The sequence below is a fragment of the Neovison vison genome, chromosome 12 (assembly GCF_020171115.1).
Source record: "Neovison vison isolate M4711 chromosome 12, ASM_NN_V1, whole genome shotgun sequence".
NCBI lineage: Eukaryota > Metazoa > Chordata > Mammalia > Carnivora > Mustelidae > Neogale > Neogale vison.
In genome coordinates this window covers 146,938,662-147,217,031 of record NC_058102.1, presented here as the reverse complement: position 1 = coordinate 147,217,031, position 278,370 = coordinate 146,938,662, and the positions used below count along the sequence as shown (strand labels likewise).

At 57.2% G+C, this 278,370-nt stretch overlaps 5 protein-coding genes across 10 annotated transcripts; 2 read left to right on the top strand and 3 right to left on the bottom strand.

The window, feature by feature from the left end:
- Positions 1-26,062: 26,062 nt before the first annotated feature.
- GTPBP4 (GTP binding protein 4) lies at positions 26,063-45,729 on the top strand. The gene is made up of 17 exons (XM_044229352.1): positions 26,063-26,151; positions 27,002-27,172; positions 29,857-29,960; positions 30,041-30,177; positions 31,377-31,477; positions 33,029-33,121; positions 33,854-34,045; positions 34,127-34,192; positions 36,250-36,339; positions 37,084-37,194; positions 39,230-39,307; positions 39,578-39,629; positions 40,003-40,103; positions 41,036-41,233; positions 42,296-42,361; positions 44,180-44,323; positions 45,084-45,729. Exons 1-17 carry the CDS (start codon positions 26,104-26,106, stop codon positions 45,234-45,236), a joined length of 1,905 nt encoding a protein of 634 aa, XP_044085287.1. The 5' UTR covers positions 26,063-26,103; the 3' UTR covers positions 45,237-45,729.
- A 10,087-nt stretch (positions 45,730-55,816) lies between these two features.
- LOC122892005 (isopentenyl-diphosphate Delta-isomerase 1-like) lies at positions 55,817-57,663 on the bottom strand. The gene is made up of 5 exons (XM_044228087.1): positions 57,645-57,663; positions 57,335-57,504; positions 57,139-57,231; positions 56,677-56,807; positions 55,817-56,146 (listed from the first exon to the last, which is right to left on the bottom strand). The coding sequence occupies exons 2-5, from the start codon at positions 57,474-57,476 to the stop codon at positions 55,829-55,831; spliced, it is 684 nt and encodes a 227-aa protein (XP_044084022.1). The 5' UTR covers positions 57,477-57,504; positions 57,645-57,663; the 3' UTR covers positions 55,817-55,828.
- A 3,099-nt stretch (positions 57,664-60,762) lies between these two features.
- Positions 60,763-108,210, top strand: WDR37 (WD repeat domain 37). 6 transcript variants are annotated; one of them, XM_044228560.1, is made up of 15 exons: positions 62,921-63,052; positions 63,261-63,544; positions 69,965-70,142; positions 72,105-72,201; positions 75,039-75,134; positions 75,803-75,867; positions 79,461-79,596; positions 80,946-81,017; positions 84,521-84,565; positions 86,194-86,270; positions 89,406-89,646; positions 90,922-91,063; positions 101,862-101,996; positions 102,437-102,551; positions 105,376-108,210. In XM_044228560.1, exons 3-15 carry the CDS (start codon positions 70,005-70,007, stop codon positions 105,505-105,507), a joined length of 1,491 nt encoding a protein of 496 aa, XP_044084495.1. In that variant the 5' UTR covers positions 62,921-63,052; positions 63,261-63,544; positions 69,965-70,004; the 3' UTR covers positions 105,508-108,210. The 6 variants fall into 6 exon arrangements, with proteins under 6 accessions (XP_044084497.1, XP_044084494.1, XP_044084496.1 ...); XM_044228562.1 differs by lacking the exons at positions 62,921-63,052; positions 63,261-63,544 and adding an exon at positions 60,763-60,777; XM_044228559.1 differs by lacking the exons at positions 62,921-63,052; positions 63,261-63,544 and adding an exon at positions 60,933-60,990.
- LOC122891060 (translation initiation factor IF-2-like) lies at positions 61,301-63,664 on the bottom strand. The gene is made up of 2 exons (XM_044226432.1): positions 63,641-63,664; positions 61,301-62,242 (listed from the first exon to the last, which is right to left on the bottom strand). The coding sequence occupies exons 1-2, from the start codon at positions 63,662-63,664 to the stop codon at positions 61,301-61,303; spliced, it is 966 nt and encodes a 321-aa protein (XP_044082367.1).
- Positions 108,211-151,021: 42,811 nt separating the features above from the next.
- On the bottom strand, positions 151,022-263,724 carry ADARB2 (adenosine deaminase RNA specific B2 (inactive)). The gene is made up of 12 exons (XM_044228311.1): positions 263,697-263,724; positions 255,677-256,538; positions 255,315-255,330; positions 251,755-251,790; positions 201,110-201,224; positions 189,808-189,976; positions 189,399-189,408; positions 188,491-188,629; positions 180,938-181,106; positions 167,273-167,454; positions 154,162-154,340; positions 151,022-152,525 (listed from the first exon to the last, which is right to left on the bottom strand). Exons 1-12 carry the CDS (start codon positions 263,722-263,724, stop codon positions 152,349-152,351), a joined length of 2,082 nt encoding a protein of 693 aa, XP_044084246.1. The 3' UTR covers positions 151,022-152,348.
- Positions 263,725-278,370: the final 14,646 nt, after the last annotated feature.

Below are 278,370 nucleotides of genomic sequence, written 5' to 3'. Positions count from 1 at the left end.
GCCTTCCAGTCCGCCTTCCTGCCGCCCCACCGCGGTCAGGCCCGTGTTCAAGGAGGCTTCCCCAGCCTGCGGGCTCTGCCAGGAGGCTCCAGGACCCTCCCTGACTTTTACAGAAGTTTGTGAGAAATTAAACTTTCAAGCGCTGGGAGAGAGAGGAGCGGTCTTTTTAAGAATTAGGAGAATAAGATACTCTGGGAGGAAGGGGTGGACGGAGGGGACTTGCCCCGGGTGAGCGACCTCGCCCCCTTCCACGAAGGCACCTGGAAGGCAGGAGGGCCTGGGGGCCTGGGGGCCGCTGGGCGGCCACGCCCGACACAGCCCGCGGGACCCTGAGCATGCAGCGGTCTTGGGCGCGAGCGAACAGCCTCAGATAGGAACGTCCCTGAGTATTGGCTCCCCCGGCCCGTGGGAACTTGTCCCCGCCCCGTGGTTGTCGGGTTTGGCCGGGGACTTACACTCACGGACTCTGAGCGCCGGCACCGCGCGCACTGGAGGGAGGCGCGCATGTGGGCGTAAAGGGACTTGAGGAAGACATTGCCACTTCGTCCTCGCCTGTATTTGCCGCGCGGGCAGCCGTGCGTCGGCGGGGCTCAGAGACAGAGCAGGCCCTGCCAGTGCAAGGTCCGGAAGGGAGGAGCTGAGCGCAGGCCGGGAGGCCTTAGCTCGGCACGGTCGCCGCCCAGCGACAGCAGGACCGCGGCGAGAAGCCGTGGACTCTGGTCACAGCTGGGGACTGGAGCGCTGCCCTTTGAAGTGCTTTGAAGGACAATCTCATGATGGTCGGTTCCAGTCTGAGTCAGCTCCCCCGTCCCTTCCAAACCTGGGGTTCTGTGAGTCTGTCAAGCCACAGAGTCCACGCGTCAGGGTCGGAGCAGGATGGAGGGTCCAAGCAGCTTGTAAGGACGGACCGCGGGGTCCCGGGGAAGCGGCGGCTGGACTCGAGCGCCCCAGCCCTGTCGCAGGCGCGGAGCCCATTTTCAGAGAGGACAGCTGTGTCAGCTGTGACCGTTCTCGGACGTGCTGTGTATTTTGTTTCCTCCTTGATGTCCGAGGAATGTGTTTTCCTTTCCTTTGTTGTTGCTGTTTTTAATGTGACTGTCAGACGGTAACGGGAATCAAGAGAGAAGAACGTCATGAGGAGACTGGAAGATCCTGCAGGAATCCGGGGCCAAGGAAAGGAAGACACAGATGGGGAACAGAGATGGAAACACAGTCACATTCCCAAGCCAGGCTCGAGCTTGTCACAGGACGCCTCGAAGCCGCGCTGTTGGGTTCGGCTCCTCCGGCGACACTCGCTCTGGGTCAGACGAACGCGGGGTTTGCAGACACCACTGCGGCGGCCTCTGAGTGCACACGCGTGTGCCCCGCTCCCACGCCCAGTCCTCGGGCAGCTGCCCAGCCTACCCGTCGCTGTGCAGAGCCATTATCTGAGCAAGATTTATGGGCAGAAATTAGTTCTTTAATTTTAATTATCTTTCATTTCATTGAAAACCCAAAGAATTCCATCAGTTTAAATGTCGGTTCCAATATCAAAGTGTGGAAAAGTAACTTCTCTTTCCTGTTTCTGATAAGCCTATGAAAATTATTTTCGTCATTCGTAACTGAACTATTAGCAGGTTCTGTGTGATGCTAGATCCGGCAAACACAGGGAAGGGAACTGTGCGTGAGAAACAGGTCACTCTGCTTTGTTGCTCTTTAAGTACGGAATGTGTAAACTCAATTACGGCTATTCGTGTTACATAATCTAGGGATACTAGGAAGTAGAGGTGACAAAAATTATTTTGTAACAACTGGGGAAATACTGCCTTCTCAATTTATAAGGATTTCTGACCTCAACTGCACATCAGGAAAATATTTTGGAAAATCTTTTGGGCCGTGGCAACATTGCTTTAATTGGACTAACTTTCCTGCTTATAACAGTGGTAAACTCCATATTAAATATTAAAAGCAATGGTTTGAAGGCATCAGCAGCAAGCAGAAGCAGACAGAGAAGGGGACACAGTCCTTGAAATAATGAAAGCAAACTAGTGAATGTCCTTCAGCCACATTCATCTGACTTCTCCCCGAGACACTTCCCAGTTCCCCAGGGCACGTGAGACTCAAGCAAAAAGTGAGTTTTACCAAAATGAGGAGATAGAATCTGGAGGTCGATGCTGTTGCAGCGGCTGGAAACTAAAGAGAAAATCCCAGAAGAGAGGGAGGCACACAATGGGCGTCTCCTGAGTTTGTGCAAAAACATGTCCCATGGTCTTGGCTGGCTCCCAACTACACATGTACAGTTCGGGACCCAAATCAGCAGCTGGAAAAGCTGAGTCGCTGAGGAGGCTCTGCGCTGCCCACAACAGAGACAGTTTGGAGTTCAAGTTCCATCAAGTCAGAAGGCCTTGATAGATGCTGTGGCTTCCCCAGAATGGACCCCCCCTGGGGGGATCACATTTCAGGACTAAGGGTGTTCTCTGTTCCTTTATGTGATGGTGAGTGAGGTGCAGCCCCAAGAGGACATGAGACAGACTCAGGAAAGAACAAAGTTCATGATGCTCTCGAGTCCCAGACGTGGGAGGCACAAGGCCATACGGAGCCACGCCAGGAAGCACCTGCTGGTCTGGATGGAGGAAAAACCAAAATCAAGACCTTTACTAGGATTTCTGTGGGAAAGAAAGGCAAGACGGGGCAGGGCAAATGGCTTAGGACTGACTAGTTTGAATAATTCCAATGGGCTCTGAGCAATCGGGAAGGTCTCTTGTTCTGAAATGAAGACAGGGAGGTCTGGCTCCCTAGTTTGCTTATCAAAGGTGTGCTTCAGGCTGAGCCTTTCAGCATCTCTAAGGGGTTCGCTGGCCCTGGAAGGGGCAGCCTTTCCCCAGACAGAAAAGTTTTAAAGATGTCAAAATATTGTAATGTACCCCAAAAATTAGAAATATAAACAATACACAAGACCAAAGAGGAAAACCAAAGCAGACTTATCTTGACAAAGATTCAAACCAAGTTTTCCACAAGATCAAGTAATCTGCCACTAATTTAACTGCCTATCAGAAAAACAAATGTCTGTTCTTTATAGAGGAAGATAACACACTCCAGTCTCTCCAGTATCATCATCCACAATGTCAAGATACAGTGAGAACCACTAGATATGCCAAGAAATATGAGACACAATCAAGAGAAGAGTCTATAGAAACACGTCAAGAGATGGTCTGGATGTTGGAATTAGCAGAAGACTTTGGGTGACTCAGTCATTGAGCGTCTGCCTTCGGCTCAGGTCATGATCTCAGGGTCCTGGGATTGAGCCCCGCATCGGGCTCCCTGCTCGGTGGGAAGCCTGCTTCTCCCTCTGCCTGCCTCTCCCCCTGCTTGTGTTCCCTCTCTTCCTGTGTCTCTCTTTCAAATAAATACATAAAATATTTTTAAAATAAAATAAATAAGGCAGAATAAGACTTTAAAATAACTATTACAATAATAAAAAAATTATGAAAACAAATATGAAAAGATGGACAGAACATGCAAGCAAAGGAAAATTCTCATCAGAAAAATGTGAAATATAAAAAAAAGAAAATTTTGAAGACAAAGAACATAATATCTGAAATGAAAAATTCCATAGACAGACTTAGCAGCATAATGGATACAGAAGAAAAAGGATCACTTAATTTTGAGATACTTCATTAGAAAGTATCCAAATTAAACAGGAAATAATGGAAAAAATAAAAGAACATCCAAGATGTGTGGAATTATAAATTTGTTAAAAATACATGTTAGTGGGACTTTAGAACAAGGACAGAGGAAATGGGGCAAAATAAAGAGAGATAATAAAATATAGAGCATCTCTTCTATATTTGAAGAGTTATTGGACAAGATTTTCCATAACATAAAATACACAAATGCACAGATCTGAAAAACTCAGTGAATCCGAGTCAGAATAAACATAAACCACCCCTAGAAATATGATCATTAGATAACCGAAAAACAGATAAAGCGTAAATCTTCAGTATAGCTAGAGAAAAACTGCCCACTACATTCAGGGGAACAAACATAAAATGACAGCTGATTTCTCACCAGGAACAGTGAAAGCCGTAAGACAATGCAACGGCACCTTACGAAAGGAAGAACCATTGCAACTTAAATTCTATGCCCAGTGGAAATTTCTTCAAAATGGGGGAAAATTTGAGATATTTTAGAAGAAAAAATTTCTCACAGAATTTCACACCAATGGACTTGCCCCCTAAGAAATGCTAAAGGAAGTTTTTAGAGCTTAAGGGAAAAAATTCAAGAGGAAATCTGGATCTGCAAGCGGGAACAAAGAGCACTGACGTTCAATATACAGGTAAGGGTAAAAAATTATTCTTGCGTCATTTTCTCGTCTGTCTGAAGGAACAGTAATCGTGACGGTGATGGTGACGTACTGTGGGGTTTACAACGCGCAGAAGTGAAACAGCAGGAACACACGAGCTACGGGATAAAGGATCATGTTGTGCATTTCTTTCGTCGAATGTGAGTCTGATGCAGTGAGCGGAGCCCGTGATGAAGTGAAGGTGCGTGTTATAGTCGCTGGCGTCACCACCAGAAGCTACTTGGAAAGGAACAGCTGAAAAGCCAACAGAAGCAACAAATGAGGGAAAGGAGGAATGAAGAAGGAACGGAAAACGGAGAGCAAAGAGCAGTTGTGTCAAGAATTACATTAAATATAAAAGATCCGAATATTCTAATAGAATCACGGCTAGGAGAAAACCAATCCAACCATCTGCTGCCTACATCGGCCTGTTCTGAATTTAAGACAAACATTAGATTGAAAATGAAGGGACAGGGGCGCCTGCCTGGGAGGCTCAGGGGGTTAAAGCCTCTGCCTTCAGCTCAGGTCATGGTCCCAGGGTCCTGGGATCGAGTCCCGCATAGGTCGCTCTGCTCGGCCAGGGGCCTGCTTCCTCCTCTCTCTGCCTGCCTCTCTGCCTACTCGTGATCTCTGTCTGTCAAATAAATAAATGAAATCTTGAAAAAAACAAAACAAAACAAAAATTTAAAAAGTAATAATAATCAAAGTAAAGGGACCAAGAAAGGGCAACCACCTCGGGTCCCCTCCTTCCTCAGGAGCTTTGTAGTGTCACTTTGCCATCGCTCAATAAACTTCGCTTTGCTGGCCCGCCCCCCCGCCCCCACCCCCGTCCTGTCCACCTCTTCATCTTTCAAAGTGGCACGACCAAGAACCATGGACCCTGATGGAGGAAAAAAATCCTGTCAACAGACTCATGAAAAAGTGCTCCACATCACTCGGCATCAGGGAAATACAAATCAAAACCACAATGAGATCCCACCTCGAACCAGTCAGAATGGCTAAAATCAACAAGTCAGGGAATGACAGATGCTGGCGAGGATGCGGAGAAAGGGGAACCCTCCTGCACTGTTGGTGGGAATGCAAGCTGGTGCAGCCACTGTGGAAAACAGCACGGAAGTTCCACGAAAAGTTGAAAATAGAGCTACTCTATGGCCCAGTAATCGCACTACTGGGTATTTACCCTAAACATACAAATGTAGTGATCTGAAGGGGCAACTGCACCCCAATGTTCATAGCAGCAAAGTCCACAAGAGCCAAACTATGGAAAGGACCTAGATGTCCATCAACAGATGAATGGATAATGAAGATGTGGGTTATACACACAATGGAATACTCTGCAGCCGTCAAAAGAAGTGGAATCTTGCCATTTGCGACAACATGGATGGAACTAGAGCGTATCACGCTTAGCGAAATAAGTCAATCAGAGAAAGACAACTATCATATGATCTCCCTGATATGAGGAATTTGAGAGGCAGGCCGGGGGTTTGGGAGGTAGGGAAGAAAAAAATGAAACAAGATGGGATCGGGAGGGGGACAAACCATAAGAGCCTCTTAATCTCACAAAACAAACTGAGGGTTGCTGGAGGGTAGGGGAGTAGGGACAGGGCGGCTGCGTGATGGACATTGGGGAGGGTGTGTGCTATGGTGAGTGCTGGGAAGTGTGTAAGCCTGACGATTCACGGACCTGTACCTCTGGGGCTAATAATACATTATATGTTAATTTTTTAAAAGTATAAAGAAACTATTGTAAGTTCTTTTTCACAATCCATGTATGTAACCTGACATAACGAAGACTTTATCAACATGCAAGTGACGGGTGAGGTTTTACACTCTCTACACGAACTCTGCATGGGAGGTGCATCTGCGCCCCCAGCACACCTCGATCCAGAAGCCCCGTGCGTCTAGACCTGGGGCCAGCGGTCCAGACAGGACGGAGCCTCTGGGCCACCTTCATACCTACTGCGTGACAAGTCAGGCAGGCGCAGAGAGCGATGAAATGGGGGTGACCTGCCCCCATCCGTGAGCACCCACTGGCATGGGGATGTCTGTGTAGGTGGCGGGGCCTGAGGGGACAGGATGGTGTCTTCCATCCTTCACGGTGTGCAAAGCCCTCGCCTGAGGCAGGCCACCCCCCCGGAGCTTCAGGGGAGAAGCTCTGGTCCGCCTGTGCTGGGCGGAGGCCTGGGCGTCAGGATTCAGACACTGTGCAGGAAAGCCTCCGCGTCAGAGCCGCGAGGTTGCCAGGACCAGCCCTGGGGAGTTGGCTGGAGCCCCTGACCCAGCCCCCACCCCACCCGAGCCTCCTCTGCACGCTTGCCCGTCACTTCCTTGTTTCCCTCCCCGTGTTTGCTCTAGTGTCCTCGATCGAGGTGTCTGTCCTACCCTGTGATACATTGTTGTTTTCGCTTCAACGATCGGTTATTCTACAACACGGGTGTTGGCAGGTAGGAGACGTGGAGAACTCCAGGTCCCACGCGAAGGGCTTGCACTCTGCGGCCCCAGGGTGCGGCTGCTGGGGACGTTTTCAGTGGCGCAGGGTGTCAGAGGCGAGCGTGGCAGGTGTCTGCTGAGTTTGGAGCTGACGCGGGCGCGGTGCCCTCGGTCCGGTGCTCGGCCCTCTGTGCGGGCGGACCGGCTCTGCTCCTACGTCAGCAAGCAGGAAAGGTTAAGTACACTGGCCTGGGCGGGAGTTTCCGCCTCCTGCGGGGGCCCAGCCCTTGACATCAGGAGGAGGCATCCGCGCGGGCAGCAGTGGGCGTCTGCCACCTTCCGGGGTGGCCGCCGGGGTGCGGGCGCCGCATCCTCCTCCTCCGCAGGCCGGCTGGCCCCAGTCTGCCAGGCAGCCCCTCCCACGGAGGGGGGAGTTGGGGGAGGGTGCCGGCCGGCCTGTGGATGCCACAGCACCCCGGCATCGTTGGGGGGTGCGGCCGGTCAGATGGACCCCAAACAGTGGAAATCCACAGACGCCACCGGAACTCCTGAGCCTGGCGGGTCAGAGTCTGCGTTCTGTGCAGTGAGGACTGAGGGGGTCAGGGACTCCGGTGCCTGCAGGACATGGGTCTGGAAGGCTTTCAGGGGGACAGACCCCATAATAAGTAGGTTCTCCGGATGCAGAATGGGGCCGACACAGTGAGGAGTCATGTCTTCCTCAGGGCCAGCGTTTTCTAGATGGAACGTTCTGGAACAGACCCGCGACATCCAGAAGTCTTATTAGCAGAGCCGGGGAGGGGAGTGCTGACAGGACTCCGGAGACCGGGCCCATGGGAGGCTCCGGAAGCGCCACTGACCGGTTTGGACCCGCTGCAGGAAGGCAGGTCTGTCACCTCAGAGCCCCAGCCCAGTCCGCGTGGCTCACGTTCCAAAGCTGATGTGAAAAATGAAAGTTGCAAGTGTATGGGCAACAGACACATGAAAGATGTTCCACATCACAGGTTGTCAGGGAAATACTAATGAAACCCACAATGAGGTCCCACCTCACACCGGTCAGAATGGCTAAAATCAACAAGTCAGGAAATGACAGATGCTGGCGAGGATGTGGAGAAAGGGGAACCTCCTACACTGTTGGTGGGAATGCAAGCTGGTGCGGCCGCTCTGGAAACAGCATGGAGGTTCCTCAGAAAGTTGAAAATAGAACTGCCCTATGACCCAGCAATCGCACACTGGGTATTTACCCTAAAGATACAAATGTAGTGATCTGAAGACGCACCCGTACCCCAATGTTTACAGCAGCAGTGTCCGCAATAGCCAAACTATGGAAAGAGCCTAGTTGTCCATCAACAGATGAATGGACAAAGAAGATGTGGTATATACACACAAGGGAATACTATGCAGCCATCAAAAGAAACGAAATCTTGCCATTTGCAATGACATGGATGGAACTAGAGGGTATTATGCTGAGTCAATCAGAGAAAGACAATTATATGATCTCTCTGATATGAGGAATTTAAGAAACAACGCAGAGGGTCATAGGGGAAAAGAGGGAAAAAATAAATGAAATAAGACAAAATCAAAGGGGCACCTGGGTGGCTCAGTGGGTTAAAGCCTCTGCCTTCAGCTCAGGTCATGATCTCAGGGTCCTGGGATCGAGTCCCGCATCAGGCTCTCTGCTCAGCGGGAAGCCTGCTTCCTCCTCTCTCTCTGTCTGCCTCTCTGCCTACTTGTGATCTCTCTCTGTCAAATAAATAAAAACAAAATCTTAAAAAAAAAAAAAAAGACAAAACCAGAGAGGGAGACAAACCCTAACCTTAGTAAACAAACTGAGGCCGCTGGAGGGAAGGGGGTGGGGGGGATGGGGTAACTGGGTGATGGACATTAAGGAGGGCATGTGATGTAATGGCACTGTGCTATATAAGACCAGTGAATCATAGGCCTGTACCTCTAAAACCGATAATAAATCACATGTTAATTAATTGAATTTAAATTGTAAAAATAAAAATAAAATTGGAAGTGTAACAGGCACGTTTCCTGATGACAACAGTGGTGTTTTCCACAAAGCCCCAGGCTGGCGTTGCTTCATCTAGCAAATAACACAAAGCCATTAAAACTGGCACACAGTAGGTCTAGAAGTCTGCAGACACGCCGCTTCCTGGGCGGTGGGCACATGGTGCACGCTCTGCAATGGCGCACAGTAGGTGTCCTCTGGTGGCTCACGGCGCCGGAGGTGGACTCAGGAGGGGGCCCCAGCCGATGAGAGGCGCTGGGGCCCGAGCCTGCTCCTCTTACGCTGCCCAGTGCTCAGCCTGCTCCCCACTTGGTCAGAGATGTGGAGCCCAAGATGGTTAAACTGAGGGTGCTTTTGGAGACACAGCAGAACCAGGTCTGTGCCAGGACCAGGAGACCTGCTTTCCCTTTGGATCCTGTCTGAAGTGGCTACTCTCCCGGAGAACATGGACCCAGACACGCCCCTCCGGGTGCTGCAGAGAGAGCTGGAATGAGCCGTGTAGTCCCCAGGGCACCGTCGGTGCAGAACAGCTGGTGTCCATTTGAGTTACTGAGCATCATTTAGTAGGTAGGAAGGAATCGATGGCCAGTACTTCGTGCTGGAAGGCGGCCTGTGTGTGCACCAGCCCCAGGAACTCAGTGAGCTGCACAGCGGACGGACGGGGCTCACGGAGGGTCGTCCGTGTGCCCAGGATGGCTCGGGGGCCTCACGCAGACCCTGTGGTTGCAGCCTGAGATGCAGAGGCCGGGGTCAGGAGGCCAGGGGGCTCCAGCAGGCACAGAGGGACGAGGAAGTGGAAGCCAGTGTCAGAGCCCACCATGACTGCCTCGTCCGCCGCGGGGTCCCAGGCCGTCCGCCGCGGGGTCACGGGCCGTCCTGAAGGGGCCAGCGGTTGTCCACAATCTCTCCTCATCAATCCTGCGTGGAAGAACCGGCCGTGACATTTACAGACCACATCGGGGATGGGCAGAGCCTACTACAGACCGCATCCGGGGGTCAGCCGGGCCGGCCAGTGGGCAGCGCCTGGAACCAGACACGGCCCAGGCCCGGCTCTCGCCCACGTGCTCTGCTGCCGGCTTGCACACCCCTGTCCCGGGCCCTTTGCAGATGTGCACGGCTGGGCCTGGGCTCACACCACTAAAGATTTTCTCTGTAATACCAGGACATGAGGCCTCCCAGAAAACTGCCAGAAACATCCCCGGCCGAGGCAGAGGCAAGAGCAGGAAGGGAAATCAGGACCCGCAAGGCCCTCCGCTCCTGCCGGCGCCGACCCCTCCAGGCAGCTAGGGCCTCTGTCCCACCCACTTGTCCCCCACAGAGGCCCTCTCGAACCCGCCTCCCCAACCAGGAAGGCGAACAGAGTTGGGGCTGCCTACGGCTTATGCCCGAGATGTTCCACATCACAGTGCCGGACCCCGCTCCCCTGGGCGACAGGGCCCTCCTGCTTTGTAACCATGCTCCGAACCCGGCCCTCCTGCGCGGGCCACTGCTGCACTCCTGCCCCTCTCCCTCGCCCCCTGCAGTCCGCACCCCCACCTGCGGACCCTGCACGGCCGGCTGCCCCTGCTGGCAGGTCTCCTGCACACGCAGGCCCTTTCGTGGTCACTCCCTGGCGCTTCTGAGCACCTTCAGCAGCTTTCTGACCAGAGGACCATGCCCTCACGAGATCGCCCGCGTCTGCATGGACTGTGCTCCCGAGCTCCCACCCCCGGGGCCCCAGGCACCCGTGCTCCCACCCCTGGCTGGCTTCCCTACTTTCCCCGGGGAGGGGCTTCTCCTCCTTCCTGTCATCCAGATGGGCCTGATGTGCCTAGGGGAGGCATCTGCAAGCCCCTGGTTTCTCAGCCTGGAGGTGCCCTGCCATCCTGGGCACCCCGATGGGGGGTGGGTACAGGGGTGCACAGTGTATTTCCCCCTGGGTGTCCATGTGTTCATGTCTCTATAAGAAGAACAGGAAGAAGGAAGGGCCTGGCGGAGGCTGTGTGAAGGTGGCTGTGTTACTGTGAGCGTCACCTCCAGCATGGCGCTGGCTCCCGGACCACCTGTGCAGTCTTGCTCCTTTCTCATCCCTGATCCCAACAGTGAGGCCGAGCACATCGGCCATTGCTGCGCACTGCACAAAAGGTCTGTCCCTCCATCAGCCTTGTGCCATCCTCAGAAATGCTGGTACTTGTTTGATGACAAATTTCAACAAAATCACATTATCCACTTTCTTGGACTTAGAAATTCAAGGTCAGATTACTTATGGCTCATGTGTGAGAATTCGGGGATTGCATTAGCATTTGAAGGGAGCCAGAAAACAGTGTTTGAGACAAACTTACTCCTAGTCACTGTCCAAGGAAGTTCTGAGAAGCCCGGGACCTCGGGTGCCCGAAGATGGGGCTGAGTCAGGAGGGTGGGGTTCCCGAACCTGCTGAGACTGTTCGCAGAAACACACGCGAGAAGCGGACCCTCACTGCTCTGAGAGTCCGCGCTCAGCCGTGACTGTAAAGACGAAAGGCCCACCTGCCGAGGAGCCCGCGGGGCGAAGCTGGGCGTGAGCCGTCGTAGACTTGAACGGGGGTTCCCGCAGTTCGCTCCGCGGCTTCCGCACCATCATGTGTGTCCTTGCCTTGCACGAAGCACACCCAGCCAAGAGTCAGCCGTCGGGAGCACCACACACTCTACGCCCGGATCTGGCGGCGGCCAGCGGAGGATGCAGGGAGAGAGAAGAAAGGGGAGGAAAACCACCGCTGGTCTCTGCACTCCTGGGCCCGCTCCATGCACAGCCCCCGAGGGTCCCAGAGTTGGGGAGAGCATCTGCCTTTCTTGTTCTGAGGTTTGGCCTGAAGCTGAGCCACGGGGCCTCGTGTCTTTGTGGGGTCTGCGGCCAGGGGCCGACAAGCCCTTCAAGAGCCCCCGCTGCCCTTCCCAGGGAGCACATTTCTTTACTTCTAAAACTTACAAGGGGTGTGGACTGTGGCCAAAACCAAGACGACAGATCACAATACGTGGGTCACTCTAAGGCGGTGTTGGTGACGTGTGGGGTGCCCTGGGTGTGGGGTTGATATTTTGGCGAAAGGAGTGTTTCTGACAGCGGCTGTTGTGATAGCCGCGTCCTGATGTCTGTTCCCTTGTGGCCGAGACACCGTCCGCTTCCGTCAGAAAGGCCGGGAGTCTGTGAATGCTGCTCCCACACAGGATGCGGGCTCCTGGGTGTCCCTGGAACATATCCTGCGGCCATTTGCCAGACTCCGGCACAACGGAGCACCAGCAGTGGGATCGCACATCTTAATGTGTGTCTTGGTTTTTAAGTTTCATTTCCGAAATGTGTAAACAAGTGAGTTTTCGCTGGGAGATCACAGCCTGGAACCAGGGGTTCTGAGGATGACTAAGGAGGGTCAATCCTTAGCCGCTGCAGAGTCCTTGGGCTGTCGGGCAAGGTCAGGCTTCTGGTGGCCTCTGGCGCCATCACAGCCTCAGGCTCCAGAAGACGAACCTATGACACGACTTCCACGAACACCCGGCACAGCAGGCTCTGTCCCCAAACACTGTGACCAGGGCTCCGGGAGGGGCCGCTGGTGGACGTCCTGTGACGATGACTCAGCGAGCCCTTGGAAACCACCCCCGTGCTTGCGCCAAACCACCGGCCCTGCTGGGCAAGCAGGTGTGGATCAGAAACGTTTGTGGGACAGGTTTGTCCCCAGAGCGTGCCTCCCCCGAATCAGCAGCTCCTGCAAGCGTCACTGGTTCTGCCCCTGCGCCGCCTTGCTGGGGGCAGAACGAGGAAACCGCTCCACTTCCTTGTCCCTACGCGGGGCTAACAACACCTCTGCTGGGGGGCGGTGGGGATTTCAATTGTGATAAATCATTAGAAATAACTTACGTGAAGCCAAGTGCCTGGTACGCACACCCCTGTAGGTGGTCACTGTCACCTAGTCCCCAGCCAGACAGCGGCACGGAGGCCACGACCCCGTGTTCTGACTCAGCCGTGAAATATCCGACCGCTCCGTACCCAGGGGACATGAGCAGCGGTCGTGAGGCTGAGCGGAGCGGACGGGAGCCTGGCCGGGTCCGGACCCCTCCGCGTCGCCCGGGTCGTGGGCGAGTGCGTGGCTCCCGCCCGCCGGCATCGCAGGGCTGGGGAAGGGCGTGACATTGTCTTGTCGCAACAAATGGAAACACGACGGGTGGGGGGTGGGGGTGGGGAGCTCGGCCTGGACTGACATTTGAACTGGAAACGCACGCACATTATTGTTACAGGTTCCCAGCAGTCAAGGAAAAAGCAGCAAGTTTGTTAATTGGTGATGCTTTACAGCAGAGTTGCTGGTTTGTGCGTTTACGTAAACCGGATTTGGTCGCATCCCCTCGAGGCTGTCACCTGTGTTACTTGCTGGCATGCCTGTCTTCCACTGCTCAAGGCGGGGTCAGCCATGCAGCTGGTATTTTATAAATAGTTGTTCAGTTGAAGGGATAAGATACTAAATTTCCTAAGAGTGTCCTTGGGGCACTGGGTGGCTCATTGGGTGAAGCCGCTGCCTTCGTCTCGGGTCATGATCTCAGGGTCCTGGGATCGAGTCCCGCATCGGACTCTCTGCTCAGCAGGGAGCCTGCTTCCCTCTCTCTCTCTGCCTGCCTCTCTGCCTGCTTGTGGTCTCTCTCTGTCGAATAAATAAATAAAATCTTTTAAAAATAAATAAATAAATAGATAAATAAATAAATAAAATAATAGGGGTGCCTGGGTGGCTCAATGGGTTAAAGCCTCTGCCTTTGTCTCGGGTCATGATCTCAGGGTCCTGGGATCGAGTCCCGCATCGGGCTCTCTGCTCAGCGGGGAGCCTGCTGCCTCCTCTCTCTCTGCCTGCCTCTCTGCCTGCTTGTGATCTCTCTCTGTCAAATGAATAAAACCTTAAAAAAAAAAAAGTGTCCCAGAATTTCTCATACCGTGCTCTTTCCCCTGGTGTGGGTGCACAGCCTTACCTACATTTTCAAATACAAAAAGTCTGGATTTGAGGAAATGCGGTTTTCTCATGTGTAATACAGGCATTACTAGGAGGGATCCCATCCAACGGGGAGCCTTTGCCCAACTCTCATGACCAGATCACAGCCCTCGGGGACGCAAGGAACAAAATCAAGGCCCGTCTGGAGCGGTATGACGCAGAAGACGGGGCCCCAGGACGTGGGCTCTGCAGTTAGCTGAGGTCAGGCCTGTCTCTGGGTGTCTGCAGGGCTTTCTCATCTGCACCCCAAGATTCCTGAAGGACACGTAACTGACGCATGAACTTGGCCTCCCACTGGCATTGCCACTTGGAATTGGCCTCGTAAACTTGATTATTTTTTTTTTACTTACTGTCTCTTGATTTTGTCCATTTCCTAAATTGCAGTGCAGCTGACATACCGTGTTCTATCGGCTTCAGATCTAATGCAACCCTGTGCACCGCTCAGTGCTGCCCATGGGGAATGGGGTCCCCGACCTCAGCACGACTCCCCGGATCCCCTGTGCTGTGATCAGTAAAGGGTGGCGCATCTGAAGAACCCTGAATTCCGCTCTGTCTTCCGCTGAACTGAGACATAATCACACACGGCCACGTGTAAGGTCCTGGTGTCCCGAGTGACGGTTCCGCACACATGTGCGTCCGAAATGCTCATCACGGCAGCGCTAGCTGACCACCCCCCGCCCACGCCTCTCGTAACTACCCTCGTTTCTTGCGACGAGGCCGTTGAAGACCCACGCCTCACAGCTTTCAGGCATGTGATAGAGCATCGGTAACTGTCACCATCACACTGGACGTCAGGTCCCTGGAAATTATCCATGCGATAACTGAAAGTCCTTACCTTCAAGCGACACCTCCCCTCTTCCCCCGGCCTAGCCCCCGGCGACCAGCGTCCTGCGGTCTGGGTCTTTGGGTCTGATGACTTTCGATTCCACGATGGAGTGGTACCACGCGGTACGTGTCTGTCTTGCTTCACACAGCATCACACACTCCAAGTACACCCCTGTTGTCGCAAACGGCAGGATCTCCTTCTTTCTTCACTGTGTTTCCGTATGTCCCGCATCTTCCCCGTCCGCCCACCGCTCGCGGGCGCTTCGGCCGTGTGCTCTGGGGAACACGCCGCAGGGAACGTGGGGCCGCCGGTATGGTTTCCGCGTCCTGATTCCGCGTCCTTTGGGCAGACACCAGCAGTGGGATTGCTGGACTCTAGGGCGGCTCCGTTTCCAGCTTTCCGAGGACCCTCCACACTCGTCCAGAGCGGCTGCCCCGGCTCGCCTTCCCACCAGCAGCGCACGGGGGCCGCCCTCTGTCCGCACCTCGCCGCAGCCCTCCTTTCCCGTGCCGTGGGAGCTAGCCGTCCCGACGCTGTGCGCGGTCCCTGCCGCGCTGCCGGTGATGCTGAGCGTGTCTTCACGTACCTGTCGGCCGTCTGGATGTCTTTGCAGACGTATCTGCTCGAGTGCTCTGCTCATTCTTTTTTTTTTTTTTAAGATTTTATTTATTTATTTGTCAGAGAGCAAGAGAGCAAGTGAGTGAGCACAGGCAGACAGAGAGGCAGGCAGAGGCGGTGGGGGGGGGAAGCAGGCTCCCTGCCGAGCACGGAGCCCGATGTGGAACTCGATCCCAGGACCCTGGGATCATGACCTGAGCCGAAGGCAGAGGCTTAACCCACTGAGCCACCCAGGCGTCCTGCTCGGCTCATTCTAAAAGTCAGATTAGGTTGTTCTTTGTTTTTGCTGTTGAGGAGTGTGAGTTTCTGGATGTTAGCCCCTTGTCAGAGGTACAGTCTGCAAACATTCTCTCCCTTTCTGCAAGGTCCCTTTTACCCTCAGTTCTTTCCTTCTCTCTACAGAAGCTTTTTGTTTGATGCGACCCTACTTGTCGCTGTTTGCTTTGCTACTTTGTGCCTCGGTGTCACATCCGTGAAACCCTTGCCAAGACTCATGTCAAGGGTTTTTATGGTTACGAGTGTTAAATTTAACGACTTAATCCGTTTCAAGTTAGTTTCCGCTGCCTCCTCCCAGGACCACAGGAGGGACATTAGCACCAGCAGCCCCGGGTGTGTGACGGCAGCATGTGTGTGTTCCTGATCCCTGTAACCCTGAAAAAAATTGCAGTCATCCTCAAGCTGATATTTTGCAGAATAAACGTAGTAAATATCAATGTGATAGAAACTAGTAACGTCTGTTTACACGGACTTTTAAAAATCTTGGGTCATCATATTAAAAGTGAACTTAATGTTATTATTAAATAATATATTAAGGCATTTAAGAGTATGGCCCCGTGGAATCAGGTATGCTTGGTCTTGACCTAAGATAATCCCTTGGAGGTTTCATAAAAAGGAAAGAAAAGTCTGCTTCAACGTTGTGTCTCCCACAGACAGAGACAGAAGGTGCACAGCCCGTTTGCGGAGGCCGTGTTTTTAATTATTTTTCACTGCATGGTCCCCAACTTATGACGGTTCAACTTACAGTTTTTTGACTTCATAATGGTGTGAAAGCAACCCACGTTCAGCAGAAAACACACTTGGAATTTTGAATTCTCTGATCTGGTCCCCAGCGAGTGGCAGGACGATGCTCTGAGATGACCCGGGTCAGCGGCTCCCCGTCGGGGCGCGGTCACGGGGTAGCGGCTGGTCCACGGAGAGCCGTCCCGCACCCAGACGGCCGACCCGTCACGTTCGGTGCGGGACTCGGTGATCGCAGGAGCTGTGTGGCCACTCAGCGTGCCAGCGGCTCTGCGCGGGGCCGTGCTGCCCAGCGTGGGCTGACGGAAGTGCTCCGAGCGTGCAGAGGTGAGCCAGTCCAGGCCATGCTGTCTGGTGGGTCAGGGGTACCGAGCGCATTTTAGCTTATGATACTTTGAGCTGACCAGGGTTTGGTGGGGACATCGCCCACCATAAGCTGAGGAAGATCCGTAGTCTCGGAGCTCAAAGAGCTTTTCATCTAAACAGAAATGGTACGATTCTCAGCCTTTCATTCAGTGTTAGAAGGAACCTGCCCACACTCACCTTGACCTGTGCACAGGTTGATGTGGAAGGAGCAAAACATCCTGCGGTGAGCAGACTGGTTTCTGGACACCTCGTGATGCCCACTGAGGCGTGGTGCCCTCGGGGGTTACGATGGGAAGCAGATGAGCTGAGCTGAGCTGGTCTTCAGAACTGCCGTCCCCGGGCCCCTGCTGCGCTGCCCTGTGTCCAGGGTGTGCGGCCGGCAGTGGTGGAGGGTCCCCTCCGTGCCGACGCCCCCAGGGCGCCGGTCTCCATGGGCATGCACCCCACCTTCCTCATGAGCGCTGGGTCGCAGCTACATCCGAATCGGCGTTACCGTTTGCATGCTACAGATGAAGGACGGGCGGCCAGGGAGGTTAAATAACTTGTCTACAACGGAAAGGAAGAGAAAGAAGCGACATGAAGCTCAATGTTGCTCACAAGCAATGACGCTTCGGACCAGAGCTGAAGAACTAGATCCGGGAGTGTCTGGGTTGGGAGAGACCCGTGACCGGGTTGTTGCACCTTGCAGCTTGGTGTCCTGTTCTGTGACGGCTGCTGTAAAGGACCAGCGCAGACAGAGCGGCTCCTAAAGCTCAGACCTTTCTTCCTGCCCTCTCTGGAGGCCGGACGTCTGACACCACTGCCACAGCAGACTCGGGGTCCGGTGAGAGTCCACTTCCTGGTCCGCGCACGGCGTCTTGTCGTGGGTCCTCACATGGGGACGCGGCGAGGGGGCTCCCTTGGGGGCTCCTTCACAAGCGCCCCATTTCCTGGCCTCATCAGCCACAAAGCCTCCATCTCCTGACGCCATCACGTTGGGGGGCAGGCTCCGACACAGAGCTCGGGGAGTTGGCGGCAGTCACAGACACCCAGACTGTAGCAGCTGGTAAACCTTTGCAGAAAGTGACTCTATCTCAGTGACAGACTGAATATGGCTCTTAATTATCTCATTTTTTTCAGTATAAAAAACTTTTTTATTCATGTTCTTTCTCATTTTCATAGAGTCTAGAGGTAAGCTGTCCACAATGACAAGGATCTAGTTAACTATCTCATTCTAAATCCAGACCTTTTCACTTAAAAAAGGGAGGAATCTAGTCCATGCCTCTACCTCATGTCACCTCTGGTCAAAGCTGTCAGGTTTCCCCTCTTCATCGCTTTTAGTCCATTGTTCTTGTCTGTTCGGCAACTTGTCTATGATTTTTTGTATTAATCTCTCGGTACTTCTACTATTCTTTAATCTGTGCGTTGCTGTCTTTGACGGCTCTGGGAAAATCTCAGCTGAGATACCTTCACATGTTGCCCCTTCCCTTGCTCCTTCCTGGAACTCCTGAATCAGACCAGGGTTGGCTCTTCCCCATCCTACTGGGCTTCTCAGTGTGTCTGCTTCATACCTCCTAACCCAGTGTCTCCAGCTGCCTCCCACCCCAGGACACACCTGCTGCGAGCCCAGGCAGCGAGCCCTATGGATGGGATCACCAGGATCCGCGTTAGCTCGAGGGGAGGCCGGGGAAGTAGGAGGAGAGATGCTGGGCTCCTGCGTCCCTCGGCCTCCCTCCCAGCCCGCATTCCTGCGCGGCAACAGCTCCTGTCCCAGCGCCTCCCTCTGGGGGCTGTGACGCTTCCCGTTTCCAATTAACGGGCCCTTCGCCATCCTTTGCTGGTTCTTTGAACGGGCCGCGGTCCTGCTCGTGGTCTCTGTCAAAATCTCCATCCATCCGTCCCTCTGAGTGTGCTATTTCCTACCCAAACCGGAGACTTAGCGGATCTCTTCCTCCGTCCCCTGCTGTTCTGGGTAATTCTTCTCATCTGCGTTGCAGTTCCTTTCCATTGTCGTGTCTGTTCTGTGTGAAATCTGCTTATTCCATTTCCATTTCCATTTCCAACGATTACTTTTTTCTTTCAAATCAGAAACTTGGTTGGAATTTTGTCGTCTCCCTGAGCGCACGTCTTTTCTCCCTCCCTTTTGCTACACGCATTTCAAGTCCGTGTTGCCTCCTTACATGTGAGAAACCACACTCTGTCGTACTCTGTGTCCGGTAGTTCCAGGGTCGGGACTCTCAGTGGCTCGGCTTCTGCTCTGTTGTTTCTGCTGGTCTTGCTCTGACACCCGTTTTCTTTGGGATTTAATATTTTACAGTGCGCTGCTCATTTTCCCAGGAAAATTATCTGTAGGGATTCTCTGAAGCCTGGCATGAAAATCAGTTCTTCGGGGAGGAGGGCCTCGCCAGGTCCTCTGCAATCATCGAGGCCCAGGCTCGGCCGCAGCTCCTCGGGGTTCCCTCACCCATCTGCTTAGTGTCGAGCGTGTACCCTTCTGGCCCAGCTCTGTGGGGTCAGTGCCCTGTTTCTTCCCCTTGGGTGGGTCCTGGGCTGAATGTCACCCTCTGCCACCAGGCTAGACCACCAAAGCTGGAGCGGTCCAGAAGCCAATGCCAAGTGCATCTGGGTATCGGCCTCCCCAGGGTATGTCTTCCAAGTACTCTTCAGATCAACTCAGAGGATGTCTAAACACAGTCTAGGTACCTTTCAGTGTCTGTGATGTAAAACGGATCTGGGTCACCAATTCCCTGGGGGCAAGAAATGGACCTCCTTCATTTAAAAACGTGTTCGTGTGTGTGAGTCACGGGTCAGGCCGGAAATGCCGGGATCTCTCAACAATAAGTGAGCCTGAATTAGGACCTGAGTTAGCAGCCAGGGGCTGCTTTTTTTCAACTTCTATAGCTTTTCATTTCATTTGTTTAAAAGATTTTATTTATTTATTTGACAGAGATCACAAGTAGGCAGAGAGGCAGGCAGAGAGAGGAAGGGAAGCAGGCTCCCCGCCGAGCAGAGAGCCCAGGACCCCAAGACCATGACCTGAGCCAAAAGCAGAGGCTTAACCCACTGAGCCACCCAGGCGCCCCTCATTTCACTTTTAAAATAAAATGGGTTAGACCACAGTTGCTCACACTAGCCAGTGTAGAGTGGGCCCACGAAGAGAAAAGGGGAAAGACAGAGAGGGGGGCGAGGCTGAAGACAGGAAAACGCCCCATGGGGGAGGCCATATTGGCCGGAGACAGAGCGCGGCCCGGAGTGCCCAGCCCTGAGGCGCCGGCCTCCTGCCTCTGGCCCTCCTGCTGGAAGCTTCTCACGTCCGCTACGGCCCCGCTCTCCAACCTTCACGTGCTCTTCCTAGTTCTTTTCCTTTCTGAGTGTTTCAACTCACGTGTTGGGAACACCGACACGGCACCCTGCCGCAGAGGTTCTGCAAACGCGCCGAACTCCGTAAAACACGACTAGAACCTCACGCGAATTAACCCCGATGGAACGTGAGCTCTGACGACGCGTGTGGCCGGAAGCCGAGTGCAAGGAGAGGGGAAGCGGCCGGGAGCTACTCACTAGCGTCCTCTCCCCGTGGCCGGAGGGCTCCGAACCCCACCGTCCGTTCCCACACGAGCCGCGGCAGGTGTGCGCTTTTGCCCGAGTAGACGGTTTAGAGAACGTCTGTGCCTGCGTAAGCCCTTGCGGTTCTGAGCTGCGGGCGGGTGACGGAGAAGGGTGATTGCCTGCCCCGCATCGGTTTGGTTATAAATTCAAATTTCCTAGCTGCACCGTGTATCCTGATTGGAGCTCACGTTTCTAAATACCTGAACTGTGGACTGAGCCTGTCCTCAGGGAGTGACCCTTGAAAGGCCGGCATGGGGACAGTTAGCACCGTTTGCAAATAACTGTTTCTCGCCCTTCTCCTGCATCCTGTCCCGTGGGGCTGTGGCCGGCGGAGGAGCCGCAGGAGGAACACTCGAGAGTCACACCCGACGGTCACACCCGCAGTCTCAGCACAGCGGTCGCAGGCGGCCTGACGACGGGCCTGCACCGCGCAGGACAGAGAGCATGGTGCTGCGACGGGCGCCCTGTCTGTGGCCACCACGTCACTCAGACGACACAGACCAGTACGTCCTGAGAGGCCGGGGCTTCTGTGCGGAATCAGCAGTGGGGAAGGCCCTTGGCCGGTTGCTACTCCGAGAGCCGGTGGCAGGACGAGGATGCGCTTTCGTCACACAGAACTTCACAGTCAGTAACTGAGCTTGTGACAACGACGTTTTAATCATCAGAACGGGTACTCTGGCTGGTTTTACTCCGAGGGGTGGTGGGCGGTCTGACCCTGAGCACCAAGAATTCAGGTGTTGCAACAGGAACGTGTCGGTGCTTATATAGGTCTTTTTGGGTGTCACACAGAATGTCAATATTTGTTTTAAACGTTTCGTTTACTTGAGAGACAAACAGGGAACAGTTGGTGGGGGGCAGAGGGAGAGGGAGAAGCAGGTTCCCCACTGAACAGGGAGCCCGATGTGGGGCTCGATCCTGGGACCCTGAGATCATGACCCGAGCTAAAGGCAGACACATCACCGACTGAGCCCCCCAGGTGTCCCGGAATGTCAAACTTAAGAAATTCTGCCTGCACCTAATTTAGAATCACTTGGAAATTAGTCATGCAAGCCAAAGTACATGGATTACAAACCTTCAGTTATCACTTTTTTTTTTTAAAGATTATTTATTTATTTATTTGACAGACAGAGATCACAAGTAGGCAGAAGGCAGGCAGAGAGAGGGGGAGAAGCAGGGTCCCCGCTGAGCAGAGAGCCCAACGTGGGGCTCGACCCCAGGATCCTGAGATCATGACCTGAGCAGAAGGCAGAGGCTTAACCCACTGAGCCACCCAGGCACCCCCACCTTTTATTTTCTTTCAGAAAAGAGGTATAAGATTTCATCAAAACGGAAGGTCCTTTAGGAAACTGTAAAATGGAGACAGTTTCAATGGTGAGTTCCTATAACAGAATGAGGCACGTGCCATCCCTTAGTTAAAACACGGAAACATCCCTATTGATTGCAGGCAGCAGGAACAAGGGTGTTTCTTCTCCGGCGCAGGCAGCACGGCCCTGCCTGCCTGTTGTTCCCAGAAGAGACCCCACCGTGCACACACACAGCCCTGCTTGAGTCAGCAGTAGCCCGAAAGAGGTCAGGAGCTAAGTTACTCCTCAAACGCAGCACAGCGAGGAAAGTGGCTTTGGGGTCTGTTTCCAACTGTGCCACTCAGCAGCTGGTGCCAGGAAACAGACCGGCCGACCTCTCCAAAGTCAACACTCTTATCTGCAGAATGAGACGATCACGTCCACCTCACCGAGCCACGGTAAGAAGTAACCGTCACCCGGCAAAGCGCAGAGGCTCCCTGTGTGGCTGTTGTGACGTGAGGCCGAAGGAACGGACTCCAGTGAAAACTCAGACTGCTGTCCTAAGCAAGCACCGACGGCACCCAGGGAACACTGACCTGGTTCTCCCGCGCAGCTACCGTGCACCAAGCACCCCGACAGATGCTTCCCGCTTGCCAGCCAAGCCTCACACCAGCCCTCTCCGCAGGCACGATTCCTGCCCCCAGTTTGTAAGCGAAGAAACTGAAGCTGAGCGGAGTTGAGCGCCTCCGCCAAGATCGTGTGGGGTGGGGACGGGCCTCAGAACCAGACCCACGGTCTCAGCCCACCGCGCAGCTCTGAAGAGCGTGTGACGCGGCCTCTGTGGAGGGGGTTCGAAGGCTGTCACCGCCCTGCGTGGAATGAGGGCGCGGCCCCAACGGACTCACACCCCGGCCAAGCTGAGCCGACATCAGCAGGACTCACAGACACACCCCACTCGCTAGCTACTGATGAACGGGTCCCCCGGAATCCATGTGTTGAAGACCCAGTCCCCAAAATGATGGTAGGAGGAGGTAGAGCCCCTGTGTCCGGACGGGGTCCTCAGCCCCAGGAGCTCCCACGCCCCTCCCACGGCAAGAAGGCGACTCCTAGGAGCCACGAAGAAGGTCCTCGCCAGAGTGCAAGCGTGCCAGCGCCCTGACCCTGACCTGCAGCCTCCGGAATGCTGGAAGTGAACTTCTGTCCTTTAGCAGCCTCCTGCGTGTGGTCGTTTGTGACACAGTCCCAGGGGGCTGGGGCACCAGGTCACGCCATTACAGTAAAATCCCCCTGGAGTCTTCAGTGTCACGTTAGAGGTAAGCAAACCTTTCACCTCTTCACCCTTCAGCGACTTCCCTCATAACCAACCCCACCAATGACTGAAAGAGACACATACGGACCTCCTGTGCGGACTCAGCTGACGTCCCCTGGGCCAGCAGTGGAGGCACCGTTGCTTCATGCCAGGAGACCGTGGTCAGGAGACCATGGCCCGGGAGACCGTGGGCCAGGAGAGCGTGGACCAGGAGATTATGGGTTGGGACCCTGAGGTCTGAAAGGCCATGGGATGCACGGCCGCGGGTCAGGCTGTGGTGGAGAGACCAGGGCCTAAGCATGGGGAGCCATACGGATGGGCAGAGCTTGCCTGTGGCGCGTGCGTACCTGCGACGAGAGGAAGCGCCCTCCTGCCCGCTCCGGGGGCCGCGCAGCTCGTCAGCACGTCGGCATGGAGCGAGCTGGTCCGCAGCCGGCTGGCGGGCTGCAGGCTACTCGGGATCCGGGCCTGCAGCCTCGGAACACAAGACCTTCGTGTCCCTTGTCACTGTGGCCCAGAACCCAAGACCTTCGTGTCCCCTGTCACTGTGGCCGAGGCACCCACCCTGGCTGTTCACACGCGAGGTCCCATGCTCCCTCGCCTGCGGTACGGCTCAGTGGGACAATGGGAGCAGCTCGAGGCCAGATTCCCCATGTCACGGCCCCCACTGCAGCCTTCCATCTGCCCGTTCCAACCATTCTGGAAGGCTCGGGGCGCTGCTGGCACTGCGAGGAATGGCGGGAGGCCGCGACACACTCCCTGCTGTCCAAGGAGCTATCTCTTTAGGAAATCAGGTGGACCCAGGGGACATCCAGGCAACAGTCCAAAGCAGCACAGGTCCATGCCAGATGCATGGGCCAGAAGAGCTTCTGGGGACCCAGGGACATGACCACAGACGTGCTGGAGGGGTCCTAACGCTTTGGTACCGGACAGCTCCCAACGGCCAAGTGACTAAACCCCACACAGTGTCCTTTCAGGCAAGAAGCCTGGTCACACTCCCCTGGCCCAGACGCCGCTACATGTCCCGCCCGCGTCAGAATTACAGCAACAGGAGCGTGCAACAGAGGAGACCCGTCCCCAAACGGAGCTCGGAGTACAAGGCTGGCTGAAGTCGCCAGGAAGCCCCACAGGGCACCCTCGAGGGTCATCCCCCACAGCCAAGGTTTACAGCCGCCCCAAGTCCCGCTGTCTGAGGAGCCCCGGTAACCAGACATCTCCAGACACGGTCGGAATCAGCTCAGGAATCGGTGAGCTGCCCTCACTGAGGGTGTCCGTGAGGCGAGGCCCCCAGAGACCAGCAGCCTCTCCACGGCGAGCGGCTTGCTCTTCCTGGCCTGGGACACACACCTGCGCCCGAGGAAGCCATGCTCAGCCAGGCAAAGTGCAGGTGGGAAGGGTAGGACTTAGATTCTCAACACACGGGTGCTGTGGGATGCGAGAGCACAGGAGTGCAGCTCTGGGCCCACGATGCTCGGGCACACAGCTGGGCAGCCCCTGGCGCGTGGCCTGGTGTTCCCATGGCCCCTCTCCCATGTCACACCCACAGACGCGTTGGAGCACAGGCTGGTTCACGGGTCTCCTCCGTTTGTGGGCTAGTCCCCGTCCCTCGCGAACAGCGACTAACTCAGACTCTGCAAGACCCCACATGTGGCAACTGAGACCGTCTGATAAGGAACCTGGCATTTACCGTACTTTACGGCAATGCTCAGGACATTACCTCGCGCTGACTCAAGTAACTTTCCATATAAAATTAACGATCATCATATTAACTCCTCTTACGCCTCCTGCTTTTGCACACATCCTCGTCAGTTACCACAAACGACCCTTCAGAGGGGGCACCGTTTGGCCACTTGAGGAAGAGGGGCCGGGGCTAACAACGGCTGGGTTTCCTGCCAGAGTTCCCGTGGCTCGCGGGGCAGACCCAGGGTGCGGACAGGGGCCTCGGCCTCTCCACCATCACCAGTGCCCATTGTTTGAGGCAAACTCGGGAGGGAACAGTCAATACCAAGGACGGGTCAGTTCTTCACTGAGGGGATTTCTACAATTCTCTCGTGTTTCTTCCCTGACACGGGGGTTACTGTTCCTGCTCTTCGTCTGTTTTCTTTGAACGAGGGGTTGAACGCAAACATGACAGGACCTGCTCCAAGGCCCCGAGAAGGCGGAGAAGCAGAATGGCCACGGGTCCGGAACCGCGACCGGGCCAGGCCCTCTAGGTTCAGACCCACGTCGCCCGGACGGGCCGTGAGAGCCGTGCCGTGCCTCGGTTTCCCCGCGCTCCGCTGGGGCTTGTAACCACGATCCGGGGCTCAGACGGGCCGCACAGGGTCGCACCTTCGCAGACTTGCCCGACGCGCGGGGCTGGTCACCCGGGGGCAGCCGCGCCGGGCGCCCGGTGCTCCGTCCCCACCACCCGCGGGCTCGTGTCCACCGGCCCCTGGACGCTCCGACGCAGCGCGCAGCCCTCCGCCTCGGACGAGGCCGCGTCCCCCTGCTGCTGGGACTCCGAGTCTCCGAACCGTGGCCGGGGTCTGAGCTCACCGCGGCTCCCCGTCCGGGGGCAGCCAGGGCGCAGGGGCCCTTCGGGGCACGGCAGGGAGGAGCACCCGCCCCCGGGGACGGCCGTGTAGTGTCCGACCCGGGACACGCCGAGCCGGCCCGTCCGCAGGCACCGGGGGCAGCTCCCAGCCGACGGGGAGCGTCCGCGCCGTCGGGGGGATCCGAGCGGGGCCCCGAGCCGGCGTCTCCGGAGGGACTCCCGGGAGCGGGGCGGGGGCGAAGGCGCGCGGGGGAGGACAGTGATGACCCGCGACGGTCCTACCGCGCAGGGACGGCCGGGGGCGGGCGCGGGAGTCCGGCCGGCAGGACTCGGGCGCCTTCGGGGCTCGCGGCGGGCGCTCCGCCTCGACGGGCCTGGGGACGCGGGCCCGGACCGGCCTCGCCGGCGGGGAGCGGGAGGGACGGAGCTTGGGCCTCCCCGTCCCGCCGCGTTACCGGCGCGTTCGGCCGCGTCGCGTTCCCGAGTCCGGCGTCGGCGGGAGCTGGTGCCGCCGTCCCCGGGCCCCTGAGACACCCCCCGAGGCCCCCGAGGCCCCCAGGACCCGGAGCCCCCCGCGCCCCCGAGCCGGGTCGGCCCGCCCGGACCTGCCCCTCTCTCCCCCCGCCGCCCCCGCGGATCCCAGCGACTTCCTCCGCGGGGACCTGCCGCCGGCCGGGGGCGCCGTGCGACTCGGAAGCGGAGCCAGGGGACGCAGGGGGCGTCCGGAAGTGACGCCCGTCGGCGGAAGTCCCGCCCGCCCCGCCGGAAGTCCCGCCGGAAGTCCCGCCCCCCGTCCGCGCTCCCTCGTGGCCGGTCGCAGGCATGGCGCACTACAACTTCAAGAAGATCACGGTGGTGCCGTCCGCCAAGGTAGGTGGCCGCGAGGGCCTGTGCGCTCTGGCCTCTCCGCTGCCGGGTCGCCAGGAAAGCCCGCACCTGTACTTCGGGCCGGGACACAGGTCGCGTCCTCCGGCGGGTCCGAGCCTTCCGGGGGGAGCGGTTGTCCCGGCCTCCGGGGGCTTGCTTCGGCGTTGGGGTCCCTTCCCCAGAGATCGGGGTCCCCCCCTCCAGAACTAGCGACCTTCCGCGGACCTTGGGATCCTACCCAGAGAGCCGGGAGGACGGTCGGGAGAACGTCACGAAGCAGCGGACTCCTGCACGAGCCTCGTACGGCTTCGTGGAATTCCCCGGACCGGGCGGGAGGGGCGCGGGGCTCCAGGCTTGAGGCCCGTGTCCTTCCCGTCGCTGACAGGCGCGCTGGGCTCCCGTCTGCTTGTCTCTGCTCGTGCGGTTGTTTGTGTCTCAGTGACTTGTGCTGTCTTGCGGAGTTACAGACGGCAGATTTGGGTTTTACCTGTTTTATGTACTTTGAAAGTCAAAGATTGGCGGGTTGGAATTGCAGGACTTTGGTCTCTTGAATGTTTTTTCTGATTCATGCCTGAGTTACTCAAGTCGGAGAGGGCCCTGGGCGTGTGGGCAGTGGGGTCACATCAAGAGCGTCGGGGACAGAATTTATTTTGGCCGCCGTCTGCTAAGGGATGTTTAAAGGCCAGAAACTATGAACCTGATCAAAGTGGAGCATAAAAGATTAAAGATCAGTTAGACAAAGAGTCGTTAGAAACGTGTGGTACCATTGTTTTTAGTCTTTTGAGAGGATTTCAGATGAGCAGATAAAAAGTGGGCGTTTCTGTGTGCCGTGTCTTGTTTCGTGTAATTGCAGGACTTTATTGACCTGACGTTATCGAAGACTCAACGGAAGACTCCGACGGTTATCCATAAACATTACCAGATTCATCGCATCAGACATTTTTACATGAGGAAGGTCAAATTTACTCAGCAGAATTACCATGACAGACTCTCCCAGATTCTAACGGATTTCCCCAAGTTGGATGTAAGTGACTTGGGGACGCAGATGGTGACGTAAACGTGAGCCAGCAGGTGGCTGGTGTCGGTAGCCGGTGCGCGTACGTCTCCGACAAATACGGAAGGAAACAGGTGGTTCGCTTGCCAGACTTTGTGAGTTAGCGGCCCAGCTGGGAGCAGGACACGGGAGTCGGACTCCTCCTCCCCCGTCACACCCACCTGAGAGGCCCGAAGCTGTCTCGGGCTTTCTCTGTCACCGCGAGGCAGGCAGGTGGCAGCCCAAGCTCTCAGCGCTGTCGCTGTGAATCTGGCCGCTCCCTGGCTTGGGTGGGCTTCCTGCCCTTCCTCCTTCCAAGGCTCCCTTTCCTGTGGCCTCAGGTCACATCGGTCGCCCGAGGTCCACCACTGTTTGTGATCCCGTCGCGTCGTTGGCCAGGGACGGCCAGGTCAGCACGGGCCTCTTCGCGACTGCAGAGAGGAAGTTGTGTGGGGAGCAGGGGTTTGCGCCTTGAGCGAAAACAGTTGAAACCTTCGCTCTGCGGCATAGTCGGGTTTGCTTATTGGTGAAGCTCGGAAAGCAGGAGCGGACGCTGCTTACGAGGCACTGTGTAGGGTCACACAGCTGCAAGGGGATTTGAGGTGGTAAAGGACATGGGGTGGGGTCAGCAGTGCAGGGTGAGAGCCTAAATTTGCCGCTGTCCCAAAATAGCGAACTTCCCTGGTGGGAAACAGAAGAGTGAGGATTTTGTTTTTGTTTTTGTTTTTTTTAAGATTTTATTTATTTATCTGACAGAGAGAGATCACAAGTAGGCAGAGAGGCAGGCAGAGAGAGAGGAGGAAGCAGGCTCCCCGCCGAGCAGAGAGCCCGATGCGGGGCTCGATCCCAGGACCCTGAGATCATGACCTGAGCCGAAGGCAGCGGCTTAACCCACTGAACCACCCAGGCGCCCCAAGAGTGAGGGTTTTGAAAACCGGTGTGATACTCCGAAACACTTGATCTGAGCAAACAAAATGCTGTGAACTAATTAGTACCCGATTTCTGTAGTTCTTTGTAAGAACTTTTATCTTTTTTCTCCTTGGTGTTTTTTTTATAGAATAGAAGTTTAAATTTGTGAACATTCTATTACCTTTTGTTTTCCCCGAGGGGTTGGGGAGGAAAAGAGGGAGAGAGAGAATCTGAAGCGGGCTCCACACTCCGTGTGGACGTGACACTCGGTCTCACCACCCTGAGGTCCTGAGCTGCGCTGAGGTCACGAGTCCCATGCTTAACCGAGCCACCCAGCTGCCCCCTGCGCTTTTTAAACTAGAGTGAGCTCTCTGAGAAGAGTTAGTTGGAGTCGGAGGTGAGAGCAGCCGCAGGGCTGGGGATCTGTTCAGGCCCCGGGAGCACAGCAGGCATCGAGGCCCTGTGCTTGTCTGGTGAGGGGCAAGGTGGTAACCGTGGTGGAGATCCGCGGCGCGGCAGATGAGCGAGGGGAGCCCGCAGACTGTAGCAAGGCCCGAAGGCAGCGAGGTGGTGAGCCGTGCGGCCGCTCACGAACAACACTGAGGCCACAGGAGCAGCAAGTGCAGAGGCCCGGAGGGACGCAGCGTGATGTCTTCCAGGAGCAGGAAGACCAGGCGCTGGGGCCGGGTGTGGAGAGGGGGAGGCTGCAGGTGGGTCACAGCGGATGTGTCCCCAGCCAGCGGGTGCTTGTGTTCTGTCTTAAGCCTTCCAGGTTGGCCCTGGGACGAGCCGAGCTCTGACTTACCTTGTAGAGGATGAGTGGCCCGTGGGTAGGAGACCGCCGGAAGGTTGGTGCACCGCGTTGAGCGGCTGGCGGAGCTGAAGCGTTCAGTGCTTGGGAGGAGGAACTAGCGGGTTTGCTCGGCGCCGGTGACCGTGCTGTGGCCGTCCGTGCACACGGGAACGTGGAGGGTTTGAGGAGGAGGAGGGTGCTTTGTTTGCATTGATCGAAATGTGGGTGCGACGTCACACAGAAGGGCAGGTGGTCGGCAGCTTTATCTGAGGTCTGGCCTGGAGATGTCCCTGCACTTAGATCCACGTGAGGTCACCAGGATGTGGGTGAGGACAGAAAAGTGCTCCCGGGACCTCTGATGTTGGGCGTTGGGTAGGAGCAGGAGGCCACAAGAGCTGGAGGCCCTTTGCATGGAAAGCATCAAGAAGTGTGGGTGGCCAGCTGTGTGCTGCGCGCAGCTCTGCGGGGCTGGTCTCATGAGCTGTCTCGGTGGGCTGGTGGAGACACTTGGGACCAGACTGGGTTTCAGGGAGGGAAAGAGCCCCTCTTCGTGATGTTTGCCAAGAGGGGAAACAAAGGAGTAAGAAGGATTGTGGGCTCGAGGGGGCCTGCAGACTTTCAGATTGGGGGGGCGATGACAGCGTGTTTGCAGGCCTGGGTTCAGGTCTTGAGGAGTGGGGGAGGGGTCTGGTGCACAAATGGAGAACTGGCTGGGTGTGTGGAGAAGGGTGAAGGGGGCAGTCTTGGGCCCAGGCCAAGTGGGCAGGCAGAGGCAGCAGTGACCGCTGAGCTCCCGGAGATGTTTTCTCAGAGAACTAAAGAGTCCTCAGGAGAGAGGCCGGGGGGAGGGTCCTGGGGCTTGTGGCGAGAGGGAAGGTGGGATGTACTTGCCCAGGAAATTATTCTGCAAGTAGTCGTGACATCGGGGTGAGAAACCTGTGCCAAAAAACTGCTCGCTGTGTTTCTGTTCTAGGACATCCATCCATTTTATGCTGATCTGATGAACATTCTCTATGACAAGGATCATTACAAGTTGGCTCTAGGACAAATAAATATTGCCAAAAATTTAGTGGACAAGTAAGGTATTTTCTTAATACGGTATCTTTCAAATTATTGCCCAAAGTGAAAAGCATCTCACGTATTTGTTTTTATGTAAGTGTGGCTAAAGATTACGTGCGGCTCATGAAGTACGGAGACTCTCTGTACCGCTGCAAGCAGCTGAAGCGCGCGGCCCTGGGGCGCATGTGCACCATCATCCGGAGGCAGAAGCAGAGTCTGGAGTATCTGGAGCAAGGTGCCTGTGCTGCGGGAGCGGGAGCGGGAGCGGGGCGGGAGCGGGCGGCCTGGTTCTCGTCAAGAACTCCTGTTCGGAATATTTGGTTTTGTTTTCTTTTAGACCTAACAGGGTCGAATTACTTTTCCCCGTCTAGACTATCAGAAATTCTGACAGGCTAGTTATTATTGAAAAAGTAGCTAGGGGTTAAAATGCTTACACATTGCTAGTACTGTTAAGAGAATTTGTTTTTCGTATTTCGTGCGTAAGGCAGATACGCTATAAATCACAGGGAGATACCAAGAAAATATGTAAAAACTAAAATGACCCATAGTTTTAACCTATTGATAATATACATTTTTACCAAAAATTGCATCATGGGACGCCTGGGTGGTTCAGATAGTTACGCGTCCAGCTTTTGATTTCAGCTCAGGTCGTGATCTCAGGGTCATGGGATTAAGTCCCGGTTTGGGCTCCATGCTCAGTTGGGGGGGGTTCTGCTTGGGATTCTCTTCCCTGCCCGTCCCCAGCTCGGCGTGTGCGAGTGTGCGCCCTCAGGTAAATAAGTCGTCGGGAAAAGCTGCGCGGTATGTGTCAGCGTGAAGCGGCTGCCCCGGTTTCTTACGCGGTAGTTTATTTAAGAAGACAGTTCTGGGTTAGCGGAGGATGTGCACTGACACAGTTAGGTGCCTTTTTATGTACATTTTAATGCTACAGATGCTTTTAAGTCATTGTTTCCCTTCCCGGGTATCTATCTGCGAATAATTTGTAACACGTCCTACTTGACTGCTGTGACAGTGCTTCCCAGGGTCTGTTCGGTCTGACCCCGAGGGAGCAGAGTGGCCTCACTGGGCCTTGTTGTGTGGAAACAGCCCACGGCCTAGGCAGGAAGCACGCACTCTTGCTTCAGAATCGCTTTCCAGATACCGTCTCACTGAGTAAGAGTAGTCTGGGCAAGTCGACCTGTTTCTGGCTCCGTTTTGGACCTGGCCAGTAGGATTCTGGATACAGCCCGATTTGGGGAGCTCTTCTGTGTACTGTGGCGTGTCTGCAGCTAATCCTTTTCTGTTCGTGTGTTTTCTGTCAACGCACACTGTAACTGTTGAAACGAGCTTAATGAGCCACGGCCCGGGAGTACAGCTTCCTGAAGCAGATCGCGAAGTTTGACTTCTTCCCTTGTTCTTACGAGATTAAGGGCAAGTAATGTGCATCTCCCACAGTGCGCCAGCATCTGTCCCGTCTGCCGACTATCGACCCAAATACGAGGACGCTGCTCCTGTGCGGGTACCCGAATGTCGGCAAGTCCAGCTTCATCAATAAGGTTAGTGTCTGCTTGTGGCTCCGATCATGATCTCGGGGTCTTGGGATGAGCCCGTGTCGGGCTTCCTGCCTCTCCTTCTGCTTCTTCCTCTGCTTATGCACCGTCTCTCTGTCTGAAAAATACATAAAATCTTTAAATAAGGTGAGTCTGCGCCTGGGGGTAACGCAAGTGACCAAGGGCCTGAGGCTCGAGGCCTGCTGTGTCCTGTCCCTGTGGGTTGGAGTCCGGCTGGCCGACCAGTCCTTGAGTCAGTGCTGCCCTCGGCGTACACAAGCCTTTACTGGAGGGGAGGACTGAATCTGTGTGAATCCACATTTGTGTTGCTGTTGTGGAAAACATTGTGTATTTTGGTGTGTGTTGCTAAGTTTCTTCGGGAGTCACGACATTCGAGTGTGGGTTTGTTGACACGCAGAGAGCATCATCTGGGAGCGGCGACACCGGGGCAGCCGGTGTGCATGGACAGGCCGCAGTTGCTGGATTGGGCTTCCTGAGGTATTTCCTGGGTGTCACCTTGCTTGATGGGTCACTTGTCACATAAGATACTTGGTCCCCGTCGTGGGGAGTGGCCGGGTTGCCGTGTCCTTGAGCAAGTCTGTTCGTGGGACTTGAGGACAATATTGAGGACTTGGTGCTTCAGGACAGCTAAGCTGAGCTCTGGGGACCTGAACATCGTAGAGACCGCATTTAAGGGGCGCCCCGGTGTCTCGGTCAGTAAAGGGTCTGACTCTTGATTTCGCCTCAGGTCCTGATCTCACGGTCATGAGGTCGAGCCCGTCATCCGGCTCCTCCTCCGTGCGGGGTCTGCTTGAGAGTCTCCCTCTCTCCCTCCGCCTCTCCCTCCCATGCCCTTGCATGCACACTCTTTCTAAAATATGTGGACGCATCTTTTGGAAAGTAGTCTTGGTTCACGAGTAAATTAAGCAGAAGGTCCGCTCACGCCCGCAGGAGCTCGGGTGCCGGTCGGGAGCAGGTGCGGATGTGCGCACCAGGAGCACTTCTGCTCGCGGCCCGTTGCAGGTTTCTCCCTGGTCCCCAGCTGTGCTGACGTGACAGGCCGCGGCTCTGGGGTGCCCGAGCCCATGGTCCAAGCGCTTGGGAGCCACTCGGCCCCTTACATGGAACCAATAAACCGTTGAGTCCCTCGGGTGCACTGACGACTTTCCGAGTCTTGGCAGGGACGTGTGGCTGGTGGGCCCTGTGGCAGCCGTGCAGGGTCTGCCCAGCGAGTTTGTGGGGCACTCCCGGGCCCGGGGTGCATCAGAGCGCAAGCTGACGGACACCCTCCAGGCTGGTGGCCGCCCCACCTCCCCCCTGTCTGATGGGGACCGTTCCTGTCCCGGCCCGGTGGCGGGAGGAAGTGGGTGGAACCTGTCCGTTGTCGGCAGCAGCTTCTGTCCCCGGCGGTATGCTTGTGCCGGGTCTCTCTCCCTGTGTGCTCTTGTTTTATGCCAGAGCCCTTCGTCTCAGTCACCGGCGGGTGCCATGTTGACCTTTCAAGGGGAAACGAGGTCGGGAACTTGTGTGACTGGGAAGACGGCCGTTGTGTTTCAGGTGACGAGAGCCGACGTGGATGTCCAGCCCTACGCGTTTACGACCAAGTCCCTGTTCGTGGGGCACATGGATTATAAGTACCTGCGCTGGCAGGTGAGCGCGCTCGCCTCGGACGCGGAGCTCGCGTCCCGGGGGTGGTTCACGGGGGTGGACTTCAGGGATCCCTGAAGAACGGGAGTGTCTCCCTAACTCCAGTGCTCTGGGGGGGGGACCCCGAGGAGGTGGGAGGGATTCTCGGGGCCACCAGGAGCGCCGTGCGGAGAAGACTCCGAGCTTCCCGGCTGCCTGAGGACGGCTCAGGGCAGCAGCCGGCGGCCTGTGCGGACGTCCGCTTGTGTTAACAGCCCCCTGGTCGTCTCGGACCCTGTTAAGCCGAAGGACATGTGTTAGCCGTTAAAAAGCTTGGAGCAGTAGAATTTCATGTCATAAACGGTGAAGCTGTTCCTAATGCAGGGGCGTGTTTGCCTGTTGCTCTTCTGTTCTGCTCGGTCGGGGCCCCTGGCTGGCCCAGTCGGGAGAGCGCGTGGCTCTCGGCGTCCGGCTCAGGAGCTCAGTCCCTGTGTTTGGCATAGTTTGGCGTACGTTAGAAAGAAAAAAAGGAGGAGTCCTTTTCTCCAGGTCTTTGGCTAGTTCTTTAGTGACCTCTGTGGGGTCCAGCCATCCCCCCCTTCTCTTCACATCTAAAGCCTTTTTGATTATGGTCGCTGGGAGACCTACCTTGTGTACTGGCTCTGGGGGCTGGTTTGGGGTTGCGTCCCTTCCAGCGTGTGCTAGCCGGGAGGTCTGTGGGTGCGTGTGCTCTGGGATAACACACCTGACCGTCAGGTGGTAGATACGCCGGGGATCCTGGACCACCCTTTGGAGGACCGGAACACCATTGAGATGCAGGCCATCACGGCGCTGGCTCACCTGCGCGCTGCCGTGCTGTACGTGATGGACCTGTCTGAGCAGTGTGGGCACGGGCTGAAGGAGCAGCTGGAGCTCTTCCAGAACATCCGGCCGCTGTTTGTCAACAAGGTACGGGCGGCAGCGAGGGCTTTCGGTGTGTCACGTGCACCGCGAGAACAGTGATCTCAGTGTCTGCCTTCCCTGTTCCAGCCTCTGATAGTCGTGGCGAACAAATGCGACGTGAAGAGGATCGCCGAGCTTTCTGAAGACGATCAGGCAAGTCACCTTAATATTTTGAGTATTTCTTACCTACTAATAACAAACCTCATTTCAGACCAGCAAAGTTCAGAAGGAATTTTAACAATACTAGCCTGGGTTTTTAGTTTACAGTTGAGGTGGTAGCCTTGGTGGGTTATCGGTGGCACACTAGACCTGGCCTTTCCTGACCTCTGCGCTGCCTTCGAGGCTGTGGAAATGCCCGTGCGTTCAGCAGGTTGGTACATGAACCTAGGGAAGGTCTTACCTCGGTGCCGGAGAGCACACAAAGCTCCGTGAGGTAGGCCTTGCCTCTTCCGGCCTTGGGTGGCCCAGTGCACGGAGTGGCACCTGCAGAGCAGGGGTGCAGGTGGGAGGGTCTGTGGGTATTAAGTGTCTGCTGCACACTCCTGTGGGGAAACGAGCTTGGGGACTGAGTGAAGGACGAGCATCTGAGAACTTGCCAGAACAGTGAGTCAAGAGTGTGCGCTGTACTTTCTGGAGGCAGGTAAGGTGGTTAGGCCTCACTGTCCGCACAGTTCATGCTGCAGCCCTGGAGAAGCTTTGCCCTGGTACAGAGGTTATCAGACTCTTGGACACACCCAGGCCTGCAGGGTGGAAGCCTGGGAGGCGTCCCTGCGGTGGGTCACCCTGGTGCTTGGAGAGCAGAGCACGAGGTAGCCACGCTGTGGCCCCATCTCCTGGAGCACGTGTCCCTGACCAGCTCAACAGAGAGGGTCTCCAGCAGGTGGTGTCCCTTCCCAGTGCCCCTGTCTGGTACTGCTGGGACACCGGGTGCTCGGTAAGAGGGAGGGTTTTTCCAACAGCCACGCTGGTGTCTCGGGCACTGCACTGTGTTCCGTCCGTTACTGGCCAGGTACACGTGGCCTGGTTGGAGAGGACCCAGCCCCTGAGAAGTGAGCTGCAGTTTTTAGGTGCCTGCACGGGTGGGTGGAGACGAGGGTAAAGTTGTGAGGCTCAGACGTTAGGGTGAGTGTCAGGCAAGGTGCTCGGGCTTTGAGGTCAGGTGTGCCCAGGTCCCAGTTTCGTGGTCTGCCTGCTGTGACGGGGTTGGTTTCCATTCTGGAGTCCCTGGTACTAAGAGCTGCATTCCTGGGTGGTTTGTTGGCAATGTCATCAGGCAGACTGGACGAAACGGGAAAGCACGTGGGCGGGGGGTGCCATTGCAGCGGTACTGTTGGGTTAAGCCGAGGGGGCAGCCTGCCCGGGGCTGTGGCTCGTCGCTGGTCTTACGTGCGATAAAGACGGTCACTGTGAATTCAGGGAGTCCCCAGGGGCCCCAAGACCACTGCTCTTTGCAGGGGAGGAGGGAGTCTCCTGGTAAGTCAGACCCCGTAGTGAGGGTGGTGGCCTTGTTTGTGACCGGTTTTCTGTCATAGGGTTGACTTACGTCTGGACGAGGGTGTACTGCTGAAGAGGCGCACAAACGAAGCCCCTTATTCCAAATCTGAGTGATTTCTAGGTTTCTGTGCTGTTTTGTAAGGAATTCTCTTGGGTTGTAGAGGCCAGATGTTTAATTTAGAAATTGCATTGAAGACATTCTAAAAGAAATTTTGTAGGGGCACCTGGGTGGCTCAGTGGGGTAAAGCCTCTGCCTTCGGCTCAGGTCATGATCCCAGGGTCCTGGGATCGAGCCCCGCATCGGGCTCTGTGCTCAGCGGGGAGCCTGCTTCCCCCTATCTCTCTGCCTGCCTCTCTGCCTACTTGTGATCTCTGTCTTCAAATAAATAAATAAAATATTTTCATTAAAAAAAAAAAATTCTGTAGCTTTGATGTTGCTGGGTTCCTTGTTAGAAGGTGATATGGTAGAGAACTAGGCTCCAGGGAGCCTCTGGTCTGCTTCCTAGTCTGTGTTGATCTTCCTGGTAACGGTTATTTTCTTAATCACAGAATAATATAGGGAAAGATCAGCATTTGGGGAAGTGTCCTTTGGATGAGTTTAGAAACGAACCGCAGATGTGCCAGCTAGCGTTTATGATACGCGTGTGAAGAACAGAATTATTCATGGGGAAGTGGAAATAGATAATGCTCTCTCGTTTTTTCTTTTGTCTTCCCAGAAAATATTTGCAGATTTGCAGGCTGCAGGATTTCCTGTGGTTGAGACAAGCACCCTGACGGAGGAGGGGGTCATGCAAGTGAAAACGGAGGTCAGTGCTTCGTGCTTCCCTTTAGGGCCTTGGTCGTCAGCGGAGTCCGTATGGGGGAAGGAGGCGCTCTCTGCAAGTATCGTGGGAGGGAGCCCTCGAGGCGGCCGGGCGGGAGAGCCTGTGCACAGCACTGAGCCTGGTCCCCACCCGTCCGGTTGAACGCGGGGCTTGAGGTCCTGCATGGGTGGCTTCGCTCCTTCCACTGCCCGCTGTCCTTCCGGATCTGGCAGGAGGGCTGCAGGAGCCGTACTGTCACGGAACTTGGGCGGACTGGAATGAGCAAGAGGAACACAGAGAGAGACGTTTCCTCTTGGGTTCAGGTGCAAGTCTGATCACTTAGGCTGGACTGATGCTGTGGTCGACTTGGCTCTGGTGCTCTCGTCACAGTCCCGGGGGGGTGCCGTGAACTTGGCTGGGGGCACAGCACGAGTCGCTGGTGGCCTGAGGCAGGCCTGGAGGGACCGTGGAATGTTGCCTCGGGATGCTGCCCTAGCCTGGGCTGGTGACCTGCTCCCTCCTGAGCGTGTGGTCTGCCCCAGGGGTTTACATGGACTTTGGGGTGATCCCCAGGACAGCAGTAGCTGTTGGGACTCCCGAGGAAAAGCACATGGCGGGGTCTAAAGCTTTGGAACATGGTTTGCTGATGAGCGGGGGGGGTGGGGGGAGCTGGTTCCTGTCCCGCACCCCCGTGTCCAGCCCCGGAGGCGGGATGCTTGTAAGCCTGGTCCTGTTTCCTCACCTCAGGCTTGTGACAGGCTCCTGGCTCATCGAGTTGAAACCAAAATGAAAGGAAATAAGGTGAACGAGGTGCTGAACAGGCTGCATCTGGCCATGCCCAACAAGAGAGACGACAAGGTGAGGTTGGCCTTCCCGAGAGCCTGCAAGGCTAACGCAGGGCTCTCGGGCGCCGCACAGTCACGCGGAGTAACAGTGATGTATTAGTAACGTCTCGCTGGTCCTTCCGTTCTTTCTGTGTGTAAGCTTGCTTGTAAAGATCCTAGAGGTGTCACCTTCCTTAACATTGTTGGTTTTCTGGGCACCGGATGGCAGCGGCGGTGAAGCGTCGGAGACAGGTTCAGCTCAGGGCGCAGTCCTCAGGGTTGTGGGATCAAGCCCCTTGTTCCTGTTGGGTCCGCACTCAGCCGAAGTCTGAGATTCTCTCTCCTGTCCCTACACCGGTGCTCGCTCTCTAAATCAGTCTTTAAGAAAAAATTTTTATTGTTGGTTTTCTTGCTGTTGCTGGGCTCCGTTGCACGTCTTAATCCGTAACTCTCTTTTAATTGAGGGTGTATTCACAGAGTGAGTTTTACGGGAGGGAGGGGAGATCAGACCGTGCCCTCCAGAAATGCCTTCCTGGGTTATGCTGTGCGTTGCCTGGATCTTTAACGCTAAGTGTTTGCTGATACCAGTCTTGTCCGTTAAAGATGGTCCCATTGCTGGGATTTCCTTGATGATTAGGGCAGGCGAGCTTTTTTTTATTCTTACAGGTTCTATTTCTACGTCGTCTGTACCCCACGTGGGGCTTTGAGCTCACAGTCCTAACACCGAGAGTCCGGTGCTGTGCCCCGTCAGGCAGGCTTTTGCCATGAGCTTATGGGCCTGTTAGTTCTTCAGCTCATTTATCTGTTACTCATTTAATTTATGATTTTCATGTAAAGGAAATCAGACTCTCATGTTCTTTAGGTTTTTGTTGTTGTGCTTTGGTCATTTGCATTTTGAATTGGGTTTCTTTTTTCAGCCTCGGGTTGCACTTTTTTTTTTTTTTTAAGATTTTTTTTATTTATTAGATAGACAAAGATCACAAGTCAGCAGAGAGGCAGGCAGAGAGAGAGGAGGAAGAGAAGCAGATTCCCTGCCGAGCAGAGAGCCTGACGCGGGGCTCAATCCCAGGACCCTGAGATCATGACCTTAGCCGAAGGCAGAGGCCACCCAGGCACCCCGGTTATACATTTTTGATTTGCTATTTAACATTTAATTTTTAAAATATATGCTATTAGTTAATATTGAGATTTTTTTTGTTTTTGTTTTTGAGCAGCCACTGGGTTTTGTGTCCTGCATAGAAAGACCTACCATTTGGGATGGCTGAGTGGCTCAGTCATTAAGTGTCTGTCTTTGGCTCAGGTCATGATCCCAGGGTTCTGGGCTCGAGTCCAGCATTGAGCTCCCTGCTCAGTGGAGATCCTGCTTCTTCCTCTGCCTGCCACTGCCCTGGTTGTGCTGTCTCTGTTTGTTGTATTAGTAAATAAAATCTTTTTTGTTTATTTTTAAAATTTTTTTTAAAGATTTTATTTATTTGACAGAGGTTACAAGTAGGCAGAGAGGCAGGCAGAGGGGGGTGGGGGAAGAAGGTCTCCGCTGAGCAGAGATCCCGATGCGGGGATTGATCCCAGGACCCCGAGATCATGACCTGAGCTGAAGGCAGAGAGAGGCGTTAACCCACTGAGCCACCCAGGCGCCCCTAAAATCTTTTTATTTGTTTATTCATTTATTTTTAAAGATTCTAATTTCTTTGTTTAACAGAAAGAGAGATCACAAGTAGGCAGAGAGGCAGGCAGAGAGAGAGGGGGAAGCAGGCTCCCCACTGAGCAGAGAGCCCGATGCGGGACTCGATCCCAGGACCCTGAGATCATGACCTGAGCTGAAGGCAGAGGCTTAACCCGCTGAGCCACCCAGGTGTCCCCTTAAAATCTTTTTTAAATAGATAAACTTTGGATCAGGTATGGAGTCTTCCTGTTTCCTTGCCCAGTTGGCCCTGCGGTTCTGCTCAGTGGTCTGTGGGATTGGAATTGGTCTGACTTTGCAGAGAGGTGCGTGCCTCTGCTTTTTCTCTCCTGTTCCTTTTGCATTCAGCAACGTATTTCCGTAACCCTTTCTGGTGCTGTCCCCTCAGGAGAGGCCCCCTTTCATCCCCGAGGGAGTGGTGGCACGCAGGAAGAGAATGGACATCGGGGAGCCCAGGAGGAAGCGGGTAGGTCTGCTTCAGGGGTGCAGAAGGCCGTTTGTGCGTGGCGCGGGCACAGAGCACTACACGAAGGGCACCTGAGCCCGTGCTGTCCGGCTCCGTGAGCGCAGGTGTGCGTGGTGGGGTCCCCGGGACGTGGAGCTGGGCCTCAGGCATTAAAGGTGTGGGCCGGCAGGCTGGAGAAGGGGTCGTGTCCCGGGGGTGCGGGGGACTGCACAGTTCTGCCCCGGGAAGGGCAGCGAGAGCTGACGGGAGTGCTCTGCCCCTCTGCTGCAGGAACGAGACCTCGAGGTGGAGCTGGGAGACGATTACGTTGTGGACCTGCAGAGTAAGGGCCGGCGTCCGGGTCGGGAAGCAGCGGCAGGGCTCCCGTGCCCGCACGTCCTGCAGCTGCGCCTTAATCCCTGTCTTTGAGAAGAGCCTGGGCCCTGAGGCTTCTTAAAGGCGGTTTTGGTGGCTTCAGGAGGGCGGGGTTTAGCTCGCGTGTGCACAGGTGCTGCCCGTCTGCCGCCGCCTTCGCCTCCCTTCTGCGCCCGCGGTCCGGCACTCGCTGGCCAGCCCTGGCCTGTGTCCTTTGTTAGGGGTGGGGCACAAGGGCTCTGTTGTTTGCCTGGCGAGACGGTGTGAGGAGTCACTTTGGGCACATTGTGGTTGAAGGTATTAAAAACTGTGGTAGACATGACCTTTTTTTTCTGCGTCAGAATACTGGGATCTGATGAATTCCTCCGAGAAATACGACAAGATACCAGAGATCTGGGAAGGCCACAACGTAGCGGATTATATTGATCCTGACATCATGCAGGTCTGTGTCACTCGCTGAACTGTGTGATTTTATTCCTTACGTGACCGTGAAGGTATCAGCACGGCCGGTGGCCGGCCTGGACGTGTCGCCCGTGTTCCTTCGAAACCGTGGGCCTCCCCACCCCACCACCAATGGCCTCTCCTGCCGAGGGTCCTGGAGACCCCAGGGCTCTGCTCCTTTGTGGGGCAGGTGCGCTCCATGGGCTGCGAGCTCCCCGCCCTCCTGCTGGACCCACTCTTGCCTCCTGGAGCCCTGCTCCTTGGCGGCGGCTCCCTCCTGCTGCTCTCTCTTCGCAGGTTCTTTTTCTTCAGAAAATGGAATCTTTCCTAAAGCCTTTGTCCTCTGCTGGGCAGGCTCCTTCATTTGCACACTGAGGCCCACACTCCCAGCCCCAGGAACCCGCTCATGGGCTCCTTTAATCTCCAACCCCCGCGCTGGGCCTGAACTCAGGATCCCGAGATCAGGAGTTGCTGCACAGGCTGAGCCGGCCGGGCGCTCCCAGAACCGGTTTCCTATTAACTGTGTAGCCAGCGGTGGCGTTTGTGTTTGGGGATGGACTTAGAATGGATAAAGGGGATGTTCTAGTCACATATCATCTCACATTGATAAGTTTCTAGTTTTACAGCAGGAGGTGTTCGTGTGTGTGTGTGTGTGTGTACACGTGCGGTGGAGGGGTGTGCTGGGGAGTGAGGGGTAATGGTTGCGTATTTCACCTTGATGTCTGCAGTAATCGTCAGCAAACAGGGATTGGCACCGGATAGCTCATGGGGTTTGTGGGCTCACTGCTGGGGGGTGAGCTCCTGGGCATCCCCGCGTGGGACCGGGTGCAGCGCTCATCGCCCCCTGAGAGGCCGAGGGGAACTGAGCTCCTGTAGGAATATTGTTACACTTGAGTTTTTCACTGTTGTGTTTAATGACCATTCTTTTTAAAGAAATTAGAAGAGTTAGAAAGAGAAGAAGAACTAAGGACAGCAGCAGGTGAGTACGACAGCGAGTCTGACAGCGAGGAGGAAGAGATGGGGCAGATCCGCCAGCTGGCCAAGCAAATTCGGGAGAAAAAGAAGCTGAAAATTCTGCAGTCCAAGGAGAAGAACACACAGGGCCCCAGGATGCCACGGACCGCTAAGAAGGCAAGTTCCGTGTTTCCAGAGTGCCAGGACCAGCTCCGTGGGTGTCGGGTTCTCGCACAGCTGCTGCTAAGTGACATTTCATCCCAGATGTGGCTTGGGATTGCACATCCATTGTACTGTCAACAGGTACTGGTGTCGGGGGTGGGTTGAGCCCCGGTCAGCCGAATTCTGCCGATGGCCCCTTTTCCTCATGACTTCTGGGTTCCACCCTGTTGGAGGCAGCTTCTTTGCAGCCGAACAGAGTGACGTGGTGGTTTGAGATTTGTGGCAGGAAAGCCATCAGCCACCCTGTTCCTGTTGCTTATTTTCTGTGCGAGTCAGGGTTCACCTTACAGAAGCCTGAGCCAGTCCGGCTTAAGTCCGTGGACAGTTTCTTGGCTCCTGTGACAGGTTAGGAAGGGGGGGTCACACTTTAGGCACAGATGGTTCGAATGGTACGAGAATTCTTTCCGGTCTCAGTCCTGTCTCTGTAGGAGTTTTCTCTCCTGTTCTGTGCTCGCCAGGGCGGCAGGGGAGGCCAGGGGCTATGGAACCCTGAGACCACAGGGTGTGGTAGACAGGATGGCGTGTGGGGCAGCGACAGGGTGACAGGCGTGGAAGGGAACAGTGACGTTGCAGACACCTCGTAATGGATGAAGTGCGTCTGAGATACCGTTTTCAGGAGATGGCAAGTCAGTGGTTCTTGGTAGATGGGACGTCTGTCTGTGTCCCCTGTGGGGCTCGGTGGGGTTGGAAGGAGATGCTGTGGCTGGAGTTTGCGTCTTGGGGCACATCATGTGACCTCAGCGCCAGGGACCCTGCACGCAGAGACCCCCCCGCAGAGCGGTGCGGAATCCAAGGACGTGACGTGTATGTCGTCTTATCTGTGGCCACTGCTTGGGAGGTGCTGGTTTCAGCAGCTTTAATGCCTGTCCCAAAATACGGACATGAGCTCGGTTACAAGACTTAATTCCTAGAAGAAATGTATCGTAGGTCATTGTAAAAGGTACATTTTCCCTTCAATCTCTTTTTTAAACATTCCATCAAAGTAATTTTGCTTAAATTCCTTTTCCCCACGTTCAGGTTCAGCGGAAAGTCTTGGAGGATGAGATGCGCAGTCTTGGTGTTGACATGGATGACAAAGACAATGTAAGTGCGTGGAGATGGTCCTGGGGCACGGACGGCTCGGCCTTAGGACACCAGCTCTTCGAAATCCGGGGCTGGCAGAGCTGGTTACAGAAGAGAGGGGCCCTGGGAGCGCGTGTCGAGGCTCAGCGTGGAGGTGCTGACTGAGAGCTGACCGCGCTCTTGCCACCGCTGTCTGGGGCCCCTCGCACGGCTCCGGGGCCCCTGCGGGTGGTGCAGAGGCCGTTTTCAGCCTCTGTTCTTGTTCCCGCCGCGGGAGTTGAGGGACGCCGTGCACACTTCATGGGACCCTGCCTGTGGGCCGGCCCCAGTGCACACGGGTTTTTTGGGGTTTGGTTTTTCTTTTGGTTTTGTTCTTTTTGTCAGCTTTTTATTGTATTCGTGCCTACATCGTCTTCCATTCCAGGTTAACGAAAAATACGAAAAGTACCAAAACCACAAAAGAAAAAAATCACTTGTGTGTGTAGCGCACAGAAATGATCTAGACGGACATGCAGTGTCCACCTTTTCATTCAGCTCTTTACGGGGAGGGCTTGAACTTGCTCTTTTTTCTTTAAAATGTATTTTTAACCGTATTCTGTATATCACGCCTATTTCCCATTGTGGTATAGCATTTTTTGGGTAACTTTCAAGTAAAAAGTGTTAGTTTAGCCTGAGCTTCTTGGGTGGGTTGTTGTTTAAAAATTCACTGGGTGTGAACTCAGAATACACGGTGGCGTGTAAGTAACGTACAATACAGTAGAAGTAATCTGTGTTTGGGAAAAATACAAGTTAGAATAGACTGTTAGAGAACAAAACATAAACTTGTTTTTTTAATTTTAAACTTGAATTTTCATATTGGTGACTCGGGTCTTCACGTCTTGGCTTCAGCGTAGTGACCACATAGATGTATGCGGATTTACTGAGTCTGTCCTCGTGAGAGGACTTCAGAACTCTTCCCGGGGCCCAGCCATTAAAATGTACGTCACATAACTATGGGAATTCTGATTTTTTTCCTTGATGAATGATGCTGGAGCATATATATTTTTTTAAGATTTTATTTATTTTACAACGAGTCTGTATGAGCAGATCGGGCGGGGGCAGAGGGAGAAGAATCGGGAGCTCGCTCCATGGAGCGCAATGCTCGACCCCAGGGCCCCGAGATCATGACTTGAGCTGAAAGCTGGCGTCGGACGCTTACCTGTCTGAGCTCCCCAGGCACCTCTGGAGCATATGTGTTTTTTATAAAGTAACTTTTTGTATTCCAGATTATTTTATTAAAACAGGTTCCCGAATTAGAATAACTAAAATCAAAAGATAATGTGTTAAAGCTCTTTTCCGAAGGGTTCGACTAATTCGGCTTTTAATCAGCGTGCGAGTGCCGGTCCGCGCGGAGCGTTCTGTTGACGGTGCGCGTGAGGGTCGAGCGGGGCTGGCTGCCGGCCTGTGCGCCTGTGGAGCCGGGCTCCTGCCCAGGGGAGGTCGCCGTGTCTGCTGAACTCAGCTCGGAGCTTTCTGGGGGCTGCCTCCTGTGCCGACCCCAGAGCTGGAGAGGAGAGAGCACTCCATCTGAAATAGAAGCTGGGGTGTCAGTGTCACGATCTGCGGTGTGGGAGAGCGGCGTGGCGCGGCCGGCGTGTAGTAGATGCTCTCTGACGGAGTTAAACCCCCATAAAGCGGCGGTCGAGTGGGAAGGAGCACTCGGCCGGTGACTAACACAATGTCCCAGGAACTGTAGCTTGTTCAGTCGTGTTTTTCAGAACTCTCGAGTGTCCTGTCCCCTTGTCAGTGTAATATCGTGTGTGTGACCACAGCCCTGAATTTGCTGTTCGTGCTTTCCAGGCCCATTACGCGGTCCAGGCCAGGAGGTCCCGGAGCGTTACCAGGAAGAGGAAGCGGGAGGACTCGGTCCCACCCCCGTCGGTAGCCCGCAGCCGCAGCTGCTCGCGGCCTCCACGGGATGTCTCTGGCCTTCGGGACGTCAAGGTTAGTCCCTCGGATGTGCGATAGAAAACAGGGGCCTCTCTTGGTGACTCATGGACTCGGGCACGCCCTGCAGCTGTCGTTCCGGGGTCAGGGGCCACAGGTGGGGACCGGTGCCCCCCGAGAGGCCAGCTCGGCACTCTGGACCCTTGCCCTAGTGCTGTCCTCCCGTGGGTGGCGGAAGCATGGCGTCCTAGGACTCTGCTCAGAACCGGGGCCAGAGCCCTCTAGGGGTGGTTGTGGTCAGTCTTCTGGGAACGACATTGGATATGTACAGTCTTTTTCACTGAAGCTTTTCTTATTAAATAAACACAGAAATGGTTACTTTTGGCATTTCGAAAGTTCGGGTACAGGAGAAAGTCTGTATATAAACTGGCAAACCGTTTACTTGATGGAAGCCTGGAGATTTCCATCTCCTCGATACCTGGATTTAGTAAGACCTGATGCCGCTCGTCAGATGGGAGCGGTTGGTTTCATGGGCTGACTCTGTTTTCTTGTTGGTGTAAGAGGGAGCCATAGCTGATGGGCCCAATCTTCCGGTTCCTGCTGGGCGCAGGACTTGGCTAGACAGAATGTTGTTCCCGTCCTTGCGGGCACAGGGTCGAGCTCTGCAGCCCCCGGGTCCCAGGGCAAAGTGCAGCGACTCGTCAGCGCTTCTCCTCGCGGAGGAGATGTGGGCCGTGGAGACAGCCTGCTGGCCGGTCGCGACAGGCGTGTGGACACTTGGGAGTGAACGTGCGTTGTGTGTTCTTGTGCTCGGCAGATGGTGAAAAAAGCCAAGACTATGATGAAGAGCGCGCAGAAGAAGATGAACCGCCTGGGGAAGAAGGGGGAAGCCGACCGACACGTGTTCGATATGAAACCCAAGCACTTGCTCTCCGGAAAGCGGAAAGCTGGGAAGAAGGACAGGCGGTAGCGGCCCCTGCCGCGGCGGCATCCTGGCAGGGCGGGGGGCGCCCGGCCTCTTCTGGTGGGGGGTCCCGGCCTGTAGACTGCAGACAGCGAGGACATGCGGAGCTCTGGCTGCTTCGCTGTCCGTGGGGTGCGTGGCTGCCGGATGTTGGTGCTGCCCCAGCACCGGTCTTCTGAGGGTGCGGTGCTTCTGTGTTTAGGGAGTTTTGATGGCTTCAGGCCTGCAGAACTGGAAAGATTGATTGACGTGAATGTGTGTTTTGAAGGAGAAAAATCTTACTCCTTTCTGCAACAGGGAACTTTGGTTCATCTGGTGCATTTTGGTGCATCTGGTCTTTCTTGAGGAGAGAACACCTCTGCTTGGGGACACAGGCTGCCTGCTGGCCTACTAAGAGCCAGCGCCTGTGCTAGATGATTTTCTAGTCCTTTCTCCGCGATGTGTGTACCCTTGGAACCTGTCTGCAACTAGCTCATCCAGAATAAACTGCTGAAAGAAAGTCGTTTCTGTTGATTTAGTTTTTTTGTTGTTGTTTAGTTATAAATCACTGTAGTTTAGCAAAATAAAAAGGAAAAAAAAAACTCATTTGTTTTCAGAACAGAAAGTACCCCTTCGTGGGGTAAGATGTTGCGCAGTGCGGCAGCCCAGCGTGACCTCTGCTGCTTGTGTGAAGAGACTGGCGTGGGTCCAGCAAAGCTCAGCACCCCCCCCCCCGCTTCCGCAGAAGCACCCGCTGGCCCCCGTTTGCAGTGCTCCTGGCCGCTGAGCCGGGTGCATGAGCCGGGGCGCCAGAGGGAGCCGCGCTTCCCAACCTCCCAGCTGCGCCCACGTGGCCGCCGGCACACCCGCAGGTACAGTGTGGCACTTCCTCGGTGTGGCCGTGCGGCCGTCTTCAGGCTTCCTCACGTGGCGTAGTTTTCTTACAGGCGTGTCTAACAAGTGCTGTGTTTTGGGGGTGTAAAGTCGGATTCCCCAGTACATGTGCTGAAAAAGATTCATTTAGGAGAAGCTGAAATGCACGTGGTGCTGGGGAGACAGGAGCCATCTCTGCGGGGGTCACAGCTGCGAGCTCTGCAGCTCGGGTCTCGGGAGGCTTGCGTCTCGCAGGGAAGGGCTTGGCTGGCAAATCCATCAGTTTGGGTCAGTTTTATCCCTTGTGGCTTTGGTGTTCACATAGCACTCCTTGCCCCGGGGCAGGTGCTGTGTGTGTTCCTGTGGCTGCTTGTGTGGGCTAGAGGGGGTGGTGAGGACCTTGTCCCCCAAAGGTCAGGATTCTAGGTTTAGATCGCTGACTGCTGGCCACTGCTGGCGCAGCAACTGCAGGGGCGCCTGGGTGGCTCAGTGGGTTAAAGCCTCTGCCTTCGGCTCAGGTCATGATCTCAGGGTCCTGGGATCGAGTCCCGCATCGGGCTCTCTGCTCAGCGGGGAGCCTGCTTCCTCCTCTCTCTCTGCCTGCCTCTCTGCCTACTCGGGATTTCTGTCAAATAAATAAATAAAATCTTTAAGAAAAAGGAAGAAAAGCAACTACATGTGAAGGGAATTTGGCGAGACCACACATGCTCCAGGAGGGACACGTACTCCGAGGAGAACTATGGGACCTTCAATGTTTAGCCCTGGCTGGCACAGTGATATCCTTAAAACAAGGGAGAGTATCTGGTTTCCAGAATTCCCACATTATAAGATTTCCGATGTCCAGTTTTCAAAAAAATCACAAGGCATACAGAAAAGTAGGGAAGTGTGTGGCCCATGAAAGGAAAAGTGCCGTCTCAGGAGGACGAGATGGTGACGGCCCAGATAGACGGTGCAAGACAATCATCCTAAAGAGCCAGAGCTGAAGGAGGACGCACAGAATCAGGAAAATGACATATGAACAAAGAAACAGAAAAGAGCAACAGGTGCCCCAAATCCCAGAGCTGGAGAGTGTAAGTAACAAAATTAAAAATGTGATCAATGACATCAAACAAATCTCTCTGCTTCAAAGGAAATAATCAGTGAAAGAGACCTTAAAAAATGGGAGGAAATATTTGCAAACAATGTATCTTTTTTTTTTTTTTTTAAGATTTTCTTATTTGACAGACACAGCCAGAGAGGGAACACCAGCAGGGGGAGTGGGAGAGGGAGAAGCAGGCTTCCCATGGGGCGGAGAGCCAGAAGCGGGGCTCCATCCCAGGACCCTGAGATCATGACCCGAGCTGAAGAAAGACGCTTAATGACTGAGCCACCCAGTCGCCCCAAACAATGGATCGTATGAAATTAATAAGCAGAACTCATAAGGGACTCCTACGGGAATTCTCCAAAGAGGATGCGCAAATAACCAATCAGCACGTGAAAAGATGCCGAAAATCACTAATACAGAGGAATGAAGATGAAACCTACGTGAGCTCACTCCCACCAAGATGGACATTTGAGGGGCGCCTGGGTGGCTCAGTGGGTTAAAGCCTCTGCTTTCGGCTCAGGTCATGGTCCCAGGGTCCTGGGATCGAGTCCCGCATCGGGCTCTCTGCTCAGCAGGGAGCCTGCTTCCTCCTCTCTCTCTGTCTGCCTCTCTGCCTACTTGTGATCCCTGTCAAATAAATAAATAAAATCTTTAAAAGAAAAAAAAAAAGATGGACACTCGAGAGAACAGGTGTTGGCGCGGACGCGGAGAAAGGGGACCACTCGTGCGCTGTTGGGGGGAATGCAGACTGGTGCAGCTGCTGTGGAGAACAGTCTGGAGGGTCCTAAGGAAGCTAGAGTTCTCACGAGCCAGCAGTTCTACTTCTAGGTAGAAACCCAAAAGAAGGGGGCCTAGGAGGCTCAGTTGGTTAAGCAACTGAATTCACCTCAGGTTATGATTCCATAGTCCCAGGATCGAGTCCCACGTCGGGGTTTCTGCTTAGTGGGGAGCCTGTTTCTCCCTCTGACCCTCCCCCTTTCATGCTTTCCCTCTAGAATAAATAAAATATTTTTTTAAAGATTTTATTTATTTATTTGACAGAAATCACAGGTAAGCAGAGAGGCAGGCAGAGAGAGAGGGGGAAGCAGGCTCCCCACTGAGCAGACAGCCTGATGTTGGGCTTGATCCCAGGACCCTGAGATCATGACCTGAGCCAAAGGCAGAGGCTTTAACCCACTGAGCCACACAGGTGCCCCTCGAATAAATAAAATCTTTTAAAAATAAAAAGCCCAAAAGAATTCTAAGTAGGATCTCCAAGAGATGTGTGCACCTCACTCTTGGTGCAGAATTACAACAGTCTGCAGGAGGGCACAGTCCGGGGATGGGTGGATGAGTCGAAGGGCACAGAGAAAAGCGGACAAGAGTGTCAGAGTGTGGATGGAAGAAGAGAAGCCATTGAGGAGCGGATCCGTACCCCGTGGTTCAACCCGAGGTCTTTAGTCAGTCCGTCAAAGCCCCGGAGATGGGGAGTTGAGAGGCGGAAGCCGGGGCCCGGGAGGGATTGTCCTTTCATGGGGACAGAGTTTCAGTTTTGCAAGATGTAAACGTTGTAGAGATGTGTGGTACGCAGGCTCGTGGATGTGCTGAACAGCCCTGGAAGGTGTACTTAGAGACGCATGGGGCGCATGGGGCGCATGGGTGGCGGCGGGCAGCCGGATGTGTGTTTCTTAACGAAACTTTCAGCAAAGAACAGCTCTGGCCCGGGTGGCTTAAGTGGTGAATTTCTGCCAAACACTTAGAAAACATCAATCCTTAAAGTGTTCCCCAGAGACAAAGGCAAGGTGCGCCTCGGAAGTCATCCATGAGGCCAGCATTGCGGGGACACCGAGGCCAGACGGACACCGGAGAGCAAGGACCCCGGCGGGCCCCGACGCGGAAGCGTCCCCCGAAGGCCCGCGCGGCTCTGCGAGCTGGACGGAGGGTCGCGCGGGCCTGAGGCTCCCGGGCGTCCAGGACGGCACAGGGGACGCGTCCGGTCAACGCCGAGGCGCCGGCGAGGACCAGGAGACCCCGTCAGCGACACGGGCCCGTCCGACCAGGCGCGGGACCCGCTCCCGCGACAGGTCGAAGCCCGCAGCCGCGGCGGGTGGGAGAGCGCGCGGCCGCGACCCGGTCGGTCCTCGGAGACCGGCCCGGCCGCCCCCGCGCGGGCACCGCGGCTGTCCGGCCCTGGGGTCCCGGCCGGGGCGGCCTTGTGCTCCGGGAAGGAGGGGACCGAGGGGTCTCCGGGGCGGGCGCGGAGCCGCGGGACGCTCGGGCTCCGGTCCCCGCGGGCGCCGGACCAGCTCGTCCCGTTTCTGGAAGGTCCGGGGACTGACCGGGCGCTGCGGCCGCTGCAGAGGACCGCGGAGACCCCCGACCCCGCCAGCGCCCAGGACGCGGGCTCCGGCTGTCCGCCCGGCTCCCCGCCCGACCCCCGCGTGCGGCCCCCGTCGCCGTCCGGCCGCGCTTCCTGCGGGACTCGAGCCGGGCTGCGGCCATCGGGGGCGCGCGCGGCCGGGGACCCCCGGAGACCCTGCGGCGCCGGGAGCCCCTCCGAGCGGAACGAGGGCTCTACAGGCAGCCGCACCGCCAGAGCAGGCCCGCGGCGGTGGGGACAGTGAGTACACGGAGCACCCGGCCTGGGGGACAGCCCAGGGCGGGGACGTTCACTGTGGCAGCGCTTGTCAAAACCTCATCCCTCGGAGGAGCTGGCCGTCAGGTTGCGCCCTGCAGCCTCCGTGAGGGGCTCAGCAGTCCCTGAGCCCATCATCCCCCCACCGCGCCCCACACTGCTGGCAGAAGCCCAGCACCGAGGTCTGCCCTGGGTCAGGCCTCCAGGCTGGCTGCAGGCCCCTGAGCGTCGCGGTGCGGGTGCCGGTGGCGGCTCCTGTCCTGGACCCTGGGAGCGGGCTCCGTGCTGGTGGCAGCCTGCCTACTCCGAGACACTGTCCTCGCCTGGAAACCTGGACGTAGCTTGACTTCCACTTTACTTCCCTTCCTTGTCCCAACCTCTCCCTGGTCCTCTCCCAAGATGTCAAAAAGAAATGCGATCCCACTAATTCATTCCACGACGTCAGCATAACTTCCTGCACACCCTGAAGCTCTCTCTCTGGCGGGCGCTCTCCTGGCCGAACCCTCTCGGGGTCTCAGTCCATCGCCCAATAACCTGCCTAGAAAACCTGCCGCTTCCGGTGAAGAACGTTCCGTGGTCGTGCGCGTGTCCCTCGAGCTAGCACATTCTCCGATGCTGGCCTCAGCCAAAGCGCACACTGATTTCTGAATCAAGGACGGCGGTGACGCTTATGTTTACCTCGTGGGCTGGCATCACCCGAAGACGGGGAAGGGCGGGACGGGGGGTTGATGCTGCATTCGTGCACCTACCCCTTGACCGTAGCTGGGGGCCGTGAGCTGCTTGGGAAGCTGGAGCATTTCAGGTCTTGGTTCGGGATGAGTTGGGTGAGAACAAGCAGTCCTAAATCTAGGCTAACTCTCCACCGAGACAGGTCACTTGTGAGCATCTGCCCACTGCTGGGAACCACTAGTCCCTTCCCCGCGGGCGGAGGTACTGGGCGCCCTTCCCTCCAGTCCTGGGTGTCGTTCCTCCACTCGTGGGTAGGCTGACTCGTCCTCACCCGCAGCCTCAGGGAGCGGCTGTCCGCACAGCTGTTGCCGTATCCCCAGCCTGAGTGTGGGTGTGGAGAGCGGGCACTGCGTTCCAGTCCGGCACTCGGCTGTAATGGGAAACGCGGAGCATGCCAGCGTTTCAGATTTTCATTGTTCTTCGGGGTTTTGGCCATCCCTGGTAGTGTCCTTGCTGCGGAAGGGAGGCGTGATCATGAAACAGGCTTTAGGAATCATTACCACGGTCTGGGCGCCTTTTGTTTTGTTCTTTGATTTTAAGCTTGTCTTATTCCGGAAAGGATTTTATTTGATTTTTAAAAAATATTTTATTTATTTGTGTCTTAGAGATAGAGAGGAAGAACACAAACAGGGAGCAGCAGGCAGAGAGAGAAGCAGGCTGAGCAGGGAGCCCGATTCGGGACTTGATCCCAGGACCCTGAGGTCATGCCCTGAGCTGAAGGCAGAGGCTTCACTGACTGAGCCACCCAGGCGCCGCTCCAGGACGGATTTTAGAAAATACGCGGGAATTACTGAATGAAACACCCCCATCTGCCCCTTTCCGAAGGCATTTGTCTGAAGGAGTTGGCTTGGAGACCACTAAGGCCGGGGTCAAAGCGAGGATCCCAGGACGTACCCAGAAGCACCCGCATCCTCTCTGCAGCCTGGGGGATGAGGCGAGCACTCCGAGCTTGGCTGTACACCGTGGCATCCGCGTGGGCGTGAGGACGTGACCCGGCCTGCTGGCCCTCTCTCTCGGTGATGGCTTCCAGTCCCAAAATACTGGTTACACAGACCACACACAGCCTGACCTAATCCACCAAGGACAGTGTGAAACGCATAGTTGCCTCACAGCTCGCTATAAAATTAAACCAGAAATGACAGGTGTGAACTCTGATGCCAGATGACATGTGTTTACTGCTCCAGTCCAGCCGGCCTTCCGTGGTGCCCCCGGGCCATGGCCGTTACTACAGAAAGTCAGCGGGGAAGAAAGTCCCTCAGTGTATTTTCCTTCTTTCTTTCTTTCTTTTTCTTTTTTTAAGATTTTACTTATTTATTTGAAAGACAGAGATCACAAGTAGGCAGAGAGGCAGGGAGAGAGAGAGGAGGAAGCAGGCTCCCCGCTGAGCAGAGAGCCCGATGCGGGGCTCGATCCCAGGACTCTGGGATCATGACCTGAGCTGAAGAAAGAGGCTTAACCCACTGAGCCACCCAGGCGCCCCTCAATGCATTTTAAAAAAGAACACGCTGCTCAAAAGAGACACATTTAAAAACAACTGAGAAAAATCCAATATGAAGGAGGAAAGTCAGTAAGAAAGAAGACACAGCTGTGATGCACCAACAAAACAAGGGTGGCCATCTGGGTAAAAGAATGAAAAGCACTCAGTTGGCCAAAATACCACAAAGTTTTATTAAACAGGAATTCAGTGCAAATTTAAAACACAGGAGATACAACAGTTTGAATCTTTATATGTGTCCTGGAAGGGGAACTAGAGAAATCCATAATCATTTTGGATGTTCGATCATCCCACAAATAATAAGTGGATCAAAGAGAAAAAGCCAAGTTCTCAGTAACTGAAAACCCAGTAAATAGTTATCCAAGCATAACAAAACCCTTGGAATTTTCCTTTTGTGTTATTTTTTGGGGTGTGTGTGTGTGTGTGTGTGTGTGTGAGTGTGTGAGGGTGTGTGTGCGTACACGTGTGTGTGTTTTAAATAGACTCCATGCCCAACACGGGGCTTGAGCTTACAACCCTGAGATCAAGAGTTCCGTGCTGTGTCCTGCCTTGGAACTTTCCTAAAGAAAATTTCAGTAGGTTCTGAAAACAGCCACCCCATCCGTCACACACTCCAAGATCACGCAAAAGCATTAGAGCTTTAATACCAAAAGTAAGAAGTAAGCACACATGTCAGCCCGACCTCCCACGCACCTCCTAGTGAATATGGGGAGTATCCCTGAGCTGGACGTGGGTGGGAAACTGCTTACAGGTTCAGACCTGTGCTGGGAGACCTAATTCACTTCTTTCAGAGTCGTGCAAATCAAGAGGATGACAAACACTGCTGATAATTGAATAGCAACATGTCTGACCGACTATGTGCTTTTCTACAGTGTAGAAAAGACATATTATTGTAAAAATCCTAGAAACATTGGATAAATACAGCTCAGTTTGGGTTACAAAGAAATGACAGCTAATAACTCAATAGCAAAACAACAATCTGATTAAAAATGGGCAGAGTTGTGGGACGCCTGGGTGGCTCAGTTGGTTAAGCAGCTGCCTTCGGCTCAGGTCATGATCCCAGCGTCCTGGGATCGAGTCCCACATTGGGCTCCTTGCTCAGCGGGGAGCCTGCTTCTCCCTCTGCCTCTGCCTGCCATTCTGTCTGCCTGTGCTCGCTCTCTCTCCCTCTCTCTCTCTCTCTCTCTGATAAATAAATAAAATTAAAAAAAAAATGGGCAGAATTGTAAGCACTTTTCTCCAAGGATGACATCCAGGTTGGCAATAGATCCACAGAAAGATGCTCAACATCCCCGAGCGTCGGGGAGATGCAAATCCAAACGCCAAGGAGATACCACCTCGGAATCAGCAGCACCAGAAACCACAGGTGCTGGCGAGGATGTGGAGAAACGGGAACTTCGTGCACTGTTAAAGATTTTATTTATTTATTTGACGGACAGAGATCTGTCAGTGAGGATCCAGGCGGGCATCCAGACTTACAAAAGAGTGGGGTCCCCCATCCCTAGGAATGTCCACCGAATGGGCCCACCCATGTTGGGGGAACGAAACCATCAAGCAGATGGAAGGACCACCTCTACCACCCCTACCTGAGAATTACGTGACCTGCAGCCCAGGGACCCACTCACATTGCTCCAAGTTCTGTCCCTGTGCCCATCCCTCTACTGGGGGCTGGGGCCAGGCAGGGGAGTACCACATGCCCCCTCCCTACAGAGTCTTCGTTTTTTCATTCTTGTTCTCTGGCCAGTATAGGCTTGAAGACAGAATAATCAATTTTATTTATTTTTAAAATATTGAGAGAGAATGCTCACAAGTAGGAAGGATGGGGGAGGGGCAGAGAGAGAAGCGGACTCCCTGCTGAGCAGGGATTGGGACCGTCTCAGATTCCAGGATCACAGCCAAGAAGACGCTTCACCAACGGAGCCTCCCAGGCGCCCCCAGAGTAATTAGTTTTATAGAAGACTACTTCTGGCCCCTAACGGAGGTGTCAGACACTTACAGATTTTGAAGACCATGAATTTTAAGGTAAAAAAGGTTTTGCTCTAAGGGGTTCATCAGGTCAAAGAACACTCACCCTTCCGTGCTCCAGGCAGGCCTCCTACTACAGCGATAGCGGTGACATCTAGTGCTCGCTGAGGTTTACTGGGTGGGACAAGGTGCGCAGCCCAGTGGCGCTCTTGGTTATGGATCCCATGACTTTATTAAAGGGCTAAATAATGGGGTTAAAGTCTTAACAAAGCAGACAACAATATTAAAATGTGGGATTTCTTTTTATTGTTTTTGCTTTTCAGGAAAATTAGTATTTGCCACACGATCTTGCCTGAAGTTTTAAGTCAACTGTTAAGGGATTTTTCTATTGAATTTACAAAACATTTGCTTTGCTAGAACATTTCTCATCTTTTTGTTATTTGTTGCACAACATTCGAGGACAATACGGCTGTCTTAAGATCTCAGACCTGAGAAATCTATGGCAAGACTTCTGGGAAGTGCATTAGTCAAGGTATAATTTAACAATTTGTTTTTAAAGATCTTATTTATTTGACAGCGAGAGAGAGTGAGAGAGAGAGCACAAGCAGGGGGAGCGGGAGAGGGAGAAGCAGGCTTCCTGCAGAGTGGGGAGCTCGATACAGGGCTCGATCCCAGGATCCTGGGACTATGACCGGAGCCGAAGGCAGATGCCTAACGACTGAGCCACCCAGGCACCTCAGTCAAGGTATAACTGAAGTGTGAATGTATACACATCCCATAGCCCAAATCGGTAACACAGACAGTCCTGTTCCTGCGAATTTTTTCCCCCTACAATGTGGCCTGATGTTGCAGAAGTGGTTTTGACTGGGGGTGCCTCTGCCTTCCAGGAGTCACTTGGCATCAGGTGTCACAGGGACGGTCACAGGGGAGGGGTGTTAATGGCTTTGAGCGGGTAGAACCCAGGGATGCAGCTAGACATCCCACAGCACACAGGATGAATTCTCACAGGGAATGATCCAAGCCACCAGTCAGCAGCGTCAAGGTAAGAAATCCTCCCCCAGCTGACCCGATTTCCACCTGAGAAGCAGCCTGTGCACCCTCCACCGCAGCGCGCGCTTTACCGCCTGGCGAAGACTATCCCAAAGATTTAATGACAGAGATCGGGACATACAGGAGTTAATTTCTCTTGAACCTCCTCCACTAGGTCCATCTGCTCGTACGGGGTTAAGTTGGACGACTCTGATGTAGCTAAGCAAGTGGTTCCCCTGCACGTTCTTCTAGACTGTGGGAAGAATGTGATGATTCGTAAAGCGTTCAGCAAGAGCGAGGTGTTCTCTGCCCGCGGACGGGATCATCTCAACACTCAGAACGAAGAGCTTCACCTACTGTTACTGCGTTAGGCTGCGTGACCCGACGCTAAGGCGAACTTGCCCTCTGTGTGGACAGCGACCTCTCACAGTGTCTTCTATGAATAACAATGCACACATGGGGTGTGTGACAAAAATTAACAGGTGAGTTGTATTTTATTTATTTATTTTAAAGATTTCATTTATTTACTTGACAGGTAGAGATCACAAGCCGGCAGAGAGAGAGGAGGACGGAGGCTCCCCGCGGAGCAGAGAGCCTGATGTGGGGCTCGATCCCAGGACCCTGAGATCATGATCTGAGCCGAAGGCAGAGGCCCCAACCCACGGAGCCACCCAGGCGCCCCAGTGGGTTGTATTTTCAACAAATACTGGTTGTAAAGTATCAAGGTTTCAAGGGACGAGTTCTTAAGGGGAACCCAATTTCTAAAAAGTCACGTTAAGTTTCCTAAATGGAGAAAGTTTTCACTATGCCGCTAAGCATTCATTTCACGCTCACATTCTGTGTATTTTGTTATGATCAACAAACTGATCCAAGTGGTTCAAGTTTTCCCACCACTTGAAGAGGAAAGTGTCGGCAATAATCTGAAACCACGGGGTCAGCTTAATTTCACCACAGGCCGCCTTCTTCAGAAGTTCCTTCAGCTCCTCCTTGGTCACGTAACAGTAGCTCTTGATCTCATTGGGGTCGGGATTCAACCTCACGTTCTTCCGCACGAACAGGATGTAATCGATCTCATGCTCGCCCCAGAGGCCGTCGGACTGAGCCTTGTAGTGGATTCGCGTCAGGTAGCTCATGTCCTCCGGAGGCACCTGGGAGGCAAACGGAACAGCAGCGGGGACGTCAGCCCAGGCGACCGACGACAAGCCGCAGGCGCACGGCAGTCGCGGCGGGACCGCGGAGCCTGAAGCCGTGGGTCCAGGGCACGTGCCACAGCTTTCTCGCTGCAGGACCGGACAGCCGAGCTGGCTTCACCGGCACGACCGGAACAGGAGGACGCGAGTCCTCGCATCCCGATGCGCGCTCCGAGGGGACGCCCCCTCCTGCTGCGGCCTCAGTGACACGAGCGCCGGTAAAGAGAGTGCGCGCGTCCGGCCGGGTGACCCATCTGTAGGCCGATCTCAAACGCGTCCCGCGCAGGAAACGACCATCTCGCAGAAACCGACTTTGTACACTGGGACACGGAGCGACCCGTTGCCACGCCGGCCACATCGTCACAGGAAACCAGAATTCAGGCCTTACCGGAGGAGCGCCCGCGGCCACACGGCGAGGCGGCCCGAGAGGTAAAGTGTGCCCGCGGCGTGCACGCGGGACTCGGGGTGCGCCGGTGCCGGCCGCTTACCTCCTCCATGGGGATCCCCAGCTCCGCCTCCAGGCGCCTCTGGGCGGCGCGCCGCACCCCGATGGCCTCGGCCTCGTCCAGCTCGCGCGGGGTGCTCAGCGGGTGGCTGCAGCAGGAGTTGGTGAAGCAGCCTGCGGGGGACGCGGCGACACGCGTCAGCTGCCCGTGCCGGCGCTGCGGCCACGCGAACAAACGTCACGGTCCACACGTAACAGGAAGGGGCGCCGGGGGCTCCGTGGACAAGCGTCCGCCTCTGGCTCGGGTCACGGTCTCAGGGGCCCGGGATCCAGCCCCGCATCGACCCCGCATCGGACGCCCTGCTTCCCCCGCCCTCCGCACCCCCTGCTTGTGCTCCCTCCGTCGCCGCCAAATCCGTAAAATCTGAAGACGCCGGCACTGCTGCGCCCGTCGCACGCCGACCCCGACGCGCTCCGGGCCTTCCCCCGCGGGGCCCGCACTCACCGGGAAAGGTGATCTTGGCGTCCGAGCGCTGCTGCAGCAGGAGCCGGTCGTCCGCGTCGAACAGGAACACGCTGAAGGCGCGGTGCAGCAGCCCTGCGGGGACAGCGCGCTGGCTCCGCCGCCGCAGCGCCCGCCCGCCCCGGCCCCGCCCGCCCCGCGCCCCGGCCCCGCGCCCCGGCCCCGCCCGGCCCCGCACCTCGGTCGATGTTGGCGTTCAGGTGGCAGTTGCGCTTGGTGTCGGCGCCCACGCGCCGGTCGTCCGCGTCCACGAGGATGCACATCTCCGACAGCAGCTGCGCCTGCCGCGCGTCCAGCTTGTCCACGTCCACCTCCGGCATGCCGGCCGCCCGGCCCGCGGCCCTGGCCCTGACACGACGCCGCGCGTGACCGCCGGTCCCCGAGACAGGCTGCCCCCGCCACCAGCGCCCGCCGGCTCGGTCCCCGCTCCCGGGCGCTCCGCCTGCGCGCCGCTCCGCGCCAGACCCTGTCCGACCCGGGCCACTTACCTCAGGCGGCCGCGCTCCGCGAGATCTACCCCCAGGCCCCGCCCCCAGGCCTGGGGTCCGCCCCTCCAAGCCGCGCGCCCAACCGTCTGCGCCCGCGCCACAGCGCGCCACATGCTCCCCAGCCAATCGCGCGCCGGCCGCGCTGACGTCACGGTCGCGCGAGGGCGTGCGCAGGGTCCCGACTCCGAGGTGCGGCGGCTCCCGGTGCTCTCCGAGCCGCGCTGTGCTGAGCGCGGGGCCCCGCGGAGCGCATTTAAGGAGGGAGCCCGCCGACAGAGGGGAGGCGCGCGGCTCGGACCATATCCGCCCTTCCGCGCGCCACAGACGCCGAGCAGCGCGCCCGCGCACTTCCGGGTCCTCGGACGCGCGAGCTCTGACACGTCGTGACGTGTGTGGGCGGGGCCGTCTGCGCAGTTAGCCGCCGGCGGCGGGGGTGGGGCGGGGGTCCGAGGTCGGCTTCCCTCCGCGCGGCGGGCGGGACGAGCAGCGCGGGGTCCGCGCCGAGTACCCTCGCCCCGGAGGCCGCGGACGCACGGCCGCGCCGCCCTCCCCGCACGCCACCCGCACTCGGAAGGCTGCGCGCGGTCGTGAATCCGGGGGAGCTCTGAGTCCCGCACGTGTTCTCCGGCCCCCGCCGTCCGTGCGCTCCGACAGGTTGACCCGACGCTGGGCACGCGCGGCGTCTCCCTTCAGGTCCCGCGGGGGCTGCGGGCCGTTTCCCGTGTCGCGCGTCCACGCGGGCCGCGCTCCGCCGTCCTGCGCCCGTGAGGAGCGGCTCCGCGGCGGGGCTCCCGGGACGCCCGGGTCTCAGGCCCGACCGACAGCGGAGCGCCCTGCTGCGTCCCGCCGTCCGCGTCCCGCCCCGCGACAGGTGGCGACTGCCCTGGGCTCGGGCCAGGATCCGGGGTCCAGGGATCCAGCCCGCATCCGGCGCCCTGCTCGGCGGCGTGGGGGGCGGCGCTGCTCCCCCTCCCCCCGCTGGTCCTCCCTCGCTCGCCGTCTCTCCGGCAAATAAAAATCTTATAAAAATTTTTGATAATGTGGGGCGCCTGGGTGGCTCAGTGGGTTAAAGCTTCTGCCTTCAGCCCAGGTCATGATCTCAGGGTCCTGGGATCGAGTCCCGTATGGGGCTCTCTGCTCGCCGCCCCCGCCCCCCGCCTGACTCTGCCTACTCGTGATCTCCCTCTGTTAAATGAAAACAAATAAATAATAAAAAATAAATGAAAGATAAATAGGCAAAAGACAAAGTGTATTTAAAATTTCGTAATGTTAGCTAATAAATTGTGTTTGTGGATTCACCGGGACACGGTAGGTCTAAGTGCAAGTGACACTAGTGGGCTCTGCAAACCATCACAGGAGGCTCGTGGGAGTTTCCGTTCCGCACGCTTCGCTTCTGTCCGCGGAGAAGCCGCTGTCGCCGGTCCGCTGGCCCCAGTCCATGAAGAAACTCTTGCCTCCCACACACATGCTGGAACATTGGCAAATAACTGTTTTACCAGTTACTTTCAGATGATCCAGCTGATTTTTGTTTGATAAGAACCAGCTCACTGCCAAGTCCTTCCAACGGGCAGGGTGACCTTCCCCCAGGGACTCAGCGGCCTCCGTGTGAGAACTTTGCTAAGTTCAAGCCCCAGGATCCTGCAAGTACTTTAACACATAAAAATGAGAAATTTCCTTCATCCCGGACTCCACCAAGAAACATGTTGGCCACCCCCCCCCCCAGGCTCTGGCCCACCAGTGGACGCCTGGTCTCACGGCCGAGGTCTCCCTGGGCAGCAGTAGCACTTCCCAGCAAGAGCGAGCCCCTCAACGTCCCGGCAACCCTGCTTGCCATGTTCCGTGGAGACCCCCAGCCGTAACCCCTCCCCACCGGGCGGTGCATGAACCGGGTGCCGTGCTTCCTGCCCCCGGGTGCTACCCGTGCTTTCAGAAAACCACCTTTTCCCACCCGAGAGCGCCTTCTTGGCTGTGGGCTTCAGACTTCATGTCTCCTACATCAAAACCGCGTCAGGGAACATCTCACACCGCTACAGGGACACTCACTGCTTGGGACCCAAACTTTGCCGATTTTCTCAGACCTGATGTTGCAATACCGAGTCACTCGGAAAATAGTTCACTGAATTAAACAAATCTTGCAAATGTTGACACATGTCATTCTTCAGTATCAATCACCTTTATTAATACCAGCACTGATGTCATCAAAAGGCCTGGGGCGTCTGGGTGGCTCAGCTAGTTAAGCGTCTGCCTTCAGCTCAGGTCAAGATCCCAGGGTCCCGGGGCTCCTCCCCGCTGTCTGCGGCCCCCCAGGCCTGTGTACGCACCCGCCACATCTCTTTCCCTCAAATAAATAAGTAAAAAACCTTAAAAAAAAAAAAATAAAGTCTTTCAAGCATTGGGAAGCCGTCAAGGCCTGGGTGGACAGGGAGGGCGCTGTGCAGTCTGGTCCGCCGGAGTCCCCTCTGCGTCCTGTGGCTCTCCGCTGGCTTAGGAGCCAGCCGGCCCCAGCCGGCCCCAGCTCCGAGCTGCTCTCTGCCCGTGGAGTCCCGGGCCCTGCTCCTGGACTCGGGGTGAGCGAGGATGCTCTTCTTTCTCCGGAACTCGCACGTCTGCTGAACTCCCTCCCCACGGAACTGAAACTGCGTGTGACTCTCCTGCGCATCTGTCCCCTGTCGCTGTCGCCGCCCGCCCGCCGGAACCCCGAAGGGGAGAGGCGGCTCGCGGTGCCCGCCGCGACTCCGGGAGTCTGGAGCCCCGCGTCTCCTCCGGACCGTCTCTGGCCGGCTGAGCCCCCCACGCGCGCGAACACTTCGGGGTCGCGTCCCCTCGATCCGCGGCTACCGGGTCCCCAGCTCCATCACGCTTGTTTCCCGCACGGCCGCGCCGCGACGGTCCTGGGAGCCGACGGCGGGCGGTGCCTTGCAGGCCGGAGCCCCGCGCGTCCGGAGCCGTCCCGCCGCTCGGCCCCCGCAGCTCGCGTCCCCGCCCGCAACCGTCGCGGCGCGGCCGTGGCTCTCGGAGGCCTCGGCCGGCCCGTCCCCCGCCAGCCCGCGCGGAGACCAGCCAGTCCCACGTTCCGCGGCGAGCAGCTGACTGGAGTCCTTCTGGCCAATGGCGAGCGCAGGCTCCGGGGCGGGTGAGTCACCGCCGCCGCCGCGCTCCAGTATTAATAGCTCTGCCCCCACCGGGAGCCGCGCGGCCGGCAGCCTCCGCCGCAGCCCGCAGCCCGCAGCCCGCAGCGTGCGGCCGCGGGGACTCGCAGGCCCGGACGCCCGCCAGCGGCGCCCCCGACCCGAGCCGATGGACGCTAACCTGGGGGGGTCGAGGACCCCCGCGCGAGCCCGCCGCAGTGAGTACCGGGGGCCGCGCCGGCGGGTCCGTGCGAGCGCCCGCGCCTCCCAGTCCATGGCTCGGCCCTTCCGGGCTCACCTTCCGGCAAGCGCCGGCCCCGTGGGCGAGGGCGGGCAGTCTCGGGCGCCCACGAGCGCCGCCGCACCCCCCAGCCCCGGGCCGCCCGCGCACTCGGACCCCGCCTCGCGATACGGGACTTCCGGCCGGGGCGCAGGGCGGGGGAGGGACTTCCGCCGTCGCGGCGGGGACGGAGGCTGCGAAAGGAACTTCCGGCGCGGGGCGGAGGTCGTGGCGGGACTTCCGGCGGCCTAGGCGCGAAGCGAGGCCGGAGCTTCCGGCGGCTCCGGAAGTGCGGGGCGTAGGGCTGCCGGGTCGCGCGGCCGCGTCAGGGCGGAGAGTCGGTGTCCTGCGTGTCCCGGTCCGTGCGGGCGCCGCGTGGTTGGGAACGGGCGGGCTGCGGCGCAGGGCCCGGTTGGCTTGAGGGGTCGGCGGGCACGGCGGCGGCAGGACAGGTGAGTGCCGGGCGGTCCTCTTCCTCCCCGGCCGGACCGCCCGAGGGCTGGGGGCCGCGGCTCCGAGCGGGGCTGGGGGCGTGCCCCGTCCCCCACCCCGCCCCGGCGTGCCGCGGTCCTGGTCCGGGGGCGGGGGGCGGTGCCTCGTGCGGAGCCCCAGGCTACGTGCTGGGCCGGGGCGGCCGTGCCGGCGGGTCCGCGGAAGCCGACGAGCGTCCCCGGGGGCGGCGGCAGGTCTCCTCGTCTCCGCGCGGGCGGGAGCCCCGTCGGGGCAGGACGGCGCCTCCACGGCGTGGCCTTACACGGGTGCTCGGAGCCGTGCGCCTCCCCCCGCACGCTCGGCTCCCGGGCTGGGTTCTCCTCCCGCGGGCCGGGCCGCACCGCACGGCGGCTGCGCGACCTCTGCGAGCGCGTGCGGACCCCGGGAAGGTCGCGCTGGGCAGTGGGCGCCCCGCGTCCCTGCGAAGCCCTCGGCACGGGACAGCTCGGGGGGCGGGGCGCTGCCTTCCTGTCCCGTCCCAGCCCGCGGCCGGCTGACGGCTGGCCTCGCGCTTGCACCCGGGGAGTGCGGGGTCCTCCTCCCGCCGCGCTGCCCGTCCCTTCGGGTGGACGCCGCCCGCAGCGCAGACCGCGGCGCGAGCCTGCCGGCGCCCTCTCCCCGGGGCCGCGGGGCCGCTGGCCTTGCTGTCGCCGCGCCCGGCCCTTGGCAGCGCCGCGCGGGGAGAGCGCGTCCGGGGGCTGTGCGGACTCCACGGCGCGGTCGTCGTGTGCGTCTGCTTAACGCTCCTGAGACCGAGGGGCTAAGTGTTCTTTTCTTGCTGAAAAGTGTTTCACGGCCCCACTGGGTGTGAGGTTGTGAGTCCTGTTTTCTATGTGGGGTCGCGTGCGGCCCAGGACTTGTGCGGGGACTTCGCTTTAAGCCTCCTTCTGTGAATGTGGGATCAGGGGTTGGGTTTTTGGAGGGAACTGTTTTTAATTCCATGAAAATAATGTTTTTAAAAAGCAGTAGGTGGTTTTTTTTTTTTTTCCATGAATCTGTTTAATGGGACCTGCCCTGTAATAGCGGGTTAGTATGCGTATTTTTAAGAAATGTAATTATCTTTTGGAATTTCGGGTATTTGATTTTGATTACATTTGGGTAAAATGGCACAGCTTTTAACATTGATTACAGTGGATTACTTTTAGAGTAAAGACTTTTTTCCACTTTACAGTTCTGTTCTGGTTTTTTTTCCTTCTCCCTGCCCCTTCAGGGTCCCCCTTTTCTTCTTCCCTTTACAGTTTTTTTTTTTTTTTTTAGATTTATTTTATTTATTTGACAGAGCGAGCACAAGTAGGAGGAGCAGTGGCAGTGAGAGAGGGAGCCTGATATGGGCTCGGTGCAGGACCCGGTGATGACATGAGCTGAAGACAGACACTTCAGCCACTGAGCCACCCAGGGACCCCTCCCCTCTGCAGTTCTGTGACCAGTGTACTGACGTGTTTGGCCTGTGCCACATTTTGGGACCTGTTGGAGCTCCAGCAGGGACGTTGGAGCAGTAGTGGCTGATGGTACTGATGCATGTGAACCTCACACCACACCTCTGTAGTAGTTGTTCTGGTCGTGTGTCGCTGCAGCACTAACGCTCTTCCCTCCGTGTCTGGCTTGGAGCCCCTGCCGAATCAGTTCAGTGTTCCTTTTACAGACACCCTCGATTTCCTTGCTCCTCTCTGTGATTTCAACCTGAAAACGCCCTGCACTTTTCAAACGTTTATATAGGATTTGTCCTAATACTGATCCCTGTGGCGGCGAAGACCATAGACACTTCAGTTCTCCGGCCAACCAAGGCCTTGTCCACCCTGGGCTGAGCGGTGTGGGAGGAAGTGGTGTTTGCAGGAGGGCGGACTACTGGAGGAGGGAGAAGATGTGAACGACGAGGACAAGAGTGAGATTTTAAAGAAGGTTCAGGAAGAAAATTCTGATGGAAAGATTCATGAATGAAAAGAAATTGGAAAGAGGCTAGGAAAACTGGAGGAAGCCCCCACTCTAGTTTTGGAAGAATGGTGAGTATCACTGAGGGCATGACTGGAGGAGGCAGAACTCGAATTAGCCGCGTCGTCTTCAAGTACTCAGAACACAGCGCATGGCACGGGCATTACGAGCCCATCACTGAAGTGGCGCATCACGGGGCTTAGGTCTTAAGGGGTAAAATTACCAAGGATGAAAAATCTCCGTTTAATGCTAGGTTTTGGAGAACTAAAACCTGTTCCAGATGTATTAACTGCGATTGTGTGACGTGTACATATGGTTGGAAATCAGTCAACTTGAAAAGATTACGAGTGTATGTACTGTGTGGTGAAATGACGAAAAGAAGCAAAGCTCAGAACAACAGTATATGGGGTTTGTGGGGAGGAGGGAGGTTGAAGACTCAGCGAAAGGCAGAGGGTGAGGATTTGCTAAAAGTATTATTCATTTAAATAATCCTGACGCCCCAACGTGGGGCTTGAACTCATGACCCTGAGATCAACAAGAGTCACACACTCTTCCAACATGAGCCAGCCAGGCACCACCAGAGGGTGGCAGTTTTTGAAATTAGTTGTACAGAAGGCTGCTTATTACTTTTTTGGGAAGGTTTTTTGTTTATTTATTGGACAGAGAGGCACAGTAAGAGAGGGAGCAGAAGCAGGGGGTGTGGGAGAGGGAGAGGGAGAAGCAGGCTTCCGGTTGAGCAGGGGGCTTGATGCAGGCTCTGTCCCAGGACCCTAGCTAGAACCATGACCTGAGCTGCAGGCGGACACTTAATGACTGAGTCACCTAGGCACCCCAAGACTACTTGTTTCTTAAGGTATAGTATCTGGAAAGCCAGTGGTACGATACTTAAGACAGAAAATCATTGATTCAAAACCTACAACTTTGAGGGGTGCCTATAATTTCTTTTGTTTTTTTTTTTTTTTAAAAGATTTTATCTATTTTATTTGACAGAGAGAGAGATCACAAGTAGGCAGAGAGGCAGGCAGAGACAGAGGGGGAAGCAGGCTCCCCGCTGAGCAGAGAGCCCGATGCGGGGCTCGATCCCAGGACCCTGAGATCATGACCTGAGCCGAAGGCAGCGGCTTAACCCACTGAGCCACCCAGGCGCCCCATAATTTCTGGCTCAGTTGGTGGAGTGTATGACTCTTGATCTTGGGGTTGTGAGTTTGAGCCCTGCGCGTGGTGCAGAGATTACTGAAAAAATGAAAAAACGAAACACTGAAAAACCTACAACTTTGAGGTAAAAGGAAACTGCAAGGTAACTGTGGTAGATTGTGTTGATGATTTGGCAATGGAGATGCTTTATGAGGTTATTAATTTAATCTCTGTAATCACTGAAAAAGAACTACTATGTCCACCTCCTTTTTATGAGGAATATAATTTTTGGGTAATGTTCCATTAAGTCATTTTGGTTTCTTGGCCAAGTTTTTATGTGGCACAATTAAATAGTTCTGAATGTTTCCATTAAAAAAAAATTACTGAAATACTCTTAAGTGGGATCATCTGAATTGTTTAACCAAGGTAGTTTTGTTATATTCAATTTGTCAAAGTTAGTATCAATGTAACCTTTGTTACATTGCATATAAAATTCTGTCAATTATAGATTCTGCCATTGTTTGGCTTATATCTTTATTTCAGTCATCTCTAATTTCTGTAGCTCTAAATTTTCAGACCGAAATGTCATTAAAAAATGTGTTCTTTAATTTTTCAGTCAGAAATAAATTTTCGGGGTGCCTGGGTGGCTCAGTCATTGGACATCTGCCTCCGGCTTGGGTTGTGATTCTAGGGTCCTGGGATGGGGCCCCACATTGGGCTCCCTGCTCAGCCGGGAGCCTGCTTCTCCCTCTCCCCCACCCCTGCTTGTGTTCCCTCTCTTGGCTGTGTCTCTCTCTGTCAAATAAATAAAAAACAATCTTTAAAAAAAAATAAATTTTCCACTGGGGTGCCGGGGTGGTTAGGCTCCATTGGTTAGGCATCTGCCCTCCGTAGGGTTCATGATCCCAGAGTCCGGGGATTGAGCCTCCAGCCCCGCATCTTTCCCTGCTTGTGCGCGTGCGCGCTCTCTCTCTGTCAGATGAAGAAACAAAATCTTCTTTTTTTTCTAAGATTTTATTTATTTATTTGACAGCACAAGTCGGCAGAGAGGCAGGCACAGAGAGAGGAGGAAGCAGGCTCCCCGCTGAGCAGAGAGCCCGATGCGGGGCTCGATCCCAGGACCCTGAGATCATGACCAGAGCCAAGGCAGACGCTTAACCCACTGAGCCACCCAGGCGCCTCAAGAAACAAAAATTTCTATTTGCTATGAAAATGAAACACGATTTAAGATTGACTTAGTTAACTGAGATGATTCTACTTTAAAAAAATAATTTTTCCATATGTCATTTGAGGGAGTTCTGTTACATGTTTTCTTTTATTGTGTGTTGTTTATTTCTACCTGTAATGGTCATATAAGCTTTTTTTCCGTCTTACTAAGAGTAATATTTGGTAGGTCATAGAATTTGGAGGAATGATGGTGTAGACCTCTCCCAGATTTATAAATTTAGCCCCGTTCTCTTTTCCTCTCTAGACCTATATGCCTCCTGCCTCTTTTGTATTTTTTTTTTTTTAAAGATTATTTATTTATTTATTTGATAGAGATCACAAGTAGGCAGAGAGGCAGGCAGAGAGAGAGAGGGAAGCAGGCTCCCTGCTGAGCAGAGAGCCCGAAGCGGGGCTCGATCCCAGGACCCTGGGATCCTGACCCGAGCCGAAGGCAGAGGCTTTAACCCACTGAGCCACCCAGGCGCCCCCTCTTTTGTATTTTAAATGTGCGGAGGCATTGCAAGCACATTACCTTCAGTGTTTAGTTCTTGCTTTCTTCTGCAAATCTGCTGCCTCAATATTTTAATACCTCAGTAATTAATTTGATCTCTTTTTCACCTATTTCTTATCCCAGAAGTGAGGGCTGTTCTTGACCCCTCTCTTCTGGGCCACCTGCCCTCCCCACCCCAAGTCCGTCCATGTACCCCTCTGATCTTAAGGATCATCATTGATTGCCTAGACTGCTCTAGGAACTTCCTAGCTGGCTTTCCCATTTGTAGTCATCTGATTTTTCCATGTGTTTTCTACACAGCAGCAAGAGTGATTTTTCATGTAAATCTAGTGTCATTCGGGACGCCTGGGTGGCTCAGTTGGTTAAGCAGCTGCCTTCGGCTCAGGTCATGATCCCAGCGTCCTGGGATCGAGTCCCACATCGGGCTCCTTGCTCAGCAGGGAGCCTGCTTCTCCCTCTGCCTCTGCCTGCCATTCTGTCTGCCTGTGCTCGCTCATCTAAACATAAAAGACAGGCTCTAAGCCTACCTCTCCCACTTGTACCATTCTCTCCATTGTTTGTTGTGCCTTAGCCACATTATCACTTTGTTCGTACCTCTGATAAAATAGTTCATTCCCAGCTTAGGGAATTTGCTCCTGCTGTTCCTGCTCTTGGAATACCCCCTCCTTCTCTCTCTTTCCACATGCTTAACTCTTACTAGTCCTTCAGTCTCAGTTCAAATGTCAGTTTCTTGGAAAAACCTTGCTAATTCTTTAGTTTGTGTCTTGCCTTCTCATGGTATTTGTATGTCTTTAAGACTAGTCACCATAGGGGCGCCTGGGTGGCTCAGTGGGTTAAAGCCTCTGTCTTCAGCTCAGGTCATGATCTCAGGGTCTTGGGATCGAGTCCCCACACAGGGCTCTCTGCTCAGCAGGGAGCCTGCTTCCCTCTCCCTCTCTCTCTGCCTGCCTCTCCGCCTACTTGTGATCCATGTCTGTCAGATAAATAAATAAAATCTTAAAAAAAAAAAAAAAAGACTAGTCACCATAATTTGTAATTTCTGTAGTAAATTCTGAGATTATATGCAAGGTCTGTCTCCCAACTCTAAATAAGCTGAAAGTAGGGAGCACGTCTGTTCAGTTCACTGCAGTATTCCTGGTGCCTCACGAGTTTCTGAACCGAAGAGCGCTGGTGCGGGCCTTAGAGAAGGAAACGAGTGCCGTCGCTGTCCCTGCTTTAACGGTGACAGCACTCAGCTGTAGGAAGGTGGTTAAGGGACTTGATCGAGGTTACACAGCTAGTTGGTGTTAGATGTGTTTGTCTGGTCATTCACTTACACCATCAAATATTTTGGGATGTATTTATGTCAGGCCACCTGGTTGGCCCTACGAGAACAATAGTGAGCTCAGATACTGTCCCAGGCGGGACATGGGTGGTGTGGGGGAAGCATTCATTCACTGAGTCAACCACAGATAAGACCTAGGTGTGCAGGTGCTGAGGGCCACACAGTGCCGTGACTCGCAGTGGTCAGAGGAAGCTCTTTAGAGGAGGTAACGCTTAAGCTGGGGCTCCACTCAGCAGCAGTGAGGAGTCCCCCACCCAGGGTCAGTGGAGGCTGAGCCGAGACCCCGACTTCCATCTCCCCCTTTACGGCCTACCTGGCAGAAACAAGAATTTGCTGGGACATGGTCATTGGAGACCTGCTGTAACGGAAGACTTAAATCAGATCCTGAGTCTAATAACATGAAACCCGTAATGTTGAGGCTTCAGTTGGAAATTATATGTCATGAAGAAGTGGGAAAATCTCCGTTTGAATGAGAAAAGACAACGGACAGCAGCACAGAGATGTCGCAGATGCTAGAATGACTCGGCAGGGATTTGCGGACAGCCAGAATGAGAGTGTGTGGTACTGAGCCGTTAGTAATGTTTGAGACAAATGAGAAAAAAAATGTCAGGGAGAAAACACAGGATATAAAGAAACACATGGAAATTTAGAGCTGAAGAGTGTAATCGAAACAAAAACCCAGTGGATGGTGGGACAGCAGAATGGAGAGGACAGAGGAAAAACTGAAGAAGCAGAGATTACCGAACCTGAACAGCGGAGAGAAAATAGGCTGGAGGAAAGGGAACGGAGTATCGGGGGCCTGTGGGACTTTGACAAAAACCTCTTGCTCTTGTTACAATCCCAGAAAGAGGAGAAAGACTGGGGCTGAAAACATACTTGAATAAACACTGGCTGAATATTTCCTAAATTTGGGCAGCTATAAGCTTAACAGAATCAAGAAGCTTTATGAAACTCCGACGAGAGAAACGCAAAGAAATCCATGCTAAGACACTTCGCAGTCAAACTTCTGAGAACTAAAGAAACAGCACTGAGAGAGAAGTGCCGCTTCTCCGGGACTGGACAGACGAGTTGACAGTGGATTTGCCATCAGCGACCATAGAGGCCACGAGGACGTGGCGTATTTTTCAAGTGCAGAAGGAAAAGACCTGCCAGCCCAGGGTTCTCTATTAAGTGAAAACATCCTTCACGTGATCTGTCGGCAGCCCCAGATCTGCCCAAAGAGAACAGCTGGAGGAAGTTCGCGCGACACCGCGGGAATGCGGGAAGCATTCTGAAAGTATGATCTGTAGGAGAAAGATAATCGCGGTGGGATTTCATCAAAATTGTAAAAGTTTTGCTTTGTGAAAAACCCTGTTAAGATAAAAGACTGGGGGAGAGGGGGGTGGGAGGTCAGGGTACCAGGTAGTGGGTATTGGGGAGGGCACAGATTGCATGGAGCACTGGGTGTGGTGCAAAAATAATGATACTGTTAGGCTGAAAATAAATAAAAAATAAATTAAAAAAAAAAAAGACTGGGGAAACTGACATGTAACTTGTGAAGGCTGTATGGAGAACTTTTGGTCTCAGCAGTAAAAACCCAGAGTCCTGTTAGAAGATCGAAGACGCGAGGAGGCGTTTTCCTGACGGTGCACGGGAAGATGTGCAGGGTCACCGGCCACCAGAGAAGTGCGCGCAAACACTGTGACAAGATGCTGCACGTCGGTCAGAACCGCTGGAACTGAACATAGGGAACGCTCCAGATGAGTCTGGAGAGCAGAATCCCGTTGCTGATGGGAACAGAAGACGTTACAGCTGTTTTGGAGAAGGGTTTGGCGATTGGTGTTTTTTGTTTGCCTGAAGTTATAGTATTTTAGGCACAGTGAACTAAATAAATCATTAAAAGTGATTTTACCTGTTTAACTTTTTTTTTTTTTTTTTTTAACGTGGCTGCTAGAAAATTTGCCGTGTTGTGTGTGGCTTGCATTATATTTCTCTTGGGACAGCATTGTTCTAGGATCTGTGATCTAGAATGTGTGATTAGAATTGGTTCTCGGGGGAGTAGACTGAGGCTGGGGAAAGTTGGTCAAGGGAGACTTGTTCTTTAAGCCTGTCTTTGCTATTTGATTTTTCAAAACTTGTTAATCAAATTTGATAAAAAGTTACCTGTTTGATGAAGGCTGGGGTGTTTATCTTAAAAAAGGTTAATTTGTCACTTTCTAAATTAAATAGTAAATACTGCCATAGTGAAGAAGTTTGGAATTGAAAGAAATTGTCGTCTGCTTTTCCTTCATTTCAGTTTGCCAGATCAGAAATTAAGTTTCTCCTGCTTCTGTTTAGCTTACTACAGGAGCGACCGGGAAATCACCTTCTAGAAGTAATGCCCACAGAAAGCGGGAGTTGCTCCACGGCTCGCCAAGCAAAACAGAAACGCAAATCTCACAGCCTTTCCATACGAAGGACCAACAGCTCGGAGCAGGACAGGACGGGTCTGCCGAGAGACATGCTCGAAGGACAGGTGAGCTCCTGTCGCCGGTGTTGGTGATGTTCCAGAAGTAGCCGAATACATGCAGGTCTCCGAAGTAGAGAAGAAGAGTGGGTTACTGAGACTAAACAAAACCAAACCAGCCCCTTCTTCCCTTAATAACCGATTAAAACAACTGTCACATATAATACCTACACAGAGATGCGGGACTAGCTAGTGTGACGAAGGAATTTTTACAGATTTTAATTAATTTACATTTAAATTTAAATAGCTACCTGTGGCTACTGGCTACCGAATTGGACAGTGCAGGTAAACAGTCTAAGATACGTTTTTTTATTAGATTTATTTACATTTCTAGTGGAAGTCCCACACTGTCCTTTGCTAGCATCTTCTGGAGTTAACTCCCGTTTGAGGTGAACGTGTCGTTTGCTTGGTCTTCTGAACGCCCCTCCTCCATTGTGATGTAGGACAAGTAGGTGGTCGCGTCTCGGGGTAACCCTTCCTCAGGGTCACTCAGAGGCCTGCAGGCTGAACGGCCCGGCCGCTGCGCTGCCCCGAGGGCCCCCGTCTTTGTGCTCAGCATTCTCTGGCCTTCTTGCCGAGAGGCGTCCCTGGATGGCGGGTGTGAGGTGCTCTGGCTGGTTCGGCCGCAGGGAGACCGCAGCATGGTCGGTGGGGTGGGGTGGGGTGGAGGGTCTGAGCGTCCACGTGGCCGGCTCCCAGTGGACTCGCTTTCCAGGCAAGCCCACGGTCATTTGCTGGGGAGCAGTGTGTCCTGCCACGCGCAGGTGGTGTGAACGAGCGGGGGTGGTCCCTGCCCCCGGCTCCGACTCGGGACTGCGGCGTTGAGGAAGGGGCTGCTCGGCGCAGGGACGCGAGGCCTGCCGGAGCCCGGGACGTGCAGATGGGATGGAGCGCACGTGGGCTTTAAAGCTCTGCTGAAACCCGGGCTTTTCTGTCCCGAGCTTTCTGAAGTGGTGCCCAGAGCTCAGCACTGCTGCGTCGGGGTCTGTGAACCGGGGCGGCCCTCGGAGCCCGGCCCGGAGCGCTTCCCTGTGGCTCCCTCCACCTTCCTGGGGGAGAAGGTCTCGTTTCACGGCACATTTTGCTTCCCTGATTGTCAAGTGAGGCTCTTGCTGACGTCCCAGTTTTGTCTCCAGTTCCTGTGACATCCTGCATTTACTGCTTCAGTAAATACTCTCTTTCAGTTACTGAGTAGTCAGGGTCTGGAAGCGTTGTGGGTGCAGGCCGGTAGGCATGGACGCAGTAGGAGGGGTTTGGCCTCCCTGAGGACGCACAAAGGCTTCTCCCTGAGTGCCCCGTGCAAGGGGGACTGGCTGGACCAGGATGCAGGAGGAACATGGCACAGAGAGGGAAGAGAATATGCGAAGGTCACGAAGCAAGGTAGATAGTGTGGTAGATGTTCATTGTTTATTTTCCTTTAACTTTTTTCCCCTAAGATTTTATTTATTTATTTGACAGAGATCACAAGTAGGCAGAGAGGCAGGCAGAGAGAGAGGAGGAAGCAGGCTCCCTGCTGAGCAGAGAGCCCGATGTGGGACTCAATCCCAGGACTCTGGGACCATGACCTGAGCTGAAGGAAGAGGCTTAACCCACTGAGCCACCCAGGTGCCCTTAGAATATAGCTTATTAAAATAAACTTATAGTATCATGTGGTGGAACTTAAGAGACTATGTGTGATAAAACCTCATTTATGGGAACTGTCTTCCTTCTCTATAGATCTGGAAGTTTTCGAATAAGGTAGGCTTATTCTCTCCCTTGTTAAAGGAAAAATGTTTTGAAGAAATGTTTTTTTTTGAATCCCATGTTGGGCTGGGTGACCATTTTTATCATTGGATTGTAGTTTTCGTCTGTAGTCTGGGTAGATGTGAAACTAAGTTGTTAAGCATTTTTTGTGTAAGAAATAAGAATTTAAGACATTCACTTTGAAAAAGAGTTTCTTACTCATTTTAAACAGAATCTTCCTTTTTTCAGGATTCTAAGCTGCCTTCCTCGGTTCGCAGTACACTTCTGGAACTATTTGGTCAAATAGAGAGAGAGTTTGAAAACCTTTATATTGAGAACTTAGAACGTGAGTATCTGCGGTCTTCATAAACTTCTGTAAGGTGTCCGCATAGACATTCGTCACTGTGTCTGTTTCCTCCTCTTCTGTGCCACTTGCAGTCCCTTAGGATAACCCAGATTTATGACCTTACAACTCCCTAGTCAGAAGTCAGAAGTCTGTGGCTATGTCACCAGGCTCAATCATGGTGTCGGAAGGACTGTGCCCCTCTGAAGGTGTGAGAGGGAAGTTGTCCTCTGCTTGTTTCATTGTGGCAGATTTCGGTCCTCGACAGTGTGAGGACAGAGGTCGCCATCTTCCTGTTGGCATTCCCAGTGTCTAGAGCCTGCCTCACTTTTCACCTTGAAGCCCTTCCACTCCTGCCTCCAAAGCCATCAGCAGCGGGCAGAGTCCTCCTAGTGCATCCCTGAGCCATTTCTAAAGACATGAGGGAAGGATGGGTCATCGGGTCATACTGGGTGACATCCTCATTGAAGATCCCTTACCCTCACACCTGCAAGGCCCCTTTTGCCATGGAGGCCACATGCTCACAGGTTACTTTTGGGACGGGTAGTTCTGCTGACTTGCCCATTAAAACTGGTTTTAGGAAAAATACATGCATCTTATAAACACTCCTACAGAGAGTTTATTGTAAATTGAGAAAATGTTGATCTGTGTTTCTCTTTAAAATAGACTGTATTTTGAGAACTTCCTAAAATGTATTATGAGTTTGACTTACTAAAGGTAAATCAAAGGAATTTTTAAATCAGCTTAGCTTTAGGGGCACCTGCATGGCTCAGTCGTTCAGCATCTGCCTTCAGCTCAGGTCATGATCCCGGGGTCCCCAGATTGAGCCCCGCATCGGGCTCTTTGCCCGGTGGGAAGCCTGCTTCTCCCTCCCACTCCCCCTGCTTGTGCTCCCTCTCTCGCCGTGTTTCTCCCTGTCAACTAAATAAGTAAAATCTTCAGAAAAGAATTAGCTTTAGTTTTTCCTTTTAAGTTTATTTTAGGAGGAATGCCTTCCATTGCTTAAAGAATCAGGCAGCATCGGGGCTCCTGGCTGGCTCGTATTTAATGGGGCGTCTGGCTCTTGATACTGGGGTCATGAGTTTGAGCCCCACATTGGGTGGAGATTGCTAAAACAAAACAAAAAAAAAAACCAAAAACCCAGTATGTAAAGATAACTACTATTACCCTTGCCTGTCGACCTGTTCTGTTCTGCAAAGGAAAACATTTTTCTGCATTTTTGCTTTTACTTCTTGTGATTATTTCTGTAAACTTAGTCTACTCTTACTCTTGGCTGGTCAGCTTTAGGCCACGTGCACTCATGCTTCCCTGGGAAACGTCAGGAAATAAGCCTGCCCCTTAACCACTGGTCTCTCCGTTACTTTACAGTGTCTGTTCTTTCCATCGGGTTTGTGTCGATGAAACCTGTGTTATGCGCATGGAACTGTTACCTGGACTTCATACTTGATACTGTGATTCCAGAAATTGACCAACAACATTTCTGTTAAAATTCTTTTCTCTATTAATATATAATGTGTTATTAAAATGTCTTTTACTCTAGAACTAAGTGGTGTTGAGTAAATAATGAAAAGAATGTAATCCTGTGTCATTTAAACTTTTCTAGTGGACCATTTGATGTTCTGATTTTGAATTCTCCTTATAAGTCCATCTTGGAAATTTACAGAGGGAGAAATTATTCGAAGTCTTTATAAAGTAAAACTTAGGTACTGTATACTGCTTCTGATCTTGGGGCTTTTCTTTTTTTTTAAGTATCAGTTGTAATGCCCCAAGTGCTGTTGAGTTTCTTCTGTGATCTAAGGCCTTATGTTTTATGAATTCATGCAGTTTGTTCAAGAAAAAGAATAGAATTACAGGGGTGCCTGGGTGGCTCAGTCCGTTAAGTATCTGACTTTTTATCTCAGCTCAGGGTCCTACATTCCAAGCCCTGTGTTGGTCTCCGTGGAGCCTACTGGAAAAAAAAAAACAAAACCCAAAAAACTATAGGGTGACCGGTGACTAATGCCGGAGGAACTTGGAGTGTGTACGGTCTCATGCTGACGGGTTTGGATGGCTTCCTGTGATCTGAGGACAGTCAGCGTTCGGTGGATTTGCTCCGAGCCTTTGCCCTCCGCCTCCCTGTCACCTGACCCAGCCCCTTGGTCTCACTGGAGGCCGAGCAGAGAGTGGAGCATGCTGGGAGGTGGCTTGACACAGTGGCAGGTGCACGGCCAGGTCACGGCCCTGCTGCCTTGCTGCAGTGGCTCGTGCCCTTGGCCGAGTCCCTTCCCCAGATGTCACTCCTCATCCCGCGGTCTCACAGTCCTGTGGCAGAGGGCCTGGTGCTGAGAAGGGCACCAGCATGAGCCTGTCTCCTGATCGTCCCCTCGATGACTCATGTCCTCCCTCTGCCTGCCTTCCCTGCGGTTCTGCACTTGCAGTCGTGGGTGCGAACTCCCCCCGAGTTGTTCATCTTGGTTACGTGGCCTCCGTATCTGGCGCCTCACAGCGAAGGCTGCATGTTGTTACGGCCTGTGTTTCCCCCCAGTGTCCGTGCTCTCAGCTAGACTAAACATTTCACTGAATTGTGGACAGTATCAGAAAAATGTTTTTAAGCGTACAGAAGAGAGTACAAAGGGGACGGCCTGAGGCGCAGGTCCCGGAGTCCTGCCCGTGAGCCCCGACGGCGCAGCATCTTCCCAGTGCTGGAGCTGGTCGTCTTCGCAGGGTGTCGTTGGGTCGCGAGAGCTGAGGGAACTGGGATCCCGTCTGCGTTTAGACCGTACTTCTGTGTTAATGTTGTCACGTACTGAAGTGTGGAAGTGCGCGTCTTACCTTCTTGAAAACCACTTCTTTATTCCCAGTGCGTAGGGAAATCGAGACTCTTAATGAACGTTTAGCCGTTGAAGGACAAGCGGTCGACGGGGCGGAACTGAGCAAGGGCCAGCTCAAGACGAAAGGTAAGGATGAGCGCTCACGAAAGGCTTGTCCCACAGAATATACCCGAGTGGTGCCTCCGTGTGGCTCACGATATTCTTGAGTGAGTTTGTGTGCGCACGTGTGCCTGTGTAGTGAGTCCTCAGCGGCAACAACAAATACTGTGCTGTAACCTCCAAGGACCACATTAGCTTTCTTTTTTCAAATTCTTCAATACTCAAGGTGCTACCTAATAAGATAGAAGAAACTGTAAAAGTATAGGGGGGAAGACATTTCAAAGCATGTGGGTCAAACTGAGTCTTAAGATAGTGATATTTTCAAAATTAAACAAATGAGTTTATTCAGCTGTTCTTCAAAAAAAGAGGATTGTCCTGCACGTTCGCTGTAGGGGAAGTATGGACGTTAACGAGGGACTCGGACTGATGGGCGGTGTGCAGTGGCCGGGACTCGGGCCCTGCGGTCCCGAGGAGGGGAGGGGGCGCCGGGAGGCCGGGCTTCCTGTTGTGGCCGTCGCCTGGCCCTGACGCCAGCGCGGATGGACCCTCGGCGCGGGGTGGGGGGGGGCGCGGTGTCAGTGTTTTCCTGTGTGGAAGCACAGATGGTGTTTGCTGTCCCTAGTCTGTCCCTGCTCTGACACTCTGGGGCCCTGTGCTTGTACGACGTCCCTGACTGTCCTTCTCTGCGTCCGCAGCGAGCCACAGCACCAGCCAGCTGTCGCAGAAGCTGAAGACCACGTACAAGGCCTCCACCAGCAAGGTACGCCGGGCGCTGGCCCTCGGGCCGCTCCTGTGGTGTTTGAGGTGTGCAGACGTGTACCTGAAGCTACGTATGTTCCAGTCGGGAACGTGTAACAGACAAGGAGGAACTTCTGCTGTTCAGAGAAATTGCATTTTGCAGGGAGTATCATGAGTGTGTTAAGTGGCCACGGCCTCTGGACACCTGGACTCTGCTCTGCCCAGGTCCCTCCTGAGAGTCAGATGTTGCGTGTAAGTAAAGAGATTGTCTTTTTCAGGAAAGAGACATTTTGTGTTGTTGTGTGGCTTGATGCAGAGGCTCTAATCTGGAGAACGGGACAGGTGGGGAGCGGTGAAGATTCTCGTGAGTCCCGTTTCCCCGGTAGCCTCGCCTTCTCGCGCATTTTCTAAGAATCATCCAGAAGGGAAGGTCTGTCTGCAAGGCACGCAGGGACAGTTGGGGTAGTTTGCGTTTTTAAACGTTACCTTGTTCTGACCGTCTTAAAGTGGCAGAGATTGAATCATTTGGAAATAAGTTTATCTGGGAGGGAGGACTGCTGCTGCCAGGGAATATTCTGAAGTAATTTTGTGTGCATCTCTATTTTGGGAGTATTCTGGACATACAAAAGATAAGTTAATTATTTAACCGTAATAAAGGGACATTCTTTCTGCTAAACCTGAGGGAAAAGCTGAAGTTTGTGCTGTGCTATGGTAGCATGAAGAGGCCTTGTTAACTTCCTGTGTTTCCGGTTTGTTGCGTTGAGCCTGAAGTCCCTGAGCGAGCCCTCCACAGGACCCTGACCGCAGTTAGCAGACCAGATGGTCTTGTGGCCGCTTCTGCTTATTTGAGAATTTTTAGTACTTCTTTGTTATAAAAAATAGGAATATTGATTATTTTCTTGTTTCCTTTGATAACTCTAGAGTTTAAGTGGTGAATTAAAAATTTTTTTATTATGCATTATTTAGCTTATACTTAGTAGTTTTTAAGTTTTTAAATAAATTAACGTTAAAGTATTTTGCAAAACGTGTCGTAAGATTATGTTTTTCCTCACCTAACTTCTTGGTGTATCATCTCGACTTACGTCGTTTATTCCAGTGGGACAGCTTATGTACACAGCACATGGTCTCAGGACTCGGAAACCTTCGAGCATTTCTGAAGTAGATGAAAGGCGTGTATAAAGTTAGCCCCTGCTAGCAGGAGTGAAAAACGAGATTTGGGCCAGGGGAAGGATATGTATTATTATAATATTCTGCTTAAAGAAAAATGTATTTAAACATATTTAAAGCCCCCATCATTTTAGATCCTACAAATCCATACCTGTGTACTATTAAGAAACATGTAATTAATGATCTTTATTGTGTGCATTAGAGAATAATACTGAAAGATGTCATCTGAAAATTGAAGAAACACTCTGATAGCAGAGTGTGTTGGGGTCCGTGCCGCAGCGTGTGTTCTCGGTGGGAGCGCTGCGTGTGTGTGCGGCGCGGAGGTGGCGAGCCGGAAGCAGCGTTGCTCGCCTCCTCGCCCGGCCTGCCGGCCAGCCGTGTGTCCGGTGCCGGTGCCCCCTCGTGCGCTCAGCAGGCGGAAGAGAGCTTCCCTTCCTGGGTGCCTGAGGATGGACGGCGCGTGTCTGTCGCGGGGCGGGGCGTGCCCGTCCAGTGCAGTCACTGTAGGGAAGCTTGTGTTTTTAGAAAAGTAACTCTGTCATTGTGAAAAACCCCTTTCCGGTTCTGTTGAAGTACTTTAGATTATATCTTAAATTAAAACGGTCACTAGGATGACAGGTGTAAGCATCACTTCATTCTGCTTTTCTGTCGGGAATGTTCACTACATGACCTGGTCTTTTTTTTTTTTTTTTTTAAGATTTTATTTATTTATTTGTCCGAGAGAGAGCGAGCGAGAGCGAGCACAGGCAGGCAGAGAGGCAGACAGAGTCAGAGGGAGAAGCAGGCTCCCTGCGGAGCAAGGAGCCCGCTGTGGGACTCGATCCCAGGACCCTGGGACCATGACCTGAGCCGAAGGCAGCTGCTTAACCCACTGAGCCACCCAGGCGCCCCATGACCTGGTCTTTTGTGGGGCCTCTTCCTGTCGTGACGCGGTTAGGAGTTCTCAGAACAGAGAACCGATAGGTATTCAAGTGCGGTGGGCATTTGGAAGCCGCACAGGGAATGACTTGTCACAGCGTTCGTGGGCTGCCTTTGTCCGTTTCTGAACTCGACCAGAAGGAGTCGGGGTCGGTGTGTCTTGAGCAGGGACCTTCGGTTCTTCCGTGCGTGAGTCTGGCGAGGAGCGGGCCTCCAGGAGCACTCGTCTCCGGACAGCAACGTCTGGGAGAGGTGGCAGGAGGCTCCCCACGTACCGTGGCCCAGGCTGTGCGCGTTCTACGGCAGTCCCTCCTGCGGGTTCCGTTGCTGGACATCCGATTGGCACCTCACGCCAGCCAGAGCACTTTTGCTTGTCGTGGAGGGACAGTTTCGCTAGTTTGGGTGGGATGGCAGCTTCCAGAAGGGGAAAGAAGACGACGGGCTTGCATTGAGCAAATCCTCTTGTAAAATTCAAACCCACTTAGATGTATTTCTGCCGGAAGAGTCCGTGTTTGTTAAACACGTTGTTTTAGTTGTTCCTGGCGTCTGAGGACGGTTTGAGGGTTTGCCCCTAAATCGATGTACCAGTGGCTTGTGTTGTACTGTCTTTGTTCTAAGAATGAACTTAGATTCATTTTCAGGGCTTCGCTAAATCAGTGTTCAAAAAAGCTGTTTAATCCCGTTTTCTCTTTCACTTGATTTTATGGTTTCGTCATTCTGATTAATCTTCATTATTCTGCTTTGCTTAAAAGCTGAAAAGCCATTTTATCTAGGAATAGTTTATAAACCAAACTCTGAAGAGCTGTGTTCAGTTGGTCTCTTTCTCACACCCTTCGTGTTTCCCTGGTACGAGGAGGTGGGATCTGTCGGCTGTGTGGATCGCGCAGGCCGGTGCCTCGCTCTCCTGGGCACCCCGTGCTTCCGCGGGCTGTCCCGTGGACCGTGAGCCGCCCGCCCGGGGCCTGCCGGCGCGCTGGGTGCGTCTCTGCGGCGTCGGCACTGCGCACGCGCTCGGTCTGGGGCAGTGTCGTCCTTGGACTCCTCCCCACCTGGGCTCTTGCCCCTGATAATACATGGTTGGGGTAAATGACTAGAAATGGGGAAAAAATGAAGGTTCCCCAAAAATAAAAGTGGTTTTAAGGAAGTGGGTATACTCTCTTGACTTTCATGTCCTGGTAGTTCTTTTTTGTTTTTTGTTTTTCAAAGAATTTGGAAATTCGACTGATGGTTTGGATTTGTGGAAGAGACTTGCAGTGCATAAGCAGACCCTTCTCTCTCCTGCGGGAGGACACACCATGCTTTGTGGGAGTGTGGCGTCCTTCCGAGGCCTTAGGGCGGCCTTCGTTCTACCGTGTGACCCCAGCTGGAAGGATGCTGCCGTTTGTGCTTCATCGTGTTCCCTTTGTGCTTTAAATATCCTGTTCAGGGACTTGTGCCATTCAAGACCTCTTTTTCTGTTGTACCTTTTTTAAACTTAAAATCATTCAGTCACTAAGCTGTCTGTAATACTTCTTCCCATCATGGTCTTAGATTGTCTCCAGCTTCAAGACCACCACGTCGAGGGCCGTGTGCCAGCTCGTGAAAGAATACATTGGCCACAGGGATGGCATCTGGGACGTCAGCGTGGCAAGGACACAGCCCGTGGTGCTGGGCACCGCGTCTGCCGGTGAGTCCGCAGGGAGTCCCTCTACTTGCTGGGTGTGGCGGCCGGTGCAGACCAGGGACCTGCCAGTGTTGGTAGCTGAGTTGGCCCTGGCAGTGGACAGGAGGCCAAGCAGGCACTGACACGGAAGCACTAGGCCCCTCCGTGCCCCGTTGGGCCTTGCTGCTGTGATGTGAGGCTGCTGGCCTGGTGAGCGGACGCGGGCTCTGGGACCGGCCGCCGCGCCAGGAGTCGCTGTTCGCAGCAGCGTAGGCAGCATGTCTTACACAGACTGGGTATTTTTCTGATTGGCTTTTGTGTTACTCACAGTCGAGTGCACATCTGCTTCAACTGTGAGGCATAGGGGGCTCGTTCCAGGATTCAGGCAGAAGCTGGGCTGCTGGCAGCCCAGTGTGTCTGTCGGGGCAGGCATCTGAGAGCCCTTTTATCTCATTAAAGGAGGAATATTTTTTGAAAGCTGTCCAAGGTGCATAACCTGACACCCTTTCAGATAAAAATTGCTGAAGTTAAAAATGGTGCTCACTTGTTGAAAATGACTACCAGCTTGTGAGAAGTTACTTACTAGGTCCTGCTTTTTAAAGTAGAAGTAGAAGATGTTGCCGCAGTTAGACCTGTGAAGAAATTCTCTTTCTTGTTTAGAATTATGTTCACACGTGAGCACCCCAGCATGTTCTGGAAATTACAAATAAAAAGAAAGAAAGGGTCCTTTGCTGGTCTCAAAAATCTTGTTTGGATCACCGGCACTTATTTTCCAGATTTCCTGTTATGTAAGAGGAAAGGTCCAAAGGAATATTTTTATTTTTTTTAAAGATTTTTATTTATTTGACAGAGAGAAATCACAAGTAGGCAGAGAGGCAGACAGAGAGAGAGGGGGGAAGCAGGCTCCCTGCTGAGCAGAGAGCCCGATGCGGGACTCGATCCCAGGACCCTGAGATCATGACCTGAGCCGAAGGCAGCGGCTTAACCCACTGAGCCACCCAGGCGCCCCCAAAGGAATATTTTTATCTCAGGTACTTGTAACTGGATTTGGATTTGCATTTCAGTGCCGTGTGATGCCCTGGAAAGTTTTGATTCAACAGAACAGTGGACCTTTCACCTGAGGACTCAGGCGAGATGCCATCCATGTGATAGCGCCCTGGGGTCCAGGTCCCTGGGTTTCCGTTCGCCACTTCCCCTGACCTCGGACAGGTCACCAGCTTCTGTCTCCTTGGAAATGTTTTCTTTCATCAGTTGAACTACAGACCAGGACAGAGTTGCAGGAGATACTAGTGATGGCGTCATCTCTCACTTTTATTGAAAAGACCGTAAAAGCAGGGATGGGTCGATTACTCTGGTGTTTTTGGATCTTGCAGATCACACGGCTCTGCTGTGGAGCATAGAGACAGGGAGGTGCCTCGTCAAGTACTCAGGCCACGTGGGGTCAGGTGAGCAGCACCGGGGGGGCGGTGTCTCCTGAGGGGCGCTGCGCTGACCTGCCTGCGGGCCATGCGCGCTTGTGGGCAGTCGGGGCCATGCTGCCTGCGTGGCGGGGCCTCGTCGGGGGACAGCGTGCGCGCAGGAGTTGTCTGCGTCTTTGTTACCGTTGCCTAGACAGCCGCGTGTCAGTGGATTTGGAGCGGAGATGCCACCTTGGTCAGAGACCGTGTGTGCATTTCAGAGGTTCCCTTTCAGGGAGCTGCTTCATGTGCGTTGTGTGCAGTAGGGCCCGGGAGGGCTGCCGTCTGACCCTGGGCTTCTGCCTGCGGGTGATGGCTTGGTGACCTCAGCAGCTCTGCCCTGTCCCTGAGCTGTACCCGCGCCGGCTGCTGTTTTTTTTTATTCTTCTTTTCTTTTTTTTTTAAGATTTTATGTATTTATTTGACAGACAGAGATCACAAGTAGGCGGAGAGGCAGGCAGCGAGACAGGGGGAAGCCGGCTCCCTGCTGAGCAGAGAGCCCGATGCGGGGCTCGATCCCAGGACCCTGAGATCATGACCCGAGCCAAAGGCAGAGGCTTTAACTCCTGAGCCACCCAGGCGCCCCTGCTGTTCTGACCGCATCTTGCCCACTTCCCTCTGGGCCTTCTTCCTGGAAGCCCTTCGGGGTTCCTTCTTCCTGGCCTGGCCCCTCCCCCCCATCAGGCCGCCTCCCGTCTCCCTGTCCCCTCACCAGCCGCTGCCGCTGCCCTCCCCTCACGGACCTGTGCCGACGGTGCCTGCCTTCCATGCCCGTGGCCGGGTGCGCCCCAGCTGCAGACTTGGGCGAAGCCCTGCTGCCAGTGGAGGCCTTTGTCTGGTCCTGTCTGGGCTGTGACCCACAGTCTTAACTACTCTCTCGGGGTCTCCTTCCCTCAGGTGTCCCCACTGCCTCGTCCTGCCTCTCCGCACGTGCCTGTCTTCCCCGCAGCGTGCATCTTCTGTCTCCACAGGGCAGTGCCCGGGCTGCGCAGACGTTCTCAAGTGAGCGTGGCTGTAGCCTGTGTTCTTGGTCAGACACCTCCATGTCGCCTAGAAATGAAGTGGGTGCTGGGCAGCCTGTGTAAAAGAGGAACCCTTCTTACTCCTTTTCACTTCTCCAGCAGCGTTCCGTGTTCTTCTTTTTTCTTCCTTTTTTCTCGATAGCCTGTCCTACCATTTGAGTTGCTGAGTTTTAGACAAGGGGTTCTTGCTGAGGCAGTGAGGACCCACCCCCTTGCCCCGCAGCGTGACTGGGCACTGTTGTCCCCAGCTCGCGGCTGCGGCGCAGTCTTGCTCAGATCCAGGTGTGGCGACACGGCCGGCCACATGCGTGCGCTCCTTGCGCTTGCCTGGCTTTCATCCGGCCCGGCTTCTGTGTCTCTCCCAAACCCACCCCGTGCTCCGCCCCCGTGTGACCGTCCTCTCCTGCGGCCAGACGCGGCGCGGCGTCTCTGTTCTTTGCTGTCGCTCTCATTCCTTCCGCAGGGTGTCCCCTCCGGCCAGGTGGCTGTGATGCCCTGCTTGTTGGGGACTGCCCCGTGCATGTTCCTGCCGCGTCCTATAGCTGGCACGTGGAGTGCGGTGCGGTCGGGTGGTGGGAGGGGGGCGCTGGCGGGCCTGGCCTTCCCGTCTCCCGCGGGTGCTGTCCTCCAGGACGCCATCTGTGTAGCGCTTGTGTCCCGGCTTTGGCTTTTCCCACTAGGCGGTGCTCTGATCCCATGGGGACGGTCCCTTTATCCTAAAGGGTGGGGTTCTGCTGCCTCGGGGTTTCTCATCCAAGTGACTCACTACAGGTGGTTTGACCTATGTCTGCCCTGGCTCCTTCCTCTCGCATCACCTAGACCTGGTACCCTCCTGTGCATCGGCCCTTCTGCCTCGAGGGTCCCATGCGGAGCTTCACAGCTGCCCCTGCTGCAGGCCCCCCACCCCGGCAGACCTCCCGTGCCGGAGACGGTGCTTTCTCTCACGTGGCGGTCTCTCTCACAGCTCGGTTAGGTGCACAAACGACGGGCAGATCAGGTGTCTGAAGCTCGTCGTGAAGGAAGCTTGTCTCTGCTCCCGCTGTGGCCGCCATGAGTGGGGTCGGCTGCGGGTCTGTGGGCCGCTGGCAGGGCGCACTGTCCGTCTCCGCGCGAGCTGTGGGCTGCTGACTGTCTGGCAGGGGACGACGTCGCTGCAGCCCGCCGTCTGCCGGGGGCACCCCGGCACACCTCCAGTCCGGCCCCCACTCAGTGGCACTGTCCCCGTGGTAAGGTCAGTGGTCAGGTGTCACTTTATTGGGCCTGCGTGAACCCTGCTGATGGCTGGCCAGCACTGCGGCCGTGAGGAGTCACCGAGCGCCCACCGTGTGCCAAGTGCCCGGCTGAGCACCCGGTCCGCGTTCCTGCATGCACCTCACGGGGCCCTTGAGGGCGGTGGTGTCCGTGCTTCCTGTGCCCCTGAGAAGGTGCTCAAGGGCACCTCATGGTGCAAAATAACGCTGGTCCTACCCGGTGCTCCTTCCTGGGAGTGTTAGGGCTCTTTTAGGCATTGTTTATGCTTTGCTGTTTGTAGGGAGGTCCGTTTCCATGAGCTCTTCCCATGTTTACCTGTCATTTAGAGTTCATAGTGAAAGACTCTTCTAGCATTTTCCAGTTCCTCAGAAAAGTAGAATTCCAGGGGCTTCGCTGCCAGAATCCTCCTGAAAGCACTTGCAAAGTTGCCTGAAACTTCCTGTGTGTTCGGTGTGCGCTGTGTGTCTCCCACGTGTGGGTGTGAGGGCTGGCTGCCCTGCGTGCCCTGACTCAGGTCAGCTCTGTGTTGGGTCGCCGGGGAGCTGCTGTCCTCATTCTCCCCGGGAGAGCTCGGCAGCGAGCAGCGAGGTCCCAGCAGCCAGGCTGCAGCCTCTGCACGCTCCAGCTGCTGTCGCGCGGCCACGCTTTTGGGACGAGGGAGGGCTGCCCTTCCCTCTACTCTGGCTCCCATCCCATAAAGGAGCACTGCCTGGGGAGACCTTGCGTGGATCCCCATAACCGGAGAAGGAAACTGTCCACATTGATCTGACTCTCCCCGAGCTGGCCTGGCCTTATCTTCTCTGTTTCTGGGGCCTCCTGGAATGGGACAGGAGGGAGGGGGCCTGATGAGGTGGGCCCGATTGGGCCCGGTGGGCTGGGCTGTCAGTCATGTCCCTACTATGTTTTGTTTCTGTCGTCGTGTTTTTCTTATCATCCCGATTTATTTTTAACTCTAGGTGGCTTCCTTATCTATAAAAAGTGGTAGATTGTAATTTTCTTCTGTGTGTATTACACTTTGGCAGTGTGATAGTTGATGCGCAGTTGTGTTTCCATTTTTCTCTAGTCTCCTAGTATGTATTCACAGCTTAATTAAATGGGAGGATCTAATATTGAACAGTTACAGTTCTTTTAATTTTTAAAGTTACTTTGTAATATTTAGGTGTGATAAATATTGATATGTTTTTATTTTAAACTTTTTGTAATATTTTTATTTTGCAGTAAATTCTATAAAGTTTCATCCATCAGAGCAGTTGGCTCTTACTGGTACGTAGATTTTTTTTCTTTATTGAGCAGAGTTATTGATAATCTTGAAATAGCTGTGGTTGTCCTTTTCTCGTCCGCACCTCGTACCAAAGTCAGATGCTCACTGGTAGCCGTTTTATGGAATACTTGAGGAATGCGGAAGGAAAAACATGTCTAGTAGAACCTTTGCCAGCCGTAACGGACTGCCGGTTAGATGAGCTGGACTGTCCCGTGAGATTGCGGGTGCCCCACCGTGAGGTCGCCGTGCAGAGCACGTGCTGGTCGCTAGCCTCCCTCTCACACAGGTGTTTCTCGGCAGACTGACCTGCTTCTCTCCGGCCCTGTCATTGCTGCCGAGCTCCTCATCCGGCGCGCGCCTGAAACAGACGGGAAAGTAGTAGCCCCAGGTCATGGCTCCCTGTGCGGCCAGTGTTTTCAGGCCTTTCTGGGTAGCGCTCCTTGGCCCTGGGGGCGTGGGTTTGCCATACTTTTATGTTGGACTGAGGAGTTTTCCTATGAAATTGTCCAGCACCTGTAGACTTCTGTGATTTTGGGGGACCCTGACCGTAATCTTGAAGGATAGATGTTTAGCAAGTGGAGGTCAGTGAGCTTTTTATTTTGGTAAAGGACCAGACATCCATGCTGTCACGGTCCGTGGCTATGGGCAGTAAGCCTTTTTCTCACAGTGGGTTGCTGCTTGGCTTTGGCCCATGGGCCAGATTTCGCTGACCCTGGGATAGAGGACGAAAGTGAGCAGGACGCGGTGGGAAAGTCCATTCGAGCGCGCTCTGTGAACCGACGGGCTAGCACAGCAGCCCGCTGATGCCTGAGTAAACAGCGGGGAGGACTTGCCACCTTCTGCAGTGCTTTGGTGTGTGACTGTGAAGAGGGCGGGCGGAGGGAGACCAGTGACAAGCAGAGGTGCGGTGCGCAGGAGACGAAGACGTTCTCAGAAGGGCTGACGGAAGCTGAAGCAGAGCACGGAGCGCGCTGGAGGGGGGCGGGCGGGGCGAGGCTAGGAGGGCTGAGGCTCTGGCCGTGAGCTTACTTGATGCGGCGAGAAACGTGCTACCGTCCACACGTGGCCCCTTGGGGGACCTTCTGCAGCCACAGAGAGGAGTGGGATTCAGGCAGGCGCTCTGTGAGGGCGCGTGTAGACGCCCATCGGGCACGTCTGTGGGCCTGTGTGTGCCCTTCACCGTTCTCTGTCTGGTCCCCAGTCCGAGCGGCACCTCGCCCGCTTGGCTGGTGAGAGTGAGGGCTGAGCACTCGCAGGGGCCCGGCAGGCTGTGAGCCCGTCCGTGCGGGGTGGAGGGGAGCACTTTCACGTGGGGCTCGCTTTGCTAAAGGGCCTTGGAACTGCCAGGGTCGTGAGTTGGAGGGTCGTTGGGTTCCAGTTGACTTAGGTTGGATAAATGGAGAATAAAATCTGTTTGTACATTTTGCCTGAACCTTCACAGCTTTTTACCCTAAAATGAAAGAGGGGGTATTTTAATCACTGTCTTAATTTGATGCCTTTAGTCTCTTGGCAGTGGTATCATGTAGTCTCCAAAGTGGCTTTGGGATCGCTGATTGACAGAGCCTAGCGGAAAGCACGTTTCACACCTGCTGTGCACTGTGGGTAATTGTCCCCTCATTTCTGCCCTCAGCCTCTGGAGACCAGACTGCCCACATCTGGAGTTACGCTGTACAGCTGCCGACACCCCAGCCCGTTGCCGACACTACTGTAAGCAGCACCTTTACTTACCCTGAAAGCGCGACATGGGGTATGTCAGTAGGGTTCTGGACATGTGCAGTTTAGGATAAATTTATAATGTCTTACAGACTGGATGTGTGTGATCCCTCCCCTTTCCCCCTATCCCGTAGTTTGAAGCCCTCATCCCCCAGCGTGGCTGTATCTGGAGATGGGCCTCTACAGAAGTAATAAGGTCCTGAGGCCGGGCCCTGATCCCAGAGGATTAGTGTCCTTGCAGACGCCACCCAGCTCGTGTGTGTTTCCTCTCCTTGCACGTGCCCAGGAGAGGCCGTGGGGGGCGGCGTGACGAGCCGGGAAGGCCTGGCCCGAAACCAGATTGGCCGCCCCTTGGGCATGGCCACCCCGTCTCGGTGTTTCGCTCTGCAGGCAGAACAGACCGAGACAGGGTCGAAAATGATGTGCCCGCCTTTTCGCATGTGGTGTTCTCACTGCCCTTTCCACTGGCCATTAATGTTTAAGAATTGTAGGGTCCGTCCTGTTTCTAAATAGTTCATGTATCTGGGACGACTCATTTGTCCTTCACTGAGGTGAACCGTGCCTGTCGTCCTCCCGTGGGTGGGGTTGTAACGTAGGTAACGAGAGGTTGCACGGAGAGGAAGGATGAGTGGGTTTAAACCACGAAGCCTTCGATGACCTTTGTCCTGTCAGGTGCAGCTGTTCCCCTCAGCCCAGCACCCGTGTTTGTCGTCCTGCGGAGACCACCTCCCTAGTTTCCTCTGCAGGGCAGGGCTCTGCCGTCCGGTCTGCCCGCGCCAGTAGCCTGTCCCAGGGGCGCGCACGCGGGTGCAGTCGCGTCGGGCAGCCGAGCGTAGCAGAGCCGTAGCTGTCGGGGGGGCGGCGGGCACCCTGCGCTTGGGGTGCTTCCACCATTGAACACTCCTTCCTTTCTTTTCTTATTGTGTTTTTTAAAGATGCCCTTACTGCTTTGAGAGAGTGTGCACGTGTGTGCCCGCGAGCGGGGGAAGGGCTGAGGGAGAGGGAGAAGCAGACTCCCTGCCGAGTGTGGAGCCTGATGTGGGACTCCGTCCCAGGACTCTGGGATCATGACTTGAGCCAAAGGCAGGTGCTTAACCCACCGAGCCCCCCACTGCCAGGTGCCCCATATGTTTTCTCTTTTTCATTTGGAGCAGGGAGTTTCACTTGGCATCCAGCACATTGATAGATATTGGGGTGGTGTAGCGGAAACGGTTTTAGATGACCTGTTAATCAGTGTGTGGCCCTGGTTGTGTGATGCTGATTTAACCTGGTGAGTGGCCTAATTTTCTTCTTCGGGAGTGAAAATTGAGGCACGTTACGTAAGTGGCTTCCAGGAGCCGTTCCTGCCCAGAAGCCCTGATTCAGTGAGTGAGTCAGGGATCTCTTGGTTCTGGAGCTGCTGGTGCTCAGGAGACGACTTCGTGTGCTGCTGACGGTGCCGGACATCCCGTCCCAAGGCTGCTGGCCGTGAAAGTGGCTCAGTGAGTTCTACGTCATCCCCAAGACATCGGCAGAAATCACATAGCTCTCAGCCTCCATCCCTGCCTCTGGCCACATTAGTGTTAAAGATCTTACAGTTACTCATGAATAGGGTTTAGCACATTTGCATTTTAAAATCTCTTAGTTCCTTGTGTAATTTGGAAAAATGACCTGTCAAGGTTCTGACCGTGATCTTTCCAGCATGGATCCTGCTGGCTAGAGCTTTCTGAAGCGGGAGCTCCAGGCCACTCTTCTGAGATCCGCAGTCTCTCCCCTGGACTTGCGCTGAGGACATCCCTGTGTTCACGCTTACTGGTCGCTTTTCCTTCCAGATACTCGGGGAATGGCCCAGTGGGTGCACCACTGCAGGGCTGGGTAACTGCACCAAACCGTCAGGACATTTGGCGTGGTCTTTGACGTGTCTCTTCTTCCCTCCCTGTCTTCCCCTTCCATGGTTTCCCTGAGCCTGTGACATCCTCCTGCTTCTGCTTCTCACACGGGTCTTGGGTGGACTCCCTCTGTCTGCAGGATACCCTTTCCGTAACACCCACCCGGAGATCTCTCTCGAGCCGTGGCCCTACCCAGGACCCCTCTTCTGCACCTGCGCGAGGCCCTGCCCAGACCAGCCTGCCTGCTGGGGGCAGGGAGGGTCGGGAAGCTCCTCCAGAGCGGCCGTGGGAGCTCAGAAGCCTCGTGGCCCAGGAGCTGGTGTTGCCTGGTGGAAAGCCCCGAGTTGGGGCGTCCCCGTGCAGGGTTTGCAGTGACCGTGTTGCTGCTCCTGTCCGGGCGCGGTCGCCGGTCCGGGTCGTTTCACCTTCAGCAGGTCACGCTCCTGGGACCCGTGTGCACACTGAGGGGCGGGTGCTCCGAGCCCCAGCGGTCTTCTTCTGTCTCAGGCCTGGCTGCTCCCGTTGTCTTCTCTCTGTGCGATGTCAGGAGCCGGCTCTCGGGACTGGCCCTTGTCACCTGGATGAGTCCTTTGCCAGTCCCTGGCCTTAGTTTGTGACTCTGCCTAGATGCTCTTGCTGGGCTGCCTCTGCAGGTCCGCTCCGCCCTTCTGGGTGCTCCCCACCCGCCTGCCTCGGCGCCCTCCCCTTTGCTTCCTAGTCTGTGGTGCGCTTTGAAATCGGTCACTCTGCGTGGTTACATACGGCTGACTCTCCTGCGAGACTGTGGGTCCCTGTCTCCCTGGAGAAACCCCCCCCATGGTTCCACCAGGCTTTTCCTCGGTCGCTGCTCCAGACCTGTGAGTGCCTTGAGCAGGGCACCCCCGCCCGCTGCCTGAGTTGGCAATCTTTTCTGATTGCAACAGGTTATTGACTTTCAATTACATTATATTACATTCCTACTAATATTCAGTGAAAACTTAAAATCATTTTATTTGCCATTTTATTGGTTAGTGGAATGGACTGTAGCTCATTTGATGTCCTAGTGGCCTTAGTTTTTTCTTCTAATACTTGGTCAGGGGTTGTAGCCAAGGAGGGAATTGTACAGCTGGTAAATAGTGAGCTCCAGTTACACACCAGGTGTGTGCCGGGCCTGGTCACGATGAGGGCCGAGTCCAGAAAGTCGGAGGACAGCGGTGTGATTATGTAGCCGGGCTAGAAAAGACCAGATTCTCAGGGAATTCTTCTCTGCTCTCACCGTCAGCAGCAGGTCTGTGGCGAAGACGAAGTGGAGTGCTCTGATAAAGACGAGCCGGACGTGGACGCGGACGTGTCCAGTGACTGTCCTACCATCCGAGTGCCGCTGACGTCTCTTAAGAGCCACCAGGGAGTGGTCATAGCCGCTGACTGGCTGGTTGGGGGGAAGCAGGCGGTGACGGCCTCCTGGGACAGAACGGCCAACCTGTTCGACGTGGAGACGGCGGAGCTTGTTCACGCTCTGACAGGTACTTGCGGCCACGCGTGCTTGAGCGACGTGCCTGCATTTGTGTCTCGCCTTGCGAATGATTTCTTGTCCAGAGTGCTTTGTAGTTCTCATGGTGCTCAGGTTATGATTTTTCAGGGATCCTTTCTGAATCACAGAGCTGTTTGTTAAGCTCATCTTATCTGTAGGGGATTTAATTATAGCACGTATATCCAGATATTTGAAAAAAAGTTGGTCTGTTAGCTCACTGTTGCTTTGTAGCAGATTTCCAGAAAATTCGTGTCTTAATAACAGGAACTCATAATTTCATGGTTTTCCTACCTAGGAGTTCTGGGCGTGTGCTCTCTGGCCCTCGTGGGTGAGGTGGTGTTTATTGCCTGGGGCTGTGGTCTCATCTGAGGGTCAGGGTCTGTCCTCTCACTTACTGTTGTTGGAAGGGTTCATTTTGGTGTGGCCCATGGCTGAGGTCCCCATATGGCTGAGCTCCGTATTTTCTTGCTACCTGTCAGCTGGGGACTGCTCTTAGCATCCAAGGGGTGCCCTCAGGTCCCTCACTGCCCCCACCAGAGGTATTTCCCCACCTAGCTGTTTGCTCTCTCTCCAGCTTACTGGAGAGCGTCTCTTCCAAAGGGCCCGCCTGATTATGTCAGGCCACCAGGACAGTTCCTTTGATGAACTTAAAGCCACCTGGTTTGGAGGGCTAGGTGACATCTGCAAAATCTGTTTTGCCTTTCGATGTACCGAGCTCCCCAGAGTGATATCTCGTCACATCTGCAGGTTCCGCCCAAACTCAAGGGAAGGTATCCAGGGTGGGTACGCCAGGGATGGGGGTCACCGGGACATCTTAGAATTATGCCCACCTCAGATGTTTTTGCAGATGTGTCAGTAAGTGAATGTCCTCATGGAGTGTTCAAGATTGTAGTTTACTGAGGGCTCCCCGTGTCATATTATTAGAAGTTACTCTGGAAGCGAAGAATTAAGACCATGTGTTCACGTCCTCAGCCTGCTGAGGAGATTTGCCGGAGCTTCTAACCGTCCGGATCGGACGTGGGTTACACTCACACTCCTTTCCTGATCCCTGTAAACGCATGGACGAGAGGACGTGCAGAGCCTGAGGGAAAACCGGTCCCACCACGGGCTTTCGTGCTATTTTTAAATGATTTCTTACTTTTGCTTCCTATATTCACTTTTACAGTGAGCGTTAGCAGTAGAGACGTAAAGACTTGTTTGATTCTTGTGTCACTCTGACTGTCCCTGCAGGTGGGTGATCTTGCATTTTTGTCGTCTTTGGTTGTAGGGCATGACCAGGAGCTAACGCATTGTTGCACACACCCCACCCAGCGGCTTGTGGTGACCTCCTCCCGGGACACGACTTTCCGTCTTTGGGATTTCAGGGACCCTTCAATCCACTCCGTGAATGTCTTCCAGGGCCATACGGAGTGAGTCACAGTCATTTAGAGATCTTTCTTTATTCGTGAAAAAGGTTTTGGGGGTGGATGTTAAAACTTAATTCTTATCTTAATTTACAGCTCCTCTGTCTTCCAAAATGGCTGCTCTTTTCCTAAACATTTAGCTCCATTTGTGTATTTGTAAGAATTTAGAAGACAGAGTCACTGGAATTCCCACAAAGCATTGGATGCGGGTAGAATGGGGGCAGGGGGGAGATGGGGAAATACTCTAGGGTTGGTGGCACTCACGTCCTCTGCGGAGAGGGCCCGAGCAGAGCTGGGGAGGAGACATGCACGCATGTGCATGTACACACACACACGCACACACACACACAGAGCCATAGACACAGATGCACACGCGCACACTCACAGGAACACATGCACACACACCACACACTAACTCACCCCCACATGCACACATGCACGGCTCTCACATACTTGAACTCACACTCACACGCACACACTCACGTGCACACACTCTCACACATTCTCACACACGTGCCCACGCGCCGGCCCTCCTCTTGTAGTTCCTCCCCCTGCTTGGCATCTTTTGGGCAGCTCAGGCATAACCATGTCTTAGCGGAGTTCTCATTTCCTTCCAAAAACTTTTCTCCTGGTCTGACGACTCCTGGTAAATGACGCGAGCCTCTTTCCAGTTACTCGTCCCTCAGATGTCCCCGGTTCCCCGCTGTGCCCCATCCACTCCAAGAGCAGGACTCCTGACTGAGTCTTGTCACCTGTGCCCCATGCCACCGTGGCCCCTGCACGCTGTCCCCTGGACCGGACCGTGCCTGTTCCTCTCTGGCCGTGTGCGTCCAGCTGGAGCTTCTGCACGTCCAGAAAAGCTCCTGCGTGCTCAGTAAACACTTCTTAACGAATACTTGCTTATTTGGCTGCTTGAGAATATGGATTTTCTTCATTTTTTCATATGATGCAGTAAATAAGTCTGTTTTATGTGTTAACATTGGAATACTACAGTTTAATGTTCAGAATTTCTGAAATGTTCACAAGGAAACGTGGACAGAGATTTTTAAGAGGCTCGAGATTGGAGAAGAAGTGGTGTCTTGCACCCGGGGTGCGCGGCGGTGTCAGGGGGTGTCTGTGTTCTAAGAGCTGCCACAGTTCACTGGCGGGGAGTTGTGGCCACCAGTTGGAGTTACCATAGCTCCGGGACGGAAGGCGGCTGGCTCTCCCTGGTTTATCTGGGGCCGTGCTGCCGCCTGGCCGCAGGGCAGCTCTTGCCGTGCCCCTGCTATTGCGGGTCTTGGTCCCGTGGGCTGTCCTCTGGACCATGGAGGGGACGGCTTCCAGTCAGCCTCGCCGGGATGACACGGAGTGGGCAGCAGTGGGATCGGGGGTGCCAGGAGCAGCTGCCCTTCACCTGCATGTAGGATGTGGTTGCTCTGGGCCCAGAGGACAGGAGGAGCCCTGTGCCGGCACTGGTGTGCACGGTGAGCCGGGCCCCCCGCACGCACGGCCCTGCGCAGAGCCTGTGCTTGGCTTCTCCCTGGGGCTCTATCTGGAAGAGTTTCAAGCGTCAGTGCAATGGAAGGGAGGAGGGCAGCAGGCGTCCTGCTTGGCACGTCTGTGTGGTTTGGGTGTAGTTTTGCAGCTGGGGGTCTGTGAAGTAGTGGCTGTTGTTGGAGAGGGGCACTTGCGGGAACGTAGCTGGTTGTGAAGGCTTGTTCTTCTCACGGCATCGGGGTGCACCTGTGTCTGTCCCTGGGCCTCGCACCCGCGTGCCCCAAGGTAGGCGGTGCTTCCGTTCCGCGGAGCTGAGGACGTGGGCTGTTGGGCACACAGAGAAGACGCATACGAGGGCTGCTCTCGCTCTCCTGCCCGAGTTAGCACGGGCGAGCACCTTTGTTGACCTGGAGTCACAGAGATAAGAAAACGTTCTCCCTTTGGTGATTTCCTGTGGTAAGGGTCGGAGAAGGGGAGGTTTTACCTTCTCTTAAGCCCTTGGGAATTGGCCTGGCCTGGTGGGCTTGTTGGCCATGCCTGCGGCCCGAGCCTCTGCTCCGTTCCCTCGGTCGTGGGCACATGCGGTGTGGAGAGGCCCCTGCCTGGTGAGCCCCCACACTGCGGGGGCAGCCGGCGGGGCCGCAGCCCGTGTGAGCCCTGCTGGACGCCTGCCTGTGTTCGACGCCCTGAGCGCCTGCAGATCGTCGCAGTTTGGAAAAGCAGGAGGTGAGACATGGAGGGGGCTTCTAGGTGAGCCTCTTCTTCGTACCTGTTGCTTTCTTGTCTCTGGCGTGGGTTCTCTTGGTTTGAGCCCATAGGACAAATAAATCCTACGGAATACGGTACTGGTGCAGGGGATACCAGCGTGTGCCCACGCAGGGACGTGCTGTCACCTAAACACGGGAGCCCGAGTCCCAGCTACGTGCATGGGAGCGGCTGATTTTGACTGTGTGTTCGGTGTAGCCGCTCACCTGGGATGTTCTGAGTTCAGCTCCTCGAGTACACGGGGTCTCCTGACTCCCCTCAGACCTTTGGTCCCTCTGAACGGATGTCCCCGCTGCACCTGTTCCTTCCCACTGGCCACAGCTGTCGTCACGGACCCAAGGCCACCTTCCCGATATCCGGCAGTGCCCCCCACCGTAGGAAATAAGTCACACGGTTCTCTCCAGAGCAGTCTCCTGGTCGGGGAGGTAACTCTTGGTTTTCCAGGGTGCTTTTCTTGAATTGTTTCGGCCCATTTCTTTCCCGAACATGAGAAGCACAGCTCCGATGAGGGCGTTTCTGGTCCTTACCTGGTGTCACCGGAAGAGCTGTAGGCCTAGTGGTCCTTTCGTGGGTCGTGGCTGTAGCAGAGGCAGCGTTTCTTAAAACTACGTGACCACGTAGTTGTTTGGTTTTGTTGTGATGTGGGACACACTATGCAAAACTTACTCTCTTAGGGCATGTTTTGGTCTATAGGAACTAATCATATGTTCTAAAGTGAAGTTCTGTTAGAATCTGTTGTTTTGTAATGTGAGTAATTCACTTATTTGTCCAGTTTTGAATTTCTGTATGTTGGGTTTTCTTTTCTTTTTTTCAAAGATTTATTTGAAAGAAGAGAGTGCAGGAGAGGGGAGGGGGAGAGGGAGAAGCCGACTCTCCGCTGAGCAGGGAGCTGAGCAGGGAGCCGGACGCAGGGCTCCATCCGGGACCCTGGGATCGTGACCTAGCCGAGGGCACATGCTTCACCGGCTGAGCCCCCGGATGCCCTGTATGTTGGGTTTTCTTTTCTTTTTTTTAAGATTTTTATTTATATGACAGAGAGAGATCACAAGTAGGCAGAGAGAGAGGGAAGCAGGCTCCCCACTGAGCAGAGATCCCGATGCGGGGCTCGATCCCAGGACCCTGGGATCATGACCTGAGCCAAAGGCAGAGGCTTTAACCCACTGAGCCACCCAGGCGCCCCTGTTGGGTTTTCTTAAGGCAGAAGGTAACTGTTACAGGTTTCAAGATTATTGACTTAGTTTTATAATTTGATTTCTCCGGGATCTGGGAGAGAGAGACTTTTTCCTGTTCATGTTACCTGTTACCCTTGTGCTGCTCTGTGGATTCTGTGCTTTTTAGCAAAAGAAGTCTGCTTGGGCAGCTGTGTGGCTGGGACTCGGGGCCTCGCTGCCGGAGGGGTGCTCCGAGTCCCGTGACGGTGGATTTTAGATGCTTTTTGTGTCACAGGTGCTCTTCCCAGTAGCAGGACCGAGAAACTGTTGCGTGCGCCGCTCTTGGAAAGAATAGGAGTGGTTAACTGAAGTGTTTCGGAATGTCCGGCCGTGTGTCTTTATGTGTTTGCGTCGTCTTCTTCAGGAGCTGGAACGGAAGTCCAGTGCTTTTCGTCTGAAATCAGCTAAACCCTTCCATGTTTGTGTGCGTCCCCCGACAGTGCGCTCAGTCTCGTGCCGTGAGTGACAGCCGGCCCGGCCCTCCTCGTCCACTGGTGTGTGCTCTGCGGGGTGGGGCGTCCCGCCGGCCCCGGCCCGACGCTGGCCCGTGGGCCGTGCGCGCACAGACGTTCTGCAGGCGGCGTGGATGGTTCTGGAGCTCACCTCAAGGTTCGGCCGCTGACTGTCCTTGGAAGGGGCGTGAGCGCTGCCTGTGGGGAGCGCCCTCTGACCGCAGGCCCGGCCTCCTCCCTCCCGGCACTGCCGCTTCTCTGCGCGTCTTGGCGGAGGCCCCCCTTCTTCTTCGTTTTTGTTTTGTTTTGTTCCAGTTGCTATAAAAAGGGACTGACAGTCGAGGCAGTCACTGGTCATTAAGCTTCCTCTGTGGGTGGCCAATGACTTCAGTCTGTGCCCAGCTGACAGGATCCATAAGTGCAAATAAGCTCTGGCAGTGAAGAAACCGGGAAATTGGCTCAACATGGGCGAAATATCTGAGAACGCGAAGTTGTTTTTTTCCTGTTTTGCTTTAATCTTCCCACGTGATTATAACTTTATCCCCCAATGTGAAATGTAGTGTCGTCTTCTAAAGAAGATAAAATCCCACATCTAACCAAACAAAATAAAAAAAAAGTCACATGAAAAATGATAATGCTTGCTTTAAAGCTAAAACATTTTTGTATGCTTTTGTTTCCAAATACTGGGAAAGATCTTTAGTACCGAATACCAGATTCTAGGCCACGTTTGTATGAGTTTTTGGTCATGCAGTTAGCAGTTGTCTTCATGCTTCAGAAGAGAAAGCATTTCGGCAGCACGACTTTTTAACTGCGCGCTTGGCTGCTAAGTGTCGAGTTCTGTGCTCGGCCAGCGACTCCGGTGGTGTGCAGGCCCTCGGTGGGGGTGTCCGGGGCTGTCTGCTGGTGGGGCCCCCACTCTGGGCGCAGGGTTTCGGTGGACTGCGTTTGGTTGATAAGTCCGTTCTTCTTGGCGATGGCCCGGGAGCCCTTGTCTGTGAGGACGAGGAGGGGGTGTGTTGTACCGCGCTTTCTTCCCGGGACGGGACAGCTCCAGAAGGGCCCCTGGGGTAGGAGTGACCGTTGAGGAAGGAGGGGGCCTGTCGCGGCCCACAGCAGCTGGATGCTCATGGAGCCTAACCTCCTTTCACGTTTACCCTCCCTGCCAGGTGCCTTCTTTTTACTTAGACGGTTTGAAAATGATTTAGAGAAGATGAGCGAGTCCTGTAAGGCCTGGTTGGTCGATGGCTAAGGTTACGGGAAGCCGAGGTCAGGAGAGACTAAGGATACCCCAGTACTTGCGGACCCAGTGGCCGTGTTCAGTCGTGGTTTTGGACGTGTCCCTTGTGTTTCAGCGCCTGCGTCGTCGGGGCGCCGTGGGAGCGCGCGGAGAGCTGAGCGTGGCCGGCAGCTGGACCCGCTGGGGGAAGCTCTGCACCTCCCGTTCGCAGCCCAGGCTGTGCTTTTCCTGTAACTGCGGCCGTTTCCCGGGCGTCGCCGAGTCCCCACAGAGATCCTGCGGCCGCCCCGGGTCGGCACCTGCTCCTCCGGCCTCTAACCTGGGTTCTGGGGACTCAGGATTCCACTTAACAGGCCCCTCATGATACATTTGAAAGTTGCTTCCAATTCAGCCTCCAGTTTTGAAAAGTGAGAGGGACTTAATATTTACTCTTCCAAACTTTCCCATTTCAGAAGGGCTAATGGGAACTTAGGAAAGTGCGGACTTCAGGAGACGCGCGCCCCGAGGGGACCTGAAGAACCGTCCGGCTGTTCACACGGCGTGAGCACCTCCTCCCCGCGCTGGTGCCCGCTCGCTAGACGGACCTGACACGTGTGTGGGCCCGCCGGCCGGGGTGGGCGGAAGGCCCTGCCGCGGTGGGCAGCGAGCGGCGTGGGGCGGGAGGCAGAGCTTGCTTCTAGAAGAGGCCGTGCGCGTGGCCCGTACGCGGCCCCCTGGCTGCAGGTGCCTGGCCCGGGTGGGCCTCACGGCGGCCGCTCAGCAGCTGCGTCTGCCAGCGCCCGGCCGTGCTGCGGGAGCCGCGGGGGCAGGTGCTGCTCCTGGAGCCAAGTGACGCTCCGTTTGCCGTCAAGCCTCAGAGGCTCCTCCGAGGGCGCTCTCCCAGAGCCCTCAAGGACCAGAACTTTCTAAAAAGACTATTTTCGGGTCACGTGCGTACGGAGAGGGACTTTGGATGCTCTCTGCAGCCTCCTGCGTGCTCTGGAGCCGCACAGCGAGCCGCACGCTGGTGCTTGGTCCGGGCACTGCGGGGCCGCGCGTCCGTTCTTGTTGCAGAGCCCGTGGGGCGGAGAGCGGGTACTTAACCCGGGGAGTGCAGGCTCCGGCTGTTTCCCACCCTGTCTGATGACGCGTCCCTGCGCAGAAGGCTGGGGAGCAGCACATGCCGACTGCTTGGACCAGTGGGCATGACCGACACAGGCCATGTGGGGGATGGGTTGCCGTCAGCGTGGCCGGGGTCAGCTGCCCAGGGGCCAGCGTGGAGCGCGCAGACTTGGGTATGAATCGAACACTGTCCAGGGCGTTATTGTGATGACCGTCCGTGGAATTCCGTGTGTGAGGGCAGGCTGGCCGTGAGACGTAACGCTGTGGAGACGGTGCCCACGATGGCGATCGTCTCCTACCCCCCCCCCCAACCATTGGGCTCCTGGGCTCCTTGCCTGACACACAGGACAGGGCACTGGGACTTGCAGTCCTGGACAGCTGCTAGCTCTGGCTGTGCCCCACAGGTCTGAACCTTTGCTCAAGGGAGTCCGGTAAACCAAAGGAACAGACGTGCTTTCCTGTTGCATGTGTGGTAGCCCCCCAGCCCGTGACTGTAACCGCTCACGTCCCACAATGCGTCCCACAGAGAAAGGTGGCTGCGACCCTGGTCCAGGGCAGCGCCTGTCCTGTGGGGCCTGTAGCACCGGGACCCTGGAGAGACTGTCCTCAGGTGACCAGGTAATGGAGGTGCCTGCGCTTGGCTCTCTGCTACGTGACTAAGGAGGTGCGGGGAGTTGGGAGCTTGTGACAGTGGCTGACTCTGGCCTTTCAGCGTGGCCGGGGTTTCCCCTCGCGGTCCGTGCTTGGGTGTCGGAGCTGTGGGTGCTCCCTGGTGCCGTTTCCTGCCCCTTCGGGCTCCTTCAGTGCGCAAGGCAGAAGTCGGGTTAAAGGACACCTGTTAGTCAGAGAGGCTGGGGTGAGTGTGGTTCTGGCTGTTTCACACACATGGGCACACACGACCCATGCAGCCGGCGTCCCTGAGCGCTGGCACATCCGTGTGCACATACCTGCATGTCCCACACGTCATCCTCCACGTGGCCCACACCACTTCGGCCGGGCGTGCTGACCCTCCCAGATTGGAAGCACACTTGTGCGCAGTCCTTGGGCCACGAGGGCCCTTGGGCACCGGCTGTCCAGTGTTTAGGGGGCATTACCCCCATGCGGGTGTGAGGGACATCCAGGCCACCCTCTCCTGTAACTGGTGAAGAAGAGGGGCCTTCCCATGCGTGTGGTCGCCGCAGGCCCACGGTTGGGCTCACTGTGGTCTGGGGTGTCTTCAGGAAAGCACCAGGGATCTTTCTTTGATGTGGTGGTTTTTGGCTTAGGTCATGTGTTTGAGAGTAAAAAATCTTATGGCTCCTAATACATTTCCGACTTTAACTTTCCTGATTATTCTGGTGAATAGGGTTTCTGTATATCCTGTTACTTTCAAAGCTAATGCCAAATTATTCCTTTTGGAAGATTTAAATTAAATGATTCCTTTTAAATTATTCATTTCCTAGTTTTTATACACAGAGTCGCATGACAGTGATATTGGGGCATTGGCTGTGAATTGATTAGCACGTGACCAGCGAAGTTATATCCAGAAACCAAGGGAATGAACAGTTAGCCTATTAAAACCTGGGGGAACTTATTCCTTACCTAATTTAAATTTGGCCACAGTTGTTGATATAATTACAAATGTTTGAAACTTACTCGTGGTTGGCTGTTAACACTGTTTAAGAACAGTGAACGAGGGCGCCTGGGTGGCTCAGTCCGCTGGGTGTCTGCCTTCGGCTCAGGTCATGATCTCAGGGTCCTGGGGTGGAGCCGTGCGGCAGGCTCTCTGCTCAGTGGGGAGCCTGCTTCTGCCTGTGTGACTTGTTCGAATGTTTTTATCTTACGCCCTGCTTTTGTGAGAGTAGCCGTCGGGCAGTATCAGAAATGGGTTTAGTTTGGGGAAGTTTTCGTTTTCTCCTCTAGACGCCAGGATCTGAAGACGCCGGCGCCTGTGCGCTGTCCGCGCCCTGGGAGCCACGCGGGGCGGCAGGGCCGGGGCGAGTGCGCTCTCCGGGACCCTCCGTGTGTGCGCGGCTGCCTGGAGACGTGCCTCCTCGGTTGTTACTGTAGCTGATGACGCGCACTGGGGAGTGGTGGCTGGAGAGGAGTGGGCCCTGTGGCGACGTCCTACCCTGATGTGGTCCCCACCGCGTCTTCCGCGCAGGCGTGTGGATGCGCCTGGCCTGCTGGTCCGAGAGCCGCGCTGTGGATCGTGCCGGCAGGGTTGGGCCACAGACGTGCTGAACGTGGCCGTGTCCTTGCCGGATCCACGGGCCGCACTGACCTCCTGGATGCGGTTTTCCGAGGGGCTGGGGTGTGTGTGCGGGGCGGGGGAGGCTGCTGCCGGGTGGGCTCTGTCCGGAGGGCTTGCTCCGCCGCTCTGTTCTTCGGGTGCGGACGCAGGGCTTGTTCGTGGGGAGCGACATCTGGAAACTGAGGACCGGGGAGCTCTGCGGGCCGTCTCTGCCACGGGGCCCAGAAAGCGCCCTGCCTGGCATCTCCTGCATCCGGTTTCTTCTGAGCTGTGAAATTCCGGCAGATTGTTATGCAAAGCAGTTTCGAGTCTGCGTGACTGGGAAGACAGCTGTTCCTCCTAATGAGGAGGCCGGCCAGCGGTACAGTCTCTCCGTTGGCGGAGGCCCGCGGAGGAGGCGGAATGTTCCAGATCGGGCGGTGGTGTGCGGCGAGAAGGTGCCGCGCTGTCAGCTGAAAGCACACGCTCGGCTGCGCTCGGCGACAAGATGGATGAGGCGGCCGGCGTCGGGCAGAGTCTGAGGCTTTCCGGTGAGCGGCCGTGGCGCAGCCGCCTCCCCGTGGGACCCGAGTCTGAGGGCGCCTTTGGAGCGATTGCCCCTCGCCAGCTTCTCCCTTTGATGCCCTACAATACCTGTCAGGATCGTGATTTATTAAAAACCTAATGTCTTTCAGCTTTTCATTAACATAAGGTGAGGCGGTCTGTTGCGGAGCTCAGCAGAGCGTTCACAACCCCCTGAGGACGCGAGTCTGCGGGGAAGGCCCGGGCGTCTGCACGGCCCTGTCTGTCGTTGAAGTCTTCGGGCTTGCGGTGGCCTCTGCGCCCGACATGGCGCACCCGTCTCCAGGCCGGCCCTGAAGCCGCTCTCGGCCTTTGGAGCTGGGGATTCGCGGGGGGCAGTGGGGGTCGTCACGTCGAAGTTTACCCAGCTTCCCCTCCCCTCCCCCTTCTCTGTGCGTCACCCATGGGTCCCCCTCGGGTCTCTGTGTCCTTCACATTTGTCTCTGTTGAGACAAATGGCAGGATTTCTTCCTTTTTTGTGGCTGAATAAAATCCCCTTGTTTATGTAGAAGTCACGTCTTCATCCGCGTGTCCGCAGACAGCCGCGGGGGTGGTCCTTGGTCTGGGCTCCCGCCGGGAGCACGGGCGCGCAGAGCCTTCCGGGTGCTGACGTCCCTTCTGCGGGGTGTGCGCCCGTCGGGCGATTGCTGGGCCGTAGGGCGGCTCTGGTTTTAACGTTCTGTGAATGCTCCGTACTGGTTTGCAGAGGGCCGGCTCCAGCTTGCATTCCCAGCAGCAGGGCAGGAGGTTCCCCTTTCTCCACGTCCTCACCGATGCTTGTGTTCTTTTTTTTTTTTTTAAGATTTTATTTATTTATTTGACAGTGAGAAAGGGAACACAGGCAGAGGGAATGGGAGAAGGAGAACCCACTCCCTGCCAGGCAGGGAGCCCGGCGCAGGGCTCGATCCCAGGATTGAGGGGATTCTGACCTGAGCTGAAGGCAGGATCCCAACGACTGAGCCACCCAGGCACCCGGGTTCTGGTTTTTCCCTTGGTGACAGGCCTTTTCGTGGGTGTGCGGTGGGATCCAGTGCTTTAGGTTTGCATTTCCTTGTTGATTAGTAATGTTGAGTGTCTTTTCATGTGCTTTTTGGGCATTCATAAATATTCTTTGGAGAAAGGTCTATTTAAGTTCTTCACACTTTTTGGGCTTTTTTTAAGGATCGATTGATTTATTTTGGGAGAGAGGGCACGTGTGTAAGTGGGGGAGGAGCAGAGGGAGAGAAAGAATCTCACACAGAGCATGATGTGGGCCGGATCCCACAACCCCAAGATCACGATCTGAACTGAGACCAAGAGTTGGACGCTCAACAGGCTGAGCCACCAAGAGCCCTCTTGGCACACTTTTAAGCCAGTGGTGGTGGTGGTTGAGTTAAAGGAGTAAGTTTTTCTCCAGTATTCTGGTTAAACAAAGTTGGCATGAATTTTTTCCTGAATTTTCTGGCATCGGCATGAGCACGTATAGACGTCTGGCAGGTTCTACGTAATCTGTGTTTTCCGGTAGCTTCTCCTCGCTCCATTGCCTGAGAAGGCGGAACAGAATACAGCGGACTAGTTTTCTCGTCTGCTGAGAAGCTGGGTGTGTGCACGTGCACACTTACAGAGGGCTTTCGGCGGGAGGAGCAGTTGGCAGAGACAACTGCCGCCCTCTTGCCTCGCCAGGGTCTCTGGCAGCGGGACCTGTGCTCATTCCGCAGGTGGAGAGGACTTGTGTCTGTCTTCTGAACTTCCCGAGACTTTCTGAACCTGTGCTCTTGACTTGCAGCACTGTGACCTCCGCCGTGTTCACCGTGGGAGATAACGTCGTTTCGGGCAGTGATGACCGCACCGTGAAGGTCTGGGATTTGAGGAATATGAGGTCTCCCATTGCGACAATTCGCACAGACTCTGCTATCAACAGGTGAAGAGAGCTGTTTGTGTGCCTTAAAGGGTGAAGTATAATGCGGTGTCTTGTCCACGTAAGGTCAGCGTTTAGTAGATCCTTGGAGAAGCAGCAGAGGCTTCTGGGGGAGTGAGTTTTGGGGGGTAAGATTTTTTATTGATCCTCTGCTGCACATTTAGTTTCTCTGTTTTGCTGAAACTCACGTATAAAATCAGGCTGGTGCAGTGAGCTTCGTGGGCTAAGAGTGGGCCGCCCGTAGGGCAGCGTCCGAGCCGCTGGGAGCGTGAGGAACGCGGGCTCTGCCCTGACGCCGCTGACGGCTGACACCTGCGGTTCGCTCGCGTGTTCTGCTGGGCAACGGGAAGGTGTAGAGGCTCCTACTGCGTGATGCCCTGTGAACTCAGACTCGCGCGCGGTCCCCACTTCGCACGTAACGCACTTTTATCTCTTCCTCGCAGGATCAATGTGTGCGTCGGCCAAAAAATCATCGCCCTGCCGCACGACAACCGGCAAGTGAGACTGTTCGACCTGTCAGGGGTGAGGCTGGCGCGGCTCCCCCGCAGCAGCCGGCAGGTAAGTGCGCTCCTGCTCCGCGGGCACACACAGCTGTGGGGACAGCTTGGGGTCTGCGTCCCAGGTCACCACTGACAGGAGCAGGCTGTGAGCCCCACATCGTTCAGTTGTTTAAGACAGGAGAAGCTCATTTTAATAGTACATTTAATTTATGCTCATAGGATCGAGATGATACAATTTTAATTATAATCAGTATAACAGTATTAGAGTTTTTGCATTCTTGTTTTCCTGTTGTCGTTGCATGCTAGGTTTTCATTGGAAATACTTGGTCTGTGTTTAGAGCTCATAAAATTTAAAGCTGAAACTGTTTCCCAAGACCTCAGCTGAGAGAGTCAGGTGTTTTACAAACGTCCATGAGGTCGTGCACTCCACACCTCACGCTCTGGTTTGCGGAGCTGTGGGCACGTGTGTGGTAGTGGTTTCCACGTTGGGCAGCGGACGGGTCTTGGCAGGTGAAAGTGTGCGTCCAGGAAGGCGTCCGACGAGGAGCAGGGCGTGGCGTCGCCCTGTGCTGAGAACTGGCTGGCACCCGTAGCCCCGGCTCGCATGCACCTGCTGCTGGGGGTCTCTGAGGGCCCCTGGGCCTCTGCGCATGGACATTCCTGGGCAGTTGGAAGTCAGGGGAGAGGCTGAGAGTGTGTGACGTGACGGGCTCCTTCCGTGGGGAATGGAGGCCCCCCCAACTGAGCAGTGTCCTTGCAAGCTCAGGGCTTAAGTGACCCCACCCCTGGCCCCTCTCCTTTCTTCCTCTCATGTTTTCTGTATGTCATCGTGACACACAGCTGTGTGGGCGAGCCAGGACCTTTGTGCGTTCCCTGAGCCTGCCGTCGGCATGTCTGTGCCCCCAGTGCCTGCCACCCTTGCTGCCCGACAGCCGCGGCTCTGCCCACCTTGGAGCGGATGCATGTTTCCTTTCAGCGCACGGCCTCCCGGATGGTGTGCGACCCTCAGGCCGGCCGTGCGCGGGGCGAGGCTTCAGGAGCGCTTGCGTGACGGTGCTCTCGGGACGACCGTGGGGCTCTGCTGTCAGCGGGGCAGCACCTTCCTTCTGAGTGGCGCCAGCTTCTTGGGAGGCTCATGCCCTGAAGACAGGACCGTTTGGTCTGCTCCCCCCTTTCAGGGTTGGGATGCGGATTGTTGAAGTGGGTTATCGAACTTCTGAGTTATGTGATCGAAAAGTGCTCAGGAATTAGAGGACCTGATAAGACCTTCACACACGCTCACAAAGGGCGTTTTTCACGCACGGTGCCTTCCGAGGGTCCCTGGTGCTGCGCACGCAGCGTCGCTCGCACGGTGGCTTCTCCTGCTGCTGTGCCCGTGTGTGCCCAATGTCGCTGTGCGGCCCGCGAGGGCTGTCCCTGAAACACAGCACGGTGCTGGGAGCGTGTGACTTCACTCTCTGGCGAGGTCCTCTGCAAGGAAGCAGGAGTTCTCGGAGGTGCTCGGGCACGAATTCCCTGGAGGTCGTTTCAGCCTTGTTGCAGCCGTAGAATTGTTTGTGCTTGGATTTATTCCCTTTTCAGGCGGCGTGTTAAACGGAGCTGTTTTTTAAGATTAGCGAGTGACATTTCCGGTCACTCCGAGCCGTACAGGCCTCTTCGGATGCACGGATGCGCTTTACCAGCGGAGAGCCCCGGGCTCGCGCTCCCGGCCCCCTTCGGCTGATGGATTTTACGAAGAGGAAACCGCAGCCCTTCCTGGGACCTGGTAGCGAGAGGGAGGAAGGTGGCCAGCGGTGTAGACTTGTCTTACTTTGGGCAGAGCGTGTGGGGCGTTTCCCACAAGTGCGGTTCTGGCGAGGTGAGCGCGGGAGCGCTGGGCGGCCCGAGCGGGGGCTCCGCGTGCGGCGTGCGGGGCTCACGGCGAGGACGCGGCGTCCCGGATGGGCGTGCAGCGCTGAACTGTGACGCTGGGCGGGCGCGGGGCGTTTCCAGGACACACGTGCCCACAGAGCCCCTGGGGATGCATGCCCCACGCGTGTCTGTGTGCGCTCAGGCGTCCCGCGGGGGATGGGAGGCCGGGCTCGAAACCCGAGTTGGCTTCCGACCCTGTCATGGGCGAGCGGCTCGTGCACACCGTTGTTCTGGGCGCCGCGGGGTCTCGTCCCCGCGCCCCTCACTAAGCCCCTGCTCTCAGGCTTTCACGCGAATGCCTCGAGCTGACGGGGCACCGTCTGCCGGTTCCTGTGCGGACTCTGGGGTTCCTGCCGCTTCACGGGTGCAAGCGCTCTTCTCCTTCGGCTCTTAACGAAGACGGGGCGTGGAGGTGGCCTCGGAGCCCTTTGTCGTGTGCCCTTGTGCCTGTGGTGCCTTTCCTCTGGGGCCTGTCGTGGGTCTCGCGTGTGGATAGCGCTGTTCACACGGGAAGGTTTCGCGGAGGGAACTTTGTGTCGTCGTGTGTTACTGGTACCAAGTATATCTTCCTGGTCCCTCATACCCGAGGCAGCTGTTTGTTCAAGTGGTCTTTGCGGTCTTTAAATGAGTGTCATTTCATGTGCTCCCAGATCTCATCCGGCCCCGTTACACTTCAGACGCGTCCTTTATCCTTTGTTCCCCTGAGCCGAGTCTCTGTCATCTAAGGAATCCCAGCACGCTGTAGGTCTGAGTTTCACTGACTCCGTCCTGTTCTGACGTCACTGTCCCTGTCCCCGTTCCCTGACGGCACATGTGCCGTGTTTTTGGCTCATTCCGTCTGGTGCTGCCCGTTGAGTTTTTTCTTCCAGTTCAGTCACGTGGAGCGGTGTGGTGGTGCATTTGGCTGAGGCCTCATAGCACGTGTGCCTCGGGAGTCACCCACTAATTCTGGTTTGTGTGGTTGGACACAGGGCCACAGGAGAATGGTGTGCTGCTCGGCGTGGAGCGAGGATCACCCCACGTGCAATCTGTTCACCTGCGGGTTTGACAGGCAAGCCATCGGCTGGAACATCAACATCCCTGCGCTGTTGCAAGAGAAATAAGGTCGCCGGCGTCCTTAGCGGCGCCGTTCCCCGTGGACCTGTGGACTGGTGCCGCTTTTCTCATACTCGCCGAGCCCTTTTTGTGAGAGTTGCACCCCGGAAAGGGTGGTTTGTGTGTTCTTTTCTCATTGTATCGAGCTTGCATGAAATGTACAGCAAAATGTGTGGTCCCATGTCTTATTTTCGTCCTGTGTGTGTGTTGGCACCCTCTGGTCCGTGGACATGAAGCCCCCTTCCCTGTAGCACGTCGTGTGTGGTGAGTTCCTGGCGTCTGATGGATGACCCGAGGGCATTACGTTTGTGTGAGTTCAGTGTGAACCTGGGGACTTATTGGGAGGCGGAAGCAGCCTGTGGCGTTGCTGGAGTCGTCATACGGATCTGCCTCGTACCGGGAAGGTCACGGAGCGACATCGGCGTTGGCTGGCGATCGGCAGGTGTGATGGGAGATTTCATGTTTACCTCTGTCTGAGGGTTTAGCGTGTGCTGTGCTGTATAACTCAGCTCAACTCTGTATTCTGGCATAGTTGTGTAAAATCAACCTGGAATTGAGAAGTTCACAAAAACAGAATGCCGATTTTGTAACATTTGGAAAGTTTTTTTGAAAACAAAAAGTTTCTGCTCTTTTTATAGAAAATCATTTCAATCTCCTGAGGTCTCATATTAGCAAATTCAAAAACAGGATGATTCTAATCACTGATTTCAGATATTAAGCAAAATTTAAAGCACTTTAGTTTATAGCTATGGTTATAAATAGTTTTTAGAAGTTTCAAATGACTTATCCAGTGAATGTGACTTGAGCTTTTAAAGAAGGCCCTGCCTACTACCTGAAAACAAAATCTTATTTATTTTCTACACTTTGGTTTGCATATTTCTAAATGGGTTCACTTCCTCAGTGGTGTTTGAGAGCCAACAATGCAAATAAATGAGTACTACCTCAGAATCACTGTATTTGGGAATGTGGGGTCTCACTGTTGCCCAGCTGCAGCACTTTCCACTTAGAGCTGGAATGCCGCACTCAGTCCAGAGGGCAGGAAAGACAGTCCGAGCAGACGTATCCTGAGGACGAAAGCTCTCCCGTTAGCCGGCAAGGCGGTAGCGGAAACCCCGTTGCACGGGGTACACGCTGCTCCTGTTCCGGCAGCCGGGGCCCCTCTCCGCGCCGGTCCTCCCGCTGCCTGGGCGAGCCTGTCACTCTTGCTGTCTTTGGAGTTACTGTGCTTTGGTGTTTGTGAGTTCATGTTTCCTGCTCAGTGGCAGTTTTGATCAAGAGCCATCTCCGTGTACTGCCCTCCTCTTTCTAATACTTCGAATGTGTCCACTTGGAGAGGCACAGAGGGTAACGATGACCATGATCACGGGTGTCCCCTGCCTCCTAGTGGTGGCCACGGTGGAGTGCCGTTTGGCGAGGGGTGGCGGCAGAGCGTGCGGGCCGCCCTCGGTCCTGCCTGAACCCGCCTCTCGAGGCTCCTTTGGCTCAGGTCCCGTGTGCGGTGGCTCATCCGAGGTGCTTCAGCCCTGAATTACCTGGAACGATTCTGAAATGACTTACGTCTGGAAGGGAAGAAGGGTCAGGGGAAAACCCGTCAGGACGTAGTTAGAGCTGAGGCTGCCGACTGCAGGACAGACGACCGGTGCTTCAGAATGGCTTTCTTCCCAAAGCCTGGCACCTCTGCGCACCACTCCGGAGAACTTGGGCCGGAGCGTCCGCGGCCAGCCCCTGCCGACCCGAGCACACCATGCCCCTGCCGGCAGAGCGCTGTTGACCTTGGGATGCTAAGCTGTGCATCCACATTCTTGGGCTCCTGTTGTGTTTTAATTTGAATGTCTGGGTGTTTTAGAATCGTCGTTAGGAACATTGAAAAATGTGTACAGACACAGTGAAATCAAGCTTAAGAACCAGATCTCTGCCAGACTAAAAAATTTGGAGCTTTTAATTCAATATATCTGGTGGCTATTCAGTTCTCCACGGACTAGTGCCCTCTGCGTCTGGCAGCTGCTCACCTTCTCGCTGGCAGGAGGGGCCGGCCGCCTCCCCCTCACCAGGCTCCACGGGGGCACGGGCCCCCTGCTGTTGGCATGGGCTCTCAGGAGTAGGACGCCCTCCCGCCGACTGCCGTGTCGTCCTCGGACGCAGTTCCCTTCAGCTGCTGCTGGGGACTCGGTGGTGTTTTTAGGAGTCACGGAGATTTGGGATAGGGTGTGCACGTGGGTGCATGAATGCGTGTGTGTGGGTGTGAATGTGTGAGTCTGTGCATGTACGCACCTGTGTGGCTGAACTAAGTCATGTGGTCGGCCACACCTGATCTCATCTGCAGTGTGTTTGGAAATGAGAGTGGTTTTGTCCTGTGTGCTCACATGTCCAGGATTTCATTTAATAAAGGAAGGAAATGTGTGGTTATTGGAAAATGTGTATGGATAGAGGATTTCATAAGATCTATATTGTTGGGCAAAACAGCATTCTTCCTCAGCCACTGCGCATTGGTTGCTGGAGAGACAAAAATTCTGTACATATTTTGGAATTTGAAGAATCCTATTTACATCATTTGTTGCTTTTAAATCTGTGAAAACCGAATTTCTTTAAAGTATGCATTTATAAGTGTTGTGTAGAAGCAAGTGTTTTTTTATTGTGTTGATGTAATTGTTTTTAAGTGTTGACTGTCTTCATTGCCAGTATGAAATTCATTAAAAATCCACGTTCTTTAATCACTGTTGTAAAAGTTTTATTTTATTAGGACTCTTTTCTTTATTATTTTACTTACTTTTTAAAATGTTCTGCTTTGATGGAATAACGTTAACGGCTGTTAAACACCCTAGGAATGTAGAATCGTATCATAGTACTGCCCACTTGAAAAACTTTTAACTTTGGACCTAACAGATCGGTTGTGTTCTATTTCCTGTCTGTCTCTTAGGCTGACGTGAGGCGACATGTAATTACGCTTCTCCGTTGCAGCATCTCCGCCCCGACGGTTTCTGGAGGGAGTTAGTAATTTGATAGAATGCAAGTGCTCGTCCAGGTTCCTCCGAGGTTCCTAAGATGCGTGTCCTGTCCTTACCCCAGTTAAGCTTGTTTGAACGTATTAAAAAATTACAGGGGCAGGAAGTAGGCCGCGTTCCTCCCCTGTGGGAGAATCTGGATTGTCGGTGGCTGCTGGCTCATGCGTTCTCGCCTGGGAAGGGTGAGCGGAGCGCCGTGGCGGGCGCTGGGGACCTCAGGAGCGGTTTGTACGCGGCTCGCTGGAGCGCCCGCTTCAGACCGGTAGGGCTTTATTCAGTCTCCAGAAGGCGGACATTCACTGATAGTATCTTTCTTACCTTGGTCTTCAGAAACGTGATTATTGTCCACATTTCACAGTGACATTTTCAGTTACATTTAAAAGTTCATCTGTTAGTATAAGGAATCATGAAGGCAGGGCTCCTGGCTGGCTCCGTTGGAAGAGCGTGCGCTTTTGGTCTCAGGATCATGCGCTCGAGCCCATGTTGGATGTAGAGATTTCTTAAGTAAATATTTAAAAAAAAAAAGTCACAAAGGCAAAACTTTGGTATAATTTCATTAGAACGCCGCCAAAATGTGTCTCGCTTACTATGGCATAGATTTTCTGGTTTCCCTCAACCAGTCAGTAGTGAGATCAGTTCAGTACTTGGGAACACCTCCATCGTTACATGCAGCGTGCGGTCCGTGTGCTGGTGGGAAGGCGCTGGGAAGGAAATCCCATGGGAGTGTTGAGTATTTGAAACTCATTTTATGAAAACATTTTAAAGCAGCCTTTGGTCTAAATGAAGCCAAGATTAGGCACCTCTCAAGCTCTGAGAGCCCGTGTGAAGCCCAGGTGGTGCCTGCGGGCGTTGTGGGCCCGGGAGGCACCTGTGAAGGGGGAGGCTGAACCGGGCCGGAAGGTTGACGGAGGTGTCCGGAAACAAGGAGACCTCCTCTCTGGCACCGGGCACTGCGTCCCCGCACGGCCAGCGGTGCCATCCCCGCACCGGGCACTGCATCCCCGTACCGTGCTCCACCGAGCCCTGCCTTGAAAGTTTTGGAACCAGAGCAAAGTTTGCATCTCTCTAGTCGCTTTGCTGAGCTCCAGTGCCAGGAAGAAGACGCCAGATTGATGAGCTCATATTGATGAGGGTTGCGAAGGAGGATGGTTTTCACCGGGACGCCTTCTCTAACCTCCCTTCCTGACGTGCCGTGGGAAGAACAATCCAGAGGAGTGCTTTCGAAATGGGCAAAATACCGGCATATAGCAAAATACTAGTATAGCAACGTCTGGAGAGTAGTGGTTTCAATTTATATTTTCGTCTAGCTGGCGAATTACGATTTTAACTTTTTGTCTTTATTAAATAGAGTAAAATTTCAAGGGTGACCACAAAGGGGAAAAAAAACTTAGAAAAGATAGAAAAAGTGGTTACTGTGGGAGCTGGGAAGTGTAACTGGAGCAGGTAATTTTTTAGTGTTTTTTTCTGTAGGTTGAAAATTGTAGACCATCCAATTAGATCACCCAGTATTTGAAAGGTTCCCACTTTATGCAAACAACAGAAACATAAAAGGCACGTTGTGGGGAAAATCTGATGAAAATAAAGGGACTTGAAATCATCCATGGAAGTACTTAAAACTTGAACAAAGAAATTAAAAAAGACAAAATGAGAGACCACCATGCGTTAATAGGAAGAGGCAGTATTGTGAGAATGTCAGTTTTCCCCATATTGAAGTAGATTTGATGCTTTCCAGTGCAAATCACCCCAGAGTTTTTGTGGACTTGGACATCTGATTTTTAAATTTATTTGTGGCAAAGCCCAGGGTTGATGAGATACTGAGAAAACAGGAGGAGGGAAGGGAGAAGAAAGCAGAGTTTCCCTTAAGCCCGGCAGGGCTGTAGCAGGTAGAATGTGGGATTGGCACCAGGATGGAGGGATTGACCCGTGAAGTTAGAGATCAGGTTGGTTCAAACATCTGTAGAAGCGTGAAGTATTTCAGCTTAAGAGCCATGAGTCTGGGAAGAAAGTGGCCTGTGTAATTAATGGTTCCAGTGTTACTAGTTACTCATATGGAACGAGATTACGAATCTGGTCCCTACCTCACACCAAAGACAATTCAGCCTCATATATGGAAGGACAAACGGTAACTCTTAAAAATTAAGAAAATATTTATATTTTCCATTTATTAAACAACTGTCTGAAAATGCATTAACTGTACTAGAACAGATTGATACATTCAACCAGGTTAAGGATGAAGCTTTGTTGCCATGTGGGACGGCTCGGAAGAGACGAAGCGACGGCGCAGGGGACAGTTGCAGCCCGCACAGCCCACCGAGCACTGATGTCCGGGACAGCAGACGCGAAGTCCACGTTGCCAAAGCAGAGCCGGAAACTGGCAGCAGACATGAGCAGGTGTGTCACAGAAGGGAAAACGTGAATAGTCAACAAAGAGGTAAAAGTAGAAATTAAAACAAACAAACAAACCGAAAATGAACTACTGTTTCACAGCTGCTAGATTTGGGAAGCTCTGTCAAGCGCTTACTGTTGGAACTCACGTGTGCCGTTGGTGCGGAGATACGCTAACACAGCACACGGGACAGTGCGGCCTTGTGATCGAACGCACGCGGGCCCCCTTGTTCCCGCGATCGTGAGGGGCCTGCCTGGAACATGGTTTTCTAAGTGCGACGTGAGGAGGCCACGCGCGTCTGTTGCCGTGAAGACTTGGGGCCGCCGACGGAGGGTCCGGTGGGACACGCGAGTCTGCGTCTGGAGCCGGCCCGGGTGTGGTCCTGCTGTCCAGCTGGAGAGCTGCAGGGTGTCTGGACGTGTCCTGGGGCACACGGGAGACCACTGGGCACCATCAACAGGCTGCGGCCTAAATGGTGGTGCACCGGTCCCAGGAGACACAGCCAGGGAGCGGACCAGACAGGACTGTGCGAGTGTGGATCTTGGGCGCGCCGCGTTGAGGGAAGCACCACTCGCACAGAGCACGAGCAAGCAGCCCCGTACACGGTTCGGTCGTGTGTTTTGGACCTTGGGAGTGAAGGCTCCCAGCTCTGCGTGGTGTTCTCTGGGCCAGGCGTGGAGCGCGGGGTGGGAGGTGCTGGCAGGGCCGGGACGAGCGCAGACGGAGCGCAGACCGGCTCCCGAGGGCCGCGGTGGGCGCCGGTCCGTTGCAGCAGCCGCACTTCGGAACTGCGCTGGCTTTACAGCCGTTGCGTTAATGTGCCTTGTCCGGTTAAGGTAGTGAGAAAGGAGCCGTGCGGAGAAGGGGCGCGCGTTGCAGAGGTGGACGCTGGCGTGGTGATGACGGAGGGCACGTGAGTGTGTCTGCCCGTGTCACGGTCCGGCTTCTTACTCGCTTCACATACTAGCTCTCTTTCCACTTGCAAGCATGTAGTTTTATTACTCTACGATGACCGAGTTCTCACTGGGTATGCGCCGTGGGGGAAAGACAAAGCCAATTTTGTTCCAAGATAATGTTCTTGAAAAAATAACTCGCTTAGGAAATTGGAAAAAGGCTGTGTTACACTGTGTCAAAATTGTGTTGTTTTCAAATACATCTTGAAATCCTAACTTTAAAGTGGGAAATGTAATAAGGGTTTCATTTACCAGGTGTGATCATAAAACAATAAAAGGAGCTTTCTTGTGTTGCTCAGAAACGGGGGCTGAAGTAATTTCAGATCCAGGAGACGGTCCAAAAATTGTGCTGTGTAACGGCCACATGCCAGAGTAAGAACGTTTGCTCCCGCTGTCTGTTTTGCAGAAAGCATTTATTTGGTGGATCAGTTTTGGTGTATCTGTTTAAATATATAGTCATCTTTAACAGTGCATGTGCATTACAGACGTTTTCCAGCTCTGAATTAGTTCTCAGTAAATAATAGCATCAGGACAGCTGTGTGGCTCTGTCCAGTGATCAGCGACTCTTGGTTTCAGCTCAGGTCGTGGTCTTGGGGTTGTGAGACGGAGCCCCGGGCTGCCCACTCAGCTCAGGCTCCCAACCGCCTACATAAATAAATAAATGATTTAAGAAAACAATTAAATATCCTGCCGTAAACTTCATTTTTCTTGCAGTGACAGAAGTAACTGTGCATATTCTGTGATCAGTCCCTCTCACATGGAACTAGAGGCAGCTTTCTGCTGCTGTAACTGACGCAGTCCACCCCAAACATGCACCGTGAGAAGGGAGGTAAGTTTTGACGCATTTGTCCAGGAAGCCATCACCACGGTCAGGATAACGCGCTGGTCACCGTCGGCCCAGGCCTGTCTGCAGCTCCTCCCTCCCGCCCCCGTGAGCCCCACCGTCCCTGACCGCCAGGCTGCTTTCTGTCACAAGGGAATGTGCGTTTCCTACAGTCTTACATAAACTCACTTCGGTAGTAGGTGCTGGTTTTGGTCTTCCCCAAAGCTGTTTGAGGTTGAGTCGTGTTCTTACGTGGCTTAGTCCTTTTCATGGCGAGCGTCTCAGCGTGTGGCCGTGTCACATTTATCCGCGTCCCTGCTGGTGGAGACTTGTTTGCTCTCAGTTTCTGGCTATCACGGACGAGGCTGGCGTGGACACTGGCGTGCCAGTCCGGTCTTCTCGGACTCCGTCGTTTGCATCGGCCAGGCGTCTAGGCGTGGGCTCACTCGGCCGCGTGGAGGGCATGTTTTTCTCTGTAAGACACGGCTGTGCCGTTCCCACAGGCGTCCTGCCGGAGACCCCTGGCTTCTGCTCTGACACTCGGAGGAGCTCGGAAGTTCTCTCTTCTTCCTGCACACCGAGAACAAAGGTGCACAGACTGAAGTCAGTGACTCTTCTTAGATGCACTAGAGAGAGGGGAGGGCCAGAGACTCAGGGTGAACAGACTCTGGCGCGTGAGGCAGAGGTGTGTGGCGCGGGAGCCGGTCGGGGGCCTGAGGAGGGGCACTCGGGAGGGCTGAAGGCCCCGGCGCGCAGGCCGCGGGCCCTCCTGGGTTCCTGTGGTGGAGATGGACGAGATCCCCTCCTGTCTGGTCGGGGAGGCGGGGAGGATAGCGGCCACCAGCCGTCTGACACCATAGACACTTCCTCCCCAAGGGGAGGGCCTCGCCAGAGCCATGCCCTGTCCCTAGCAAGGGGAAGGGGCCTGAGAAGTCCTCGGAGGGTGCGGCTCCCTGGACGCGGACGGTCCCGTGTGAGTCACAGCAGCCCGGGACATGGCAGGAGGTGGCTGTGGGTGACACGCCAGAGGCACTGTGGGAAAGGCGGGTGCCCTGGAGGGACAGGTGGGAAACGGGCGCAGAGCGTCTGGAGCAATCCTGGAGGAAAACGCTCAGTGTGAGTGGCTTCCACAGACCCGACCTGGCGGGGAGCGAGACCCTTGGGACAGCGCTCGGGCACGTCGGTAGAGACGTTCCAAGCAGAAAAGCTCGGGGAAGTAGGAGTGAAAGAAGCAGAGCAGAGCATGGGGCAGTGGGTGGGGCCCTGGGAGGGGAGGGAAGGGAGCAGGGGGAAGGCAATTCGAGCGGAGAATCTTCCAGAAGGAACGACACAAACCGAGCCACAGATCAAGTGAGCGAGTGCCGGGAAGTGCAGCCCTTGGCGCGCGGCCGGAGTGCAGGGCGCGGCCCAGCCCAGCTCCGGGCTCTGGGGTGGGTGTCGGGTGAGGGTTCCAGCCCCCTCGGGGTATACAGGTGACTTAAATACGGTCCGGAGAGAGGAGGCAGACGTGCCGGGTGCTCTACGCGAAGACGGATCACTGACCGCGGCACCGAGGCCAGTGACATACCACACGTCGGCTTCGTGAACTTACGTGACAATAAGGCAGGGTCTGGAGGACACTGAGGACAAAGAGCAAAGCCGAGCCGGAGCAGGCGCAGCTCGGCCACAGGAGCCGCGGCCGGAGCCACGGGCAGCGCAGGGGCGGGGACGGCTCGAGGGGACGGAGCCCGGCTCGGATTCCGTGTCTGTGCGAGTGACGGACAAAGACAGTCTTTCTGCTCCCAAAGTGTGCGACGGGGGTGTACACGCGTCCTGCAGCCTGAAGTTTTCCGAATTCACCTGTTTTTTTATAACAGATTTTTAAATAGATTCTGTTGACTTGTCTGCAGAGCGGCCCTGTGGTTCCCTCGTCTTGTCTTGCCGCGCCGGCTGGGGCCCAGCGCGGGGTCGGAGATGCTGGCGGACCCCCCGCCGCGTGTTGTGCGTCGAGAAGACACTCGGCTGTGCCACGAGCTCCGTCGGCGGGATCCGGGGAGCGGTCGTGGGGATGCCCTCTCAGTGCTGTGTTCCTGTACTGATGGAGATAATCTATGGTCTTTCCTTCGTAGTTTGCTGATACGATGCTTTCTGCCGATGGATTTATAGGACGCCAAACCAACCGTGCATTTTTGGGATAAACCCCGTTTTGTCAGTGCACTAATTTGGTATTGCTCTGTTGAGGATTTTGGTGTCCGTACTTACGAGAGATCGTAGTCTGTACCTTGTGTCCCTGGACCGTTGCCTGGTTTTGGCATTCGCGGAATGCGGGCTCATGGGATGAGTTTGGAGGCTTTCTTCTTCAGTTTTCTGGAAGACTGTTTGTAGAGTTGCTATTATTTCTCCCTTACATGAACTTACTGCTAAAGTCACAGCCTGGAGTCGTGTGTGTGTGTGTGTGTGAAGGTTTTTCAGTATAAATTAAGTTATTCAGATAAGAGGTTATTCCTAGCAGTTTTTGCCCGAGTAAGCTTTCATAGTTTGCCTGCCTCCCTCCCTCCCTTCCTTTCTTTCCTTCTTTCTTGGTTTATGTATTTGAGAGAGCTCACAAGCAAGGGGAGCAGCAGGCAGAGGGAGAAGCAGGCTTCCTGCTGAGCAGGGAGCCCGATGCGGGGCTCCATCCCAGGACCCTGGGATCATGACCTGAGCCGAAAGCAGTTGCTTCACTGACGGAGCCCCCCAGGCGTCCCCATAGTTTGCGTTCCAGGCTGCGGGCATGCGGTCAGAACTGGGGGATTTATGCGCATAAAGGTGTCCCTGTTACTCCCTCATCCTTCCGTGTCCCTGGGGTCTGTAAGAGTCATGTTGGCGTTCCCTCCTAGCCTCTGCTGCGATGCTGGTCCCGTGTCTGTGACCGTTCAGTGTGCCGGACTCTAAGATCCGCCAGGAACAGCGGCGTCAGGCCTGCCTCGTGGGGGCTGCCAGGAAACGCTGGCGGGAGGTCGGCGGGTAGGGAGCGGGGCCGCCTGAAGCCGGCACGCCCAGTGCTGTGCGCCCTCCGGGCCCCGCCTTGTGCCCCCACACGGCCGCGCCCTTTGTAGCAGCATCTCTGAAGTGGATCCCACTTGCAAGGTGGGAGCTCCGGCTTCCCACCGAGTGTCCCCCGTTCCTGGCCGCGGCGGGTCACCGTGGCCTGGCGCAGTGTCGCCGTGTCACTGGTGGGGTCGGCCTCGTCTGAGCCGCGGCCCCTCCCACAGGTGAGCGGTCTGCGGCTGGGTGGCGCGGCGCTGCCGGTGTCCCTGGCCGGAGGAGCAGGAGAAGGAGCAGGAGAAGGGCCGGCTCGCCCAGCCACTGCCCTGTCCGGACCCTTGGCCCCGATGGGCTGCCGCGTGGTCCCAGAGTCCGTGGATGAAGGCGCGGATGTTCTGGGGCCGCGTTTCTGCCTGTGCGAGCGGCTCCATATCGGGTCGGTCCTTAGAGAGTGTCCTCTCCACGGCCACGCTGGGCCGTGATCAACTCACGATTTGGAAGAGCGGCGTGGTTCCAGCTGCCCGGTGCCAGCCTCCGGGGCTCTGCCTGGCCGCCCTCACGCTTCTGCTTTACCGTCTCTCGTTCCCTGCGATTCTCTGGAGACGTGTTTCCCAGCCTGCGTCAGCTCTGTCTTCCTCTACAAATGGGACGGACGCTGTTTGTCAAACATGAGTCGGTCACTGCGTGAGCCTCCGTTTCCTTACCTGTGAACTGAGCTTTTGGATTTCCTGCCAGTTTACTATGGCCGTCAGGGTCCCAAGATATGACGCTGTTTGTTCTCAGGGAACTTGCAGTACGGGGAAGGGGATGGGGGAGGTAAGAGATCTCTCCAGATGTCGAAATCCCGAAATCCCGGGTGTCGGGGGAGTGCAGCGGCTGTGGTAGTCCGGAGTTTACCTGAAACCGGAGTCTGTTGAAGGGGCCCCTCGTGGGAGGTTCCTTGGCACGGGCCGGAGCAGCGGGGTCCCGGGAGGCCGTGTGGAGCGCGGCGGTGGCAGGCGCCGTCCGTGGTGCGTTCAGCCACGCGGGAGGGACGGAGCGGCTGCGGGTCACTGACCGTTTCGTGGTTTTCTGAGTCTTGCTGGGGCCTTGTATCACTGCCCGGTCTCACCTGGTCCTGGGGGCCGTTCGGTGCAGGCAGCCTGCGGGCGGCGGGAGGGAGCCCAGCTGAGCGAGGCCGACAGCGCCCGCGTGCAGCGGGACAACCTGCAAACAGACAGAGTGCTGCTGGGTGTCGGCAGCCCGCCCGTCTGGGCTGGTGGCCCCATGAGTGTTCTCTAGTTTGGGTTCTTTCTGTTTTTCTGTCTGAGGTTGACTCAATCCCTTGGAAACACCCTGGTTCCACGGGCACATGTGTCCGAGCGACTGTACCTTGTCCTACACCCGCCCCTTCCCCGCTTAGTCCCGCAGGTTCCGAGCTGCTTGCGCCTTAGGTCCGGGCCCCCAGGAGCGCCGCGCCGCGAGAGGGGGTCCCGTGTGCGATGTTAGCGCCTGGAGGCGTGACGGGGGCATGACTGGCCTGTCAGGGCCGGACTGCTGTTGGCTTTGAGTGACGCCCATCGCCAGCCTTAGGACGGCCGGGAGTGAGCCCCCAGGCTGTCCTGGGCCCGGGTCTCCAGCCTTGCCACCCGTGCGCATGAGCACAGAACGGACTCCTTGCAGCTGCTGTGGTTTGCTTCAGTTGGCCTGACGGCATTTTCATGATGTGATGTGTGCCGTGCGGCTGCCCCAGGCAGGGTATGGGGAAGGGGCGTCCTTCCACGGGTGCACCCGTGTCCTTGCCGATTTCTGAGTGTGGGCGTGCCTTCTCGTCCTGCGAGGGCCAGAGCGCCGTGTCTGCCTCCAGACTGGCCACCCATATGCGATGCCTTCCGGGGAAGCAGCCCCTTCTGTTGTCTGTCGTCAGCGTGTGTGTCGGAGCGGGCAGCACTGGGCCTACAGCAGGGACCCCGGGACGCCGTCCCTGTGTTGACCGGTTTCCCCTCTTCTGACTTTCCCCGTAAAGATGGGAGCAGAGCTGAGTTCCGAAGGGAAGGTGGGGAAGGGCAGCCGTGTCTTCACGGTCCCCGCCCCATGGTGCTCTCCACGGGAAGAGATGGGCGTTGCGCTCACCTGGCGTTTGAGGGCAGGAGTGTGTTTGAAGGAAACGTGTTTGTCAGAGGTGAGACAGACAGACAGGATGATAGGGGCAGAGACAGACAGCGGGGGGGTGCATCTGAGCCTGGCGGGCTGGGGCAGCAGGCGCTGGGGGCCGGGCATCGGGGGCTGGGGAGTGGCCTGCCGCTGCGGGCACAGGACAGGACTGGAAGGGACGCTCCAGGAGAGGACATGTACTTGGCACTCGGTGGTTGGCTTCTGCTTAATCGCCTCAGCTCCTGGCACACGGCTTGGGAGGATTTTTGTTTGTTTAGCATTTGGTCGGTGAACGGTCGGCATTTTCCCAGTTGAGAGTTTGTGCAGATGACTGCAGGGGAGAAACGGGGGATTGGAACTTGAGCAAAAACTGAGAGTTAGAACCAGGTGCAGCTCTAGGATGCCCAGGCTCTAAAGGAGGACACTGTGTGGTGATTCTGCGGGGGTGGGAGGGGTTCACATCACTCATTGGGGTACAGGGCAGGAGGTCTTGTGGCCCAGAGCCTGGGCAGAGGCTCCTAATGCCATCCAGGAGTTGGGACGACCTGCGGGGGTCAAGCCAGACGCAGGGGAGGCAGGTCGGTGATGATGCCAGGACTTCGGGAATAGACACCCACGAGAAGAGGGGAACAGCCGTGCATGGGGGAGGGCGGTGTGCTGTTCCCACACCCTGGACTTCAGGCGTGGGGGCTGGTGCCTGTGGGCTCCCTACCCCGTGTCCTCTGTGGCTCAGGAGATGTCCCAAAGTACAAGCAGCCCCTCACACCTTCGGACTCCCAGGAGCTCCTGTGCCGGCGTTGCCCCAGGAAGGAGGGGCTCAGAGTCATGGCCCCCAATTCAGTCATAATCTATCAAAAAAATAGAGTGACATGCAGATTGAAACATCCAAGTCGAGGATATTTACAAGTAAAACAGTTTCATAAAAAGTCAGCATAAACTCGGGGAGAAGAGTCCCTGTTCTCCGAACAGGCCAGCACATGCTCAGAATGCTTTTTGTTGGGCTCAGAACACACACAAACACACTTATAGCTTGAGAGACACTGGCCTGCTCACGGCTGAGCAGCTGCACCCGTGGGGGACGCTGGGGCTCTAGCCTTCCCGAACCTGCCTGACAGGTGGTTCCTGCAGCCGGGCCGCCGAGCCTCCACGCCTGATGCCCCAAGGAGTCCGAGTTACTGCATGAGAACTGCCTGCATGGGGGCGGCTGCTGGACCGCCTTCTGTCCATCGGGGAAGCTGGGCACCCGCGGGGGTGGCTCTCATCTGTGTGCGCTCTGGTGACGTCGGACATCGGCGCACCCCTGGGAACCACGATCCCTGGAAGGATAGTTCCCAAAAGTCGCTCCCGCCTGCTCTGACACCCCCTCAGTGTGTGGTTGGGGCGCCTGCGGCCCCCCCTGAAACCCGCCCCATTTCCGCTTCTGTCCTGGCCTTCCCCGGTGCCCAGCTGTTTTCTCCTCAGCACGGGTCCTTCGTAAATCGTTGGTACCTGAGTGCTGGGATCCGCGTCTGTGTCCGGAGCACCCCAGCTGGGATGGCCGAGGCAGACCATGGGGCGCAGCCCACGTCAGTGTGTCAGCAAAGGGACCACCCCAAAGGAGGAGAGTGTGCAGCAGGCGCTTCCCCTAGGAGGCCGCCTCTCCGCAGGGCCTTGTCTGTCTGGCCCACTGCTTCTGGAGCAGTTGAATCCGCCGACGGGACTGGCGGGTGACGGGGCCTTCTGACCGCGGGCCTCCTCTTCCAAGGCGGAGTCGGACGCTCTGCGGGAGTTGCTGGAGTTCAGGCGATGTGCTCTTGGAGCTGCTCAGATGGGAAGCAATTGGTTGTTTAGTTGCTTGGGTTGTTACCCAAAAAGAAAAAAGAAAGAAAAAGCATTCGGTGGCTTTGGAGCATGCTTTCAGTTTGCAGCTTGGAAAACTGAGGATTTTCATCGACAGAAACATCTCCAAGTGATGTCGTACCTGAGGAGGTGGTGTCTTCATGCGACACGGATGTTTCAGAGACCCGCCACCCACAGCCACAGCCGGAACCGCGGGGTCTGCTTCCCTGCGTGGCGGGGCCGTGCGTGGAGCAGGCGCTTGGCCGCGCGCTGGGCAGAGCGGCGAGCGCAGACAGGGGGAGGAGATGCGCTCCCCCCCCCCGGCCGCTGATGACAGGACGTCACACCCAGGAGGCCAGTGCAAGCAAGGGGAGCCTCACGGTCAGGGACCCGCATGGGACGCACCAGGCTTTGTGCTGGAGCCAGATGCTTTGAGTGGGTCAGAATTCATGCTTTCTGGTAATTTTCTAAGTCCCGGTGGGGAGGAAAGGGCAGGATGCAGGAAGTCTTGGGCTTGCTTCCCGGGTGCGTGGCCTGTCCGTGTGCTGCATCTGCAGATGAGGTCTTCTTCCAGTGCGGTTCTCCTTCTGACCTTTCTAGAAGGAACACGGCTCACGGCTCTGTGGCTGCCCGTGGAAGGCCTGTGGTTCTGCAACACTCTGGCTCCCGTCTGACGAGCCCGCAAGGACCTGACAGATACGGCGCTGCTGTCTGTGGGGAACCGGCACCGGCGGAGGGGCCCCTTTTGGAGTAGGGAGAAGGGTGACTAGTGAGCCCGTTACGGGTCTTGCTCGGTACCATCCATTTCTGGAGCCGTGTTCCTCCTTCCACGCGCTGGGATTTCTAGCTGGGAGCCGCAGGAGTTCATCCTGCAGGGGCTGTGCCGGCGGGCATCGGGGCGCCGGGGTCGCCCCAGCTCGGCGGGTGAACGCCCCGATGCGTGTCTGATGTGAGGAGCCCACGCGGCATCGGGGGTGGAGACACTTTGCTCGGCGTGTTTGCTGTGTCTTTGGCTCCAGGCTGAGTTCCAGGACTGAGTGTGGATAAGTCGGGATTAACTCGCTTGCCCGCCTCCCTTCTCCCTGAGCCGGGGCAGGGGCGCTCTGCGGAGCTCTCCTGGCTGGTGAGAGACGGTCCCACCGCGCTAGACGACCAGGGGAAGGTGGTCCCCAGGGAGATCAGCTGCTCAGGAGCGGGGCTGGGTACGTTCCAGACACCCTGCCAAGTGACCCGGGGAACGTGTATCCTTGCAAGGGCTGTTGCGTGTTGTGGTACGAGCCGACGCTTTGTCCCCTCCTCACCGGCAGAGGATGGCAACATGCGTGTGAGTGTGGCTGGTGGGCCGCGCGGGTTTCGGTTCATGACCTGGTTCACGCAGCGCCACCGTCTAACGCACTGAGTCCTTGGTCGGGCTCCGCGGCCGCTCCTGCGCCCTGATACAGTCACGCGTACACGTGGTTTCTTCTGACACTGTCCTGGGAGAGGCACGATGGTGCCACTGGATGTGGAGTCCCAGTGACGGCGCTCCTGGGGACTCGGGTCATTGCTGACTGTGCATCTCCAAGGTGTCAGGTCTTGGGAGGATCCTGTGCTCCTTCCGTGGAAGTTCTGGTCCCCGTTCGTGTGTGTGAGGCTCCTGGTGCGCCGCTCTTCAGTCCCCCAGGGGACTCCCTGGCCGACCACACCGGGCAGCTCGCCGGGCCGGTGGCTGCCGTGGTCTGTCAGCACATGGCAGTAACGGTGTCTCGCACGCACTCGAGTCCTTGGTGTTAACCAGAGGCCCCCAGGAGCGTCTCTTTCTTTGCCTTCAGATCTTGGGCTCCCAGGAACTGCGAAGCTCTGGTTACAATACCTTTGGGTCCAAGAAATTTCTCAGATCTCTGTGTGGACGAGCCCTGGGCTCTCCCTGGGTCAGGAAGAGCGTCATGTGTGTGAGCTCGGGGGGGGGTATCTGCGGGACGCGTGGGTGCAGGGAGGAGCTCAGACTTCGGGGTTGGCACATCTCAGGCAGGTGAAGGCCTCTGGGGACCGGAGTCCTCATTTGTTGCTGAGGACAGACGCACCTGCCTCTCCAGCTGTGCGGTGTAGGAGGCACACGTGGGCGACCCACCACGGTCTAGCAGTCGGCCATGGAGGGTTTAAGGTCAGTGTCGCTGAAGCACGAACTCCACTTCCATTCCTGCTGACAACCAAGTCCCGGAACCGTTCACGCAGGAAGCCCTGGGTTGGGTTGGCCACGGGTGCCCAGCGGTCCTTGCGTTTCGTCATTTCCAGGACCTCGGCTCCCCCTCCCCTTTCTGGTGTTTGCAGGCAGACACCCTCGCGCTTGCCGGGCATGCCGTCTGTCCTGACGGAGGCCTTCCCTCCTCCTGAGGACGCGGCCGGTGGCCTTCCTTCTGTCTTTGCCCTCTGTCCGCAGCCTTGCGCCTCACTCCCTGCTGTTCTCCGAGGGAGTTTGTTTCTCTTGCTTCTCCAGCACACGGATCACGTGCAAATTCGATGCAACTCTTTACTTCCCACTGGTAGCCAGCCTTACAGGCCCCCCGCACGGCGGGGTCGCACCGAGGTGCATGCTCTTCTGTGAGGGTCAGTGCCCTGCTGGCGAGGACCGATGCGGCCGCACGTGCTGGCGTGCCTGCGGCCGCGGGACCAGAAGCGCGGGCTCTGACTGCGTGCACTGGGGGAGCCGCGGGTGAGGGGCAAGGTCATCTCCACGGGCGTCTTGGGTGTTTCCTCCACTTCAACGACATTTTCAGATAAAATGGGCTTAAAGTCTCCTGAAGGTGAGAGAGAAGTATTTTCCGAGAAATTGTTTTCATCTTAAAAAGTTACTTCGCTGTCCCTCCCTCGGCTTGGTCACCCTGGGCCTGATGTTGTGAAATTAATGACTTTTCCTAATCACCAGTGGAGCACATGTTACTTACAGAAACACCAGGGCTGGGTCCCAACTCCGAGGGGATCCACGGGAGGGTTCCGTGTCTTCCGATCAAGCTAGGCGTCTTGTACACGTGTTCACCCGCTGTCCACTCAGCAGCGTGACGGGAACGTGGGCCTCTGTCGTGACGTGTTCCGAGAAGGCGCGTGACGGTGTCCGTCCTAGACACGTCGTGATCTGTCGCAGTAAATGTTGGTTCCCGTGTTACTGAGCGTCCCTCGGTGCACACGTGTCTCTGTGTGTGACAGGCTTTCCCTGCCGTGATCGGCTTTGCCGCCGTCTTAGCGGCTCCCCAGTGGTCCCTGGGCTTGGGAGAATCCAGATCGCCCTCCTGGCAGGTGCTTACAGAAGGGCCGTGTATGTCGGCGCAGGAGTGCGGAGGTGTCCTCGGTGCGTTGGTGCGTCTGAAGAAGAAATGGCGTGCAGGCCATGGAAGGAAGGATCCGGGGGTAACGGAGACGCCCGCCCCCGTTGCTGCGTGAGGCCGGGGCTGGGCGAGGCTAGGGGTCATGTCTTTAACTTTGTGCCCTCGGATGTTTGGTCCATTGGGATTCTCTCCGCTGTGTCGTCTTGTGGGGGGTCACATACCTGTGCACAGCTCTCTCGTGCTTGGGGTCCTGGGTCCCTGCAGCTCCTGACAGACCCCATCGTGTCTCCATAGATGTGGCCCCAGGCAGTGCTCGCTGGCCACGGGGCAGTGTCTGCTGACACAAGCCCCCGGTCTCCTTAGGATGAACGAGGAGGGGCATGGCCAGGGCCGTCGGGCTTACCTTTCCCCCGAGAGGAAGAAAAGATCCTTTCAAGTGCAGAACTCTTGTCAAGGACACACTGCGTCATGCCATCACGGGGACGAAGGGTGTGTCCCCGACGGGAGCTCCGTGCCTTGCATCCCTGGGACACCTGCCTCCCTGCTTCGGCGGACCTCGCCGTGCACGCGTGCCCCAGGAGGCTGTCCACTTACACCGCTTGTGGTGGGACGTGTTTTGAGTCTGGGGCTTGACAGCCGCTCTGCATCCGCATCGCCGTCGGGGAGGGTGATGGGCCGCTAACGCCCACGGTGGTGATTACGCGACAGACGTTCCCCCGGCACCGGGGTCTGTCAGACCAGGGAGACGCCTCTGAGGCTGTGGCAGGTGGGCAGGGGATGGAGCCATGGCTGTACTCCGCCCCGAATCGCATCTGCGTGCAACGTCCGTGAGACAGTTGTCATCGGATGTTGTCGTGACGGCAGCAGCCGCCAATCCCGCACCAAACGCCGGGCCGAGCCAAGAGCACAGCTCAGGTGTGCGCGCCACGCCTGCGGCGGCCGGCATGTGAGGAGGTGGGGTGCGACTTACCCTGACTGCGGTGACTGTCTCACTACATGTGCATTCAGCCTCCACGTCCTGCAGCTTTCACGGATTTGAGTTTCATGAAGGAGCACGGATTTGGAGAGTTTCCTCATTGCTGGGCACATCAGAACATGCTGTCCTGCGTCAGAAAGACTGGGCAGGCCCCTCCCCGTCCCCGAGACAGGAGACCAGCATGTCTGTCCTCCTTGCTCTGGGCTGGCCCGTGGGAGAGTGACAGACCAGTGTTTTGTCTAGCCCCCGTTGTCCCCCGTCTCAGGCGGAAGCACAAGGACCTTGGCTGACGACGGTTCTCTGAGGCCCGCCACGAAAGCGTCAGAGCCTGCTTAGACCTGCAGTTGGGTTGTGCCGTTGAGACGGCTCCCCTGGGAGTCCGGCCCCCGTGGGCCGCGCGTTGTACCCCCAGCAGCGGCGCTGCCTCTCCTCCTGAGGCTGAGCAGCGCGTGGTCTGTTCCTCCGGAAACCTACCTGCCCTGATCATCGCTGTGCCCTGGGTGGCACTGGGCACTGGTATTGGGTTCACACTCACACACACGCCCCCGTGACACTTTAGGGACCCTCTTCCCTCTTTAGGGAGGAGGAGCCATGGCTTGGAAAGGCCAAGAAGGCGGACCAGAGTGCTGGTGCGGGGAGCAGCCCGTGAACAGCTCCCCTGGCACGTTCGCCCTCTCCCCGCCCTGGGTGCCAGCTGCACTACGTGAAGACAGTTCCGTTCAGCGGGTCGGGCGCCTCCAGCCAGGCTGGCCCAGCTCGTGCCGATGTAGGACGCAGCGGCTCCGTGATCCCGCCGTGAGCCCCATTTTAGAGAACAGGAAGCGGAGATGCCCAGGTCAACCGCTGGGGCCAGAGGCAGAATGAGGATGCGGCCACAGCGCTCAGTCGCGGCGTTTAAGGGACCCAGGGCACGAGTGGGAAATGGCAGGTCTGTCCGCGCGGCACGAGTGTCCAGGGACATGCTCGCTGCTCGCCACCCTGCGTCCCGGAGCTGGGCCTGGTCTGAGCTCACGACGCAGGAACGAGCGCAGGGAGTTCCATGACTTGAGAAAGGACGGGGCGAGCACGTGGGGGAGCGAGGCTGTGACTCTGTGTGGCAGACGTCCTGGCAGGTGCGCGGGCGTGTGGACGGGCAGCCAGCACGCGTGGCTCACGCAGGACGCAGCGCGGGCTCCCGGGCGGTGCCGTCTGGGGCACGTTGTTGTCGGGTGGCACAGTCCTGGGCACCGGGCTGTGGTGTGGGAGGGAGGGACTGGGGAGGAGGGAACAGGGCGGCCGTTGGCAGCATGGCGTGCGGAGTCAGGTCGGTGACGGTCCCAGAGGAACCTGTGGGAGGGCGTCCGGTCACGGGCTGCCCACAGCTTGTGGAGTGGGTTTTACGCGCCTGACGAAAGAGGGCTGTGTGGACCGGGAGAGCGTCGCACCCAGGCCACAGAGCCAGGAGGGGGCTGGGGACCACGCGGGACGGCTTGGCTGCCCCGCTCTGTTCAGTGCACACACGTGCATGTGCGTCACACCGACACCAGCCGGCACGCGGGAGCACACAGTGTCCGTGCATGTGCACACGCACCACACGTACTCACCACCAGGGCACGTGGACCACATGTGCACACACACACGCAGCCACACAACACACACACCAGTGCACACACCACACCTACTCAGCATACAAGTGTGTGGACACACACCTGCTCACCGCACAACACACACCAGTGCACGTATGTGCATCCACCACACACAGTCGTGGGCACCGGTACACAGACACTCAGGCACACAAGCCGTGCTCACATCCCCTGTGCACACTCACACACACGTGCACCACATACTGACCGGAGACACTGAGGAGCAGCAGAAGTCGGGGTGGGGCTCCTAGGGGCCCAGAAGGGGTGACGGCAGCCTTGTAGTTGAGGAGACGGAGAAGCCCTGAGCCCCAAGCCCTGCTCCTGGGCATATGCACTGCGACCCCCCGCCCGAGTCGTCAGCCTGTCCTGCCTCTCGGGGTCCCTCTCGGTACTCTCCCGGCCCTTCCTTCTCTGACAGAGGGCCCCGGAGCGGTACCCCCCACTGCTTTAGACCCGCCATCTTCTCCTGGGTCACGGTAGATACATAATTGTCTGTTGCACGGGCAGCAGTATTGACTGTTTTCTCTTTTCTTCTTCCTAAACTGCTGGTTGTGGGCCCGTCCTAGCAGGCACAAAAGCAAAGAGAACGATGAGCCCCTGTCCCCGCAGCCAGTTCTGGTGCCATCTCGTGGCCCGTGTCCTGTGATCTCTGTCCCTCTCTGCTTGTTTTGTTGTAATTTTGTGTGCTGTGCCCTATTTGGTTTGTAAAATACAAGTCTCAAGGAGACAGGGTTTGTGGCCTCCAAATCTACCCAGGGATTTTGTGCCATTGAGTAATCAATCCAGTTTTCAAAAAGCTGTGATATTTAGAAGTGAGACAATTAAACTGGGGTCTAGTGTACGAAAACACATGTCTTCACGAAGATTCTTAAGGACTGGAAGAGCCAGTGTTGTGAAAATGTCTGTCCCACTCAAAGCAGTGTACAGATTCCATGCAGTCCCTACCAGAATTTCCATGGCATTTGCTCCCAGAACTAGAACAAACCCTAAACCTTATATGGGACCACAAGAGACCCTGGAAGTTAAAAGTCATTTTGAGAACAAAGCTGGAGGCTTCATGCTCCCTGAGTTTCAACCATATTATAAAGTCAGAGTCATCAGAACAGTGTGGCATCGGCTCAGAAACAGACACGTAGATCAGTGGAACAGAATAGAGAGCCCAGAAATAGACCCTCAGCTCTACGGTCAACTAATCTTCGACAAAGCAGGAAAGAATGTCCCATGATAAAGGACAGCCCCTTCAACAAATGGTGCTGGGAAAATTGGACAGCCACATGCAGAAGAATGAAACTGGACGATTTCCTGACACCACGCAAACAGACTCCAAATGGGTAAAAGACCCAAAACCATAAAACTCCTGGAAGAAAACAGGCGGTAAGCTTGACGTCAGTCTTGGCCGTGGTATTTTGCATTTGACTCCAAAAGCAAAGACAACGAAAACAGCAATAAACACATGGGACGTCAAACTAGAAAGCTTCTGCACACAACGAAGGAAACCGTCAGCAGAGGAGAGGCAGCCTGCGGAAGGGAGAGGGTATTTGCACGTCGTGTGTCTGATACGAGGCTAATGTGAAAGGTTTGTAATGAACTCATGCAGCGCAACACAAAAAGTCTGATTAAAACATGGGCAGAGAGGGCGCCTGGGTGGCTCGGTGGGTTAAAGCCTCTGCCTTCACTCAGGTCCTGGGATTGAGGCCCGCATCAGGCTCTATGCTCTGCAGGGAGCCTGCTTCCCTCCTTTCTCTGCCTGCCTCTCTATTTGTGATCTCTCTCTCTGTCAAATAAATAATAAAATAAATAAAATCTTTAAAAAAAAAAAAAACCATGGGCAGAGGATGGGAAGAGACGTCTTTCCAGAGAAGACCAGCCAAGGCCAACAGACACATGAGAAGACGCTCGACTTCACTGTCCGGAGATGCAACGGAAACCACAACCTGATCCCACTTCACACCTGTCGGGACGGCTGGAATCCACCCCAGAAGCAATGACAGATGCTGGCGAGGATGCGGAGGAAGGGGCCCTCGACCGCTGGTGGGAAGGCAAGCTGGGGCAGCCGCTCTGGAGCACGTGTGGAGGGGCCTCGAAAGCTAAAATTAGAATTGTCCAGTAATCCAGGTTTTGGTATCTACCAAAGAGCATGACACACTAAATCAAAAAGACCTCTGTCCCCTGTGCTCCCAGCAGCTACGATGGGGAAGCAGCCCATGTGTCCGTTGAGTGGTGACTGGATGCAGAACTTGGGGACATGTACATAACGGAGTATTTGTTTTATGTATATTGTGTGTTATAGAGGATTTTAAAAAAATTTTTTATAAACATATATTTTTATCCCCAGGGGTACAGGTCCGTGAATCGCCAGGTCCACACACCCCACAGCACTCACCAAAGCACACCCTCCCCAATGTCCATAACCCCACCCCCCTTCTCCCAACCCCCCTCCCCCCAACAACCCTCAGTTTGTTTCGTGAGATTAAGAGTCACTTATGGTTTGTCTCCCTCCCAATCCCACCTTGTTTCATGGATTCTTCTCCTACCCCCCCAAACCCCCCATGTTGCGTCACCACTTCCTCATATCAGGGAGATCATATGATAATTGTCTTTCTCCGCTTGACTTATTTCGCTAAGCATGATACGCTCTAGTTCTATCCATGTTGTCGCAAATGGCAAGATTTCGTTTCTTTTGATGGCTGCGTAGTATTCCATTGTGTATATAGACCACATCTTCTTGATCCATTCATCTGTTGATGGACATCTAGGTTCTTTCCATAGTTTGGCTATTGTGGACATTGCTGCTATAAACATTCGGGTGCACGTGCCCCTTTGGATCACTGCATTTGTATCTTTAGGGTAAATTCCCAGTAGTGCAATTGCTGGGTCATAGGGCAGTTCTATTTTCAACATTTTGAGGAACCTCCATGCTGTTTTCCAGAGTGGTTGCACCAGCTTGCATTCCCACCAACAGTGCAGGAGGGTTCCCCTTTCTCCGCATCCTCGCCAGCATCTGTCATTTCCTGACTTGTTGATTTTAGCCATTCTGACTGGTGTGAGGTGATATCTCATTGTGGTTTTGATTTGTATTTCCCTGATGCCGAGTGCTATGGAGCACTTTTTCATGTGTCTGTTGGCCATCTGGATGTCTTCTTTGCAGAAACGTCTGTTCATGTCCTCTGCCCATTTCTTGATTGGATTATTTGTTCTTTGGGTGTTGAGTTTGCTAAGTTCTTTATAGATTTTGGACACTAGTCCTTTATCTGATATGTCATTTGCAAATATCTTCTCCCATTCTGTCCGTTGTCTTTTGATTTTGTTAACTGTTTCCTTTGCTGTGCAAAAGCTTTTGATCTTGATGAAATCCCAATAGTTCATTTTTGCCCTTGCTTCCCTTGCCTTTGGCGATGTTCCTAGGAAGATGTTGCTGCGGCTGAGGTCAAAGAGGTTGCTGCCTGTGTTCTCCTCAAGGATTTTGATGGATTCCTTTCTCACATTGAGGTCCTTCATCCATTTTGAGTCTATTTTTGTGTGTAGTGTAAGGAAATGGTCCAATTTCATTTTTCTGCATGTGGCTGTCCAATTTTCCCAGCACCATTTATTGAAGAGGCTGTCTTTTTTCCATTGGACATTCTTTCCTGCTTTGTCGAAGATTAGTTGGCCATAGAGTTGAGGGTCTATTTCTGGGCTCTCTATTCTGTTCCATTGATCTATGTGTCTGTTTTTGTGCCAATACCATGCTGTCTTGATGATGACAGCTTTGTAATAGAGCTTGAAGTCCGGAATTGTGATGCCACCAACTTTGGCTTTCTTTTTCAATATTCCTTTGGCTATTCGTGGTCTTTTCTGGTTCCATATAAATTTTAGGATTATTTGTTCCATTTCTTTGAAAAAGATGGATGGTACTTTGATAGGAATTGTATTAAATGTGTATATTGCTTTAGGTAGCATAGACATTTTCACAATATTTATTCTTCCAATCCAGGAGCATGGAACATTTTTCCATTTCTTTGTGTCTTCCTCAATTTCTTTCATGAGTACTTTATAGTTTTCTGAGTATAGATTCTGTGCCTCTTTGGTTAGGTTTATTCCTAGGTATCTTATGGTTTTGGGTGCAATTGTAAATGGGATTGACTCCTTAATTTCTCTTTCTTCTGTCTTGTTGTTGGTGTAGAGAAATGCAACTGATTTCTGTGCATTGATTTTATATCCTGACACTTTACTGAATTCCTGTACAAGTTCTAGCAGTTTTGGAGTGGAGTCTTTTGGGTTTTCCACATAGTGTATCACATCATCTGTGTAGAGTGATAGTTTGACTTCTTCTTTGCTGATTTGGATGCCTTTTTTTAAAAAAAATATTTTATTTATTTATTTGACAGAGAGAGATTACAAGTAGGCAGAGAGGCAGGCAGAGAGAGGAGGAAGCAGGCTCCCTGCTGAGCAGAGAGCCCCGATTCGGGACTCGATCCCAGGACCCTGAGATCATGACCTGAGCCGAAGGCAGCGGCTTAACCCACTGAGCCACCCAGGTGCCCGATTTGGATGCCTTTAATTTCCTTTTGTTGTCTGATTGCTGAAGCTAGGACTTCTAGTACTATGTTGAATAGCAGTGGTGATAATGGACATCCCTGCCGTGTTCCTGACCTTAGCGGAAAAGCTTTCAGTTTTTCTCCATTGAGAATGATATTTGCGGTGGGTTTTTCATAGATGGCTTTGATGGTATTGAAGTATGTGCCCTCTATCCCTACACTTTGAAGAGTTTTGATCAGGAAGGGATGCTGTACTTGGTCAAATGCTTTTTCAGCATCTATTGAGAGTAACATATGGTTCTTGTTCTTTCTTTTATTAATGTGTTGTATCACATTGACTGATTTGCGGATGTTGAACCAACCTTGCAGCCCTGGAATAAATCCCACTTGGTCGTGGTGAATAATCCTTTTAAGGTACTGTTGAATCCTATTGGCTAGTATTTTGGTGAGAATTTTCGCATCTGTGTTCATCAAGGATATTGGTCTATAGCTCTCTTTTTTGATGGGATCCTTGTCTGGTTTTGGGATCAAGGTGATGCTGGCCTCATAAAATGAGTTTGGAAGTTTTCCTTCCATTTCTATTTTTTGGAACAGTTTCAGGAGAATAGGAATTAGTTCTTCTTTAAATGTTTGGTAGAATTCCCTCGGGAAGCCGTCTGGCCCTGGGCTTTTGTTTGTTTGGAGATTTTTAATGACTGTTTCAATCTCCTTACTGGTTATGGGTCTGTTCAGGCTTTCTATTTCTTCCTGGTTCAATTGTGGTAGTTTATATGTTTCTAGGAATGCATCCATTTCTTCCCGATTGTCAAATTTGTTAGCGTAGAGTTGCTCATAGTATGTTCTTATAATAGTTTGTATTTCTTGGTGTTAGTTGTGATCTCTCCTCTTTCATTCATGATTTTATTTATTTGGGTCCTTTCTCTCTTCTTTTTGATAAGTCTGGCCAGGGGTTTATCAATTTTATTAATTCTTTCAAAGAACCAGCTCCTAGTTTCATTGATTTGTTCTATTGTTTTTTTGGTTTCTATTTCATTGATTTCTGCTCTGATCTTTATGATTTTTTAAAAGATTTTATTTACTTATTTGTTAGAGAGAGAAAGGGAGAGCGTGAGCACGGGCAGACAGAGTAGTAGACAGAGGCAGAGAGAGAAGCAGGCTCTCCGCCAAGCAAGGAGCCCGATGTGGGTCTTGATCCCAGGATGCTGGGATCATGACCTGAGCCGAAGGCAGCCGCTCAACCGACTGAGCCACCCAGGTGTCCTGATCTTTATGATTTCTCTTCTCCTGCTGGGTTTAGGGTTTCTTTCTTGTTCTTTCTCCAGCTCCCTTAGGTGTAGGGTTAGGTTGTGTACCTGAGACCTTTCTTGTTTCTTGAGAAAGGCTTGTACTGCTATATATTTTCCTCTCAGGACTGCCTTTGTTGTGTCCCCAGATTTTGAACCGTTGTGTTTTCATTATCATTTGTTTCCATGATTTTTTTCAATTCTTCTTTAATTTCCTGGTTGACCCATTCATTCTTTAGAAGGATGCTGTTTTGTCTCCATGTATTTGGGTTCTTTCCACACTTCCTCTTGTGGTTGAGTTCTAGCTTCAGAGCATTGTGGTCTGAAAATATGCAGGGAATGATCCCAATCTTTTGATACCGGTTGAGTCCTGATTTAGGACCGAGGATGTGATCTATTCTGGAGAATGTTCCATGTGCACTAGAGAAGAATGTATATTCTGTTGCTTTGGGATGAAATGTTCTGAATATATCTGTGATGTCCATCTGGTCCAGTGTGTCGTTTAAGGCCTTTATTTCCTTGTTGATCTTTTGCTTGGATGATCTGTCCATTTCAGTGAGGGGAGTGTTAAAGTCCCCTACTATTATTGTATTATTGTTGATGTGTTTCTTTGATTTTGTTTTTAATTGGTTTATATAGTTGGCTGCTCCCACGTTGGGGGCATAGATATTTAAAATTGTTAGATCTTCTTGTTGGACAGACCCTTTGAGTATGATATAGTGTCCTTTCTCATCTCTTATTATAGTCTTTGGCTTAAAATATAATTAATCTGATACAAGGATTGCCACTCCTGCTTTCTTCTGATGTCCACTAGCATGGTAAATTCTTTTCCACTCCCTCACTTTAAATCTGGAGGTGTCTTTGGGCTTAAAATGAGTTTCTTGGAGGCAACATATAGATGGGTTTTGTTTTTTTATCCATTCTGATACCCTGTGTCTTTTAATTGGGGCATTTAGCCCATTATCATTCAGGGTAACTATTGAGAGATATGAATTTAGTGCCATTGTATTGCCTGTAAGGTGACTGTTACTGTATATAGTCTCTGTTCCTTTCTGATCTACCACTTGTTGGCTCTCTCTTTGCTTAGAGGACACCTTTCAGTATTTCCTGTAGAGCTGGTTTGGTGTTTGCAAATTCTTTCAGTTTTTGTTTGTCCTGGAAGCTTTTAATTTCTCCTTCTATTTTCAATGATAGCCTAGCTGGATATAGTATTCTTGGCTGCATGTTTTTCTCGTTTAGTGCTCTGAAAATATCATGCCAGCTCTTTCTGGCCTGCCAGGTCTCTGTGGATAAGTCAGCTGCCAATCTAATATTTTTACCATTGTATGTTACAGACTTCTTTCCCCGGGCTGCTTTCAGGATTTTCTCTTTGTCACTAAGGCTTGTAAATTTTATTATTAGGTGACGGGGTGTGGGCCTATTCTTAATTGATTTTGAGGGGCGTTCTGTGAACCTCCTGAATTTTGATGCTCGTTCCCTTTGCCATATTGGGGAAATTCTCCCCAGTAATTCTCTCCAGTATACTTTCTCCTCCCCTCTCTCTTTCTTCTTCTTCTGGAATCCCAATTATTCTAATGTTGTTTCATCTTATGGTGTCACTTATCTCTCGAATTCTCCCCTCATGGTCCAGTAGCTGTTTGTCCCTCTTTTGCTCAGCCTCTTTATTCTCTGTCATTTGGTCTTCTATATCGCTAATTCTTTCTTCTGCCTCATTTATCCTAGCAGTGAGAGCCTCCATTTTTGATTGCACCTCATTAATAGCTTTTTTGATTTCAACTTGGTTAGATTTTAGTTCTTTTATTTCTCCAGAAAGGGCTTTTATATCTCCTGAGAGGGTTTCTCTAATATCTTCCATGCCTTTTTCGGGCCCGGCTAGAACCTTGAGAATTGTCATTCTGAACTCTAGATCTGACATATTACCAATGTCTGTATTGATTAGGTCCCTAGCCTTCGGTACTGCCTCTTGTTCTTTTTTTTGTGGTGAATTTTTCCGCCTTGTCATTTTGTCCAGATAAGAGTATATGAAGGAGCAAGTAAAATACTAAAAGGGTGACAACAACCCCAGGAAAATATGCTTTAACCAAATCAGAAGAGATCCCAAATCGTGAGGGGGGAGAAAGGGAATAAAAAGAGGTTCAAAAAGAAAGAAAGGAAAAAAAATTAAAAAAAAGAAAATGAATGAAGAAAAGTATAGAAAAGAAAAAATATATATATTAGATAAACTAGTTAAAAAACGTTAAAAAAGAAAAGGGTAAAAATTAAAAAAAAGTGTAGCAGAAGAAGAGAAAAAAAAATGAAAAACAAAAAAATTAAATTAACTGCAAGACTAAAAAATCACAGAGAGAAAGCCATGAGTTCCGTGGTTTGTTTTCTCCTCCTCTGGAATTCTGCTGCTCTCCTTGGTATTGAAACTGCACTCCTTGGTAGGTGAACTTGGTCTTGCCTGGATTTCTTGTTGATCTTCTGGGGGAGGGGCCTGGTGTGGTGATTCTCAAGTGTCTTTGCCCCAGGCGGAATTGCACCGCCCTTACCCGGGGCCGGGCTGAGTGATCCGCTCGGCTTTGCTTTCAGGAGCTTTTGTTCCCTGAGCGCTTTCCGGAGAGTTCCGGAGGACGGGAATACAAATGGCGGCCTCCTGGTCTCCGGCCGGAGGAGCCGAGAGCCTGGGGCCCCGCTCCCCAGTGCGCCCTCAGCGAACAGGTCCTAGTAACTCCGTCTGCCTGACCTCCGGCCGCGCTCCGAGCTCACCGAGCCTGCGGCGGTTCAAGGCAACTCCGAGCTGCGAGCTCACTGTCGGCTCCGTCTCTGCAGCCGGCCTTCCCGCTCCAATACCCGCAAGCTCTGCGACACTCAGACACCCCCGATCCCTCTGTGACCCCGCGGGACCCGAGGCCACGCCGACCCCGCGTGGGCTTCGCCCCGGTTTAGCCTCCGGAGCGATGTCCCTCAGCGGAACAGACTTTTAAAAGTCCCGATTTTGTGCTCCGTTGCTCCGCCGCTTGCTGGGAGCGGCCCCTCCCCCGGGGTCTGTCTTCCCATCGCTTTGGATTCACTTCTCCGCCAGTCCTACCTTTCAGAAAGTGGTTGTTTTTCGGTTTCTAGAATTGCTGTTCTTCTCTTCGATCTGCCGATGGATTTGCAGGTGTTTGCAAAGTTTAGATAAGCTCTCTAGCTGATCTCCTGCTGGCTGAGGTAGTCTCAGCTGCTGCTTCTCCGCCATCTCGACTCCCCCGCTGTTATAGAGGATTTATAATGGGATCACATATGCACACACACACACACACACACACGCACGTCTATAATGGACTATTACTCAGCCACAAAAAAGAGTGAACTCTTACCGTTTGTGACGACATGGATGGGTTTCTTGGGCCTTCTACTAATGAAATAGGTCGATGAAGACAGATACTTCTTGTCTCTCTTATGTTAGACTCCAAGTCCAAAAAACCCCCAGAACAAACTTAGAGGTGCAGAACAGATGGGAGTGTAGGGGGAAAAATGGGTAAGAGGGGAAATTTTTTACAAAATTTGAACATACAGGAAGCATTCCACATTTTTGGCAAGGAGGCTCCATATCCAAAAGCCATCAATGCCCCTAAAGTTAGCGCGTGAGTTCCGTGTGATCCCGGTAGAAATCTCAGCAGGGTTCTAGACGAATTAATGTGGTAGTGAGCAGTGAGTAAGAGCAGTCAGAACGGTTAGGACGTGGAGCACGAGAAGGTAAAACTCGGTGGTAGTTGAAGCTGTGTGGACACGGGGAGGTCCAAGATGTGGGGACAGAGTCCACAGACAGTTTATGGAACATGCAGGAATTTCAGTTTTTTATAAGGTTAACATGAAAAGATTCGTGAACTGCAGGACTCTCGCGTCTCACCGGGTGAAGTTCTCGGTTATTCGAAGTCCTGGGTCTCCTGCCAGTCCTGGGTCACCGTGCGTGCGCGGTGAGCCTCGCCCCAGGCCCCGGGACGTGGGGTTTGTCGGAGCTGACGGCTGGGCGACGGCCCTCAGAGCCCCCTCCCTTCTTGTGGCACACAGAGCCCTGGCGGAGGAGCCGCCCGGCAGGCCCGGGGTGGGGGTCTCGCCGCTCCGGGCAGCGGGCGACTGTCCTGACTCCCCAGCGAGCTGTGTGATTTCTCCTGGGGCGCGGGCTGCCTGAGGACACACCGACTTCTGTCTGTCTCCGAAGCAGCCGGCACAGGCGCTGGGAGGAGGGAGGGGCTTTAGGAACTCAGCGGGACGCCTTCTAGCACGCGTCACATGCCCGGTCGTCAGCTCCGTGACACTGGAGGGAAAGAACGAGTGTCCTGTGGCACGGCACGCTGTGTCGGCTGAGAGAGGAGCGTGAGCTCCTGGGGGTCTCTGTGTGTAACGGCTCCCTTCCGAGAGTTCTGACACTGTGCACACCTCTCGCCCCTGCGGGAGCCCTCGGGTCACTTTTGGCCAGGCCTGTCATGGAATTTCTGAAACCCAGCTTGGCCCCTGGCTTTGTGTGGAGAAGTGGCACAGCGCGGCCGGTGGTTCCGTGAGCGGCGCTCCCGAGGGGCAGGTTGGCGGTCGCAAGATGCCGTGCTGGGACCATGGTGTCCCTGGACCCTGGAGCAGGGGCAGGACCTCGGAGAGCAGCTCACGGCTCTGGGCTGGTTCTGGGGTCAGGGAGCAGTGGTTCCCACTTGCCGGCATCCTGGAGGGCTCTGTGCCGAGTCTGCCTTGGTCAGGATGCGGGGCTGTGTGCCCAGGGACAGGTCAGGTCCTCCTAAGACAACGCGCGGGCCCGAGTGGACCAAACGGCCCTCCCGCCACCACTTCCTGGCTGACTGTGGATGTCTGGGGCCCTTCCCGTGCCTCCGTGAGTAGCGGCGTCCCGCTCTCGTCCACGGCAGAGACACTGGTGCACGGAGGGAGAAGGATGCCTGAGACCTCCCAGTCATTCCGACTGCTCACAGGCTTTCCCACTCAGTGTCTGTGCCCTGTGTGGCTGATGACAGGGGCCTGCATCGTGGCCGCTGGGGGGTCTGGCTGTGGGCAGGGCTTACCCGCGCTGTGGACAAGATTGTCCACGAGCTCTTGGCCTGACCCCTCCACGCTCGCAGGTGGAGTGATCTGGGAGACTCCGAGGAAGTGGCCAGATCTGTAGGCCCTGACCCAGTGTTCACAGGCCCGGCCTGGTCACGGGGAGGGGACAGCCTGGAGGGGGGACACCCGCCGGCAGTGCGGCTCACCAGGCCGCTGTGAGCGTTCCCGTCTCTGGTGGGCAGGCGCAGTGTTGTTTGTGGGGGTGTTCCCGGCGGCTGACCTGCTGGCTTGTCTGACATCACTTGTCCTAACAAGCCGAGCTGGCTTCATGGTGGGGGCATCCCACGGGCCCTGCCCTTAGCAAGCCTCAGGCTTGGTTCATGCTCTGCTCAAGAGGCTCCAATTTTTGGTATTTTCTCAATGAAGATCCTGAGCTTTCAGCTGTGCCGGGAAATTTCAATAACGGGTCCTGCAGCTGGGACACAGTGTTCTCGAAGTGGCTGACGAGGTGACCTTTCACCTTTCGCCCGCCATATGCGAACATTGGGAATGTTTCCCAGGCCCGTGGCTGTGCCGTAACGCGTTGCTTTGACCTGTGCGTCCTTCCTTACGGAGGTCTTTCCGTGTCTTCACTGGCCACATCCTGTGTCCTCTGTTGTGTGGAGTCCCTTGTTGATTTCATATGCTGTGTCGTTTTCTACCGCGCAGGTTTAACAGAGTTTTGATGGAGTCAGATTTATCAACCTTTTCCTTTGTAAGTGTGATGTTTCTTATCTTACTGAAATTCTGCCCTCTCCCAAGGTCACGAAGGTCGTTTTCTGTGTAATCTTGCAGAAGGTCCCACCCTCGGCCTTCCGTACACCTGGAGTTACTTCACGTGTCGTGGGAACTGGACTGCGCCTTCACGTGTCTCCCACGTGCTTAGCCAGTGGCCCAGTGCAGTGGCCTGTAGAGTTGACCTCAGCCACTTACCCCTGCCCGGCTGTGTCTGTGCGTCCTGTTCCGTGTCTGGGCTGTCATCCTTCTGCTCTGCTGTCCGTCTGTCCGTCCCTGGATCACTGTCTTAGTTTACCTGGCTCTATAGTCTGTATCTAGTAAGGCAGACCTAGGGTTTAAGAAAGAAGAGCGATGGGATTTTTGGTTCGCATCAGCCTGGTCTGGAGGTCAGTTTGGGAAGAACTGGTGGTTTTTTTTTTTTTTTTTTTTAAGATTTTATTTATTTGACAGAGATCACAAGCAGGCAGAGAGAGAGAGAGAGAGGGGAGCAGGCTGAGCTCCGCTGAGCAGAGAGCCCGATGTGGGGCTCGATCCCAGGACCCTGGGATCATGACCTGAGCCACCCGGGTGTCCCGATCCTCTGATTCTTTTGTAAGAACCTTTGTGACTGTGTTGGGGCAGATTCAGATAGCCCAGCATAATCTCTCCATCCCAAGATCCTTCCTTTAATCACACATGCAGAGTCTCTTTGCTTTTTAAAGTAGCATAAGTTCAGGGACGCCTGGGTGGCTCAGTTGGTTAAGCAGCTGTTTTCAGCTCAGGTCATGATCCCAGCGTCCTGGGATCGAGTCCGGCATCGGGCTCCTTGCTCAGCAGGAAGCCTGCTTCTCCCTCTGCCTCTGCCTGCCATTCTGTCTGCCTGTGCTCGCTCTCTCTCCCTCTCTCTCTGACAAATAAATAAATAAAATCTTTAAAAAAAAAGAAAGTAGCATAAGTTCCTGGGATTAGGATGTGGACATCTTTGGGAAGAAGAAGGCATTATCCTTCTCCTCTTTCTCCTCAAAGGACTTAACCCGCACATACTTAACAACAGATTTGAATTGGCAGAAAAAGCACTGAATTTGAAGATAGATCAACTGAGATGACCCCATCCGAGGAACAGAGAGAAGTAAGAGTGAAGTGAAGTAGAGCTTCAGAGGCCATCAAGTGGCCAATATAGCTACAATGGGAGTCCACAGGACAGGAGAAAGATGGGGCGGAGAGAATATTCGTAAAAATAATGACCAAATGTGCCAAATTCCATGAAAAATGTGAGTCTCAATGAAGTCTAAGTAGGATAAACATAAACAGATCTGCACCTAGATACATCTTGATTAAATTGTTGAAAAACAGACAAAGAATTTGAGCAGAGGAAGAGAAAAACGCCTCATCCCATCCTTAGTTGTAGTTTCAGCCGACTTCTGACTGGAAAGTGTGCAGGTCAGAAGGCATCGGGGTGACACGCTCAGAGCGCTGGGAGAAGCGCTCAGCCAAGAAGTCAGACCCAAAAGGCCGAAAGCCCTTCAGGAATGAAGGAGAACATTAGATCGTCCCAGATAAGCAAAGACTGAGGGTTTGTCACCAGCAGACCTGCCTTGTAAGAAACACGTTGGTCCTTCAGGCTGACGTGAAAGGACACTAGACAGTGACTCAAATGGAGTGCTCTGTCGGTGCAGGGACAACACTGGGCAGAGTCCAGCACTCTTCCCCGATAAAGACGCTCAGCACACTAGAAGTGGAACGCGACTCTTTCATCCCAATGCGGGGCACCTTGAGCAACTTGCAGCTAACCTCGCACTCCATGGTGAAGCCTGAAATCGTTCTTCCCGAGATTTAAAACAAGACAAAATGTGGGGCGCCTGGGTGGCTCACTGGGTTGAGCCACTGCCTTCGGCTCAGGTCGTGATCTTAGGGTCCTGGGATCGAGTCCTGCATCGGGCTCTCTGCTCAGCGGGGAGCCTGCTTCCCCCTCTCTGTCTCCCTGCCTCTCTGCCTACTTGTGATCTCTGTCAAGTAAATAAATGAAAAATAAATGAAATCTTAAAATAAGACAAAATGTCTCTTCTCACCACACTTTCCAACATCTTACTGAATTTCTAGCCAAGAAATTAAACAAGAAAAGTTACGTGGAAGACATAAATCTTGGAAAGGAAGAGATAAGATGGTCTCTGTATACAGATGGGATCTTGTATGTAGAAAGTCCTGAGAAATCCACAAGGAAACTACAAGAGCTCATAAACAATTCCACTCATTTATGGTCAGCGGGTCAGCCAAGACTGTTCATGAGGACGCATTCTTTGGGAAGTGGTCGGCTGTCTGGATTCCCATGTGCCATGGGGAGAAGCTGCACCTCTACCTCCCTCCATGGGTAAACATTAGCCCAAAGCAGATCAGTCTAAATGTAAGAGCTTAGACTATACAACCCTAACAGGGAAACACGGGTTTAGATCTTGCTGGCTTTGGGCTACACGGGAATCTCACTTTTTTAGATGGAAAGCAATAGCATAAGCAACAAAAGGGAGAAAATGGATAAATTGGATCTCATCGCAGTTAAATACTTGTGCTTCAAAGGGTGTCAGGAAAGTGAAACAACAGAGGCACTGCGTGGCTCAGTTGTGAAGCATCTGCCTTTGGCTCAGGTCATGATCCTGGGGTCCTGGGATGGAGCCCCGCATCGGGAAGCCTGCTTCTCCCTACCCCACTTCCCCTGCTTGTGTTCTCTCTCTCACTGTCTCTTTCTGTCAAATAAATAAATAGAATCTTAAAAAAAAAAAAGTGAAACAACAGTGTACAGAGTGGAAGGGAAAAAAAAACTTTAAATCTTTTTTTTTTGTTTTTGTTTTTGTAGTTTATCTGAGAGGGGATTAGTATCCAGAATCTATAAAGAAATCATGTAACTCAACAATAAAAAGTCAAATAACCCAAATTCCAAGTGGGCAAGGGATCTGATGGATATTTTTCAGAAGAACACTCACTGGTGACCAGTCAGCATCAGGAGCTGATGAGGGAGATTTGCGTTTGTTTTTTTTTTTAAATATTATTTATTTATTTATTTGACAGAGATCACAAGCAGGCAGAGAGGCAGGCAGAGAGAGGAGGAAGCAGGCTCCCTGCTGAGCAGAGAGCCCGATGCTGGGCTCGATCCCAGGACCCTGCGATCATGACCTGAGCTGAAGGCAGAGGCTTAACCCACTGAGCCACCCAGGCGCCCAGATTTGTGGTTCTTGACCGTGCAGTGAGACGCCGCTGACACCCGCTAGCGGGCGTGAATAGCGAAGACAGACCCCCACCCTTCGCCATAACACCGCAGCGTGACAATGGAAAGGGAATTGGGATGTGCCTGCCTTGCTGTGGGTGTAAAGAGAGGCAGCCACTTTGGGAGACAGCTTAGAGGTTCTCGAAATGTGAACTAGGGCATTATTGGCTGCCCTCGCAATTCCGCTGCTGGTGCATCCCCAAAGGAACTTGAAACTCTGTCCGGAGGGACACCTGGACAGGAATTGTTACAGCCACAGTAGTCCTAGTGGGAAGAAGGTGGAAACAGCCTGGTGTCCATCGCTGACAGGGGTAGCAGAATGTCCGTCCACGGGAATGTCACTGAAAAACAAGTGAGCCTTGATGGTGTGCTCAGTGGAGAGGGCAGACCCGAAGGGCCACACAGCGTGTGAGTGTGTTACACGCGGGGCTGCGGTGGGCAGAGGGCTAGGCATGGCAAGTCCCCCGGGAGCCAGCGCGAGCCAGTGGGGGTGACCGCTGATGGCACAGCACGTCCTCTGGGGGGACCAGGGGTCCGGACTGAGACGCGGGGGACAGCTGGTGTGCCGGCACTGAGCACGAGGTTGACAGCGTGGAGGAGGTAACATGAGGATGACAGACCGTCGACCCGGCATCGGGAGAGAGAACAGAGCCGCTGCTTCCTTTCCCCGAGCTGACTGTGTCTCCCGGAGGGCAGGACTGTCTTTCCTGGAACCCAGGTCCTGCGCTCCTCACACGTGCTGAGACTTTGTTCTTGCGTCTCTGGAAGCACCTAGAAGGCGATCCTGGGGATTCTGCAGCCCTCGTTTAGGACGTGACTTCCGTGAGCATGAGAAGTGCCCTATTTCCTGCCAGAGGCTGCAGCCATGACTCTTGAGCACCGTGGGCCCTGGGCCTGCGGGAAGCCTCCCTCTGCTCGGCCTCCTGGCCCCGCTCCCTCCTCCAGAGCTCACCACAGATGCCCCCACGGCTGGGCCCTCCTCAGGGGTGCAGGGCTGCCCTCCGCCCGCCGCCCGGCCCGAGGGGGCTGGCTTAGCAGGTGTGGGACAGCGCTCGGGACGGCCTCTGTTCTGGCGGATCCTCTGGCTTTGGCGTTGTCATAACGTGGGTCTCTACGACGTTCTGTTTCCCCCATGAATCGGTCACCTCCTCGGACCGGAGAGCCACATGTTTTTATTGTCTCTCAGGACTGGGCGTGGTGGCTGAGTTGCCTGCAGCAGGGCTCCGACGTACTATTTACCGGAGAACCTGAGAGGTGGGGGGTCCCTGCGGGGGCTCCTCCGACTGCCTGTCTCGGTGCCCAGCAGACCCTGTGCCTTCGGGAAGAGGGCGACTCCAGGTCCGACGGCGAAAGGGAGCCGCGCTCGCCTGCTTCTGATGCTGCCTGCTCGCTGTACCCTCTCCCCGCCTCTCGGCCCCCTTCAGTCCTCCCCGCAGCCCCTCCACTTAGGCTCATGGGTCTCCTGCAGGCAGATGAAGGGTTGGAGCCCGCAGGCAGGCATTGGGTTACGTGCCCGGGGCCATGCGGTGAAGGCGGGTGTGTGACAGCATCCCACGCTCCCTGGGAGAAAGCCACCTCTGTCCCATAGCTGGGGCCAGCAGGGATGTGCCCGGGACCCGGAGCAGAACAGGGCACAGACCCGGCTCTCATCTGGGGAGCTTTCCTCCCTCTGTGGGTCTCCCGGTGAGCTGTGGTGTGGCGAGGACTTGGAGCCGCAAGCAAGTCCTTCTGGAGCAGAGCTGAGCAGACTCCCGTCTTCGGTGTTTCTGTGAAGCTGCCTGGAGGCTGGTGGGGTGTGGCAGGCCTGGGCCAGACACAGGGGAGCCTTCGGAATCTGCATGGGGAGGAGGAGGCACGAACAGCAGATTCTGATCAGAGCGAAGGTGGGGTGTCGCCCCGTGTGGACACTGGACTCCGTCTCCTTGATGTTGACACACTTTATTCTGCCCCCGACTTGGGAGTGGTCACCCCTTCAGACTCTTCCCGTGTTCCACAGCAGGGAGGGGGCTTCTCGGTATGTCAGACGGACGCACACCCATCTGCGGCGGGGTGTGCAAGCTCGTCACGGGCCACTGCACCCCTCTGCCCGCGACCGTCCCACCGCCGGGCCCAGGGCCGCTGCTCCCGCGTATGTTCACCCCGCGCAGGCACGGCTTCTCACAGACGCGCTGGTCACCGCTGCTGCGGGTCAGAAGGGGACCACGTGTGTGGCTGCTGCTGGCCGTGATGGCCAGTCCTCATGGCTTCTGTCTGCCCTCGGCACTGCCGCATCTCCCTCCCTCTTCGCCAGCTCTGTCTGCCCACAGATGGAGACGCACCGTGGACACCAGGACTTGCTTGGTGGAGTGACCTGGAGCTCATCCCTGGGGGGTCCGAGCCCCTGCTCTCTGTGCTCTCATGAAGTGTCAGTCGCTGTGCATGTCCGTTATGGCCGCACGGGGCATGGTGTCACCAAGAGAGGCCCAGAGGACCCCCCCAGGGCCACAGGTACTCTGTCCTCGGCCCGTCGCAGCCCTCATGACCGTCAGGGTCCTTTCCCGCCTCAGCACGATCGCTCCCTTTCCTGCTGGCCCACAGGCAGACTGGGCAGCCGCAGCCACCGTGAGACCCGCGTCCCCCTCGCCGGGTCCCCCCGAGTTGCAGGTTGAGAAGCACAGCGGGCCTGCGGGAGCGGGCGCACCCCTCCCCTGCTTGGTTCCAGAAGCCTGTCTTCTGCCACGTGGGGACACCCCCATGCAGGGGCCGCTGGCTTTGAAGGTCCACCAGCTCCTGAGGATGGCGCCCGCCCTGGAGGATGGCGCCCAGCTCCTGGAGGATGGTGCCCAGATGTGCCTCAGCTGCGTCTGCGAGAGTCCCTCTTGCCACCCTGTCTGACCGGCTGTCTGTCTGCGGTGGGACTGGCGGCAGAGGGGGCCCTCGGCCTGAGTGGCCCATCCCGTGAGGCCGCTCCGCGTGCCTGGATGGCGTTTGGCGAAGGCACCGCGGGCATGAAAGGCAAACCCACACCTGGACTATGGGTTAGTTCCCCTGGGGACGGATGGCTGCGCTTTCCCGGGAAGCAGGCTTGTGACGGGGCCCCCGTGCCACTAGCTCCGGCTGGTCTGTGCTGGGGTTGTGCTGCGGGCAGTGCCCTGGGCTCTCGCTGACAGAGCTGGCCTGTGGTCTTAACAGTGGCTGGTCCGGCCTTGCAGTGAGGGACCCACGCTGGGCCACCACAGCCCCACCTTCCCCACCGTGGCTGCTTTTCCCACGCGCCCGCTGCGTGGCCCGGCGGTGCTGACGGCAGCGGTTGGCTGGAACCCCCCGCCGCGTCGTCTGCCTGCAGCGGACTGTCTCTGGCCGGCACGGGTCAGAAGAGTCACTTCGGGTCCACCCCGTAAGCCCATCCACTTGTCTTTCTCCCAGACCTGTTTGTCCCAGCTTTGAACTTCCAACCCTTTGAGCAGCCGGGTCTTCGTCCTCACTCGGTACCCTGCGGGTTCTCTCCGGACCGGGTGGTCTCAGGGCCGCTGCCTGCAGCCTGGGCTGGGGCCCTCCTCTGAGGATGTCCGCAGCCCGTTCCTCACCGCTCGCCTCTCTGTGCGCGCCCACGGCACGGCTCTGTCTTCCCCAGGTCTCGCGCTGGAACAGTGCGGAGAACGGCACGAGCAGACACGGGAACGTCCGGGGCATGAGGGCGTAAAGCAGCCGAGCCTTCCCAGAGCGCGTGCAGTTCCGGGGTCCGGCCTCCTGGGGGACGCGTCTGCGGCCCGCGGCCAGCACGCCTGGGGCGGTGGGGAGAGCCCACAGCGGGAACCACCCCTCCCGGCGGGTCTGGCTGATCAGCAGTCCTCGCCACCAGCTGGTGCTGGATACGGGGGGTACGCTGCCATTTCTCTTAAAACGAGCCATTTCGGGTGACCCAAACTGAAGGTAACGAGGCTGCTTTGTCAAAGGCTGAGCAGAGTAGGGACGTGTGTCTGACCTCGGGTCGCAGTGCCTCAAGAAGGAGCCGGGCCCTGTGTGGACTGTGGCCCGCAGATTTGCCCTGAGGGTCCCACCCTGCCCCTGTGGCCTGAAGCATGGTGGGCCCGGGGCTCCCAGGAGACCCCAGCAGCCTCCCAGGGGCCTTACTGCCCGTGTGTCCCAGAGCTGGAGTGGCATGATGCCGCACACATCAGACCTGATGGCCGTGGTCCGAGGAGCATGACCTGGTGACTCCCACAGAGGCGTCTATCGGCTGCCGGCACGTCAGGGGCAGCGTTGAGGTGGCAGGGCTCTGGTCGCAAGGGACATTCGTACACTTAGCGTGACTGAAAGGGGAAGCCCAGTGACATCTGCTGTGCCGGTTAGGGTTAGGGTCAGGCATTGCTCCGAGGGCACACGGGGCAGTGACTGTTCCAGCAGCCGCAGAGTGTGAGTGGGGGGTGGGGGGATGGAAAGCCAGAGGAGGGGATAGGGAGGGAGGGGGGGGAGGGCGGAAGGAATGGGGAGCGAGCAGGGAGGGAGGGGACGGGGAGGAGTGGGGGGGCTGGGAGGGAGGAGAGGAAGGGGCGGGAGAGCTTACATGGAAGGAGACTGTGGAGCCGGTGTCAGGGCAGAGGGCTGGTCCGGCCCACGGCGCAAAGCAGGCTCTCGGGCCCGCAGCACCACAGATGTCGAGGGTGTCCTACAAGGCCCAGAACAATCCGGGGGCCTCCGCAGGTGCCGTCTGGACTGGGGGTGCTCCTGCTGCGACCCTGGGCCTGGCCAGGGGTGGACGGGAGTCCAGCATATTCCCAGGCCTTAGGAAAGTACTGGAACGTGAACCCCAGCCTTGCCAGGTAGCAGTTCAGGGCCGATGACATCTGCCAGCCCCCAGGCCCCGGTGAGCACTAGCTGCTCTGTGGGGTCTCCTCGGCACAAGAGCCAGCGAGGCCACCGGGAAGGAGGGTGAGGGAGAAGAGCCCGCTTCCCGGGAAAGCACAGCCATCCGTCCCCAGGGGAACTAACCCATAGTCCAGGTGTGGGTTTGCCTTTCGTGCCCGCGGTGCCTTCGCCAAACCCCATCCAGGCACGCGGAGCGGCCTCACGGGATGGGCCACTCAGGCCGAGGGTCCCCTCTGCCGCCAGTCCCACCGCAGACAGACAGCCGGTCAGACAGGGTGGCAAGAGGGACTCTCGCAGACGCAGCTGAGGCACAGGGCGGGCGCCATCCTCAGGAGCTGGTGGACCCTCGAAGCCAGCGCCCCCTGCATGGGGGTGTCCCCACGTGGCAGAAGACAGGCTTCTGGAACCAAGCAGGGGAGGGGTGCGCCCGCTCCCGCAGGCCCGCTGTGCTTCTCAACCTGCAACTCGGGGGGACACCCGGCGAGGGGGACGCGGGTCTCACGGTGGCTGCGGCTGCCCAGTCTGCCTGTGGGCCAGCAGGAAAGGGAGCGATCGTGCTGAGGCGGGAAAGGACCCTGACGGTCATGACGGGCAGAGACGGAGTACCTGTGGCCCTGGGGGGGTCCTCTGGGCCTCTCTTGGTGACACCACGCCTCGTGCGGCCATAACGGACCTGCACAGCGACTGACGCTTCATGAGAGCACGGTGAGCAGGGGCTCGGACCCCTCAGGATCAAGGGTGGGCAGTCCTGTCCTCTCACTTGAAGGAGTCTCCATGCTCCATTCTGGTCCCTGTCCTCCCAGAGTCCAAAGAGCGGAGTCCTGTGGTTCTGCAAGGGGAGTGCACTTTGTGGGCTTGAGACGCTCTGGAGCGCAGCTGTGTCTGAGCCCCTGGAGGCCTGGCGGCCTCGGGCAGGATGGCTGCCCCGGGCTCTTGCAGCCGTTTCCAAATCCGAGAGGCTGGCGGCTGGAGCAGGCGGTCCTCAAGTCCCCTCCTGCTCTCCTGAGTCCCATTCACTGCCCCTCTTTGTGGGTGACACTCCCTTGGGACAGTGCGTTTCTGTCACCAGTCAGTCCTGGGGAGGGAGGCTGCGTGAGTCGCCATGGCGTGGACACCGGTGTGAAGGGTCATGGTTCTCGCCCTTCCGTCTGCTCCTCAGACGTCACGCATCCCGTCACATTTTAAGAAACCGAGTAGCCTTTGGTTACGTTCCTCGGGAAACATACACTTAGTGTTTCCTGAGACAATGTGCCACAAACTCCATGTTTTATAAAAGAAATTCTTACCAAGAAAGAGAAATGGCCACAGCAGAGAGCTGCCATCAGGCTGGGGCAGGGGGCCGTTGGCTGGCTTGGAGGATGACCTGGGTGGGCACACGGGATCCTCAGGTTTGAGGAGGTCACTGAGACCTGGACAGCTCATTTCCCAGGCCAGCGGCCCTTCTCTGGCAGGGGTGAGCATGTGGTTGGGTACCCGCGGGGCACACCGAGACCAGGGCACGGTCCCCGCCAGCAAACATCCAGGCTCCCAGACTCAGAGCACGCAGGACATGTTACTCTCTGACGCATTTGTGACTTGTTTGAACCTTCCTTATACTCAGGGCTGCTGTCTTCCTTCCTGGTAACGGTGGCCCCCACTCTCGTCTCTGTTGGGGTAACTTTCTGCAAGACTCGCCAGCCCTGACCTGAGGGACGGACTGTGTCAGCGCTGCCCTGGGGGGTCCACAGACCTGAGGTCCTCTGTGCCCTCCTGGGATCGGGCCCCCTTGCAGTTTGTGGGAAGTGCGGGCAGAGCGAACACCGTGTCGGAAGCACCCTCCCCGCCGCCCTCCAGCCCAAGGGCAGGTGTGGTAGGATTTCAGGCCCCAGTGCGTGAGGGGAACACTTTCAAACAAGCAGTGTCGTCTGCAGTCCTGACTAGCCCGTGGGCCCTGGGCCCAGCCCACTGGCCGTTCTGCTTCACGCCTGGAGGGACAGTGGAATGTGCAGCCCCTGGAGAGAGATGCGGTTCCCGGATGGACCTTGCGCTGCCGAGCCCATGCAGAGCCTGCGGGCCCGAAGCTGGACCCAGCCCGTGATGGGCCCACGTTTCACATGCTAGTGAAAATGTGGGGGGGGGGCCTCAGAACGTCTTCAGTATTTGCAGTACTTTAACCTTCCAAAACACTGGGACCCTCTGAGTCCCGTGGAGTCTGCCAGTGGCTCCAGAGGCCGGGGCTGACCCTCGTCCCCGCCCTCGCCAGTCAGGTTGTCGGTTGATGTGACAGCTATGAGGGCAGCTCTTCACCCTGCTGAGCTCGCTGATGCACGTTCTTGTAGGAGGACGAAGGTTGTGCAGTGGACGTGCAGTGGGCGGGCCCTCTGAGAACTCTCCTGCCCCCCCCACGGCACTCAGAGACCCTCCAGAGCCTTGCCTGATGAAAGATGCCCAGCAGGTCGGGGGAGCACAGTTCTACTCCATGTGTTTATTCACTTAACGGAAACATTCACTTTTCAGATATCACTGAAGGGCAATATACAGAATTTGGAGGCAAATTAACATGTAAATTAATACTTTAAGGTTTTGGATTTTTTTTTTTTTTACAAATATTACAAATGTACATCCAGTATTGCCTTTCATTCATGCTCTTTATGTACATACCTTTGCTTAAGAATTACTATATATTAAGTTCATTTGCTTAAAAAAATGCTGAAAATTAGCTGAAAACTAACTGGGCACTGCTGGGAAAGGTGTGTTTTTTGTGTTTTTATGGACGCATCTACTGCAGAGCAGTAGAAACCCAGGGCCGGCGTGAAACGAGGCCGTCGAATCCCGATCCTTGTATCTGTATCATCCCTGCCAGTCTGAATGTGCAACGAAGAGCCGGGAAAATAAGGTATTTCTTTCTTTGGGGGCTGACACGGTCTGTAGTCCCCTGCGGGAATGCTGTTATTCTCACTTTCTGGAGACCCGGCCATCGGCGTCCCTGTGCTGGGAGCTCACACTAATGGACGTTTTCCAGGAGTCCAGGAAAGGACTCCACCAAGTCCCCCTGGGCTGAAGTCCCAGGAACCTGCGAGGCCGGCGCGGCTGCGCTCAGAGGTACCCAGGCCTGAGACTGATTCTCGGCTACGCCGGGGAATCAAGAGTTAGGGAGGAGCAGGCACTGTCGCGGGAGAGGGAGGGAGGGGGAGCAAGATGAGGGAGAACCCCAGAGGCGGCCCTGCTGGGAGGGAAGCAGTGGTGGCGGTGGGTCATGTGTCTCCTCACTCAGGAACTGGGAAGTGCGCCTCTTCTCCGGGCCACCTCTCCAACACCCTGCGTGTTTTGCATCTGTCTCTGCTTCGACACCCCCCAGCCCCTCGCAATCCTTTATCTGATTCAGAGTTTGTGGGAGACGGTCGACAGGAACGAGCAAGGTCCCCGCGTTGCCGGCACAACGCGGACAGCGGCACGCTTGCCCCAGCTCTGCGCCCCCCAGCGCCCCCCCAGACAGGCAGGTCTGTCCGAGCCCAGTGCCGCCGGTTGGTGGTACTGCCTTTCCTGAAACCCAGCTTTAGATCGTTCCCTCTGTCTGTGAGCTCCACCGGAGCCTGAAGCTGGGGCAGCCTTTCCAAACAGTGGCCCTTCTTGTGCCCGCTGGGTCATGGCTCCGCGGCCCCCCCCAGGAGAGGTGGTGGGCCAGCCGGAACAGGGATCCTGGCTTGCTGAGGGCTAGCTGAGGCTTCTGTCAACAGAGGCCGCAGTCCTCACTTCCCTTTGGTCGTTGTTAGGAAGGAGCATTTGTTGTGTTTTGGGTCAGTTAGATGATTCCATTAGAATGGCTTCTCAAAAAACGGTCGCAGACGTTTCCCTAAATTAAAAATGTCTAAGTTTCAAATATCCTTTTAAATTTTTTAAAACAAGATACTATAGACAAATCTTGAAATTTATAATCTAAAAATAGCATTTCATCAAAATACTCTATTCTATACTGGGCATCGATATACCATGTATTTACTCTTTATGGCTCTCCGGACGTGGTAAACACTACACCAAAAAAAATCCTCAAAACAGCCGTTTAACTGTATTGATAAGAACAGCTTCCGGTGAAAAGGAAACTATATGAGAAATTACGTGGGAAAAACCAACCTGACGTTTCTGAGGAACAACAAGACTCACGAAATCAGTAGTGACGTGTAGGTATATACAGACTTCAAGAGACCCACAGGAGGAACAGGAGTTGGAGACCCGCAGATCCTCCCGTGGGCAGAAACCCAAACCAAAGAGACCCTTGGTCCAGTCCCTGCGGTGAGACCTCGAGCAAGAACGGGCAGGCAGGCCGCACGGCCGGCGGCTCGCCCCCCGGGCTGCGTGCTGCAGAAGAACGCGGACTGTGTGGCCTGAGCCAGGCGGGAAGCCTCGGTGGTGATCTCCCCGCTGGGAGTGTGTGCCTCGAGGCAGATGCCAGTGGAGCCAACCAGATCGGGACTTGAGTGGCAGGGCTGGGTAGACACGTAGACGTGGCACAGGATGTGGGCAATGAAGGACTCGGAGCCAGCAGGTGTGAGGCAGCTCAGACGGGCAGTGCGGCGGTCAGGATGGCGTAGACACAAGCAGGCTCCTGCCTCTGCCCTGTGGGTCTTGTCTTTGCTGCCTTAGGGTGCCAGGAGGTGGCCCCCACGTCACAGGCCCAAGCTTTGCTCTTCTGGGGAAGCCTCCGGTGCCGAGGTGTCTGTGAGCGCCTCTCAGGACTCTGACCGCCCCTGAAAATGCAGGGTTGGCCTGGCCTCCAGCCGCGCTGGGTATTCCTTTGGGCTGTGAAGCAGAGTGAGTCCCTCGGGCTCCCAGATGGCCTCGTCTCTGGGCTGGCGCCCCTGTCCCTCCAGCCACAGCGCGTGCCCCAGCAGAGCCCTGCGACCTGGCCTCCTGTGGGTGACCTGGCCCCGCAGTGCTCCCTTCCCTGCCCCCTGTGCCTCTCCGTCCTTACTCCTGGACACGTCGCCCCTGGCCAAGCTCGGCCTCTCAACGGCGCTTCCCTCTGGCTTGGGAACGCCTCTGTCCCGACACAGCTGCTGCGCGGGGCCTTCCCCTTTCCTCCGGGTGTCCCGGCCGACCGGACAGACGAGTCCCCACGCTGGCTGTGGGTGGCTGTGGCTTTCCCCGGAAGGAGACAGTTCAGTGGAGTGTAGGTTTTTCTGGAGGGCCAGCAGCCGCTGCTGAGAGGCATCACGGCATGTCTGGTGTCGGGCAGGTGGTACTGTCCGCGCCCCTGGGCTCGGGTCGTCTGGGTGGTCCCCGCGGTGCTGTGGGTGGATGGGCCCATGTGCCTCTGTCGTGCACGATGCTGCTAGGCCGTCTCCTCACTCCAGAAGGGGCACGGTTTGGGGCGCAGGGGTAGAAGCGGGGGCTCAGAACGGAGCCGTCGAAGGTCCCGGCGGCAGTCCTCCGTGCGTCCGTCCTTTCCGGGGTGGGCTCCGGAGAAGGGCGAGGCCGGGTCTCAGCCAGCAGTTTCTTCCACGTTTCATCCTGGCGACATGTCCGACGGTCAGAAGCTGGTGTAAACCGGCCACGTGATTCAGAACTAGTTCGTCCCGAACTGAAGATGAACACGCATCATCTGTTTGCACCAACATTTCCCATCTTTCATGACTCTGTTTGAGGACACTGAGTGCCGTGTGCCCATTTTCTTTCCCAAGAGAAGGCGAGTGAGACGCTGAGCCGGCCTGGCCCGGAGGAGCGGGTCCCCGCAGCGGCACCCCTGCTTGTCCACAGCGCACGTCTGCGACTCCTGTGGGCTCCTGCCGGCCTCCTTGTCACATCCGCGATCTCGATGTGACGGCGGCACACTGCTCCGTTCCTGGGTCTGGGGCCGAGGGCCGGTCCTGTGCTCTGGTCAGGGTGTGCACGCAGGGCTGGCCAGTTGGAAACCCCTCCGGGAAGCCCCTGCCCCAGGGTGGGACGCTCCGGAGCCGGGCTGCGTGGCCTGGTGAGTTTCAGGCGTGGCTCTTCTGCGGGGGAAAGGAGAGGCCCGTCCGTCACATGACAGATGTCCGAGATGAGTTCGTGGTGGTCCACGTGGGCAGTTCGAGTACCCGGACGGACCGACGGCATGGGAGAGGACGCCTGTCTCTGGCCTGCTCGGCGCCCGCGGCGCTCCTAGGGAGGGTGCCGCGGTCGGGGTGTCCAACGCCGGCTTGGAAGGGGACAGAATCCTGCCTCTTGCGGCTCAGCAGCTGCTGTGTGCGTTTCGGCCCTGCCAGGTGCTGATCCGGGAGCCCGAAGCGTGGAGAGCTCACAGCTGCTCCAGCCCCGGGGAAGGGCTGCTGCGGACACTGCCTGGGCTCGCTCTCTGACGCACACTCGCGCTGTCGGCGCGTGGTCTGCGACGGGGTCCCTTTTCCCTGCTGAGGGGTGTGCGTGGTCGCTAACCTGGACGCGGCGGCCACAGACGTGGTCAGCAGCCGTGGACATCTGCCGTGGAGCCCGCACTGGGCCTGGGATGGGTGTGGTGTCTGCAGGGTCTGTGGCACTTGGTCCTGGAGCCCAGGTCCCGCGGGCGTCTCCACTAACTGGGCGCTGCTGGATGGGTCTTCGTTTCTCTGGTCTGAGTTGAGGGTTCTTCGGTACTGCGCGTCTCAGTCCGCTTTGAAGGGAGGTGGAGGAAACACTTACGTGAACGATGAGGATGGGAGAGCGTCCTGTTGGCATCTTTGGGGAGAGCCCATGGCTTTTCTCTTCATTGTGGCTTATCCTGAAGTGTCGTGCCGGCTCGTGCTGCTGAGAACCACACGCGGTGCTGGGGTGCGGGGCAGGGGACAGGTTGGGGGCAGATGTGGGGCTGGGAGTGTGGGGTCAGGGGGCAGCGAAGACACTGGAGGTGTGGGGGGCAGAGAGGGGGTGTGGGGAGCGCCACCCCAGACACCGCGGGACCAGCTGCACCTACGACCCTTCAGCCTGAACGGAAGCTTTCCTGCGGACACACCAGGAGGAGAGATTGGGCTGTGCCCGGGGCCTTCGGGTCTGGGGGTTGTGGGTCCTGGCAGCGTGGGAGCAGCCGCGTGAGAAGCAGCTCCTACTTCGAGTCTAGTTGCCCACGGAGCACTGACCACGCGCGTGCTTCTGGACTTCCAAGGGCGAGCGCGCGGGGAGCCGGTGAGCACGGCCTGCTGCCCCTGCTCCCGCGGCATCCGGGGCTCAGAGCGTCAGTTGGAACTGGTCCTGCTCGGGCGGCTTCCTCACCCAGGTGCCCAGCCCGGCCTTCTGGAATGCCTTGAACAGCTGCTGTTTGACCGACTGGTAGGTGCACGCCCCCCGCTTGGCCTCACAGTACATGGACGGCGTGTCCCCGTGGCTCGGGATCCGCGTGCTCAGCTGTGGGTGGGAACGAGACAGCGGTGAGCCCCCCAGACAGCCGCGCCGGGGCCTCCGCGCGGAACACGGCTCCCGGCCGCCGGCCCTCGGCGCCTGCCGTGAACGGAGAAGCCACACAGCGGAGAGGAGCGTGTGTGCGGTGAGCCCCAAAGGAGCTTCCTTAGCGCCCACAGCGACCGTCCTGGCGGGCCGGCGGGCCGGCTCGTGGTGGTCCCTTCCCAGCATGCGCGTCAGGACGTCACGTTACCCACCCTGGGTCTGTCCAGCGTTACTTAGGTGTCCGTCTGACCCCAGTAAAGGGGAGACTGCCACGGTGGGCGCGTGCCCTCCGGTGCCCTGACGTGCCACGGACGCGCCGGGGCTGCTCAGCGGGGATGGAGCAGTGGCAGGCGACAGACGTGCATCTCGGCCGCTCTTGAACGGGTGTGCTGTGGGGTTTTCTCTCGCGAGAGCGTCTGGGACTGCTGTTGGGTGGGGTTCGGGGTCGGGGGATGACTGTGGGCACTAAAGCAGCATCGTGCAGGTGGAGGTGGGGGCGTTCAAGTTCTCCTGCCGGCCAGTTAGGAGACCGGTGGAACGGGCCGTCTCCCGTCGGGTTTCTGGGCGGGAACCAGGCCAGGCTCTGAGGCCAGTGTAGGCAGGGATCCCCCGGGGAGAGGCCAGTGGCGCAGGGAGAAGGGCCGGGAGGCCTGGATGCCCCCCGCGGGTTTGGCCCGTGTCCTGGAACAGGTGCAAGGGGCCCTTTTCTTTAGGAAGACAGAATCAGTGGTGCTCTCTGACACGGGTCCCTGCAGTGTGCGGACGAGGGAAGTGTGGACGGTGCCCGGAGTGGGCGGGGAGGCAGCTGAGGCCCTGCGCTCAGGACAGAGCCGGGTCCCGTGGACTCGTGGCAGGCACAGAGGTCGTGCAGGCGACGGGCCACACGCACAACGTCCAGGGTCCCCTGAACTGCAAACAATGCTCATCTTAAGGGTGGGTGTGTCTGTCCCGTGCTGCGGGTTGACAGATGTGCCCCACACCCCTGTTCCTGTTGGGAGCTGTTGCTGGGTAAAGACGGGACAGAGGCATAGCTCCTTCTAGGGTTTCTGTGTTCCTGACGCCTGTTCATGTCTGTCTGGTTCTGCCACAGTGTGCTGTGCGTTGGAAACGTGCACATCTAGATCTCAGCTTAAACTCCGGAAATGTAGTAACTGTCCCCGTTTATCAAGGAGGAAGCTCAGGACTGTCGTAGAAATGCACGGTCTTTGGGGTCAGGAGAAGAGTTGTGACCTGTGGCCTGCTGTGTGCTCTTGATGTCATTCGGGGGAAGCCACTCCCCTCCCTCGGTCGCAGCCGGGAGTCCTACCGCGTCAGGAGCTTTCTCTCAACTTCCCTTATGGTTCTCTACGTGCAGCCCCCCGCGCCCTGTCTGCGAGGCATCTAGGGCCGCGGCCGAGTCCTCGGCTGCTGGCTGGGAGCTCCCAGGGCAGCGGCTCCGTCGCAAGTCAGCGGGGCCCAGGGTGAGGGAGACAGCGGGAGTGGCTGGGGGCCGTGGGTGCCCCTCGCTCGGACCAGTGTGGGCTTCCTAGGGGCCCCTCCCTGTGCCCGCCGGGAGCCGAGGGCGGCGGGGCCGGCCTCCCCCAGAGCGGAGCCCTACCTTTCCGTACAGCCTCGCCCAGCGCGCGGAGAACACGTGCTTGCAGAGCCGCGACGAGCCCCCGCAGCTCCTCCTCCCGGTGGTGCCGTCGATGACCTCCACGTCCGCGTTGCCCATCACCCAGTTCACGCTGAAGTGCGGGGACTTCCCCGGCTGGCGGGCGGCGGCGTGGCTCACTCCTGCCGAGAGAGAAGCCGCAACAGCAGGCGTCAGGGTGCCGGCCCCGGCAGGGCCCCCCGCCACCGGCCGGTGGGAGACCCCGCCTGGCTGCCGCGCTGCTGGGAGGCGCACACACCCCGCTGCCCATTTTCACACGGGCTTGTGGCTTCTGGGAGGTGTTCATGGTACCAGACAGGCCCCGGGGCTTGTAATTTCGGTGAATGCGCATGGAAAAGCCGAGCGAGCGGGACAGAGGGCTGAGAGCGAGGGCTGTGATCCAGCAGCGGCGGCCGAAGTGTTGAGGCCTTTTCCGAAACGCAAACACGAGGCCCCGTGTTCAGGGCTATGGCGGATTTCAGGACGGCAGCGGAGCTTGAAGTCGATGGCGGGTCTGAGTTTGGTCACTGGGACGGCCCTGGACACTGGACGTCACAGCCCCGGGAGTCCCAGGCTCCCAGCGCAGGGAGAGAAGGGGGCCTTCGGCGTCCCTGCCCTGGGCAGCGGCGTCTGACCTCCGCCTGGCCTCCGTCCCGCCCGCAGCCTGTGACGTCGGGTCTGCTGGGGGCCCTCACTGGCTTTCTGCCGGGCCGTCCTGCTGCGGCTGCTCTGCCCGCCACCCCAGCGTGACCTCAGGGAAGGCGTGTGAGGCACGGGTGGCTGGGAGGAAAGGCCCCACCACGCCGTCGAGCCCGACTTCCTGGTGCAGCTCTGTGCCCGGCCGCCGGGCAGAGGAGGGACGCGGGCTCTTGTTCTCCTCGGTGACGGTGATGCTGGGGGATAGTTCACAGCCCCGGCCCTCCCCCGGCCCTCCCCCGGCACCACTGCTCCCCCCACAACCCTCCCTGAGCCAGTGTGTCTGGAGCACCCCTCCTCCTGCCCGCTCCTCCCCACAGAGACACCCCCATGCGCCCTGGGCAGGACGACGCTGAGGCTCCTCACCGGCGGCTCCCGTGTCGGGAGGGGGTGGCTTTAGTGCACTGTGCCTGTGCCCCCGCTGGGCTGGGGGTGTCCCCGGGAGTGCCGGGGTGTTGCAGAGGGCGTGGCTGGCCCCTGGGGGCCTGCAGCAGATGTAGGGAGCAACCCTATGTCAGGGCAGCGCAGCACCCCAGGCCCTCGTGAGGGCAGCCGTCCCGTCAGCACCGAAGGGCAAAGCTACAGACCCAGAGCCTCCCGCGGTGTGACCGCCAGCTGGGGCCTCCCGCCGTCTGCAAACCCGCCGTCCGATGCTGCCACCTGCTCCTGCCACAGCCTGACTCCCGACCAGAATCTCCCGGCGACCTTCTCCCCGTCACGCACGGGCAGGGCCAGGCGTCCTGGGCTGATGGCAGCCGGACAGCTTGTGCCTGTTCCTGGAAGCAATTCCTGGCAGCTGCCCATGCCGAGAGGTGGGTAGGGGGACAGTCTGGCACGTTGGCCGTGAGACGGCCCTGCTGGGCAGAGGGGAGAGTGGCCAAGGTCAGGAGTGACCAGTCACCAAGAGAGGCGAGGGCCTTCTCCAGAGCGGCAGGCAGCCAGGTCCCCCTCCCGCCCTGCTCCCTCTGCTCTCAGTCCCTCCCTCCCACAGGGGAGGGTCTCCGAGGCCCACGTCACAGCTCCCTGGCCCCCTGCATGTCCTCTCTGCTGTGGCCAGTGCCCACTTTGCCGCCGGCTCTCGGCACATGGACGCCTGCTTGAAGAGGCTCGGCTGCAGCCCCAGCAGGATGTCCACAGGCAGGTTCTCCGGCTCCGCACATGGACGCAGGCAGAGAGAAAAGGCACTGGCTGGCGGACAGCCTCCCGACCGGGGGTGGGCAGCTGCTGCCCCCCCAGCTCCTGACCCCCCACCTCTGGAGCTCGGGTCCCAGATGGCCGGTGTGTGTGGAGGCGGAGAAGTGTGCACGGAGGGAAGTGATTTATGCTATAAAACACAGTATGAGACCCGTTGATCTCCGAGTGTCAGGGCCTGTCAGTGACCAGGTGCGACGTGAAATGAGATTTTCGGTCCAGCAACGATCTTCGTGTCACCGAGCCTCGGTGACCGGTGGGAAAGGTGGGGTGCGAGCCACGTTGACTCGGGAGCCAGAAGCAGCCCCCATCGTGCCTCGGCGCCTGGTCTGCTGTTCCGCCCCGCGTTCCTTCCTGGGCTCTCAGTAGTGACACAGCGTTCTGTGGGAGGCCGGCCTGTGTCCCAGGAAGGGATGAGGCCCAGCGGGGGTGAGTGCAGAGCCCCCCGTCGTGGGGGTCGCAGCACCCCTTAGATTGCACGGCCCTCTCCCAGGTTCGTTATAAGCGGGTAGCCTGCTCCCCTCGTGCTGTCCCGGGTGTGCAGGAAGCAGCCCACGCATTGGGGTTGGGATCCCTTCTGTATGGAGCGCAGTTGGCGTCATGTGTGTGCACTCGAGTGTGTACGTCTGTGGGTTACTATTTGTCCTTGGGGCTCCAGGGTTAAAGGGGCCCCCTTAGTCTCTTCCTTGGGTGAAAAGTTCCCGCAGGAACAACGGTTCTCCTCTTCCCTCCCTCCTTGTTCTCTCTCTGCTGCTGTCCCTGAATCGACTAGTGAGGCCGCGCCTTTGCGTTTACAAAATCACGCGGCTGGCGATGAGTTCACACGCAGGGTCGCTGACCCGACCGTGCAGAGTGGTCCGCGCACAAGGCAAGGAGGCCATCTCGCAGGACGTCCCCATCAGCCTAACTCCGCAGGCCGGACGGTGCAGGCGGCCGGCGCGGGCTCGGTCACTGCGGTCACGGCGCCGAGCAAGGGGAGCTCCCTCATGCTTCACATGCCCACGCGCCAGTCCCGCGGCCTGTTCTCGGAGGGCGAGACGGGCAGGCCTGGGTGCGCGGGAGGCTCCTGCTGCCCGTGTGTTTCCCCGCACCTCGGGGTGGCGCTCCCGCTCTGTCCTGCCCCGCCCCACACGCCCGGGTCGGCCTTCAGCGGGGTGTTGGAACGCTGCGCTGGGCTCCTTCCAGCCTTGTCAGTCTGTCTTCCGCTCCCTCACTTCGGCCCGGGGGAAACACTTGTTTCTGCGGAGCCGCGGCACGCGTCCGAGGAAGCTTGTTCGTCGTGTCCTGACTCGTAACTGAGACCCGTTGTGCGGGAGCCAAGGGGAGGGGGTCGTGCATCTCCCGCTCGGGGTTGAGGACAAGGTGCTTGGGGCTCTGGTGCCTTCTCCTCCCAGGAAGCCACCTCTGGCCTGCGTCGACTTCTCCGTCGGCTGGAAGCTGTCCACAGAAGGGAGGCATCCGTTCCCGGGATCGTCCCTCTGGAAGCAGATGTGGAAACCAAGCCTCAGGTTCCGGTTCAGGTGCACAGCCTACCTAGAGTCCGAGACGTCACCTGCTGCCGCCCGCTTGCCTCGTCCTCCTTGAGGACGTCCTCGTCCTCCGGCGCGCCGGCACGTTACACAGACCCACGCACAGACCCAGAGTTACCTTCTCGCCCCGAGTCCGCAGCCTCACATACCTCCAGGACTGACCGGAAATCTCCGTCCGGAGGAAAATGGGAGCACGTCACGGTCCGCCCCGTCCTCGTCCCGGTTCAGGGAAGAGCCGCACGTTCTGAACGCTGAAAGCACAGGCCTGTGTCTGCTGTGCCCCAGGAGGGGAGGAAGGTCGTCTTGAGAAATAAACCCTGGGAAGACTCAGCCCTGTGTACCAGCGACCTTGGTTCAAGGTCACAGGGTCTGTTGGCGGCACAGACATTGGACTCGTCGTAATTCTCACCGTGGAGCACCTGAGCCCGGGTCTGCAAACCTGCCCCTTGACATCCAGGAACGGAACGCGTCCCAGTCTCGCCAGCCGGTGTGGGTCCCGGGACACCCGCCCTCGCTGGGTGGTGATGGAGGCCCAGGGTTGCACTTTTCAGTGCGGTTCCTGCCCGTGCGGACGTTGTGCTGTGACACGGGAGCCTGGTGTTCGTCTCCCGGGGCCGCTGCAGTGGAGCGTGAACACAGTCGCCGGTTTACAGAAAATCACAGAGTCGACTCCCTGCTCGCTCTGGAGGCCCGCAGGGCAGGTGTTGGCAGGGCTGCGCACTCCTCCACCCTCCAGCTCCCCGCGGCCCCGCTGTCCCTGGCGTGGAGATGCGTCACTTCCACCTCTGCCCGTCTTCACGTGGCTTCTGCACCCTCGCATCTGTCTGTCTGTCTCTCTTTCCCTCCATCAGCCTCTCTCTTCTACAGATGCATGGAGGGGGGGTGGGACCCACAGGGCGTAGTTCAGGACACCCTCTTCATTTCAGTATCCTTAACTTAATCACGTTGATAGGGACCCTTTTTCCAAATACGGTGATTTGCATGTTTCAGGGATTAAGATTTGGTGTTTTGGGGCATCCAGTAGTCTGCCTACACCAGCGTTATTAGTCGTGAGTTTGGAGCTGGCCTCTGAAGCCCGCGTGCTGACCTCTGGCACCACAGTTGGTGGGTGGGGGTTCCCACTGGCCACAGCCACGTACGTGGACATCTCTTCTCGGCCCCTGGCTGGGGAGGGAAGCCTAGCGTGGCTCTGTTTGGGGAAGATCTCGGTTTGGAAACTTGTTGACAAAGCCCAGGACGGGATGAGAGGAAAGGTGTCCCTGAAACGTGGTGTGGCCAAGCTCGGACCAGACCCATGGCCGCTCTCACTCAGTGATACTGCAGTACTTGTTCCCACCATCTGGAAGGAAGCCTGATCTTCCCAAGCCCCTTCCCCATCGGACCCATCGCCGATAAGGTCTGTGCAGCTCGTCTGTGTGCCACAGCCCACGCGGTCATTCATCGTCTTTGTGGTGTTCTAGACACGGCTGGTGTCTCAGAGCGGACGTGTGGGAGACCGAGGTCTGCACCAGCACTGACGCAGGTACCCGGGGGACCGAGGTCTGCACCAGCACTGACGCAGGCACCCGGGGGACCGAGGCCTGCACCAGCACTGACGCAGGCACCCGGGGGACCGAGGCCTGCACCAGCACTGACGCAGGTACCCGGGAGACCGAGGTCTGCACCAGCACTGGAGCAGGTACTCTGCTGTTCTGACACACAAGAGTGTCTCCGTGAAGATCGTCCGATGTTTGATTTAGTGACTTAGTGATTGACACGATTCTGTGAATACGGTGAACCTGAAGTAGGTTTTTCCCAACTTCGATGAGTTAATGCACCTGCTAACTGGGGCTGCCATTGCCTTCCCCGCTGTGCCATTACTGCCACGGCTGCCACCACGGCCACTGCCACCGCCACGACAGTTAGGACCACTCCCACCCGCGGTGCTTCTGTGCCGGACTGGCCGTGTTCGCTCGGCTCCCGTCACCGCGGGTCCCACCACCACCCCGACTGGCAGGACAATAGGCTCGTTTTGCAAAAACCCACATGCACCTCTTTTTAAAGAGCAGTGTCTAACACATTGTCACATTTCTTTAGATTGCTGGTGGGCCTGAAGTATTTACAATTTAATTCAGTTTCTCCAAATTAAGGCTACACAGGACACTCAGGAACATGATTTTTACAGGGAGTGAGTCAAGTTTGTATCTCAGGGCAACACTGCATTCGATGGTGAGAAATGGACAATTCAATACCGAGTCGTATGGCAGGTGTAGATGAGGCCACTGTGTGTTCTGTGTGTACCAGACAGCCCTTGTGTTGTCCCTCTCACACACACACACACACACACACACCCCACATGTACACACATCACACACGCACAGACATCGCACATGTACACACATATCACACGCACGCACAACACACAAGTGTACATCACACATGTACACACACGCCCACACATTGCACACACGTATCATGCACGTGCATGTCACATGCACATCACACGTGCACACACGTGCACATGCACACACCACACAGGTGCACACCACACACCACACAGGTGCACACCACACACCACACAGTGTGCCATCACACACACATGCCCACACATCGCACACACACCACACACAGCTCTGCTGGAAGCGGAGCTAGGGCTGTTTTAGCATGGACTTGCAGATTTGGAGTAGCTAACGTAACTCGGCTGTATTAATGTCGTTTCGTTCATGTTCGTCAGCACGAGCATCATCATAATTCCGTAGCTGTTGTCTCAGTAGAGCACAGTTCAGGGTGGCTGGGTGGCGTGTGCCGCAGTCTGGAGACGGTGAGTGAGGACGGGCTCGGGACTTCCTGCCGTGAGATGCTTGTTGGGGTTCTGTGGGTCCCTGCAAGCTGGGGACACACGGGGGGGGGAAGACGGGGCTGAGGCAGCCGCCCACCTCATCTGCCCGGTTGGCGGGGAGTCGGCTGCCATGGCTGAGCTGGTGTCGAGGGCCTGTGTGCGGGCCGTGTGAGGGAAGGCGCTGGGGCACCTGCCTGGGGGGCTGGGGTCGCCTCCTGTAAAGACAGTTTTCCCCACTGATTTTCAGGGACTTCCTTCCTGGAGTCAGTAGGAACGTGGCCTTATCTGTGAATGTAAGTGACAGCAGTTTAAAATGCACGGGCTCACGGGACAACGCTGAAAGCGGCGAAATTTCCTCTGTGGCAGGGAAGAATTTGAATATTTCATTTTATAACCTGATAGTGAAATGGTTCTTGGTCCCTGTAAAGCTTGTTGTTACTTGGAAAGACGTGGGACAGGGGGACTTCGGCAGAATGTGGTCCTCACGCATTAGTGGCTCCGTCTATTTGGGGCTACGTTCCTTATGCCCCAAGAGCACTGTTAATGTCCCCTTCAGTGCGCCTCTGCTGGGCTTGCATTAGCTCTGCTTCTGTCTGCCTGGACAGTTGTCTTGCCCTCATTTTAATTGGTTAATTTTTATTTTTAAAAAATGTTTATTCATGATTTTAGAGAGCGTGTGTGCACGCACACAAGAGGGGGAGGGGCGGGAGGGAGAGGGAGTCCCTGGCAGGCTCTGCACCCAGCGTGGAGCCCCACACGGGGCTCGATCCCAGCACCCTGAGAGCACGACCTGAGCCGAAATCAAGTCGGACGCTCAGCCGGCTGAGCCGCGCTGGCGCCCCTTGCCCCGCTTGTGAAGGCTGCGTCTCCTGGGTCGCGGACTTCAGGTCGCGACGGGCTCGCGGCCGGCATCTCAGAGACACGACTTGATTGTTTCCGGTCGTCCGAGAGTCGCTGGCAAGTCTGATTTGGACCCTTGGGAGCTGACCTGTTACTTCCTGACGCCTCTTAGGTTTTTTTCTGTCTTCTTTTCTGGTGACCACTTTCTTGCTGGGGGGACGACCGAAGAACTTCTCGGGCCACACGGTGCCCCTTAGAGGTGACGACTAGGAACTCTGGTACCTCCTTCCCCACCGCGCCCGCCGCGCGCCTTCTCCTGCTTCCGGGGCATGTTGTAGCTCGGGTCTGTCCGACCTTCTCGCTGCGTCTCTGGCCTCCCCGTGGGATGCTTGCTTTCACGCATCCTCCTAGCTGGGCTGTGCTGCCCAGCTGCTTCGTCAGACGTGAGCCGGACGTCGCTGGGAGGTGCCTTCAGCTGTGATGGACGATTCCGTCAGTGCGCGTGGAGCAGAGAGGTGACCCTCCGCCGGCAGGGGCCTCGTGCGATCAGTTGACGGCTTCGGGGGCCTCGTGCGGTCAGTTGACGGCTTCGGGGGCCTCGTGCGGTCAGTTGACGGCTTCAGGGGCCGAGACCACAGCTGCCAGAGAGGAGGGGTTCTGCTTCCAGAAGCCCCGGGCACGACGGCGCCATCGTCTCCTGCCGGAATTGCCAGCCGGCCGACGTCCGACCGGTCGCGCCTGCACACGCGGAGCCACGTGCTTCAGCCCCATCTCCTTCCTGTGAGGGGAGCGACTCTCCCGTGCGGGTTCTGTTCGCCGGAGGACCCCGGCTCGTCCACCGTCTTTCTGTTTCGGTGCCGCGCTCGGGGGTTTCTTCGGGGGGATATTCCGGTTTACTGATTCTCTCCTCAGCTGTGTTTATCTTTCAGTTATTTTTAAAAAGATTTTATTTATTTGGAGACAGAGAGAGGGCACACACAAGTAGAGGGAGCAGCAGAGGGAGAGGGAGAAGCAGGATCTCCACGGAGCAGGGCGCCCAATGCGGGACTCGATCCCAGCACCCTGGGATCACGACCTGAGCCGAAGGCAGAGGCTTCACTGGCGGAGCCCCCAGGCGCCCCATCTTCAGCTGTGTTGAATGTGCTACGAACCCTGACCTCTGTGGGGCGCCTGGGGGCTCCATCGGTGAAGCCTCTGCCTTCGGCTCAGGTCACGATCCCAGGGTCCTGGGATGGAGCCCCACATCGGGCGCCCTGCTCCGTGAGGAGCCTGCTTCTCCCTCTGCCTCTGCTGCTCCCCCTGTTTGTGTGCGTGCTCTCTCTGTGTCAAATCAATAAAAATAAAAATAAAATCTTAAAAAAATCAACCTATTCTCTGTCACACAAATTGTTTTATTTTCCTCTGCAATTCCTACTTGGCTCCTTCCTTCCTTCCTTTCACTTCTATCTCTCCCCCTGCATTTTCCCTGTTGTTTTTTCAATCTCTGTTTTCCTGGTGAGCAAGGTTGTAGTAAAGTCTGTGTCCTGGAACGGTGCTCGCCGACGTCATGGGTTTTCTCCACCGTGTGTCTGCTGGGGTCTGTTAACGCGGCCTCGTCTCGGCCTGTGCCTGCTTGGTTTTCGCCGCGTTTCCAAGGCTTTTGTAGCATCATCTCGATCCAGCACTTAGTAGGATCGTCTCCTTGTGAACCTGGGAACGAAGACCTCTTCAGGCTGCTCTGAGAACCCTCAGGGCCTGCTTATGCAGGGTTCAGACTGGGCCCTAACCTAGTCCCCGTGCGGCAGCCGCAGCCTGACTCCGTGCTGAACCCCGGAGGCTCTCCCCACGTTCCGGCCCCCTCCTGGCTCCTGCCCTGCTCCCTGCCCATGACGTCCTTCCCTCTTCCTGCAGGACTTGGCCCTGACAGCCAAAGCTTGCGTGTAGTCCCTTCTGTGCTTTATTTTTCTACGAAGCGTTTTCATTTTGTCTGTCTGTCAGCCTTCCCCACGGGGTTTCGACCATGTTGTTCGCGGCTTCCCTGTGCGTAATGGCCCAGGCACGTTGTCAGCAATCCACGCACATTTGCTGAGTGATTAAATAAGTGCAGGGATTGTGTTGACCAACTCAGGGTTTGGATAAATGAAATGTGTCGACGATGAAAGTATTTTCCCTACATGGTAAAAATTTTAAGAGCAAATTGGTAAAGACTGGTGTTCAAATACTTTTTTGCAACAGTTCCTTAAAATCATGGTAGAAATTAAGTGTAACTTAACAAATATACAAGTATTTTTGAAAGAACTCTTTAGAAAACTAAAAAAGGTTTTTCTATAATTTTAAATTTACCATAAACTATATGTCATCTAATTTGCATAGGGAAATCAGGGCTAATCTATGGAAATGTCTTATTAAATATTTCTTTCTTGAATGTAGCATTTTGATCTTCATGCAGAGATATTAGGGTTATCTTTAGATTATTCCAGAAAAATTTATAATGATTTTTTTCTACCAAAAATTCCTTCAAGGGCACAAGAGATTAATTTCTACTTCTAACAACTCCAAGACAAAGGAGCTGCTCGGATGTATTTTTAAGCTCGTGTGTTTTATCCTAAACATTTATGAAAAATTTATAGGTTACTCTGTAATAAACCTGTGCTTATTTTATTTTTATTTTTTAAAAAGATTTTATTTCTTTTTCAAGAGAGATCTAATGAGAAAGAGCATGAGCAGGCAGTGAGGGCAGAGGGGGAGAGAGAAGCAGGCTCCCCGCCGAGCAGAGAGCCCGATGCGGGGCTCGATCCCAGGACCCTGAGATCATGACCTGAGCCGAAGGCAGAGGCTTAATGGACCGAGCCCCCCAGGCACCTCCGTGCTTATTTTAATATAAAAATCACGCTGCATTAGTTACCAGCTGCATAAAAACAATCTTTTCTACCACCCTACTGGGTGGTTTTGCCGGATACCATTAGTGATCATCAACCTCAGGAATTCCTCCTGAATTCAGGCGGCTTGGCTCTCCGGCTCCGGCTCTGCAGGTCACTGTGACAGGACTTTGGAGACGAGAACTCTCAGAAACGTGGGCACACGTGGCGACAGGCTCCTCCTCCATCCCACGCACCACCCCTCCCCGAGGAGAGGGGTCTCGAGTGTGGTGGGGGGTGTCGGGCGGGGTTTGTGGACCGCTGCTGGTGGACATTTCGGTGAACCGTTGCTTGAGGCACATGGAGTGTGACGAGGCTCTGACCCCCCAGTGGCCCGTTCCTACTCCTTCGGGAAGATGCGTGCCGGGGCGGAGGCAGCCGGTGCCCTGCTGGTCACCGTCCCGTAGTTCCCATCACGTGCAACCAGGGGCCGGGACAGCTCAGGGCCGGGACATGGATTCCCCGGGTCCAGCTCTCGGCTTCTGTGTTCATCGCCGGAGCTTGCTGTGGGCATCGAAGTGGTGTCCCCAGCTGCTTGACGGAGCGCCCGTGCACGCCCCGCGCCGCCGGCGGGAACAGAGCTTGCGTCCCCCCACATCTCTCCTTGGCCTGGCGCGGAAACAGGAGACTTACCTCGGGGCCAGACGTGCAGACGAACCACCCTGTGCCCAGCACGACAGCCTCGAAGTCACTTTCTACTTCTTAATGTTATGAAGTAACATGACTCGTTGTAACATTAAAAGTAACATTATGTAATGTTTTCCTCAAGACGAGTATTCCGAGCCTACATTCTTACGAATTCTCACCGCCTCCTGGTCCTCGTCGTGTCGCGTGTGGGATTGAATGTGCCGAGAAAGACCCGAGGCGAGTCCCTTTAGGGGAGCCGCGCTCCTCCGGTGACATGGGACGCCGAAGGGTCGGGGCGTGGCCACCAGGGTGTGGTGTCCGTCCTCACGGTCTGCCCAGAAGGCTTGCAGACCCTCCGGCGGACATCAGTGCACACCCCGGCCCGTGTCCGTGGGGGACCCTTCTCAGCTCGGCTGCTTCCTGTGGCCCCGGGGCTGGCAGGGCCCCCGCTCGGTGGCGGGGCTGGATCCGCGAGCACGTGGACTGCGCCTTCTCAGCCGGTTCTGCAAACGGACCTCGAGGGAGTCTCCAGACAGCTTTCACGGGCGTGTGCGAATGAGCTGGTCCTTACCGTCCTGACACGCGACCGCGCTGTCTCCCTTGTGTGCGAAAGATCCCGACGTTTCCTTCCTGCATCGGCATGACTGCTGTCTGAGGGCCACCGAGGGCCGAGCCGTCGCTGCCGCCGAGAGCGTGCGGTGGAGGGGACGCCGTGGCTTCGGGTCATTGGCATCTCTCCAGCGACGAAAGCGCTGTTGTCAGTGTGGGCCGAAGTGTCCAGTCAGGTGGTCCTGGCTGTGGGGAGGGCTGAGTGTCCCCTGAGGCGGGGGCGGGGGTTCACACGGGGGTCGGGGGCTTTGCTTTTACCTGTGCCGCTCAACGGCTTCAGGTGACCTGAATGCCTCTAGTGGAGCTTTTTTTAAAATTTTAAATTCACTGCTTTTCGCTTGTAATTTAGAATTCCTGTTTTTATCTGTGTTCACGTGTTCCCAGTTGGTTCCAGCTTTGGTAGAAGGGACGGCCAGGCAGGCATGCGTGGGGCCCAGAGGCCGGATGGCAGCAGCCCCTCGTGGGACAGGCGCCTCCTTGGAGCACACGGGGTCCCCGCGGGTTTGCTGTGGAGACTGAAGAAGGTCTCCGAGGTCTGTGGGGACCCAAGCTGGGGACATCCATCCGCACGAACCGACTGGGACGTTGGGGCCCGCTCCAGGCTTGCGCCGGCTGCTGAGCCATAAGAAGGGAGTGTTCTTGGGGCGCCCGGGGGTCAGTCAGTAAAGCGTCTGCCCTCGGCTCAGGTCATGGTCTCGGGGTCGAGCCCCGTGTCGGGCTCCCTGCTCGGAGGAGAGCCTGCTTCCCCCTCTCCCATTCCCCCTGCTCGTCTTCTCTCTTGCTGTGTCTCTCAAATAAATAAAATCTTTTTAAAATGTAGTATTCTCTGCCATTTTGAGAAAAAAAAAGAAAGGAAAATTGAAGAGGTTGAAACTGATCCAAAGTAATATTTTATCAGAATCCCTAACGCGACCAACTGTCTAGAAAGTCAGCGTGGTCGTAGACTTGGAGTTTGAGGCGCGTTTGTGTGGCTCCTGACGCCTCGTGCTGCTGCAGTCCCAGGGCCTCAGCGGGGGCCCGACCCGCGCCGCCCCGACGCTGCCCCCCCTCAGCTCGTGTCGTCCGGCGTGCTGGCTCCGCGGGGGTGACGGTGCGGACACCTGGTCCGTGCTGCTGCAGGCCGGGGGCATCGAGACGACGTAGCCGCGCCCTCGAGCCGAGTTCCAGTCCCTGCTGCACGCGGCCTCTGGGGAGGCGGGTTCTCGGGCACCTGGAGAGCGTCCGTGACTCTGTGAGGTGGACAGCAGCGGCCGCCGCCCGCAGTCCCCTCCGGAACGCCGAGTCAGTGTGAACGCGACGGGCTCCACAGTGCTCGCTGGCCGTGTGGCTCGACCCTCACACCGGCCGTGTGCTGGGCGGCCGGGGTGGGCTGTCCCCGTCTTGCAGTGGGGACCCTGAGGCTCTGGGGGTCCGGGGCTGTGCACAGGGCCAGTGTGGGAGGCTACGGGCGGGCCGGCTTTGTGCCTGCGCGTGTCCGTGCTGCTCCCGACATGTGCCTCCTGGATACCTCGTGTGAGGACAGCACTGGGGCCGCGAGCCCTGCAACCCCCCGCATCCAACCCCCTGCCCTCCGTCAGAGACGCCTCCCGCGAGCGAAGCCGGTCGGGTAAGTCGTCCTGGTGGACACGCGCAGGACGGTGACACCATGATGTGGTCAAGGGTGTGTCCCAGTCTGCTCCCCCTCCCAGCCCCCGGTCCTCCATTTGGGAGGCACGGCAGCCCCCCTTACAGGCTTGTGTTCCTGCCCTTTTGCTGCCTACGTCCTGAGTAGCCGGTGGCCGACCCGGTAACAGCGGCCTGAGTTAGGACACTTGGGGCCGGCCGCGGGAGGGCACGAGTCCCGTGTCTACGGGGACAGAGTTTCTTACCGCTGAGGAGGGGCCGGTTGTGCCGGTAGGAGGTGGGCAGCTGGCCGACGTCCTCGGTGCGGTGGCTCATGACCCGGGAGAGGTGGCCCGTGTGGCGCAGGCTGCCCACGATGATGCTGTGCAGGTACACGGGCTCGATGAAGTGGCAGAGCAGCGCGCCCTGCAGGCCCAGCACGTTCCACCTGCGGGGAGAGGGCGTCAGCGTGGGCAGTGGGGCGGTGGGACCCCTCCTTCCCCACCTGCGGTGCTGGCTACCCCCGCCTGCCCGCCCCTCCCCCCGCTGGCCGGCCGCATGCGCCCCCCGCCTGCCCCAGACCACCACCAGCCTGCCCCCCTGCATGGTCCTGGCGCCCTGTCGGGCAGGCTGAGGCCGGAGGTCCTGTGACCCAGTGGAGTGGCCCGGGCTGCTCTCGGCCACGCACGTGGCTGGCGGGGCTCTGGCTTTGACGGACGACGCGAGTTGTTAGATGGCAGGGAAGCCCTAGTCCTCTCAGTGACTCGAAACTTAAAAAAAGACACTCTGTCCCCAAAGCGAATCTGAATTTTTCGTGAGGTTAGTGGGCGGATATCAGAAATGGAGTTTATTTATTTCAGTTTTGGGCAAAATCGCTTCTTCTCCTTTTGTCCTCAGCAGTCAGAGGGACCTGTCGTGTCGTTACGTGACATGAATTAACGGCCGTGTTTTGCTCCGAGGAGGATGTTGATTTTCGAAGCCCAGACCAGACAGGAAGGACAAGGCCGTCCTTCTCCGAGATAAATGCAGCCCTGGGCAAGCGCGCTTGCTTCTGCAAGCAAAGACGACAGCAGCGTTTGGAGATTGTTTTCCCCCTAAACTTGGGTGGTACAAGGTGACACGCACGTGTTTGAGGCAGCATTTCGTCGTTTCCGCTGTAAATAACGTGTCTAAAACCCAGCCTCCACCAGCGGCAAACACTATGCAGCTAATTTCTTACATCATCATTCTTTTCATTAATTAACATTTCTCCGCTGTTAGAGCAATTATTGTGGTGCCTCCATGCCGTACATTTCTTTTCTTGATTAATAAGGAGTCATTATATTTCCCTTTCCCGAAGCAGTCAATTAACACAGAATCTTTTCCATTAATTACCGAACGGTTAAAACCAGCATGCCCTACCTGGAGAGCAATCTGCTCCCGGAACCTGTGACACCAAGTGCTTTAAAAAGTTCTCTTTAAATTTTATTCCAAAAACACAAGCAATTTAGCCGGCGATATTAATTTGCCTCCAAAGCATTGCGGTGAACGAGAGCCATGTTTTAATCTCATGCAAGAAAAGGCAGCCATCTGGCGGGCGAGGGCCGGGAGAGCGAGTCTGCACTCTCCCCACAAACGCAGGTCATTAAAGTAATGTGTTCATCTACATAAAACTCAAATGGAATATAAAAGGTAATATTTATATACAAACAATTTAGTCCTACCATTTGAACAGTCATTGGTTTTATGAAACATTGACTTTAGTCTATCAGATTTGCATAACTTCACTTAAAAAATAATTGTGGTCATTTCTGTAAGTCACATCCTTTCTTTCGGAAGGACCGAAATGGCTGTTCACACACACACGCACACACACACACGCGCACGCGATTTCACCGACGCGGGTGTCCGTGAGCTTCGGAGGAGCCGCGCGAGGTCTTCTCGCCGGTCGTCGGGGCCATCACTTGGCGACACGCCGCCTGGACTCCCGCTCTGACAGGCCAGCGGCGCGGTCGGGGGCTGCCTGTCCCTCACTTCTCATGGATAAAGTACAGAATTTCAACAAATTCATGGATAGGAGGGTATTTTGGGTAGTTTGTTTTGTTTTGCTTTTGCTACGCGCACTTCCCGTGGAAGGAACACTGCTGTTTCGGAGCGGCGACCGAGGGACTGGATCCTTCCCTTAAGTCTGAGACCAGTATTTGCAGGCAGTGCCGGCGAAGTGAGGAGAAGCCAACAAAGTCACTTCGGCTAGTGTTTTAGTTTCCTCCTTTTTGGATTTGCAGAAGTGGGAAAGTATGCCGAGAAGAGGAGGAGGTCTCTTCGGCCATGCGAGGTTTCGATCTTTACACTTTGTTCCCAAGCCCGGCAGAGGCTTGCTTGCGTTGCACGTGTGGCTGCACACGGCTCCCGGAGAGAAAGTGGCGGACGCCGTCAGTCCGCAGGCACGATGCGAGGCTCCCGGCGGTGGCCGAGGGCTCTGCGGTGCAGCCCACGTGTGTCCTGGCTCCGATGACGAGAGAGACGTGATTCAAAGCAGAGAAATGGACATTTCCCCCGTCGATAACAAAGCACATGCCTGAAGCATGGCAATAAATGAGTATTCTTGAGCAATAAAATGAGTATTCCCGGAAGAGACAGTGCCGTCCTGTAGACCTTTGGGTGCTGGCTTTAAGCAGAACATCTGGAGTGTTATCGGGGTGCTTCTGATTCTGCAGGATTGTCTAAAAACAAGTGACTTCCATATCTGGTTTTGTCTTGATAACCTTTAAAATAAAGAGAAAGTCTGCCTCCTCCTCACCCTGCTGCAGGAGTTTGAACTCACTCCAGTAACGTGATTGGGAAAACCAAATGTCTTCCTGAACATAAAAGGGACTCATCAACAAAAGCAATGAATACTGTTATGCTGAAAATAAATAAAAAAATAAATTTAAAAAAAAGGGGAGACTCTTCAGCGTTCCGGATTGAAGAAAATACGGTGCCTTTTGTTCAAACAGCAGATATTTCTGCAGTGTTGACAGAGAAAAAAAATCCCATGTCTGGTTTTCAATATAGATAATCCGCAATAAATGTGTTTCCACCTGTTTGTCAGTCACAGAAATACCAGAGACGTGCAGGACATGGAGAGAACAGCTGCCGCCCTTTAACTGAGCGACGCACGCTCCTTGCACAGTCTGGATCTTGGCCTCTAAGACTCAGCAGGGACAGTCACAGGGATGAGCCCTACCCCAGAGGGTCACTACCTGCGCGCCCTGGCCCATAAGACAGGGGACTGGGGTTCCTGTCACGTGTTTCGGACAGTTGGGGTTCTTGCCTGTTCCTGTACCTCCCTGCTGTGGCCCTCCAGGGTGGTGTAACTCCCCTAAATTACAGGGATGTCTACGGCACCGTCTTCAGGTACGATCAGAACAGACGCTTACTTGGCGTGAGACAGAAACATCGATCCGCGGAACGAACAGAGCCCGGAAACAGTCCGCGGTGCAGGACCTGAGGACGCGCACCGGGCAGAGGGCAGAGGCGGTCTGGCCAGCTCGTGGTGCCGGGAAAACCGGCCGGACCCGCAGCGGAATGAGGCTGGACCTCTTTCTCCCAGCACACCCGAAGCCCACGCCAGACGGATTAAAGACGTGAATGTGAGACGGCGGCTGGGATGAATCTTGGAGGAACTGTCCTAAGTGAACGAGTCAGAGAGAAAGATCCTGCACGAGCTCACTTGTCCGTGAAATTCAGAAAAGCCGAACTCCCAGAAACAGAGTAAAGTGGTGGTTGCCGGGGGCTGAAGGGCGTGGGGGAAGGAGGGAGATGTTGGTCAAAGCGCACGAACTCTCAGAAGAGAAATCCGTTTGGGGATCGAGTTACAGCACGGAGACTGTGTTTAGTAAGACCGTATCATATACTTGAGATGACGAGGAGTAGATCTCGAAGGTTCTTGCCACAAAGAGGAAGTGGTAACGGCAGCGTGCTGGCGTGTTAGCGAAAGCTTCGGTGGCGACTGTGTCCCCCGCATCGACGGCACTTTCTGCGCCTTAAACTCCCGTAATACTGTGTCGGTCACGTCTCCGTGAAGCGGGGGTTACGTACTTGCTTCGCGTTTTTCCTCCTCCGCAGGACAGCTTGCCCGTCGTCTGAACGTATAGCCACACCCGGCTGGGAAGAACCCCCAGACTCTGCTCCGCCCATGAAGTCCAGGTTGCGGCAGGAGGCATGAGGGAGACCCAGCGCTCCCTGTTCTGCCGGAATGACCCAGCGTCGCAGCCGGGTGGCTTCCAGCTTCGGTGCACGCTGGGCTCATGTCGGGGGCTCTGAGACTCCCTTGGTGCCAGGTGCCCCCACACTCGGACATCATGGGGCCGGGGTGCAGACAGCATCCGCCTTGCCGGTGCCCGATGCCGCAGTGATTCTGACGCACGACAGGCCGAGACCCTTCTGCGGCCAGGCGGTCGGCACAGACGTTGGAGTCAAAAGCTCAGGGCAAACCCCAGGTGTGACTTCCGTGAGCTGCATTCCTGTGACCACTTTGCTTGCTGTGCTGGACGACAGCCTACAGCAGCGGTCCTTGACATGTGGGGTCTGGACTGGCTTATCTGCATCACCGGGGACTTGAGAGAAATGCACACTCTGGGCCCCATCTCAGACGGACGGACTCGGAAGCTCAGGGCTGGCAGAGCGAGCTTCAACGAGCCTTCCAGGGGGTTCTCCGCTGCTACGCTTAGAATGCTGGGTCCTGTGCCGAGTGCATGGTCATAACGTAGCGTCTGCTTCTCAGTCATTTCAGAGTCTGCAGGAGAGGACTTCCTCCCTCCCAGTCTGGGCGTCGGTACCTGCCCCCCGGTCCTCAATCACACCCTTCCTCTCCCACCCCTTGACCAGGCGGGTGACATGCACAAGTGGCCCATCCCGTTGCCCGTCTGCTGGGGGGGACTTTCCCAGCAAAAGGGAAGGGCCAGACCATGAACTCCTCCACTCAGGGACGCCACCGCTGGGGATCCGCAGGCCACAGGTACAAGCACAGTCGCGAGAGAATAGTTGGCCGTTGCAAAGCAAACAAAGCAACACGGAAGGCCTGGAATCATCTAACGGCTACTTAGTAGGGGCTGTTAAATAATTACCGTCCACTCCTGGAGGAGCTTGGATATGGCCGCCCGCAGCTCACCTGCCGGCCAGGGACACGGTCACTGCCTTCTGTCCATGCTGCTCTCTGTCCTCACTGCTCTCCGGCCGGCCCCCTCTGCTCCCTCCCTCAGACGCCGTGAACTGGTCGACTTAGGGAACTCACCATTTCCGTGGAAACCACATGTGTTGTCCCCCTGCTCTCGCTCACGCTACCACGTCCTTCTGAATTCCAGCCAAGCAGTCCAGGAAGGGGACTCAGTCCACAGCCTGGCTGAGCTCCTAGCTGCCCGTCGACCCCAGCTGGCCAGCCGTGTGAGCGTGCCGTATGGAGAGCGGCCCCTGACCCCAGGGGCTGCCCGCGCAGATGCCGTCCGATCCAGCCCCCCGCACATGGAAGGTTTGCCTGCAGAGCGCGTGGTGTGTTTCAGGCCCCTCTGTTTTGGGACGGTTGTTACAGATAGTGGATACCTGTCTGCTCTGAGGTGACCTCTGGCTACCGGTAGGTCCTCAGGATGTCTGTGTGTGTCATGGCGCTCAGAGTCCCCTGGACATCGGCAGTGACGGCAGAAGCTGGGGATACAGGTGTCCTGGTGGTCGGGCTTGGGTCAGGATGATGTCCTGCCACTTTGGGTTATTTTCAGCTGAAAGAAATTACTTCTGCTTAACACACGGTCTCATGTCTGTTTTGCAGAAACCTACCTGGGCCGTGTCCTCTCTCGACCCAACATTTCTGTCTGCAGCTGCCCGACAGACTGAGTGTCCGCAGGCCGGCCAGACGGAGAGCAGTGCGGTGACTCGGTTCTTCCGACCGTGCCTCTCCGGTCCCCGTGCCAGTGCGTGCGCGTCCTGCATGTGGGGTTTCCGGGGTGCGTGGGGTTTCTGTGCTGATTGAGCCACAGGCCGGTGTCCCCATCGCCAGCTCCAGGCTCCGGCTGGCTCCCAGAGCTCTGGGCCCCATGGCCCTCCTGAGAGGGGCTGTATTTGGCCCCTGGTTCCTGGAGGACAAGTGTCTCTTTTACTCTAGGGAGCGCCTTTCGTTCCTTTTGTGGAGATGGAGCTGGAAGGTGAAGCTCTGGCTGCTGTGTGTGCCACGAGCTCCTTCTGCCCAGACCTGCACTCGAGGCTCTCTCTTCTCAAGTCCCCAGACATGGTCTCCCCCCTCGGTCCCATCATCAGGACCCCACCATGTCCTGCTGACGCTGTACCGTGCATGAGATGTCCGTGGCCTTGACTCACATGGTCGCTTCACCGATCCCTTTGCTTTCCTGGGACCAAGGTCTTGTCTCCTGTAGGGCCAACCAGATTTCCAGATGATTTTGCAGAAACTGAGCTTCCCAGCCGTTTGTAGCGTCCGGGGTGGGGCGGCGTGGAGCTGTGCAGATCCGTGTTGCTTTAGGTACAAGAGGTGAGGCGCCAGATACAGTGTTTGTACTGGGAGCGTGTTCCTGATGTCACCGCTGGGGCTTCTGTAAGGCTGGGTGTGGGCAGACTGCCACCACGTCTTCGGTGCCGGAAGCGTAGCAGGACTGTTGAATCGGGCATCCTGGGGTGGGTGTTTGGGAGGACGCCTTTTAAAAGGACCTGTATCTCCAGAACGGAAAGATGAGCAGCACTGTTGCTTGATTTCCGTGGAGCGGGGAACATTCCAGCATAGGACGACCACCGGCAGATCGGGGGCAGGGGGCTGGTGGCGGGGAGCTGAGAGGCGCCGCCCACAGCTGCGGTCAGGAGGAGGAAGTCACTCTTCACCGTCTGAAATCCGAGTTTAGAAGTCAGACAGTGCCCTCCTCCCCGGAGAACAGCTGTAATTTTTTACAGTTCATTTTATGGAGAAAGTTTTAATCTGTTCATTTAAAGACACATTGCAATCAATAATCAAGCTCAGGTACTTAAAATTAGAAACCATAGCTAAAGGAACATTAGTTCCAGAAGATTTACACTTTTATGTGCCGCTCAGATTTGAATCCTGCGAGCAGAGGCAGAGCGCCCTGCTTTGGTTCCCTCCTTGCAGGGGGCGGCGTGCGCCGTGGGAGCGCGCGTGGGTGGGCGACCGCGGCGGGAGAAGCAGAGCGCGCATTCGGGAAGGCGCCCACGACAGGGCCGTTAGCTGTCCCCCCCCACGGTCTCGCGGAGCCGCGGCACCTGCGCTCTGCTGTCTCTTGGAGGAGTCGGATGCTCTCGGGGGCGCAGTTACCCTCCTCGTCTGCGCTGCGGAAGGTCGGCTGCCGTGGTGGCCGGGCAGCGGCTGCCTCTCTGTCGTGACGCTGTCCTCACCGGGGAATGGGTGGAGGCGTTGCGGGAGCTGACTTTACTGTGACTTGGTCTCATTGCATGATTTTCCAAAGACCACACGAGCTGGGCTAAGCGAGCAGCACCTCTCACCTCTGGGGGTCTGGTCTCCCGGGGTCGTGGCGGCACACACCACGTGGGGGCTGGAAACAACAGCCACGGATTCTCTCTCAGCCCGAGGCTCCAGCCTGAGGTCCAGGTGTGCTCGGGGTTCTGGGGAGGCCAGACCAGGCCTTTCTCTGATCCCTGTTGGGGGGTTGCCGCTGGCCGCCCTGCTGTTCTGTGGCTTGTAGACACGTCATCTCCTTGTCGCCGGGTCCCCTCCTACAAGGACCCATGTGGCTGAACCCAGAGCCAACCAGAATCGCCCCTCGTGCTCGCCCCACACCCGAGGGCACTTCCACAGGTTCTGGCTGTGAGGACGTGGACATACTGTTTCAGGGACCACTGTTCAGCCTGTGGCATCTGCTGTGGCCCATCGGGAGGTCCCATCCCGTCTCATCTGCGAGCACCTACTGGTTACCCTTCACCGTGGGTGGGCTCTGTGACCCTCGTAGGGGAGTGTGTCCGGTGCGAAGCCTTCGTGTGAGGATGTCATGGGCTCCATCATTCCCCGTAGCCATCGGGAGAAGCTTCCGGATGCCTGGGAACAGGGAGCTGTGCCCATGGGCCGCCCCGAGGCCGGAGCTCCACGGACCCTGAAGGCGCCGCGCAGCGCCCCGTCTGCCGAGGGGATGGCCAGCGCGGCGGCCCTGACGGCTGAGTTCGGGGGGAGCGGACGCTGGCTGCTGCTGTCTGTCCCCGCCGGGGTATTGCTGTGTGTCTCTCCTCTACTTTCCCCCTTTTCCTCGTGTCTCCTCCCTGCGTTTGACTCAGTAACGGGGAGCCGCTCCCCGAGCTCGGCTTCGGCAGTCGGGCGTGACGCTTGTCTCCTGGTCTCGCTCAGCGGCCCCTTCGTCTGCAGGCGGCAGACCCCCAGTGTCAGGGCATCGCGGGGCGCCCACCATGCGGAGCTTTGCGGTTGGTTTGGTTTTCCTACGAGGCCAGTTCAGCCACGAGGGACGGACTGTCCCCGACTGGAGCCCTGGGACTGACTTATCTTTGAGACAGCATTTCTGCCATTTGTACAGAATCTACAGAGAAATGGTTTCACTTTGAAAAGTCTCTGATGACCCAAGAATGTCCATGGTGATTGACAACTGTGTCCCTAACAAAAGACACCAGATTTTCTTTTGTGCTATGTTCAGGGTCAGGATTATTTTTAGGGGGAATAATTTAGGCTGCATGTCCCCATTCTGAGGCCCTGGGGTGTCTTTCCCCAAGCACGGGGCAGCAGAGACCTCTCGCGTGACCCAGGACGCCTGGGTCTGCACTGCTCGGCTCTCGGGCTTGGGGCCCTCTCCCCTCCCGCTGCACGGGACGCCCCAGGCGTTACTTTCCAATGGAGCCAAGCGTGACCTCCGTCAGGCAGCTGGGAGCCCGCGCGCTGAGCGAAGCCTTCAAGAACGCGGGCGTGGTTCGCTGTGCTGACTTGCGCAGGACGCCCCGGCGCTCAGGCTTCTCCAGCTGCAGCCCCACACCTTCGACAGGAGTTTAGTGACTGTGACATCACCAGGCCCACAGCTGCCCTTTTCACCTTGGACAGTCCCCTCAACTAGAGAAGCCGGGCCTGCATCTGTGGCCGGGGCCTCTGCCCGTGCTCTCCGCGTCCTGCGTCCGCTCACAGCAGCCGCCCAGACTCTGCAGTTTCTGGCACTCTCCCAGTGTGCCCAGGGCCACCCTGCACCGCCCCAGGCCACGAGAGCTCCACCCTCCTGACTGTGGGGCCCTCACCGTCCTTCCACGGGGCACAGGACTTAGGTCTGTTGCTTCTGGGTGGCCTCTTCGTGTCTCAGAGTGGCTGTGAGTGTCACGTCCGTGGGAGTCGCCCAAGCCCGGCAGGTGCTCCAGAATTTCCATGGAGTGCACACGGGTCACGCACGGAGGCAGGGGGTGGTCTCAAGGTGATGTGGGGGGGGCCCGCCCCGCGCTGAGCACGTCCTGTCGCAGAAGTTCGGATCCCAGAGGGGGCCGCCGAGGTGGTGTTCCGGGGGGCTGGGGGCCAGGCGGGGTGACAGCCTCCAGTCCTCCTCATGGGGGAGGAGAGTTGCCTGTGGAGAGAGAGAAGGACTGCAGCCCCCCTCCAGCGACGAGACCACTGCCTGCCCTGCATGATTCCCAGCCTCGTGGACGAGCCCCGTGCCGCTGGTGTTGGAGGGACGGAGCTTCCTCTGCAGTGAGGCGCTCGTCTCCAGTGGAGACCTGGGGCACTCAGGGGTACGGTCTGTCGCCCCGCTTCCCGTTCCCACGGACGGGCCCCCTGCCGCTGCAGGGCCACGGGGGAAGCCAGAAGCCCAGCGGAGGGCGGAGAAGAGCAGCTGGCAGGACGGGAAGGAAAGGTGAGGCGCTATCCGACGGCCGGCGTCCAGGACGTGTGTGCACGGTGCTCTACGGCGCGCTGCAGCCACGGTAAAAGCTTGAAGCCTTCTGTCACGTTTTGCTGTAACCCTGTCTTTGCACCATCTCAGCACTGACGGTGTGACGCGGTACCTGTTGTGACTCAGGAGATCGCGCTCAGAACGTCTGTGGGCTCTCATTCATGTCGCGTGGGTGTCTTTGATCCAAAACCGACACCTGTGTGTTGCCTTGGATCTCGGAGGGAAGCAAGCAGCTGTGCTGGTTCAGATCTTTGGATAGAGCCGCTCCCTTCGCGATTCATGGACGTGGGGGCCGGGTTTGCAGGAGGAGTACAGATTGGTCTCTTGGGTGCCCTTCTCTTCCTTCACTAAAGATACAAGTTTATTCACCCGTTTCCCTCCAAATAAACGCACCTGCATTACGTGGCGAGGTCAGTGCCCCACAGACCCGCCTCTGTCACCACGTGGACGTGACTCGTGGGTCCCAGCAGCACCTGGGCTAAGAGCCTTGGCCGGTCCCCAGGGAAGCGTGTCTGTCCCGAGAGTAAACCCTGCGGTTTGCTGCCGGCGGAGTGAGGGCCCGGCAGAGGCTGCGTCCCTGCGTCTGCCGAGCCATCTCTGGAGCTAGGGGAGGGGGGCAGGCCCCCAGGTTCGGGATCCCACTGGGCCCCCTGTGCTGTGCTGCCCACGTGGGAAGCCGTGGCCGCCCCGGACAGGGGGTTCCAGCTGCGCAGCGTTCCCTGCTCGCCGATGGGACGCACATGTGCGCGCCACGTGGGGGCTCAGGACTAAGGGTGTGGGGCCTCATCCGAGGGACGTTGGTGCGTCCGAGAAGCCCCCATCTTCCTGGCGGTTTTCTGCAGTGACTGACGTGAGTTTCTGGATATTTGCGGATAACTGTCCTCAGCAGCTGCTGCCGGCACTGGTCACCTGCTCTCCGTCTCCTCCACAAATGATCCCGCACAGACGCTGGGGGGGTCTCCGTCCCCCGTCCACCTGCCTGTTTCTCCTGCGAGCACCACTCCAGCTTTGGGGGGGGCAGGCAGCCCCACGGGACCCACGAGTGACCTGTCGGATTCCGTGGGGACGGGCTCTCCTGAGCAGTGCAGGTGGAAGCCAGATGCCCTTGGTGGTGGTCGGGGGGAGCACCGATAGTCCCCCCAGAAATCTGGGTTAGAGAGCAAGTGAGTAATCACCGGGGGAAGGGAGCTGGGTTTAGGGATTGGCAATGGAAGGGGAGAAGGACGAGCATGTGATGACCGCGTGGCCAGTTTCAGGCCAGTGGCTGCAGGAACAGGAGGGGATGAAGCTGGAGGCTCCAAGGAAGGCGGGTGGCACGGGTGGGGTCGGTTGCGAGCGGCTGTCCCTGTCGCAGTGGGGGCGGGGACAGGTGGGACACGGCCACGACGGGTCGTGGCCTCCTGCGTGGGATGAGCCTTGTCTGTGCGTCTCCCGCCTTCACACACACGCCTGTGTGGGTTCCTGCCTTCGCGCGCTCACTGCGTCCCGAGGGAGAGGACGCACACGTTGTCGCGTCTCCGTGACTGAGACCTACGGCTCTGACGGGTGTGGGGAACAGCCAGCCCCCCCGCCCCCCCCGCCAAAAAAGGGCACCGCTTTGCAGCCTCTGCCCATTCCCGGGGTGTAATCACCACGGCCGTGGCCGGTTTCACGCGACTGGTGCGGAGCCCTGACCCGGGTTTGGGGCTGGACCCGGCGTGGGCGGGCGTTTCGCGCACCTCCCTCGTGCGGACACCGTCTGTGCGAAACGCGGAAATGTGGGAATAGCATGATTAGGAAGGGTTGAGTTTTGACTGTTTTTTGCCTGTTTTTGATATAACTTTTTTTAGTTGAAAGTTTTTGTTATTTGACCCTTAAGGACAACTGTGTTTACCCGTCTGCTTTCAAGATTGCCTGATGACCGTCGGCTCTCGTGGGCTGAGTTGGCTCAGCAGCCGTGCGCAGACTGGAGAGCTGAGGGGGCCCCCCCGGGAGGAGAGACGTGACTCCCACGTCCGTGTGCTCAGAGAGAAGACGCGGTTGGGGGCAGGAGGGCGGTGGGTGAGGGCTTGGAGGGGTGAGTGAGGAGGGCTCGCTACCAGACGTGCGCCCGGGAGCTCGGCGCATGGAGAGGGGCTTCCTGTGGGGCTGCGGTCCTTCCCCTCCCGGGTCCGTGCAGGGAGAGCGCGCTGTCCTTCCGGCCTGCCCCGGGCCGTCGCTGGCCCCAGACACGAGCGTCTTCCTCAGCGCGGTCTAGACTCCTTCTCAAGCCAGGACCGTGTCTGACGCCCCTGGCGAGATGCCAGCTGGCCTTTGGTTCCTCTGGCAGGTTTGATGAGAAAGGGCGGAGCCCGACTCCGCAGCACACCCGTGCACGCCGGCGCGGCGTGGGGCTTCTCCCGCGATTCACCGGCCGCCGGTCGACGTGTGGATCCCACAGACAGCGAAGTCTCAGGGCTGCGGCATTAATTCACCTTTTTTCTAGGGACTCAGTTAATTTAGAAACCCGATGTGATCTCCGGGCAGCGAGAGAATTTCAGTTAGGTGAAAATTACCCCCCTTTTCCTGCTTCATGAATAGACGAGAATATTAACAAGGAGGAATACATTTTCTTCTGAAAGATGAGCTGCTTGACGGATCCGGGCCTTTCCCTTTGATGCAGAAATCGGTGGCTTGATTTATTGTCATTAGACTGTCTGTTGCCTCTGCGGGCCCAGAGCCGAGCCGCAGCCCGGGACGTAAATGGCTCCATTTCTGCTGCAGCCATTGGCTGAGTCCCAGGAGAGCTCGGTTTGTCCCTGAGCCCGGCACATCTGGGGAGGCAGGGACCCCGTGTGCGGGGCCTGCGGTGGCCGCCTCTTGCTCTGCCTGGCCTCACCTGCCTGCCCCCGCCAGCCCCGTGCTGGGCCTCCCAGGGAGAAAAGCTGCATCTCACCCGTGCTCGGGGCCTGGGGGCAAAGGTCTGCGGGGCGGCGGGGGTGTGCCCAGCCTCGCGTGAGGCACCGTTTGCGGTGAACACACAGTCCCACCTCACTGAGTCTGCCCCGGGAGTGCCGGGGAACCACGCCAGGGAGGGCGCACCTTCCCTGGCTCCTGGGAACTCCCCACCCGGCCTCCAAGTCTGTCCCCTGGATCGACTCTGGCCCCTCCTGAGCCTCAGTGTCCCCCCGCCCCTTAACTCGGCCTCCTGCCTCCTCAGTCCTGTGGGTTCCAGCCCCAAGCCCTCCCAGGCCGAAGGTCTTGGGGGCAGCCATGTGGCTGAAAGTCAGGGTGGCGGGGGGCTTGCCCCAAGGCCACAGTGTTCTAGTTCATGGATTACACATTAATCCGTGGATCTGAGGGTCACTCTCAGCAAGGCTTTCCACCACCAGCCTGGTGCTCTGGCCGCCCTTATGGTGGCCACACCCTGCTCGGTGGCCACACCCTGCTCTGTGGGGGCAGAGGTGACAGGAACGCTCCCCATGGGGCTGGCGCGTGTGGGGCAGCACGGGAAGGGGGTGGTGGTGGGGTCGCGAGCAAGGGGGCCCCTCCTTGAACAGAAAGTGCCTTTGAGGGGCACCTGTCTGCCCTTTAGCAACCCCTTGCCCTCCTGCTGGCTCCCCACCGAGACCCTTCAAGGGGGGGCTTTTGAGATTCCTTCTAAAAAGAGATTCTCTTACGGAGCGGGGAGGACTTCCAGCCGGCGGCGGTACAGGGGGATGCATTTCCTGGAAGGTCCTTCAGTCCTTAGAGAACAGGAAGAGGCCTGCCTGACAGGGCGCCCCACAGTCGGAGAGCTGCCCCAGGACGCAGGCGGCCCCTGGGGCGGTGCTCAGCGACGGTGGGCCTGAAAGCACCGTGTGGCTCCCGACGGACCAACGGGCCAGGCTGGTGCAGGGGGACAGGCCGACGTGGACCGAGGCTCTTCCATATGTGTTTGCCGCCGGCGGCAGCTGGGGGCAGCTGGCCCGTGCTCAGTGGAGCACTTGAAGCCGGGAGCGCGGCCTGTGACCTAGGACACCCCTCCCCGCCCCCACAGATGCCTTCTCCATTCTGCCCTCACTCAGCCCCGCCAGGCCGCAGCCACCTGGGTGGAGGTGAGCAAGGGGCTGTTACCTGGCGATCTTGTCCGTGCAGGACATGGTGACGAGCTGCTCACCCAGCAGGACACCGTCCCACGTCTGTACCGCGCTGGGGCCCCGGACGGGGACGGTCCCTTCCCCAGACTCGATCTTCGTGCGCAGGTGCCCGCGGAGCTTCCTGACCACGTGCTTGCTGCTGGTCACTAGGAGGCGAGAGGGGGCCGTGAGCCTGCTGCTGCGGAGCCCGGGAGTCCCTGCCTGGAGCCATGTGGGGACGGGGCCGGTCCCCACAGACACCTGCCCGGGTCAGCTGTTGGGCTGGGGAGGCACAGATGAGTGCCCCGTGGAGGGTGGGGGCTGGTGTAGAGCTGTGCTCCAGAGCGCCCCCTCTACACCGGCCCCGACGTCCCCTAAAGGCCCCGGGGCCGTCAGTGTCGGAGGCCCGAGCGCTCCGACCGCCCAGTGAGCCAGCGCGGCCGCGCTGCACGAGGTCCTCGGGGCTCAGCCATGCGAGGGCCCTGCCGTCCGCTGCTGCGAGATGCTGCTCTCTGCCCTCTCCCAGCCATCTAAAGATCGCTCCCGCACCAGCTGGAAAGGCCGTGGTGGGATCTGGCCCGAGGGCTGTGCTCTGTAGACCCAGGAGAGGTTTTCATCCTGGCTGCATTGTTTTCTAGCTGCGTAACCTCGGAGAGGGTGCTTGTGACCACTGCGACACAGTCCTAAACTCGGGCTAATACTGGTGCCTGCGTCCTGGGCCGTGGGGACGGATGAGCTCAGACGGGCACACGCAGCGGGGCGTCCGCGCTCACCCAGGGTCTGTAGGACACACGACGAGGTGGAGCCTATGAACTGGTCCCTGTGGGCCCTTCATGCCCTCATCCCCTGTTCTGCTCTCCTTTCCAGAGCCCCCTAGCATGCGTGTGCACATAGACACACACACACTGCGCACCCCACACCCCACAGTTATTTGGAGAAATACCATGCGTAAAGGGAAGATTGTTTTGATTCTCTCTTTCCATAAAAAGTTCTGCACGTTAAGCCTGGATTATACTGGAATATGGAAGTGGTTAAGTGATTTGCATACAAATGATATTTAATATAGTGATTCTAATATTTACATATGTATGCTGACGTGGGTGGATATTAAAGATACTTTCTTTACAAAGTTTCGATATTAGTTTTGAAGTTGTGGAAATAGGATTTCTGCCTTATTTATCCTTACTGAGGCATCAAATAATAACATGTGGATTTATATGTGTATCTTCTTTTACAAGTCTCAAAATAATTGGCAGGATATTTTCTGTTTCTAGGAACTGAAGTTTTTTCACGAGATTTCCATAGCTTCAAAAGTCTATGTTTTAGGGAGAAAGATCGCTCGCTGTACTCCTTGTAGGAAGTAAACTTTTAAAAGGGTTCAGGTTGCTTTTTGATCCTCACCAATGAGGTGCTTGATGAGATCTAGTTTTGGGTGATCTATGAGTCACCCACAGACAGAAGAACTGAGAGACCGAGCCTGGGTCTGCACAGCCCGAGATGCTCCTTGGTGGGGATGGTGAGAGTGCAGATCTCTGTAGCTTCAACTGGTACTAGGATCAGATGGTGACAATGACGGTGGTGGTGATGATGAGGGTGGTAAAGAACAGTGGTTACAATAATGATGAAGATGATGATGGGGGTGATGGTGATGGTGATGGTGTTGGTGGTGATGATGGTGATGGTGTTGATGGTGATGATGGTGACGGTGATGATGATGATGATGGTGATGATGATGGTGGTGATGGTGATGGTGATGATGATGGTGATGGTGATGGTGATGGTGGTGATGGTGATGATGGTGATGATGGTGGTGATGATGGTGGTGATGCTGGTGATGGTGATGCTGGTGATGGGTCTGGTGGTAGTGGTGATGGTGAATGTGATGATGGTGATCATGGTGATGATGGAGGTGTTCGTGATTAAGGTGATGGTGATGGTGGTGATGATGGTGATGGTGATGGTGGTGATGGTGATGCTGGTGATGGGTCTGGTGGTAGTGGTGATGGTGAATGTGATGATGGTGATCATGGTGTTGATGGAGGTGTTGGTGATTATGGTGATGGTGATGGTGGTGGTGATGATGGTGATAATGGTGATGATGGTTGTGATAGTGGTGATGGTGGTGGTGGTGGTGATTATGGTGATGGTGGTGGTGCTGGTGGTGATGATAGTGATGTTGGTGAATATGATAAAATGAACTTGAAATAGTTCATATCACTTAAAAACCCTTGAACAAACCTTTGCTTGGACCCAACTTTCTACATGGTCCAGGTGGGGTCTTACTGGTCTCATCCACCTTAGCAGGGGAGAGCGGAGGGCCTATACACTTCAGTTTCTACAGTTTACCACAGTGTCAGGGACTTGCTGTCCTGGGGGAGAGGGATTTTCTCAGGGAATATGGTATGTTTGCCCTCTCCTTCTATTAACTATGGCATCCTTGTTCTCCTGGTGCTTCAACGGTTGTGCCACTTTTCAACCCTGGAAGTTGCCTTTTACCTTGTTAGGCTTTACTCAGTTCTGACCCACTGCTTCTGCACCACAGAAGTAGACTCTGCATCCGGTGAATGCGCAACGACAAGGAGTCCTGGCTTGAGTTAACGACTGCTCCGTGGGAGGGAACTTGATGTTTTCAGGTGGATTAGTGTTGCCTGAAGAGCCAGCTGCAGGGGGCGCTCCTGAGACCTGTTTGTTTTTGGAGGTGTGACATCTTGGGCTGCCTTCCCTGGCATGCTCCCCGACGAGTGTGATCCGTCCCGGCTGCGGGCGCCGTTCTGAGTGCCCTGATCCGGTAGAGCCCATGTCCTCCGCTCTTCCGCCGCTGTGAGAGGTGCGAGGGAGCTGAAGTTGGTCTGGAGGCGCCGCAGACACCGGTCCAGCCAGAGGCCGCAGGGGCTGAGTCTGCACAGGCTGCCGCGGGTCTGAGGCCTTGCAGTCTGCGGGGTGCAAATCCATCCTCCAAATCCTCGAGAACATTCTCATGTGCTTCTGGTATTCCCAGACTCATCACTGGCGTGCTTATCAGTGTGAGAGCTTGGAAGACGGCTGTGAAGATGCAGGAGGGGAGTCATATGCTTTCCAGGGTTGTTCAGGTCAATATTGTATTTTTAGGACAGAATCAAAGTGGGTGGACACGGATGGCCATTGCTGGTGTCCATGTAGGGAGCACGGCCGTGTCTGGAGAGCGGCGCGGGGCCGCTGTGATGCTGGCGGGCAGGAGACCCGCAGATGGAGAGAGAGAGGCCTCGGGACAGAAGACAGTATGTCTAGCACCACAAAACCTTTTAACCTTTTAACTTCCAAACCGTCTTCCGAAGGTGTGTGCATCCCAGAGGGAACCCTGTGATGCACTCGGCTGCTTCCTGTAATCACGTCTGCAGCGTCCGTTGTGTGCGTCTTGCGGGATGCGGTGGTGATGGTGCTCATGGTGGCGGGAGCTCGGAGGCCCTCTGGATGCCTGATTCCACGGGGCACGGACGTTCTCATCTCCTGTCAGCGTCTGGGACCCAGTCGGCAGACCCGAAGGTGGGGCTTTTGGGACGCTTCAGACTTCCTGGCTTTGTGATTTTGGTCTAATCTCTTGAACTTCCCTGACACACAACGAAAGGAGTTGGCATACAACATGCGAGGCTTGTAGCACGTGCTCATAAGCTATGACATCATCACGCTCTTTCTCATGGCGTGTTGGGGGAGGTAGAGGGGAGAATTGCAAGTACACCATGACAGCCAGGAGAATGGCCCTAAGAACTGAATTTCCCAGGTTATTTAAAAGACACACCACGAAAGTGGCATTTGCCTTAAGGATGCTGGGGAGTCAGGAGGAGGACGCTGGTGGCTCAGCCCCGGTGATGTGCCCTGGATCTCATCAGAGCTCTCTTCCATGGAGGTTCCCCTCAGAGCTGTGTGGGGCCCACCCAGGCCCGGCCCGCCCAGCGCCACTCAGGATACAGCGTCATCCTCGTGGGTCTGGCTTCCTAGAACAGATGGAGTCGCGCCTGGCCGGCAAGACCAAGGACCTACATAGTGCAGGCTGGTCCCTGCCAGTAAGAATCTTGTTCACCTGTCCCCATGCCTGCCTGTCCCCAGCAGACGCCTGACCAGGCTGTTCCGCACACCTGCTGTTCTCTACCTGGGAGATACACACCCAACCTGCGCAGGAGGCCGTTGGGGGGATTCCCAGCGATATCCAGTCACTGGGAACATGTCAGATTCTCAGGATCTGGGGAGGTTTACAGAGACCCCAGCGCACCCCGTGTGCATCAGAGTCTCGGGCACAGCGGGCGGCTGGGAACAGCGTTTGTGGACATTCCCTGGCTGAGGCTCACAGAGGAGTTTGTGCTAACACAGCCCAGCGGGGCGCGCAGCTGCCAGTGGGCAGCACCCCCAAACGGCTCAGACCAGTGTTGTGATGTCATTGTTGAAGGCTCCAGAGAGGAAGAACTATGATCTAGCTCCATGAGTATTTTTGTGGGAACAAATAAATCGAGGGAATTTAGAATTTCTGGAGTGGCAGGCATCCGAGGCAGGTGAGGCTGGTTCACAGCACTGCGCTCTGGGCTCTCCCAGACGCGGACGGGGCCGTAGGGAGTTTGGGGTCAGGGAAGCCGGGGAACCTTTCGAGTGCCGGGACAGCTGGGCCGTAGGTCCCCACTGCGTGGCCACCGTCTGTCTCTGTGGTGGGTGGGCGGTCGGGCGTGGTTCCGTGATGCCAGGGATCCTGCTCTCCGTGAGTTCCCGAGGCGTGTGTTGCGGTGCAGGGTGGTCTAGACCCGCCTCGGGCTGTGCTCGCCCGGCCGCCCGCGGTCTGCCACAGGCATGCGCGGAGTGAGTCGCCTCGCCCGGTGTCCGTGTGTGTGTGAGGGGTGAGTGCGGAGCCACGGCACACGCGGACGTGCAGAGCAGGGAGGCTGAGAGCTGATGAGCCGTCGTGATGGGCACCGGGCCGGGGCTGTGTGGGGTGGTGTGCGGGACCTGGGGAGGTCATGGCTCCCACCCCAGGGCTCCTCCGGCAGGTCCGCGGGCCTTTGGGCTGCGTTCCCAGGGCTCCGTGTAGGAGCCCGGAGCCAGGCTTACAGCAGGGATGTGCAGTCTCTCCAAGCTGACTTGGAGGACGCAGACGCACTGACCTCTGGGAGCAGATGGGCCAATAGCCCAGACCCCAGAGGGACCAGAGGGCCCCCACCCCCACCACACGCATCCTTCCAAAGCAACGACCTGTACTGTGGCGGGCTTGACACGCAGAGCTCCCCTCGGTGGCAGCAGTTTCTCTCCAAAGCGGGAGTCATTCCTGAGTGTCCAAGCCCTCCTGGGCCTACGAGGAACGCCCCGGGTTCTCTGGGAGGCCCTCCGCACAGAGGGCAGTGGGGTGTTCTACACTAACTGGGCGAACAAGGGGAGGTGACGTGAGGCTCCTGGAGGAGACTCGCCGACAGCCCCTCCTGGGGGTCCCCAAGATGAGGCGCCGGGACGCCAGGACGCCAGGCCAAGTCACCCGGGAGAAGCAGCTCGTGCTGCCCGGCGCACCCGCGGGAAAGGAGGAGGAAATGCTGTTTGGTTTCCCTGAGCAGCACCTGCCGCTTCTTGAAAGCACGACGAAGCAGGAGCCATCTGTGTCGGGAAGCGAGCCCCAGGGTGCACGTGAGGGTGTGTTTGTGCAGTTTCCAAACCACTGGCTGTGTGTGCTGGAATTGGAAGCCGGAGGCTGCTGTGGGGGCCGGGTGCACAGAGGCGCAGGCCCGATGAGCTGGAGCAGTTCCCCTGGAGACGCGGCGGGCACAGCCGTCCCCGCTCAGCCTTCCGGTCCTCAGGAGGAAGCCGGTAAATGAGGTAAATTAGGGTCGGCCCCAAACGTTCTGCCAGACCTTTCCTCCCAGACTGGAGGCCTCCTGGGCCGGGTCTTCGTGGTGCCAAATCTTCCGAGAGAAAATGGAGAGCCAGTTCTAAGCAGCTGTCTAATGGACCACATTTCACAATTTCATATGGGATGTTGGTTCTTGTAGACTCAGCTTGATGAACACTCCAAGAAAAATGAATCTGTTCCACGTTGTTTCTCCTTCCTTCTCTGAGACTACGTGACAGTGAAGATGTTCCCGCGTGGCCCTTGACAGTGGGCACACCTGCGGTCACCTGCCAGGCCACCCCAGCCCTCTGTCTGTCCTGGAGCAGCTCCCCGAAAGCCCCTGGTAGCTCATGGCTGCCCTTCCCGTGACTCTCGATTTGATTGGACTCTGCCCCTTCCTTTCCGGAGGGTGTGGCTCTGGACTGAGTTTGTGACCCTCAGAAACCCCTGTGTTGAAGCCCAAATCCCCAAGGGGATGGTGTCCCCCCATGATGGGATTCGTGCCCTTTTGAAAGAGCCCCAGGAAGCCCCCTTGTCCCTTCCCCCGGTGAGGACACAGGACAAGACGCATTCCAAGACCCAAGATGTCACCAGACAGCAGACCTACCAGCCTCTGGATCAGGGACACGTGGCCCCAGACTGTGAGGAAGACCTGCCCGCTGTCTGTAACCCCAGCAGCCGCAGAGGAAGACAGTGAGGAAAACGCTACTTGGGAGAGGGGAGCCGTGGTCTTGGAGCAGAGGGGGCGGGAAGGAGAAGGGATTTTTCTGGGCCAGGCTGCCACCCGCGTTAGAGAAATAGATTACGTTAAATACATGTAGGGTTTCTAAAAGGGCTCTTTTCCCTGCACCTTCCTCATCTCATCGGAGCCTCGCGCAGCAGGCTTCAGAGTGCTTTTCTTTCCTTCCACTGGTAATTAGAGCACTAATTTCCACTGGCTGGGGGGAAATCAGAGCCAAAAATAAACCTTCCCTATGTGCGTCCCGCCTGCGGTGGGTTTCCTGGGATGAATCAGCATCTCCCTCGTATTCGTGCCGTCTCACTGCCGACCTGTTTGCCTGGTGCTGCTTCTGGGGCAGGAGTGTGTATGCGTGTGTGTGCACGTGTGCATGGTGCGTGTTGTATGCACGCATGCTTCTGGGGGTCTCTGCGTGTGTGCGCACGTGTGTGTGTGTGTGTGGTGCACACGTGTGCACGGTGTGCGTTGTACGCACACGCCGTGTCAGGGACAGTTTCCTGGCACTCTGGAGCAGCTGAACGCTTCTTCCTGGAGATGCTGATGTCACTGGACCTGTATGTCGGGGGATGCTGTCACTCACCCCCGCTCTGATCCAACCCCCGGGAGGGCGGGTCCTGCCCAGTGCTCCACGTGGGAGGTGGTCACCCTACGGCAACACCTGCTCCTAGCTTCGTTGTACATAAATAACCAAGCTCAGTGTTATTCCACAAAGCTGCAAACCAAGTTGCAGAAAAGTAATTTGCTCGTGCTCCCTGTAACTGCTGTCGCCTTGTCCTGTCCTTCTGCAGACTGGGGCGCAGGCTGCTGACCCATCGAAATGAAGGGGAGCGACCCTGCTCTCCGTGATTCACACTGCGGCTTCAGGGCGGCCCTCCCGAGCACCGCGGAGGCCGCCAGGCCCCGAGCGTGAGTGTGGTCAGCACACGTGGCCTGGCACGGGGCCCGGGGCCCGTTGGAGGAGGGGGCTGTGCCTTACGGTCTGCGGTGATCTCGTAGGGCGAATGGAGCCTGGCGTCTCCGCAGGGGGACGTGCTCACGTAGAGATGGAACAGCACGTTGTCCCGTAGCCGGTAGCCGCCGTCCTTGGACCGCTCGAATATCGAGTGCTCCGAGTCCTCCCGCCGCTTGCTAGGGCCAGAGAGAGGGTCCTGGTCACCTCGTACGAACCGACCAGAGAAGGCGCCCACTGGGCCGACACTTGGCCTGATTTAGTGTCTTACTTCCCCCTTGTTGCCCCCCCCCATGGGGCTTTTTCCCCGCAGGTCCGCGTCAGGGGGAGGCACAGGCAAGGAGACCCGGCCGTGCCCCGGCGCCCCAGAATGTTGCGTCTCGGGCTGCCCAGTGCGGAGCCGGCCCCTCGGTGACACTCAGCCACCTCTCCGCATTATGAGCCTCCTCCTGGGGCTCACGGCTCGGGGCGCCCAGGAGTCAGCGCAGCTGCTTTGCAAAGTGGACAGGGCTTGGCCTCCAGCCCCTGGAAGGACCCCCTTTCCTTCTGCACCCACCGTGCCCCAGGGTGCTGTCCCTGTTCCCCAGCCTGTGATGGGCACAGGCCTCTGCCCTCGGAAGCCCCAGCCCGAGGACAGGAGGCTGTGTCCCCCGAGCTCTGGTGTTCTGCTGCTCGTGCCGTCCCCCGTTCTGCCCCGTTGGTGATGGAACATGTCGGCTGGGTCCTGAGATCCCACGGCAGCCGAGCGATGTCCCCCCCGTGGAAACCCCGAGACGTGCCACGAGCCTGTCTGCCTCCCGCCTCTGCTCCCGGGCTCCAAGGCCAGCGGTCATTGCTGGTGGCCTGGTGCTGTGAAGTTGGGTGTTTAGGAGGCGAAGCCCTAACCCGTGTTTGGGAGGCCCGTCCCTAGCACCCTTGGCAGGCCTGGAGCTGACCTCCCTGTTTCTGAGCAGTTTCCTTGGCGGGACGGCGTCCTGACTCTGGCGGCCGGGCCTGAACCTGTGGTGCCATCTTCCCAGGGAAACACCGCTCTGCGGCGACTTCCTGGCCGGAGGCTGCGTGTGTGTGCCCCCAAATTCCGTTGTGGAAGGATGCGTCAGGAGGCGGGGCCTCTGGGAGGTGGTGAGGTGGGCCCCCTGAGGGATCCGCGTCCTTAGGACAGACCCCAGGACCTTCCCCTGTCCCTTCCCCACGCGAGGACCCAGGAGACGCCACCAGGCTAGGGCGTGTTCCTACGTGTGGGCACGTGTGTGGGGGCGGCCTGTGCGCTGAGGACGCCTGTGTCTGGACCGGGAGGTGCTGCCGGTCCCGGCGCCGCGCCCTGCTGCCCGGGCCGCCCCTTACCTGAGGTGCAGCTCCAGCTGGGCGTACAGGAAGTGCAGCAGCGCTCTCCGGGCCACGGTCTCCGCGTGGCAGTCATTCACCACCAGCCCCTGGTCGCTGATGTGCTCGCCGCTGATGCACTTGGTCCCCGAGGACAGCACGATGACCTGCGCCTGCCTCACGTCCAGGCCTGCGGGGCAGAGAGGGCGTCAGACCACCTGTGTGGGTGTGGGTCCGCGCTGCCCTCTTCTGACCCCGGAGACCCCAGCCTGCGGGAGACCGCCTGCCCCCGGAGCCTCGACGGTCCCCAGTGCCCACGGCGAGAGGCGCCGTCCCTCCCCAGACACGGCAGCAGGAGCAGCGCGGTGCCCGCCGGGAGTGGAGTAGACCCGGCAGGCTGCTGGATTCAGGCTGAGGTTCCGAAAGTGGGGGCAGAGCCGTGCGCCGGGCCGTGCCGTGACCGCCCAGATGAACCCCAGAAATCCTGCCGCCACCTCCCCCTCGTCCCATGGGATGACAGTCGCATCTTCTTCGAATAATTCGCCCGTGGAAGCAGGTGTGCAGGACGGGGATTCCCATGAGAACACGCCCCGGGCCGGCCCCTGCACCCCTGCACGTTTACCCTGGAGGCGCTGTGAGGACTTAAGACCTGGGACCATGAGTAGGAGCGGAGCCCACGTCTGGGTTCTCTGAGCCGGCCTGTCTCCATGTCCCCTAGCACTGGGCCCTCTACCCGTTTGCCCCGAAGCTGGAGCACATCCCCAGGTCAGGGGAGGTCAAGGCCCAGGGCCTGCAGGATATGTAGGTGCCTGGGTCCCAGGCTCAGCAGTCTGGACCTCGAGGCCAGGGGGCCCCGAAAGCAAGCGGGCAGGACCACCCTCCTTCACCTGCCCTAGAGCGCCTGGCCCCAGGTGTGTCCCTTGACAGAAGTGCGTTTCAGGGCCGGGGCTAGGGGTGTCTGGTTGGACTGACCCTTCCCCAGGCCCAGCCCAGAGGCGGGAGCCCCCCTGGCTCTGGCCTCGATTCTACCACCGCATTTCAGGAGCAATGTCTGTGCTGCAGATTCTGTTGCCTGAAACTTAAGGCCCGTGTGCGAGCAGCGCGTCCCCGAGAGCAGGGAGGCTTTCCGTTTTCCCTAAAGAGTGACGGCCCAGCCGGGAGCCAAGGAGCAGGTGACAGTGCTCCGCCCCACGCTGCACGGCAGCTCCCGCCTCTGCTGCCAGGGCGGGCAGCTGTGTCCCAGGTGTTGGGAGCCCTGGGACAGAAGTTTTCACGGGTCGGAGGGGAGAGCTAGGAAGCCTAGTTCTAGAACTCGGAAGGCTTCTGTTTGCTTGTGGCCGTCCTAAATGACCCTGGAAGAGAGACTCACTGGGTGCCGAGTCATTGTGGTCTTTTACTGCTCTTTGTATGTGCAAGAGCAGAGAATTCCGAGGTCAGACGAGTGGGGTGCCTTTCTGACTCTCTGTACCAGGTTCCTAGCCATCGACGGGGGCACCTGGACATGCCCCTCCCCCCTCTGCCGGCCTCCGAGTTCCCCTTTCCCACCGCGGACCTGCTGGGACCCACCAGGCGCCGGTGGGTCCTTCACACAGTGGAGCACGATTTGTGTCACAGGATAGTGCTCCTCCTGACCGCGGTCTAGGGAGTTTTGTCAACGAAACATTCTCGGTGCGAACGGAAGACGGGCAAAACCCAAGAAGCCTTTGGAATGGGCCCCAGACTCATGACTGACCCGCAGCGTGTTCGGGATTATCCCGGAGGACCACGGCCTTAGTCTGTTCTTTGTCCCGCGGGGGAAAGGCGATTGCAGCTGCCTCACACGCGGAGTCTGGGCCTGGAGGCAAGGACGGCAGCGTGGGATTCTGGTCCTGAGCTCCCCCGCCGCCCCGCTCTTCCGCGGCCCTTGTGCAGTGAACCCTCAGAGCAAGCCCGAGGGATGTTAGTGACCTGCGGCCCGAACACCATGCACGTAAGGGGTCTTGTGCCCTGCTCCGCGCTCCGCGGGTTCCAGCTGGACGGGAGCAGGGCGTGGGCGTGCTGGGAGGGAGTCCCTGTGGGCGTGGTCTTGCAGTGGCCACCTTCGGGTGCTGGTGCATGTGCAGGTGACTTAGCAGCGGGGGACTGCGCAGGGTTGTCCACGTTTCTCCTGGGGGCTGGTCTGACGCTCCTGTCTCGGTTCTGTAGAAGTCACCGCTGTAGAAACAGAAACTGCTGTCCCTTCTCCTGTTTGTTAAGTCTTCTCCGGACTCCGGGCTCTGCCGTCCTCAGCACAGTCGCGTGGCCCAGGAGCTGCATTCCTTGCTTACTCATGTTTTGTGCATCTCCCCTCCTGCATGCCAGCCCCGTGCGTGTGACTCGTCACATCCTTCAGGAATTTAGCGTGAGTTTGGGGAGATGACTCGCACAGAAATGTGTGCAAACCAGGGTATTGTGTGACACATACCACGTAAGTCTGTACACAATGTCACTGGGACAAGGTGAGGGGAGGGGACTGTGTGCACGGCTCCCTACAAGCTGGCCGGAGCCGGGGCTCCTGGGTTCACCGAGTTCTCGCAGGCGACGGGGAGGATGACGGAGGAAGCCAGGCATAGAGGAGGTGGCGTGAGTCTAGCCTCAGGCTGATTCTAGACTATGAGGTGCCATAGTTGTGTGGGCTTGGGGGCAGGTGCTGAGCTGCTCCCCCCAGTGGGGCTGCGGCACCGGCTGCGGTGGCCCCTGTTGGATGCGACCCAGTGGGGGACTGGGTTATGGCGTCTCGTGACGTGGCTGAAGGACAACACAAGCAGCGGTGACAGGAAACGTGGCCCTACGGGCGTCTACAGAAGGAACAGAAGGCGTGATCAGAGACCTCCTCCTGCACAGCCCCAGGCCCGGTTAGTTTTGTGGGACAATTCTACCGACCTTGACGTAGCAGCCGATTTCAAGGCTGTTTATGGAGTGTTCTGGAGCGCACGAGGACAGGGAAGCCCCAGAGGGCCTTGGTCACGAAATGCCTGTTAGGGATTTGTCGCCGACTGGGACTGGCCAGAAGGAAAGCAGGTAGCCTCAGTCACGGACATCAAAATTCTAAATCAAATACTAACCACCAAGCTTTACTACGGGGGGGGGTTTATTATGCAAATGCAGAAATGGATTCAATTCAGTTAAGATGCAATAGAAAAATAGATTATAATTACAGACACTGAGAAGGCATCTGACAAAACCCGACTACTTTTTATATTCTCACGTATAGAGAGAGGGTGTGCACACCTGTGAGACAGGCGTGCACACACCCCGCCCCTGCCCCGCGCACGCGTGTTGGGAGGTGCCGAGGGGGGGCTGCTGCGCTCGGGAACATGGCCACGCGCCCTCGGTGGCTCCGTCACTCAGCACTCGCCGAGGCTGTTAGCCTGCGCAGCGGGAAGGGAACTGGAGGTGGGGTCGTCGGGACGGGGAGGGAGCTGTGTGGCCGGAGAACGCACTTGACTGGGTACGTGGGAATCCCTGGACAATGCCGTGGGGGGAGAAAGTGCTAGAGATGCCGGCGAGGCCGGATGGCGGTAGGTGCAGGTCAGCGCACAGGCGTCCGCAGTGTTGCTGTGCACCCACGGCAGCGGGACAGAAACTCAGAAGGACAGACGGCTCCGTTTGCTGCCGCAAACAAGATGACAGGAATGAGTTTAACAAGAAACGATCAAGAAACTATAAAGCATTGACTCCCCCGAAAGACACCAACGGAACCGGAACGCACGGACGTCGCACCTTCTCGGACGGGCAGATGCGACGTCCGGAACCTTCCGTGCGGTGATGGAGACGGTCGTGTGACCCCAGTAGGAAGAGCATGAGGGCTTGTTTTGACGAAGAAAACGTGGTTGAAAAGTACATATTGTTCTGTTCTTTATTTCTGAACCACGCAAGCTGATTTCAGTGGGCAGCCCAGGAAGTTCTGGGGGAGGCCAGGAGCAGGACGCAGAGCCCAGGAGACGTCAGCAGGTTACGGGGGCCCGACAGCAAGTGGCCCTGGTTCTGACGCAGGCAGTCCCAGCAGGGGACGAAGCCCGGAGTCCGGAAACCGCCCCGAAGTCGGACGGGAACTGACTGCAGGGTCGAGGCAGCGGCATCTCAAACCCGTGGCTGGGGACACAGGAGACGCTGTCTTGTGACGGAGAGCTGTCTGGACACCGGAACCGCACCGTTGCTGCGCGCCGTGCCCCAGGGCAGCTAACAGGTGGACCCGAGGCGATGCAGAAGCGTGGAGAGCGGCGGCTTGCTTCCCAGCCAGCCACACCTGGAGCGCGGCCTCCAGCAGCTGCTGCGTAAACCCCGGTCCGTCCAGATGGCGGACGGTTATTCAGGGATGAAGAGAACGGACCCGTCCAACGGCCGGGCGACGTGGAGGAAGCCTGGAGGCGCAGCTCAGCGAGGGACACCGACAAGGCCCCTCGCAGCACCAAGGCAGCTGCGCGGCGTCCTGGGACAGGCGGAGCCACGGGGACCAGAGAGAGGAGCAGGTTCCAGGGCTGGGGGCGGCCGTGGAGAGACGCAGCACAGCGGGTCCCACGGCCGTGAAGCTGGTCCCCCCGACACTGGAACCCGGGTCCGCGTCCTTCCTCGTCTGTCCGAACCCGAGGCGTGTGCGACACAAAGAGGGTTAACTGGGCTTGGGTTGATTAAAAAGGTGTCGATGTGGTAGAACAAAATGTGGGGTAATCTCTGCACTCATTTGGTGAGTGGAAGACCCTTCTGACTATAGCTAAAAGTCTCAAAGCAGTAAAATTGCTAAATTCAGATGCCGAAAGTGACTCCGGGAGTTCACTGTCTTGGTGGCTCATTGCAAGCAAGCACCCCTCTCTCTGTCCCCGAGGAGATCGGCCCGGGGTCCCCATGTGCAAACACAGTCAAGACGAGTTCCGGGGCTAGCGTGAACACACCTGCCCGGCTGGCCTCTCGCGTCGCGCTCGTCAGCCCGTGCACTTCCGCCCCTGCTTTAGGTGATCTTTGGGAATATCATTTTTTAACTTTAACTGGGACGGAGCAATTCTGAGCCCATTTAAACCCTTTGCATAGAAATATTCACAATGCAAGCTCTGATTACAGAATTTCTAAGACGAAAACTGTAGGTAAATGTACCAACCAGGTCCCAGAAACAAATACCAGAACCATGAGTTTATCCGAGGGTGCAGTGTAAAAGTGAGTTCTGACTCCGTTTTCTGGTGCTGTGCCTATTGAGTGCCATGGCCCCAATAATAGGGTTTCCTATTATTCTCCTCAGCTTCCTGGGGAGATGGCGGCCCCCTTGGATGTAGGGCCGGCACCCAGAAGCGTCCCCAGTAGGAGCCTGTCCCTGTGTCCTGCAGCGCCTCCCACGCACGCTGGGGGTGCCCAGCGCCTGCCCTTTCAGCTCTCTCCTCACTTGGGCAGACTCTGTGTTCGATTATCTGACGTTTGCTGTGAGTCAGTTTTTTCCTCTTCTCAGTTTTGGTTTCTGTCCTAAATTTGCTCTAACTCCTTTGACCTGGAGTGGACATACACACGCCGGCTCAGGCATGTCTCGTCCGGGAGGGACATGGGCAAGATGGCAGGGAAACGTTTCCCTTTTGGACACAGATTTCTCTCCCTCCAGAGCCTTGGTTTGTGGCCGTCCCCAGGACTGTCTTCTCCAAACACTGCAGGTGCGTCGGCCCGAGGAGAGTCCCATGCGCTGCCCTGGAGCGGCGGCGCCCGGGTGGAGGCCGTAAAGCCACGAGGCGCGGGCGGGCAGGACGCAGCCCGTGCCAGGACCCGAGGCTTCGGGTCACGTCACCCTGTTTCTGCTTCTGACCTGAGGCTCCAGCCCCGGGAGCTCGTCTGCTGTCCCGTGTGGACAGTGGGGTTAGAACTAGCACCGCCGCGTTGTGGGACATGTGTATCGTGGGACATGTGTAACCTCCCCACACCGCGGCCCGCTCTGCCGGTGCCGCCCCAGGCCTCTCCCTCCGGCGCCCATTGCCCGAGTTACGGCGGGAGCCCCGTGTCCTGCTCGTGTGCGGGCAGGACTCACGCTCTCGCTGAGGCCCTCCGGGAGGCGGGCTCCGGTGGTGGGAGAGGGGCACCGTCGTGGGGGTCGTGCTGGTGGTTGTGAGGTGCGACGCGGGGACCGTGGCCTGGGGGTCAGCAGGCAGCCGGCTCTCACGGCGTGGGCGCCCCCTCCGCCCCCACGGTCCCACAGAGCGGTGACCCTCTGCGGCAGGAACTTGAGCCCTAACACCCGGGGTCCGCTGGGCCGGTAGGACGCGGAGCTGTGAATGCGCCCGAAGGTCCGCAGCGCCTCAAGGCCGTCAGCCCCCCAGCTTCCCGTCGCTCCGTAGGAGGCCAGGCCTTGCAGGACACGTTTGTCCTCCACACCCAAGGTCAGCGTCGGGTTTTCTGCCCCCGCTGATGTCTTTCAGGCAGTTGACTGCCGGCTTTCGGCCCAGCTGGAAGAGCACAGAAGAACCCGACACCGCGGTAGGGGTGGGGCTCGCTGTCCTCTGTCCTGCTCTGTGCTTCCTCGCGCACCTGCTCACCAAGGAGGGGCCTCTGGAGTCTCAGGAGGGTCAGGCCACTGTCCCTCCTCGGCTGGCTCTCCTTGGGGGCCATGTGGTGCAACTCTGGGGTCGGTTCCTGTGATCTCTGGCCAGGCCACGTCCACTCGGTGGTGGATCCTCCTTCCCTCCACGTGTTTGTGTGTGGGGGATTCAGTGTGAAAAAGGCAGCCTTCATGCTCCTTGGGGTCAGGAGTGAGATACACCCGGCGCTTCATGGTCCAGACCTGACCCTTCCAACCCGAGACTGGACGTCACTGCATCCTGCTCCTGCTGGGCGGGACGCCGGCCCCCGCGAGTGTCCGTGGGCCTGAATCCTCCCCCTCTCCAGGAGGCTCCGCGGGTCGCAGCAGCCTCCGGGACCAGCCCTCTGAAGTCCAGGAGACGGCTCCATCTCCCATCCCCGCGTGAGGCTCTGCCTGTGGTCCTTCCCCACCTTCCCCGTGCCCTCCTGAACGTAAATGGAAAGACCCACTTTTATTTTTATGATCTGAGTCATTGGCAGTCCCTCGGGAGAAACTAGGAGAAGAGGGTCTGGGGATCTGGGTGCGCCTCCACAATCCCCTGCGCAGATGGGCCCCGCCAGGCCCCTCGTGCGCTCGGAGGAGACGCCCTGGCCGTTGTTCAGCTGTCGGGACTCCTTAGGACCGCCGCACCTGCTGTGGGGCCACGGCCGGCTCCTGACTCTGGCGGAGCGTGGCGCAGACAGTGCAGAAGTGGACTTCTTCACCCCGCGTGGTCCTTTTAGGTTCAGAGCAAAAAGATCTAAAAAACAGCAGAATGCGTGTCCCATGTCATTTCTTGGAACTTTCAGATTTCCCTGTAAGACAGGCAAGCCCACTTTGTCCATAAGCATCTGCCGGCCTGGACAGATGGGCTGATGCACCAAGTTCGACTTTGGAGGCTGTTTTCTTCCCCATCCCGTCTTCAAGAGATGCGCATTTTTGCTGGGTAAAACAGCAAATAAACCCCAGGTGTTCGTGGAGTGTGGAGAGCAGCCCCTCAGTTAAATCAGAAAGAAGATTGTCAAAGCCACAGCTTCACAGGCCAGCAGAGACGGGCGGGAACAGAGACAGGCCGGGAGGTCTTCCCTCTGGTCGTTTACTGATTAAGCTTAGAAGTAAATAATTTTGCGGGCAAAGATCATATATCTCAGCACCACGCCCTGTGCACGTGTGCAGGGACTCCGGCCAGGGGGTTGTGGGGTCCCGCCTTCCGGGGACTCAAGGAAAGACACCTAGCCTCCTTGTCTCCTTGTCTGTTTTTCTTAAAACTGTAATTAAGATTCCTGCCTCTCTCACTTCTCAGGGTTGTAGCAATTAACTTGATTAGTGTGTGCAAAAGTGCTATCCACATTATCAATTTGCATATCAGATGAAATCATCATTATCAGTAGCTCCTTCAGAGTCACTTTCCCGTGGAAACATCAGGCTTTCTTAACAAAGGAGACAGAGCCGTCACTTGACCTCTTGGGTACACAACGTCCAATTTCTGGTTGAGGAGGGCGGGGTGAGAGGCACACGCTCCTCCTCCCCGGGGATCCACAGACCAGAGGGCTCCAGGGAATGTGCAGGGACTGATGAAATCCCGGCACCGTGTGCAGGAGCCGTCACGAGGGACCAACCTAAGCCAGCAGGACCGTCGGCGGGCTCCCCAGGTGACTTTTGATTAAAAGACCCCCACCTGGGTCAAGGAGGCTGGCTTGGAGGAGCCCCCTCCTTCCACTGGGGGGAGAGAGGCAGTGTGGGGGGGAACCGCAGCCACACTGGAGAGCAGAGCTGGCGTTTTTCTCACAGACGCGCACATTCAGTACGGAAGCCACATGCAGGACGAAAGAGAGAGACCGACTGTGAAGAAACCACAGTCTGAGGGCAGAGGCTCGGGCGTCAGCTGGTGAGCCCCCCCGGGAGTTGTGGGGAGCGTCCCCTCCGTAAAACAAGAGGGGGGAGGCACCGGAGAAGACAGGGGTCTTGAGTGACGCGGATGGCAGGAATTCAGAAGCAGTGGCGTTTGAAGACCTCTCAGAAGTCTCCGAAGTGCCCAGGGCCACGGAGGAACCGGGGCCGGGGGGGATGCACCAGGAGAGGGAAGAGACTGAGGGTGTGGTCGGAGTACTGAAAATTGGGCAAAATGTGTGTAAAGGAAGGTATTTATCAAAGAAATGATATGCAAAAAAGTACAGAAATAAATAGCTTAAACGAATCAGAGCAGGTGCTTAGCTTATGCCTACACACACACACACTCACAAACTTATAAAACACTCCAGTGACACAAAGCGCCTTTCCCCTCTGCAGGCAGGGCAGGGGCATCCGGCCGAGACATCAGCCTGACGTCTCTGGTTAGAAACATGGGCCAAGAGGTAATAGGAAAGTCCTCTGCAGGGGCTCAGGGAAAATGACGTCAAGCGCAGGATTCTCCCCAAGCAAAGCTACTCCCGTGGCGGGAGAGCGCCCTCGGCCGTGGCCCGTGAATGAGGGCACCCGGTGTCTAGCCTGCACGTTTGAAGGTGTTTCCTTCCGGAGAAGGGCGTGGGCCTGTCCGCGGACTCGGGGACCCATCGCCCAGCCTGTGTGTGCCAAAGGTGCTTCCTCCTCTTCCGTGTAAGAAAGGAAATCAGAGCCTCCGGAAAGCGCACGTGAGACTCCGAAGCTCACGGTGGAAGCCTAGCAACACCTTTGCGTCGACCCTAAATGTGCCGCGGCGTTGAGCGGGTGGTGCCTCGTGCTCTCAGGACGTGGTGCGGGGACAGCACAGGAGCCCCCGCTCGGCCTGCGCCCGGCAGGGGTGGCCCCCACCGCGTCCTGACTGCGTGAGGCCGTGTCCCGGTTTCCAGCGTTGAGACTCAGGACCAAGGACGGAAGCCAGAGGCGTCGTGCAGAAGGGGCTGGAGGTGCGGCTGCGGCGGTAGGAGACGCGCGTGCAGGGGACCAGGCGGCCCGCGGGGCAGAGCAGGGCGCCGTGGTTGTCTCTGCTTGAGAGCGTGAAGAAAGAAGAGCGTAAGTGTGGTCCCTAAAACTGTGGGCGTTACTGACCCCATAACGAGAACTCAAAAAGCATATTTCGCCGGTGCAGTCAATATTCAGAATTGAAACAAGGGAAACGCAGAAGGGCTCATGAGGACCCCAAAAAAGTGGTTAGTGGCAGCTTCCCTGCCGAGCCGACGAGAGCGCCGGGTCCCTTCCGAGCTCCCTTCTGCTGGAATTCTTACCGGCTCCTGCGTGTTTGCGAGAGCGGTAAGAACGCCTCTATTCGTAAGCCCATGTCCTTGCTCTCAGGGTTCCCCCAGCGGCTCCTGGGGCGAAGCACCTGTAGGCGCCAGATGATGCGGACACGCTGGCGTCGCACCTGGAAACGGAAGGCGTCGGCTCAGGGTTTCCTTCAGGACGCACACGTTGTGGCAGAGATGGGCACGGCGGAGGGCACGCTTCCCTCTGGACCGTCCTGCGCGTTTGCTCACCACGTGAACTAGACGTCGGTCAGTGCTGCGTCCGCTGGGTGAGGTTTCTCCAGCTGTTCTGCCGTAACCCTGCACACATCTTCCTAAGCTTCGGTTAATCCAGGTGTTTGTTCAACCGTCTCTTTCCAGCAAGTTTCAGCAACGTACCCTCCAGTGTTTGCGGTCACTAGTTGGTAAGGTGTCACCTCGGACGGCCTCGTCTGCTACAACGCGCTCCGTTCACGCGGGGAGATCGCCGGCACCAAACCTGTGTATTTGCCGGCCGCTTTCCCGTGAGTCTCTGTAAAATGTTACTGTTTTCCAAGGCACGTCTGAGAGTAGTTTTCAAGACTTCCTAGAATCGAGTTTTCCAGAAAAGTGGGAAGATACTGGACCATTAGCTACAGAGCTGGGAAATGCTGGGGAAACGACTTAGCAGCTCTAAGAGACCGGGAGTAGGTAATAGAGCCCAGTGAAGGAGAAGCCTGGGTCCCTCCCGCTCACCCTCTCCTCCCTACTCCCTTCCGTCCCTCTGAGTCGCCAAGGGCTGGCTGACGTAGGTCATAGGCGGGTACATCTGGGATTCAAACCCAGGAAGCTGATCTTGGCCAGCCCCATGTCTCGCCGGTCCCTGGACTCGGTCCTGACGTGGGGGCTGGGGCTGGGGGCGCTGCCCGGCACATCCATGCCTCCGGTCAGCGGCTCGGGCTGCCGGTGAAGGCAGTGCCAGTCCAGTGGGAATGATCTTGACGGAGGTGAACTCCTGGCCCTCAGTCTAGAACCTTCCACCTTCTGCACAGTGGCGGGTGGACGGAAGGGCAGAACGCATGCCCGGATGCAGGGGGTCACCGATGAGACGGAGCTGCCTCTGCCTCATCGAGTCGTCGCTGCCGCTCAAGCATTTCTCACGTCTTTTCTGCTCAGGCAATTCCGGCAGGGGAGGCGTTGTCCCTTCCATTTAACTAAGATGCGCCCCCCGCCCCCCGCCAGCCTAAGGCAACTGGTCAGTGGCCGGGCCTGACCTTGGGTTCCCGCCGTGCCAACAGCAGCAGCGCACGGTGTTCTCGACCGTGAGGCGGGGAGCCTGACCGGAAAGACACCGGCCCGTCCTCCTGTTGCCCTTCTTCGTGGGCGTCGAGGCGCTTACGCAGAGCCGGTCCTAGCACGTGTCAGCGGTGCTTTGCTGATCGGCCACGATCGTCACCGAGCCCTCTGCGTCCTACTGCTGGATTTCTCTTTCACGGCTTCGTGTGGAAGGGAGACCCGCCTGTTGTCCGCAGTCAGGCAGACATTAAATCTCCCGTCCTTGCGGATGGGATCCCACAGGGAAAACAAGAGGCATTACCTGTGGTCATGACGATTCCTGCCAGGGCTTTGTGGCGGGCGTGCACGGACGCCAGGCCCACGGTCAGCTCGTGGAACTTCTGCGTGACCAGCTGGGACACGGAGTCTGCAAATTCCTGAAAGACACAAGCACCAGGCCTCGTTGACGGCTGAGCCGGCGGTGTCCTGGCCTCCCTCCTCCTCCAAGCCTTGTCCCCATGTGTGGCGTCCGGAGGCCACCGTGTGCACTGTTCCAAGACCCCACGGCCCCAGGGGGACCCGTGCAGGCCTTGGTTCTGAGGGAGGAGCCCCCACCTGGCCCCGCGCCTGGGCAGAGTCTGCCTGCGGGAGGCCACCGCGCTCTTGCCCTCCCCTGCCTCGCAGAGGAGCCCGCCTGCGGCTCTCCTTCGGGGACAGTCGTGAGATAGAACCTGAGCAGCATGGGACAGCCCGGACACTCGACTCCCTGTCTTCTCAGCGTGGGCGAACTGAGGTCCAGATACCCCCGGTCTCAGGTACACCTGGCCGAGCTGCTCCCCGGGCTCACCCCAGAGTCTGCCCCTCACTTTCTGCACGCGCCCAGGCCCAGGTGTGCTCTTTGAGGTGCCGGCACCGTGCGCACGTGCTCACGGCGACACATGCACACAGTGCAGCCAGAGAGAGTGCACCTGTGCACACGCACGTGAACACACGCAGAGACGCAGGCACACGAGTGTGGGGCACATGTGTGCACACCCGCTCAGAGACACAGGCACACGCGCACTACCCCCGACACGTGTGCACAGACACGGCCTGCGTTGAGGGAATCCCACTTGTTGAATGCTCCCGTGTGCCCGCGTCCCTTTAAACCAGCTCATCTGCCATGACAAGGGCGGCCTGGCCCCAGGACGTGGCTTTCGCGCGGTCTTCCCCCCTCCCCCCCAGCCCCACGGCGCACCGTCGCCCTCTGCGGGAGGAGGCGGGCCGGGTGGCGGTGCCTCTCACGGGCTTTGGAGACGGATCTGCTTGAGTCGCGTGGGCCCGTTTTCCTGATTTACGAGGTAATCCTCTTAATCTCCGTCGGCTGGTGCTCTCGTGAGGATGAAGTGCGTTCGTGCCCCTTCCGTGCTCCGCCCGCTGCCCCGCGCTCCGTGGGGCTCAGCCCCGGTGCCGGCTCTCTGCTCCTCACCGTCGTCACCGATCCCCCTGGGTGCTGCAGACTCGAGCTGCGTCTTCCTGTGGTTGCGTGCGGGGCCACGGGGTTCACTTCCGGGGTGGAATGGAGCTGCCCTTTCCCGCCGGGGGTCCGGATACTGGGCTACAGATCAGAGCAGGTCTCAGTAAGGATGAGGATTTTGTTTCTAGGAGAACCTACTCGTATGGAAACAGGCCTGTATCCCGGGGCCTAGAAACCTGCGTGGGAACAACACAGGTGTTGGCTCCGGGCTCCACCGTGCGCGGGGACCCTGCTGCCCTGGCGGCTCCCAAAGCCCGAAGTCTGGGTGCTGTACGGACGTGAGATTCAGGCCTCGCAGGTGGCGAGGGGCCCTTTGCCGGGCCTGCTGGGCGGGGGTCTTCCCCGGCTTGGCCCCCGCAAGAACCCAGGCTTCTGGGTGAGGGGCCTCCGCTGGGAGCTGTGCAGTCTGTCCTGGGGCTGGCTTGCAGCTGGAGGCCATCCTGTCTTTTGGGACCTGGGCACAGAGGTCCAGAGAGCCGGCATGTGTCCTGGGCACACCGTGTGTGGGTGTCCTGGGCGGCCGGAGCCAGTGACCACAAGCGGGGTGGCTCAGAGACACAGACTCTGCCCCTCCTGGCTCTGGAGACAGCAGCTGGAGGTCAAGGTGTCCAGGGCCGCTCTCCCTCCTGCTGCTCCAGGGATGGTCCCTCCTGCCTCTCCAGCTTGTGGGGTCCTCCCATCTCTGCCCTGTCTGTGTCTGTCTGTCTCGGCCCCGTCCGTGTCTGTCTCTGCGTCTTACAAGGATGCCTCTTGCTGGGTTCAGGATCACCTGTTCTCAGGTCCTCATGTCGCAGACACACGGGCTCTGGGGCGGAGCACAGGCCTGCCTTTTTGGGGCCATGTGCAGACCACTTCCTCTTGTCGTCAACTCTTCCACACTCGTGCCGTGACCAGACGGTGACAGTTTTCATGGAAGTGTGAATTTCGGTAATTTCCGTACGTCTTGGATGACCCGACTTCTTCATTTGTGTGGGAAGATTAACTGCGTCATCAGGCTGTGCCAGGTGCCTGGACCATGACCTGACAGTCCTCAGTCCCCGTCCCTCGAACAGCCGCAGGTGTGGACACAGGGCTGGTTGTGTTCCTGGTGCCCTTGCCCCCCCCCCCCCAAGGGCAGGTTTTATCCAGTCCCACCTTCGGATGGACGCTGGTTGGCAGGGGTGCTCCGAGCTTGGACCGAAGACACGCAAGCAAGGAGCGAGCTGGTGGGAACAGGGTCCTGGGATCTGTGGGCTCTGTGGCATCTCGGTGAGCGCTGCTTTTGGAGTAGGAGCCTGACCCCGGTGATGTTTGTCTTTCTCTGATGTATCTCACTCAGCATCATACTTGCTGGGTCTATCCGGGTCACTGCAGATCTCATTCCTTTTGACGGCTGCCCAGTACTCCACCGCACGTGCACACTGTCTCCTCTGTCCCCGTCGTCTGTTGACAGACAGCTTGGCTCTCCATACTTTGGCTGTTGTGGACTTTCCTGCTATAAACACTGTGGCTGTGTATCTTTTGAGTTAAAGTTTTCATTTTCATTGCGTTTACTGGTCACAGGGTAGCTCTATTTTTAGCTTTCTGAGGACCCTGCTCACTGCTCAGAGTGGCCGCACCAGCAGCGTTCCCACACACAGTGCACGAGGGTCCCTTTTATCCGCATCCTCGCCAACATCTGTTTCCTGTGTTGTTAATTTTGGCCATTCTGACTGGTGTGGGGTGGGGTCTCTTCGTGGTTTTGATTTGTGTTTCCCTGACGCTGAGCGATGTTGAGCATCTTTCATGGGTCTCTTGGCCATCTGGACATCGTCTTTGAAAAAATGTTCGTTCAGGTCCTCTGCCCATTTTTAATTGGATTCTTTGTTTTGTTTGGTTTTTTAGTTTTGTGCTGATTTGTAAAAGTTCTTTACATAGTTTGGATATCAGCCCCTTGTTGAACATGTCATTTACAAATACCTCCTCCCATTCAGGAGGTTGCCTTGTCATTTTTTTTTAAAGATTTTATTTATTTATTTGACAGAGAGAGATCACAAGTAGGCAGAGAGGCAGGCAGAGAGAGAGGGAGAAGCATGCTCCCCGCTGAGCAGGGAGCCCGATGCGGGGCTCGATCCCAGGACCCTGAGATCATGACCTGAGCCGAAGGCAGAGGCTTTAACCCGCCGAGGACCCAGGCGCCCCCAACCTTGTCATTTTGTTGTCGGCTTCCTTCTCCAGTGCTTTTCAAGGTGCCGGGATTGGGTTCCTACGCCTGGTGCGCTCTGAAGAGCTATCCCAACGTACCTTTGATTGTCGGTTTTCCCTCTCCATGTGGTGGTTTCGAATGTCCAGGAAGTGGCGAGATGGTCAGTGCAGGAAGCACCTCGTTGCTCTGTGGGCCTGACCAGCCCTGGGAGGCTCCCGGAAGAGGATGTCCCCACCCGCTGGTGACACAGAAAAGCGACTTCATTTGGAAACTAGAGGCCGTGGTCCTTCACGCAGAGGTGCAGAACGGAGGCCCTGCGTGCCTGCTTATCCCGCTGAGCCCCACAAAGCTGCTGCTGACGCGGTTTTAGCACGGGGACTCGGGGCACACACGTTCCTCCGGGAGACTCATGGGAGGGGTGTCGTCTGAGTGACCTGCGCGGGTCTGGCTGTCGAAGGGCGTGGGTGCCCCTTCTCTCTCCGGCTCTCTTCCTCCCTCACCCCTCCTCTCTTGTCCTGGGTGTCTTGGCTGGAGATCGCCAGGGCGGAGCTCCGTGGAGGCTCCTGGGCCACCGAGCTGCCCACCCGCTCTCAGCGCTGTGGTTTCCCTGGCCGTGAGGTCGTGGTTCCAGCGGGAACGTCATGCTCCAGTGTGAAGAATAGAGGAATTTCCTATAAAAAGGCAAGTACATCCTGACAGATCAGAGAAGAGCCCAGGCTGCACTGAGCTCCAGGCTGCCCGGCTGAACTGCCAGGCCTCCCTGCCTGGGCGACAGGCCTCCGTTTCCTGGGTGTGAGCGTGGAAGGGAGTCTGCTTGGGAAAAGGCCTGCGGAGCCTGCCCTGGCCGGAGCCACACCCCCCGCCCCACGGTCCCCCCTGCGCTGGGGCTATTTTGGGGGCTTGGAGGTTGATTCAGTGGCGTCCACGATCCCAGCTGTGCTTCTGCTTCCCCAGTTGTCTGTACGGGGCCTTGCACCTGATTCCGTGGGGAACTGGAGGCGAGACGGAAGCTTGGAATTCACAGAGGGACGCTCACACTTATTGTCTAATTTAACACCAGCCATTTTTTATGTTTTAATCACTTGGGACCTAATATATACGGTCGACTTCAGTTACCACAAACCCGACTAATCAGATCGTGACATGATTCCGTTTTCTTCCGCACCTGGCACTGGGTGTGCAGTCGAAGCAGCTGAAGTGGCTTAGAGCAGCTCAAGTCACTGATTGTTTCCATAAATTCAAATTCCAGAGCGCGCCCCGGGCCACGGGGAGTCCATGCAGCCCCAGTACAGGCAAGGACACATCATTTAACGTAACAAGTATTTTTTCAGCACACGGGTCAAGCTATTTTGTGACATTGCTTCCTAAATTAATGTAAGACATTTTACCCGGTGGCGGTGCGAACTCACAGACCCCTCACTGTCACCCAAGACGCCCCCGCCCTCGCTGTACCCAGGCCCGTTGCCGGCCGGGCGGGAGCGGTGGGCTTACACACCCAGCCCCCGCTCTGTCCACGAGAGCTTCACAGACCGAGGCCAGTGGACCTCCTGCTCCTTCTGCACAAAGTCCAGGCTCCTATAGGGGCTTCCACGGCGAGCAGGATTCTCTTCCAGACTCCAGTGGCTCCTAGAAGCTGTGTTCTTTTTTGGTACATTCGGAAAAGGTAGTTTTTCTTTCTCACGTATATCATATATGTACAATGCGCTTGTGGACAAGGGGTTAGTATTTTTATGGACTGGGGGAGTGGGAGCCACCTTGTGGACCATGTGCTGTGACACGGCCTACAACACGTGTCCTCTGGGGGACTCACTTTGAGGGCAGAAGACAAGGTCCAATGGTCTGAGTCGCAAGGCTGCCAGGGGGACAGCAGAGGCCTCAGTTCCAGATCCAGGAGCTCCTGCAGAGCCCCCGGAGCTGGGCCCCGTGTCCCCACTCCACACAGAGCCGCCGGTGCATGGCCCCGTGTCCCCTGCACAGGGCCCCGTGTCCCCACCCTGCGCGGAGCTCCTGGCGCACAGCCCCATGTTCCGCTACACGGAGCACCTGGCCCTGGTGGACCCGTCCCACCGTTGCAGAGGCAGAAGCTCAGAGAGATCGGGGACCGGCCACCGTTGCAGAGCAAGCAAGAAGCTGGGCGTGATGGACTTGTGTATGTGTGACTGTGTGTGAGCGTGAGACTGAGTGTGTGTGTGTGCGCGTGCACGACTGTGTGAGTGTCAGAGAGTGTATGTGTGAGTGTGTGTGTGTGCGTGCACGGCTGTGTGTGCGAGTGAGTGTCAGAGAGTGTGTGTGTGCGTGTGTGAGCTCCTCGTTGTGCGGCTCAGCCTGTGATGCCTGCGGCTGTTCGCGGGCGGTTCCTGAAACCTCAGAAAACAACCGAAATCCGACCACCCGCGGGAAGCCCTCCGAGATTCAAGCTGAGCCCATGGGTGGTCACTGAGGCAGCGCACCGAAGCCCTCCGGTTTACGGTCGTGGAGAGAGCCTGGAGCGCTCCGCAGGAATCTCAGGGTGAGCCTCCACCCCCGCGGGAGCCCATGGGGATCCGATGACTCGCCCGACTCCAGCCTGCTGATCTGTGTGTGAGCGGCACGGACGGGTGCAGAAATGCCCGGGCGGGGGGATTTGGCCTCCGGCTGAAGGCTAGTGATCAGCAGGTGCTTCTGGTCCCAAAGGCTGAGTGGGGGAGCGGCCGCATATTCAGGAGCTGTGCCTGTTGGAAGTGCGGCTTCAGCTTCTGCCTGTGGCCGCGCCCTGCCCACTGGCCCCCATGACCATGGTGAACTGCCAGCATTATTCAAATAGGAAAAACAAACTTTAAATAGGAACACTGAAAGACTCAAACTCTGCTCATTTCCAACACTAATGTTTTGAATGCCATAAATAAATAAAATGTGTTCAAATTTGCAATAGCGATCCTCAGGGTGAAATTGACATTTAGCCGAAGTGGTAAGGATATTAAAATCGATAGATTATGAAAGAGAAAGCCCTCAGTAAATATTTTCCTGTGGAAATCCTGTCTTTGGGTTTATAATGCTGAAATAGCGGAAAGGTTAGATTTGCATATGGGTAGGGCCGGACGGGATCCAGGAGCCAAGGCTGCCCGTCTCCACTGGTCCCTTCATGGCTCCCTTCACGGCGCGTGCTGGGTGGCCTCCGCCCCCAAACATGATAAATACGGGGGAGTGTCCTGGTGTGTGCGTTCCGGGCGCTCCAGAAGCAGCACCCCAGGAGGGGGTGCGGCTGACCGTGCTCTCCTGCCAGACTGCGCAGCCGAAGGACCCTCCCAGCGGCACGGAGCCGGCGTGTGCCAGCCTGGCTCCGAGAAGCCCCGCTACGTGGGGGGTGAACTTCCGCGGCTCCGTCTCCGCATCCCCTGCGTGTCGGTGGATGGGGCGCTTCTAGGTCTCGTAATGATTCCTGTTTGCTGACAATGGCAATCAAGCCTCATTAATTTCAGAGTCCAACTGCATAATTCAGAGTAGCCGACTATTCAGTGATTCTCGTTCTCAGATCATCCAGAGGCCAGTAACAAATTTGAAGGAAGTCTCGAAAGAGCAAACAGCCCTTTCTGTCACCCACATGGCAGAGGAAGTGCCCGACCCGGAGTGGGAGGACCTGGGCAGGGAGCCTCTCCGCGTGCTGCCGGCCTGTGGAAGAGGCGTCTGCAGTCACCCTGCTGGCCCCGGTTCCAGTTCTCTGCACAGACCCCTGGCTTGCTGCCTCTGGTGTTTCTGGGTGACCAGGGGCCAACCCTGGCCAGAGGAAGACGCGAGGGCTGAGGTGTTGCTCAGGGGCTTGCCCTGCTGTCCACAGTCGGCAGGGAGCTCAGTGAGTGCCTCTCGGGCCCCGGGGGCGGCAGGCCAGGTGTGCTTTGGGGGGCACTGAGCGCACCGCAGTTGACCGGTGCCAGCGCGAGACTGGGCACAGGCGGCTCCTCAAGGGCTTGCTGTGGCCAAGTTCCCTGCCCGGGCATTCCAGTAGGACCTGGCATGGATCCCAAGGCCAGCAGGGACGGTATCTTGGCAGACCCTGCATTTTCCAAAGACGTCTGTGCCCACATCGCCCATCCCCCGGCCCTCTTACCACGAGCCCCCGAGTGCCTCCCATGCAGCGGTTGGCTGTGTGTCCTCTCCTTGGACACTGTCCCAACACAGAGAACAAGGAGGCAATGCTGGCGTGTGACCTCTGAGCAGTCCTTGATGCCACAACCTGTGTCTTGGTCCTGGGGTGCTCCCTCTTGGAACCCAGGCAGGAGAAATCCCATAGAGCCCCCAGCTGCACTGCCCAGCTCCTGCTGTGGGGGCCAGAGGGGTGGCGTCCCTCTGAGCCCTGCTCAAACGGCAGGTGCATGAGCAGAATAGAAGCCCGTGTTGTTTGGAGCTGCTGGGTTTCAGAGTGGCGTGTTACGCTGCGGAGGAGCATGCAGATGGAGGTCGGGTGTTACAGACCATGGCTGGACCATGCGGGCTTGAAGGTCCTTGAAGTCCTTGGGACCCAGAGTCTAATCCTGTGGTTGCTGCTTACCAGAGGCCTGACTCAGAGCAGTATGTAGCCCTGATTTCCTCTTCTCTGAAATAGGAGTCGAGCCTACACCATGGGGTTGTTTCAGGGGGGATGACACAGCGGTGTAAGGTGCCCGAGGGTGTCCGGACACTCCCTGCCTGGCCCCGAGTGCCAGCGGCCGTTATTTGCGCCCAGACTCGTGCAGGCACGGAGTTCCTTAGATACGACATGGAAGCACTTGTCACTCCCTTGCATGAGGGCACAGCTGTCTGGGGTACGTTCCCACACGGTTCGGCAGGAGCGTGGGTGCTGAGGATGCGTTGAGGCAGAACGTCCTGAAACACTTCCCTGAGTCGAGTGCTTTCCTGGAGTCCCCCGTGACCCTGGTTAATGCGACTGCGCAGGTGCCGGTCCGGCTCGTGGCTCTCCCAGCGCTGGGTGCACTAAGGGAGCCCGGCTGTCACCTGGAGAGCCGAACCCGGGAAGCTGCCACTTTGACTCGACTCCACGTGGCCACATGGACGCCGCGTCCTCCGGGACCCAGAGCTGGTCTCAGGGAGAAATCACACACACGTGTCCTGCTCGACGCAGGTCGCTTTTAGTGAAAGCATCGGTCGGCATTGGCTGAGTTATACTGTTTTCTTGATCTTTCCTTGCCTTTAAGTTGTTATTACTTTTCTGTTTGTAAGACGGTGTCTCTGGGTTCAGCACGTTTGGGCTTCACGTGTTGTCTGCAGGTACGTGGTCCTACGTCGTGGGCTATGTGTCTGCTCACGGTTCTCTGACCTTGGGTTCCTTTCTCTCCGGTTTCCTCCTCGGGCCACATCATCTTGTGACCGTGGACACGAGCGTCACTCTGAGTGGCCTGGGTGCCTGAGGATGAGGGTTCGGTCTTCCTCATCTGGGCAACTGTAGTGTTAACACAGGCACACAGCGTGCCCCAATCAAAGGGTGCGTTTGTCCCGGGGGGCTTTGTAGGGCGCACAAGGCTTCTGACGTGCTCCCAAGGGAAGCTGGCGTGGAACTGGAAACGTGTTTGCCGGAGCTGTCGCAGGGAGACCCCAGCTGTGTCCGGACCGGCTCGGGAGGAGCCACCGCGGAGACAGTGTCTCACACATCTCCCCTTTGATCTCCTCCCTATACCTGTCCCCGGGGATAAAGAATAAATCAAAATTTATTGAGCAAGGCACTACTGAACTATTATGACGAAGAAGACAACGTCCTGTAGAACAAAGCCCGTCCTACAAACAGGACGTACAGAACACCGTGTGGTAGGTGGTGGCTGACATTTCTCAAGGACTCGGCGCACGCAGGTGTAAGGGCCCAGCGCGTCCTGTTTCCCGTCATCGACGTGATTGTCCTGGGAGGCAGTTACTGTATTACCCTGCTCTGCAGATGAGCGAGCTCGGAATGAGAGAAGTCAGCCTCCCTGCCAGGGGCAGGATTCACACAGGAGCCGTCAGACCCCAGGGCACGTGCTCAGCTGCTGTCCGGCCTCAGGAGAGGCGGGCAGGGCGGAGAGGACAGCAAATGATGCAGGCAGGTGTGTGGCTTATACTTTCAGACCAAAACAAGCCCCTGAGCCAGAAAAAGGCAAACACAGTCACCGAGGTAGGAGGCGGGGAATGTGAAATTCTGCCTTTTACACAAATTTGGGTTTCGTGACTGTCTTCGCTGTAGTTTGGGGCGCAAACGACCCCTGGTCATTGCAGAAGAAGGACTTTGCAGGGGGAGGGAGAGCCACCTGGGGGCGCCTGTGGGTCCACAAACCCCTTCCTCGGTCCCCGGAGTCCGAATTTCAGGCCCCGGCGACGCCCGCAAGCTACTCAGGGATTCAGATGGGCAGTGGGGCTTGAGAGCGGCGTGAGCAGGTTCTCTCCTCGGCTGACCTCCGCTGGCGCTAGCCGACACGAGGCTGTCCCGGCTCAGCAGGAGCCGAAGCCCCCACGCTCCCCTCAATCCCCGACCCCATTCCTCGTTCCCAGCACCCCAGCTGATGCCTGACCGCTTGGCCTTTGCTCAGCCGGGGTCCGTTAGGTCATGTAGCCAGGACCCCTTCACCTCTGCTGCTTCCGCTTTCTGATTTCCAGGCACTGACCCGCCTGCTCGGGGGCCGTGACCCCCACTTCCCGGGCTGCGTTCACGCCAGCTGTGGTCCGTCACCTCCCGGCAGGGTGTGAGACCTGCAGCGGACCTGTGGGCAGCCGTGGGGGGAGACGGCTGAGCCGGGGCTGGGGACGGACCGCCTCTCCCTGCGAGGGCTTGGACACGTGCCACGGAACATCAGCCCGTCTCTCCGTCCCGCGGTCTCTGGTCCCTCGGCGGCTGCCTGCTCCGTGCCACCCGTACCCCATCACTCCCGTTGGTCTCTGCAGGCCTCACCCTGCTCATGGCCACCCAGTGACCTCCACCGAATTCAGCTTCTCAAGGAAGACCGTGACCCGTGTGCCTCCCCGTGCACGTGCTGAGCCCACCACGCAAATCCAGGGGCACGACGGCGAGGTGCCCTCCACTGCTGGCTCCCCCAGGGAGCGGGCTCTAGCTGTGGGCCAAGAAGAGAGCTCGTAGCCAGTGCGGGGGACGCCCTCTCTTACGTACAGTGGGACAGATACGAAGAGACAGGGTTGCGGCTGGTCACACCTGCAGATACAGTTTTACTGACATGAAGGCACTTTTTGTTATGTATTGTTGGCATTTTTAAGTTCTACATGATTAGTTATATTAAGAAGAAACAATCTAGGGAAAATGAAGACAATAATTCTTTAAAAGAAAGGCTCGGCATAGTAAAACGGGGGACGGTTCTAGGAATGGCTCATGCCATGTGCAGAGCAAAGGCTTAGCAATGTCAGGAGCTGACCTTGTTTTGTTTCCCTGTGTCGGACAAATATGTTACAGTTTCTGCTTTCTGCTGTTTATTTTGTGAATTTGCCTTCTGGCTCCGGCGCACCTTCCGCGGCAAGTGGCTGGAGGCTGGAGGGACTCAGTGGCGGCGCGGCCGGCAAAGGGCCCCTCTTCTGGCAGGCGGGAGGAGAACGGTACAGCCCCCGTGCCCCCACTGCCCACCCTGGCACCCCGGGACCGGGGGCAGCAGGATGAATGCTTTGTGGGTGGGCAGCCCAGACTGACACAGCTGACTCAGCCAGTCAGGGCTCAAATTGGAATCACACCCACGTTTGGATTCCGGCTCCTGCGTTCGGGCTCTCAGCCACAGCACGCCTTGCAAGGCCTGCTTCCTAACCGAGGGTTTCAGAGAAGCCACAGCGAGAGGCGACACGTCTATGGTTTTGATAGTTGAGCGCTGAGGGTTATGTGCACAGATATCTCTTCTCCTGCTTATTGATCAAGTGCATGTGTAGCTATTCACAATTACCTAAATTTTATATGGCCACGTTTCTGTTGTACGTATTAACAGTGGTTACTGCTTCAACAGTTGACTTCAGATTGGAAGACAAAAGGATGTAGGAAGTCAACTGCAAATGTGCTGAGAAACGTCGTGTTTCTGGTTTTCTTAAACCCGTGACTTCTGACGTACTCAGGAAGATACTTTGCATCTGGGTTTAATTAGAATCTTGAAAATGTCATTTGCGTGCTAATAGGAGGGTGCTAACAGATGAGGTCCTCTGTTTGGGGTTGATTCATGGTCGTTTGAGTTCATCGGGATTTAATAAGACGTGAACGGTCAGAGCCATTTCAGCGCACCAAGAAAAGAAGATTCACAATGGAAAAAGTAGTTGTTCCATAAAGGAAGTAATAGTTACTTTCCTGGTTTTTGTTAAATTCAAGAAGAGTTTTAGTTATAATAATAAAGTAATTATTATTATTAAATAATGAAGTATCCTAATTCTTGTTTTGTAAGATCACCATTGACATCAGTGTCCTACTCACTTATGAATGACAAAAAGGACAAACTCCAAATGCCCTTGTCTGATGACCCCCCCCCCCCACCGTTCTTTCTTTATCCTGAAAATAGGTTCTGGAGAGGAGAAATGGAGTAGATGAAAATTGCTAAATAATTTCAAATAGTACGTGTAAGGCAGTGACTAAAGCCAGGACTTGGCCATCGCTGTGCGTTTACTCAAGCTCACAGATGTACTCGACACCAGAGACACATACGTCCCAGCCCTTTTTACTGCACATCACCAACAGGAGAGATGGCCCAGAAAATGCTTGTCCTCTCAGGTGAATGTCAGGGAGCAGGAAAGGCATTGCCCCCATGCCTTGGTCTCAGTGCTACTATGTGCACACCTGTGACCTGGACTCCATTCTGTCATGCTCCCTGGAACCAAATCTGGCACCTTGTACTCGTTGGCCAGTGAAGGCCTTTCCCACTGAAGTGGGCCCTTACACTCTGGAAGAGGTGACTGTTCCTTCAAACGTATAGACACCAAAGCAAGGCTACAGGTACACAAAAACATTTCTAGTAATTAACCTCAAAGGAGTGGAGGCTCACAGATTTCCTGACCATTCAAAATAATGGTTTTAAAGAAGCCCACTGAGCTACAAGAGAACAAAGATAGACAACTTGATGAAATTGGGAAAACAGTACATGAACAAAACAGTGATTTTAACAAAGAGATAGAAATCATAAAATGGAGCTGAACAGACATGCTGGAGTGGACGAATACAATGACCATTATGGGAAAAGTGCAGCAGGGAGCTTCCACTGCAGACTTGATCAAGCAGATGGAAGTCCCTGTGAATTCAAAGACAAGGCATTTGAAATTATCCCATCGGAGGAGAAGAAACAAAAGGAGAATGCAAAGAGTGAAAAAAGGTTTATAGGATGCCTTCAAAGGAACAAAATATGTATGTGAGAGTCCAGAAGCAGAAAAGAAAGAAAAAGAGGCAGAAAAGATATTTAAAGAAATAATGACCAACTCATCCCCCTCCCCAGTCTAGGGAAGGAAATAGACATCCAGGTTCAAGAAGCAATAGGGTTCCAGATGGGTTAGACATAAAGAGGTCTACATGGAGACACATTGTAATTATATTATAGAAATCAAAGACAAAAAGAATTTCAAAATCAGCAAGAGGAAAGTGACTCATCACATACAGGGGAACACCGACAAGATTGTTAGTAAATTTCTCAGTAGAAACCTTACAGACCAGAAGAGAGTGGGTGACATATTCAAAATACTGAAAGAAAAAAAAAAAATGAACCAAGTACTATCCCTGGCAAACGATCCTTTAAAATGTAAAGAGATAAAGACTTTTCCAGACAAACAAAAATTGAGGGAGTTTATCACCCCTAAGACCCCCTTACAAGAAATGCTGAAGAGAGTTATTCAAATTAAAACCAAAGTGCTTCAGATAGCAACATGAAAACACATGAAGGCGTATGTCTCACTCCTGAAGGGGAACAGGGTAGACCCACCAAAGACAGAATATGAAACACTGTAACGGGGTGAATGATTTTGTATGCGACCAAAGTTAAATTTTGCCCACTTAACACAGCTCTAACTACAAGATATTTTATGCATGTCTTGAGGCAACCACAAAATAATTATAATAGGTATACAGTAGATAAAGAGAAAAAAATTAATGCACATCGTACAAAAAAAAATCAAGTAACAGAGGAAGACAGCAAGAGAGGAGCAAGGGAACAATAACAAAAAAACTACAAACCAGGTTGAAAACAAATAATAAAATGGCAGTAGTAAGTCCTTTTCTACCCATGACTACTCTGAGTATAAAATGGAGTAAACTCCCCAAACAAAAGTCTTAGAGTGGCTTAAGTAAACACCCAGTGTGCAGTGATATGCTGCCTCCAGGAGTCCCCCTTTACGCGTTAGGGCACCCAAGCTGAGACAGAAGGGAGGGAAAGGGTATCCCATTCAAACGGCAACCAGAAAAAAGGAGAGATGGCTATCCTACCGGACAAAGTAGTAAGTTGCTAAAAACTGTAATAAAAGACAAAGAAGGCCATTACACAGTGAGGAAGGAGTCAACCCAACAGAAGGACTCAACAGTCATAACCATGTCTGCACCCAGTATCGGAGTACCCAGATATAGAAAACAAATATTGACAGACCTGAAGGGGGAGATCGACATCCGTACAGCAGAGCAGGAGACTACAATGCTATTAATGCTGCTGCTGCTGATACTGTGTTGTCATAGAAATGGGAAATAGCAGGAGACTGTTATTTCCAACAGTGGACAGACTATCCCGATGGAAAGTCAATCAACAGGTGGCTCGAACAACAGTGTAGGCCAAGAGGATCCAACAGGCATGTACACAGCCTGCCAGCCCCAAGCTGAAGAATACACATTCTTCTCGAGCGCACAGTACCATTCTCCACGGGAAATCACGTATTCGGTCACCCAACAAGTCTTAACACATTTAAGAAAATAAATAAATTGGAAAAAAAAAAGAATATAGAAATCATTCCAAGTTTCTTTTCCAACCAGAATGGAATAAAACTGGATTTTTTTTTTAGAAGAGGGAAAATTCAGAAATAAATGGAAACTAAAGAACACATTCTTGAATAACCATTGGTTCAAAGAAGAAATGAAATGGGAATTAAAAGTATCTTGAGACAAAAACAAAAGCACAGCACACGAAAACTTCTGGGACGCAGCGCAGCCTGAACTAAGAAGGAAGGTTATAGCAATAAACACTACCAGCAGCAGAAGAAAGGTCTCGCACACGGCACCCGACTCTACAGCCCACCTGGGAAAAGGACAGACTGAGACCGAAGTGGGGAGAAGGAAGGGATGACACAGAGTAGAGCAGAAATGAATCAAATAGAAAATAGAAAACAAGAGATAAAAAGACACGTTTTCAGATCCGTTTTGGTTTTGTGAAAAAGCCACAAAACTGACAAATCTTCAGCCAGGTTAACTGAGAAGAAGAAAAGACTCAAATAAATAAAGTTAGGAATGAAAGACATTAGGGTCTGCGCCTCAGAAATGAAAAGGGTCCCAAGGGGCTCTACGAACAATTATATGCCAACAAATTGGATCATGTAGAAGAAATGGATGAATTCCCAGAAACCTGCAACCTACCAAAATGGAAGGAGGAAGCTGAATGCCTGGAAAGACCGAGTAACAACTTGTGTCATTGTTGTAACAAACACAGAAATTGAATCAGTAACAAAGTCTCTGAACTCTATCTCAGTTAAAAAAAAATCTCTCAACAAAGAGAAGGTCAGGACCAGATGGTTTCACTGGTGAATTCCACTAAATGTTCAAAGAAGAATGAATACCAGTTCTTTTAAAAGTCTTCCAACAGATGGAACAGGAGCGGACCCGTGAGCCTCGTTTTATGAGGCCGAATCACCCAGATCCCAAAGTCAGACACCGCGAGAGAGGAAGACGGCGGACCGGTGTCCCTGAACACGCCGGCGAGGATCCTCGAGAAACACTAGCAAACCCAAATCAGCAGCACGTTAACAGTGACAGTGACCAAGCTGGGGCGCGAGGAGGACTCCTCTTCGATGTGGCGCTGCAAGTCCCAGCCAGAGCAGACGTACAAGAGACGGAAGCAAAAAGCACGCGGACCGGAAAGGAAGGGGGAGACCATCCGCTCGCGGTTGGCGCGGTTCTATGGGCAGAAACGCCTGAACACGTCCCCGCGTCTCTTTGTTCGGGTCATCGTCACGTACGTCAGCATGTATGTAAACGTCATGATGCTGATGAAAACGTCAGCATCACCGTGAAGTGTGGCACAGCCTCTCTCAGCTGGGTGATGTTTCCGGTTCAGAGCCAGTGTGGAGCCAAGGTGGCTTGTTGGGGTGTACCCTGGTGTGAGTGGCAGGTGGGTTTTTATTGGATTTGGTTTCGAGCTGAGGGGGCTTGGGGAGGAGAGATGACCGCGGAGCTGGACTGTGATGTCGGGGGAGGGCTCAGTCCTGCCTTGGCCGGGGCGCTCGCGGGGAGGGGAGGCTGGTGGGGCCACGGACCAGCTCGCCGCGGGGTCCGCCGGCCTCTGCACACGGCACGCAGTCTGCCCCCGCCTGCTGAGGACCGGAGTAGGGTCCCACCGCCTCCCGCTACGCCTGGAGTGCGGTTAGCGGCGCTCAGGAAGAAGTGTTTTTCCATTGCGGGAGCTCAGGGGCTGTACGGAAAGACCGCGTCTGCGTTAGGCACGGGCGGGTGGGTGCGATGCCTCTGTGACCTTCCCTGGGGGAGTCACTTTAAGGCCATTAGCCCGACTGCCTCAGAACAGGCTTCAGGGCCCCGTGACTGCGGCCCCCCGTGAGTCGGGGGGTGTTCCTCTCCCCTGGGGAAGCTCGCTGCAACCGCAGCCCCCAGGACTGGCCGCTCCGGCCGAAGACGCTCGGGCTGGGAAACAGAATGTGACCGAGAATTCCCACGAAAGGGCCTTTGATCTGCAGCTACAGGACTTGTTTTTTCCTTCCTTCCTTCCTTCTTCCCTGCCCCCTCCTTCCCTCCTCCTTCCTTCCCTTTCTTTCCTTCCTCCCCCCTCCCTTTCTTCCTTTCTTTAGTTCTTAAGATTTTGTATGTTTTTATTTGACACAGGGATGGAGGGAAAGAGCAAACACAAGCAGGGGGAAGCAGGCTCCCCACTGAGCACGGAGCCCAATGTGGGGCTCGATCCCAGGACCCTGGGATCGTGACCTGAGCCGAAGGCAGAGGCTTAACTGAGCCGCCCAAATGCCCCTAGTTGTTTTATTTTCTACCAGACGTAACATTTTACATTCCCTGGCTTTCTCACATACATTAATGAATGAATTTTTGTTGCAATAAAATGTTTAGGGAAAAATAGAAAACATTACATAAATTACTTCTTCAGGATCAATACCCATCCCCTTGTGAAGACTGCTTATCCCCCCAATTAGGCAAAATGCTTTTGATCTGAGGCCAAGCTCTGGTCCTTCTCTATGAAGACATTTTCTCCCCAAATCCTAATGCACTTAGAAACTTGGTAGTTCTCCCCCCACCCCCAGACACAATTAGTGAGTGTTTAGCTCACACACATTTTGCCCGAATCCAAGATGGCCTGCGTAGGTCTTCGGCCATGCGGCGAGGGCGTCTTTCTGGGTCCTGTGAGTGCACCCCAGGATGCCACACATCATCTCCCCGTGGTGTCCTGTTTCCAGGAGGAGCTGACTTGGGTCCACGGTCTGTGGTTCACTGGCAGGACGTCCGCAGCCCCCAAGCAAGAGCCCGATCCCCGAATAAGGGTCCTTGTTAAGGGCACACACTGCACGGGAACAACTCCTGGCTTTGCCTCACTGACTTGCAGGGCGAGCCAGTATGTTGCTAAGATACCGACATGCTTTGACGGAAAAGTTGAACCTTTTTGGAAAAGTCTGTCACATCCAGAGAAAGGAGGTGGGGGGCTTTCAAAGCAGTTTTCCTTTTCACGAGGCCGGTTTTCTCTTCTTCCCTGTCTTCTCCCGTGCGTTTAAAAAGCCATTAACAGGTCTTGGGAAGCAGATCTGGTTTTTGCTGTGAGCACCTACGGTTTCCCCTTTGCATTTTAAGGGCAGTCCTGGGAAGGTTTGGACTCACCAGACAAACTGTTGAACCGATGGACGTCTGTCCAGTTTCTGATAAAACCAAAACTCATGTAGTTATTTTTTTGTTTATACTCCGCTGCCTTCGACAAAGCTTCTTCTGGAGGCGCACATCTTCATCCTACGCTCCTCTGCTTTGTCATCGTTTTCTTTTTCTTTTTCCCTTTGTTTTGCAACTGACAAGGGGAAAAAAACCCCGACATCAACCTTGGAAGATAGCAATGCATTCAAGACTTTTCCCCCTTTCAGATCTGATAAAAATCTTGCCTAAAACCATGTCCAGCCTTTGCAGTGGGAAGTGCACATGGTTCCGCAGCCCGCAGGACAGGCTTTCCTCACTGACGCTTCTCAGTGTCGCTCCGCTGCGTCTTTCCTGAAACATAAATGCGACACACAAGACAGGATCTGTGGCTTGGGCAGGGGGCACGGAGCTGGGGGTCCGGGGCCACCGGAGGGAGAGTTGTAGCGCGTACTCCAGAGTGAGCGTCCCAGGGAGGACTGCAGGGTGGGGTGAGCTGCTGAGAACCGGCTGCATCGGGCAGAAATGGGTTTTTCTCGATGGGGAGGAGTGTGTGTCCCGCTGTTGAACACAAGCGGCTGCTGATGTGATCAGTGAGGTGTGCTTGCGGTCCCCGCTGTCCCCCGCTGTGTCCTGCTGTCCCCCGCTGTCCCCGCTGTCCCCGCTGTGTCCTACTGTGTCCCGCTGTCCCCCGCTGTGTCCCGCTGTCTCCTGCTGCCCACGGGCTCTCGCAGCGTCTGCCGTGGGCGATTGCATCTGTGGGGTCCACTGTGGAGCTGGACCATCAGCAGCGCGTGTAAGATGAGAGGCCAGGAAGGGAGCCGGCGTTGCGCGCGCCCATGAGTGACGGCTTTGGTCACTTTGCCCTACTCGGGGTCAGAACGAGCCGTCGTTCCTGGTGATGTCCTCGCTAGCCACAGAGAGCACGTTCTGGGGCAGGTGAGCTCATCTGCAAACATAGCCGATGAAGTCTTCGGCTTTCTGGGGAGACGAGTGCAGAGGCCTGACATCCTGCTTTACAGGGAGCCGTCAGCACCCTCTTCAAGATCCTGTCGCCAACAGCCAAGTCCAGGGACGGTTTTCCTTGGCTCCTCCTCCCTCGGCCTGCACGCCACTGTCTCTCTCCCCACCCAGCCATGTGTCCGCTGGAGGAAGCTTCCCTGCTGTTCTTTCTCTGTCGCAGCCTCTAGGTTTTGTTGAGCTCCTCGGGACGCTGCAGACGGCCTTCCGCACCGCCTCCTTCCCTGGCCCGCCTTCCCGTCCACCACACGGCCATCCGTTGGTAGCTCGACCCCATTCTGACGCACTCGTGCGCCGGGGCGGGAGCGGGTGGGTCTCAGCCCTGCCCGCATATTCTGCCCTCCCGGGGAGATGGAAGACACCCCAGTGCTGAGGCCCAAGCCTAGAGCGATGATGACAGAGTGCCCGGGCAAGACCGGGACTTTGCCGCTTTCAGAAGCAGATTCCAGTGTGCAGAGAGAGTAGAGAGTCCCCGTGGAGTGGGACGCGGCTCACCGTCTTGTCCGCCGGCAGCATTCCGACTGTCTTCAGCAGGCGCGTGTCTCGCATTTCCATGGTCTCAACTTCAGTGTCCTTGAAAGCCCGCATGCCGTCTTTCCATGTGGGCCTCACGCAGAGCCTGCCACCACGACGGGTCGGTTGGCGGGCGCGGGGAGCGCGCTGTGACGTGGCAGCGAGGGAAGTCACAGGCGTGACAGTCCGGGGGGTGACCTCCACGTGCATGCGGGTCTGGAAATGGACGTGAGGCGTTGGGGTGCTGGGAGCGGTGTGGACTCTGCGTGGTTTGGACAGTGGTCGGAATGTGTTGGGAGGAACCGCCGTGTCCTTTCTGGCCTCCTCAAGCCATTTTGGCAAACACGAACGTGAATCGCCACTGTTTCACGAGACGTCCTGGGGACGATGGCAGAGAAGTCGGTAGTGGGAGCGGGCGGACGGCGGAAACGAGTGCCTCCGTTTCTCTCTGCTGAAAGTGCCGGTGGTCGTGGGTCTGTCCCTGAGATTTGGGTAATTTATAGATCAGAAATAGCCGAGTAGGGGAAAGGACTCATGAAGAATTTTTGATTTTGAGTATTATGTGAACCTGAAGTACGGAGTAACGATAAATGTTTACTTTCTTTTATGTGTTATTTCAGAATATGCCGCAGAGAGTAACCTCTGGAACATGTAATGCGGAAAGACTACGGCTTCTTTCCAACGGCGGCTTCGGACTTTAGTAGCGAAAATGACTTGATATGTGGCGCGTTAGGACGCGCTTTCCATGCGATCAGTAATTCCCAAACCCGCTGGCTTCGTCCGTACGCCCTGCCTGTTTGCTCAGCCTCTGGCGTCTGGCCGGGGTCTGGCTGCCCTGGCGTGGGGTCGGGCACCCCGCATGTGTCTTGCCGTCCTTGGGTGAGCTGCTCGGGAGACGCGCTCCCATCCCCGTGAGGCAGGTGGGCAAGCGCGAAGTCCGCCGCCCGGGGGTCCCGGCAGGACCGTGCGGGAGACCGGCAGTGCTGGGGCGGAGAGTCTACGCCTTCCATGCGGAGGGAGGAGAAAGCAAGTATGTACTCACCTGCCAGTCTGATCTCATCTACCTGCGTGGCTTAGTGGGGGCGTGGAGAAGTGAAAGAGGCTGCAAAGGCCGAGGGAATTACTGCCCCTGTGAGGCTGGTCTCTGTTCCGCGAGAGATGCTAATTTCAGCCTCTTTGCAACACCGTCCACAGAGGCGGTGAGACTCTCTTATGAGATTCCCGTAAGGCCGGGTCTGGGGCCTTTGCAGCCGCCCCCAGGGGAGACAGACGCTGGGGCCCGGGAGGCCGAAGGGCAAGAAAGCAGGGATGAGAGTGGGCGCACGTGCCGTCAGGAAGGGGACGCGGCCAGTGGAGCAGGGCCCGCACACCTGCATTCCCGGCCGGTCACACGGCCAGGGGACCGGCTCCGGCTCGCAGTGGGGTCTGTCAGCTCCCAGCGCATCACCGCGCAGCCGTCCCTTGGGTCCCCTTCTGGGAGCCGCCCAGGTCTGTGGCCTCAGTCGTGCTGTCTCCCAGGTGAGTCGATGTCATCGGTCCAGACCCCGGTTTGGGACTCCGTGGGCTCCCGGGGCACTGGCCTTTCCTTCTCTCCCATCTCCCGCCCCGGGGGCCCTTCTCCTTGTTCCTGGTGAAACACCTCGCCTCCCCTTGGTTGAGAAGCACCTCGCCGTCCCTCAGCCTCCCTCCGAGGCCGTGGTGTTGGTGCGCTCTGTCCTCCTGCCCCTGCCCTGCCCACGCGGTCACAGGCGCCTGCCCTTCCTGACCGCAGCCTCTCCGCCGTGGGTGGGGCGGTGTCCCCCAGCTGAGGTGCCGCGCTCCTGCAGAAATAGGGTCTTTGCAGCTGTAACCGGTCAGGATCTGGAGAGGAAGCCGCCCGGGTTTAGGGCAGGACTCTGGTGCCTGATGTCTTCACCATACACCGTAGGGGAGGTGTGGACACTGCTTTGCTCAGGGGCCAGGTTTGGTTTGTGTCGGCCTCTGGTTCTTTATTGCTTTCCTGTCAGCTGAAACCTGTTAGCGCAAAAGCCTGCCGGTGCTAGACCCAAAGTCGCGCACATTTAGTAATTTAAGACGAACCCCAGCCCACAGATGTGTAGCCCTCCAGAGACCGCCTGTTGTCTGGACCCGCAAAAGCTGACTGGCTGCTGTTTCCCAGAGAAGGTGGGTCCCGAGCTGTGGTGCTGTCCCGATGCCCCAACAACACGCGACCCGCAGCTGCCCCACGACCTCTCCTGTCACCCCTGCTCGTTCTTTCTCGATGGGTGACGGCCATCCTCGGTGATTCAGCCAAACCCACCGGAAGCCAAGTACTTCCAGATGTGCTCAGTGTGAGGAAGAAAAGGCCGGCGCCAGCAGCATGCCACACAGGCAGGATCCCACGCCTCGGGGGGCGGGATGGGACCGGAGAGCAGCAGATGGAAGTGAGCCGCGGTCTGTGGACGGTGGGCGGGAGCAGCCCACTCGCGCGGGGGCTGCGGGCGTGCAGGGGTTAAGGAGGCACGGGCGCGGTGGCCACGTGGCGTGGGTCCTCTCTTTTGCTTCCTGCGACCCCTTCCATCCTGCCCGAGGGGCGGTCTTTCCCCTGCTCTGGGAACGGCTCTCCCAGAGTCCAGGTGTCAGAAAATTCTAGAGACTCGCGGACCTGCGGTCTGCCACCATCTGCACTGAAGACCCCTGGCTCCCATCGGGGCACACAGCCGTGGTCCCAGGAGATGCTGGGGCTCAAGGAAAGCCCATGCCTCAGCAGGACGGACTGAGGACCAGAAGGCTTCCCCCTGCTGCGGGTCTGCGCCCGTCACGACCTTACCACGCGGCCGCTGGCAGGTGCACAGGTGGGCAGGCTCCCGCGCGGACTGTGCAGGTACGAGCCCCCAGGGCCCAGCTCCTCGCCGGCCGAGACACCCTCTGCAGGAGCCTCCTCACTTCCGGATCCCCCGGCGCGAGCCCCAGGCAGCGGCCGCAGAGGTCGGCTGTGGCTGCCGCCGCCAGAGGGGGAGGCGGGGTTCCATGTGGGGTCAGCTGGTGCAGAATGTGTGCTGAGGACGCAGGAAGGGCGGGAACACGGGACTGAAAGCCAGCGCTGCTGAAGACAGGTGCCGCCGCGGGACACAAAGTGCCCAGGAAGCCAGGCCCCCAGACGCAGGCGGACGCCGCTCCCCGGACCCCCAGACGGGCAGGCGCCGCTCCCCGGGCTCCGGGGCAACTCTGTGTCTCCCTCCCCAGGCTGATCAAACACTGGGCGACCAGTTAGAGCCGGGAGCGAGCCTCCAAGGCCGCCCTCGGACGCTGGGACATCAGGGTAGAACTCCCAGCGCTGTATCTCCTGCCACTGATGTTTGTGCCCGTGGCTGTGGACGATACTGTCGCCTGACAACGGTTTTACTTAATGGGCTCTGTTGTTTCGGATCAGACACTGCTTTCCGAGCGATATTGAGTGGGATATGCAGAGCTCTGACGTTTACCCCTGTGCCTGCAGGTGCAAGCGGCTCCCACGATCAGCGCCCCCAGCAGATGGTGCTTTTGTCATCATCGGGGACCCCGACCCGGACACCTGGCCACCGCCCAGAGTCCATTTACACCAGGGACACACGTGGGGTCGTATGTTCTGTGGGTTTGGGCTGATGCGCGATGACGTGTCCCCCTTGGCGGTGTCCACGGGGTGGCTTCACTGCCCTAGAAACCACATGCTCCACCGTCCAACCCCCCCACCGCCCCAGTGGTGACCCCAGCTCTGGCGACCCTGATCCTCACCGTGTGCACAGTCTCGTCTTTGCAGGAACATCATTCGGTCGAAACCGCACCGTACGCAGCCGTTTCAGAGCAGCGTCTTTCACGCGGGGACGTGTTTTTAAGGTTCCTCCGTGTCTTCTCATGGCTTGTCAGCCTGATTTGTTTTAGTGCTGGATAGTGTCTGCTGTCCAGATGGACCACGGTTCCTTATCCGTCCCCTGCTGGAGGACGCCTCAGGTGCTTCCAGGTTTTAGCGACTCTGAACAAAACCACCATAAATACTCATGTGCACGTCACCGTGTGCACACGCTCTGAGCTCCCGTGGGTGAGCGCCAGGGACCGGGATCGCTGGGTCGTGTGGCAACGGGACCTTCAGTTTTGTAGGAAGCCAGCAGACCGTCCCCCGGAGTGGCCGCCCCGGCCCCCTGCCTGCTGTGGCTCGGGCCGCTGTCAGACCCAGCCCCGGGCCACGCTGGGCGTGCAGTGCTGTCTCCGTGTCTTCATCTGCATGTCCAGTAACTGGTTTTGCCCGTCCAGTGTTCCTCTGTGGGTGATCAGCCAGCGGGGCCCTCTCTCACCGCAGGTCACCTCGCTTATTCTTCTCTTTCGAAAGGACGGGATGGAGACATGGGGTGCATCGTCTTCTCCAGCTTTTTATTGTCTTGGCTGCAAAAATGAAAGTGGTTCTCTGGAACCCATGCATGTGGTTTCTCAGAAGTTGGACTCGGCCAGGACCGGATTTCAGCAGACCCGTGGCTGGGACGTGCCGCAGGGAAGCAGGCCGGCGGCGTTCCTTCTGCCAAGCTGGGAACCGGGCCTGGACCGCGCCCGCCCTCCCCCGCAGCAAATACCGCACGTGCGGCGGAGCAGGGACAATTCCAGCTGCTTCTGGGAAGGTCGGGACTCCGTCCTCACAGGGTCATCAGCGGACGCTGTCCCCTTGACGGTGCTGACGACGACCTTGATGGAAAACAAATGGCGCCGTTGCCCAGACTCTGGGAGGTTGACTTCAGCCGCACCCCGGACTGCTCCGTCCCGTGTTTGCCTGTCGGCCGCGCGGTGCAGGTCATGGTCTGGGCCGTGGCAAGCACCGCGCGGACCGGCTGTGCTGGCGGGGTCCCTGCCTGCGCCTGGCTCGTGTCGCGGACCAGGCTCTGCTCCCGGGACGGGTTCCACAGGGCGGGTCTGGTGGACCCTCGGGGCTGGTCCTGGGGGCTCCAGGGGCACATTTAGCTGCGAGTAGCCACGATGCTCTTTTGTTTCTGACGTAGATTTAAAATTCGAGAACTTCTGTGACATATGCCGGGATCAGTGACTGTCATTCCCACGGCAGGACTTGCTCCTCGGGGGTCTCCGCTCCTCGGGGGTCTCCGCTCCTCGGGGGTCTCCGGCTGCGGCTCCTCCTCCCCTCTGCTGCCTTCGTTCCCGTCTCCCTTCTGGTCTCGGCTCAGTGTCTCCTTGATGCCTTCGGCCCTTCATTCCCCGCTTTCACCTGGTTCTCAGTCCTGGCTTTCAGGGAACCCTCCGTGGCCCCCGCTGCTCTGGGGGCTGGTGGGGGGCCAGTGGCCGTGAATGCTGTCTGACCCACCGCGCCCTGCGAGGAGCCGCACGCCCCCCTGGAGGCCTCGACAGGGCGTTGTCTGCGGCGGACGCCGGAGAACCAGCGCGGGGGAAGGGCCTTCCCGTCTGCAGGTGCGGATGCGGGAGGACGGAAACAGGAGGACGAGAGGAGATGCAGGCCGGCGCCTCTCCGGCCCTCTCGCCAGGACACGGGGCTCCACCTGGGTGGCCAGGGTCGGCGCAGCCCCGGTGTGCCGGTCTGCTCTGCGTCGGGGTCGCATGGTGTGGGGACAGATGCAGCTTCTTCTCCCGGCTCTGCCGTGCAGCGGCCCCGGGTCGCCGAGACACGCAGGCCCATGCGGCCTGGGGGCTGTTCACACACGCGCCGGCTGCCGGCCGAGCAGAGGCAGGGGCTGCCGGCGGGGCCCAGGTGCTCGCGGGAGCCTCTCTGACATCCAGCCCGGAGGTCTGGGCGTCCCACCCCCGTCCCCGCAGCGTGAGGTCAACGCTCTTCTGTCGGGACCCGCTGGTCCTGGCCCAGGACCCGCCCCGCCTGCCGACAGCCCAGTCCTCCGCCCCCCGGACTGTCCCCGCCCGGAAATGGTGGAAGCCGAGTTAAATGAATTTCTCTCTGGAGCCAATGGGCCGGATCCTAAGCCTTCCTGAGAGCGAAGTGTAATTTAAGAAACTGGAAGAAATTATTGAGTTGGTGTCCTAATCCCCCGAGAGCCCCCCTGCTCACGCCGCTGAGCAGCCTAATCCCCGCCAGGGCTCGACCCCGGGTGGAATCCTTAATTACCAGAATCTCATTCCTGCTTCGGAGGCTACCCGAGGAGCACCTGTCGCTCAAATAAACTTGTGAAAATAAAGTATTAAAATCGATAATTCAACTTGGAGCTGAAATGGAACAGAAAAATAACTTTGCAGCCTGCCCTCCCGATTCCGGGCGTCTGGGGCTCGTAGTCGCTCTGACTCTGTGCTGAGTCACCTCCCGGCCAGGGGCCACCTCTGGCAGGGTCGGTTCCAGGTCGGGGGGCACCTCTGGGTCGGGGGCCATTTCTCGGGGGGGAGCCACCGCAGGTCCAGGAACTTCCCATCTCTGTATCTCGATCACATGTCTGAGCTCGGCGGAAAGCCCACCGTCTCCGGGATGTCTCCCCGGATTTCCCGTTTCTGTAGCCGTCTATAAAGTGCTGGGGCCGATCAGCTGCTTGTCTGTGCAGTGCGGTGTGGGGCACACGACCATCTCCTCTCACCTCATCGTCCCGGGGACCAGGGCACGGCCGCTGCCCCGTCTGCAGAGAGGAGGAGGACAGGGCGCGTGCGTCGCCCCATCTGCTGCTTTTCCTGCTTTTCTCCGTGGAGGAAGCGCAGTCGGACCCGCGCACACGGGGAACACCAGCCGGGGATGGGGCTGTGTCTGCCTGACCCGGGTTTGCGTGTGGGGTGCAGAACACGGCGGGGCCCGTCACGAAGCCCCAGGACGGGCCCGAGGCTCGCTGTAAGGGTCGCCGCCACTCCTGAGAGCGTGGGTCCCAGGCAGGACAGGCGCCCCCATGCCTGGTGGGAACGGTCATGGTTCTGGTCACCGCTGTGCACTGCTGGCCCTGGGGCCTCCCTCAGTCTGGGAAGGAGGGTGAGGCGGCCTCGGTGGCACAGGCCAAGCGTCCATTGTGCAAAGCTTTCCCGAGAGCGGCGTCTGGTCACGTAACTTCGTGGGCGAGCCCGCAGCTGTTCCGGGAGGTGCGAGGCCACCCACCCCCGCACCCGCACTGGCTGTGCTAGACACCCCGACGCCTCTTGGGCCACCTGGTGACGTTGCTGGAGTCTGCGAGTCTGGGAGGAAGTCGCATGGAAGGTTCTGCCGGACGACAAAAGGACAAGGACGGCCTGTACAGACCACGTGCGTGAGGACAAGGGACGGGGGCGCTGGTGACCTGGGGTTCCCGGTGCGGCAAGTCGGATGCTGCCGAGCTCCACGCAGGGCCTGCTAGTTCCGGGTCCCGCTGCGACGGCCCCCGGGATTCACACCCGACACCGTCCCCCACGTGTCCACACAGCTGCAGATCCAGACACCCCTCAGCAGAATCCCCTTCCTTCCAGCAGCGGCGTCCCAGACACGGGAGGGGAACCCAGAAGGAGCCCAGCCTCAGGACGCAGGCCCCCAGCTGGGCTGATCACTGATGGGCTCGCATCATCTCCCGGCTGCAGGGCCTCGCCCTTCCCGCCTTGTCCCCTGGCTTCTCCGGGACCCCTTCCCCACGCAGCCCACGCCCTCCTCCTGTCAGCCTGCGTCTAGTGGGGCCTGCAAACAGCGTCGTGCCGGTGTGCAGAGGTTAAGGTGCCTCTCCCGTGATCTGAGGGCCCCGAGACACAGGGTCTGTCCATGCCACCTGCGGACACCAGCCTCCCTGGTAGGTGTTCTCATCAGCAAACAGCATGCTAACAAAGGGAGTTTCTTCCAGATATCGGAAGGTTCAGAATTTCTCCAGGAGAAACCAAACCAGCCCTGCGGTGGCTCTGTGCCCGGACGGCTCTGCTGTCGTGGGGGCCAGACTCCACGTCACGGGTCTCTTCTGCTCCTTGGATGTTTCACTGCTGCTACAGAATTTTCTAGAAGGGAGTTCAGCCCCTGTCAGGTGGATGAGGGGAAGGACGTGGGGTGGGGCTGGTGCAGGCTTCACGGACGGCTGAGTGGTCAGTCCCGAGCACGGACACCCTCCCTGTGAGAAAGCCTGCGGAGCAGTCCTGCCCCCCACCTGCCCGTCCCCTCTCCCTCCCTAGCCTCAGGGCACGCGCTCTCACGGGGCCGTCTCGGGGGCTCTGAGCAGCGGCTCCACGGGCCCCAGCTAAGCAGTGGGTGCGGAGGGAGGAGGCCCGGCTCACACACGGCTCCCGAGGTGTGCATGTTCCCCGACTGCAGCTCAGCGAGCACCACAGTCCTGCTGCCTGTTGGCGTGGCTTAGGTCCCCGAGGCCCCCGGCAAGCCATACATCACGGAATATTGATACGGTTCCTCCAGACTTCCGCACCTGACATTTGATTTATAGCTTTAGGTGTTCTTTTAAATTCTAAACAGTCGATAGAGGATCAAAGGAAATGTCATATTTGCAGCGTTTAAGCCCAGTGACACCTCAGCAGCCAGAAGGGGGGGCAGCCCATGGTGGCTTCTGCCAGCGGGCTCTTCCCTGCCCGCCGTCGTGGGGTTCAGAGTGGCCCGTGCTCGGGCCTGACGCCGCTCCCCGGCTCCCCCAACATTTCCCATATTTATCACATTATATAGCAGCCTCCAGAATACTGCCTTCATTTAAGCTTTTCACGTCCCAATGATTTTTTATTATTTCCATCGACCAAAATAAATGAAGAAATGTTTTAGACCGCACTTGAAAGCGTGTAAAAATCAATAACCGCATTTTAAGAGATTTAAAATGTCTTGAATACATTCATTTTCAAACATTTTCTTCTGATCTTTAAATAGCTTTTCTTGGAGCATAACATTTTTTTGAAAAGTCAAATATGGAGCATTAAGGGTATAATTACCATTTTAATTATAACTCAATCATCCTATCTGCTTTGCATAGAAATTAAAGCTTTTATGTCAGGATTTGGGGCACTCACAAATGTTCAGGAGCAATTAATGTTAAAAGTTTAATTTTTTCAAAACCAGGATGAACTTTGCGGTCCTTAATTTCATTCTTGCTCCGACTGGAAAGCGCGGACGCTCCGCGCGTCTCTCACCGCTACCGTAAATCCCTTTCCACTCGCGAGTCGGTCTGGTGTCGAGGTTTGCACAACGGCTGAGTCTCGGCTCTGCTGCCGGGCTCGGGACCGGGCAGGGGTGAAGCCCTTGGCTTCGTGCCCGCGTCTGGGAGAGGGGCCGCAGCCCGCTGTGTGCAGGACCGCTGGTGTGCGAGGCCTGCCGGTCTGCGGCCTGGGTCTGTGCTCCTCGGAGACTCTCGGCCGTAGGATCTAAAACAGTCCCGATCACTCCGAGGTGCGGATTTTCCTGCCCCCCGAATGCTAGCAGCCTTCAGTCCTTTCTGTTCAAGAGGCAGGGACTGTTTCTATGAAATAGCAAACCAGCGCCAAGGCCACGGACGCCCCGTCCCAGGTCAGCAGCGTGGGCTTGAGGACAGTGACGCCGGCGCAGCCCCGCTGCGTTTCCTGGCGTTTAGCTCGGAAGACGAGATGCGTGTGACAGATTTCCCATCGTGTTGCTGCAGATGAATCACGGGCTCCTGGCTCCTGAGGCCCGGGCCGTGGGTGTGAGTGTGTGCGTGAGTGTGGATGTGCGTGCACAAACGTGTGTGCTGTGCACACCTGCCTGTGTGTTCACACAGACGTGGATGCACGCGTGGACACGTGGGCACAGGCGTGTGTACACCGTGTGCACGTCCGCACTGTACACGTGCGATGTGTGTTCCGTGGGCGATGTGTGTGTGTGTGCGTGGACGTGTGCAAACGCAGCCTCGCCTTTCTCCCCCCAGTCAAGCCCCCGGCTAGGACTTGGCCCCTTTCCCCCGGGGCTGCCGGCATTCAGTCTGGAAGGAAAATCACACTTACGGGTATTTCCAAAACAAAATGAAATGCTCTCCTTTCTGGAGTGTCTGTGGAAGCGCCTGTCCCCTTTTTACTTTTTATTTTAGCCTATTTTGTGGTTTGTGTGTGTCTCCCTCGTGCTTACCCTTACTTTTATGCTTTATTGGGGAAAATGGCGACAGAGGCGGCTGACGTGTCTCTGTGGCGGTCGCCGTCCGTCCTCGTCTCCACGGCACAGCGGCTGCGCTCCCTGAGACTTCATCACTGTGGCTCCCACGGCACCTCAGCCCGACACGACTCTGGGCCGTCATGGGATCGCGCGGAGGCAGCCGGCTCCCTACTGACCCTGTGGCCTCGGTATTCCCAGCATGGTGGGGGTTTCACACACTTTTCGTATTTGCAGGAAAGGAAAAAGTTTCAAAAATCTGAGTAAATATGACTTAGGATTGAATGGCTCTGGAAGCGTTTTCATGTGAGTGACTTCACTTCTCAGAAGACGCCCCTCTTGGACACCACGTTCAGGTCTGGGTGTGGTACAGAAGATTGCAGCCCCTTTGGGTAAGTTGAGTCCCAGAGCAGGACTGGGGGCTTCTGTTAGCCTGTCTCTGGTCTCCGGGGGGCACACGGGCAGGACTGGGGCTCTGGGGAGAAGGGGCCCGTTCGTACCCCCGCTGCTGCCGGCCCCAGGCTGCTCCGGTCCTGGCCACACTGTGGTAAGGTCCCACCTCTCCGAGGTCCCTCCGTGCCCGGGAGACAGGGCTCCTGCTGGCACCGATCCACAGGAACGTGACAACGAGGACAGGGAACCTCCATCCGGACGGGCGCAGAGAGTCGGCCCTAGTAAGTCCACACTCTGCCCGGCTGGGCAGCTGGAGGTGGTGGAGAAAATACTCTAATTTCGTTAGACAAAGTAAAATGCATGTCGTTTCCCAGTGTTTGTTATACGATTTTCACAGGAACACGACAAAGAACAGAAACAAAACCGGTTCACAGAGACTGTGTCCGTCACAGCAGCCATGGGCTGGCGGAGGGCAGGACCGGCCTGGGGCGGCACCACGGGTCCGTCTCCCCAAGCACACGCCTGCGGGGGGTTCCTCTTCAATTCGAGTAGCGGCTGCTTCTCCCGCCAGACGGAGAGCGACTGCGTCTGCCGGGCGTTCGAGGGACGTCGGAAAGGGCCTCGTCTGCCAGAGACAAGAAAGGCTGGGATGGGGGCTCCCAGTTTGGGAACTTGCCGGGGGGCTACTCGCCACTCACCGGTCTGTCCGCTCAACTGGGACGCTTCTCGGTATCAGGACCCGCTGTAAAGGGGGTGAGAAGTGGACCCGTGCGGCCGGGCGGCCAGGTCTCAAGACGGCCACACTCAGCCTCTCTGTGGACGGGTCTCACCGTGCGAGTGTCCGTCACGTCTGAACGTGGGGAGAGTCAACTTTCTGGGCCGTGGGCGGCTGTCCTTTCCCCGGTGAGGAGTGCTGGGGTCACGCTCCTGTGTCGGACTCAGCCATGGTGCCGCACGCCTTCGGCTTGTCCTCACTCCCTGCACGTCGCCGTCCCTCTGTGGAAGAAGGTGCCACGTGCTTGGATTCGTGGCCGGTTCGGGGCAGCCGTCCTGCTTCTCCCTTGCCGTGTCAGTGGCCTTCTTTGGGTGGATTCCCAGTCTGGAGTCCCTGTGCCGGGCCTGCCGCGTGTCCAGGCTGGGCGGCCAGTGCTGGCCTCGTGGCACCCTCACTGCGGGGGCGCTGGGGCGTGGGGCTCACCGAGGCCGCGTCCTGCCGGCCTGGGCCCGAGCTTCCCGACCACCCCCGCCGGAGTGGAAGCCATGTGGTGACCTAGTGTCTCCTCCCAGGGGCGGGCGCCCAAGTATGTCGTGTGGCTCCGGCATCCAGAACGTTCTGTGAGCAGAGCTGGCCTCACAGTTTCTGTTGGTGCAGCCAGGTGGGGTCCCGAGAGGCTCTCCCTTCCTGAGGGGAGAAGCCAGAGACTTGTGCGGGGAAGCCGGGGCGCAGGCCCGCGACGCCACAGAGCGGTTGCTTCAACTTTGGGCGAGTTTGCGCCCTGTGGAGCTCCCCGGCGAGGGCAGAGTGGCCGGGTCCTGCCGGTCACACGCACAACTGACCCACCGTCCGCGGAGAGGGCTTCCCACGGAGGCTTCCCCGGCTTGTGGGCTTTCAGAGCTGTCGCCAGACTGCTGGGTCCTGCAGATTCATGCCCTTTTCCGTGACGGGGGAGACCGAGAGGCGGCACTTACAAAGAACACAGACGGTACAGCCGTTCCCCAGGGAGAAACACCAGAGCACAGACGTGGGGCAGGAGGGTGAGAAAATGCCCGTGTCCTGGTTTTCGGGCCCCCGGATAGAAGCCTGTGGGGAGTGGCCAGGTGCCTGGGTGTGAGACACTGCACGTGGGGGCAGAGCCGAGCCCCGTGTCAGCCCAGGGCTGCTGCCTTTGGTCCTTCTGTGGGGGCGTACTTTACCATTCAGGGTGCAATCACACCGTGACATGGAACACACCCACCCTTAGACAGCAGGTCTCATTCCGACTTCCATGTCACACGACGTAACACGGCTCGGTCGTTGGAAGCCAGGATACGTCATTTGGAAGCGAAGCCCGTCCCGTTGGCTGTTGGAGGGCCTCCCTGTGGGATCGCGCTCACGTGGGCCTCTCCCCCCTCGGCAGGTGCAGGCTCCGAATCCTTCCTGCCTCTCTGTGCAGCAGGCAAGCCTGGGGGAGCTGTCCCGGTTCCAGAGACTGTAGCCCAGCCTGCGCTGAGAGCCCCATCGGCAGCAGGACCAGCACAGCACCTGCCGTTCGCAGAGGCTGGTGACGCCAGCGTCTCAGGGCGCTCCTGACCCAAAGCACGGCGCTCTGTTCTCGGAGAAGGTCCGGCTGTCAAGACCTTCATCCAGAGCTGAAAACAGGGCCGGGAGCCCCTGTCCTGCATCGCGAGAGGAAGGCGGTCAGGGACGTGTCGCGGACCCCACCTGCCCACGGCGGGGGTGGTTGTGGGGACGGGGAGCACAGGGCAGGGGCAGCCATGGGGGGGCGAGCGGTGCCACGGGAGCCCGGAGCAGAAGTAGCTGTCCTCTCCTCAGAGCAGCCCAAACTCTGGGCTCGGGAGACACAGATTGGTCCCTGGTGATATTTCTAAGTAACTCAGCACAGAGAAAAGTGCAGATCTCAACATTCCTCGCTCTGTCTTTAATGAAAGTCTCCGAAGCTTGGTGAGAGGCGACGGGAGAGCTGGGAGTCATTACGGACGGGCCATAAACTGGCTCTCCTGCATTTGGTGCTAAATCTCTCCTTCTGCTGCTGGAAGGAACTCAGCCCGTTTGTGCAGACTTTGTGGGCGCCCTCCATCGTGGAAACCCTTTCGTCTTTCCCAAAAAGCTCAGAGCTGCGTGGGGCTCGGCACCGGGGGGCGGTAGTCTGGACCCAATTTCTGTGTCTCTGTGTCTTCTTAGACTTTCTCTAGTTCTTTGGTCTGTAGGGGACCTGGGTTGGTTTCCTCACTATCTGCTACTCGGGTTCTAGGTTCTGGGGACATAGTGATTAGTTTGGGCGCATGGGGAGGAGCTGCCGTGAGGGACGGTGAGCACAGAGCGCGCAGTGTGTCTACTCGGCTGATCCTGAGGTGGGAACAGAAGCATTGAAACGCACCAGCCCAGGAGGTTTAGCAGAGGCGGCCATCTGGGACTGGGTACGGAAGGAAGAACAGGAGATGGAGCCCAACAGCTGTTGAGAACTGCATGGCACGTGATGGGGTAGAATGGTCTAGGTCTGCAGCGGTCGGGGGTCTAGGACACCTGCCACCCCCTCTTGACGAAGGAAAGATGTTGCACCTGTAATGATTCCTACCCAAACTACTTGAGGAAACGCATTTGACATTAGAATATATCATTTCTAGTTATTTCAAAATTCAATTTTGAACTCACGCATTTCTTTTTTTCATAATGTGGATGAACAAGATGGCGCCCGCGCGTGGCGTGTCCCTGACACGGGACCCCCGTCTATGTGGCACCGAGGGAAAGAGTGCGGACGCCGCGGACCTCACTCAGAGCGTGGGAGGAAGGAAATAATGCATCTGTCGGGTCTGTCAGTGACAGTTGTTAAAAGCGAGTCTGGGCTTGAAAGTACTGGAGGTCAACAAAGGGGGATGTGCTTTTCCAGAAGCTACTTCTGTCTTGTCAGACGCGTTAATAACGAGAACAGTCAGAACGGCGCCAGGACAGACGCCAGGACAGACGCCAGGACAGACCCTGTGCCGGCTGGGGCACGGTCACCACCAACCGCGCTGCGCGGAGGCTTTGAATTGCTGGAACTACACGGTCGGGATCTGTGGGCCGGAAACCACAATGTGCAAAGGAAGGAACCAGGGACGAGCTGAAGTAAGGGACCGACAGTGGTGGTCATGAATCGGAAGCCTAGATCGTCCAAGGGTCCGTTTCCACAAAGCTGACCTGGAGTTTAAGGCAATTCTTCTCGAAACACCAGCGAACGTTTCTGTACTGCAGACAAGCTCGTCCTACAGTTCACACGTAAAGGCCCAAGCCCTACAGTGACTCCGACATCCCATTTCACGAGAAGGGGAAGGAGTTCCTCCACCCGGTGTGGACGTCTCGTGGGAAGCCACACGGATCCAGGCTGCGTGGCACTGCGTGTGCGGAGACGGACAGGCCCGCGGGGCGGCCTGGGGAGCCACGCAGAGCGGCTGAGCGGACCAACGGCCTTTCCACAGAGCTGGGGCAGCCGCGTCTCCACGGGCAATGCCCTTCCCCCCACAAACCCCACCGTGATGTGCGTCTCACACCTCGTAAGTAAACGTAGATCGTAGACTTCAACTCTTAGGAAAAAATGCAGGAGGAAATTCTTAGGATCTACTTCAACAAGGCAAGGAACTCTCAGACGTGGCACCAAAAGCAGGAGAGAGGGGAAAGCCGGAGAGCGGGGTGTCACAGCGGAAGGCCTGCGGGAGACCCGCGGTCGTGGGAGGACGCAAGGGAAGCCACCGAGGGACAATGTTCGCAAGCCCCGTGTCTGTGGCGCGCCAGTGTCCCGAGCGCACAGAGGACGCCCACGACGCGTCTGGAAGACAGAATCAGAAAGCGACAGAGACGCGTGGAGAACGCCCGCGAAGATTCGCCCATGCCGAGCTGTTTGGTGTCCCCGTCGCTGGGGACATGCGGCCCGAAAGCCCACGAGATGCTCCCACACGCCCGCCAGAGTGGCCGCCTCGACGAGCAGCTGCCCCGCCGCGCGCCCGGGACCCGGGAGCCCCACACTGTGCCGCGGGACGCACGCTGGGGCTGTCGCTCTGAGAATCGGTCTGGCAATACCTTGTGGCACTGGGGACGGGACCACCGTACGGCCCAGCCCCAGCCGCGGTGCCCTTGGGCGTGTGTCCCAGAGAAACGGAAATTCGTGATCTCACACACAAACCCCACGCGGACGCTCATCGGCCCAGGCGGGGTCCCCACGGTTGTCCTCCACCGTGTCAGGGTTAGACGAACCGTGTTCCGTGCACACCACGCACACACCCAGCAGTATCAACGGAGCCCGATCCGCGCAGCCACTGGACGGACAGCCAGAGGGCCGCGCGGAGGGAAGAGACTGGCCGGAGGGCACGCGGTTTGCCTGCGTTTGTTATGGTGGGAAAACTCACAGCGGCAGGAATGGGGCGATGGGCAGGTGCGAGCAATAAGGAAGGGGGTGGGGAGGCAGGCGGGCGTGGCTTTCGAAGGCCGCAGGACGCACCTGTGGTGGCGGGTGTCCTGCACTGCCTCCGCGGTCCACTCACGACACCGAACACACGCACACGCACATCCGTCCCGGGCCTCGTCCCCCGCCGACAGACCTGGATGTCTGGGGAGTGAACCAAGTGTGTGTGCGGCACAAGCAGCCTGAGTGTTCAGCGGCGGGCAGCAGCCGCACCCGGTTCTCCGACCGCGCGGAGCCCCCGGCCCCTCGGACGTCTCTCCGCGCCGTGCCACCCGGTTGCCCGTGAAGAGCCTGTCTGGACGGGGCGCCTGGGCGGCGCAGTCGGGGAAGAGCCTGTCCGGCCTCCGCAGGGCTCGCAGGACGCGGGCTTCGCTCCATGTTTAAATGTTCCTCTCGTTCAGAAGAACACGCGAGCGCATTCTCTGACTCTGCCAGACCCCAGAGCCCTTGCACAGTGGGTGCTGTCAACCAGCCGCGCTCTGCCTCTGGGGAAGGCCTCGGCCCCCGATGGAGCTCTGTGCTGGGGCCTCCGTGCGGAGGTGACCTCACCCCGTTAGCAGGGCGCGCCCGCGGGGTCAGGAGCGCTGAGACGCTGCCCTCCCGAAGCCGGGCGCCCGGGAGTGTCGAGGGAGTCAGTCCCCCCGGACGCCCGGCCGTGGCGAGCTGCGCACACGTCTTCCCGGCTGATGGATTCCTGTGCTTGTCCTCTGCTTGTCGGAAGGGTGGTTGGTGAGCCCACTGTCTCTCAGGAAATCGTTAGAACGGGGAAAGCCTCCATGTTAAATGGCAGGTGTGCAAAACCCAAGAAATTCTTATCTTGAAAAGTGTAATGCAAACATATCCATTTTGGTGTCGTGACTATAAAGTTTAAAATGCAGGGAAGCAAATATCACCTTCTTGAGTTTCAGATCGGCTTTTAGGGCCTCTCGACACAAAAGGCCAGAAGGATACCAGTTGGTCATTCATCAGTGACTGACTGAGGGGTGGTCCGAGGGGCGGCTCGGTGTCTCCCGCAGAAACGCCAGGGCTCTCGGGAAGCCCCAGGGCCGACCTGTGGGGCCTCGTGGAATCACTGAAGGCTTTGGTGACGCTGAACTCAGGGTGACGGAGTGACTGGGCCCTGTCTCCAGTGCCGTGGGGGGGCGACCTGACTGGATCCCGCACGTGCAGCTGAGCCGCAGCAGAGGGGGAGGACGAGGAGGAGGAGGAGGAAAAGGACAAAGAACAGAAAGAATATTAACCCTCATTCCCGGAGGACTGTGCTGAGCCCACGTTTCTGCTAGTACCAGTGCCGGCAGGTGCAGGCCCTCTGCTTCCCAGAGCTCACAGCGGCGGGCAGGCAGCGGTGCGGGACCCCACACGATGAGGAGTTCATCCCTGACGCCACGGAGGGACATCCTGAGCGACATCACAGCAATACCACGGAGTGACGTCACGGAGCAACAGCACGCGTGACATCATGAGCGACATCACAGGGTGATGTGAGCGACCCCACAGAGTGACATCACAAGTGACATCACACAGTGCCTTCATGCGGTGCTGCCGGAGTGGGACAGCCTCCTGGGCTGAGGGGACAGGGAAGGGAGATGATGAAGTATTTGGAGGCTGACCGGCGGCAGAGGCGGTGGGTCCGGGGTTGGGAACGCTGGTTCCCGCAGGGGAATGGTACCTGCAGTGGCAGAGCCCAGCACCTGAGCCAGGGGAGCCTCCAGGGGCGGCGTCCTGTCGGGGCCCCTTCCTGACCCCCGGTCCAGCGACCGTGCTCTGATCACAGCTGGCCTGGCTTTGAGGCTGTGCTGGGGCACGGAAGGATGCTGAGTGGGTGGGAAACATGACCAAGTGTGCTGACTGCGGCAGACTCGCGGAGCAAGCAGGGTCTTCTGCTGGGGGGTCAGAGGAGGAGCGAAGCCATCCCTGGTGCAGCGAGGTCCTCGGGGCTGAGAAGTAGGATCCACACGCGCACAGTGAGATAAGCCACTGCTTCTCGGGGGTGACGTGTGGGGCCCCTGGGATTAGCTGGCGGGGAAGAGCAGCCCAGGGGCACCGAGGGGGTCAGCAGGCTGCTGACACAGGGCAGAGCTGCTCGTGGCCCAGCCTCGCAGGACGGTTCCAAACAAGGGTGGGGACGCGGCGTCCAGAAGGCGTACCTGCGGTCTGGCAGACACCCCTTGTTCTGCCTCCTGCCGGTGGTTAGTCGGGACGGACAGGACAGCCGCGACCCAGGTGCGGGCTTGGAGCGCCACGCCAAGGGCAGCTCTTGGGGCTAGCCTGCTTGGTGTTTCTCATTGCTCCTGGAGAGGTCAAGCTGTGGCATAGCCCAGGGGTCTGAGTCACATCGCGCTTTGCAGATGTTCCCGGAACAGGGTGCGGACGGAGTGGAGGGGCTGCCTTGCCGCTGTCCCCCGTCGGACTCGCCCCGTAGAGCTCGAGCCTGTGAACCTGTTTCTTCTCGACGCTCAACACGGAGCAGCTCTGCAGAAAGGTGGCTCAGACGCTTGTCACCGAGCCGACGTAGACATACGACACGCCGAGTCAGACCGCGGCTGGGCTGCGTGCGGAGCTCACACTCGGCGCGTGCGGCCGGAGGCTCCCGCGTGGATGAGGGTTCAGGCGGCAGGAGGGCATTTCAGCACCGCGGAGAGCTGCTCGGCCGCCGCCTGCCCTCGGCTGCTGCCCGTGGAGGTGAAGCTCGACAGACTCTTCATTTCCAAATGTAAATCCCGGCACGGACAGTCATGAGAGTGTGAACAAAATAAGGAAACCCCTGCTATTAGCTCTGTGCCAGCGACTCTTCAGAGCTTAAATAATTAAATCAATTAAAATGTACCGTTTGTTCAAAATCTTTCAGACTGGAAGCAGGAGGCCCCGGCGTTTCGAGGGGTTTAAGCAGGTGTCCCCCAGGGGCGCGGGGAGCGGGCCAGCCAGGGAGCATCCTTCCCAGCGCACCGGGGTCTTACACCCAGGTTTCCAGGCTGGTTTTCTGTCGCTCTCAGACGCACCCCTTCCATCTCCCTCCTGGTCACGGCTCTGCCCCATCAGCTTCCACCCAAATTTTCTGCTCTGCACGTTTGCTCGGGAACGGAGACTGCTTGTGGACGGCTGCCTCGCTCTTGACTGATGGCTCTCTGAAACACTGCGTCTTTGCCCCGTTTGAGATCCACGTGTGGTGGCCTCTCAGCCCGGTGCCAGCTCCGGACTCCACGCGTCAGGGACCAGCCTGGGTACCTGGTTTGTGTCTTGGAGACAGGACTTGGCACAAGTGTTCCCGGTGTGTTGGCGCAGGCTCGGGCAGCGGCGGCCGTCTGCGGCTGCTGCCTGCTGGAACGCACCTCACGCTCACTCCATGTCCCCCAGTCATCGGAACAGGAGTCAGTAGTCTCTGGCGTGACGTGTAACCTGAGGTGGACCTTCCTGGCGCGGGCTGGTCATAGCCATGGGCTTGGTGATGCCGTGCTAGGGGCCTGCGGTCTTCTTTCTAAAGTAGCTGTGAGTGTTCATTCCACATACACACATCAGTTCATTTACAGATGGTACCAACTGCTCTATTAATGCAATTTGTAAAATATACAAAAAATAGAAGTTAAAAAAAATTAAAGAGTAAGGAAACATGCCCCATGAATGAGGGGCGGAGGAGAACTCCCTTAACTTGAGAAACAACTATGGAAACGCACGGCTCACTTCACACTCCCCAGTGGAGACCGAATGCTTTCTCCCTACCATTAAGAAAAAGACCACCTTGTCTGTCCAGACCACCGCTATTCAGCAACATCCTGGAGGCTCTAGTGGAAACTGTAAAGCCATTACCAGGAAACCTAGGGGTCCATCTTCATGATCTTGGTGAGACCAAGTCACAAAAGGGAAAATGGGCCATTTGGGCTTCGTCAAATTTAAAAATTTTCATGCTTCAAAGGACGTCATCAAGAAAGTGCAAAGGCAATTCTTGGAGTGGGAGAAAATATTTGCAAGTCCTACGTCTGGTAAGGGACTAGTGGCCAGTATATATAAGGGAATCTTATAACTCAGAAAACAAAAGACCCAAATAAAAACAGTCCCAAGGATCTGGACAGGTTTTTCTCCAAAGAAGACGTGTACGGGGCTCATTAGAAGACCCCCAAGATCCCGAGTCGTCAGAAATGCAAGCCCGAACGACACTGACACGCCATTTCATACCGGCAGGGTGGCCGGGAGACAGGACAGATGGCAGCAGTGTTGTCCAGGACGTGGAGAAGCCGGAGGCCCCGTTCACTTCCAGCGGGAAGAGAGGCCAGAAGGTTCTCGAGGTGTTGAGTACATTTAGAAACAGCACTTCCCCTGCTGGGTGATCCCCAGGAGAAGTGGAAACACACGTCCACACAGAAACGCGTGTGCCAGCGCTCAGGGCGTCCCTCCGGACGCCAGGAAGTAGAAGCCACGTGCTGACAGTCTGCACGAATGGACGAAGTCGGTGCGGCACATCCTTAAACTCGGATGTCATTTGGCTGTAAAAAGGAATGAAGAACCGATACTTTGTCCAGATCATGGATGGGCCTCGAATAAAAGACGATGTCAAAGAAGCCAGACCCAAGAGGCTGCATGCCGCGTGGCTCCGTTTCCGTGGAGCGAGGGGAGTTCGGCGGTGCTGAGAGACAGGAAGGTGCGGGTGCCAGCGGCGGGGGAGGGGAGAACGCTAATAGGGTTTTTTGCGGGGGTGAAACTTCTAAAATTAGATGGTGGTAATGGTTGCACAACTCTGAATACACAAAAAACCACGTTCAAAGGAGGAATTTTTGGTATTTGATTTAGCTCAGAAAATCGCTATAATGAGATTAAAATGCAAAGTAATGAAAGCTCTAGATTTTCTTCTTTTACCTCGGTGCACCGTCCACACACACCACACGCCAGAAACTTCACCACACTAAGCTGATCCGTGGGGGGGCCTGCCCGTCCGCAGTGGTCCGGCAAGCTGTCAGGTGTGTGTGGAGGCTCCGGTGCCGGGCCATGGTGGGGCTTACGTGGGCCGTGCGGAAGGCTTTCATGAAAACCACTAGTGAAGCGGGGAGGCGGCGGCGCGTGGCTGTGATGGGGTGCTCTGACTCAGAGGGTCGCCTGCCGTTCATCCCGCTCGCACGTTTGCGCGTCAGGGCGGGGAAGCCAGGGGCTGCACCCTGAGCCCGCAGGAAGACCAGAACGCTTGTCGGCCAGCACAGGCCTCTGCGGCTGCTTTGGGGGCATCTAACAGATGAATGAAAAATATTGCAACGAAAAATGACATTTTTGATATTTTGACAGAAGAATTCTCAGGACTCCAACACCATCCCTGTGTTTACTGCTGAGAGCAGAGGGTGGACATGGAGCGAACTCCCCTCCCCTTGTGCTATACGTTTTGTAATTTTGTTTTTTTGATAACATCTGGTTAATTAATTCAGACAGGCTACATCAGTTTGAGGAAAAACCTCAAAAACTTTCAAACTCTTTGACTAAATTGACTACTTGTACGTAAAAATAATTTATGACACTGAGAGGCAGAGCTCCTGCTTCCCTTTCTGTAGGTTACCCAGATTTTTCCTTGTCCCCTTCCCGTTGACAACAATAAAAGCAGGTGAGTGCGAAGCAGGGGACACTGTCGGCAGAAGCAGAGCCACCTGTGGGGGCCCTTCTCAGACTGGCCCGTTTTCTGGGTCCGGGACCCGTGTGCACTGTCGACCGCCCACGCCGGCTGCCACGGACCATCGCAGAGCACAGTCCCCAACCTCATTAAAGGAAAGTGCTCGAGCGTTTCTCACTCAACTGCCAGGCTCATTGCAAGTGCCCCAGACTTAGCTGAGTTTACTCCATTTTTACGAGCTCTCCCCTTGGTCCTGCTTGACTTTGGTGCTGTAATGGCTTACTTTGGAGTCACCTCGTGTTACACAATACTTAGGCGGCTACATTGTGTTGTGGGGAAGGATGAGGTCCAAAAAGGGCCCCTTTAGTTATTGTCACCGCGGCCCTGGGGTCGGTTTCACTCCTCCCCAGTTTTACCGAACCGCGAAAGGGCAGGTGCCCAAAGTCCCGCAGGCAGTACCGCGTGCACGGCCTCGACTGTGTCCATGGTCTTGACCACGGGGCCTGCCTCCCTGTCCGCACGGTGCTGTGAGCCCAGAGCCCTTCTGAGGGCGCTTTTCTCCTTGCCCCCAGCATAGTTTTTCTCATCACACTAACACACAGCTCAGGCACGAGGCAGAGAGTGTGTGTGTGTGTGTGTGTGTGTGTGTGTGTGTGTGTTTAGCAGAGAAAGGGCACCGAGGAGGACAGATGTGGGCAGCAGGTAACGCGTGGGGAAGGCGGGGCAGCCCACCAGCCAGACACCAGAAAGCCTCGTGGCATAAGACGAGAAGGGCACGGGGTCGGGGGCTGCTGTGGGTGGGAAGATCCGCCGTCGGGCCCGCTCACGCCCGGCCACACCGTGCCTGTGCCCCACACGTGCCTGCAGGCCCCGGCCACGGCTGAACCCCAGACACGATCCGCGCTCCCTCTGTCCCGAGCTTGGTCAGTGGACGTCTCCAGAGACCGAGGCCGAGCCCCCAGTGGTGTTTGCACAAAGTGCAGATAAACTCATGTGGAAAAGTCGACCCGTTAGGAAGCACAGTGAGGTCACTCGTGGGCAGGGCCTGCCGGTCTCCTCGGGGCCGGCTGGGAGCCCTGGCACCAGGCAAGCCTGCTGCCGGGTCCCCTTCCCTGCGTCAGCCGTGCAGCGGGACGCACTGCGTGTGCTACGGAGTGGGCGTCCGCGGATGTCCCACAAGCGGGTTGACCCTCAGCTTTGTGTTCCTTAGTGACTGACACCAAGTCTGAGAGAGCTCAGCCCTTCTCCGGGTCAGACCCGTTTGAACACGTGGCTGGCGTTCGGTGCCGCGGGCAGCAGCGTCTGCCTTTGTCAGCTGTGAGCCTCGTGGGTCAGAAACCGCTTCCCAAGACAAGGAGTGTTCGCCCGTGCCGCGCCCGCCCGCTCTTTCTCTGCGTGTGCCCTCGCTGCTGTAGCTCACGCTGTCCGTCAGGCCACTCCGCTGTGCTTCCGTGAGGCTTTGCAGGGCTAACAGATGCGCCTTCCGCGTTTCAAGGCGGGTTACTTCCTGCACTTTTGCAGCCTTCCTCTTATAAGGAGCGTTCTTTCACAAAAGCCAAACACATTTGTATAGAGTTAAAATTAACTTTGTGTTTTGCTGTGGTTTTCTAGAGAACATGTGGGATTGCTTTGTGCACTTGCCGTGTGTAGGATATGCTCTCGTTAGCGAACAGTCTTTGCTGTGTGGGGCCCGAGTCGGCCCTCTCTCCTCTGCCCCCACCAGACGCTCAACCCCGCTCTACAGCAGCAGAGTAAAACACAGCGTGATTGTTTGTTTTCACTGCAAACCTTTCCTGTAGCTCAGTTCTGAAATTTTAGCATGAGTGAGAATCATTTGGGGGCACTTGTTGCAAACACAGCCCAAGGTATTCCGATGTGGAGGTCTAGGCGAAGTGCCCAGTATCTGCATTTTAAGATGTGACACCCATGCAAACGTTATGCTGGGAATACTGGACCACAGTTTGGGGACCACATTGACCAGGTACGAGCAATTCTCAAGCGGGACTTCTTTATCCTGTTCTCCTCTGTGTGTTCCTAGCACTGGGCCCATCACCTGAGTCCAGGTTTGCTCATTAAGTACTTGTAAAATGGACAGATAGACGGGTGGACGGACGGATAGATGGACGGATGGATGGACGGATGGATGGATGGGTAGATGGATGGATGGATGGACGGATGGACGGATGGGTAGATGGATGGATGGATGGACGGAGGGACGCACGGATGCATGCAGGTGTGGATGGATGAATGGATGGGTAGGTGGGAACCAGTCTCTCTGCAAGACAGTTCACAAGCCATCCGTCGAGCTGAGCACAAACTCTGGCAGTCATTTACGTCTTTTCTAAACCTAAAGGAACATCTTGATCCATCTTAAATAAGAAAAAAGAAGTCCCTGCCTAGTAGGATATAGTCTTTCCCTTTTTTCTGATTTTAAAAGTCATCAAAGCAAAAGCTGCGATCCTGATTATCTCATTGTTTTTGCCACTAGCTCATGGCTTTGTTTATTCCATTCAGTGCCTGCAAGTCAGTGAGATGTTTGCGTCGCGAACAGACTGGCTTCCAAGTGCCTTAACACTGAATTTGGGTTTGAATAGTACTAAGTGGGTCTTCACATTGGGCTGTTGTGGTTAATACGACCATTCATAGCATGTTTCCATATATTTTCATGACAAATGTAAACACAATTAACTCTTATTCAAGAGTAATTTGGTTGTAAAATCCAGTGATTTCTAAACGTGTCCCCCATTTAAAGAAACTCCAATATGCAAACATTCAAATTTGTGGAATGCGTATAAATTCAGCACCAATTCATTTGAAATGGTTCTTTGCTTTTGCACAGGGTTCAGTGCCGGAGGCTTTCCAGCAGTGGGAGTCCGTGAAGCATTGACAGCCGCTCACTCTGCAGTAGTCCGACCCGGCGCGTGGGATGTGGTCGCACCTTATCTCCTCGTCCTGTGCGTCCCGAGGCTGTCTCTCGTGCTCTCTGATTTCCCAGTGAATTTCATCAGTTTACCCTCAGTTCATCAGGGTCTTAAGTACTTGGTGCCTAACCCACGCTCTAGGCACTCAGAGGACGTTTCTCTGGTCCTCGCACACCTGCCTGCGTTGCGGGAGCCCGTCGGCGTCTGTTAAATGAGGGCTCTCGCGGCAGAGCTCGGTCGTCCTGGACTACGACACACGAGTCCTGCACGGCCGGGGAGGGGAAATGAAGGGTTTGCAGGCTCCTGGGTCATTGCTTCTTGTCATAAAGTAAGAACGACCTTTGCAGCTCCATTTAGGTTCAGCCCCTTGTGAGTTATGAGGTGTTCCTCACGGAAAAGACATTTCCTGGACCCCGCTCACCCTCCGGAGACCACAGACTTTCTCTGGAGCCACAACCGCGCCTTTTCAGTCCGCCGAGGGTCGCCGTGTCAGGTGACGTTGACCGCTGTCCTTCGCACGAGGACGGATGGTTCCGCTCATCACCTCCGCTCTCCCTCCGCCATTCCCAGTGGCCGTGGCCTTTGTGGAGGCCGTTCCGCCTCCCTCTGCTCCCGTCCCCCGCGATGGGAACAGCATGTGGCCCGGCAGTGGAGGTCCACGGTCCGCTCCGGACCCCGGAAACCAGCAGGAGGAGGTCGTGGGACGGGCGATTTTAGCGTGAACTGGGAGAGGCGTGTGGTGAGCTTTGCACACAAGCAGGAGCTGACATGTACGAAGCCAGTTTCCGGGACAGCGAGGTGAGGTGGTGCGTGTTGCACGCGTGTCCAGGCACCTCGTGCAGGGCTGTGCGGGTGGACGCTTCTCTCCAGATCAAGTTCCAGTCCTTGGCCGCGTGGCCGCGTGTTGGGGTCTGCACCCTGCCGCAAACGAAGGTCGCAGCTGCGTCAGGCACTGTGCAAGCTGGACGTCAGCCCCGCGACAGATGAGCTGGGTGCTGGCTGGTCCTCCCTGGAGCTCCAGGGCGTGCTCCGTTGCCGGACATGGGGACCATGGCCTCCGGGCACATTCTGGGCACCATTACTCCTGGTGTTTCGTATCTGCTTCCCAGGCTGTCCGCTGCCGGCGGAGGCTGCGCACAGGGGCGCCGGCGGTGTCAGCTCTGCCTGTGAGTCGTGGGCACTCGGGACAGTTGGCCTCACCAGGCCTCATGTGAGGAAACCCGTTGTGTTGGTCACCTCAGCCTCTTCTCGATGCCTCCTTCTGGGACCCCTGCCATGCTGGTCTTTGTCCACTGGGACGGTTGGTTGGAAAAAGAGCCACTTGTTCCGGGTGCGGGGACCCAGCCCAATGGCCTGCAGGGCCGAGCCAGTGGACAGGGCCAACGAGCCCCGGAAGGGAGTCTCTGCCCCTGCTGCTGTCCTGGGCAGGACGGCTTGGGCCGGGCCCCTCTCCTGGTCGGGGGACGGGGTCCTGGGGCCGGGCAGGAAGGCATGTCCCCTGCAGACCCAGTGTTGTGTCTTCAAGCTTGTCTGGCTCCTGCCGCGTGGCGTGGGAGCCCGAATCTGCGCTAGTCTTGCTGCTGCCGACACGCACGTGGGTCTGCTCAGAGTCCTTGGTCCAGGTCCCAGGGGGAGCCGCTGCCCGCGACCGTGCGACCTGAGCGTCGTTCACCGAGTGCTCTCCTCGTGCGGAGGCCGTCTCCCACAACGCTCCGTGAGGACAAGGGTGTGCTCCGGCCGCGGAAGCCGGATTCGTCATTGCGGGCATTGTCCTCCGGCCCGAGGGAACCCTCCTGCTCCTGAAGCAAGCCCCTCGCGTGGCGGTGGACGGTGCTTTGGTTCTGCAGGCTTGGAACTCCGAGTGCATGAACTCACAGTTCCACTGAGTGCACGAGTTTAGAAAAACGCATTTTCCTGATGTTGAACTGTGGGGCCATGGTTACTGGTCTGGGACTCTGAGCCACTCCCTCTCTAAGCTGCGATCTCTCCACCCCCCTGTGATGTGAAGGAAAGTGGCATTTTGAAGCCAGGCCTTTGCACCAACCCTGGGAGGACTGGAGCAGACGCTGCATTTTACCGGAAAGACAGCCCGGCCGGAAAGGGTTGATCATCTGAAATGTCCGACGGCTGCTGCTCAGCGCGGGGGACACCGTCTGTGTCCACCACCGCTCACCAGCTGACTGCGGGCAGAGGGTTTAATGTCTGCCTCCGCGTCCTCTTCTGTGCAACAGGACACGAGTCGCGCTGCCTCCAAGGACGTCGTGAGGCTGGGCTGTGCGATCGTACGTCAGGTGCAGCGGCCGTCCGGGGCCTGGGAAGCAACAGCTCCTGACATCCCTGCGGGGTCCGCGGTGCTGCCGTTGTGCTCCGTGGCTGAGGAACAGAAAGACGCGGGGCGGGGGAGCTTGGTGGACAGATGGTGCCTGTCAGTCAACTCTTCTATTAACTGTATTCAAAAATGCCAAACCCAGTGCTGGGAACGTTGAAGCTGATGAACATGCTCAGCTCCTGTTATTTAAGTGCAACGAACTGGGGCACCTGGGGGCTCCGTCGGTGAAGCGTCTGCCTTCGGGCAGGTCACGATCCCAGGGTCCTGGGATGGAGTCTGGCATCGGGCCCCCTGCGCAGCGGGGAGCCTGCTTCTCCCTCCCCACTGCCGCTCCCCCTGCTTGTGCTCCCTCTCACTGTGAAATCAAGGAAATCTTTGAAGAAAATTGCAGCAAATGTGTTTCAGTAAGAAGTGAGATGGGCGAGGTGCTCGTAGAAACACACGCTGCACATACCGTGCGCACGGTCATGTGCCTCGTGTGAACACGCGTCCCGTCCCGCGAGTGCGTCCTGTGCGCACACGGACATGGCGTGTGCATCGTGCGAACGTGTCATGCGTTGCTCACAAAGCCTTCATCACCCTCACCAAGGAGAGACGTTCAGAAGGGTTTCCCCGTGTGCATGACAGTGAGATGACCCGTCAGCTGCTCTGGGGAAACAAGGAAGTGAAGCTTTGGGGGCGTTCCGGGCCGGTGGACGCGGAGGTCGTCCTTCTGTGAAATGCCGCCTTCCTGGCCCTGTGGGCCGTGGGAGGTGCGCGGTCACAAACCCAGACCGCAGGAGGGTGAGAGGCTGCTTGCGCGGTCACAGGCTGGACCCGGACGGAGTGAGTGCAGACCCGCCGGAGAACAGTTCCCAGGGGGCAGACAGGCTTCCGGAACCTTGTGGGGCTGCGGGTCGCCCTGGCGCCCACGATCCCACGTGCTGTGGTGGTGGCAGCACCTGCCCAGGGCACTTATCTGACACAGGAGCGTGGCCAGAGAGAGCCGGGGTGGCTCTGGGGCGACGCCTCGGTGGTGACCGCTGTGCAGCCCGTATCGGGAAGGCACCACCGTTCTGGACGAAAGTGCGCTTTTCCTCTGCTTCCCGCCCCTCGTCTCAAACAAAGTACCCACTGAGCAGCCTTCCACAGCCCTGCAGAGCGAGCATGTACTCCAAGCCGCGTGACGATCCAGGAGCTTCCCTCGGGGTCTCCCTTGGTCGTCTAGGGTCACCTAGGGGGAGGGGCTGGCCCCACGCGAGGATCCGCCCATGCTGTACCCCGAGACTGAGACCGAGATGCTCGGCGAGGGAACCTTCACCCTGGCTCCGTCTGGGGCCCACGTCAAGCCTCTTAGAATTCGAGCTGCTGAAGGTGAACACAGGGAAAAAGGAGCCGTGGCCACCGGGGGACCGAGGTCCTGCGTGGAACCAGGGCGTCGTCATCAGCCCTGGTGGCCCTGCCCTGGCTCAGCACGGCTTACCTGCATGTGCATCCTCAGAAGCAACGTTCCCACGGGAGTGACACTGGATGCTGGGTCTGAGCTGGGGGCGCTGGTGGCATCCCGGAGGGGGCTGTGTGGCAGGAGCCCCCCAGGTCCCAGCGTCCCCACCACAACGCCGCTCTTCAGGCCTCTCTGCTCTCCAAGAGGGACGGGACGGTGTGAGTAAGACCGCTGGCAGCGCCCGTGCCCGGCGCCCGCCGGAGCCCGTCCCCGCAGCATCTCCCGTGAACCGCTCCTGCTTGTCGGCTGCACACGGGGCTGCCGAGTGTTCGGCACACAGGAGCGCCGGCCCCCGTGATCCGAGCGCGGTGGGCGGCACGTGGTTTGCTCCTGCAAGCGTTGCTGCCAGGCCCTGGGTAGGAGCCTGCGCGTCCCAGCAAACCTCACGACTCCTGGAAGCCTGGCCCTGCGCGGACGGGCTCGTGTCCCCTCGGGCTGCTCTGGGCGTTGTGATGTCCCGTGTGCAGAAAGAGGACGCCCCGAAGCGCCGAGCCTCCAGCCGCGTCCTCATCGCGACGACACGGAGGGCCGCTAGTGGCCCCAGGTCGCTGCTCCATCGTCAGAACAGCCCTTCGCAGGCACCGGAGCCGCGCGGCGGAGCGGTCGGACGGCCCCACGGGGAGAGCGGCTTCTGCTAAGTCTCTGAGCTGCGACGTAAGGAGGCGTGTTGCTCCCACCTTTGCCCCAGCCGCGGCTGCCGTCTTCTCTCTGGGCGGAGTTCCACAGCCCGGGCATGCGTGGGCCAGGGGCGCGCGGAGCATGTGGGTGTCCGAGAGACAGACAGAGGCCTGGGAGGCACTGATCTCACTCTGCGGGACCAAGGGTGGCTTCCTCCTGACTGCTTGGCTCACTGATTGACGACATTAACAAAAATCGGACATGATCATGTCCTCCGGCTTCGTCATTTCTCAGTGTCGGGGCAGAGGACAGTGTCCGCTTGTCCTCCCCAGCGCCGGGCTACCTGCGGGACTCTGAGGTCTCCGCATCCTGGCTGACGGCCCTCACTGTGTTTGACTGGAAGGAAACATCCCGCTGCCTGCGGCAGGGCTGCTCCGTGACCAGGCGGTGCCGTATTTGTTGGAGACGGTAAAAACCGATGCTAGGCCCCTCGCACCTTCCGGCAACGCACGGGGACTTTGCACAGCCACGCGGCATTTCTAATACATACGTCTCCAAATTAACTGCTGGCACCTGAAATCAAGCGTTCCGGGACCTTCCCTGCAGCTGGAGAGGGGAGGGTGGGGTGCTGCCCTGGCCCAACCCGGGGCCTTCTCGGCTCCTTCAGAGCGGCCCCTCCCCCCACAGGGGGTTTCTGCAGCGAAACGAGCTTGTTTCTTTGTTTTTGTTAGCCGATGCAAACGCATTGTGTGGGGAGGGCCCCGGCCTCATCCGGGGTCGGTGGTCTGTGGCTGGTGTCCGTGGTGGTGGTCAGGGAAGGGGGCTGTGTTTCAGGGCCGACTCGGCCGAACGGTGCGGTGTCGTGGCACCGAGTGGGTTTTGTCCCGCGGCTGCAGAGATGCGTGTTTTCTCGCAGAGGACGGCCCGCGTGCGCACGGGGCGAGCGAGGTCTCAGTCACGTGGAGGACACTTTTGTTCATTAACTGAGTGAAGTGTGCGGCTCCGTAGGGAAGCGGGGGCGGGGCGGGAGGGGGGCCGAGGCCAGAGTGACCAGAAGGCGGAGGGGCGGGTCGGCCCGGGCCGCGGGGTTGGGCTGCGGTCGGCTGCTGCCGGCTCCTCCTGGTTTGAATGGCAGCGCAGAGCGTTCCGTCCGAAGGTAGTGGTGGCTGTGCCGCCGGGGCGCGTGTTTGTGGCCCCCACGTTTGTATGTGACACGGAACCCCCAAGACGGTGGTGTTGGGTTCGAGGTCTCTGGAGGGGAGGTGGTCGTGAGGACGGGGCCCCACGGGGCATTACTGCTCCCTCCACGCGCGTGAGGACGCCGCGGCAAGACGCTGTCTGGGAGCCGCAAAGGGTCCTCACGGGACGTGGGGTCTGCCACACCGGGATGCCAGCCTTCCGGCCCCCGAGCTGGGGGTGACCTGTTTGTTGATACCCCGTCTGCCCGAACGGACTCCCCAGGGATGAGCTTCTGGAAGCGTCCCAAGATGCTGAATTCCCCCCAGAGTTTCCCCAGTGAGGTGGAAATCCTGCCCGGCAAGAGGCCACGCTCTGTCCCGGCTCCCGCTGAGCACAGCTGTCCGCGCCGCAGTCACCCGCCCTTCACGCCCAGCCAGGCCCAGATCAGCCTTTACTCCTGTCTGGACGGTTTCGAGGGGAAGCGAGCGTGCTGGTTCCCTGACACACAGTTCTTTGGGGACAGTGGTGGCGAGGGAGTGCGTCTCGGCAGAGCAGGGAGAGGACGAGGGAAGGGAGCCATGTGTGGGTGCCTCTAGGCCCCTCGAACCTTCCGGCAATGCCTACGAGCCGCAGGGGAAGTCCCCAGAGCCCCCCGGTCGGTGCTTGGCCGCGTTCCGTGGCTCAGTGTCCCTGTGGCCAGAGTCGTGCTCTGGAGATGGGTCAGAGCCACGGCGGGTCTCCTGCACCAGCAGGTGCCTGGATGCGGTGAGGTCAGGACCTAGTCCCACTCCCCAAGGACACAACAGGAAAACAGCTGAGGAACCGAACTCCTGTCCGACGTGGACATGAGACATCGCCTTGCGGGTGTGCCGAAAAGGCCGGCCTCCTCCAAGAGACTAACTTGGGGTCCAAAACTGTCTGTCTCATGGGACCCTCAGAGCTCCAGGACTCTGCTCACATGTCATTCAGGAATTGCCCCCGGCCGGACCCGTGGCCGACGGCAGAGTCAGCACCGGCTGTCCCTCCTGTGTCCCCGGAGCCCTGCGGGGAGGACGCCTGGGCATCTGCTGCTGGTTTTGGGTGTCCTTGGGGAAACCAGCATGGACAGTGTTAAGCCATTTCAAAGCCAAGTGGATATGATTTCCACAGCTATCTGTTCTTAATTTAAGTCTATTTAAAATTTGAGGGCCCCTCTATTGCTAATTTGTTATGGCAATATTAATTAACGGTTCTGCATACGGCGGTTAGGACGCCACTCGTGTCGAGTGAGAGAGATTACCAGGAGTGCGAGATCAGAGCAACAGTCTGTAAACTGGCCAGAAGCAGCTGGGGGTCACCTTGGGGTTTGGGAGAAGGACGGCACATTTGCACAAATATGCTGTTAGCTTCCCGCCGCATAGCTGGGGAGAAGGCAGGAGCAGTCCCCTCGGCCTCGTTCTGCAGCTAATTCTGGGGGCAGAGTCCAGGAAAGGGGGCCGTGCGCTGGAGCTCGGAGCCACATTCGCTACGAAATGCTGGAACTTAAAAACTGATTGTTCCTTTCCATTGCACCCTAAATTCCCATGGTTCTCATCTCAGCCCTAGCCGCACATGGGGGAGCAGAGCCAGCCGGGGCTACTGCCCCGCAAGGACCCCCGGAGGGCGCGGTCCAAGCAGCCCCCGTGTGCACAGGCTGGAGGTACTCCCCCTCTTACTCTGGGGGAAAGACGAACCTTTGAGACACGTGGAAATCAAAACAAAACAAAGAGGGGGCGCCTGGGGGGCTCAGTGGGTTGAGCCTCTGCCTTCGGCTCAGGTCATGATCTCCGGGTCCTGGGATCGAGTCCCGCATCGGGCTCTCTGCTCAGCAGGGAGCCTGCTTCCTCCTCTCTCTCTCTGCCTGCCTCTCTGCCTACCTGTGATCTCTCTGTCAAATAAATAAATAAAATCTTTAAAACAAAACAAAAAAACAAAAAACAAAGGGGGTCAACCAGTGCGAGAGAAGCTCGTGCAAGTCAGTCTCCGTCCTTGTTTCCTGAAACCCCGGGTCAGGTACCCACTGTCCTTCGAGGCCGACCCCAGGGGCCTCCTCCTGTCCACCATGGGAGGCACCGGGGAGATGCCCTTCTGATGGGATCTCCTGCTTCTACGAGGTCAGCTCTTTTCATGCTGGGTGGGGAAGTGAAGGCCGGAGACAGATAGAGATTTTGTGATTTTATCTCCTTTTTTTATGATGATGCTTCCAGGGAATGAGTATTTAGAGATTATCCTTGACTTTTAATGGGGTTGTGTCCCGATAAACCCATTGTAAATGGAAAATATCCTCAAGCCAAAGATGTATTTAACACGCCTAACCTTGACCGTCCCATGTAGCTGCCCCGGCCTGAGACGTGCTCAGCACGCGGACCTCGGCCCACGGTTGGGACAATCCCCGCCACGGCGCCTACTTGGGAACGCGGTGTGGACGCTCTCACATAATGTATCCTGTACGACGCTCGCTGTGGAGAGCTGACGGCAGGTATGGGTGCGGGACGGCTGTCCGTGGACCCGCTGTGACCCCCGTGATCGTGGGGCTGACGGGAGCCGCTCAAAAGGCAAGTGCACCCGGGACGAGACTCTAAACCCAAACTCAAAACTCAAAGAATGGCTTCTACTGAGTGCGTACCGCTTTCGCACCGACGCACCGACGCAAAGCTGGAGTTGAGCCATCCTGAGTTGGGGACCATCTGTAGACGCTGACGCGGACTCGGTGTCACGTGCAAGCATCTCAGGGGGCCCTGTACTGAGAAGCAGCACCAAGAACAGGCCAGGAAAGTGGGCCAGCTACCTCCTGGTCTGCCCTGGCGATCCTTATCCACGGATATTTGCACAGTGCATAGCCTGCACACCTGTGTGTGAGTTACACACCATCCCCCTGGTCTGCACTGTGTTTTAGAGAATTTAATAAAGCCTTGGCCTTAGCCCTCTGGGTAAGAGACCCAAAGCCAGATCTCAGGAAAGTAAAGAAACAAAACTAGCTCAGTTCTGAGAAATGTCCCGATAAAGGAGTTGTTGAAAATCAGACTTTGGGGAATACCTACAATATTCGTTGTCACTGGGCCTACTGCTCTTCAGAACCGCCTCCTTCAAACTGGCCATGGAAGCAAGTGCTATTTGCCTTTCCTGCTAGGGAGGGACCCTCTGCCTGCAGGCGTCCATGTCCTGCAGCCCAGCAGGGCTGGTGCTTGGGTGACCGGCACAGCACGGTGGCCTCTCTGGACAGGCTGCCCACGGTCCTCGGCTGAGGGCGCTGGAGAGCTTGCTCTCACCCACACTTGTCGTCAGGACAGAGCGAGTCTCTGGCACGCCCTTCCAGGCCGCTGTGGACCTGGTCTCCAGGCTGAACAGGGCAGGTGAGCTGACCTCCCTGCATGGAAATCAGAAGTGTGGGATCCCGCTCCACGCCCCAGCACGTGCACTCCCCACCGGACCCCCTGGGCCATTACAATCGAATCCTTCCTTCGTTCCCCATCACTTACGGGGGGGCTTCCGGCTTCCAGCAGAGAGCACTTGGTGTACCGCCCACGGAGCCTTTGGGGGAAGCCTGCGGGACTGTGCTTTTGTGACCCACCACACTCCTGGTTGGTCATTCCGCTCACCTAAGACCGCACTGTGGGGCAGAACCAGGAGTCAGGGCTGGGAGCGTTAGAACGGCCAGTCCAGCAGTGAGCAGGGCTGCCGTGGGCCCCGGGTCAGGGGGACCTGCCTTTTCCGGGAGCCTGGCCGGGCCAGGGCTGTCTCTCCTGGCGCAGGTGTTAACAGCATAGTTAGGGGAGGAAGGGTCGTGCCTTTGCAGACATGGAGCCCAGGACCACGGGGTAAGGATCGGGCAGAGCAGGGAAGCAAGGCACGACTTAGACTCTTGGAATCTTTTTTTTGAATTAAAGATCAGCCTCTGAATCCAGCCCCTAAATCCAGACCCCGAATCCAGACCCCCCCAAATCCAGACCCCTAATCCAGACCCCGAATCCAGACCCCAAATCCAGACCCCGAATCCAGACCATGCCCCGAATCTAGACCCCAAATCCAGACCCCGAATCCAGACCATGCCCAAGACAGGGATTCACATTTAGTAAGCCCCCAATGAAGCCTGGCCCTGGGTCCCCTGGCCTGCTCGGCCCCACGCAGCCCTGGGGTGCAGGGATGAGGGAGCAGGTAATGAGCCTGCAGCACGGCAGCCTCAGTTGTGACCCGTGAACCACAGCCTCCGTCATCCGGTCGGGGTGGGCAGCGGCCGTCAGAGGAAACAATTTTGGGCTGTGGCTCTAGGTGACGAGCTGCATCCTGGGGTCCAGTGGCTGTCACAAAGCAGTGGTGCAGCCTGGCCCCTCTCTCCGGGCGCTCAGGGGTCACAACATGAAAGGAGGGGGCATTGCGGCCAGAGCTCACTGACAGGCTCCAGCCTGCAGGGGAGCGGGTGTGGGGGCAGTGGGGGAGGCGGGTTGGGGGGACCCGCCAGGCTGGCGGTGGCCCGCTGGGGGCCAGGGTGAGGGGCCTCCTCGGGAAGGGGCTGGGAGACACAGCATGGCTGAGGTCGTGGGCAGCCCAGGGCTCACCCACTGCGGGGGGCATCACCCCTTCCTTGGCGCTGTCGCAGACTTATGCCACAGGGTCCCGAGTTCAGGGACAGAAAGGAGCAACGGCGGGCACACAACAGAACAGGGGTGTGGGAGGCGAGAGCAGGCTGCGGCCCCCACCCCGGGAGGTGCTCGGGGATGGAGTCGGACGCTGAGCTGCTCTGCAAACACCCGGTTTACCTGACCCTGCGTCCCCGGGAGGCGGGATCGAAGGGCAGGGCAGGTGTCGACGTGGTCTGGACGCCTCCAGCCTCCCCTTACAGCGCCCAGCTAACCTCCGAAAATAAGTGACAGAGCCGGAGGCCGAGGTGGCAGAGAAACGGACCAGGCAGTGGGGGCGGGTCACTGCCAGCCTCGCAGCTGTCACCCCGACGAGGGAACGGGCAGCGCTGGCCCGGCCGCCGCTCCGCCCCGGGGCCCGCACCGGAGCCTTTCGCTGAGAAGGCTGCGCAGCTGCCCTGCTCCGTGGCCAAGCCCCCCATCCCCCCACGTGCTGGCGGACTCGCAGCCACACGGGGCCACGGGCTCCCTCACTGCCCGCTCCCTTCTGTGCCTGGCCTACGTGCGCCGGAAGCGGTGGCCACAGAGCAATCCCAGAGCGTGGGGAGACACAGTGGTTTTCCTCCCCAAGCACCCGCAGGACGGGAAGGACGCCGTGGTTTCCAGGCATCACGGACGGCGCTGCACGGTGTTTCCCGAATAAGCTGCGGTGAGCCAGGGCGAGAAGCAGACCCACTGTTGAAATCATAGTGGTCGTGACATGACCTTGACATGACCATGATGCGGGCTCTCAGCCCCCTCCCCCTGAGCCCTCTTCCACCCATCGGCCGAGGCCTTGGACCCCACCTCCATCTGGCCCGGCTGGGGCGCCGAGGGGGCCGTGCACGCACCGGCCTGCCTCTGGCCTCACTGAGGTGAGGTGAGCCACACCCGTGGGGCTCTCTCTGGGCCCCCAGCTGGAGGCGCCCCCCGACCGCCCTGTGCCACACACCAGGTGGGCTGCACTCCCACCGCGCTGCCCAGCGGCCGGGGTCCTGAGTGGCCCGGGCAAGACGCCGGGTGTCCTGCTGCTCACCCAGCTCTGGGGACCAGGGCCCTGCTCCTCGCAGGGGGTATCACTGTGTCCAGGGCGAGCTTGGCTAACACAGGGTCTGGACACTCTTTCCACTCACGCGTTCCCTCTCTCCAAACCCCCAAACGTCAATCCTACTGATGAGGCTGGGGAGACCGGGCCCGTGGAGGGCGCCGGGCAGAGCCTGGCATTCCTAGAGGAGGTCGTGCGCCCCAGGGGAGCCTGCAGTCCGGGCAGAGGGCTCCGCCTGCTGCCCACCACCGCCCGTGCTAGCTTCTGAAGAACCTGCGCGTCTCACCTGCGGCAAGAGGTGACTTCTGCTCCTGCTGGGGATGTGGCCGGGCAGCCGGATGTTGAAGAGCGCCTGGAGGGCGGCCTGAGCCGCCTGGCCCTTGGCCAGCTTCTTGCTGCGTCCTGAGCCTTCGAACGTCCTGCCGTCCACGCTCACGGCCATGACGAAGCTCCTGGCGTGCCGCGTCTCCGCCCGCTCCGCGAGGCACACGTAGCGCAGGCCGGAGCGCAGCTCGTTCAGCACGACCACGGGGTTCCTCTCGCCGGGGGCTGCGGGGCCTGGCCGGGGCCTGTCTGGCCGCGCCGGGCCCACCAGGTCCAGGGGGTGGCAGAGCAGCCGCCCCCGCCGGCAGGCGGACGACAGCAGCCCGGCATCGGCGGGGCGGCGGCCCGGGAAGCCCTCGCTGGGGGCGGCCGGCTCGAACTCCTTGAACAGCGTGTCAGGGAAGTCGGCCTGGTCCGAAGTGAAGTCCGTGGACGGGCCGGCGCCGCTGCCCATGGCCAGGTGGGCCTGGCAGGCGTTGGGGAACTGCACGAAGGACCTCAGGGCCAGCTCGGCCGCCCGCATCTTCGCTTTCTTCTTGGTGGGCCCCGTGCCCTCGAACGTGAGCCCGTTCACCTCCACGGCCACGGCGAAGACGGGCGCGTGCACCGGGCCTGTCTGCGACACCGTGCGGAACTGCAGGCCCGGGCGCAGGTCATGCAGCTGCACCAGCGCGTTCTTGGGCGCCACGGACCATGACAGCTTCTTCCAGATGAGCTGCAGCTTGCACAGGGGGCTGCCGTTGCCCTCCTCCAGGGGCCTCTTCCTCTTCACGCCGGGCGCGCCGCCTCTGGCCCTGTCGCCTGCGGGCAGGGGCCGCGCCTCCAGGTTGCTCACGTTCCGGTTTTCCTTCACGTCGGCGCTGCTGGTACCTGCGGGCGAGAAACACAGCCGTGACCCCGGGCCCTGGCAGCTCGCGACGGACGGCAGACGGTACCGCCGTGCGGCACCCCTGCGTCCCGGTGCCCGCGTGGCCGGCCGGTGGGAGCCGCGGGAACAGCACCCAGAAGTGGGGGCCGAGTGGAAGGACCCGGATTCCCGGGCGGGTCTCGCAGGGACGCATTTCTGAGAAGAAGGCTCCTGGGGGCGCGCGTGGGGAGCACGGCCCCTGCGTGCTGCTGCCGTCTGCTGCTCTGGGCCTGGGCTGGGACGTGTCGAGGCTGAGGCCAGCTGCCTGCCCTGGGCCTGGGCGACCCTCAGCGTTGCCCCGACCAGACGGCCCGGCGGCCCTGTCCGCCCTTCCGCTGTGGGCAGCGCTGAGGGTCAGGAGGCCTTCCCTGCCGAGGGCGGTGGTGGGGGGAGTGGCGTCGTCCCCGTACAGCAGAACGCTGCGGGGCACCCAGCTGTGTGCGTCAGCGGGGTGGACCTCAGGAATGTGCTAGATGGTGAAAATGATACACAGGTGAGGGTATCGCTGGTGTGCATCGTACGGGCACAGACGTGACAGATCGTGGGGTCCTCACACGCACTGAGTAAAGGTTCCAGATGTTCCTGCTTTCCCCGAAACACGAGGAGGAAACAAGGCGGGCTCAGAGGGTCACTTCCTTTGTGTCTGCGATGGCCCTTTTCTTCCTTCCTTTGCGAGAAATCATATGAAGTGAGTTGAGGAAAGCCGTCCTCGGCTGAAGTGGGTGCTTAGTTCATGTCACAATCATTTAACCTCCGTGGACTGGCCGTCCTGGACATCTCACGGCCGCTAACGTGGTTCTGTTCTGGAAACGTCAGGCATGGATCGCTTGGGGACCCAGGGACAAGAGTCCCGATGGCTCCGTGGGTGAATGTGCCTCTGGTGCGCTGACCCCTCGGGTCTCCTCTGAAATCCTCCGGGGGCAGCCGCGGTGAGCGGGGCGGGCGCCGGTCACAGAGCCCCCCTCAGACCTCCACGTCCCTGCCCTTCTTCCTAAACCCCCCCCTGTGTGGGGTCACGGCCCCGTGTTCTACAAGGAGCCCAGATCTGGGCTTGCTGGTCAAGCTCGGAGTGTCCCGGGAACGTGCGCGGCTGCTGTAAGTTACATTTTGTGCAGAATCGTCCGTCGTGTTCTTGGCTCCTTCGCAGGGTCTCCCTGTGCTGGGCTCTGGGTGGCGGTGAGGCTGCGGAGTGCGGTCGGCCCCGGTTCCGGCAGACGTGGCAGGCGAGGTGGCCAGGCGGGGTCAGGCGGGGCCAGGCGCGGCCCGTGCAGAAGTGCCCTGGCGTCGGGAGTGAGTTTGCTCTTGTTAGGCCCCGGGGAAACGTGGGGCGATTTTGACACTGGCCTGTAGCTCGTGGGCAGACGTCGCGTGGGCTCCCCTCAGGCCCGCCCCGGGGCCGGTCCGCAGGAAGCGTGCTGGGCTCCGTGACCTCGCCCTCGTGGCGTTGCTGGCGAAGAATATAGCAGAAACGTGCCACGCGCCGGCGCAGAGAGGTGCCCTCTGTGGGGGACGCACCCTCGGGGCTCCTGGCAGGGCCGGGCGGGCCGCGGTCCCTGTTTGCGGAGACGCAGTGTGAGGTTTGCAGAGGGGACTTTGTTCCAAGGTGGGACGCGGAGGGTTTTGTAGGTTAGAGGTGGATGCCCTGCATTTACAGCCTGTTTTAGTAGAAATAATCACCTTCCCAATATCAAGCACTTAATCTCTGCCTCTTTCGTTAATCACTATGCCTCCCGGGCCAGGCAGCCGGGAGCTCCGCCACCGCGGTGTTTCAGGCCAAGGCACGGTAGAGCAGATTAACCACGCAGTTTCTCACACTGAACGTAGAGATGGGAAAAAACCACAGCCCGACCCAAAAGCCCCATCTAGATTGCGTTGAAAATTGCTGGGAGCGCTTTAATTTCTTATTGATTTCCTGCGGGGTGGGGGTCGCCTGGACTGTTAGCGCCCGGGAAGCGGCCTGCATATCAGATGACCTCTGTTGCCTTCCGAGGCGGAAAGGGTTATCTTGGAGGAGCAGCCCTGGCGGACGGACGTTCCCCTCCACCCGCAATGACACTGCTTCTCTCCCCTCCCTTCCCTGACGCACAGCAGCCGCGGCTGCCGTCTTGACCATTGTCCGTGGCACTGGCCACGGTTATCGGATTGTGGCACGGAGGCCCTTTCTATAATACCCAACAGCGAGTAACAACTGAGGCACAAAGTGGGTTTCTGGGCCCCGTCCTGGATGCTCTGGCACAACGTCTGGTTCCTGCAGATGCGCAGACTGGGTTCGGTTCCCCGCCGCGGCCGGGCACTCCGCTGAGCTGGCTGCGGGGTCTGAGCGTGGTTGGCAGAAGCGGCAGGAGGCCGGCAGGGCAGCGGTCACCCTCCAGCTTGGGGTTCCTGTGCACGAGAACCCACGTCCCCTCTGTGTCTCAGGGCCGTGGGACCAGGGGCAGGTCCCTGCACGTGTCCAAACTGCACTTTTTGAGAGCGGCGGATGTGGGTTCGAACAGCATGTGCCTGTGACAGTATCCCGAGCATGCCCCGAAGGAGGCCAAGGGGGACGTTCAGCCCAAACCCTGACGTGCAGGGAACACATCCTGGATGGGAGCAGGACGGAGAGAGGCAGACGCTGCAGTGCTCTTCCTTGCTGTCTCCGCTGGGATCCCGGGACCGCCAGGAAGCAGGGTAACGGCCTCTGTCCTGTCAGAGTGTGTGGGCTCCGGGTGGCTGCGGGCTGTCCCGAGGCCAGGTCTGAGCACATCCCTCTGTCGCGGAGCCCGTGGGCCCCAGACTGCAACACAAAACACCCCGCTTCTCTCCCTTTCGGTCGGCATCAGAGCTCCCGTGAGTCAGTGTCTGTCTGGCTCCCGACACAGTCGGAGGAAAAAGAGCCTTTGTCTTCTGGGAGGCTCGGTCCCTTAGGACGGACGGACAGACGACTGTTGGACACGCACAGTGAGTCCCGGTCCCCAGAGGAGAGATGGCGCGGGGGAGGGGAGGCTGCCTGGTGGAGGGACCCGCCTGCACCGCAGCTCCGGCCTGCAGACCCACGGGCCTGCTCTGGGACACCACACGCCGCTTTGCCAGGGCCACCGGGAACACCCGATGCCCATTTGTGGGCGTTTCGCCACTGCGATCCCACACGAATTTCTTATGGGACCCCAGCTCTGACTTCACAAATGCACATTTCCTTCTTCCCCAGGGAAGGGGGTCCATCGCAGTCCCCTCCCCGACCAGGCAGTGGTTCTCACTTCGCTCTCCGCTAGCTAATAGGCTTCCCTACTCTGTTGTCAGGTGAGCCAGCAGTGGGGCGTGAGGCCATGCTGTGCCGTACCTGACCCACACACGCTCCCCGGGTCCGGGCCCCGCGGCATCCAAGTATACGGGGCTCCTTTCCCAGCCGAGTCTCCTGCTCCTGGGCCCCGTGGGCCACCCAGACCTCACGGGCGGCATGAGTACCAGCAGCTCTGTCTGGAGACCGCAGGAAAGCGTGATGGCCCCTGTCGTGCGGGGCTTCTGTGCGGCTCAGGGGACACAACCCATGCAACTTCCCACGTGATCCGTAAACGGGGTCCGTGAATGCCACAGGCTTCCAGGCTTTGTGCTTCCTGCTGACTGATCGTGGCCGCCGTGGAAATGACGGCTGCCCCTGCTTCGAAGGATTTGACAGAAGGGAGGCAGCCCACCCGCCCGGACTCTCTGTGGGTTCTGGGGTGCAGACCTTGGCACTAGAATATTTATTACATGATAAAAATGATTCATTTCTGAAAACGTACTTGTTGTACACTAGCAACGGTCAAACGGACAGGTCATACTAGGTTGTAAGAATTAGAAAGTCCTTTAATCCTACCCTGGAATTCATTCTTCCAAATAATTGCTCTACGTGCCCGTCGTACCTCAGAGACGTGCGGTGGGTCGGGCTCAGAGCGGCTCCGCAGGCAGCACACTTCCCCGCAGGGGCTGGACCGGGGACTCACTTGTTCGGCGAGCCTGACCCCACTCCCCGTGTGCGTGCACTTGGCGTGCAGACGTCAGCCTGTGGGCACATGCTAGCGGGCAGAGAGGGGGGCTGGACGGGGTGATGGGTCTGGGGGCTCCCACCACCCCACGGAGCCCGCACGGAAGGCTCATGTCGTGCTGGAAGATTTCTGACTTGGATCCCACAAGTCTTCCCTCAGCAAAGTCCTGCTCCGAGGAAAGCGTGAGCAGGGGTCCTGCATGCCCCGCCGGCCCAGGGCGAGTTCCCTCGCCCTCCCCGCGCCGAACATGAGACCCGCTGACGGCGGCTTTGTGATTCCGAGAGTCACTCGTGTCCTTCCGTTGTGGAAAGTAGAAAAAAAGCAGGTGAATGACTTCGCACTCCATGAGACAGACCCCACGCGCCAGCGGCAGAACGGTCGCCGGCGATTCAGAGGCCGCCCGGGGCCCAGGAGACGCAGGCGAGCGACTCGCAGGAGGACGGGAAGCGGCCGTTTCCCGTCGGCGCTCACGTCGGGCCGTCTCCTGGGCGGTGAGTGCGTTGTCCCTCTTGGCAAAAGGAGAGGTCCCACGTGTGCAGGAATTGCATCTTAGTGAGAGAGTGCAGAATTTCACACTGGTGTGGCTGCGGCGAAAGTTTCATTTTCCAGGTGAAATATCCCCTCTCAGAGCTAAGTCTGACCAGGAGGCTGCCCTTGTGTGCGGGCACCGTCCTTCAAACGTGCACAGGCCACGTGGACGGGGAGTCCGGGCCTGCGGTCTCTCGGCGTCCAGCTCCAGCAGGCAGCTGTGCCCCCGTATCGTGCACCTGCGTCACCCTGTCTGCTGTCCGCCTTTCTGGGGCCAGCGTCTGTCTGTCTGCTCCGACTAGGCAGCCCGACTTCTCCGACTAGGCACAGCACTGGGCGCTGTTCCGTGCATGTGGCCGACGGTGACGCCGTCGTGGCTGCAGGTGGTCGGACCCCAGGAACTGGCCGTCTGGTCGGCCCCATTTGCATCAGTTGGGGGCGCGCAGGAGTGAGGCCAGTGGCCAAAGGGAGGCCCTGGTGCTTCATGGGTGAGAAGCTGCGTGGGAAGGGGTCACTGTGGCACATCCGTGCCCCGGGAGCACTGAGAGGCCACGTGGGCCGCCTTGCAGAAGCGCAGGTCTGACGCCCTGTGTCAGACGAAGGTGCTTCCTTTTGAGGACGTGTCCCACACGGTCCTGGACGTGGTGGTTCCCCACGTCTGGGTGTGGATGAAGCAGGTTTGGTGGGTGGGTCTTCCTCCCTCCAGACCGCCGTGCAGGGAGTGACCTGTCCTTGCAGATAGGCTGAGTGTCTCCGGACACTGACCCCTGGCCGCAGCTCTGCCCTTGGCAGTGGGAGCTCAGGCTCCGGGGACGAGAGGTGCCGAGTGCCGGTGGCTGTGGGAAAGCCCGACGGCGCCCAGAGTGAGACACACAGGAGCCGGCTGAGCGCCTCTGCCTAACCAGGCGCAGGCACACCTGCGTCACACGGCTGCAGGGACGAAGGACACTTCCCGTCACGCTCACCTGTACCGCACAGGTGTGTGTGTGCACACGTACACCGCACACCACACATCCCCCACGCCCTGCTCGCCCCGCTCACTCCTCTCCCTCGTCCCGAGGGCGCTGCCGAGACTGTGTCCACGGTATTGGAGGGCACCGTCAGGCCATTGATTGGAGGTTTGCTCTGAACGGTGTTTGGGAATAAGGTTTTCTAAGTAAGGATTTTCCAAGCGTTGCAAAGGCTTTCTAATGTGTAAGAAACAATTAAAAGTCAATCTTCTCCATAGGTTCCCACCGATTAGGGGAAATAGCCAGTTTGTGCGTTTACTGCGTTCACACACGGTCCCACGCGTTCTGATCCCAACTCTGTGATTCGGGTTGTGCCCGCGAGGCGCTGGGACCCGTGGCGCGGGCTCGTGGGGAGCAGTGACAGCTCCAGAGCCCGTGGGGGAGGTCTCGCCCCATGCGGGGCTCCAGCTGCGTCAGCAGGTCCCACCCCCGACCGAAGGAGGCAGATTCCCCGTCTCAGCGCGTTCTCTCCTCGTGTTTAGCCGAATTGCTACGTGCACACGTCCCGCTCAGCTTGGGGCACGTGTGGGCACGTGCTTGTGGCTGGCGGACGTGGTCCCCATTTGTGAGGTACTTGTACACACACAGACCGAGTCCTGGAGATTTTCCCGCTGAGACCCTGAGACAACGGACAAGTGTCTGCGAACTTGGCTGAGGAGGGGCCCCGGAAGGGTGGCCCAGGGAGCCGCGTCCTGATTTCCGCGGGACTCTGTGCCCGTCCAGCAACCCTGCTGTGCGACTTTGAATCGGGCGGGGGCGCGGGACATGCCCTCAGCCTCGGTCCTGTTGCCGGCCGTGTGTCTCACCAGCCGACGGCCGTGCGTCCTGGTCAAGGTCCTGGGGAGTTCGAGCCTTGATCAGTCTGCGCCGTCACACTTGGTGGAAGGACGGCCCATAGGTGAGGTCATAATGAAATGCAGGAGGGATCTGTGTGGTCTGGGGTTTGGGAGTGTGCCGGTCACGTCCAGGAGCCCCACCCCCCCACAGCAGCCCTGCCCCCCCACCCCCGGGGTCCCTCCGGGGTCTCGGCAGGGGACCGCTTGGAGTCCCTCCGCCCCGCACTGCCCTGCTGCCTCCCGGGTTCCTTCACGAGCCAGAAATGCCTCAACAGGTCGGCACCCGTCCAGCCTTTCCCTTGTTAAGAAATTGTACAAACTGTGCTCATTTCCCTCCCTCCCTCCCTCCTTTCTTTCCTTTTGAAGGGGAAAAACAATGGAAAGCGAGGAGGGGGTGCAGGAGAATGGATTTTTCCCCTACAATCCCTGGGGTTCTCAATTATATAGTCACTGCAAATGTCCTGATCCGCAGGTAGGGACGGGATTCCAGGTGGGATAGGATTCTAGGTGAGGATGGGGTTTCATGGCAGGGAGGGGTTCCGGGTGGAGACAGGATTCGGGTGGGGACAGGATCCCTGGTGGGGATGCGATTCACGTTGGGGAAGGGGTTCAGGGAGGGGGTGGGGGAGCGGGAGCAGAGCCTCCTGCTCCGGGAAGCCCAGACAGTATCCCCCCCATCACTCCGAGGTCTCTGTGTTTGGGGACATTAGAGGACACCCCTCTGCTCATGGGGAGCTGCTTACTTAGACGGTCTTCGTCTTCCATGTTCATGGCCCCGGGACTTAAGTGCTTGAAGGGAGCGATGAGGGCTGACAACATGCTTCCTTTGTCTGGAAAGAAAAGAAGAACAGGAAATGCACTTTTGACATCGAGTTTCAGAAAAACTCCATGCTTTCCTACGTTCTTATCACAAGGGTTCGGGAAGGGAGGCCGAACGCTCGCTTTGGCTCCAGCCACTTCCTTCTGGCTCAGTTCATTGAATTTCTGACGGCATTTCTATCCAACTCTCTCCGTTCCGTTTTCAACTTCATGATTTCCATCTTTCTCCTTGTCTCATTTTTGGCATCGCCCCTCTTGTTCTGTGTCCCTCAAAACTCAGCGATCGTCTCGGGGGCAACAACCCTGCACGAGCTCCTGGGCTGCCGGGTGGGGTGCGGCCTCGGACCCCGGGGAGGGGCAGCGCAGAGGGGAGGTGAGCGAGAGAAGCAAGGAGAAGCCGTAGTCAACGAGACGCCGAGACCGTTTTCTCCCGTGAGCGGAGACGCTGCTTTGTGGGCTTGAAGTGCAGCCCCGGGGGTTGTGAAGGCCCCGCAGTGCGCTCGGAGTGCGTCTGGGCAGCGGGAGGGGCGGGGCCCCTCTGTTCCTCCTGCAGGGCCGGGGGCGGGAGAGCGCGCCCTCTGCCTGCACCCGGGTGGGGGCGGGGAGGCAGCAGCTGTCCCGAGTCCGCCCTGGGCTGGGCAGCTGGACCCAGGGCAGCACCGCTCGTGACCTACAGCCCCACAGTCTCCCTCTTAAACGGAGAGGTCGGGGGATTGTGGGATGGGAATGCACTTGGGAGACATTAAAAAAGGGGCCGAAGGAGAAGCTCCTTTCTGTGGAGATTCCGCCGACTAAATCCAGCCTCGGCAGCGAAGAGCACTTGTCCACGCGGGAGCCTACCCCAGGGCAGAGGAGAGCGCGTCCAGGGACGGCACACGCAGTCCTCCCCGTTCTCAGACACCCGCCTGCTCCCCTGCGTCCTGGGGCCAAGACGGGGGCCTTCCCAGGGTCCTGGTGGTTCTTGTGTCTGGCCTGGCCCCGGGGGCTGAGCTACTTTGCCAAGGGGACACTTCTGCCGCCAGGAATCTGCTGGCGCCGGAGGGCCGGGTCTTTGGTGTCTCCCGAGCCATCGTCTGCCTCTGTCCTGGGGACAGGGCACTGCTGCCTCACGGGGCTCCCTTAGTGCACACAGCTAAGTGTGACTTTGCGTGAAAACCTCAGCCAGGGCTTCTATCTGCAGTCAGCCTTCGGGCGTGTGGCCGAAGGGAATGTGCTCTTTTTCTTGCAATTCTGAGCCTGTTTTCTCTATACCCAAGCTTTCCAGAGGCCCGGGGAGTTCACACTGAAATCCATTCAGGAGCCTGTTAACAGCTGGCGTTTCCAGTAGGGACGGCAACGCTGTAATGTTCACTCAGAGAGAACAATAAATAACTCAACATAAAATGCTCTTTCTCCCTCCGACGGACGGGAAGCGGCAGCCAGGGAGGGGTGGGCTCTCCCGGGCCCTCTCAGCCCAAGCTAATTTACTACACGGGAATGAAATCTCTTGCTTGAGTTATAATTTCATTAAGGGCACCCAATAATGTTACACAAAGAGTGTGAAGCTCAAGTGATTTAGTCTGGGGCATCTCGAAATGAAATTACATTTTTCTAATAAAGCAGGGCGACCAGCCAAACACCCACAAAAGTACACGAAACCGTTTCAGAGCTCGCCTTAGCAAAATTACAAACTAGTCGAAACTGTTTCAGATCCTCAAAGTCCTTGGGTTCTAGGCTTCCCAGACCGGGCAGAAGCGGCCGACCCGGGTTAGATCAACCCTGGGCACTTACTCAGTTTCTGTAAATCCCAAGCACTATGCGGCAGGCCGGGCTTCAAGCCTAAAAGAGCATCCGGTATGTCTGAAGTGCAGATCGAGGCAAAGGCCTTGGATAGACATTTCTCCAAGGAGGGCATCAGACGGCCAGCGGACCTGACCCACTCATCCGCCGGGCCACCAGCTCACGGCTGCCGTGGGCCACCCGCTCACAGCTCTGCACGGACGGGGCACGTGATGAACCAGCACGTCCGCTTCTGGGTCTACACCCAAAGGAATGGAAAGCATGGTCTCACAGAGCTATCCGCGCCCTCGAGCGCCCCCGACACGAGGATGGATGACACGGTGTAGTCTGTGTGCGCAACGGACTATTACCCCATGGGACCGAGCTCGAGGCCAGGACGCAGACGGGGGTGAGGCGGCCCCCACAGGACAACAGACACGGCGGGGCCCACGCATCTGAGGTCCCCAGAGGAGTCAGACCCAGAGACACAGAAGAGGCAAAGGTGGGAGCCAGTGGCCGGGGGACGAGGGGACCCGGCGTGTGATGGGGACGGAGTTTCAGTTTGAGAAAAGAAGAAAGTTCCGGAGGTGGATGGTGGGGACGGCCGCACCACACGTCACCCAACAACATGCTTCCACATGGTCAGTCTGGCAGGTTTCACCTTCTCTGTGTTTCCCCCCGTCTTAGTAAGTCACGTTGACCAGGACTTTCAGAATTCTATCTGAACCTCTTTTATGCCCCAGCAACCCCTCCAGCTCAAACACACCAGCCTGCTCAAGGCAGGACGCCTGGAGAGCGGCGAGCCTGTTTGCTGGGCCTGCCGGCTCTTCCGGAGGCTCGCCTGCCGTCACCGCCTCTGTGCCAAGAGGGGGCAGGTGGCAGCCCAGGCCCGTCATTAGGGAGGACAGCAGGAATTGCATTTTTGTTTAGAAGAATTACTACGAGAACGATTGGATGCCGGCGTTTTAGCTGGCGGCTGTGTTCTTGCACATGGTGTCCGCGTGGGCTGTGCTGGGCTCACCCCAGTCCTGAGACCGGCACGGGCGGGTTCCAGATGGAAAACAGCCTGTGCGCATCTACTGTGCTCCCTTCTGGTCATCTGGGGTCCACTGAGAGAAGCTGGCTCCCGCCTGCCCTGCACCCCGTTGTAAAGTCTGAAAGGTGGAGAAGGTGTCTCTGTAGGGGGAGTATCCGGCAGGGGTGCTGGGCATGCCCCACACCAGCTGGAAACGGCCCCGGACAGTAGTGGTCCTGGACTGTCCTCCAGCCAAGTGCCACTTCCAGCAAAGGCCTGGTGGTCACGGGCCAGCCAAGAATTTCCGATGCGTCTCCTAAGTGACCTAGGACATTTGCATTGGAGCCTCATTGCTGTTTGCAAAATAAATGGCTGGGACCTTGTGGGCAGCGCTCTTCCCTGGAACCCTGTGAGACCACGTTTGTCAAGGATATTGATAACCAAGAACAAATACGATTTGCACGTGGCCTGAAGACCGATAACCAGGCCAGAGCGAAACCGCGTTCAGGAAGGCCGCCATACTGAGACGCTCGCCAGCTTCCAACAGAGATCTCCAAGTAGTGCGATGGCTGAAGAAAGCCTCACAGACAAATAGTGTCGAAAGGACTCAACACCAGCTTGGGAAAAGGAACTCTGAGCTCCCTCAGACCATATCTGAAAATTGTCACAAAAGGGGTCATAAACCCAAACATAAAAGCCGTAACGATAAAACTTGTGGAAGAAAATGCTGAGACTTTCAGGGTGCTTGTGGAGGCAGGTTTCTTAGGATGCAGAAAGCACTAATCATAAAAATATTAGTTTTCATCAAAATTAAAGATTAAGTATTTCAGATTGCTGAAATTCACTGTTAAGAAAACGAAAAATGAGCCCCAGATTGGGATAATAGATTTACGATCAAGATGACTGATTGGTATCCAGAATATAAGAACTCTTCCAACTTAATAATAAAGGGTAGAAAGATCCAAATTTTAAAAAAATGGGCAAAGCACTTGAACAGAAACTCGACAAGGGAGGCCATGCAGAAGCCAATGAGAAGCGCACCCGAAGGGCTCCACGGCATCGCCCGTTGGGGAAGCGCAAGTTACGAGCACAGACCTGTGTCAGGACGCACCGTCCGGCACAGCCCGACGCCGGGAGAGGCAGGGAAACCAGGGCTCTCCTCCACCAGCAGCTCTGGGAGAACTTGGGCTGTATACACCAATCCCACTTCTAGATATATATGGAAAAGGAAAAGGAAATAAGTATGCCAAAAAAGAAAAAGATTTGTACAAGACTGTTTAGGGAGATTTTATCCATTACAGCTCAGAATTAGGAACGTCCTGCTTACCCGTGAACAGAAGAATGGGTACATGAATTGGGCCACGTTTATAGGACGGGCAACTATCAACAGTGGAGACAACGGACGTCGTCAAATGTGTACGATAGGGACGAACCTTGGAAACAATACACTGAGCAAGAGCGGTCTCGGCACAACAAGAAGGTGCTGATGCACTCCATGTATGTGACGCTCCCCATCGGGCAGACGGCTCCCTGGGGAGAGGAGTCAGGGGGTCCTCAGGGTCAGGTGCTGGCTGCTGGGCAGGCCTGGGGGGTTATTTCCAGAATGATGTGCTACGTGTGGGTCCCCGTTCGTCAGGAGCGCAGGCTGCGAGTCTCCCTATGTACCCCTGACCAGGGTGATGAAAATATTAGGGTTTGAACATATTAACGGATAAAAAGCAGCACGGATGACGGGTGAGAAACTGAAAAGGGGCAGCAGGTGCTGTTTCCCACGGAGGGGGGCGTGCAGCTGGGCCGCTGCCAAGGACGGGGTCTACCAGGAAGCCGCAAGGGTAAGTGGGCGTGGGCCGGCTGGCTTTGGGTGTGTGTTTGCTTTACAGATGGGAAGGCTCCGTGGCAACAGCAACAGTCCCACCTCAAAGGGAGCCCTTTGGAGACCGCCCTGGACTCCCGTCAGGACATGCGCATATCGGCAAAGCAGGGACAGCCGGCTGGGGGAGGGGAGGCGAAGGCCGCGGCAGGTGCCCACGGGGCTGGGCCCGCCGCCGGCCCGCGAAGGCTCCGTTCACCCACGCCGCTGCCATGAGGGCTGTGAGGGGGCCTCTGTTTCGGAGCTTCCTGAAGATGACACTTCGCTTTTTTACCAAGTAAGATGAAAATTTTATTATTTTTTAAAATTTATTTGACAGAGTGATAGAGAACACCAGTAGGGAGCAGAGGCTGAGGGAGAAGCGGCTCCCGCGGAGCAGAGAGCCCGATGCGGGGCTCGATCCCAGGACCCTGAGACCGTGACCTGAGCCGAAGGCAGTGGCTTAACCCACTGAGCACCGCCCCCCCCCCGGGGGATCCAAGATGAACATTTTCAGAAGCTCCGGTGCACGCGCCCCGTCCGCTCCCTGGAACGTCTGTTCATGCGACATTACAGTTTCGCGGGAACGTGCAGTAAACCGCGTGCTTGCCAACAGCTCGCGGGATTCGACCCGCGCCGGTGCCTCCTTACAGACACTCACAGTGTCACGGCACAGGCTGTTTCTAACAGGTACGTGAGTGTGGCTCTGCCGTCACCTCAACAGTCTGAAGTTTTGTACGACTGTGTCTGCCTCTGAGCCACGCACACGCCAGCGCCTCAGGTCCCCTTCTCGGAGCTGCGTTTTGCCGAAACGCGCGGTGACAGATGGCCTCCCCCGAGCTGACCCCCTTCCCTTCCCGCCGGGTGTTCTGACCGGACGCAGGCCCGTCTTCCGTGGACGGGGCTTCTAGCTAAACACAAGCGCAGCTCAGCCCGGGCAGCTGGGCCAGCCGGGAAGGAGACAATTGACTGGCTGGGCCACGGCTTCCCCGGAAGTTTGTGCTGTTGCCCCGACTCCCAGGGCCTCAGAAGGGGACTCTATTTGGAGACGGGGTCCTTACAGACATGGCTAAGGTAAGATGAGGTCACCAGTGGGCCCTCGTCTAGTCCGACTGGTGACTTAGGAAGAGGAGAGCAGGACGCAGACACGCGCAGAGGGACGACCATGAGAGGACCCGGGGAAGAGATGACATCCGCGTGCCCAGGACAGAGGCCTCGGGAGACGCCAGACCTGCCCACACCTGCACCTCGGGATTCCTGCCCCCAGGACGCGGGACAGTCAAAGTCCGCTGTGGGAGCCCCCAGGCCGGGGTGCTGGGGCCCAGCCTGCGCTGACAGCCACACTCACTCAACAGTCCTTTACTGAGTCAAGTAGTTGCACACCTCCTCCGTGCTTCAAACGCTGGTGCCGGGAAAGGCTACTGCAGGGAGACTGATCCTGGCCAGGGGATCTAGAAGTCCGGCGAGGCATCCTTCGGGAGGTGACTCAGTCGCTGAGACCCAGTAGGTAACAGGAGCGTGTCCCGTGAGTTGAACCAGGAGATCTGCTCCAGAGCCAGGAAACCCTTGCTGCAAGGATGAGTGTGGGATTTTCCAAGTTAGGGCAGGGAGAGCCAACAGGAACAGAAGTAGCGGCTCGTGCAAAGGCCCTGGGTAAATGCACCAGCATTGGTACCCGTGCCTGTGAGGACATGACGTGTGGCCGTCAAGGACTTGTACGGCACAAACCAGAGGTCTCTTAGGGACGCCGTCCCTTTCTCAGAGTGGTAGCCCCAAGGCATGCTGTCCCGCTCCTAGACGGCTTCCCTCAGTCACAGCACTGAGACGTCCCCACGCCAGCTTGTCCACACCCCAGTCTAGGTCTTTAATCAGGCCACCATCACGGCACTACGAACAGTCTGGCAGACCAGACAGACACTTCGGGCTTGACGCGGTGCCGCATGCTGGAAGCCTGGCTTATTTTTGGAAGCCGTGGAGAAACAGACAAGCCCGCACCAGATTGCGCCGTGTGATTCGCGGGCAAAGACACAGATGGTCTGACAAGTGATTGACGGACCAAGGTGACTCTTTGCCACAAAGTGTATTTACGATTTAAATATCTGCATGGAAAGGTGTGTGTTCACACTCCACTTAGAGACTCTCACAGCCTTCCGGATTATCTGGCTTTGCAGTCTAGACCCTGTCTTCATCTGATGGTCCGTCTGGGGGTGGAGGCGTGCAGAAGCGCGGACGACATTCCTACAGTAGCGGTCAGCCGTCCCTCCGCTGCGGGACAGCCAGCGGTGTCGGACCTAACGGCCGTCCAGCCTGGACATGGTCTTTGCCACCATCCCTGCTTGGGACAGAAAGTCCACCCGAGGAACGGGTTTACGGTGAGGCAGGGGTGCAGCTGCGACTCTCAGGCCCCGAGGGCACGCGAGGAAGGCTGCGCTCCTTCCAGAAGAGTCTCCCTCCGTTGGAGCCAGCGAGGTCGGAGTTCGTCAGAAGCCCCTTCAGCAGGCGGCGTGCAGAGCGTGTCTGCTCCCTGTCCGAGCAGGTGCATGGGAAGGTCTACAAAGGCGGTTGGACTGTGGCTCTGGTCAGGAGTTCTAGGAGCGAAATGTCCAGAGGCTGGAAATTCCCACAAAATAAAAATGTGACCCCACAGACCTGCACAGGCGCTCCGAGGACTGCGGGCAGAGAAGCAGAGACACGAGGAGAGTGTGACCCTCCGGGATTAAGCCCTAGCCCTACACCGGCCGGCATTTCTTGTCCCTCTCGACCTGATTCTGCTCTACGTGTTCTTCAAACTTGTTGGTTCCTTATGGGTGCTTGGTCGTCCTTTCTTGGCGTCCTCTGGCCTCCCTGCCCTCTTTTCGTTGGAGACGTGCTAAACCAACGTCCTTTCGTTTTACAGTGTCACCTGATTTAACATTTGATGGTAAGATCGCCGGATTCGTGTTCTCTGGCCACAGGCATTCCCCTCCTTCCCAGCTCCCACCTTCCCGTGCTAGCGCCTGCCACCCTGGGCCACTGCGTCTGTGAGGGACTGGAAGCTTCCGGGGCTGCCATCACGGACTCAAGGTCACCCGATTTTCCGAGTCGTGCATCTGTCAGGTGGAAACTGCTGCTCTGCAGAAATGCCGTGAATCGTGTGTCCGCGCCGGTGGACTGTACGTGTCCCGTTGACCAGTCCCCGGGAGCCCTGACGTCCGGCCACACGTGATTCCGAAGCGTCCGTGAGGGAGTTTCTCATCGAGACCAGCATTCAGATCGGAGAACCGAGTGGAGCAGGGTCCTCGCTGGGAGGGTGGGCCTCACCGAATCAGTCGAGGACCGCACAGCCGCAGGGGTGGGGGAGGGCGGGCTGTCTCTGCCAGCTGCGGGGCTGGGTCAGCCTTCCTCCCTGCGCTCCCCGCTCACGGGCCTCCCAGCCGCCTCCCCTACTGCACGCCGGGCACGCTCTTCCCGCTCCATGACGGGCTCAGTCGGGCCCCTCCAGTCCCTCGGACTCTGCGGGCTCTGTCTCGGCGAGGGGCTCCGGTACGCGCTCCCGCCCCTGCGGTGTGGCTCTTTGGCCCACGCCCCAGCACAGCAGAGCCCAGAGCGTCAGCGCAGTCTGTAGCCCTTGCCTCCTCCCAGCACGGGCCAGCCTCGTCCCCTTCCTGGAGCGTGTGGGGACGGCGTGCACTTTGGAGCACACGGTCCGTGGCCGTGGGTGGCAGCCGGCGTCCCCAGACCTCTGCATGCGGGGGCGTGTTTCCCCGTCTGGGGGCTGGGGACCGGGAGCAGCAGCCCCACCATGTCTGTGCCACGGTCCCGGAAGGTCCCAGGTGGTCCCGGGGGCCCGGCGTGGCTATAACTGGCCTTTCCTTGCTGACAGGTGTCCCTGCTTGTGTGAAACGGCCTTGTGGCCTGTGCCCTCGCCCTGTCTGGGCTCCTCCAGTCTGTACCGCCCGTGCCTCATGCCGGGCTGTCACCACGGGGCTCCAGAGGAGCTCCTCCTTGGCCGGGCCGTGAGCTCGAGGGTCAGCAGGGCACCTGGGCAGGCTGTTGGGCCCCTTCCACTGACAAGTGGGGAGGTCTGCCCCGTCGCCCGACCTCCTGGGGTCCCTGTCCCCTCATGTGCGACATGCAGACCTCTCCACGTGCATCAGGGCCGTGGCTGAGACCGAGTGAGGCACACAGGGACGCACCATGCGGGCCTGACCAGGAACAGGCTCCCGAGAGCCGCCAGCTGCGATCGGCTCAGACGCCGCGGGAAAGCCGTCCCCCAGGATGCGTCCCCTCATTAGACATTCGGGGACTCCGGAGTTCCTGAAGTCAGCCAGACCTGGCACGATTTTTACTTTATTTTCTTACGTTAGTTTTAGCATTTGAGGCATTGAAGAGAGCTTGTTTAAAAACCAGAAATAAGATATCACGGGACCTCCGGGCAGGCCCCCGTCCCCGCGGACTTCGGTAAGCCCCACTGTCAACACCCGCGTCTTCCGGGCTGTTTGAAATTCGCTAGTTCCTCGTCTCTTCTAGGAATCATACATTCTGGCAAGCGCTTGCTTCGAGAGCAGGTCAGAGCGTTAGGATCTGAAGCCGCATGTCGGGGTTTGGTGGTGGCCGTAGCACGGAGCTCCCGACTGCTGTGTCAACGCTGCTGATTGCTTGCGAGCCCCGAGCTCGCCCGTCGCTGTGGTGCCGAGCGCCGTCATCCGTGCGGTTCTCGTGCGGCGGGTCCCCTCCTGACGCCCCACAGCCCATAGCCCTCGCCCCCGGCCCCTCCCACCCCGTGCCACGCTATCTGCGTATCAGGTGCTGCCCTGGACAGTCCAAGCCACACGGACGCTGCCGGTCGTCCTGGACTCCAGCGTTCCCTCCGGCGGCAAAGGGCCGTGGAGCACTTGCTGTGCCCCTGAGCCTAGGACACCCTGGAACAGTCCAGAACCGTCGAGAACGCCCCAATCTTGACGTTCTGTGCAGGCTGCCTCACCGAGGTGGCGGGGCGTGTCCTACTCGCCGCTCGGCCGCGTCCGGCTCACGGGCAGACCTGACACGGCGCTCACGAGGAGACCCTGCCGCCGGCGGAGGGGCGCATCTCACAGGCGGGGGCTCCGCGGCGCCGGCAGACCCGTGGCCCTCCACGGGGTCTTTCCGGTCTTCACGGCTCCGCGCTCTTTCCCTCGTACCGAGCTCCCGCCGCGGTCGGGGCGTCCCAGGCCTGCTGCGGGGTCTCAGCCTGTTCGCGTCCCTCACGCTGCTCAGACGCACCCAGTCGTGCCACGCGGGGGCTCCTGCCCCGACCGGCCGGTGACTCCCCAGCGCCTGTGCTCAGGGGTTCCCTGACACTGTTTCGGGGACCACCATCCAGAACCAGCCGGGCAAGGCTGACCCGAGTCTGAGCTCAGGACCGTAAGTGATACCGGAAGAGAGAGCAAGCGGGCAGGTAGGCGCTGCCCTGGGGTGCCCGGGGCGGGGGGTCCGCAGGCCTCGGGCTTCGGCGCGGGAGGGAGCCGCAGCCGCCGTGCTCCGGTGTCCGGTTCTGGTCGCCTCGAAGCCCGACGGGGAAGGGGAGCAGGAGCTCCGCTAGTCTGAGGAGAGGAGAAAATTCTGGAAGAGCGTGAGGGTGGGTTGTGCCGGGCACAGGCTGGCAGAGGCCGCTCCGGATGCTGCGGCCACACTCCTCCTGCCCACGGTGGCCAGGCGGCAGCGGGTTCTCACGCGCTCCCTTGAGTGATGACCTCAGGGCCGTGCCCCCCGCGGGCTCTTTCAGGTGAGAGGCCCATGTGGGACCCCACGCGCGGCTCTGGGCGCCGGGAGCTCCTTCTTACTGCCAGAGAGCAGCGGAGCGGGGGGCCGGCCGCGGCGCGCGGATGTTCTGAGACGACGCGTGTTCCTCTCTGGGATTCCGTGAAAACCGACCTACGGCCCGGTTCATCCGGGTGAAATTAGATCTGAAACTATTCAATTTTGTTTTAGGAGTGTTTTCCCATCGGGTGCCCGGCCTGAGGACACGCAGGGATAAAGCACCCGAGTTACTAACAGCCCCGTGCACCCCCGCGCGGGCGAGACTCACGCTGGATTCCGTGTCTGCGGGACGGCGCGGGCCGGGGGCGCGTGCAGGCCTGCTACGGAGGGCTCCTGGCCCACGCGGGGGTCCACACACACAGAGGGCTGACCGCTCTGGGGCCGTGTTCGGGGGCAGCGGTGCTGGGCTGAGTTGCTCGGCCTGGCCGGGCACCCGAAGGCCGGCGGGGAGGAGGGGGTTTCGGACTGTTGCTGCTTCTGCGGGAGCAAGTCTGAGAGTCGCACAAACACCTGGTCCGGGCAATGCGGTCGTCGCCGACAGCGCTAGGCTTGGCGAGGCGGCAGCACGTCTGACCGGGGCGTGACATCATCGCAGGCTTGTGCTGCGGTCGCCTGCCTGAAGGAGGAGCTCCCCCCAAGACGGGGGCCCGTGTCAGGGCAGGTTCCCCGTCTTTGCCACGTAGCGCCTCTTTCCTTCTGGCAAACAGAACCTACTCCTTCGGGGGGTGCCGCTCCTTGCTCCCAGCCTCCTGGCTGGGTGAGGCCACCCTCTCAGCTCCAAGGGGCTCTGGTGGACCTGATCTGCAGACCACCCCCCCGCCGCCCCGTCCAGCTGGAATGGAGGACAGGGTTTGCAGGGCCCAGTGCAGAATACAAGCGTGGGCTGCCAGGAGACGAAAGCAGGAGCAATTTCCGAGGCGGTGACAGCACAGCCGTCCGCCAAGGGTGGGGCTGTCCCTGGCGTGGGCGCCCCTGGCTCCGTTCGGAATGACAGGAGGCAGGCCCGGGTCTCCCGTTTCTTTGATGGGCCACAGCGGCCCCTCCTGCTGAGCTTAAGGTGAGGCCGTGAGGAGCTGAGCTGCAGCGCGGGGAAGCCGGGACCTGTAGGCCCCCGTGCGCGGCTCACACGGAACCACGGGGATTGGGGACAGAGCGGGGCGGGTCCGAATTCTGCCAACGGACGCTGACCCCAGTCTGACCACCAACGGTCGCAGGAGCCGCGACCGGGTTTTCCGACCCGTGGACCCGATACATCCGCCTCCACCGACACTCGACTCCAGCAGCTGCGCGTTTCTGTTGGCTCTGGCTCGCGGGTGGGCCGCGCATCCTCGTCATGTTCCAAAGACAAGCAGATGTGCAGGCGCTCCGCACCGGGTCCGTCATAGATGTCCGCGTCGGCCCTGCTGCTGCGGCAGGAGAAGCGTCTGCTTCTGCACGTCCGTGGGAGAAGGTCCTTGTCCGGCTCGTCACTCCTCACCTGCAGAGGACGGACACACAGGAGTAATTGCTGCGCTGGTCTTCCGTCCTCGAACTTGTGATTCTGTTTTAACAGAACTGTCTGCTGCCACGGCCGCCACGTTCACCTGGGGAGGGAGGACACGGGGCTGGCTGCTTGGTCTGAGAACCCAGCGCGGCACAGGCATGCGGACGTGCCGGGCCAGCCCGCTGCCCAGGACACTAGCCAACCACAGGCCGTGCAGGCGCCTTCCCTCCCCGACAGCAGTGCTTCCTAATTCCGTGTGGCGTTTGGGTGCGTGGCCATCCCGGGCTCCTGAGATGCCCTCGATACACCCTCGTCAGGGCCGCTGTCACGCTGCCGGTCCCAGAGAGGGCGTGGCCCGGCTCATGCTGTCCCTGACGCGGGGCTGGAGGAGGCCGGCTCACGCCTGTGTCACCGTACATGTTGGTAGGGCCGTGTTGTGACCCCGAGTCCCAGGACCTGGGGACGCGGGAGGCGGTCCCAGGGAGCCGGAGGCGTGATCCTCTTTTCCGAAGCGTGGGAGCCCGAGGCCGTGCAGGAGAAGTACCACCTAGCTGGCAGGCTCGCGCTCCTCTGGTGTCTTTTGATGACAAATTGTAGGGTGCCCTACATCTCACTTAATTAAAACATAAGCTTTCTGGTCCCAAGGCAGGGGTTAGGAGGCTGTCTTTCCTTTGAACGGAAGAAGTGTTTCCAGGAGCTGCCTTGGAGCGCGGCGGAGCCGAGAGGGCCGCGCGGGGCAGAGCTGTGCTCGGAAGGTTTGCGTGCAGAGAGCGCCGCCGACGAGCGTGCCTCGGGGCCCGTCAAGCTTCTGGGGACGCGTTTCTCCGTGTGTCTCGAAAGCCCTGCCTTGCTGTAAGCTCATCAGGAGTGATAATGGGGACCGAGTCTGGGTCCCCCGGCCTGAGCGCTGACAGCCTGTCCTTAAGTATCAAGATGGCCAGTAACTCTGCCAAGACACAGACGCTCGTTTGCCGGGCTGTCCCCGCTCTGCTGGCATTCTGCGGTGTCCCTGGGGCCTGGCGTGTCCACGTGGGCCAGGCCACAGAGAGCACCCTGCGGGGGGACTTGGGGAACACGCGCTCTACTCCCGGGGCCAGTGTGTTTAGGGAAAACACATCCGTCTCTAACTGAGCAAGTGCCCCCAGGGGAGGGCTCAGCCGGCAGGGGTGCGGCCCCCGTGCGTGCCCTTTCGGGCCTCACTGCGCGGCACCCGAGGCTGCCAGAGCCCGGCGTCCCGGTGTGGAGTCCAGGGAGCTCCCTTTGCTTCGCCGAGACCTGTGGGCCCAGGGGTTGCCGACCAGACCCCCGAGGGAAAGTGATGTACGGCTATTTTGAAATCCTGAAATGAAAGCTCGGACTGAAGGCGTGAGGACCCTTCTCGTCCCTGCGGAAGTTCTGGGCTGAGTTTTTATCCGTTTTCTTAGTTTTTGTTTTGACGATTGTTTAAGAACGTGCGGCTGGTTTAAGCAACAGATGGGTCTCTCTTTTTGTCCAAATTAAATCTCAGGTCTTAGGAGCTTCTTGTGTAAGGCAGGGACACCGAGCCTGCACCCTGCTTCCTCTGTTGCTTGGGGGGCGCTCCCGCCCAGGGCCCTTGGCCCGGGCACCGAGGCAGCTAAAGCCCGTCGGAGGACGCTCAGTGCACCCCCTTCCCTGCGCTCCGAGCCTCAGCAGCCACGCTCCGTGAGAGCGAGTGTTGCTGTGGCAGGACAAAGCGGAAAGCATTCGCTTTCGTGTGTTTCCTGACCTAGCGCTGCGACGGCCTCGAGTCACCATCACCCTCCTTTCCCCAACACGCAGGCTGAGGCTCGGAGGGAGCACGGGGTTCGCTGGCGTCCGGGCCGAGCCGTGGCCTTGCCGGTGAGCACCCAGCCCCGCAGAGGCCCCATCTCCAGGCGGCGGTCGCCCGGCCACAGGCCAGCGTGTTCCGAGCCGGCTGCCGCCTCCGAGAAGCCGTGCCCCGACATGAGCCCGTTACCCCGGCTCACAGATGCCGATCACGACTGCTCTTTTCCAAACGGCCCACCTCCCTACGGGCACGACTTGCATCTTGCCGAACGGGGTGCGTGTGCTCCAGGTCCTGGGGGCCGCCCCGTCTCCTGTCCGGGTCTCACCCTGCAGGGCTAACGGGCTCCTCCGGAGGCTCAGACGTGGGCTGACAGACACACCCCACCCTCGGGATGCTGCAGCCCAGCCGGCTTCCTCCCAGACCAGCAGGTGCAGCTACTGGGACGGCTCCGCCGACAGCGTAGAGGGCGGAGGTCAGAGGGCGGAGGGCGGAGGGCAGAGGGCAGAGGCGCCCTTGGCCGCAGAGATGAGGTGAGGCGAGGGCCACTGGAGTGGGCGGTGATTGGCTCCCAGCGGGATCCCTTTCTTCTTGTGCGTCTCCACGGACTCCCTGCAGGGACACCACGACCTCCCGTAAATACGTGTGGCCTTGACGTTTTCCCCACGGACTGACTGGTCTTTCAGCCTCTGGAGAAACTCTCAGAAGGTCTGATTTGGGCTATGTTGACTGGGTGCTGGGAAGTGCTGAAGGGTCTGGGGGCAGTGATAGAATGCCGTGTCCAGCCTTCCTGGCTGATCGGACACAGGGCTCTGGGGTCCGTGCCGGGGTCAGTCCAGGGTCCCTGGGCTTGTGACCGCGTGTGCGTCTGCAGCCCCCTTGCCCGGACGCACCAGCCCTGACCCGGGGTTTTGTCACGCGGACAGGGG

What these genes read in the sequence shown, in the direction of transcription:
- GTPBP4 (XM_044229352.1), top strand. Translation starts at nt 26,104, where the DNA reads ATGGCGCACTACAACTTCAAGAAGATCACGGTGGTGCCGTCCGCCAAG. An exon ending in AGCTTTCTGAAGACGATCAG is followed by an intron (nt 34,193 to 36,249) that starts GCAAGTCACCTT and finishes TTGTCTTCCCAG; the next exon opens with AAAATATTTGCAGATTTGCA. An exon ending in TTGATCCTGACATCATGCAG is followed by an intron (nt 40,104 to 41,035) that starts GTCTGTGTCACT and finishes TTCTTTTTAAAG; the next exon opens with AAATTAGAAGAGTTAGAAAG.
- LOC122892005 (XM_044228087.1), bottom strand. Translation starts at nt 57,476, where the DNA reads ATGCCGGAGGTGGACGTGGACAAGCTGGACGCGCGGCAGGCGCAGCTG. An exon ending in GAACGCCAACATCGACCGAG is followed by an intron (nt 57,232 to 57,334) that starts GTGCGGGGCCGG and finishes CTGTCCCCGCAG; the next exon opens with GGCTGCTGCACCGCGCCTTC. An exon ending in CGCCAAGATCACCTTTCCCG is followed by an intron (nt 56,808 to 57,138) that starts GTGAGTGCGGGC and finishes CGTCCCCCGCAG; the next exon opens with GCTGCTTCACCAACTCCTGC.
- LOC122891060 (XM_044226432.1), bottom strand. Translation starts at nt 63,664, where the DNA reads ATGCGCCACTTCAGTGATGGGCTC. An exon ending in GCCACTTCAGTGATGGGCTC is followed by an intron (nt 62,243 to 63,640) that starts GTAATGCCCGTG and finishes GAGTCCGCACAG; the next exon opens with CCCCCGGACGCGCTCTCCCC.
- WDR37 (XM_044228562.1), top strand. Translation starts at nt 70,005, where the DNA reads ATGCCCACAGAAAGCGGGAGTTGCTCCACGGCTCGCCAAGCAAAACAG. An exon ending in AGAGCAGTTGGCTCTTACTG is followed by an intron (nt 84,566 to 86,193) that starts GTACGTAGATTT and finishes TTCTGCCCTCAG; the next exon opens with CCTCTGGAGACCAGACTGCC. An exon ending in GTCTTCCAGGGCCATACGGA is followed by an intron (nt 91,064 to 101,861) that starts GTGAGTCACAGT and finishes CTTGACTTGCAG; the next exon opens with CACTGTGACCTCCGCCGTGT.
- ADARB2 (XM_044228311.1), bottom strand. Translation starts at nt 263,724, where the DNA reads ATGAACATGGAAGACGAAGACCGTCTAA. An exon ending in GGAAGACGAAGACCGTCTAA is followed by an intron (nt 256,539 to 263,696) that starts GTAAGCAGCTCC and finishes TCTCGCCCGCAG; the next exon opens with GTACCAGCAGCGCCGACGTG. An exon ending in GGGCGAGGCTGTACGGAAAG is followed by an intron (nt 152,526 to 154,161) that starts GTAGGGCTCCGC and finishes TCCCACCCACAG; the next exon opens with CTGAGCACGCGGATCCCGAG.